This window comes from Eumetopias jubatus, unplaced genomic scaffold (assembly GCF_037043125.1).
Source record: "Eumetopias jubatus isolate StellerSeaLion01/CBP00866 unplaced genomic scaffold, mEumJub1_p1.0 scaffold_2, whole genome shotgun sequence".
In the NCBI taxonomy this organism is placed as follows: domain Eukaryota; kingdom Metazoa; phylum Chordata; class Mammalia; order Carnivora; family Otariidae; genus Eumetopias; species Eumetopias jubatus.
Window position 1 is genome coordinate 196,084,743 of NW_028274808.1, and position 288,358 is coordinate 196,373,100.

Here is a 288,358-nt window from a genome sequence, read left to right on the forward strand (position 1 = left end):
CCCAGATGCCCAGAGTCCTCCAGGCTGTTAATGCCAGTCTTGTCCTTGACATGATCTAAATCATTCAGTGCCCAGAATTTGGCCTGTTAATGGTGTGCATGTGATCAAATAAAACAAGCTCTTTTTATTCCTTTAAGAAAACCCCTGTATTTTTAATACTAAAGTCTACATCACATTATCATGCATTTCCACTAAGTAAAGAAACGTAAAAGCCCTATTTTAGCCATTTCTTGAAAGCTTAATTAGAGGAAGGGATACAGGCTAAATATACTCAGAAATCCAGTAACCCCGAAGTACATAAATTGCCTAAAACTCTGAAAGGGGCTTTGAGATCACATGACCCATTGCGGAAACCACTTGGAAATCCCTGGCCTGGACATTTGCTTAAAAAGCTTTACTTGGAATGTCTTTATAATGATGATCTAAATCATCAATGCTAAGAAAAGGCAGGTGGAAACAAGGAGGGGGGGCTCCTGACCAAAGGGAAATTTCATCAGGAGAAAAAAACAGTGATGTCAAGGAGAGGCCAGGGCTCAAGTCCTGGTTCTGCTACTCCTGACGTGACCTGAGGCAAGTCACTTAAGCTCTCTGCATCTCCTCATCCACGAAATGGGTGCATTACACCCCCTCCTGGATTAGTTGACAGATTTGTGAGATGTAGAGATACAGGTGTAGATGCAGATGTGAAGGGCTTAGCACTGTGCCCGGTACGTAGGCGACTCTGCGTGAGGGACCCACTATCGTCTAGGCAGTGCGGAAAGGCACGTGGTCTGTACCAGTGGGGCAGCAGCAGGTCCCAGCAGGGCAGCCTTGCAGGTGTGAGGCTGGTGGCCTTCCCGTAGGAAGAGGTCAGGCTGTGGAGCGGCAGGATGGATGGATGCTGATGGAAACAGTGGCTGTCTTTGACCAGCACCTTACCTGGGGGAACTAATCCTCACAGCAACCACGTGAGGTCATCACCAGCATGACTCCCCTTCTGTACGCGGGGAAACCGAGGCACACAGCTTTTTCATTCAGGGATCTGAGGAAGCTTTACTTTTGTCTCTTGATAGAAGGATTAAACGATCTGTTTGGTAGATTCACTGTAATTGCTGAGTACATACCTTATTTGTCAGAGCCAAAAGGCCCCTCGTCGCCCGGGTCTTGGCCCCCTGCCTCATAGCTTGTGAAGTGGAGTGTGGACGTGAACCCAGGCGGCTTCAGAGCCTCAGCTCTGAGCTGCCACGCTAAACTGGCTCTGATGACTCAGTGTCTCAGGACATAAGCTATAGAAAAGTCGGAGTGCCCAGAGCTCATTCCTGCCGAATGCTGGCTCCGTGGTGCTGGACCACTTCATTCATTCAGCTGGACACCAGGAAGGGAGAATGTGGTGACCTGATTGCCCCTGTCCCTCCCAGACCCATGGCAGATATCGCTAATCAATCACGGCATTTCTTACCCTTCCTAAGCACCAGGGTAGGGCCTCCAAATCCTGAAGATCACCAGAAAATCACCACCAATTGACTAGCATTAATAGGTGAGATAAAATCTAGTTGCTGTACCTAGCATGAAGTCTTAAGGCATGCCAGACGATAGTACAGAAATGCAAACTGAGGGTTGCTTTTATGCCAGTAAGAATCTGCCTGTCATTCCTTAAGACATGCAACACATGAGGACCGATGCCCTGAAAGTCACAAAAGCAAATATGCGAACAGAGCCATAGGGAAATCCTCCTGCCAACCTCAGGAAAATGAAGGCATTACAGGGTTGTACTGGAGGGCGAATCCTTGCTCGCAGAGGGTCCGTTGGACTCTGCACCCTCCTTGGGCGTCATCCCAATGCCATGGCCACAACTCCTGAGGAAACCTCACGTTAAAAAAACAAAACAAGGGGGAGAAAATCCCAGCCTTCTGAGATTGGTGGTGGAGAGCAGAGTCCCCATTCTCAAGGCCACATCACGAATCACAGCACCAGGGCCCTGACGAGGCTGGAAGGAGGCCTGGTTTCAGGGACCAACACAAGTGGGCACAGAGAGCCTCGAGATCACTGCCTGCCATTATGATAATGATTGGAAACCACTGGCGCCCCTTAAACTGCGATTCTCAAACTCGTTCAAATACTACTCAACCATTCAACTACTGAATAGTATCAAAACCACTCCCAGATTATAGAGTGCCAGGTGCATTTGTGTAATATCGTGAAATACGGGTAAATTTGAACAAGGGCCCAGTGCTATAAAAGTTTATGGCCACTCCTATAGCATCTGAGCTAGAATTGCATGCATGGTGACAAATGCCAAGAGGCTGACAATTTTCCAGGTGGGGACACCTTAACATTGAGAAAGTTCTGTTGCCTTGACTTTTTTTTTTTTCCTGAAACCTGGAAGAGGGACAGCCATTTCAGTTTTAGCTATGAAATAGCTCTCTGTTCAGGATCTACTTGGTCAGAGCAGGGCGACCCTAGAACATTACAGTTAGTATTCCGATGCAAAGCTGATGCCAGGCCCCAAAAGCAGTACTGTTGGAAACTAGCCAGGAGAGCCAAGGCTTGGCCCACCTTTGATCCCCGGTGGGGAAATCTAACGGACGGACCACCGCGGGCCTCCAGCACAGGTCGGCCTGAGGTCCCCGGGAAGTCAGAGCGGCAAAGTCTGTGTTTCAGCAGCTCAGTACCCGCTCTGTGGCCCAGCCAAGGCCTGACCTTCCAAGCCATGTCTGACCTTTCAACTCTGATATCGGTGTTTATTCAGCAGTTACAGCTTAAACCACCGAAGGGGCAGTTTAACCGTTTATGTCAAAGGGAATAAATTAGAGCCTCCCTGGGGATCCCACCACAAAAACAGCTGGATGAGTCTTTGCACTCGAAACAAAGAAACGTCTTTGTAGCAGGGCGTACAACTGCTTTGTACCCAAGATGAAGAGTTAGAAGGGAGGTCTGAGCCCAAATTACAGAAGTTCGAAAATCTAGGAAGTGAGCTGAGCAGGATTCTGAATTTCTTTAAATGCTAAAGGGCAGTGGTAGAGTATCTACGAGGATGTCGTCCTTTACGAGGGGGGTTGCGGTGCTGATTCAACATCACTCAAGACAAATCTTCTGTGAAAACTTGGAGATACCGTTTTCTGCAGCTTGATAATCTAGCAGCGACCCCCAGTGAGTTGACAGCACTGAGTGGCAGAGTTCTTTTGAGAAGATAGACACAGAGGTGGTAGTTTGAGAAGCACTAAATTTCAGTGCACTTTTGGGCAAAACAAACTCACTTGCCCTCATGCACTGAGGGTGGCCCTATGAACTGGTGAGAATGCTCTGGAAAACCGTGGGGCCACATCTCTTAAAGTTGAAATGCAGCCGATGACTCCGTGATCCCGCTCCTCGACAGATACTCAGCAGAAAGCAGAAAGCACTGTGCCTGCACCAGGAGCCTCTCAGAGGACGCCAATGTCGTTAGAAATCCAGCCACCCTGGGGCCAGCCGAGAAAGTCATCGGCCGGAGAAGGGATCAGTGCTGGGCATCCATAAAGACAGCGTACGTTCCTGCTACAGAGAACATGGTGAATCTCACGGAGTGTTGAGTGAAGGAGGCCAGACACGAAAGGGCACGTGCAGTAGGATTCCATTGACGTCAAGTTCAAAACCAGGCCTAACGGATCCAGGCTGCGGAAGGGAGGACGTGGCTGCTTTGACTTGGGTGGTCGTGGCACAGCTGTGTGTGCTGCAAAGAGCCAGGGGCCTGTCGCCGGAGCCTCAGACAAGCAGTGAAGAACGCTGCAGCCTGTGCATACTTCATGTCCTTGAAGGGGAAATACTTGCAGACCCCTGTGTGCTGCTCTTTCCACTCCATCTACCCTGGGAGTTGGTACGGCAGACAGAGCCCCCGGGATTCAGGGAGGCTACATAACCTGCCCAGGAGGGGCCTGCAGCTAGTGAGACACAAAGTCAGATTCTGCGGAGGTCTCACTGTGGCACATGGAGCCCCACTGAGAGCACATCACCTCGTGCTGCCTCCCACGTGGGTGGGGGTGGTGGTCTGGAGGTGACAGTGGGTCCAGTGGCAGGAGGAGGAGAAAGACGGCCTAATACAGCAAGTAGGTGAGAAACCCCTTTAACAATCCAGGGGGCTTTTAATGACCCAGCGCCCTCGATCCCCACCCCAGGCCCACATCCAGTAGACCAGTACTACCAGTACACCCCCATGACATGTTTCTGGGCTTGCCTTGAGGCGGTTTGTCTCCCCTTCCCTAAAGACAGCATGGAGCCTGGCCCAGGGTGGGCGCTCTGGTATCACCTCATTAGTCCTTGTGACGTACGTCGGTTTCAGTGACAAGAGGGCTCAGTAACCCGGGGCTACTGGAGGATTCAGGTCCAAATGTGTTTGTGAGGAAAAGCAAAACCCAGTGCATGCAAGACAGCTTCCCAACAGAATCTCTTTCGATGTGAAATCCCGCTACGGGCTTGGGGTGTGATCTGTCTTCTGACCCCGAGAGTGGCAAGCTCTCTCACATGTACCCACTCTTATGCCAAAATCCAGCTTTCTGGAATGAGGACAAAGATGAACTACACAACCCACCTCTCATCCATGTGTAATTTACGAATCCATGTAAAAGGTAAACTTTTGGTACCTAGTAAATGAGAACTAGAGCATGCCCTCTGTGGCTCACCTTGTAGAAAAGAAACTTAGAAGGCCTATGTTAGCCATTTCTTGAAAGCTGAATCGGAAGAAGGGAATAAAAGCTGAATATATACTAAGCTCTGGTAACCACAGAGTACAGGGAAATATATAGAATATGCCTTTTCTCTTAGATGAATATAATGATTGACCTCCAGTTTCCCATCCACCAGTGCGATGGTAGTTCCGGATCTAGGCATAAGTCAAAGTCCAGCTTCATCACTGAGACAAAAAAGAATTAACACTGGCCAGGAGGATCAGTTCTCAGTGGTGGAATAAAGAAGTAAGATGCATGGTCCATAGCTTTCACTAATGGAGACAAATATGATAAAACCTCTGATCTCTGAAAACTTGCCTCCTTCAACTACAGAAGTGCTATCTAAATAAAACAACAATCTGTATCAGACTGCTGCTTCCCTCCCCACCCCCCAATTCCAAGAAATCTATTTTGGAAAAAGAGAGGTAATTACAGGCTAGTGAGATGCTCAAAGTAAAAAAAAAAAAAAAAATTTAAGATTTTATTTATTTATTTGACAGAGAGAGATACAGCGAGAGAGGGAACATGAGCAGGGGGAGTGGGAGAGGGACAAGCAGGCTTCCCGCCGAGCAGGGAGCCTGATGCGGGGCTCGATCCCAGTACCCTGGGATCATGACCTGAGCCGAAGGCAGGCGCTTAACGACTGAGCCACCCAGGCGCCCCTGTACATCTTCTTTAGAGAAATATCTATTCAAATCCTTTGCCCATTTTTAAATTGCGTGGTCCTTAATTTGAATTAAATTGTTTTAATAGGACCTGGGCAACTCAAGTTTTAACTCTGAAAGAGAAATAATATGTTTAGAAAGATGAGAGCTTTTCAAAAATATTCATGAAAGTCTGCAGGCCTGTCAAAATGCTATTGACCTTGACTTTTATGAGCTTATTCTCACAAGCATCCTGTGAGGCGGGTTTCAACAGAGGACTAAGAACCGTGGTCCTTGAAAGCCTCTTTCCTCAGATCATCTTCCTGCACCATGGGAGCAAGCCGCTTGTACTTGCCTGAAGCAAAATCAGTGCGGAGACCCCTGTGTGATTTTGCAAAGTGGTCATGCAGGGTTCTCCACATTAATTTTGCTATTTTTAAGCTTTCTTCACATAAATGCCCCTCTGTCAGCAGCTGTTGCATTCTTTGGCTTCTGCATCGGCCCACGTCTAGCTGGGCCGACTAGTCGGTGCAGAGGGAGGGGCAGCCCTGGGTGCAGTCCTGCTTGGCCTCGCTCTCTGTGCTGAGCTGTGGCTTCCTCATCAGACCGCAAGATGCCTAGTGTGCCAGACATTAAGGAGGGCCCAGCCCGGGACAGTCACACTTCTTAGCCTTTTGGAGCGAACAAAATAGCCCATTTTCTCCCAAATCCTGCTTGTCAGCAGCATCATGGAAAACGGCAGTGCGCACAGCTGACAAATGCCAGGCAATGCCAGAAAGTAAGGTGTCCCATACGAAAACTGCAGTGTATCCAAATGCATCCCTGGCGGGTTCAGGGATACCCAAGGGCCAGACCCAGCAGACCAGTGTGGAAATAGGCAGAATATGGTAGAATTCAATCTTACACTCAACTTAGACACGCAGCTGTAAAGCCAGACACAAATATCATTAGATTGGTTTCTAAAGTCCCTGGGGCACCAGTATTGTGTTTGAGTCCAAATCAGGCAGGCAGCTGCCAAAACCAAAGGGTGGTCTGTGTGCAGGGACCTCAGGAATGGTCTGTGGATTGTGCCCCTTGCCAGACCCAGAGGCATGACTTTACACCTGGGGAGCCCTTCCCACCACCAACTGCACCACTGAAGACCTCTCCCCATGACACTGACCGTCAGAACCCGTGTAGCTGGCCTTGTTTCTTCATCCCCATGGGGCTTGAGGGAACTGAGAGAGAGGCCACCTCCTCCAGCCCCGGTGCATGGGCACTGGGCTGTCAGCCACATTGCTGCCAGGTGCTGCCAGCAAGTTCTAACTTGAGAACCTTGGGTTAACAGACAAGATGACAGAAACGAGGACTCTATCATGGCCTAAGTATATGTTTTCCTTAATTTTGCCACATTTGCCCAATCCTGCCTTAAATGCATTCCGGTAAAGGGGCGCCTGGGTGGCTCAGTCGGTTAAGCGTCTGACTCTTGGTTTTGGCTTAGGTCATGATCTCAGGGTCGTGAGTTGGAGCCCCGCATCGGACTCTGTGCTCAGCGGGGAGTCTACTGGAGATTCTCCTTCCCTCTTCCTCTGCCCCTCCCCACCACTCCACCCCGACCCCGTGCTCGCAGGCTCTCTCTCTCTCTTTCTCTCAAAAATAAATAAATCTTTTTAAAAAATGCATCCCGGTAAAACTGACAAAAAATAAAAACCAGTCCAGATCTTGAAATGCTGTGGAGCTTGCACTTGAACATGTAACTGGGAGGGGGGGTGGGGAGTAGGTTCACAGCCCCCCACTGTGCACGGGGAGGACAGTTGAGCAGGAAGGCCTCCTGGACTGCACTCAGGAGTCCCGGCTGGGCTCCCTGTCCCTAATTGAGTATGTGGTCTGGGTCAAGCCTCATTTTCCCCTTGGCTTTCCAGAATGTCTAAAGCTTCTCCTGGCTCAAAAATTGTTACTGATAACCCGAACAGTAGTGCAGCAACCACGAGTGAACGTCTGCTGGGTTTCAGGCACAGTGCTGTGTGCTTTGCACATATCAGTTCATTCACTCACAGCCCAAGAGGCACCTTCAGTACCCCACTGTTCAGACAAAAAAAGGGAGGTTCAGAGAGGTTAACTATTAAAGGACCAAGCCAGGACCTGAGCCGAAGGCAGGCGCTTAACGACTGAGCCACCCAGGCACCCCAAAGTAAATTGGGGTATAAAAAGTAAAAACTCCGACCCGATTCCAAAGCCTTCCTCCCAACACAGTGCCCCTGAATCCCATCATCACAGCGGCACGTCCCCAAATCGGAATGGGACACGTTGCTATTGAGTTCAGGGGGCAAGTAAGGGACTTGTGGGCAAAGCCTACTCCAATCTCAGCAAGTGGCAGGACACAGCTCTCCTCTGGCACCACACACTGGGACTCAGAATACCATGTCCGAGAGCATTTCCATCCAGTTGGAGCCCTGGGACAGCAACATAGCTAAGTGATGGGCTCTGTCTCAGGTGAGTGATTTCCCATACGTGGTCACAGTCTGTCTCAGGCTGAAGCGGGGTAGGGCAGGGCCACAGTGCGGACGGACTGGACCGTTACAGACAAACCACCTCTCAAGAGGGGGCCTTCTGGAGAGGCACAGACTGTCAAACACTGAGGACTGTCGTGACCATTTCTGGACCAAATACTACAACTCACATGTTTTAACAACACAACAAACCCACCCAAACCTCTAATTAAAACTGTATAGAAGTGATGCAGTTAAAACAAATACTTTTTTGTCTGACCAAAGGAGGAATTTTTTTTGACTTGTCACATTTTTAAAAGTTTTCCACCATAAAAGTATTCTTTAAAGTACAATAATTTGCACCACCACAGATTTAGAATTTTGGATAAGAATATATTTTCTCATAAAAGTTCTACCAAAAATAGACTTTTTCCTTAACTTAAAAATACAGCTTTGGAAAGCAAAATTGGAAGTTGTTATAATTCATTACATGTCTTATAAACAGCCGTGAAAGAAATCAACAGAACGGATTCAGTTTTTAAATATAAAAATGTTCATTTCAAAAGCTTGACTTTGTCCTTCAATAACTTAAAGGTGGGGTTCTTGCTGATTTTCTTGTTAAAGATGGTCAGGAGCTCCTCTTCAGACTTGTGATGTTCATCCGTCACCGCATAATACTGAGCTAAAACCTTCACAAAGAAAAATAATCATCAAATGGGTGATTTTTCCTGAAAATTTACCTAAAATGTTCTTTCTTTAACCGCCAACAGTAAAAAATAAAAGGAACCCAGGTATTGGTAGCACAGGTGTGTTCTGTGGAAATTCAGACATCTGTACCCATAGGAGTACCCTGCTGGGTGTGTGTTACCCAGAGACATAGAGTTAGACACAAAAACAGAAGAAACCACTGCTCTGGAATAAGCGAAAGAGAGCAAAATACCAAGAACAGTCATTTTCAAGTTTAATATGGGCACCTTTCCGGCTAAGGAAGTACGATGGGATTTGGCCCAATTCCCTGAGGAGCTAGTGAGCAGCTCAGAAATCATTGAGATACAAACAAATGTGCAGTATTTTAGATTAAAAAAACAAACTGTACATCTTAAAGAAGGGGCTCTCCCCAGCTTCTATACCTGGGTTCTGGCGCCATACCTTTTTCCTTAGCTTTTTGATGGCTACTTCATTGTCTGGGGCCTGTTTCAGAACTGCTTTAATAGTTCCTTTCCAGTTGAATTTCCCTACAATATAAAGAATGATATGTAAAACATTTTGTTTTGGTGCACTACCGGAGGAATAAAGAAACCATCTGGGTGACATCTATTTGCCACCCAGGAAATGAACCCACTCTTGACAGTACCGAGTAACAGGTGCCTGACCTGTCCGAGCACAGTGGCCGAAAGCCTGACTCGCCTTCCAGGACTCGCTCTCAGAGGGAGCAGGTCATGGAGGCATCCTAAGTACCATCACCACTACAAGAACAAAGCCAGAGGACTAAGTTTCCCAGTTTCAAGACTTGTGATGTAGTTACAGTGATCAAGACTGTGTGGTATTTGTAGAGGAACAGATACACAGATCAATGAAACAGAATTAAGAACCAGAATAGAACTACACAAATACACCAAACTGATTTTTGACAAAGGTACAAAAGCAGTTCAATGAGGTGAAAGCCTTCTCAACAAATGGTGCTGACGGACAAAGAAGTAAACCTTGTACTGAGTTTCATACTTTACATAAAAATCAACTCAGGGCACCTGGGTGGCTCAGTCGTTAAGCGCCTGCCTTCGGCTCAGGTCATGATCCCAGAGTCCTGGGATCGAGCCCCACACCGGGCTCCCTGCTCAGTGGGAAGCCTGCTTCTCTCTCTCCCACTCCCCCTGCTTGTGTTCCCTCTCTCGCCGTGTCTCTGTCAAATAAATAAATAAAATCTTTAAAAAAAAAAACAACTCAAACGGGATCACGGGTTTAAGAATAAAATATAAAACTTTAAAACATTCAGGAAAAAACATGGAAAAAAAAAATCTTTGGGATCCCGGGCTAATAAGCAAAGAGTTCTCAGACTTGGCACTAAAAGCATGACCTGTTAAAGGGAAAACTACAAATTAGGCTTCATCAAAACTAAAAAATTTGCTCTATAAAAGATTCTGTTAATGGGGCGCTTGGGTGGCTTGGTTAGTTGAATGTCTGACTCTTGATTTTGGCTCTGAGTCATGAGATCTAACCTGTTGCTGGGCACTGCACGGGGTGTGGAGGCTGCTTAGGATTCTCTCTCTTCCTCTGCCCCCCTCCCCCATCGTGTTCTCTCTCTTTCTCTCTTTAAAAAATAAAAAGGGAGGGGCGCCTGGGTGGCTCAGTCATTAAGCGTCTGCCTTAGGCTCAGGTCATGATCCCAGGGTCCTGGGATCGAGCCCCAACATCGGGCTTCCTGCTCAGCAGGAGGCCTGTTTCTCCCTCTCCCACTCCCCCTGCTTATGTTCTCTCTCTTGTTGTCTCTCTCTGTCAAATGAATAAATAAAATCTTAAAAAAAAAGGAAAAAGGAAAAAATTTAAAAAAGATTCTGTTAAGAGAATAAAAAGACAAGCTATAAACTGAAGAAAAAAAAATTACAAACTACATATCCCACAAAGAATTAGTATTTAGGACTGGATATGTAAAGAACTCTCAAATCTTTAACAGTAAGAAAGAAAACCCAATATGAAAATGGGCAGGAGACAGGAACAGACGTTATAATGAAGGGATAACACAGATGGCAAATAAGTACATGAACAGATGTTTGACATCATTAGGGATAATAAATTAAAATCACCCCGAGCTATTACTACACACTTATCGGAATGGAAAAAAATAGTACCACCGCCAAACCCTGGCCAGGACGTGGGAGAACTGGGTGAGTCTGACACTGCTGGGGTGATATCAAATGGTACAACCACTCTAGAAAATGCTGGCAGTTTCTTTAAAAGCTCAATATGCAGTCACCACACCACAGAGCAATTGCGCTCCTGGACATTTCTTCCAGAAAAAGTGATGTGTGCTCCACACAAAAACCTGTACCTAAATGCTGACACAGCTTTATTCATATCAACCAGAGACTGGAAACAACCCACACGTCCTTCAAGAGATGAACGGTCAAACAAATTCGTCCATCCATGCCATGGAGAAGGACTTAATGAAAGGACTGGATTACCAATTTGTGCAGCAACCTGGACATACCTCCCCAGAATAAGGCTGAGGGAAAAGAGTTAATCTCAAAAATTCACATACTAAAATGATGCCATCTGGGTAACGTTCGGAAAGTACGAAATTACAAAAGTGGTGAGCAGATCAGTGATTGCCGGGGGCAAGTGGGGCGGGGGAGAAACAGACATGCTCCACCGGGGCCCACAGCGGGGCTCCCTGTGGCGGTGGGCACCTTCCTCTTGACTGTACTGATGTCAGCACCCTGGAGATGCTTAGCTGTGCAGGGCATGACCCTTGGAGGAAACTGGGACTTAGGTCTCTTTTACTTCTTACAACTGCAAGTGAATCTACTATCGTCTTAAAACAACAACAAAAAAGAATTAAAAAAAGCCTCATAGGTTCCAAGTCAGGTGTGGGTGGATTCCAAGCTAAGAGGTCTAACCCAACTTAGGCGGTTACTAAATCTTCATTAATAATAAAGCCTCCATTTCCATTGGAATCCTGGGGTCTCTTCTTGATCAGCAGGACCCCAGGGAATGCTTCAGGCCCAAGGAAGGAGGAGCAGCTCTGTGGAGGAGGCAGCATTCTAGAGGAACGATGAAGGCCAGGGACTGGATTCTGATAGGTACACATTCTGGCTGAGGGCGGTCCAAGCAAGGAGACGTGGGGAACAGCTAAGTCTGGGAGGCACCTCTAGGAGAGTAAGGGGGGGCAGGGTCACAGGAAGCAGAGAGAAAGGAAAGGGAACACGGTCTCAGAAAGCCATGCTGGGTTTATCTTCAGGTCCAAAGATCATGTATTTCGAGTCAAAGACACTTTTACCTCTAAAGCCAGACACTGGAGAGTGACCCATAGAGCTCTCCCCGGCTCCTCCGGAGCCACACCCTACCTGAATCTGCTCCGTCTTCCAGATAGTGCCTCTGGAGGGGAGGATCTGCCTGAAGGCCCGGGTCATCTCCCTCTTCCCCACCCTGGGGGCAGACCTCTCCAAATGACAGCGGTGATACCTTTTGCAGGAGCCTCATGGTTTTCCGGTTCTCCACCCTCAGGAGGTCCTGAGACCTTTCTCTGTTTCTTCTTAGAACCTGTGTCATCTAGGTAAGTAGAAAGATTTAAAAAAAAAAAAAAATTTGCATTTATGATAGCAGCTACCATTTAATGAAAGGCACGCACGGCCAAGCCATGTACGTCCGCCATCTTGCCCACCACCCAAGCAGCCCAGCACCGTGGTCTTCTCCTCCACCACGTCATAGGAACACATGGCGAGTTGAGAGGTGCTCACTTGCCTGGCCTGAGCCCAAAGCTTATGCTCTTTGCCTTACTTGGTTAAAATGCGAGGTCTAACAGATTGTACCCAGCCCCAATTCACTGCTTTACGATCTGCTTCACAAAGCCCAGAGCATACGCTAGCCACACACCTTCCAAGTGCTTCTTTCTCTTCCCAGGCCGGGCTTTTGTGGACTCCTCCTCGGGGTCTCCCGCGTGGGCCCCAGCTCCATCCTCTGCCCTGTCAGCGGCCCCCTTGGCCTTGCTCGCCTTGCTCTGTCTCTTCCTCCCTGCAGAGCCCAGGGCCTCCCCTCCGGCCTCCTGCTCGGCCTCCTGCTCAGCCTCCTGGCCTGTTTTGTGCTTCTTCGGCTTCTGATTCTTTGAATTCTCCTGGTGGTTTTCTAATTTTAGTTCTTTCTTCTCTTTTTTCCTATTCTTCTGCCTTTCTTCCTTCCTTTCTCGTTTATTCTTCTTCAACTCTGCTTGCTTTTCTGTGCTGTCATGTGTTCCAGAGGCTGGGACCTTGGCGGAGACCTCTGTGTGGGGCGGGCAGGGTGGGCTGGCCGCCTGGGGGAGGGGCTGCTGGTCTTGACCCTTACTGACCGCTTCCTTATTACAAGGCAAAACCAAAAGACACATAAATACTCATTCCAGATCGTTGTTCACGTCACTGCACATGTCTACTGAGAAATTGTTCCAAGAAAAATGTCTACTACTTACCATTTTATAACTCTGACCACCCCCCAAGAGCTAAAACATAGCAGTAAATATTATCAAATGGAAAAAAACTTCCCCCAGCCCACACGCCACCCTGCATTTAACAAGACATTTTCATTCCACTGGAAAAGTGAAGAATCCTTATGTCACTTAAGCTAGACAGTTCACTCTTCATTTTTCTTTCTGATAGAAGATGAGCACTTAGGTGTGACAGAAACCACGGGATTTACGCATCTGCAGACCTGGATTCAAGCACCAGCTTGGTTAATTACTAGCCGGGTGACTCAGGGCAAGTTATTTATCTGCTCTGAACCAATTTCCTCACTGCTAGAATGAAAGACTTAGTAAGATGTACCTTATACAGCTGATGTACGAATAAAATGGGAAGTTATGGCATGTGCTAATAGCAGCTCACGGGGCTCAGGAAGGAGTAGACTGAGGATACTCAAATAAGCCGCTTAGCGTACAGGAAAGGTTCTGTAAACTCTGCAGTACTAGACAGGTCTCATCTACTCGTTATTCCGCACAGAAGATGACGCTTGGAGGAAGAGTCTCAGGGACACGTGGAGTAAGGACGCAGAGGAAGCTAAGGAGCTACATGCCCTGGAGTAAGATAAACCTCCACCTGCTGCACAACCTTATCTGAGCCAGCACACAGATCCGACTGGGAACAGACTCCAGCAGAACGAGCCCCACTGTCCGCTGCATCCCCACCCCCGACTCTGAACATATGCTGGTCTCTATGACAGCCCTTTCTCGAGATGGCCCCAGCACTGTCCTGAACTGCTCCGTGAGTCCTAACACGTCTGGACTGAACTGCTTCAGGAACCGCTGACTCCTCACCTAAGACCTGCACCCCAGTCCCATCTTCATTAGTTACCACCAGGTGCCAGGCCAAGTCACCTCTAGTCGTCTTCCTTTGGGAGCCTGGGTCTAAGGAGGGAGATCCTACCCCCCAAACTGAGCCAAAAAAAGGACTGGCTTTGACTCACGCCTCATTCAGTGCTCAGCCCTGGCTGACAGCATAGCCCCCAGGAGAGGAACAATAAGCCTACTAGCTGCCGTTTCCCCCAGCAGCTCAGGGAAATCAGCCAGGCCAGGCACATGGCGGGCGGGCAGGGAATGAGCTCAGAAAGAGACTCAGGAGGAAGAAGGGGACAAAGTCACCTCACTCCTGGCCTACAGTCTCATTCCTATCCTATAGTCAGGCACTGTTATGACCACTGAGAGCCACAGCCCTCAGCCTCCCTTCTGCCCAGTTCAGACCATGTCTCCAGCTGGTGCCTTCGCTCTGCACCCAGAAAGAGGGATAGTCACCCGATCTTGCAGCCACTCGGTAATGGGTGGACAAACTCATCCCCCATCTTCTTTCTACTTCATTCCAGACTCTCTTTAAATGTGGTCTCTTCAGTGATGCCTTCGTTGACCCTATTTCCGAACAGAGCCCCTCCCACCCCGCACCCCTCCTCCTGCCTTCCATTTCTTCCTCGAGCTTCCCACGCCCTGTCCTGCTGCTCTGGCCCAGACCGACATACACAGTCATCTGTCCCACACTGGAACACAGCTCTGCGAGGGCAGGACTTTGGCCTGATTACGGCTGCCTGCACAGGGACCAGACGAGCTGTGCTGGGGCAGAGGAAGCCTCCCCAGACGAGGACACAGGGCCTCCAGCTGGCTGGATCAACACCAGGGGCAAAGTGGCAATAGCTGTGTTTTACAGAGCTCAGTTACCATGAGCTGTGTACTGATTATTCATTTATTCCAAAATATGCTCACAGTTTCAAAAGGGAAATCAGAAAAAACTTTTTTTTTTGAGCTTTGCAGTGAACTAAGTAATCCAAATCTTTGATTCTTACTTTAAAATAATGGGAATAACCTTTAGAAGGCACGTGCCACAGAAATGCTAATTATATGACTGGTGACAGTGCCACTCGGGCAGCACATGTACAACTAGAATAATACAGAGATTAGCGTGGCGCTGTGCAAGGACAGCATGCACATAACTGGTTCTAAGATTCCAAAGACCCAATTTGTATGTTCTGAAAGAGACAAATGCCAGGACAGTTTCACTGCCCAAACTATTCTAGGTAAGTCAGTCAACTCCCGGCAATGTGAGTAGAATAAAATACGGTCAGAAAACCCCACTGTTTTTAAAACTACTAATGATGTAAGTCTCCAAACGGGATATAAGATCCAAGTAGGAACAAAGTGCAGGTCAATTAATGGGGAAAAAAAATTTAATTTAACAATGTCACGAATAAGGTGGCCAACAATATCAAACCAAGACTCTCTGCGTGGAGTCCACATCTAGGGGTTTCTCAGATCGAACCTGAGAGGTGGCTAACTGAATTACTCCAGTGGGGTTCTCATTCCACCGAGAGGAGACAGATGCTTAGCAGGTGCCCACTACCCACAAGCACCCACAGAAAGGGGTGCTTTCATAGCCTCAGCTGCTTTAATCCATGTATGGGGCCTTCTGTGAACCCCTCACCTAAAAGAACACTTAGTCACTCCTATGTCCTCACTGTTTATTCTCTTCATGGCACTGTGGCCACCTGAGATATTATACATTTTTTGTTGAGGGCCTGGCACAGATCAGGTGCTCACCAAGTACTGAATAAATGCATGAATAGGACTATCCATTTTCTTTGAGACAAGAAACCGAGGCTCAGAGAGGTTAAATAAAGTGCCCAAGATCAAACATTTGGCCAACAGCACCGCAGGGGTTCAAACCAGGTCTGTCAGACACCCAAAGTTCCTGCTCTTTCCAGTACATCCCACTGCCTGATTTCTGAGCAAATTGTCTCATGTTAGCTGGTACCATTATCAAACATTGGGATTAAATACCTTTCTCTGCACAATAAGGAAATCTTCTCTGCAGTGCATTCAGTTTATTCTTTCCCATAAATGAAGGCACAAAGAGGCTCTCTGAAAAAGAAGGCTGTCTTGACCTCCAAAAATAAGACATTCCCATTTCATTATTACTAATCACTTTTACCACACTGCAAATCTAAAATTAGATCTGACTTACATTGCTGGAAGCTTCAGAAAAGATATTCCACACCTGTTCCAGAATAGATTCATTATGAACTTTTAAACTGTTCTTCATCCAATTCTGTAAGGAACAAAGAAAAAAAAACAAACCCATTTGTTCCATTTTGACAGGTACATGGCATGCTCCGTCATCAATGGGCCACACATCCCCTCCATTTAGGGAAGGTACCACAAATCCATACCTGAAATTTTGCCTTTTTCCTGGGAACGTTGTCAAAACCACTAATTTGCTCTAAAAGTTCTCTCACTTTGCGGCTGACATTGGGTCTTTTTACTAATTCATTAATTTTCTACAAAAAAGGAAGATAAAAATAATAAACAACTGGCACAGGAGTTTCATGAAAGCCAAATTAAATGTCCTTCCCATGGCTAGAGGTTTCCCATTCCAAGGCTAGATTTTACATTAATGTTGTCTATGTTTACAAATTCACCACAGTACTAGAAGTCCTAACCAGAGCAATTAGGCAAGAAAAAGAAATAAAGGCATCCACATTAGAAAGAAGTAAAATCATCTCTGTTCATAAATAATTTCATCTTACCTGTAGGACACCCTAAAGATTCCACAAAAAATCCCATTAGAACCATTAAATTCAGCAGTCACAGGATGCAAAATCCACACTTGAAAATTAAGTTCTAGATTTCTATACACTAACAAACACTCTGAGACTGAAATTAAGAAAACAACTCCATTTAAAATAACATCAAAAAGAATGAAATACTCAAAAATAAACAATCATTAAGGAGGGGAAAGACTTATATGCTGAAAACTGTAAACGTTATCGAAAGAATTTAAAGAAGACACAAATAAGGGTTCCTGGCTGGCTTAGTTGGAGGAGCGTGTGACTCTTGATCTCGGGTTTGTAAGTTCAAGCTCCACGTTGCATGTACAGATTACTTAATAAAAAAAGATGATTTAAAAAATAAAGAAAGAAGACACAAATAAATGGAAAGACATCGTGTGGGTTGAAAGACTTAATATTAAGATGGCAATACTAACCAAAGTGATGGACAGATTCAAATGCAATCCTATGAAAATCCAATTGACATTTGTGGGTTTTTTGCAGAAATAGGAAACTCCATCCTAAAATTCACATGAAATCTGAAGGGACACCAAATAGCTACAATAATCTTGAAAAAGAATAAAGTTGGAGGTCTCATGCTTTCTGATTTTCAAAGCTCAGCACAAAGCTAGCGTAATCACAAAAGCTTGGCACTGGCATAATGATGGACATGTCAACCAGTGCAAAAGGGCAAATATTGTATGATTTCACTTATATGAAGCCCCTAGAGTAGTCAAATTCAGAGAGAGAGAAAGCAGAATGGTAGGTGCCAGGGGCTGGGGAGGGGGGACATGAGGAGTTAGTGTTTGACAGGGACAGAGCTTCAGTTTGGGAAGATGAAAACGTTCTGGAGATGGATGGTGGTGATGGTTGCACAACAGTGTGAATGTACTTAACTGTATACTTAAAAGTGGTTAAAGTGGTAAATGCTATGTCATGTGTAACTTGCAATTTTTTAAAAACTTGGAAAAAAAAAAGAAAATAAACCAAAAGTGAACAAAAGAATCAAACAAAAATGACTATTACAGACTAGGAAATTACTTGAGGACCAAGACGACAAGCTGCATTAAGACCTAATAAATAAATCTGAAATGGCAAGAACAGAACAGAGATGAAAATTAAATTAGTGACCTAGGAAATGCTTATGGCAATCTCAGTGAAGGCAGAGGAGAAAGATAGTTATTAAAGCAAGGCAATGACAGCACCCAAGACAGATGGTCACCCATGAGCCGACAGGACAAATCAATATAACATAATGCAGGGCAACGGTCTGCGTTCGGAAGAAAGCTACATATAAACAGACCAGAAGAAACGGATACAGGAGACTTAGAGAAGGGTGGGACAAAGACTCTCCAGGCCCTCAGGCAGAAAAACAAACCGAGGCAAGGACACAGGTGAACAAGGACTCAGTCAAGCTGGCTGGGCACTGGCCAGAATGGCACGGGTGTCAGAAGAGAACAGGGCACTGGTGACAAAGCTCGGAGGAAAACACCATGGCCCAAGCAAGCGGGCGACCTCTCCCTGACCCATCTATCCACTCTGTGAGCACAGAGACATCTAGAACGATGCTCTGAGAACAATAACACTGACAGGATTCCAAAATTCTGTCTTTAAAACTGAAGGGTTTAGTATTGAAAGAAAAGAACAAAACCCCCGAGTCCAGCTGTCAGGAGAGTTCATAGCCGGCTCAGTTTATTCTCCCAGCATTCCACATTTAGCCTCATCCATCTGTTCACACGGTCAGCTAAGGGCTCAGGGAGGAGTCCGATGGCTGGTGGGCAGGTGCACCAGGACAGAAGCTGAAGGACAGCTCTTGATCTAGAATACAGTGACAGCGCGACTGAAGCCTGACAGTTTACAGCAGGCCCTAGCAAACCTCTACGGTAAAGGGCCAGGTAGTACAGATTTTAGGCTTTGCAGACCACCTGGTTTCTGTCCCAACTACTCAATGCTGCCCTGGTAGCTCTAAGTAACAACATACAACATGTAGGCAAATGGGCGTGGCTGTACTGGGCTGCAGCCTGTGGACCCCTGCCTTTAGAGGATTTCATTCAAGACTTGGTAGCACTCCTACACCCAGGTACCGCAAGCTTGGGGCCTAGGATGTCATCTGTTTCCTGAGGGGGATCAAGATATAGTACGAGCCCAAGAGTGAGGCTGATGGTCACCGGTCTAAACATCTTCGTTCAAAAAAGGAGTTTCTCAATCTGCACCGGGCACCTAGTTAGTCCTTTGTGAATGGAGGATTTTCCCTCCCAGGAGTTTGCCAACTCAGTAAGATAGTGAATACCAGAAAACTCACATTTAAACTCTAACATTAAGGGGAACTAACTATTATTTACTTGGTTTCTAGAATAGAGAACTTCCACAAAGACAGCATTTGTCTTTTCTTTTTTTTTTTTTTTTTTTTAAGATTTTACTTATTTATTTGAGAGAGAAGGCGGGAGAGAGCACAAGCAGGGGGAGTGGCAGACAGAGGGAGAGGGAGAAGCAGACTCCCTGCTGAGCAGGAAGCCCGACTCGTGGCTCGATCCCAGGACCTTAATCTAAGATCATGACCTGAGCCGGAGGCAGACGCTTAACTGACTGAGCCACCCAGGCGCCCCTGTCTTTTCTTTCTCCTACCTTCTATTCTGAATCCTTCCTGCTATCTGTTCTGTAAATGGTGGGTACCATCTCTCAGTGAATTAGGGATTTTGCTGCTTTTGCCATTTTTACTGTGCATGTTTCCATTTTATTTAAGTAGAAAATTCCTTATATTTATGAAAATATCTTTATTTTGCCCGATTCTGATGACTCAGAGGTGTCGCAGATTACAACATGGTTTACGTGATAAAAGCTGAATTATCACTAGAAGCAGATAAAGATTAGAAAGCTTCCATTCAGTCTCATAGCCAAGGAAAAGATAGTGAGAATTCTAAAACGTTTTTGCGAGAAGTCTGCAAAACATATGGGTCAAAGACAAAATACACCACAACTGTATTAACAGAGAAATAAAGAACTCTTTGTCATTGATTCAGTTGTTCAAAACCTCATTCTGTCCCAAGACATGAGGTTTCTGCGTCTTGCCTGCACGTATGATGTAGTTGTTCTTAGGCTTCCAGAGAAAGTGGAAGATGTCAGAAGAAGCTACCTGATGAATTAGAAAGACCTTACCTGAATCCATGCCTGCTGTTTAATATCGCCTTTGTGGGTTTTACCTTCATAACCTTTGCCACCATACTTCTGTTCTTCACTGATGCACTTGACGTGGTTTTTGTAGTCATCACCCCTTCAATGTGATAGAAAGTTCCACCATCAGACTGGTTCTCCAACTGGAGGCTCCATCTGATGCTCACATGCTGCTCCTGCCTTCTGCACGCCACAGTTTTACTATGCTTATCACCTCGTTCCTCCAGACTGTTCAATATAAAGCCCGCCCCCAAACTTTCTACCCATTTTTATACAAATGTCTTAAACCCCACTGAAATGCAGTATTTTTTTTTTTTTTTGGTCCTAAGTGAGTATATATAGAATATAAGAAAGAAAAGTAATTCTCTGCAATGGGGTAGCTTTAGCTTAAAGTAACGAAATCTCTATGATTTTCTGGTAATATAGTAGGCCATCACTAATTCGTTGTAGAATAAGTTAAAAGCTGGAGTAAAATGGTGGTATCTTGTCACTAGAAAGTTCTAGATCTGCAAGTCTTGGCAAACAAGGAGACTCGATTCTGTCTCCTACGATCATTTTGAAGCTCCATGGGATCCTTGGGGAAATGTTTGGGACCAGGTGCCTCAATGAGAAACAACCCAATTTTCACGTGTTTTATAGATTAGGCTTCCTCCCAGGATTAGTTATCAACAAAGTCTTTAGCAGTTTCCAAAAATTGTTTTTAAAAAATCACTGCTCTAGAATGAAATTAAAATGGACTTTTAGCAAATGTCTTCCAAACACCACAGAGGACACTGAGGCCGATGTACCAAAAGCTGCCTTTGCACGTAAACCGTGTGAAGCTGAAGGGGACTCAGCAGAAGACTGAGGTGAGCCGTCTGCAAATAATGACCCACCTCAGGAAAGAGTAGGCAAGCAAGTCAAAGATCTGTCCTGCCCCCACCCCGTAGTCCTCACCTTTCCAGAGACGCCTCAGTGGAAGTACCTGACACACTCGGGGGCAGGAGCTCACTCCTACCATATTCTGTGAACTTCTAGGGGGGACCCAGTCTCCCCCGAGGCCCCCGCTGCTGTAAATGAGTCAGCTCTTGTTCCGGTTTATAAATCCAGCTCTTTGTGTGACCAGCGCACCGTACTCCTGAAGCCTTATGATGGGTGGTCACCCCTCAGGGTCTGGTAATGGTGGCTAGGAGGTGTCACTGAGTGCCACCGACAGACCAGATGCTCCAGACATCCTCAGCCCCCCTCCCTCTGTCTTCTCTTTGGACCGTCCTTAGAAAGCAAATAGGCTGTAAAGCAATTTTTTTTCTTAATTTCTTTCCTTAAACTTGCCTCCATTTTTTTTTTTTTTTTTAAGGCTTCATGGGGCCAGGGCTTCTAAAACTGGTCTGGACCTTTACTTTGATCTACATGAATTATGTAGAACTTACCAGAAATCTTTACCACAGTCAATGCAAGACAGGCATTCACAGTTCCTGCAAATAGCCACATGCTTTTCCACTTGTACTTTCTTCACTGATTCACCACATGCATTGCATGTAAAAAATACCATTTTTAGCTAAATGGTTAAGTATTCTCTATCCAAGGTAGGTTTGAAGTCTTGTCCTAAGAGAAAATTAAAAGAAAGGAAAAAATAATTATCATTGTAATCTGAAACTTCTATTCCCAATAAACAATCATACAGCTCACTTTTCAACCATAATTTCACATAAAATAGCTACAAAAAACAGAATCAAAGTTGATTAGCAAACTACATAAAACTCTACCAGCATGTAAGTAAAGTTATTACTAACAGTAATAGTGGCTGACATTTGTTAAGCACGTGCTTACCATGTGCGGGCCTGTTCTAAGAGCTTTATACATATTACCCTATTTAATCTTCACAGCAACCCTGTGGGGGAAGGACTGTTACTGTGCACAATTTACATGGCAAATGGAAACAGAGATTAAGTTACTTCTCCAAGGTCACAGAATAGCAGACCCAGGATTTAAATTTGGCAGGCTGGCTCTCCAGAAGTTTTAGAGGCATTAAGCAAAATGTCTTTCCTTTTCTAATGTTAAGCTCGCTTGCCCGCCTCCCCCTTGCCTTTAGATGTGAACTGTCAAATTATTTCAGAACATAGTGAGGGGGGAATTCAGGGAAGGATTAGAAAATGAAGAGGTCTAAATATTTCTCAAAGCACAGAAAACATTCATATAGGCATGACTATGTATCCACAGGTGTTAAAGATGAGGATGTGCCCCTCAGTTTTAGTGGACAGGGAGTAGGTGAGGGAGGGGCCTCCTTCATGTGGCTTCTTATCAGATCAATAAAGAAGTGGAACCATGTATCAAGGTGTCCCAGCTGCTGGGCACTGAATTACTGGACGGCATTCACAGACCCACATGTCCCAAGCATTGCTCCGAGATTTAGTATGTCTGTTGCAAATACATAACCACAATTTACAGATTTCATGGAAACATTCCTGTGCTCAACAAAACACAAATTCATCCAAAAGTACTACAGGAATCACAGTAACTTTCCATGGCTACATAATTTTTTAATCACTACATCCTTAAAGAATATTGTCATCTTATGTTATAAATGAGTTTCACAGCAAAAATACTGACAACTGTTTGATCCAGTACCTTTTTCCTCCTCATTATAAAGGCGAAGGTGAGGGTCAGGTAAACTGGTGCACTCTGATTCATACAGAAATCCTTTAGCACAGATGAGCAATTGGGTTCACAAGAGAATTCCCATGCACGAAATCATGCTCTCTTCCACTCCCATGTTCTGGGTCACTGTCAGGGCTGTTCCCTTGTCTTTAGCCCTGAATGGAAATGTACATCCTGGCTGCAACCCCAGGGTTTACAAAGGCCCAGCTGTCTCTCGTGGAAGCCTCTTGCCCTGTGGGGCACTGTCGGACATCAGCTTGCCTGATACGCTACACACAAAGGCAGGTCCCCGGCTCCAGGTTCCCCTGTACAGCTTGCCATGAGTGTGGCAAGGGAGGACATGTGGTCAGCTGCAGGCTCGCACCCAATCCAGATGGAAGCAAACGTGATTGTTCTGGGATGCGAGGCAACCACGATCATCTCTCATCTGGTTATCGTAAAGATGGTCAGCTAGTCACAAGTGCTGGGGAGCTGCCATCACGTGGGCTATGACCCAGCTCCCTCCAACCCTGCGTTCTGCAGGCCGCAGATGGCCGCTCAATGGCAGACGAGATGGCCAGCTGCTCTGCCTCACAAGGGGAAACAAAGGCCAGAACGAGAACCAACACGTTATTCAGTAGTCTGTGGGGGCACTTTTGTGTAAGAACCAGAGCAAATCGTTAATTCGTCACCAAGAAATGGATGGCCATTGTAACCACAAGGTACAAGCAGCTGCATTAAGCCAAATTATCTGCTGAAAAATTTAAAAGTACTTTCATTATGAAACCCAATGATGAAAAATACCCCCTCGAACTTAAGCTATGGCCTAGAGCTTTCTGACTTTCATTGCAGAAGTCTGTTCTGTTTCTCGAGGGACGAGGGGAGGGGAGGGGAGGTGGTTTTGGCAAGCTTTGAGAGCCAACTGGGAGACTCAGTGTGTCATGGAACGTCAGGAATTCAAGGCCCAGGAAAGATGGCCGGAAACAAAACGTATCAACTGAAAGAAGCCAGTGATGTTGACAAAAAAGATGCTCGGAATATCTGTGCAAAACATGTTATCTCTGTGGGGATTAGCCATGCACGGTGTAAACATCAATTCAGAAGAGGATTAGAATTTGGTCACATGTCCCATTGGAAAAATACCCTTCGACCCTTTTCATTTGGTCTTTTGTGGCAAATGTTCACATTTAGAGGGGTTTTCCTTTTTAAGCAGAAGGGGTAGCTTGTGGGAAAGTCACAACTCAGTCTCTCAGCGCCTCAGGGATTTTTAGAACCACTGCTGCATTTTTACACTTGATCTCAAATAGGGACAGTGTGGCCACCTGTTTGTTAACGAGATAAGGTTCGTAAGGAGCTTACCCCTCCCTTATTTAGAGCCCTGAGGACATCCCAGCGTTAGCCAAGAGTCACCTTGATGATGCCTCATATCTGAACACCTTTCCTGTATGCAGTAAACACGTGGGGAGGGGGGCTGCAAGGACAGCAAGCTCCGAACCTAACTGCACGGCGGACAGGGGGGCCCAAGCCTTAGTGCAGGCTTAACAACTGCAGAAGCGTAAATGCTACAAGCTTACAAAAAGATGCCTTCTGAAAAGTCAGTCCCTCTAATGGAAGATAGCAAGCACTGCCTAGAACAAAAAATGAAACTTACTCAAATTTCACAAAATGTGAAAGAACTTTAAATAAACTTTCATATGGATATTTTTGGTAAATTTGTAACATTTACACTTCAGAAATTTGGAAAGCTGGAAACAAGCTGTATTAGGACTTTTATGGGGCGCCTGGGTGGCTCAGTTGGTTAAGCAACTGCCTTCAGCTCAGGTCATAATCCCGGAGTCCTGGGATCAAGTCCCGCATCAGGCTCCCTGCTCCGCAGGGAGTCTGCTTCTCCCTCTCACCCTATCCCCTCTTGTGCTCTCTCTCTCTCTCTCTGTTTCAAATAAATAAAATAAAATCTTAAAAAAAAAAAAGACTTTTATGACACGCTGTCTGCAGGGCTCAGATACTATATATTTCAACCTTTAGTCCCAAGTGTAAAGACATGATGGCATTCTTTATGGGGTTGAGCCTAAATAAGGATCCCCTTTTCCTTCCCTGGCTCCCCAGCTCTCTGACAGCAGGCCAGGTCCCAGTACAGCCATGGAGATTCTTTGTGCTCTTCCTTCTAGAGATGTGGACACATGAAAAAAGAGAGAGCAGTGTTCATGCACTGGTCAAGAGCATACTCGGGTTCTCACCCCAGGTAAGTCACTGTAATTCATTTCGGCAGACCTTTGGTCAATGCCAAGTGTGCATCAGAATCCAGATACACCTGGGTGCCTTCCCCAAAGGAGACTAGCCCCTGTGTGAGCTTTTGGCTGTCTACTCATCTGTCTGGTCAACTTACTGAGCTCTCAGCAGATACCATAACCCAAGAAAAAGATGATGTATTACAGAATATGATCATTAGTTCTCCATATAGCCATTTCACATTAACCATCATAACTGCACCCAACACCTCCAGAACAGGTGTGATCCCACCACCACCCCAGCATCTGTAAGAGAAAATGGAGGCTCAAAGAGGTTAAGTGATTAGGCTGGAGACACAGGGAGTGGGAGAGGTGGCCTGAGACAAGCCCAAGCTTCTGCCATGCCTTGTCATCTTGACTTGTCATGTTTGTGGCCATTTGCTTGGCCATTACTCAGCACATGGGACCCTGAGACCCTCATCCCCAAAGAAAAACAACAACAACAACAACAAAAAGACTCTACAATGACCTTCCATTTTACACTGAAAGGATTCTAAGGTCCTCACACATTGAGCAAGGACACCACCCGTGTCACAGTTGAAAATGTCAGGTGTTTGAAAATGAGGCTGAGTTGAGGTGAGCAAGTGGCAACAATAAAGGGCTGGGAACTTGTGAGGGACTCAGGGCACCTCAGGCTCCTCTTAACAGGATGGTGGCCACGTTCTGTTGAATGTTCTGTTGACTCAGGGCCAGAGATCTGAGCTGGAGCCTGCACCTGCCAATGAAAAATGACCTCAAGCTATCCTAACTTTCCAGATTCTGTTCACCTATAAAATGGGTCTAATATCTAATAGGAGATAGGAAAGATTCATCCTTACCCAATGGTAGAAAGGATTTCTTATGACCTATTAATTTGCCCATCAATGCTATTACACCCAGTCCCCTCCTAAACCCATGTCTCTTAAACATGACCCTCACTCATCTAGCTTCATTAATTCACTCATCTCCTCTGGCTCCCCGCCCCATGGGGGCCTACTCTACCACTCTGTTCCCCAATACAAGGACCTCACATTTAGTTCTGGAATAGCAATTTGGAGTTCTCTTTAAACCTTCCTGCCTCTACATTTTTATATTGTTTATTTTTACAAAAACTACATTCACTATTCTCAAAACATTCTCTCACAGACATGTGCACACAGACCTAAACCCCACCACCACCGCTAAAACAGCCCACTTGGGGGGCCAGGCTGGCAACCTCAGCACAATCCCCAAGGAGCCCTGTGACCTCCAACAAGTCACTGTCCCCTCTGAACTTCAGGTTCTCCCATCCGTGAAACAAGGGGTCAGGAGCCCCTTCCAGGGGTAGAATTTACAAGAAACCAAGAGTATGGTGCAAGGGAAGGACAGAGAAGTACACACTGTCCACCATCTTGCCTAAGCCCCTGAATGTGAGGTGAGGAGGCTCTCCATGTGCATTCATCCTATGAGTAGGTACATCTAGCTCCACTGAACAGATGAGCACAGGAGGCAAGTTGAGCCATGTCTCTCCACCTCCCCACGCACTACACATCACCAGCATCCCTTCACTGGTGTAACATCCGTGGAAGTCTACCACGTGTCAGACACTGTGCTAGGCACTGGGGGCCTGGGGGTGCTGTGTGAGTCCCAAGTGAGCCCTCTTCAGGGAAGTGAGCCTTGCAAGTACACCCCACCTGTCTCCCCAGAGGGTAGGTGCTGCAGAAAATCCTGACATTTACTGGTCCAGGTGCCAAGCCCTGTCCTAGGTGGTTAATAAATTTGGGCTCATGTATTCCTTGCAACACTTCTCCGAGTTAGGTTCTATAGTATTCCCTTCTGATAGACGAAGACACGGAGCACAAAACGATTAAGTAACTTGCAGAAGGTCGCACATCCAGTGAGCGGCAAACCTGGACTCCCGGACAGTTACCTACAGCGGCCCTAAGTCGGTGGTCTCAAGCACTGTGCCCTAGGCCTCCTCCTTAGGGGCGGAGCTCCCCAAGCCTCAGGGAAGACGAGAGCCTTGTCCCCAACACGCAGCAATGCTGAAGCCCAGTCCCGCGCGGTGACCCTGGACAGACGGGGTTCCCGGCACGAGGACCTTTCCGTCTTAGAACCGGGAAGAATCGGTCATCCTAAATCCAGGACTCCGTGCGCTGCCCCAGAGTACGAGGGAGGTCTGAACGGACCGCCTCCTCCTTCCGTGGGTAAGCCCAAGGAGGGGCTCTAATGGTGGAGACGCAGGCAGCGGCCCCACCAACCGCTCCGGAGCCGCAGCCTCCCGGGTCGGACCTCTGGGCCGCCGCCGCTCACCTCTCAGCCAGCGCCCGCCAACGCCTTCAACCGGCCGCGAGGAGCACGTGGAAAAGCCGCCGCCTGGCCAGCGCCACAGCCGCCTCCCTCCAGAGCGTCTCGGCGCCGCGCTCGCCGCCGGGCCGCCTCGCGCGCCTGCGCGCCGCGGCCACACTCCCGGCGGAAGTGACGGCCCCGGAAGCCGGAGGCGGATCCGGCCGGCCGAGGGGGCGTTTTCGGGATGGTTTGGCGGCCGCCGGAGCCCTGGAGCGAGCGGCGCTGAGGGCGGTGGCGGCGGCAGGTGAAGCAAGGCGGCGACGGGGCAGGAGCGGCCTCTGAGGGTAGGTAGCTGCCGGGCCGGGGACCGGCCTCGCGGGGGCGCGGGGGCCCGGCGCGGTGCAGTGGGAATGGCCGGGAGAGCGGGCGGGGCCCGGAGCCGCCCCCGCCCCCGGGCAGCGCGAGGGTCGCGCGGGAGTTGGCTGCGGCCCCCGGGCCCGGAGCGGAGCCTGCGCCCCCGTGCCGTTCCCGCGCCGCCTCCGCCGCCCCGGGGCGCGCTCCCGGTCCCCTCCCGCCACCCTGTAGTCCGGTTGGTGCTGAGCACCACGGCGCCCCTGGCCCCGCGCGGCCTCGTTTCCGTGTGAGCTGAGCGCGCGCGTGCCGCGGGCGCAGGGACGCCGTCCCGGGTCCGGTTCGGGCGGCGGCGAACGTAGGGCACTCGGCACAGCGCCTGCCGCTTCGTGGTTTAGCTGCTCTTTGCGGCCCCCGAGACGGGGCTGGCACACGGGGCTGGTCAGTGAGCGTGCCTAACCGAGTGACTAGCTGGTGAAGGGGTGTGAGCAGGGTTTGTGAACTACGGTAATCCCGGGGCGGCGAGGACGGTGAGGGAGGTCTCGCTCCCGAGGCGAGGGGTTTGGGCCTGGAGCAGGGAGTGCATCCCTTTGCGGGCCAGGCCCGCCATGACGAAATGCCGCCGACGGGTTATTTTCTCGCAGTTCTGGAGGCTGGAAGTCCAAGATCAAGGTAGCAGCGGGATTGGTTTCTCCTGAGGCTGCAGTGCTCGGCTCACAGACACCCACCCTTGTGCCTCGTTTTCACCGGGCCTTTCTTCTGTGCAGGAGCACCCCTGGTGTCTCTGTGTCCAGATCTCCTCTTACGGGGACATCAGTCAGATTGGATTAGGGTCCACCCTAATGGCCTCATTTTAACTTAGTTACCTCTCTGAAGACCGAATCTCCAACCCAGAAATATTCTGAGTTACTGGGGTTTAGGGTTTCAACATAGGGATTTTGGAGGGAACACGATTCAGCCCATCACACAAGGAATTCACCAGAATGGACAAGGAAGAAAACGTTTTCCAACAGAAGTGATAGCATGGCCTCGAGGTTTTAAAAAAGCAGGTGCTTGAGGTTTTTTGTGTGCCAGGCAAATATGTGTGCCTCATTCTTGTTTACACTCTCTTGCATTTGTTTTTTCATTTGCTCCCCCTGGAAACCCGGGGGGGGGGCACTTTCTTCAGTCTTTCTCTGTAACCCAGGTTTTCAGCACACGTCTGTTCCTTGAGGTTTTCCCTCACCCTCCTCTCTCAGATTAATTTGTACTTCTCTCACTCAGTATCTCCAGGAAATGGCTATTCTTGTTTCTCATGTGTCTGGGGCATCGGGGTACAAGAGCACCTGGCTCTGGGGGTCCCACACAGACCACTGACAAAATCCAAAGGCAGAGAGATGGGTGGTGGTGAAACAAGAAGGGGATTTATCTCAGGGAGGCCAACACAGAGGAGATAGCAGACTAGCTTCCCAAAGACTGTCTCCAGAGTCTCAGAAGTGCTTCCAGGTTTATCTTAAAGAAAATCTGGGACAAACATTGGATATGTGCAGGTGGGCATTGAAGGTCAAGTCCATCGTTGTCTTGGAGTCAGTCAGGTGGGGTCTTCCTGGCTCAGGGCAGTCCTTACGGCTTGATGGGGTAGTTTCGGTTTCCATCAGGGGATGCTTTGCCTGCAGGGTCTTTTGCCTAAGTTAAGAGATGAGCTAGAAAGAAGAACATAATCAGAAAGTACAGACTGAGGTCAGAATGGAGGGAGTTGAATTGTTCGTTCACTCCTGTAGACTGACGCTTCCTGAAGGTGTAGGTGACCACATGTGAATTTTTCTCTCTTGTACCCTCGGTGTCTGGCATGTAGTGACAGTCTGTAAAGTTAGGTGAATGATGTGAAAACTGAGACAGGGAACAGATCTCACTCACCTTATCAGCATTTCCTCCTCACAACAATGTCTTGCACATGTCAGGCACACGGTAGCAGTTCAACCACATTGGCCTGCGTAGCGTCGTAGAGTCAATGTAGAGCTCAGGCCAGAACCAGGCTGGCTTGCTTGAAGCCATTGTTCTTGTCATGGGGTTTGGGGTTCGGGGAGGAGGGTGCGGATTAGGAATAAGCCATTTGAAAACCATCATGGCCAAAGACGGAGGTAGGACCATGGTAAGGCAGGCTGGGTGCTGAGGTGTGTGAACTGTGGACCCTTGGAGAAGTGATCCATGAATGGCCCCAGGGAACAAACTTCTACATTTCACCAGTTGGTAAAGTCTTCCACAGAACAGAAGGGTCTTTGCTCTAGGAGCCTCTCTACAGAATAAAATTCCGTTCTGGCTCTTACTCCTTTTAAAAGCATCTCTTCGTTCACATTTAAGCTTTTTCTTGTGTTTTTCTCTCTTTCCCATATTTTCATTCCTTTTGATGCCATTCAGTCCCTCTTTTTACCATCACACTTTTGGTATAGATTTGTAGCATTTAAAACAGGAAGGCACTGAGTCGCCTGGCTGCCTCCATTGGTTGAGTGTCCAACTCTTGATTTCCGCTCAGGTCACAATCTCAGGGTTGTGAGATCAAGCCCCATGTAAGGCTCTGCACTGTGTGTGGAGCGTGCTTAAGATTCTCTCCCTCTCACTCTCCCCCGCCATGCCCCACTTGCGCATGTGCTCACTCATGCTCTCTCTCTAAAAATAAACAAATAAAATGTTTTTAAAAAATAAAACAGGAGGATACTTTAGAAATTACCTAACCCAGTGGGGGAACCCCTCCATTTTTACATATCTGAAAATGGAAGCCCAGAGTCTCCACCCATCCAGAAGCTATGTATTGAGCACCTACTGTGTCCAGGGCGCTCTTGTAGGTACCAGAGATACGAGGATCAATACAACAGTCTTTACCACAGAAGATGTTTGTTCCTTACCACAGAGTGAGTAGCTGCAGAGGTGGAGACAGGTCTGTGCTCTTTGCGTCACACCAAGCACGCATTCCTCCTCATATGTGCTGTGCTTACCTGGGCGGTCAGACATGGGTGGTAGACTGGAGGGGCTGCTGATTTGATCCAAGGAAGGCCTTTCGTCTGTCACTTGTAACTCAGAGTAGTGGTTAAGCATGTGGGCTTTGGAGCCCCTCCCTGCGTTTAAACCCTGACTCTGCCTCTTACTGTCTTACTTATTAGCTATGTCCGTCTTCTCTGTAACCGGTCAGGTTATCTCTTGCGTTGCAGCAAACTACCCCAAAACTTTATGACTCCAAAATTTATTTTATCTCACAGTTTTGTGGGCCAGGAATTCCAGCAGGGCTCCACTGGGCTGTTCTTCAGCTCTGTGTGATATTCCACTGGTGTCGGGTGTGGCTTTGTTCCCCTATCTGGTACCTGGGTGGGGGCGCTGGAAGGCTGGGCTCAGCCGAGTCCTTCTTGGGCACCACGTATTCTCTCTAGTTGGGCGCCTTACGGAGGACTCAGGCCTCCAGAGTCCCTTTTCTAGAAGAAAGACAGTGGCAGCTCTCAGCTCTTAGGACCTCAGCCCAGAAATGAGCACAGCTTTGCACCCTTGCTTTTGCCTGTTCCACTGGTTAAGGCAGAGGCTGCTCAGATTCGAGGCAGGAGAGACCTAGATCCCGTCTCCCCTTGGAATCAGAATGTCAGAGTTGTAGCTGTCTTTAATCCTCCAGGTGCCTCCTTGTCTTCATCTATAAAATGAGGATGATAGTAGTGTTTATCCTGCATTTATCATGAGAATTAAATGAGTGTGAATTAAGTATGAAATGAGCGTGAGAATTAAAGGGATGTGGGTAAAGGGCTTAGCATAGTGGCTAGCATATTAGAAACATTTTATAAATATGTGCCATTTAGTATTGATCTTAGGTACATGATACATTTTTATTTGTAGTTGTTATTCACAGGACACACGAGGAATATAACACGTAAGTTGTTTTTCCAGAGCTCTCTGTAATCTTGTTGGGAAGGTACAGGATTGACGTCATGAAGCCATTAGAGAACTATACCAAGTAGTTTGAAAGAGTTAAGATTTTTACAGTCAGCGTAAATTGTGGAAGAGTTCATAATTGTGCATGTTATTTCTGTGTAGCTGGAAAATGTCTAAAGCAGATTCAGAATATTTGCTGCTGTTTAGCATTTAAGTCTATAGAGGAAGGTTTTGTGTTGTCTTTTTAATGTCCTTTTTCTCATGGGCCATAGCATAGCCTAAGAGCACGGGCTCCATGGTTAGGAACCAGGCTTTAAATCCTGGCTTTGGAACACAGTGGTTTCATGGTCTTGGGCTAGGTACTTAAACTCCCCATTTCTTAATTTCCTCACCTATAAAATGATGATAATAGGGTTCTGGTAGCATTGTTTGAGTTAGTGGATAGAATGTGCGTAGCACGGTTCCTGACCCATAGTAAATAGTAAATGAGAGATAATAAGAATAAGCCAATAATCCTTTTCTTTTCAAGCCACCGATGGGACAGGGGTAGGTGTCTGGTTGCTCCATCGTTTGGCTGTTCAGTTCCCTTGAGGATTCAACACGGGACAGGGCCCCACCACCTGACGTAATGCTTTCCCTTTCTGTATTCTTGCGTTGGCTGATGTTATCCTCTCCCAGCGCTCTTTATAGGTGACATCATCAGTTTTCCTTGCATCCCACCCTGATCTCAAACCAGGAGATTGTGCCAATGCTCCAAACTTTACATATCAGAAACTAAGCTTTCCATAAAGAAATAGGGAACTCAGAATAAGGTGTAGAGCTGGGGGTGAGATGATGGGGTAAGTTTTAGAGATTCAAAGTTGAGGGGTCATACAGTTGGAGACGTTTAGCAGAAAGTTGGACATGTGGAAGTGATGGTCAAAGCTAAAGTTTCACATTTAGGAGCTGTCTGCTTAGAACAGATGAAAGCTGAGAATAGGTGTGATTGTCAAGGGAAACAGAAGGCTCAGGGGCTGAATCTTAAGGGACATTAACATGTGGGGGCTCGCAGAGAACAGCATAGAGATGGAACAGGTCAGAGCCGTAGTAAGAGGACCCGAAGGGTTCTGGGGAGAGAGGATGTCGAGAAGGACGTGGGCAGACCATACGCCACGTGCTGCAGCACAGCTGGGTAGAAGGGACTGAGGAAAGGCCCCTGCGGGCAGCCGTGTTTCAGCACAGTGAGAACGGCAGCGTGACTACAAAGGGGAAAGGACTCGAAAGAAAGTAAAGTGGGTGGGGGCGTAACTGGGTGGGCGGGCATTAAGGAGGGCATGTGATGTGATGAACACTGGGTGTTGTAAGTAACTGATGAATTATTGAACTCTACATCTGAAACTAATCGTGTACTGTATGTTGGCTAGTTGAATTTAAATTGAAAAAGTATATAAAAAAGGTAAAGTGGGATGTGGTGTTGCTGTTTTGAGAGGTGTAAAAGAGAGGCCTGTGATGAATAGATGTACCTAGCAGGAGGATTTTGTTGTCCTGTTTTGTCTTGGTGTTTGCAGGAGCTGGTGAGTCAGTCGTCGGGGAGAGAGGGAAGCAGCAGAAGAGCTGAGGATGAAGCCAAGTCCTGGGGGAGGCAGGCTGGGTGGGGTCAAGGGGAGAAAGAAAGTTGGCTTTGCATAGGAGAAGGTACCCTTCATCCTGTGAAGCTGAAGGGATTGAGTGAGGGATGAGTGAGAAACTTGGAATGGAGAAAAGAATTTAAAGGCATTCAGGTTATATCAAGTTGTCTGTGGGCTCAACCTTCTTAGTGGAGTCAGGGTCGGGTCGCAGTCACTTTTATGGATGAGGGAGACAGACATGGTGGGATTGAAGAGAACGGAAAGGACTCAGAAGAGCTGTTGTGAGAGTGTAGAGGGAGTCAAAAAGATATAAATAAACATTATCAACTGTTGCTAATTGGCAGCAGAGGTTAGCTTGCATGGGTTTTAATGGTCGAATATCTGCTCTGTGCCATGCAAAGATGAATAAGATGGTCCCCTCAGAGCTCACAGCAGAGTTGGAGGCACAAATGATGCAGCATAATGAGAAGTTGTCTTATGGAAGTATGTATGGGGCTGTAAGATCGCAGAGGAGGGACCCCGGAGTCAGACTTGAGGAGGGAACAGTGGGGAAGAAGGAACAAATTTCAGAATGGCAGGAAAGGCTTCTAGGAGTTGTTGACAGCTCAGCTGAGCCCTGGTAGGGGAGTGGGCCTTAGTATTCCCAGGACAGGAAGTATCAGAACCAAAGGCTTTCTGGGGAGAGAGTAGGGCAGCGGTCTGTAATCTGCCTGCTTCACAATTACCTGGATGCTTACAGTGCAGGTGCCTACATCCCATGCTAGACTGAGCAGAACTCTCAATGGTATCCAGGAATCTGCATTTTTAACAGGCTTTCCAGGTGTTCCTTATAGATAACATTTGTTGAATACTTAGTGTCAGTTGCTATACTAGATGTTCACATGGGCTCTCACAATTGTCTCCGTAACCCGTGAGACAAGATGAGGAAAGTGGTCATGGAGAAGTCATTTGCCCAAAGTCATGCAGCTAGTGAGCAGTGGGTTAGGGCTCCAAACTGTCCCCACTACAGCTTGTTTAGGGAGGCGCAGGTAGTTTATTTTGGCTGACACATAGTGGGCACAGTGGGGGATGAGGTGGTGGTGACGGTGATGATGCAGGTGATGATGCTGGTGGTGGTGGTGATGGTGGTGATGGTCATGGTGATGACGATTATGGTGTTGGTGGTAATGATGGTGATGCTGGTGATGATAATAGAAGAAGGAGCCGGGTTGAAAAGCTTAGGTTTTTGGCTTTGTGGTTTAGTGACTTTTTCAATAATGCTTATGCACTGAGGATGAAAGCAAATTAAGCAGATAATGGCTTTTCAGGTTTTTACTGTACCAGACTGCCACATTAGCCTCCATAGGCTTGTCCCAGTCTGACTTCATTTCTCCCCACTACATTTCTTCCCATAACCATATCTCACTGGACTGTGCTCCTGGGCATGAACCCATGCCTTCCTCCTCTATGTATTCAAGTGTCTAGCTCTAACTACGGTATTTGTGTGTTGTGTACTTTTGTGTGTGTGTGTTTCCTTTAGTAGAATTTACCCTTCATGAGTGTGGGGACCTGGCGTGTTTTGTTTGTTGTTGTAGCCCTAGTACCTGGCACATGGTAGGCGGTCAGTAAATAGATGTTGAATAGATGTGATACCTTCTATATTGACCCTCTCATCTTCTTTCTCTCTTCCCCTCTCTCTCTCTCTCTCTCTCTCTCTCTCTCTCTCTCACACTCACACACACACACACACACACACACACGTACATCATGTCCTACACTTCCTTGGCTTCAGCACTCTCAAGCTCAGTAGGCACCTTATGCTTTCTAGTATTTCTGCCCCGGGTACCTGCAAGACAGTTCTCTGCTACAGCAGTGCCCTAGCAGAGAGGCAAGAAGGAACACATGAGTATGGGGCTCCCGGGTGGCTCCATCGGCTGAGTGTCCAACTATTGTTTTCAACTCAGATCATGATCTCAGGGTTGTGAGATTGAGCCCCACGTTGAGCCCCATGTCAGGCTCTGCACTTAGTGGGGAATCTGCTTGAGATTCTTTCTCCCTCTCCCCCTGCTCATGTGTGCTCTCTCGATCTCTCTCTCTCTAAAATAAATCCAGGGAAAAAAGGGAACAAATGAGCCGACATGCTGCTTTATGATACCTCTTTTATTATTGTCTAGTGGTGCTAGTTTATTTTGACTTCTTTTCTCCCTAAATAAGCTCCTAATTTTCCCGCCTTCTAATTCAGTGCCCCATGTATGGGTACTCAATAAATGTTGACTGATCTCATCCAGTTGATTTTTTTCTAACTTACAAGTGTCTGTATGTTTTCACTGCACTATTCCTAAGTAGAAACGAGAGAAGTGCACATAGCGTTAGCGTGGTCATGTTCTACATTGGTGCTGTCAAATACGGTGGCTGTTTAAATAAATTAAAGGTTTAGTTCCTCAGTCACTCTAGCCACATTTCAAGTGCTCAGTGGCCAGATGTGGCCACTGGCTACCGTACTGAACGGTGCAGATATGGAGCATTTCCATCACTGCAGATGTTTCTGCTGACCAGCACTGGTCTAATGCCTTAGACACAAAGTTTTTGTGGTTTTTTTGTTGGTTTGTTTGAAGTGTGACCAACAAGGAATCATGACCACGAGCTGCCCGTCAGTCAGTGGGTTCTGGGGCCGTAATTGCCAGTCGTATCGCCGAATCTCGGTCTCATTCGCGTTCTTTGTTGCAGGTCTCCTGGGTGGCTGAGCATGGACCCAGTCGCTACTCACGGCTGCCATCTTCTCCAGCAGCTGCACGAGCAGCGCATTCAAGGCCTGCTTTGTGACTGCATGTTGGTCGTGAAAGGAGTGTGCTTTAAAGCACATAAGAATGTTCTGGCAGCGTTCAGTCAGTATTTTAGGTACGTATTTTATGCTTTATTCTTCTAACTGTATGGAGAAGCTTTTCTAGCATGGGTATATTTTGACTGAATTTTCTTTTCTCCTTGGATTTCACTGTCCTTATCTTTGTAGCAGATTGTGGATTTTTTGCTTTTTGTATTTAGAGTAACCTGAGAGGAAAAGAGCCTTTTAACTAAAATATATTTGGGCTGACTGAATGTATTTTGGCACTCTGTCTTTGATTTTAATAGTTCTAATTAATGTCAGTCTTCTCTGTATATTTCTTATCCTTTCAGGATAAAAAGATTGAGAAGTAGAATTCCTGGTAAGAATTTTCTTGTGATAAGAAATTGGAGAGGGGAAATATCCTATGTGTTATTTTTTTATTAAAATATTTTAGTGTTTATTTTTCCTTTGAATATTCTAATAAGTTTGAATTCAATTTACTTAGTAATGTACTCATTTTTGGATTATTAGAATTAAGTATTTTACATACATTTTCTGATTAGCTGAGATTTATCTCTCGAAGCACTAAAGCTTTTTTTAATACCTTTTTTCCTTAAAATGCATTTTACTGCTCTAGTAAACAATATATGGAACGTGATTTCATCTTGCCTTGATAATCTTGAATCATCCAGTTAAACCTCAGCTCTCATGTATGCTCTAGTGTCAGCTCACCGAGGAGGCAGCACTATTTGTCCCCATGTAACCTGGTCCCAGACTTGGTTTTCCCTACCCCTTTTTAATGTGTTCTTCCCTTTAGGTAAGAACAAAGCTGAAAGCTGTTTGGGGGAAGCAGGTGATCCGATTAGATAAGATGTCTTCAACAAACTTGCAAGACCAGTTACCTAAGTCAGCTTGCTGGTTTATATGCAGTACAAATTCGTTCACCTGGAACTCGATGAGTACTCAATAAAGTGCCTGGGCTGTATGGTGCCCCTTTCCCCTCATTAACTCATAGGACTTTTCTTTTTCTCACTGCTGAGAAACCTCTAACAGGTCGGATTACAAAATGAGTGTATCTCAAGTCCTTAGAGCCATCAGATTCATAGAGACAGAAAGTGGAATGGTGGTTGCACGGGGCGGGGCGGGGTATGGGAGTTATTGTTTAATGGGGACAGAGTTTCTGTTTGGGAAGAGGAAAGATTCTGTAAATGGCTGGTGGTCATGGTCACACAACAGTGTGAATGTACTTAATGCCACTGAATTGACAGTTTGAACTATAAGTACAGATTTTTTAAGCAGTTAAAAACGGATCAAATGTGGAGTGCATGGGTGGCTCAGCTGGTTAAGCATCCCGACTCTTGAACTCAGCTCAGGTCTTGATCTCAGGGTCGTGAATCCAAGTCCTGCACTGGGCTCCACTTAAAAAAAAAACAAAGGATCAAGTGGTAAATATATATGTTTTGCCACAACTAAAAAATTAAAATTAAAAAAATGAATGTATCAAATGTTGGTTTATTTTACTATTTTTATTTTTAGACATTTTTAAGGCACTTAGATATGGAAATATTTTTGTTATGTGTTTTATGGCCTGAAATATTATTTGCCAAGCTAGACATGAAATACTGGAAAATGTGTCTCCTTTAATATACTATATTATATTCTGTATGCAATTAGCAATACATATGAATAATTATGTTTTGAAAAGAACAATGAGTATATTTCAGAAGTTTACTTTGAGATCTGTTTGGAAGGTTGGATATCCAGCACACTAATTCATCTGAGTTGCTTTATTGAATGGCTTACCAAAATTTTTTAAAGGATTAAAATATACTTAATTTTAAAACCTTGGCATTTATAGAAGGATAGTATTTTTTAATGGTATCATAAGCATTATTTATAAGAAAAAAATTATCATACCATGATCTTTCTTTTATCAGGAGCCTCTTTCAGAACTCTTCAGGCCAAAAAAGTGATGTTTTTCACTTGGATATTAAAAATGTAAGCGGCATTGGGCAGATCCTGGACTTCATGTACACTTCTCACCTAGATCTTAACCAGGATAATATCCAAGTAATGCTGGACATAGCACAGTGTTTGCAAGTTCAAAACGTTCTGAATCTGTGTCACACATTTTTGAAGTCCGCCACTGTGGAACAGCCCCCAGGCGTGTCTTGTAACAGCGCGTTCTCCCTGCAGAGCACTGTGCCTGCTGACGCGCACTGTGCAGTAAGTGAAAACTACCCTCCTCATTTGCTGCACGAGTGTCCTGCCGAGGTTCAGCAGGGTAAAGTTTTGGATGAATCACATTCTCATGCTCCGCCGTCTGTTAATCTCCATCAGTCTGCAGGTGAGGCATCCAAACAAGCACCCGACACAATGGATGGCACCTGCCCAGAGCTGCCTTTCAGACAGCCGAGTTACTACTACAAACTCAGAAACTTTTACAGCAGGCAGTACTACAAACAGGCTGCGTGTCCCGGTCATGAGAGGGTGAATGAACAGCCCTTCACTTTCAGCACAGCCGCGGACCTCGGTGCCGGCGACAACCAGCCTTGTGCCGGCAGTCATTCCGAATGTGTCCTGGAGTCTTCAGAGCACTTGCCTTCCCACTTCTTGGCCCAGCCCTTGAGTGAATCTGCCCCAGACCCTGACTCAGACAACCCGTGCCAACCACCCACCAGACAGATGAGGCTCAAAAAGGCCATTCACCTTAAGAAGCTAAATTTCCTCAAGTCCCAGAAATCTGCAGAGGAGCCATCCGAAGGCAAGCCAGAAGACAGCTTAACGAAGAGGGTGGAGTGCGCTGGTACAAGCACTGCAGAGAAGGCCGCCGGCCACGGGGCTGAGGGAAGAGAGGGTGAAGAACTTGTCAGTTCTGAGCGTTTTAACTGCACTAACGAAATGGAGAGGCCTGAAGAGCCTGCAGCGCTGGAGGACCCGTCCCAGATGCTTCAGTCACAGAGACAGTACACATGTGAATTGTGTGGAAAACCTTTTAAACACCCAAGCAATCTGGAGCTTCACAAACGGTCACATACAGGTACACTGATTCAGTACCCACAGGCAAAAGGAAAGGAGATGATGCAGACGATCAGACACCACTACCTGCTCCTGCTTTTGTAAGAAGTTTTGCTGTTGCTTGATGACATCATCGATAATCCCCCCAAAATCAAGGAGCGTTAGCCGCTTCTTATATTTTTGGTGATTACTTTTAAAGAATAATCTCAAAGTTCTGTAGATGCTGTCATAGAACCGGTTTAAAAAGATGGCACACTTTTGGTTTTTAATTATGGTTTTATATGATAAAGTTTGCATCTCTAAAGAAGTGGAGTGAATTGTTTTGATGCACTGAAAATTTCAAATATATTCTAAAACGGATAAGCTCTATTTGCTCTTTAGAATTAAAGTAAGTTTATTTTTTTAAAGCGTGGTAATTGTCAGTTCCGTTCAGACTGAAATGAGAGTAATAGTAAAAGTTCTCTGGGAAGTAATTTTCCTATCAGATTTTTTTAAGTTGTGGTTTGGGAGGAGGTAAATTTTTTAATAAGAATCAGCTTTAACCATTTGATATTTTCAAATGAAGATTCTTCCACTTTGAACAATTAATTTTCAAAGTCTTATTACCTTAATTCATACCTCATCCCCTTTCCAAAAGTTTATTTTTTCCAGGTGCTCATTTGAAGGTGTTACATAGTACATATACATTACGTGACGCAATACTTACGTGTTACTTTCCTTCTTGTGGTTAAACTTGATGACTCTAATACATGTAATAAATTAATGACAGAAGCATGAGAAGTGATACGCTAAAGGATGTCTCTAGTGTGACCGCTTTACAGTGTTTATGTAATTGTGATTGCTGACCTGACATTCTGTTACCACTTTGGATTCCCCGTTTGCGTAGGTGTTTCCTACCTCGTATTATTGAGAGAGTTAATACAGATGGCAGCCCTTCATAAGTTTTAATGTATTTAAATATAAAGTGCTGTCATGGAGGAGGAGGGGCGGTTCAGAATTACTTTATATGAAGGCAGTATCATCGACACAGTTTCGCCCTGGAAAAACTTGATTTAGGTCATTTAGTTTGCATAGATTTCCTAGAGCCGAATGATCATTAGAATTTTTATTTGAGAAATATGTCTAGTTAGCTTTAAAGGAAACAGAAATTACGTTGTTTGTCCTGAAGGAACATCTTTGGATGCCCGTAGTTGTACAGTCATGGCACAGATGTTTCCTGGGACAGAAACTGAGAAGGGTAGCACTTCTTGGATTATGGTCTGTAGAATCCCTTTAGGGGGTCTTTGAGGCCCATACTGTTTCCAGCATAGTCTGTGACGTTACTTGCCACCTTTTCCTTTTCCCACGAGTGTGTAGTGGAATCAGCTAAAGGCCACCCAGCTACTCTGGTGGCCAATGAAATGTTTGGTCGCTGTTTTCATTTCTGCGGTGGCCTATACCAGCAGATATAGCCTATGTAAACAACAGCTCTTTAGGGTCCTTGATTATTAAAGAGTGTGAAGGGGTCCTAAGAGCAAAAAGGTTGAGAACCACAACAGTAGGGTTACTGACCCTGGACACGTGTGAGTCTTAGTGACCGGTGGCTTCCTTTTTTCAAACTGTTGTAATTTATACCGGGGGCTTTCACTTAACGTTATCTATCATCCCCATAGTTTCAGACCTAAATGTAGTCACTGAATACAGGATTCATGTGATTATAATTGCTCAGGGTCAAAACCTCCGCCTTGGCCTTGAGGAAGCCATTAAACAGTTTTAGGAAAAGATCAACATGAAAATGTCCTGGCAAGAGCTCAGAAAGCTAGTGAGGTGGCAAACCCGAGCAACACAGTAGGAAGGGAAACGCTAATTTTTTAAAAGAATCTGAATGTAACCACTTGATTTGAGGGGAATGGGGAAAAAGGAAGGTTCTTAATCTTCAAGGCCTAAGAGTGTTTTACGGGTGAAAGGTGGTACCTAGAAGTACACTTTTCAACAGATCATGTTCTAGAGACTATTCCAAGCTGCTGTGTCTTTTTCATAGCGGAGTCCACTCTGCATCTGTTCTATTCCAGAATGCAGTTATTCAGAGTTCCTAAAATCGGAGGTGAGAGAGAAGGGCAGGAAAGCACATCTCCCGTGCTGAAATCTTGTTTTCCCCATTAGCGTGTGTCAGCCAAGGCTAGGCAGTGGAGAGGGACTTCTCCCTGGCACACTCTGTTTTGGGCTTCTCCATGTGTACACCTTGTGTGGTGTGAATGAGTTACCCTCGTGGTGTCAGAAATTGGTGGTGGAGGAGTCAGGCTGAAGGGCAGGTGAATAAGATGCTGCTGTTGAGCTGATCATCTCTGCTCGCTAAGAGCCAGAAAGAATTATAAGGATGTAGAGCCCGCCCATTTTCATACTCTGATAAAGAACATGACACTCCCTTTTGAAAGAACATGGGAGATAGTTTGAACATTTTAAACAAAATAATGGTGCAAATATGACTAATGATTTTACAAGTTGTTATTTTGTTTTGTTTTAGGTGAGAAACCTTTTGAATGTAACATTTGTGGGAAACATTTCTCTCAGGTGGGAATACTCTTATTTACTGTTAATAATTGGAAACCTGAAACCCAGTGTTTTTTTAATTATTATTATTAATCGTTATTATAAATAAGACATACGTTCAGACTTAAGAGAGAAGCCTCTGATGATATCTGTAACTTTGACTTCACACTAAATCAGGAGAAAATAATATTCAAGAAAACAAATTTTTAGTTCATTGGGGGAAAAGTAACATTTTTTTGTAAGTGTGTGAACTCCCCCCCCCCCCACACACACACCCCCTTAATGATGGGTCCAAGTATATTTCTTCTCTTTCATGAATGAAGTTTCCGGTGAACCACAGAGAGCACACACCCAGAGGCTGCACACAGCTGGGCTACATCCAGGACACATGGTGTCTTACTCTTAATGTGGCCCAAGGTTGTTAGGAGGTGGGGAACAGAGCGAGCAGTTCTCGTTCCTGCTCGGACTGCCTTTTGGCTGACCCCCCATAGCTCATTTGGACGTGTATGAGTTCTCTCGTCCAACCCGCGTGTGCTGCACCTTCCCATGGGCCGTGTGCTGATCTGGGCACTGGACATAAAGAAACCTAGAGATTTCATGTTTTAGAGAAAATGTTGGCTGTAGCCCGGTGGGAACCTGCTCCTGAAGTAGGAGGAAGTGACTCGCTCTGCCCCGTGCTGGGCCCTGGCATTCCAGAGGTGCACGCGAAGCAGCCACTGCACAGCTGTTTTTATACCCGGCGGGCGGTGGGCGTGCTGGATCCTGTAGTACAGCAGCTCCTGCGGACGCTGCTCCCTAGGGCAGGGACTCCGGGCTGGGCTGTGATCCAGGAGTAGAGCCCTCCAGGCTGGTAAAGGCTGGGCGGCAGGCCCTCCCCAGAGCACAGAAACTCAGTGGCAGCACCATGTTCAGACACGCTCCCCACGGAGGCAGCTCTCCCCCAGCGTCCCCTTCACCCTCCCACTCACCCAGACCTGTGCTCTCAGTGACTTCTCACGCCTGCAGCTCCCTGCGTGCGGTGACTGACCAAGTCCTAACCTCTGCCTTTGCATCTTTAGTCCGTACTTGCCATCCAGGAGGACACCAGGCACCCACTAAATGTTCAGTAAGTTTTTGCAGAGCTGAGGGCGGTCCTCACCCCTCCAGCTACCACGCACTTGAGGCCTCGCTTCTTCATTGCAGCCTCACCCGTGGCTTCCGAGCTGGGGCTGTGGAGCCGCGTGGTGTGCATTTGGATCCTGCCCCTGGCTTGCTACTCAGTCACCTGGGGCAAGCAGCCTCACCTTTTGGCACTTCAGCTTCCTTGTCTGTAAAACCAGGGAGATGAGATGACTGAGCCCAGCAGGTGTGTGGGGACTACCTGAGTCAGTAGGAGTATGAACTCCTGCCTGGCACGTAGTTAGTGCCCAGGGGGCATCACTGTTTCCTGTGCTGGTGCCGGCCCCTCTGTTCTTGCAGACTGGTCTTCCACCACCATCCTGACCTTACAGCTTTGGGGTGGGGAAAAGCCAAAGGCCTGGACTAATGACGATTAATAATTAGCAACCATAACTTCTCTGGGCCTCATTTTTCTAACTCTTACAACATTTTTCTAATTCTTACAAGGCGGGGATGTACTGCCTCATGTGAGTGTTAGGAGCAGTGAATGGAACAAAGGACATGAAAGCCCTTCATCCATTTAAAATGTGGTAACAGTGTAGGTTCTGTCCTCCTTGCTTGGGAGCCTTCTGTGACTCTTCACTGCTAATCAAAGAAAACCAGATATTCAAGCATCCGTAGTCAGCCTTCAGCCTCCTCTCCCAGCACCGACGCCAAGCCCCCCCCACCTCCCTTCGGAGACTCTGACTCCATTGCTCTGGGGTGGGGCTTGCGTATTACAGCGATTCTGAAGTGTGCTGCTAAGGTTGGGGACCACTGCTCAGACCTTGTCCTGCACTGGGGCCTTCTTGAGTCCCATGAGGGGCAGCCCCGGCTGACAGACACACCACTGACATCCTCTGGGCTGCTGTCTGTATTTTTGTCCGATTTTTGTGAATGTAGGATTATGTATAGTTGCAGTTTTCAGATGTATGTTGCTGTTTATTTCATAGTGAAGTTGTGAAATTTTTTGTGAAGAAGGACCTCTGAAAAAACTCATTCAGCAGGTGTTTGTTGTGAGCCTGCAGTGTCCAAGGAGCTCTGCCATGAGCTGGAGAAGTATACATAGGGAGCAGTATGGGCAAAGAAAGAGATTGGTCATTTCTGCCTGGAAGAAGTGGTGTTTGGGGTGGGTGAGGACATGAAATGTGTTAAGAGATTGTTTAGGTCAGCCCCAAAGACAAGCAGGCATTTGATAAGCCTGGGGGTCTCTGGCATTCTGGGACAAGAGAGCTATCAGGTGGTTTATATGGAGATACTTTGTAAGCAGTGCCCACTAACCATCCTTCACCTTAAGCCAAGTGTTCATCTCTTTGAATGAAATGGAGTAAGTGTTTGTGGTTATGCTGGATTGGAATGCTCCCATGCTGCTGTTGGCATATTTGCTTTGGTAGAAGTGAGTTTGTAAATATTTTCCCTTTTGGAAGACTTGAAAGCAAGAAAACAGATTACCAGTGAGAATAAATCTTTTATGCTATTTACTTAATTTATATTTAGTAGGGTCAGTCTTGGGGAAAAATAAAAGTTAACCACAACCTTAATGATGAGTTGTAAGCATATGATATGTGAGCTTCGAGAAACTACCATAATCCGAGGTTGTAACAACAGACTGTCCATCCGTTAACATCATTCTGGACATGGTCTGTGCACGGGTCTCAGCCCTCGGGTGCCCTGTGTACTTTAGAGTGTGAGTGAAGCTCCGTCCGTAGTGCCAGGGCCCCCGCGTGGAATAGAACCTGGACCGGTGGGTGCCCCCAGAGGAGAGGGAAGGGAGGGGCAGGTCTGTGTACCTGTGATGTGAGCAATGAGAGGAGGAAACCCCGGGGCACTGAGCTGGCTTTGGGAGAGTAGAGCAGTTTGGTCTCTCCAAAGAGGCAGAAATGGACACTTGGAGCGGCTGGTGCAGTGCCTTCTGGCAGTGCTGTCAGAGAGGGGTGCCCCAGGCCCAGGACGTGGGGTGCAGGGTGGGGTTGGGGGACATAGCCGTGTTGGAGCCCCGCCTGGAAATGGATGTGCTCTCCAGGGCACTGGCACAGCCTGGCACCACAGGGAACATGCGGAAGTCAGAGTGTTTCAGTGAACTTCTCGTAAGTCATGAGACTTCTGGCCCTGAGGTGGTACCCCCACACTTCCAATGTCCGGTAGAATGATCATTGCCATTTAGGTGACAGATCCATGTTCATCTCCAGATTTCTTTCCCCCTGTTAATTTTATTTTGTGAAATCCTGAAGCCCCCAGACTCCTGAACTGGATGACTTTTAAGATCTGAGATTCCTTTTATGTCTAAAATGGTATGATTCCTTGGCTATTTTTCCTGGAAATAATCGGCTGTCTTTAGAAGAATGCTCTGATAGAGAAAATATGCTTGATTTGTCCAGGTTTAAATACAGATGCTCACGTACATATTAGGAGTTATTTTTTAAATTACTCTTGAACAAATCAGATATTAGTTCTTTTCTCCAGCAGAGTTTTTCTCTGAAAAATCCTGACAGCTCCCTCCTAATTTAAAATATTTGCTTGGAAGGAGCAGAGCCCCCTTTCCTGCTAATATTGTGGAACAGAGCATAGCAGCGCCGCCAGCCTTCGAGACTACAGTTGGGCCTGGGTCGGGGTATTTGATCCCACCTGTAGGAGCCTGGGCTGATTACTTCCTTCCCAGAGCATCGGTTCACTTTTTGGTAAAATGCGACACTACGACTTTGTAAGGGAATCATGGCGTTATCTGCAGATGCCTAGCGGAGTGCTTCCTTCCTGGTGGTCTCTTACTGATCGATAGCAGTCACGTATCCAGCTATAGATAATCTCCAAGATGTGGACTAGCTACTTAGCGGGTACTTAGTACTAGAGTAAGTCAGAGTTTACCAGAAATAGGGATACTTGACTAAAAACCAAATAATCTGGCTCCCAGTTTGCTTATGTAATTTGGCATAAATCATTGATGGCATTATTGGACTTTTTTTGCCTGACTCTTTCAGTATTTAATCTACTTTTATACCATTGGTCAGATCCTTTTAGCTGGTGGAAGATTTTCATTGTATCTTTCTAATATTAAATAGCTAAAAACTTTCAAGGGTTTGTTTTACTGTTGCTTATTACACTATTTTAAGTGGAAGGCCATTGCTACTTTGAAAACAAGTAATTGTTACGCTTTACTTAACAAGAAAGGATGCAGCACTGCTAATAATTGACTCAGAGAATGTATTTCAGTCATGATACATCGTTTACAAAATAACTTAAAACAAGAAGGACCTAATTTAACAGATGAGCAGATGGTGCGATTCAAATTGTTACATAATTGATGAGCTTTTCTGGAATTTGGAATTGACTGACTTAAAACAGTCAGTGGTGCATTATCTTACCCCCAGTGAGCTGTTTCCCAAGTGACTATTGTACTGAATCGTCAACACAAGCTAGTTTATTCTCAGAGACACGTGAGAGTGTAGACTCACACAAACCAAAGCTCATTTTTGGCCCAACCATGTAACAGGAGAAGCTGTTTTATTTACCTGAATCTGAGTCTTTCATCTGGAAAAGAGAGGTAATCTAACAGTGACTAAGAGTGGTTCGGTGATGGGTGTAAGGACCAGACTGCTCTTGACAGTTGTTGTTTTGTTATTGTTATCATTAGTCATTCTCTTAAAATATGGGAATTTCCCAGTGTTTTGCCAAATTCTTTCCCTTTAGTTATCTGAAATAAACCTGGGTTTTTCCTAAGCCATATTTATTGTATTCTGAAAGATAACATCTGACTCGGTGATTTCCTGGAGCCTGACACAGAGAATCTCCGTGTTCTGTGACATAAAACCCCCAGATCACACTTTCTCTGCTTGTAAGTTTCCACGCACACATGGACTTCAGACCATCTTCAAATCCATAGCCGTGAACTGTCTGTGCATTTTATTTAAAATCGAGTTTGCAGATTTACAAAACCAAATTTGTTAGTTGGTGTTACTGTTCGTTCTCCCTTTTTAGCTAAAATAGTGGATAATGACTGTACATGTTACCTTGGGTATATTCATTCATTTCAGTGTTTTTGTAACAGAACACTATAAAAAAATCAGGCAGGGGACAGGACAGATTGAGTCTGTTAAGTTAAGTTCCAGCAATGGAAGATTTTGTTTTCAAATCCTAATTTGAAACATTAGCCAGGAGGTGTTTTCATACAAGGCAATTGCAGTTTTAATTTCAGTGTACTTTAGGCAGTTTCCTATTGACTTCCTATTGTGATTATTACATAGAAATCTATTTTGTGATCTCCATTTAAATAAGTTATTCTTTGGGAAGCCCTGCTAGTTTCAGAAATTAGGAACATAAAAGGTCCTGCAGTGAACCAGCTACTGTGAGGTCCCTGACGTGCATTTTTGCACAAAGGTGAAAAAACAACAGCCCTGTCCTGGAGAATAGCTGTGCTGCTGCAGGAAGGCCCGTTTGCACGTGTCTCACCTTCTCAAGGAGCAAAAGCAGGTTTTTAAAAAGGAAGAGATCCTGCAGGTGCTCCTTTTTTTTTTTCAAGAGATGCTTGCATGTAGATGGTCTGAGTTAAACCCCAAATAAAGCATACCAAGGTCCATTTAAACTACAAGGTCAGCAGCCCCCAAAGCAGCCTCCACAGTGTGCCCAGCCCATTTCAGAGGGAAGCAGCACCGTGCACACCTGAGGCGGGACAAGCCAGGGGCCCACGTGGGGCAGGTACAGAATGGAGACGCATCCGTGTTCAGCAGGCTGCTGGGCAAGGCAGACTCCCTGGAGTTAGGCTTAGGCTGGTCCCTGATCTCCTTGCACATGGCTACTTTTGAGTTGTACGTATGTAATCTTCACTGGGAAAGTTCGACCGGAACCTGGCTCAAGCTGTCAGTTTTCCTTTTAAATTGTAGGACCTGTAAGAAAATTTTCAATTATTGGTATGCTTTTTCTTTCCCTGCTTTCTTGCAGGCAGGTAACTTGCAGACTCACTTACGTCGGCATTCTGGTGAAAAACCATACATCTGCGAAATCTGTGGAAAGAGGTCAGTGCTGGGCTTATTCTTCCATTTGTAAGGACCACCTCGTAGTCTGTCTTTGAACTCAGTGTTCTCGGAGCCACCTGTGGGCTCCCTCTGTCGCTGAGGAACACAGGTAAACCTTCTGGCTTTCCGTGGGATACATGATAAGAAGAACAAAAAGAAAGAGAAGTGGTAATTAATAGAAAATCTAGGACACGAGTCTTACGAAATGGGATTTTACATGAAACAACATTATTTTATACTAAAGTTTCCATTCATTCCAAGAATGTCTATTATCATAGATAAATGTCCCCGTGGAGGTGACTCTTTTGTGGGGAAAATGAGACTTGGTGGCCAGAAAGCCTGGGCATCAGGAGAGAGGGCTGGAGGAAATGCCCCGAGCTGAATCAGGGAAAGGCCTTGGGAGCTCAGCAGCGGGGGCTGGGCAGGGCTGTGACCTGGTGATGGAGTCTGGGGGACCCTCCTCCCCTCACTGGGTCATTTGTCAGGAGTCCACACGCTCTCATGGAGCGGTCGTGCTCGGGCGGCAGCCACCAGTCACAGCGATTCAGTCGTCCATTTACTTCACCATTCAACATTTCTTTGGCACCTGCTGGGTGCTGAGTGCTATGAGGGGAACACAGAAATGTACAGGTTCTGCCTCTGATAAGGTCATCCTCAAGAACGGTGGGCAGAGACAGACATGGGACAATTAAAGTCCGAGTCGTCTACTACAGCGCGGCACGTGCCGTGGGGACGTCAGAGCAAGAAGCTACTCTTGTTCCGGTCCAGGAAAACCTGCTGTCTCTGCAGATGGGAGGAAACAAAGAAAGAAGAGCTGCCTAGCCTGACATGTCTCCCTTTCTACCGTGGCCACCTGAACACTGACGACCCCGTTGTGTGCCGGGGTAGCGCGGACCGCTCATTTCTGGTGCCTCGTAGCGTGGACCCCCCAGCTGCTTCAGGTGGCCCTGTCGCTTCACTGTTGGCCTTGTTTTACACGATGTCTTAAATGGGAACCTTCTGAACACCATTGAAAAGTAAGGCATGTATTTAAAATCATGTCCCTGGGCAACGTCTTTTCCCAAATGGAACCGGTTATACAATCAGGTGTGGTGGAAAGGAAACAGATTTCTGTATTGGAGAGCCTGGCTTGGAATTACTCCCCAAGCCAAGCTGCTGACCATCTTTGAAGAAGAAAGATGAAACTAGGTAGAAAAAAACAGAACACTTGCATCATTTTCAACTTTCTTTAAAAAAAAAAAAAGATGGAGTGCCTGGGTGGCTCAGTAGGTTAGGCATCTGCCTTCACATGGTCCCAGGGTCCTGGGATCGAGCCCTACATCGGGCTCCCTGCTCAGCGGGGAACCTGCTTCTCCATCTCCTCCCCACTGAGCAAGGCCGCCGCTCATGCTCCCTCTCACTATCTGCATAGTTATCTCTGTCTCTCCCTCTCAAAAAAAATCTTTAAAAAAAAGTAAATAAATAATTTTAAAAAAAGTAAAGATTTTTAAAATGCACATTTCAAATGAATCGGGCCACTTCTGGTGACATTCTGAAGGAATGTAGGGAGCAGTTCATCTCCTCCTTCAGTGACTTGCAATCACAAAGATTTGCAACAGTGTAGAAAGAAATTCATAATTGAATTTTCAAATTACATTGCAGGTTTGCAGCGTCTGGTGATGTCCAGCGTCATATCATTATTCACTCAGGAGAGAAGCCACACTTGTGTGACATCTGTGGGCGAGGTACTGCCACGTGTTTTCTCTTTTTTTTGTCCTGAAGACTGCCAGTTGCAGTGTTCTCGGTCCTTCCGCTGAGCACCTGTTGTGGTCTCCCCAGGGTTCAGTAACTTCAGTAACTTGAAGGAGCACAAGAAGACACACACGGCCGATAAAGTCTTCACCTGTGACGAATGCGGCAAGTCCTTCAACATGCAGAGGAAGCTGGTGAAGCACCGGATTCGGCACACGGGAGAGCGGCCCTACAGCTGTTCTGCCTGTGGTAAGTTTCCCACGGGCCCGGAGTGGGCGGTCACCCTGCCGTCCCCGGTGGGGGTGGGGCGCCAGTCCCCGTGCCCACTCTGTCATTGGCTGTTCTGGTGTCATGGGTAAATCATCCCTGTTCTCAAAGGTAAAATGGAGGTGGTGCGATTTCTTTGCCACCTCCCGTGGTGGTCTCTCGTTCAGTCCTGCATTCTCGTAGGCCTGTGAGTTTCTGTGAGGTGTCCAGAGCTGTTGTAAGGTGCTCTGCGGACAGAGCTGACTGGGACAGAGTCCCAGGTGCTGCGTGCTCCTGGTCCAGGTCAGTGGGGTGTAGACAGCTGGGAAAGTGTGGGAGCGCTTGGTGTACCGTAGCGGGCGTCAGCGTCATGCAGCCTGAAGAGCCGGCGTGGGGGCTGTGGCTGGACTGTCCTGCAGGAGCATTGAGAGCACACGATGGGGTCGAGAGGGAGGGCTTCTCGAGATCCTGTGTTATGAAGCAAAGGTCCCTTCTGTGGGCATTTGATGCAGCAGTGAAGTCTCGGGAGGAGAGGCATGGCTGGTGGCCCTCACTGTCAAGGCACATCACTGCACACGTGAGGAATGGGGACTCGGAGTTAAGTCCCATTACCCCTGATCATAGTGTTTGAGCCTCGGAAGAACTGGGTGTGTGTGTGCACACGTGTGTACACGTGTGCTTGTGACAGGTGCTTGACAGCGCGAACTGAGTCATGGAGGAGGGAGTGAGTGACCGTGTTTCTGGGTTCCTGGTTAGAACGCATGGGGAGACTGTTCAGGGCGCAGCTGTGGGAAGGCAGGAGCGGCTCATCCTGCCTGGGAGCTGCCGTCTCGGTCAGGGCGGGCCTTCTGGGGTGTGACCACAGCAGAGCTTCACTGTCATCTCCCACTTAAATTGTGTACAGATCTCCTAGATACACGTTTAGCAGCCCCGTGACTATTCTCATTACTCCTTATTAAAATTGTGTTGGGGCGCGTGTAGTGCAGTCGGTTGAGTGTCCGACTCTTGATTTCCACTCAGGTCATGATCTCAGGGTGGTGAGATCCACGCTCAGCACGGAATCTGCTTCCCTTGTCCCTCTGTGCGCCCTCCCTACTCACGCGCGCGCTCTCTAAAGTAAAGTAGTACTACTTTAAATCACAGATGTAGTCTCAAGTCACTAATTTAAATGTCGGTTCCAAATTATCGTTAGAGCTGTCAACTTGATTTGAGGTTAAACGTCCTCTTTCCTCCTCAGCTAGGGCTTGCTGCTGGCCAAGACCTCGGTAGAGGAGGAAGCAGAGGGGGCCCTGCCGTCCCCACCTTACACTTCTTCCAGCCCTTTCCCTCACCTCACTAACCATGGTTTCTGACCTTGACAAGGTCAGCCTGCGGCTAGGGGAAGAGAAAAAGAATAAGAATGTTCATTGTTACAGGACAGGGTCAAAATTTTGTAACAGCTTTATTGAGGTAAAATTCCCATACCATGAAATTTGCCCATTTAAAGTGATCAATTCAGTGGTTTTGGTATATTATTCACAGAGTTGTGCAACCCTCACGCACCATGGTCTATTTTAGAATATTTTTGTCACCCCAAAAAGAAATTCCATGTCCACTAGCAGTCACTCCCTGTTCCCATGCCCCAGCCTAGACAACCATTAAGCACCCTTCTCTCTCTGGATTTGCATGTTCTGGACATTTCGTATAAATGGAATCCTACAGCATGTGGTCTTTCGTAACTGACTTCTTTCACTTAGCAAATCCGCTGTGAACATACGTGTATAGTTTGTGTGGGTGTGTTTTCATTTTCTCGAGTTCAAAAGACGGGTTCAATTTTAAGGTGGCGCTTCACATCCTGGGCTTTTCGGAGAATAGAGCACCCCTTCCACTTCTCCTCCCTGCCCCCCCATTTCCTTCCTTCCCCTCTCTTCCTTTCCCAGCATTTCTCTGTGCTTTCCAAGGTACAGACCTGCATTTTTCCTCCAGCCCTGGGTCCTAGCAGTTTATTCCCGGAGACTTTCTCTGTTGAGGTCTCCTCGCCCCTCTGGGCAGTCCTCTTAGGCTGGATTGAGGATGGCTCCAGGCAGCTGGCTTGCAAGCACAACGCTTGTCCGGTCCATGGAAACACTGCATCCTGTGCTGCCAGGGACTTCGGGCCCCAGCCGTGCACGAGCATCCTCCTGTCTGCCACCAGCACAGCTGGCCATGTGTCTCTCGCTGGATTTCCCACACAGGTGCCACATCTTGCCGTGAGGACGGCTGTGAAGTCTGTCTCCCCTGCTTTGACTGGTGGGAACTCCGCTGTGGCTAAAATTTCACAGGCATTAAGGACCCTAGAGAAGATGATTCCCATTTGCCCAGTAATTCCACTATTGAGAATTTATCTTAAAGAAGCAGTGAAAAGAAAGATGTTAATTGAAGATGAAGTAGAGTAGCAAACAGGTAGAAACCGCCCAAACGTGCAGCAGATGGAGGAATGCTTATGAAGCTTCGAATCCATGAAATAGCGCCTGTCTGTATGAACCGTATGTTGTGCAGACAGCGCAGCAAATGGTGAAGATGCTGTTACTGGGGTGTTCTGTGAAGGAGGCCAAGCCTGGTGCTGCAGACAAGATGTAGACGTGAAGACACAGTCCCCGCAGTGTGCCTCGGTAGCCTGTGTGGGGAAAAAGTGCCAAAACGTAACGTAGGCGTGTGGACGCCTAGTTTGATTGTTCAGAGGTGCATTTTTTTTTAATGCCCCTCCCCCTGCCTGACAAGGGCAGGATAGCTGAGCGTTCACACCAATAAGGGAGAAGTTCTAAATACGTGTCCACCTAACTGCGTGGTGTGTGCTCAGTCCTCCGTAAATAGGTGACGTCTTTGGTAAGGTTATTTATTGGTGGTTCTCTTCTGACCTCCTTACCTACTCTAATCACGGAAGTAGATCCCCTCCCCTGTCCTCTACACGGAAAGGAACTAGAACCTGGAGAAGTGTGTGTAAAATGACATCAGAAGCAAAAGGATGTTTCTAAGTTATAGTTTGACCATGTTAGACTTAAGAAAATGTAAGCAAAACTGACGAGGTTTCCCAGCACGGGCCAGCAGGGGCAGGCACCTGGGCTTACCAGCGAGGCGCTCCTGGGCAGGGGGACAGGGGCTCTTGAAGGCTCGAACTGAGGTACCCACAACCCAAAGGCTGCAGGTCAGAGGGCCACAGCTGGAGAAGACCTGAGGAGCCTTCCAGAGTGAGCAGGTGACAGGAGGGCTGGAGGTTGTGCACGCTAACGCTGAGTCCTTCTGTGTTTTGAAAGGGGGAGCGAGAACATCCTCCTCTAAAAGGATGCCCTGTTCGTTTTGCAGGAAAGTGTTTTGGGGGATCTGGCGACCTGCGCCGGCACGTGCGCACGCACACCGGGGAGAAGCCGTACACGTGTGAGATCTGCAGCAAGTGCTTCACGCGCTCAGCGGTGCTGCGGCGGCACAAGAAGATGCACTGCAGGCCCGACGGGGGCCAGGACGCGCTCGACGAGCTCGCTCATGCCATTGAGACCTCCGACCTGGAGAAGTCGCAGAGCTCGGATTCCTTTTCCCAAGACGTGTCTGTGACTCTGATGCCCGTGTCCGTCAAGCTTCCCGTGCACCCGGCCGAAGATTCAGTGACAGAGTTTGATGGCCACTCCGCCGGCTCCTACTGCAAGTTCCGGCCTGTGGTTCAGCCTCCCGCAGCTGCTGAGCCGGAGAAGCTCGGGCTGGACCCCGGCAAACTTGCCAAGCCTCCGATGCAGCCGGCGCAGCCTCCGGCGTACACTTACCCGGACATGGCTGCCGTGGCCAGCGAGCCGCCACTGCAGCCCGACGGCCTGTCCCTGGGCCGCTCATCCCTGGCCGCACTGGACAATCACTGTGGTGATGCGCTGGGCAGCCGTGGGCCCGCCACACCGTACAGGAACTCCGAGGGGCAGTTCTTCTCCAGCATGACGCTCTGGGGGCTGGCCATGAAGACGCTGCAGAATGAAAACGAGCTGGACCAGTGATGTCCAGCAGCAGCATTTCCCAGCCTCAGAGCATTTTTGAAGCCCAGCGGAGCGGCGTCCGTGCTTCGGGAGAGAGCGTTTTCTCCGTGGTGGCCCTTTCTCACTGGCCTGAGAATAGTTTGACCATTTCTGTGCTGGTGGTGACTGATTACTGGAAGCTTCCGGAGCCGCAGGATCGGGGAAGAAGGCCCGCAGGCTCCCCGTGCGCGCAGACGGAGTGGAGGAGCAGACAGCCTGGGGAGCCATCCCACTGACCTTCGCCGGCACCACGGCGCGCACACGTGGGGTCAGCTACTGTACGTCTCAGTCACATTAAAGGGAGAAAGCTATATATAGTAACACAAATATGTTTGCATTTTTACATGATTGAAATTTGTACTGGTTTGTATTTTTATTTACACAAAAAGTTTATTTGTATATGAAACTCATGCTATAATTTAATTTGAATAAATGAAACTTGACTTTCTAGATAATGTGTTTCCTCCAGCATTCTCATTAATTTAAAGACTGTAGTGGTAAAATAACTATAAACAAGGAAGGGCTCACCTTGCCAGGATGAGTCCTGGGTTCAGGTCAGCCACCCAGGACAGTGGGCTTCAGAAGCCACTGGGACAGGGCCTGAGTCCCAGCTGCCGCTTACTGATTAGGTCCCGGGCAAGCTCCTCAACCTCTCAGAATGTTCTCTGGTTTTTTTTTTTCTACAGCCTGCAGAAGAAATCTTGTAGCACCCGTATAAGGTACAAGTGACCTCATCACCCCCTTGCACATACCTGCCCAGGGTTCAGTGGCTTGGCGTGGCTTCCCGCGTGTATACCTCCTGCTCGCCTGCCCAGCAGATCTGGCCTCTGTGTGACAGAACAAGGGGTGTGCGTGGGGCTGTCCCCAGACTGTCAAGTGAGCTCAAGTACTTTGATGTAAATGTAGGTCCCTGTGTGGCACAACGCAAGTCACTTGCCTGTGAAATGCACAAAAGACCACGGTGCAGGCTGGAGAGGACTATGAAGACCGTGTGTCTTCTGTGTCCACTGGGACTCCAAAATAGAGTACCACCAATGAGAGGATCGGGTGGGTGAGCATTTTCAGGGGAAAGCAGCACGGTTGCAGAGTGGAACGTCCACTTAGAGGTCAGACTCGGGTTCGCTTCCGGTTTCCCCGGCCATGACTGGCCCTGCAGCCTTGCAGGTCTGGAGCAGCAAGCGTGTAGTCTCCCTGTCTTACAGATGGGAGAACTCGGTTCACGTGGGCACAGCCACCTGCTCGGGGACATGCGGCCGGTCAGGCTGAGAACCTGCTCGCAGGTGTGCATGGGAGTCAGCTTGAACCGACGTAGCTGCCGGGGGTCTCCCTCCCTCCACTTGTCCTCCACATCTCCTTCTGGTATCCCAGAGTGCTTAAGTGCTATTTGCTCACAACTCCCAAACTCGTGTCTTCCAGGGCCTCCCCAGGCTTCTAGAATTGGGACACCGAGCTGCCTCCCCATCATCCTCATCTGAATGTCCAGTAGGCCACACAGACTGAAAACTTGCCAAACTTAGCTTCTCATTCTCCCCTCTACTCTTACTGACCTCATTAAACGGCAGCCTCATTCTTCCCGTTGCTCAGACTAAAAGCCCTCAGAGTTGCCCCGTGTCCATAAACATTTATGGAACTCCTCCTGTACGGTGCTGATGCCTCCCCAGGTGCTGGGTTTGCCTAGGCTCGAAGAGTAAGACCTGCCTAGGCTCAGGGTGCTCCCCTTGAATTAATCTGCTGGACAGAGACAGGAATTTGTTCCTGTAGAATAAACCTCTAGGGAAAAATTAATTTCAAAGCTCTTTTAATTCTTATTTCCTGTCTCTTCTCCTCCCCTTATCACTCTGCCCCAAAGCCTGAACTGCAATAAAGAGAAACTTAGAAGCGGTGAAAAGGCTCAGCAGCATGTGAATGTGTGCTTGGACAGCAAGTTATCTGACAGGGACAGGCCTTGATTTTGTGGCGTGCACAGAGCCTGGGCCCCCCACAGCAAGAATAAGCGCCCTCCCCACTCTGGACGTCGGTGTCCTGACTGTTATGGCATGAGCCTCTCCAGCTTTCGTGCTTTCTGATTCTCTGAAAACAGCCTGCCAGGGCCAAGAGCTGCCTTTCCTATTACAGAAGTGGGGTGCAGAGGTCAAGAGATTGAGCAGGTCTCCAGAAGAACCCAGCATCTTAGAATGTCTGAGCTGGAAGGGACCTTAGAAATGACATCCTGGTTCCATGGGCCTCAGCTTCCCGTGAACTCAGCTGGAAGGTTTCCCCTGTGACATCTGACAGTGCAGATTTGGAAATTTTAGGCAAGGCCTAGGAATCTGCCTTTCAGCGAGTTTCCCAGATGGCTCTGAGGAAGGTGTAAGGTGTAAGGTGTAAGGACAGGACCCCCAGGACCCTGGTCTTGTCCACATCCCTCGCTGGATTGTTGCTTTGAGATGGCAGGCGGTTTGCCTGGTTACAGCCGCAAAGACGCATCGTGTTTACCGTGCGCCAGGCATGCTTTACCAGAGTCAGCTCGTGTAAACTCCATCACCTGGGAGGTCGGTCCTGCGATCCCTCCACTTACAGATGAGGGAAGTGACCCCCTGAGGGCTCGGGTCCCCATGTCCCGGGGCGACCGGGTGGCAGAGCCCAGAGTCGGGATCAGACCCAGCCGGGCATGCAGGGCTCGCCCGCCAGGTGCTTGACGGGCGTGGAGAGAGCCTCCTGCCATGATATTCATGAAACTCCTAGCCCATCTCTCTGCGGGGCGAATGGCTCCCGTCCTCTGTTTTAATTTCTTCTTTTGCTTGAGTACCATAGGCAGCAGAGAAAAATCAGAAAATATGTACAAGTAAAAGGGAAAAATAATTCCATCAGCCAGGGAGGAGGAGGAGGAGGAGGAAGATGAGGAATCGGATCCTGTACCTGACAACAGCAGCTAACTGACCTGCTGAGACCGCTCAAGCCTTCGTGCGCCCTGAGTCAGTACCCCTTGCACATTCCGTATGTACACCCTGGCTCGTTTCCCTGCAGCCATTTCCCTGTGCGCTCAGATTCAAATAAATCTAGCCACTTAGACATTTCCTTAATCGGCTCGTAACCATGCCTACTCCTCCGCCTCTTCACATTGCAAATTGTCCCAGCCTCTTCCCTTGTCACAAAGACGTGCGTGGCTGTCAACGCCCTGAACCCGTGTCTGATATTCCCATGGCGCTTGCCCTCAGCTTGAGGATGTTTGTGAAGGGTCCAGCGCGGTCCTGGGTGGGTGGCCCGTGCTCCACAAACAAGCTCACCTTCCCTTGAATTTACAAGGTAATCTGTGGGCCGTCCTGGGCTGCTTCGTGGCGGGTTTTCTTCCAGCCACCAGATGGTGCCATAGCCCCTCACAGTGCGTAGAGACCCAGGCCCGGTGACCCCAGCCCTCAGCTGCCTGGGCTGCTGGGCATTCCCACAGCCCGCTGCCGGTGGCAAAGTGCATTCACCCTGCTGAGCCCCCTCGAGCCCCCCAAGCAGCCTGCTGGCAAGGCGGCGTTCTCTTTCCCCAGTCTGGAGGGGTGCGTCCTGAGAAGGGAAGTCACCTGCTCATGGATCCCTCGTCCGTGCTGAGTGCCCTTCCGTGTCCCAGACTCCAGTGTTCATGCAGGAGATGCCCTGGAGGGGTGGGGGGGGTGCCACAGCCTGGGCCCCTGCCCTCACAGCTCTAAGAGGAGACCCCACTCAACAGCCTCGTGACCTCAGCCCAGTTCCCGGCATTCTCCGTGTCTCTGTACAAATTAGCTTAAACGGTAGCTCTAACTCGTGGGTTACCCTTGCAAACATGATGCGCAGTGAAGGAGGCCAGATCCAAGGGGCATGCGTGGTATGATTCCATGTACATGGCATGTCTAGAACAGGCAAATCTATAGAGAAAGAAAGCAGATGCCAGGGGCTGGGGGAGGGGTAACGGGTAGTGATGACTCACGAGCTTGGGGTTTCCACTTGGGATGGAGAAGTTCTAGAATGAAAAGAAAATGCTTGTTGTGTCCTGAACTCTGTCCCCCGCCCCCCCCCCCCAGTAAAATAGGCTGGGGTCATAAGGCTGGGGTCCTATCCCACAGAACTGGTGTCCTTTTGAGAAGAAGAAGAGACACCGGAGCTAGTCAGAAAGTGGGGCCCAGGACTCCCCTCTGCTCCCCGGAGAGGGAGAATGAGATACCTGTCTGATCTCCCCGTGTCTAAGCCCCTTCTGTCCTCCCTCTGCCTCTGGGGCAAAAACAGCCCACTGGCCTCGCCACCTCCTGGGAACCCTCCAAACCGGTCGGGCCTGGCCTGCGGCGGGGCCGACGGACAGGAGTAAGGAGTCCTGAAAATCCTGTCTCTCTACCCAAACCCTGGCTCTTAGAACAGATCATCTTAAATCCCTTGGTCTTTCTCTTTGCTTCTTCCATAATATTCCTAACCCCACTGCCGTTCCCACCCAAGGCAGATGGATGCTTCTGATTATCGTGGAGGACGGTCGTGTTCTCGGAAGCGAAAGAGAATAAAATTAATAATTTTCAAAAGAGCACCCTTCCAGTCAAAGCATAAACCTGACTCAGCCTGGGGCCGCTGGGAACACGAAATCATTCTTGTCTGCGGACATGCAGACTCCATCCTACCCAGCGGAGCCTCAGTGGGCCCCTCTCTCGGCTGCGAGGAGCTTGTCCTCCCTCCACTCCACATTCATTTCAGTGTTCCCGATCTGAAAATGTGTCTGTTCTTTGGATTCTCTTTTGAACCAGTTAGAACATCTGCTCGGTTCCCTGCCTCATTAATGAGTTAAATAAAACCTTTGACACATACGCATAGCCATATCTGTATGGGAAGCAGGATTTTACCTTTGAAAATTATTTTTAAACAGACTTCTGAAAGGGTCCAGATGTAGACAAAAATTTTCTGTTTACTATCGATGCCTGAATTTGGTAGGTTTCCAAGCACAGAATGTATTCCCTTGCTAGGGCTGCCATCACAAAATACCACAAGCTAGGTCGTTTCAGCAGCACACATTTACTCTCCCAACATTCTGGAGCCGCAAGTTGGAGACCAGTGTGCGGGCAGGGCTGGATCGTCCTCGCCTCGTCCTGTAGACAGCTGTCTTCTCCCCTGTCCTCTTCGGGTCGTCCCTCTGTGTCTGTGTCCTGACCTCTTTTATAAGGACACCAGTTATATTGGACTGGGGCCCGCCCAGATGACCTCATTTTTCCTGAACCACCTCTTTCAAGGCTCTGTCTCCATCTACAGTCACTTTCGGAGGCGCGGGGAATTGGGACTCACATCTGAATTTGGCGGGGACACGAGTCAGCCCATGACATAGAGCAAGAGACAGCGTGGGCCAGAGTCCACGGCACAGAGAGGCAGCCAGGAATCCTGCTGGCTAGGGGGCGGAGGCAGCCGCTCGAACACCCCCGGGGCCTGGCACTGACAGTGCGCTGGGTGACCCAGTTCATCAGTCCGCCTGTGTCTCCCAGACCCGAGAGGGAATCAGCAACAAGGCCGGGGACACACGAGTCCAACTGCTAAAAGAACTGGTCGTTTTACTTTGGGTCTGTCAGAGTCTCAAATAACCAGGAGTGTTTCTCAGTCCCTTGGCTGTGGACTGCCCGACGCTTCGACTGTAGGAAAGGCAGGCAGAGAGAATGGACGGTCGGCTCTGGGGAGAGACCTTCTTCCTGCTGGCTGACCTGCTGTTGCTGCTCTGGCCCCAGGGTTTTCCCAACGGTCTTGGCCACGGGACCAAGGTAACAGGCTACACGGGAGCCCAGTCCACAGAGCAGAAGGATCGAGACGCTCTGGTTCAGGGAGCATGGGGGCCGGAGCCCTGTGTGCCGGGCCCCTCATCACTGTCCCCACTGCTGCGGACCCTGAGCGGGCTCGTCGAGACCCTCCAGGGTCTCCTGTTCTCCAAGGAGAACAGCGTGAAGACCCCCAGCCTCAGGGACAGAAGAGGCTGCTGGGAACGTTGCCTGCCATTTGGGCTCCTGTATGCCAAAATAGAACAGTTCCATTATTTCGTTGTTTGTTATCAAGACCTGCCTTGCTCCAAAAACACCTCCAAAACACACAAATACATTTTTGTATTCCTAAAGTATATGAGGAGAAATAGAGGCAGAGGATAAGGTGAAACCAGGGCTATGGTTGTTCCATAGGAATGTATACCGTACGGTTACGGCGGGTGATGGACTCTGTGTTTTTGTCCCCCCCCCAAAGTCACATGGTCAAGCCCTGCCCCCCAGTGTGGCTTTATTTGGAGATGGGGCCTCTAATGAGGCAAGTAAGGTTAAAAAAGGTCATGAGGGAGGGGCCCTGATCTGATAGGATGAGTGTCCTTGTAAGAAGAAACTGCCGAAAGCCCCCTTCCCTCTCGGGTCTGGGAGACACAGGCGGACTGATGAACTGGGTCACAGAAACTGCCGAAAGCCCCCTCCCCCCCTCCACACACACACACCACAAAGGGCTGCATGAGGACATGGCAAGCAGGAGGGCGGCGTGTCCCACACAGATTTGTGTTGAAGTCCTAACCCTCAGCGCCTCAGACTGATCTTATTTGGAAATAGGGCTGTTCAGATATAATTAGTCAAGTCAAGATGAGGCCATACTGGAGTAGGGTGGGCCCAACCCAGGATGCCCGGTATCCTTAGGAAACAGAGAAATTTGGACACAGACACACACAGGGAGGATACCATGTGAAGATGGGAGTTCTGCTGCCCCAAACCAAGAAACTACCAGAAGCTGGGAGAGAAGCCTAGAACACATCCTTCCCTACAGCTTCAGAGGGGGCACAGCCCTGGCACCATCTTGATCTAGGGCTTCTGGCTTCTGGCCTCGCGAACTGCGAGACAATAAATTTCTGTTGTTTAAGCTGCTCAATTTGTGGGACTTGGTTCTGGCAGGCTGAGGAAGACGCATACGGTGCTGCCAATCAACCATGAGCTTCACCTTCACCTTCAGCCATGAGCTTCCTGGTGGCCAAAGCAAAGAAGGAATCTCTTACTGGAATCTGAGTAGTTCTTGTGAGCTAAGCTGGCCACATTAAGAGAACTGCTAGGTCCAGGGTGCTCAGAGCAGTGCCTGGCACCCAGGTAGTGCTTAAGAATAAATGTTACCTGGCATTTTTATTATTCTTAATTTTTTTTTATTTTTAATTTTTTTAGCCACTGAAATTTTTTCCCCCAGATATCATCCCTTTGGAAAATAGTAGACTAGAAGCTAAGTTTCCCTCCAGCTCTGTGGTTTTAGATTTTATAATCCTCTTCCAGTGGCTAATGTTGGTTTTCATTCGGGAGAAAACGCTGATACGGGATCCGTATGAGCTGTGGGCTCGGGCCAAGCCACAGGGCCGGGCACAGCCAGGTTCTGGTGGAGAGAGAGGAGTCTCGTTTCCCAGGCATGTGTGACATGAGCATCCCAGGTGTTTGAGGTTGTGCCCGCAAGGTCAGCGACAGGGAGAGCATCGGGATCACGTATGTGCTCTGGGTCGTCTTCCCACGTGGCTGAGGAAAGGGTCCTCGATTTGTACTCTGCCCCTTCATGCTGTGCCGCCTTTGCAAAAGCACACGCGCTCTCTGGGCCTTGTTTCTTCCTTTGTGAAGTGATGGGGTTAGACCATCAGGAGTCTCCAGTGTGTGTCGTGCTCATCCAGCCCCACACTTCAGGCAGACGCACCAGTCAGTTGACCCCTGCGTTCACGTTGGCTTCGGGATCCTTGTCAACACTGTGCTCCAAACACTGCCAACCAGACCGGTTGCACCAAGAGGAAGGTCTTTGATGCCCCCAGAGGAAATAATCCCTAAAGCCCCATCAGGAGTGCGTGTTCTAGAATGTCCTCATTTCTGTGATGGGCCCCCAGACCATGGCTCTTCTTATCCTCTGTGTTTTTGTTCTCACAGTCTGGCAGGTCTTTGAGGCGGTCTGTGAGTTTGGGTGTCCATCTCTCGCTAGGTTGTGCCTCCCCTCCGAGTGGATGCGTGTGGGGGCACCTCACAGCCCCTACCGCCCTCCCTCACACCCCTGCGACTCGCTCAGGCGCCGCGGCCCCCGGGCCTCTGCAGGGCGCAGACTCAGATGGTCTGCCCTCATGACGAAAGAGAACCACGTTCCCCCACCCTCTGGTCTGTCCACCCACGCCACGTGCGCCCACTGGGGCCGGCAGCATCGTAAGTGCTCAGAAATGTTTGTGGGTGTTGTCACGTAAACAGCAGATCTGGCCTCGTACCCACTGGGATGGCCACTCTCGGAAAAACAGAATAACCAGCACTGGTGAGGATGGGAAGGAATTGGAGCCCCTGTGCCCTGTGGCGGGAATATCGAATGGGGCCGCCACTATGGACGACAGCACGGAGGCTCTTCAACAAACTTAAAAATTAAAATTGTGAATTAATTTTTTAAAAAACGAACAATTGATCCAGCAAACCCACTTCTGGGCATATATCCAGAAGAATTGAAGGCTGGGCCTCGAAGAGAGATTTGCACACACGTGTTCAGAGCAGTGTTGGTCACGTTGGCCACAAGGTGAAAACAGCCCGCGTGTCTGTCCACAGACGGAAGAAACAAAACCTCTCTGTTTTCTCCTGACGCAGAGTAGACCCTCAGTAATGTGTGCGCCTTGGATGCAATGCTGTTCGGTCTTAGAAAGGAAGGAAATCTCGTCACACGATACCACATGGATGCGCCTTGAGGCTCAGTCCATTAAGCATCCGACTCTTGATTTCAGCTCAGGTCATGATCTCAGGGTTGTGGGATTGAGCCCTGGGTCAGGTTCTGTGCTCAGCACGGAGCCTGCTGAGCTTCTCTCTCTCTCTCTCTCTCTCTCTCTCTCTCTCTCTGCCCCCCCCCAAATAGAGATAAGCACGTATGAAAAACGAATAGTTCTGGACTTTAGATGAGGACTTTGTGGAATGGGGTGATTGATTTGGGGAGAGGGCTCACCAAGGCAAGCACCCCAAGGCCAGGCAGAGAAGGGCTTTCTTCTACCGGCTGGAAAGAACCAGTGTGGGGGCGTGATGGTCGTGTCAGTGGAGGAGGGTACAGCAAATCAGAGGGCGTCATTCCTGATGCCTGTCATCGGCCAGGCTTCTCAGGAGGCCGCAGGGCACTGCATGCTGGGCCAGGCTGAGAGCGAGCCTGCTGTGGGGAAAGAGGCTTCCCGGATGGCGAGAGAGGGCACGTTTGCACCTTAAGGGACAGACTGGCCGGTGAGGACAAACAGGTCAGCTGACCTTCCGTGTGCAGAGAATGGGAATTGAATGGTTTGTAACTGGCCTTGTCACAGGTAAACAAGGGGACGTCTGCGAGTCAGATCTAAGTCACATGGGAAGGCTGGTGCTTGGCAGGAAGCTGTGTTTTCCAGAACACAAAAGGGTGGGAGGCCTTCAGGGCTCAGGTAAAATTCAACATCGTCGACTTGAATAGGCTGGAATCCAGACGTGCTGTGGAGACGTGCCGTCCTCTCTGTTTTCTCCTGACGCAGAGTAGACCCTCAGTAATGCTTGCGGAACGGGTGCGTGCATGTTCGTGGCAGGGAGCAACTATTAAGCCCTGGAGAGGTCTGAGAAGGTAGCACCTGACGTGTTGTGCTGGGGGCCCAAGGAGCAGATGGTCCTCTCACACCTCCCAACAAAACGGCTATGAGGGACGGGAAGGCGAGAGACCCTGTGTTTGCTAGGTGCTCGCTCCAGGCGAGGTGCACTGGACAGATCCCCAGGGAAGACAGAGGGCTCTCTAGTCAGTCCAAGCAGAGGAGGCTCAGGACAAGCACTTAACTGCTCCCAAAGCTGTTGAAAGGTGGGGAAGATGGGCTGTTGGGCCCTGCTCCAGTGCCCCCTCTCCCAGGACCCCTGTGCCTCTGTCCCCCTCCTCCCTGCCGGTACCAGCCTCTGGCTAGCACCCCAGCAAGCCGTCTGGCAGTTCTTGGAAATCCTGGCCTGGTTTGGGACACCTGCCCAGATGCTGCCATCACTCCTCGCTCCCTGCACGTCCTCCCTCCACGTCCTCCCTCCCCTGTCAGGGCCCCGTGCTCCTTAGTTCTGGGAGAGCCCTAAGGGGCAGGGGCTGCGTGCTGCCCACTGGGAGCCCCCCTCCCCCGCCCTGGCTTCTGCCCGGCGCCCATCGGTACTGTTCATGGGATACAAATGTGCTGGAATAAAGGGCTCGAGAACGAGTCAGGCAGTGGCACCCAGAGGTTCCCAAGGTAGCCAGTCTTTGGTTTACCGACATCATGCGTCCGTGCTGAACGCACGAGTGGGTGTTCAAGCAGAGTGAAGAGGACGGTTGGGGGGCTGGAGGACCCCCTGCGGAGGCCCATGGCCCAGGTTCTAGTTTAAAATACCAAGAGCATGGGGCGCCTGGGTGGCTCAGCCATTAAGCGTCTGCCTTCGGCTCAGGTCATGGTCCCAGGGTCCTGGGATTGAGCCCCGTGTCGGGCTCCCTGCTCAGCGGGAAGCCTGCTTCTCCCTCTCCCACTCCCCCTGCTTGTGTTCCCTCTCGCTGTCTCTCTCTCTCTGTCAAATAAATAAATAAAATCTTAAAAACTAAAAACTAAAAACTAAAAACTAAAAAATAAAATAAAATGCCAAGAGCAGTTCCGGACACAGACACATTTGCCCGTGAGCTTCTGCTGTTTGGGAAACAGGGTCATGGCTGGTGGTACAGGTAGACGCTCTTGTATAAAAGATGATTCATAATGATAAAGTTGCCTCCCTGCTGTTGCTCGTTAAAACCCGATTTTCAGGGTACGGCTTGCTCATGGTGGGAGCCCAGGGAGGATCCCCCGCCAAGGAAGACGCCTCAGCCGGCTTGCTGTCTCCCACGGGGGCGGTGGTGCTGGTACCAGGTTTTCTTAAAGCAAGGCCTCCCCAGCCCCCCAGGATGGCGTGCAGCCCCAGGGGCACTTTGCGCAAGCAGCCACGGTGAGGGACAGTGGAAGCAAGTGTCCACATCCTCACATCTGCCCCGGCAGACCCGGCCCCCGTGCACCCCTGGCAGGTCTGTAACTTTTCTCAGTTATCCCGGGATCAAAGGTCTGGCCCGGTCAGCCGCCAGCTCTCCTGCCCCGCTCTGGTTCTCGGGGTATGGAGGGTGCGGCCTGACTCTCCGCTGCCCCTGGCTCGTCTGGCAGGGGTCTCCCATGCCCCCGGCTGCCCCAGCCTGGGGCAACAACGGGACAGCCTGCCAGAGCGGGCGGCGCATGTTCACATCTCAGCCGTGAAATGCCCCCGGCCGTGCCCCTCCCCCCGCCAACGTCCTGCCTGCTGTCACTCTGTGCGCACTCGTGTGGGTTCTTGCGGGCCCCGGCCCCCAGCAGGCCAGCCCGCCCAGATGCCCTCTGCGAGCCCCATGAGCAGCCGCACGGTCCAGGCAAACGGCCCCCCGCCCCCCGGAGCCCGTAAATGCTGCCGGAGAGAGCAGAAGGGACTTTGCAGGCGCCACGAAGTTAAGGACCTTGGGGTGGAGAGGCTGTCCAGGATTACGTGGCCAGGCCCTCTCTGTCGTCACAGGGGTCTTTACAAGAGGGGGGCAGAGGACAAAGGCCATGCGATGTGGGGAGCAGAGAGAAGCTGCCAGACGGGGGCCCACTGTCAGCTCAGCGGGAGCTGGTGTGGGGATGAGGCGGGGGGTCAGGATGCCAGGTCCTGAGCCCCGTGCATGCGCACTCGTGTGTGTGTGTGCGCGCGCACACGCGTGTGTAAGGTACTCACGTACATATTAGCTAAGTTCAGATATGACACGAGGTGGGATCACATGCAGGCTTTGGATGCACAGATACTCTGCCCACAAGGGGCTAGAACACGTCTGCCAGAATCCGGGGGTTTTCCCACCTTCGGCAAGGTGCTGTGGCCTTTCATTCATTTATTCACCCAGTCAGTCAGTCAGTCAACAATTATCTCTGGAACACTCCTTTCTCTGATTTGCCGTCGGTCCCCTCCTTTGAGCTCTGTAACCCTCCCCCAGGCCACGATGCCCACCGACTGGCAGGGCTCCCCGCTGCAGGGCAGCCCCGGCTGCTCAGGTGGGAGCCACCCCATGACAAGGGAAGGCTCCTCTCGAGGTGTTTCCCAGACGCGCCCCTCCCCGGGGGAGAATCACCTGGGGGTTGGACAGGCCCCACCTCTGAGTCGGAACCACCTGGTCCAGGCAGGGGATTCCCTGGTGATTCTCAGAGTTTAGGAGACACCGCGTTTCCACCTGTGCACACAACTACCTGGGGCGGGTTAGACGCAGAGCGGAATGCGCAGCTCAGGGAGGGGGTGCGGACTCTGCATTCCCAGCCCGCTCCCGGGTGGGCCACGCCCGAGCATCGAGGCACCGCAGGACCCTCCTCCCTCACCGTCTCCACCGCTCCCTGTGCCGACCAGCTGCTTTCTGCTGAGCCCTTCCTGGGAGCAGGGAACATCCGAAGGGCTTTGCGTACTGTGTCTTGTTTGACGAGTACGAGGCTCCATTCACAAACGGGGAAACTGAGGCATAGGGCAGTTAGGGACTGGCCAAGGGGTAGAGCGCGCTCAGAACGTGCAGAGCCGGAGCGTGCACCCCGGCAGTCTGACGCTGGCGCCCACGCTCAGAACAGCAAAGCAGGAAAGGACTAGCGTTTCCTGGGCGACTGCCGTGTGTCCCAGGGGTGTCCTGTCGTGTCGTCCTCAGAGCAGCCCCACGGCGCCCTTGTGAGTGCCCTCAATTTACAGAAGAGGGAACCGAGGCACGGGAGCTTACAAACTGGCCCAAGTCGTCGGTCGGCTCTGAGAGGCAGGGCTGGGGTCAGCGTCGTGGGATGTCTGTAGCTGTCCACACACGCGCAGCCTCCGAGCAGAGCCCGGGCTGGGGCCCTCGGGGACCCGGTCCTCCGCCCGCCCGCTCGCCCCCGCCCAGCCATGAGCCAGCCCCGTGTTACCCGCCTGTGGCCATCACAACAAATAGCACCAGCTGGCTCGCTCGGAACAACAGAAACGTCCTCCCTCGCAGTGCTGGAGGCTGCAGGCCCAAGGCCAATGTACGAGGGGCTGCCCCCTGTCTGTCGGCTCCAGGGGAGGATGCTTCCCGGCCTCTTCCAACTTCTGGTGGCTCTGGGTGTTCCTCGGCGTGTGGCTGCCCCACTCCATCCCTGCCTCCATTGTCACATGGCCTTCTGCCCTGCATCTCTCTGTCTGTCTCTTGTCCTCTTCTTAAAAGGACCCCAGTGCTACTGGATCCTGCATGACTTCATCTTAACTAATGAGGTCTGCAAAGACCCTGTCTCCAAATGGGGCTGCACTCGGAGGGTCCAGGTGGATGGAAAGTTCAGGGGGATGCTATTCAGCCCAGGATAAGCGGTCCCTCTGGTCTCGACCTCAGGCTCTAGCCCAACACAAGGAGCCAAGAGAGGCTGGGGGAGCCACCTGCAGTCCCCACAGCACCCAAAGCGCTGTCATGTGCGGGGCCAGCTGAACAGTTCTGTCCTGACCAACCGGGGACTTTTCCTCTTGGTTGTTTCACTGTCCTTTCTCAAATGGCCCCTCCAGGCCTTTCCCCCTCATCTGAGGTTGGCTGTGCCCCTAGGATGTTGCTGTGCTCCTAAGAAGCCAGATGCAAAGGGCAGGCACGGGCTCCAAGGGAGGAGATGTCGCCGCTTAACGAGCCTGGACCTGTGTCCGTCACCCTGTTGGCCGAACAAATACAGTTTGATACTGGACACCATTTCTCGCCTTTCAAATTAGTGAACGTGTTTTTGTGTTTTTCTTATGGTAATCTCCAGTGCTGACAGGGATGTGTTAAACCAGTGACTCGTACGCGATGCTCGTGGCCCCTTTTAGAAAGTCATTTGATAACATTTCCCAAGAACTGCTCGAAGAGTCCTACCATTCCCTTCAGTGACTCTCACTTCTAAAAATCTCTCCTTGGGACATAATCAGAGATGTGGTCCCATTTTTCGTACGAAGACGTTATTACGGCCATTTAAAAAATCATGGTAAAAACCAGATGGGAGAGAGCCTCCGTGTCTAACCAGAAAGGATTGACCAAGGGATTGATCAGCCTGATAGGAAGTGTTTCCAGAGGGTCTGTACTAACGGAGAAGAATGCCGTGTTTGGTGAAACAGGATACACAGGCGCACATCCCGCCGCAGGACCCCAGCTGCAGACAAAGCGAGGACTTGGGGAGCTGGTGATAACGAGCCTCGTCAGGCATCCACAGCTCCCTGTAGAACAGAGGGACCATCTCTGGGACAGGGGTGGGCCCCAGAGCAGTGGCAGCCTAGCCGTTGTCCCCACGGGCCAGGAGCACTGCGCCGAAGGACAGGAGGTTTTGGAGCACCAGGCACCACCGCCGCCCCAGTTCCCACGCCTCCGCGCTGGGGTTCTGCCCCGCCCCTACCCTCCATCCTCCACACTGTAGGCAGAGCCGTCCTTCCAAACCACAATCCAGCCATCGCTCTGCCATGCCCCAAACCCTTCCGTGGCTCCTCACAGGAGAAGTCCAAACCTGGATGGGAAGGCCAGGTGCTTTGCGATCAGCTTCCCTGTCTTCCCAGCCTCGTCCTTCCCCGCCGGCCACAGGCCCTCTTCCATTGCTCTGCAGCTTTGCTGATGCTCTTCCCTCTGCCCCAAATCCACTGCTTGTTTATTTACTCCCGGAAAACTCCTATGCATCCTTCAAAACCCAAATCAGTTCCCATCTTCTCTGTGAACGTTTCTCTGACTGTCCCCGAGGGAGTTGGAGTTTCCCTCCTCTGCTTCAGCAACCTTTTATGCCACCGCCATCCCAGCTGTCACCTGCTTCCATCATAAATGAGTCATTTGGCCCCCTTTCCCCTCCTCCAGGCTATGAATTCCTGAAGGGCAGGGACTCTCACTTCCTCACCGGGGCGCAGCACGGAGCTAGCCCATACTAAAGACCCGCTAAACATTTGTCCAGCGGTAATTCCATGTGGCGACTGGGACCAAGAAGTTCCAGGTTAATGTACTCGTTGGAATGACCGTCAGAAGCAGGAATTAGGGCCCCCCCCATGGGGAAACCAAGACGGACGGGGTTTAGGAATCTGAGGAAGACAGCAAGACGCAGAGGTGATGTTGTCTGAATCCAAATAGCTCATGTTCTTTGTCCGACACCCGGATCCGCTTCCCGGGGCTGCCGGAACAAAGCACCACAAACCGGGGGGCTCAAACCAACAGAAATGTGTTCTCTCCCAGTCCCAGAGGCCACAGGTCTGAAATCCAGGTGTCGTGCAGGGCCGAGCTTTCTCCAAAGGCCCTAGGTGACAATCCTTCTTGGTCTCTTCCGGCTCCCGGTGGCTCCCACTGTTCCTGGTCTCGTGGCTGTGTCACTCCTGCCTCTGCCTCCACTTCGCACGGCCTCATCTGTCCTTCCTCTGAGCGTCTCGTGCAGACGCTGACCCTGGACTTAGAGCCCACCCAGGTAATTCCAGCTGCAAAGCCCCTTTTGCCAAATAAGGTAGCATTTCCAGGCTCTTGGAGGTTAGGATGTAGACAGCTCTTTTGGGGAGTCAGCTTTCAACTCGTGACACATACCTATAGCCCCTGAATCTATGATTGAATTTGTTTCGTTTCTATGCAGTAGATTTCATTTGAACCCAATTCAGTTCTGTCAGCGTCGATTACACGCCTGCCATGGCCCAGGCCTGGCGGACTTCCAGACATGAACCATGTGGGCCCCTCCCCGTGAAGAGTCCCCATGCTAATGAGGGGCCTTGCAGGAGGGGGCAGCTGACTCCCCCTGTCCTGTGACGGGGGTGGGCTTGCCAGAAAAGGTGACTCTTGAGCCCAGTCGGGTGGCTGAGGAGGAACAGCAAGGGACCAGGCTTTCCAGGGCCCAGTGTCACGAAGGACCGGGGTGGCGGGTCCTGGCAGAGTCCGGCCAGCCTCCAGGGGAGGCTGCTGAAGGAGGTGGCAGGCGCCCCAGTCATGGAGGGGCCCTCCTGGGGTGCTGGGAGCTGGGCTCTGTGAAGTGGACCGAGTACCCCCAGGGTCTCAGAGGGCCCTCCACCCTTCCCACCCTCACCCACCACGGGCTTACCCGGACCCAGGGTACTGCAGGTCAGCTTCCCTTTCTCTCGGCCTAGCGGAAGCCCCTGGGCTGTGGCTGGATGCTGGATGGTGTCCTTGGGGCTGCCCAGGACTGTGACGCTGGGCTCTCTTTACAATGAAGAAGAATGCCCAGGGGTGCTCAACGCTGGCTCCCACTGGCCTTCCTTACTACGTGAGCTATTTTAAAGGCCTTCCCTGTTCTCCCCCCCGCCCCGCGCCCCCGCCCCGCCGGCCCCCACCGGAGCCTCTGTGAGCCAGAAAAGACAATCTGATGAGATGAAGGGTGAACGCATAAATATCTCCCTGCCTCTGGGTAAATCCCATCCCTCAGAATGTGAGTGTTCACGCGGCTCTTTCAAGAGCGCCAAGTTCACGGGGACCCTCTCTCCCACCCCCTCTGCCCTGAGCTCCTGGGCTCCGGATTCCAAACCCCGGGCGGGGGGCCCACTGTGAGTTGCTGGAAGGTGGAACCACATCTCCCCACACACTCGCTTTCCTCTCTCCCTCCACACTGACCCCAGCCTCCAGCCCGCCCTGCTTCAGGCTCCCGAATCCTGCTCATTCCCGAACCTGTGACATCTCTCCAACCCCGACAGTACTCCGCGGGGCCCTGTGCTCTGGTATCCCCCTTCCTTCTGTGCTCCGCCCCAGCTCCCCTGTACAACGGGGATAATGATCAGCTTTACTTCACTGGGTTTTTTTTAATTGAGGTAAAACATATATAACCTCAAATTTACCATTTCAACCTGTTTAAGTGTGCAATTCAGTGGCATGAAGTGCATTCGCGCTATTGTGCAACCATCACCACCATCCATCTCTAGAACTTCCTTCTCTTCCCAAATGGAAACTCTGTCCCCATGAACTTATTCACCCCATGAGCCTCCTCCCCGCGGCTGAGTTCATCTGCTCCAGGGACCTCACAGAAGTGGAGTCATCGGTATTCATCCCTTGGTGATCTACTTGTTTCATTTAGCCTCGTGTCTTAAAGGTCCGTCGACACTTGTGAGGCTGAGCCCACAATCCGTGTTCTCCGTCCACCTGTGGGTGGACACTTGGGCTGTTCCCACCCCCTGGCTCGCGGGAGGAGTACCGCTGCGAACATGCACGTGCAAATGTCTGTTGGATTCTTTTCTCTTCCTGATGAAGTCTTTTGAGTAGGCGGCCGGAAGTAGAACTGGGTAGATCTCCAGCGGTGGCGCCGCCGGGTCTTTTGATAACTCTGTTTAGCTCCTTGAGGAACCGCCAGATGATGTCCCACAACAGCTGCCCCGGTTTTCCTTGTACTCCATAGGGTTTTAGGTGACAATTGAGGTGGCAGGGGGCAGCCCTCAGCAAGGATGGGAGACCCACAAATGTTGGATGTCAGTGTCAGCCTCTTGTCTCCTGGGGCTCCCCATCCCCTGCGGTGGAGCCAAGCTCCCTCATCAGCATCCAAGACCCCCTCAGCCTGGCCTCTCCAGCCACCCCAGCACCTTCTCCTGCCCTGGCTCCCCCTGAACCCTGGCTCTGTTGGGTGCCCCTGACAAGGAGCCTTGAGTCTTGGTCTGTGCCAGTTCCTCTGCCCGACCCATCGGCTTTGCCCAGCAATATTCAGTTACATGTCACCTCCTACAGGGAGACGTCCTGGTTGTCCAGACTCACTTAAGTGCCCTCATGGCCTTTTGGTGAATCCCTGAGTGTCTGAGAGGAATAGAAAGGAGGAAAAGGGCCTCAGACCCTGAGGCTGGGACCCTGGGTCTTTTATCCATCTCTTGACTCTGCCGAAAGCTCCCTGAGGATATGCTGCGTCTGGTCCTTCTGTCCCAATGCCCTCCATCAGGCCGCCTCATGGTGAGAGTGCAGTGAACGAATGAGTGAACGAACACCTCTGCAGCCATTGGTGCGTGCTCCAGTCAAAGGTCCCCTCCCGTGCTGGGCGCTGGTGGTGGGGTGCTGAGCCGGGGGGCAGCGTGCTGGGGAGGCTTGGAGCATGAAGCTGCTTTGTGGCCTCAGGAAGGTGACCTGCATCCTCCAAGGCTCACCCAGCACCTGCTGAGATCTTGTGAGCATCAGAGGTCTCGGGTGGGACCTTCTGTCCGGATGGCCCCCCTCGGATGGGCTAGTGAGGGACACCCCTCCCCATCCCAGGACCATTCCCCACGGAGCTCACGAAGGGGCACACAGCCCCGAGTGCCCGCTGTCTGTCGGGCCCAGGAGGGCAAGGCCAGGTGTCCTTTTAGCAACACACCTACACACAGGTACACACAGAGGAACAGCACCTCACTCACCCGGAGACCTCCACCTGTGTGGGACAGGCTGTGAACCAGAGTTTCCCCAAAAATAAAGAACGGGAAAGATTCTGGGTCTGACAGACCCAGATACCGCAGGCTGGTGACCTTGCTTGTGCTCTCCCAGCTCCTCACAGAGAAACCTTGATACTCTTGAGGCCCGAGGCCCGTGAACATGGCCGTGGGGCTCCCAGTCTTTAACAGCTGCGGAGCGGCGATGGTGACCGTGTCTGGAGTTTTCATTACCCGCAGGCGGGACCCTGAGCTCTCCCGTGTTCGTTCCCATTCATTCCTCCCACAGCCTCAGGAAGCACAGAATTTTGTTATCATCCCTATTCGAAAGATGAAGAAACAGAAGCACAGAGAGGTTAATTCACTTGCCCGAGGTCACATCGCCAATAAATAGCAGCACTGAGATTTGAGCCCAGGCCCCTGGCCCCAGAGCCTACACTCTGACCTCCCGGAGCTGGTGCCGTCGATGCTCAGGAGGCTGGTCTGGCAGCAGCGAGACCCGCTAGGGAAGCTGGGGAACAGAAAATCTATAACGAGAAGACAAGAGCTCAAAAGGCTGGCAGTGTGGGGCTGTTTAGTGGAAGGACTTCTACGCTTGGGGAGCGCCTTCCTTCTTCTCCCCCTCCCTCCTGGTGGTTCTGACCTCCCCCTCCCCCAGCTCCCTGCAGCAGAGAGCATTTCTTTCCTTTCCAGCCAGGCAGCCAGGGACAGTCTCTGGCCCTCCTGTGGTCCAGATGCAACGCGGCCTGGAGGGTGGGCTCCCCGCAGTGGCAGTTCAGTTGGCGCCCCCGGCCCCATCCGCGAGCAAGCGTCGGGGGGCCTCCTGTCCTATTAGAGATGCCAAGGGAGGCGCACCTAGCAAAACAGCGGGTCGGCGCTTGTTTGGTGGGTACGCGCCAGTTAGCTGGACTCCTCGGTCCCAGGGAGGCCCACCGTGTGCAGCTGACTGCTCTCTGGCCGCGCAGCACCTGCAGCCCCACGGGGGGGCCTGGAGGCTTTGCCAAATATGGTCGGGCTTGCTGGGATGGGGTGAGCTGGACCACTGGTCCTTTTTGCTTCTTCTGCCACCTGTTGGGTCGCTGTGAAATCCGTCAACTAAGCGTTTGCAAAGCGCTTTACCTACAATTAGGGCAACAATCATTTCAAGCCAGAATGCTACCTGTCTGTGTCCCGAGGCCACCCTGAGGTCGACAGACACGCCGAGTCACTGCCAGGATGCCAGTGGGGTTTGGAAGCTCCCTGGAACGTGGGCCAAGAGCAGAGCTGAGTGTCGGCCCCGCTTCCATGCAGAGTCGGGGCATTTTGTAACGTAATGTAAAAAAGTCACCGAATGAAGAGGTTTAGCCAAGGTTAAGAGTGGGGACTGTGGAGCCAGGCTGCCTGGGGCCCCATGGTGCCCCTTATTCCCCGGCTAATGGCAGTTAGATAATTCCCGTGTGCTTCAGTTCTTCTCGGTAAGACAGAGTTGATGATGCTTTGTCCTTGTTGGTTGTCAGAGAATCCCATGAGCTCGTCTTAAATTAGGGGTTGAATGAAAGATTAAATCATCTAGATGTTGTGATGCACCCAGAACAAACAGCACCACGTTGGAAGACATGCCATCCACGAGCTGCTGAACACACCCTGTAGTGGAGGGGGGACTGCTTGCTGGGGTGACCCCCACGCCTTCTTCCCCGGGACTTGGTCATCCCCGGTTTGGACCCCTCCACCGGCCCTGCCTGTCCCCCTGGGAGGGAAGAACCTGGCTCTCTGTGTGGACAATTTTGCTTTGAAGCTCACAGAAGTGGGCTGAGCCCTTTGCACACAGCTAGAGACCAAATGCCAAGTGTGTGGGTTACAGCCCCTGTTTATTGTCCGTGAGGAAATAACACAGGGGTTGCCACCCAGGGCAGAGGCAGGTCTGGCTGGGGACCGCGGGACTTGCAGCCTCGGCCTGGCAGACGCACATGCAGCAACATGGATGCTGAGCGGTGTGGGGGTAAACTTCCGATGGGACTGCCCCCCACCCACATACCTTGAGCACCCCGAACCTTCCAGCTCTGGACGCCTGTCCCCTTCTCCACGACACAGTTTTCCCAGATCCTGTCCACTCCCCTTGGCATGAAGAAAAGAGCCGAAGGGACATGGGTTCAAAACCCGCTTTCACTGCTTGTTTCTGTGTGACCTTGACCAAGTTACTTACCCTCTCTGGACAACTTCTTCCTCAAAGCGGGGGTCATGATGCTTTCCAGAAAGGAGCTCTGAGGGGATTCCGTGAGGTCAGCGAGGACACGGACTGTTGGTTCCCCTGCAGAAATGCTCTGCCTCCTCAGACCTCCCACCCTCTTCACCCGGGTGGGCTGGCTCTGCCTCAGACCGCTGCCCCCACTGTGCGGGCTGCGCACCCCCCGCGGCTGAGCTCCCCGAGTCAGAATCCAGCCGGCCTCGTCCGCCTGTGCCCACAGCAAATGCTCGCTGATCAAGTACCTGCCACCAGGGATTCGCACACCTGTCAGCGTGGGCCCCTCCCGCACGTGGCTTTTAGAGTCCTTCGACCAGAAGCAGTGAATGTCTTTAGACTTGGCTCGTGGGCAGAGATGAAAGAGTGAGAGAAACCTCCCATGTGGAGGGTCAGCTGTGGGTGTGGGGCAGCCTGCGGATTACGGGGGGTCCGGGCCTGGGGGCTGGGCAGCTGCCGCATGAACACCAAGTGGGCGGGGGCGCGGGGGGTGGGAGAGCAGATGTCACTGGTGTCACGGCTGTGTGCAGGGGTGCAGCACCCCACACGCCATGACACCACTTGGGAGCCGGTGGGCTGAACCCCCGCATCCTCTGAATGCTGCCTTATTTGGCAAAAGGGTCCTTGCAGATGGGATTAAGTTAAGGATCTCCAGGCGAGATAATCCTGGGTTATCCAGGTGGATCCTAAATCCAGGAACAAGTGTCCTCGTGGGAGGGAGACCTCGGGGAGAAGGAGACAGAGCTCGAGTAGGAAGAGCAGGGAGGACCCCCTCCCCTGGAGCTTTTGGAGGGAGCACAGCCCCACTGACACCCCAACTCTGGGCCCTGGGCCCCCAGACTGTGAGAGAATCGAGCCCTGTCCTTGTAAGCACCCCCCACCGTGTGGTGTTTGTTCCTGCAGCTGCAGGAAGCCAAGCCCCGAGCTTTGTGCCGCCGCACGGGCCCCTAACTCTTACAGGTTTCAGCTTCCCTCCCTTGTAAATAGCACCGAACTTACACAGTTATCTTAAGGATTAACCGAAGTATTTAGGCTGCATCATATTTTTTTTAAAGATTTTATTTATTTATTTGAGAGAGAGAGAATGAGAGACAGAGAGCATGAGAGGGAAGAGGGTCAGAGGGAGAAGCAGACTCCCCGCTGAGGAGGGAGCCTGATGCGGGACTCGATCCCAGGACTCCAGGATCATGACCTGAGCCGAAGGCAGTCGCTCAACCAACTGAGCCACCCAGGTGCCCCGTGGCTGCATCATATTAAGTTGCCATTTTTACAAGTCAGAAATAATTGGATGTTGGCGGCTTCATTTGAGTCAACCTGCGGATCTGTGCAAAGCACTTAGAACGGCATCCGGCACGCAGCAAGTGCTCAGCAAACGTGGGGACACACCCTCAGGGCAAGAAGAGATTACTAGTCAACTGGGGCTGGCAGTGCCCATGTCTCGGGTTGGAGTGGCATTCTTGCTGGGCTCTGAGGGACGGCGAGGAGCTCATACGAAAATGGGGCCGCTGGGGGGACACGCGCAGGAGGTAGGGCGGGAGGGAGACTGTGGCTCTGGCAGGTGCTGACAGAGGACAGAGGCAGCTCACCTGGGTAGAGGGGTGCAGGGGTGATGTGTGCACCTGCAGAATACAGAGCCCTCTGCACCTGCCCAGCCCCCAAAGGGAACCACTCCCATCTTGTCACCAGCATGATTTTCCTAGGACACCTGCTCAGAGCCCTCACTGGGGCACAGGACCCTGGGAGAGAGCTAAGACCTCTTTAGCCCAGTGTGTGAGTTTCCTGGGGCTGCTGTAACAAATGACCCCAAACTGGGGGCCTTAAAATCACAGAAATTAGTTTTCCTATAATTCTGGAGGTCAGAAATCCAAACCCAGGGTCAATGGGCCAAACTCGAGGTACCAGCGGGACTGTGCTCCATCTGGAGGCTCCAGGGGAGTCAGCGGCCAGCCCCACATGCCGCACATTCCTTGGCTGGCGGCCCCTCCCTCCATCTGCAGAAACAGAAGGCTTCCTGCCTTCAGTGTCAAATCCCCCTCAGCCTCCCTCTTCAAAGGACACCTGCAGTCACACCTAGAGTCTACTTGCAAAACCTAGGATAATCGTCCCCTCTCGAGAGTCTCCGTGTAATCCTATCTGCATGCGCCCTTGCCATAGACCGTGACCGGCACAGGTTCCAGCGAGCCGGACCAGAACGCCAGGGGGCTTTGGTTCAGCTGACCACAGCTGCCATTCCAGGTCCCGCCTGCTTTGGCCCCCGCCCCCCTCTGCAGCTTCTGCTCCTCACCTTCCCACCTGCTCTCCCTGCTCAGACGGGCCAGTGACCTCCTTCTTCTGGAATGCTCTCCCTGCCCCCTGTGGAGCTTCCCTGGCCGCCCCCCCCCGGTGCCCCCAAAGCAGTGCATCTGCACCCCTCAGTCACAGCATCCGAATCCCCCCAAGTCGGTTCCAGACCACCGTGGGAGGGACACGTCCTAAACAAGCACGTGACCTTTGAGGTACGAGGTTGGAAAGAAAGGGACAGGTCAGGTGAGAGCAGCTGGAGGTGCTGAGAATGCGCAGAACAGACACGGGGCAGGGGCAGGAGAAGTGCTTTCCAATGGTCGATCTGAAAACTTGGAGCTAGTATCGACCGAGGTCTCACTCTGTCCCAGCCACGTGACGGCTCCAATGTAGCCCTCACAATGTCCCTAAGAGGGAGAAACTGTGATCAGGTCCACTTTGTAGATGAGGACACAAAGGGCACAGAGAGTTTCAGTAATTTCCACAAGGTCGCACAGCTGGTGACCTAGGGCAGTCTGGCTCCGGCGACAGGCATTTTCTGGTACGATGTTATGGAGAGGAGGGCCCGTGGGTAGCCTGGAGCTCCAGCGCACGGACCCAGGCAGAAGCCGGAGCTCGGCAGAGCTTCCCACCCAGGGAAGTGGCTGCTGGAGTGACAGATGAGGCTTCTCCCCGCCCTCCACTCCAGCCATGTGCTCACTGTTGGTGCTCAGTAGCTGTTATTGCCCATGACTGGCATAGTTGCCAACAATAGGAGAAATGACATGACGAGTGAGCTTGATCCCCAGTGGGACCCATACTCAAGCAGCCGGAGTCATCCCCCGGGAAGGAGCACAACGAGAGGTCACTTAGGGAGCCCTTCCAACTCAAGGATCCCCAGCTTTGTAGGATGTACGCAGAGGCGCCAGCAAGCACTGAGCTCAGGGGAGCATTACTGTGTTTTTGGAGGAGAAGAAAGGTCTGGAGGCTGGAGCATTATTGGTTGGGGGAGAGAGAGAGAAGCTTCTAGACCAGACTGACCAAGAAAAAAGAGAGAAGACGTATTATCAATATGCAGAATGAAAGATGGGATGACAGACAGTAATAGACGAAATGGACCAACTCTTCAAGATCTACAAACTACCAACTCCTGTACTAAGAACCTGAATAGTCTTATATTTATTACAGACTTTCAATGTTTAAAATGTGGAACAAAGAAAATTCCAGGCCCACGTGGCTTCACTGGCTTATTTTACTTAACACGTAAGGATGAAACAACTATTCTGCAAAAAAACTGAAGAAGGAAAACACTTTCCAACTCATTTTATAGGATCAGCATACCTAATACAAAAACCAGACAGAATTACAAGTTAAAAACAGAAAACAAAAAGCTACAGACCAAGATCTCTCATGGACATAGTTGTAAACATCAGCAAAACATTAGCAAATCAACTCCAGTAATACATAAAATGAATAATACTGTATTATGACCAAGTGAGGTTATCTGGGGAATTCAAGGAAGGCTCAGCATTTGAAAACTGATCACTTATAACCCACCATGTTAAAGACTAAAGAAGAAAAGCTACAAGATCACATCAACAGATGGAGAAAAAGCATTTGGCAAAAAGCAATATCCATTCATGATTAAAAAAAAAAAAAAAAAGCCCCAAACCAAAGACTGTTCGCAAACTAGGATAGAATAGAACTTCCTTACTTGGGAAAAAAGATATCTTCAAAAATCCTACAGCTAACTCACACTTAATGGTAGAAAAATGAATGCTTTCCATGTTCAGAATGGGAAAAGGGCAAAGATAAATACACTCACCACTTCTATTCAGCATCATAATGGACAGTACAATAAGGTGAGAGAAACAAAGGGTATATAGATTGGGAAGAAAGAAATAAAACTATCACTATTTACAGATGACATAGAAAAAGCTTCTAGTGGGCGCCTGGTGGCTCAGTCGTTAGCGTCTGCCTTCGGCTCAGGTCATGGTCCCGGGGTCCGGGGATCGAGCCCCGCGTCGGGCGCCCTGCTCAGCGGGGAGCCTGCTTCTCCCTCTCCCACTCCCCCTGCTGTGTTCCCTCTCTCGCTGTCTCTCTCTGTCAGATAAATAAATAAAATCTTTTAAAAAATTTTTTAAAAAAAGAAAAAGCTTCTAGAAATAACAAACTTAGCAAGGCCACAGAATACAGGGTCATATTCAAAATTCAATCATATTTCTATGTACTAAAAATAAACTCTTTGACACTAAAATTTTTAAAATGGTGCTATTTATAATTCCTCTCTCCCAAAATAAATAATTAGGTATTAACATAACAAAATATGTGCATGACCTGTATGTTAAAACTGCAAAAACACTATTGAAAGAAATCAAAGAATATCTAAATAAGTGGAAAGATATATATTCATGGATTGGAAGAGTCAATACTGTTAAGATGCCAATTCCCTCCAAATTGATACATAATGCATCCCAATCAATCTGCACAGGATTTTTTTGTAGTTATTAAAAAGCTGATTTAAAATTTATATGGAAAAAGAAAAAAAAAATCCTATGGAAAAGCAAAGGAACAAAAATAGCCCAGACAACTTCGAAATAGAAGAACCAACATGGAGGCTGACTACCTGATTTAAAGACCGAAACAATCAAAATATTATAATCAAAATATTGTGGTATTGGTGAAAGGATAGGCACATAGTTCAGTGGAACAGAATAGATTTCAGAAGTTAGTCCATAAATATATGGGCCCTTGATTTTTGTTTCTGGTAAATGCCTCATTGAGATGTAATTCCCATACCATACAATTTACCCATTTAATTTTAAAAAAAGATGTATTATTTATTTTAGAGAGAGAGCAGGAGGGGCAGAGGGGGGAGGAGAGAGAATCTCAAGCAAACTCTGAGCTGAACATGGAGCAGGACACGGGGCTCGATCTCACGACCTTGAGATCACGACCCAAGCCAAAACCAAGAGTCAGACGCCCAACCGACTGCGCCTTCCAGACACCCCCAATTTACCCATTGAAAGCATAGTACAATTCAGTGTTTTTTTAGTATATTCTCAGAGTTGTGCAGCCATCACCATAATCCGTTTTAGAACATTTTCATCACCCCCAAAAGAAACTCTGTACTCTGGCCATCATCCTGTCTCCCCCTTAACCCACGCCTTAGGCAGCCACTAATCTACAAATCTCTATAGATTTGCCTATTCTGGACGTTTCGTATAAATAGAATCATACAATTGGTGGTCTTCCTGGAATGGCTTCCTTCACTTAGCATAATGTTTCCAAGCTTCCTCCATGTTGTAGCATGTAGCAGGGCTTTGTTCCTTTTTATTGATGAATAATATGCCATTGTGTGGATATACCGTATTTTTATTTATCGATTCATCGGTTGATGGACATTTGAGTTGTTCATACTTTTTGGTTGTTATGAACAGTGCTGCTGTGAGCAATCATGTACACGTTTTTGTGTGGTCATATGCTGCTCTCCTCTTGGGTATACACCAAGGAGTACAATTGCTGGGTCATACGGTACCTCAGTTTAACATTTTAAGGAACTGCCTCACTGTTTCCTACAGCAGCTGCGCCATTTTCCATCCAGCAGAGCCTGAGAGTCCAGCTTCCCCACATTTGGGCCAACACTAGTCATTAACTGTCTTTTTAATTATAACCATCCTAGTGGGTGTAGAGTGGTATCTCACTGTGGTTTTAATTTGCATTTCCCTGATGACTAATGATGTTCAGCATCTTTTCATGTGCTTATTGGCCATTGGTTTATCTTTTGTTTTAAATATTTTATTTATTTATTTGAGAGAGAGAGAGAGAGAGAGCACATGAGGGGGGGAGGGTCAGAGGGAGAAGCAGACTCCCTGCTGAGCAGGGAGCCCGATGCGGGACTCGATCCTGGGACTCCGGGATCATGACCTGAGCCGAAGGCAGTCGCTTAACCAACTGAGCCACCCAGGTGCCCCTGTATATCTTTTTTTGAGAAATATCTATTCAGATCTTTTCCTCGTTTTTAATTGTGTTATTTGTCTTTTATAATTGAGTTGTAAGAGTTCTTTATATGTTCTAAATGCAAGTCCCTTATCAGATATTTAACTGATTTTAACAAAAGTACAAAGGCAACTCAATAGAGAAGAAATAATCTTTTCAGAAATTATTGGAATAATTGGGCATCCTTATGCAAAAACCCAAACCTAAACCTATACCTCACGTCTTATACAAAAAAAAAAAATAACTCAAAATGGATCATAGGCCTAAACGTAAAATGTAAAAAACTATAAATTGGTTAGAAGAAAGCATAAGAGAATATCTTTGCGGTCTCAGTCCTACAGTGAATTCTTAGGTAGCAACTCACAATAAGAGAAAAAAAAATGATAAATTTACCTTTATCACAGTTAGAAACTTTTGCTCTTTGAAAGGCACTTCCAAGAAAATGAAAAGAAAAGCCACAGAATGGGAGAAAATATTTGCAAATCACACATCACACGAAGGACGTGTATCCAGGATACTAAAGAATTCTCCAAAGTTAACAATGACAAAACAAGCAACCTAACTTTTAAAATGGGCAAAAATTTGAACAGACACTTCACCAAGGAAAATAGATGAATGGCCAACACATGAAATATCTTCAACATAATTAAACATTAAAGAAATTCAAATTAAAACCATAATGAGATACCACTAAAAACCCATTCAAATGGCTGAAACACCCCCCCACACACAATAGTACCAGTGCTGGTGAAGTTGCAGAGTGATGGAACCCATGTACATTGCCGGTGGGAATGCAAGATGGCCCAGCCACTCTGGAAAATAGTTTTGTCTGTTTCTTACAAAGTTACACGTATTTATCATACACCCCAGAAATCCCGCTCCTAGATATGAATCCTAGAGAACTATGAAAACTTATGTTCACACAAAAACCTGTACATCAAGGTTCGTAGCAGCTCTATTCATAATTGCCAGAAATGGAAACCACCTGAGTGTCCCTCAGTGGGTGAGTGAGTAAACTCCAGTGTGTCCACACAATGAAATGCTCCTCAGCGAAGCCACTGGGCTGGTGGTGCACTCAACAACACGAACGCATCTAAGATCTACTGTGCTAAGAGAAAGGAGCCAGACCCAAAGCTACATGCTCAGAGGACTGAGCTCTGTCCTCTCCAAACCTGTATGTTGAAGCCCTTACCCGCAGTGGGACTGTATTTGGAGGTAGGGTCTTTAGGGGTAACTAAGGAGAAATGAAGTCCTGTGGGTGGGGCCCTGATCCGCTAAGATTAGTGTCCTTATGAGAAGAGACACCAGAAGGCTTCTTCTCTCGCTCCACTATGTGAGGACACAGAAAGTGGCCCTCTGCACACCAGGAAGAGGGCCCTCAAAGTGAGAAACAGGAGGCCATGTCTTAGTTCGAGCTGCTATAACAAAATGCCACAGACGGGGTTGCTTATAAACAACAGTCATTGATTTCTCCCAGTTCTGGAGGCTGGTATATCCAGGATCAGGATGCTGGCAGATTCAGTCTGGTGAGGGCCTGCACCTGCTCTATACATGGCACCTTCTGGCTGGGGCTTCACAGGGTGAGAGGATAGGGAGCTTTCCTGGGTCACCTTTATAAGGGCGCCAGTCCCTCAGGACTAATCACGTTCTCCCAAGGCCCCACCTCCTGATACCATCACATTGGGGACTGGGTTTCAACTCACGGATTTTGAGGGGACACACACCTTCAACCCATAGCAGGCTGGCACCTGGATCCTGGGCACCAGCCTCCAGAACTGCGAGAAACTACATTTATGGGGCTAAACCCCCCAGTCTGTGCTAGTTTTGTTATGGGAGCTCAAGCTGGGTATCTATTCTCTATGATTTCATTTATATGGCCTTCCGGAAAAGATAAAGCCATAGGGATGGAGAACAGACCAGTGGTGGCCACGGGGCTAGAGACAGGAGGGTTGAGCTAGCTACAAAGGGAATTTTGTAGAGGGAACTGGGAGGGGGGTGAACTCTTCTCTCTCTGGATTCTGATGGTGATGGTGGTTACACAGCTCATAGAACTAGACCCCTTCAAAAAGTGTGCATAAATTTAGAAAGAAACAAAAACATGCTCATATCACAGGAAAAAAGCCCCCTCTTACTGTTTGGAGAAAGGACTACACAGGGAAGAGGAGAAGCAGGCAGAGCAACCAGGCATCTACGAGGCGAAGGTGGTGAGGGTAAGGCCGGGCACCATGGGGGGGGGGGGGCTGGTCAGACGGGCTGGGTTTGGAGGTGGAAGCCACAAGATTTGCTGATGGGGCCGGATGGGAATGTGGTGAGTGACATCTGAGTATTGGTTGAGCATCTCCCCGTTGGAGAAGACCATGAATGTGGGGGGGACACAACATTCAGGCCATTAAATAGTGTGGTAGACTGAATAGTATTCTTCCACGTAAGTGTCTTCATCCCCCGGAGCTCTGAATGTTCACCTTACGTGAGAAATAAAGGGCGATGCAGATGAGATCAGGCTGAGGTTGAGACGGGCGGTCCTCCTGGATTGTCCGGATGGCCTCGCGTGATCCCCAGGGTCCCCGGGCGGGGGGCAGGAGAGGCCGTGTGACAGCAGTAGAGGTTGGAGGGTGCTCTGGGAAGGTGGAGGGAGGGGCCCTGAACTAAGGAATGCCGGAGGCCACTGGAAGGTGGGGAAGGCAAGGAAAGCTTCTCCCCGGGAGCCTCCGGGAGGAACCAGCTTTGACAACACCTTGACTTTGGCCGGGTGAGGCTGACTGCGGGCTTCTGACCTCCAGCGCTGTAAGAGAAGACATCGGTAGGGTTGTAAGGCAGTGCGTTTGTGGCAATTTGTTACAGTAAAACCATTGGAAACTAAGACAGAAAATCCCACGGAACAGTGGCTCAAAGACAAGAACTGCAGGCAGAATCTGGAGGCTGAAGGGCCAGGGCTGTGGGGGGCTCTGCTCCGTGAAGTCCCTGGGGCCCCAGCTCCTTCCAGCCTCCAGCTGCACCATCCCAGCTGAGGCCCATATCCTCATGGTTCCACGTAACAGGCAGCAGGAGGGACAGGCACCGAGGGAACGGAGACAAGGAGTGGGCACCGAGATGGTGACTGGGGGCCGCCATGCAACACTTCTCTCTCCAGAACTTCCTTGCTAGAATGTACGGTGGGGCCACGCCTCATTGCAAGGGAGGTGAAACCATGGCGTTTTTAATCTGAGCAGACGTGGGCCTGGAGGAAGTTTTTATTACAAAAGAAGAAGGGGAGAATGGATGTTGGGGAATAATCCTCCTTTCTGGTATCCCTAAGCTGTTTGAGCCTCTGTCAGTTAGAAATTGCTCAGCCTCAAGGAACAGAAAGCCTGCCCCAATAGGGCCTGAGCAAATAAGCCTTCTTCTCCCAGAACAAGAAGTGTTTGTTTGCTGACGCAGTGTGGCCACTTGGAAGATGACCGCACTTAGAGGGCTGGGTTCCATCCTCAGACTTGGAGCCTCATGGACAGAAATAGGCTGCTGTGGCTCCAAGCATCATTTTTGCATTCAAGCCAGGAAGAAGGATGAAGAGTACCACCAGCCTGTATGTCCCTCGTCAACGGGAAAACAAAAGCTTTCCCACGGACACTCCCAGAAGACATGTATGTTGTGCTCCTGGGCCAGAACTGAGTGTCATGGCCTCTCTAGCTGGAAGGAAGTCTGGAAAACCAGGGATATGCTTTCCAGCCTTCTATCCGATAGTAGAGCAAAAATATTGGTGCCCTTCGACCACTAATTTCACTTCTGGGAATTTCTGTGCCAGGAGAGCTGTGCACAGGGAATGGCATATGCCCAAAGATGTCCGTTACGGTGTGGCTTCTCAGCGTGGAAAATCAGAACCATCCTGAGTGTTCAACATGCGTTGTTTGGGGCCCAACCAATGTGCCAGTCATTCAGTGTCTGGCCCCAGCACCTCTGCTACTTCATCTGGAAAACAGAAGAAAATATGATTTATCTTTTAGGATTATGGGTGAAGACCAGAGATAAGAAACAGAGCTATCTGGCACATAGCTGGTGCTTAGTCAATGGTCGTGCATCTGAATCAGCAGCTCTCCCACCACCTGCCCCATCTTTTACCAACCAAAGCAATGCAGAACTAGCCGATGTCCGTGTTGCCAGTATCTTTTAGATCTCAGGAGAGTGAAACTCTCTCCTCCCACTCTCTAAACTCAGGAGGGAGTATTGCCCTGGGACAGGGTGGGGGCAGCACCGCCTTTGGGGCAGGCTGTCCCTGGGTCATGTGGGGGCGACCCTCGGCCCCTCTTCTGTGCAATGGGCTGTCATGAAGTTTCATGAGAAAAAGTGCCCCAGGCACAGAATTTGTGATCTAGCAAACCCCAAACAGACAACAGATGGAGGAAGCGCGGTTCTCCTGACCCGGAGGAGTCCTGACATAAGCGCTGAGAACACTGTAACATGCTAAGGGTTTCTGTTCTGGCTGGAAGATTCCCTGGCCTGAGCCATCCAGGGCTCCTGGCTAAAAGGTGACCCAATTATTAATGAACGCTGCAGAGATGAAAGCGAAAACATAACCCACCCCTGAATGGATTCAGAAGGAGCAGATAATGGGACAATAAAATTAATCTTGTAGAAAAACACAATTAGCTGCATCGTTTACACATCTCCTCTCCTTCTACGTGGGGTGAAGTGGGGAGCTGCTAAGCCTGAGCCGTTAGCAGCCCCGCCTCCATTCCACATGGACGGATGTGTCTTTTGCTGGGAAAATATTTCCATTTCACATTCAAGGGGCGTTGTTAGAGGTTCAAAAACAATCTCTGGAAGCCAAGATGACCCAGAGAACAGAATGAACGCAGTGGCCTTCCATCTGCCCAGCCGGATTTCTGGTCTATTTCAAGTCAGTTCCATGCAAGATGCACCATGTCCCACAGGGGCTCCAAGCTGGGCCTCGAGGGCTTATGAGCAAGTCCCCGATCACGGGCACCCCCGAGACACAGGCCCAGTCCCAGCTGTGCAACCTTGAGCAAGCACTTCACCTTGGCAAGCCTCAGTTTCCTCACGGGTAACATGCAGCTCATAAGGGTGCCTCCCTCATTCCCCGGGCGGGGGGAGGGGATTAGATGAAAGTCTGCAGAGCCCTCCCCACCCCCAGCTCGGGGCAGGAACCGGAAGCTGGGCGACTCCCGTGGCGGGAGCGCCTGCTGTACCCCAGGTGCTGTTAGCTGCAAAAGACAGGAAGGCTTCTCACTGGGGTCTCCTGGTGACCCTCACTTCTCAGAGGCAGGAACTGGGGCTCAGAGAAGGCAAATGATTCACTCGTCGCTGGAAAGTGACCAGATCCAGGTCGGAACCCTGCCTGGCCTGTCTGGCTTGGAGGCTACAGCTCTCTTTCTGTGACATTGCTCTATGGGACAGTTGTGAGCTGAATTACGTGTCCCCAAATTTCATGTGCACAAGCCCCAACCCCCAGGACCTCAGAATGCTTGGAGACGGGGTTTTTAAAGAGGTTATTCGTTACAGTGAGGTCATCTAGGTGCGCCCTGAGCCAGTAGGACGGGTGCCCTTACAACAAAAGGAGATCGGGACACGGACACGCACAGGGACGACCACGTGAGGACACGGGGAGAAGATGATCGTCTGCTGCCACGGAGAGAAGCCTCACAAGGAACCAGTGCTGCCCACGCCTGGATCTCGGACTCCCAGCCGCCAGGCCTGGGAGGAGACCCGTTTGTGGTGTTTAAGCCACCGGGTCTGGGGTGCTTTGTCACGGTGGCCGAGCAGAAGAACTCGGGCGCCCTAGGGACGGGGGCTGAGTCGGACTGGGGAGCTATGGTCGGTCCACAGAAGCACGCCTCGGGCTGACCTGGCACTTCAGTCAGGAGGGAGGGCTGCTTCCGACCCGCTCCTCGTCTCTTTGTGCATCTTGCCCTCGGGTGCAGACTTCCTTTGGAGCTTTTATTCTCTCGATCCAGTGCTATCCAACCCTGGAAACTGCCCAGCCCCGCCAGGAGACTCTAAGAGCCCCTCAGCCTCTTCTTGTGGGTGTGCAAGACACACACACACAAACACAATACACATGTGTGCACAGTTCCCGTGTGTGTGCACACGGACACCCAGGCACACACATGCTCACACGCACACGCGCGGCCACAGCGTCACACTGATGGCCCCCACGGTGGCAGGGAGGGGGCTCCTGGGGGTGTCAGCCCCGCCGCCCCTCGCACACTCCGGTTCCCCACCTGTGAAGGGCTCTGACCACCGCACCTCCTGCACATGCTCGCAGCAGGTACGGTGCTCGAAGCAGCGGACATCGGTCAGGTCTTAGCACAGAGCCTGCCCCGTGGCTGCTGGGAAATGTTAGCAGCCAGTCCTGTTGTGCTTCAGAGTCCTGCTGAACCCACCCTCCCTGTCATTCTGCCCCATCCCCAACTGCTCATGCTTTAGCCATTTTATGACCTGACCGTTTTGGGTTTTGTTGTTTGTTTTTTTGATACCTAACTCATATACCCTAAAACTTACCATTCACTGGTTTTTAGTATCTTCATGGAGCAACGCAACCAGCACCCCTGTCTAATTCTAGAATATTACTGTCACCGCTGAAAGAAACCCCACATCTGCTGGTGGTCGCCCCCATTCTCCCCCCACCCCCAACCCCTGGCAACCACAAATCTGCTTTTTGTCTGCATGCACGGACAGTTCATACCCGTGGAAGCATACGGCCTGTGGTCTTCCGTGGCCGATTTCCTCGACCCAGCAGAATGTCGTCGAGGTCCAGCCACGGCGCAGCCCGCGTCCACACGTCCCTCCTTTCCGTGGCCAGGCCACACTCGGTGGCATGGACGGCCCACGTTATTGTGTATCCCTCCATCAGTTGGTGGGCATTTGGGTGTTTCACCCTTTGGCTTCTATGATTGATGTTTTTAGAACATCGTGCGCCCCTGTTTGTGTGAACGTGCGCTTGGCGCATGTCTAGGAGGGAACTGCCAGATCCGATGATAAATCTGTGTGTGACCTTCTGGGGAAACGCGCGCTGGTTTCCACGGTGGCCGTACCATAGGATGCTCCCACTGGCCATGGGTGAGCGTTCCAAGTTCCTCACCTCCCTGCCAACACTCGTCATTGTCCTTTGGTGCTGGGGGTGGTCCCCACCACCCTCACCGGTCTCCTGTGTCGCCCCCTCTCTCTCCACTGCCTTGGCCCCTACCGCCTCCTCTTCCACGAGGCCCGGGCTGCCACCGCGGCTTTCTGATTTCAGAGCTCACTTCCTTGGGCCTGCAGGCTTCTCAGGGGCCCTCAATGAGCTTCTTGTGTTTGCCTCAAGTACCAGCAAAGGCTTCTGAGCTGCTGGCTCACCCAGGGGGCAGGCCCAGACCGTTGCGTGGCCCAGGGACGTGCTCATTCCTCTGTCTGTCCCTCAGTTTCCCCACCTGTAAAACGAGGTATCAGGTTAGATTAGGGTCTCAAACTCAAGTGCCTGCAGGTGCCAAGAAGGTTAGGTGAATGAAGCAGCAGCTCCTCTAAGGCAGGCGTGAGGCAGATAGGTGGCGTGGGGCGGGTGGCCATTATCATTAGGCAGCTGGTTTTGCCATGTGGGAATTCTTTGTTGTTAGGCCACTCAGGTTTTCAAAAGAAAGTAGGAAATCTGAATGTTTTGTGAAATCTCCCTACTTTCCAAAAAAGTAATTTTTTAAAAAAGATTTTATTTATTTATTCGAGAGACAGAGAGAGCATGAGCAGGGACCCAAGAATTTGCACATCCAGCAAGTCCCCAGGTGAGGCTGATGCCACTGGTCTGGGGACCCCACTCTGGAAACCACAGGCCTGGGCTAACGCTCTCTAGAGTCCACTCCAGCTCGGAAATGCAGGTTCAGGTGCAGGTGCTCCACTCGAGGGAAAGAGGCATCATGTCCGGGACAGGGTGTGGACGAGAGTTAGCAAGCTCCAGTGACAACCACCCAGCAGAGACCGGCGGCACCAAGCAGGTGCCACACACCTTCACTCTACTGAGCTTCAGTTATGGAAATTCGTGCCTGGGAAATGCTTTGAAACTCTGAGGGGCTATTTTAAAACTGCATCTCATGTCAACATATTCAGTAGAATAAGACATAAAGCTTAAAAGCATTAGGTCAGCCCTTTGGGCTATAGAGTTTTTGTATGAGTTTCCTAGGACTGTCATCATAAATGACGAGACTTTCTCTCCTGACCTTCAAGGTCTTCTGGCTGGACGAAGAATGAAATTGACGGGGGTGCAGATTACCAGGAGGGAAAAGCAAAGTTTAATGACATGTGCGTGGAGGCCCAATAATACAATTGAGACCTAAAGAAAAGACCACGCAGGCAGTTTTTATACTTTCTAGGCAAAGAGACGGATACTTCAGTGAAGCCGTGACAGGACACAGAAAACTTCAGCTTGGGAGCTTCATTTAGCGAGGAATTCTAAACAGAATTTGGGCTGTAGTAAGAAGTGATCAGGTTTGTTTCTACAGCTTCTCCGGCTCTAAATGTCCCATCTCCGGTGGTTAGGATGTCTCTGTCCCTCCTGCTACAGGGAGGGTAATTTTCACGGGGGAGATTTATTCCTGCTTTCAGGGGACACAGGGGGTCTCAGTGTCCTTACACTGTCTCTTATATAACTTTTGTTTAAAATAATGTTGGGGCACCTGGGAGGCTCAGTCAGTTGAGCATCCGACTCTCGATCTCAGCTCAGGTCTTGATCTCACGGTCGTGGGTTCGAGCCCCGCATTGGGCTCCATGCTGGGCATGGCGCCTACTTTAAAAAATAATAACCAATGCCAAAGCAGTACATTTTGGGGCGGCCTGCCCACAAACTAGGGGGCTTAAAACAATGGAAACCTATTCTCTCCCAGCTCTGGAGGTCAGAGGTCCAAAATCCAGGTGTCAGTAGGGCTGTGCCCCCCCCCCCCCCAGTTCTAGGGCAGGATCTGTGGCGTGATTCTCTCCCAGTTTCCGGGGCTGGTGGCACGCCCATGTTCCTTGGCTTGTAACCATCACCCGGCCTTCCCCTCTGTGTCTCCCTGTGTCCTCTGCTCTTCATAGGACACCAGAAGGACACCATAGAATTGCCCACCCTAAATCCAGGGCAATTTCATCTCAAGATCCTCAACCAATTGTATCTGCAAAGACCCTATTTCCAAATGAGATCATATTCTGAGGGTCCAGGAGGACATAAGGTTTTAGGGGACACATCAACCGACTACAGTCTCCTTATTCTTCTTTTCTGATGTCATTCTAATAAATGGGGCAATTTGGATTCTCTGCTCACAGCAAGTACTGGGGATGGGGTGAGCAGTGGGGATGGTCACGGGCAGTCCCCTGGCAGGGCTGGAGGACACAGATCTCCCCAAAGCAGAATCATCACTGACCAAGCCCAGTGTGAGGGCTCCCAGCTCTGTGCAGAGAGCTGACCTGATTCTTCAAGAAGAGAGAAGATTCTTTACAACGTCCTCTGCTTCAGAAGGCAAGGGCAACATGCCTTGCATTGTAGAATAAACGGGGGTCCAAAATGAGGACAATTAGACCTCGAGAGGTAAAATTTCAATCTTTTGGAAAATCCACGCACAAGGAACCCACTCTCCTTCCCCAGCTGGAAGGGAGAAACAGGGGAACCTGACCAACAGAGAAAAGGTTATAAATTATAGATGTTTAAAAAAAGAAAAAAGGTGTGCCACAGCCAGAAGGTCTGGGTCAGTGCAGAGCATGTGGCCCTGCTGTGTGCTAATCCCACTCGGCTGCCACGACCCAAGCCCAGCCCAGCTGCGGAGCGGAGACATCGCGGACGGAAAAGCCCCATGAGGTCATTGCCAAGCTGCCTGCAATGCAGCTCAGCCTTGCACTGTGCTGTCTCCAGCACACTCCGGGAGCCTGTGAATTTTAGACACTCTCTCAGGGACCCTGGCTCTGCAGAGCGTGGAATGAATTGCACTCATCCATCTGTGGGCTTTTAAAAAATTCAATAATTAATTCAAGCGTACAGTGGTGTTGTTATTAGAATTTGGCCTTTCTGTGGTTCTTTACTTTGGCCGAGTGCTTTTATAATCATTCACCAGCTAAATAATTCAGCCCAAGTTATGGCTACACGCTGGAAAGCTGGTGCATAAAGCCGGTGCTGGCGATCATGGAATGCTGCGGAACAGAGCAGGAGAAGAGCCGGATGAAACGTTGGGGGCCCCCGGAGTTTATTCCCCAGGTCACGTGCGGTGCCTTGACCTCCACACGTCCTCGATCATTTTGACTCTGATTCGCCCCGGACCGTGCTTTCCATGGTGACTGTGACCAATGAGACGGGGACTTCTAAACTGGAGGGGGGAAGGAAGTTAGCATTCTAGCCCAAGCCCCTCATTTTGTGGAAGGGGAAACTGAGGCCCCAGGAGGGCCCCTGGTCTGCCCAAGGCCACGCCACTAGCATGACCCACCTGCCAACGACTAAGGGAGTGACAGCGGCATGAATGGAGGCCCTGGGGGTAATATTCAGGTTTAGGGAATTCCACCCCCACCCCCATTTTGGGGCCTAAGCGGACTGAGGATCTGAGAAGGGAAAAACCAGAGGCGTAGCCAGGTCCTCGGGGCCCCTGGCACCAGCGTGGGGCAGGGCTGGGCTTCGGGCAGAGGGAGAGGTTGCGTTTTCGTCTGAAGTCTGCACCCGACTAAGTTCTCGAAGCATCTGGTTGTCTCCCCTCTTCTGCCAGTGAGTCTTCCAAGCATCTTCTTGACAACCATGTCACCTAAGCCTCTGTGGCCTGGTCCAAAAGAAGAGGAGCACCGCCCCCCCCGCCCGAGGTGCTTGGAGGGCGCCGAGCGACAGAGCCCAGAAAGCACCTGTGAGCACTCCCTGCACGTGAGCGATTGCTCATAGGGTCCTTTCCACCCGTTGGGATGGTTCCTTAAGCTGTAAAATGGGTATAACCATACTTGCCCCTTCCCCCTCAGAATCTCTGTGAAGCTCAGAAGGAAAAAAAGAAGATGGCAGAGCGAGTCCTTCATGCACATCACGTAACTCTTCATCCTGGAGGAGGCTCGGGGAGGGCTGTCTTCCTAGCGGCTCCGGGAGGGTCTAGGCAGGAGCAAGAATGTTCTCCCCTCGAGTGTCTATCTGTCAAGGCACGAGGGGGTCGCCGGCGGAGGCTAAGGGATCATCTGAGGAGAATTTGTGTCAAGGGGGTTGTTTGCTGAGGGGTGGCCAGGCGTGGGGAGTGGCCGAGCGGGTTGTGAAGAATATACACACAAAACAACAAACAAAACTCAAAAACTCCCCAAACCTCACACACACACACACACGCGCACACGCACGCGGTTCTGTTTAAGTACGTAATGAGCCACCAGATGACGATGAGCCCCATAGGACTATTTACTCAGTTTCTCCAAGGACAAAGGAACAAAAATGCCATTCATTCATTTCTTAAGCGTTTCCTGAGTACTTGGTGTGTGTTCAGTGCCGGGGATGGAGCACAAAGGTGATCAGAACACGAAAGCCACGAGGAACTGGATTTACGATTTTGTCTATACCTTACGTATTTTTAAATAAGGCTTGGAGTTTTCCAGAAGAGAGCATTTACAGAAAGGTTAAATCCAGGAGGGAGAATGTCGAGGTGATGTCGTGGGCAACCCTGCCTTTGGCCTGAATTAGACCACGAATTTTCTTACTACACGCTTGAGCTCGGCTTTACAAACCTGACATTTAGATGTCTGAATCTACTGTGGATGTAAAGTGAATGGATGCCTATTCAGTTTTGCGTACAGTTTCCGAGTCCTTGCTGTGCGCCAGGCTCTGTTCTAGTCTCAGGGGACGTAGAAATGAAGACTAAGTTGTTCCTCCAGCATTTGCTCATAATTCAGGAAAAGGTCTAAATACCCGAACCCAGCGGGAGAGAAGCCTAGAGAAGGGCCAGGTGAGGCTCAAAGAGGAGCTGACATTGGGTCTGGGCTTTGAAGGGTGAGGATGAGTTTGTGAAATGGACAGGGGACGGGGGACACGTTCCCGGCCAAGGAGATAGCATTGGCCCAGGCCTGGAGGCAGGTGCTTTGGGAACGGGGAGGTGGGTGTGGCTGGAGTGTAGGGTTCAAGGAGAGACAGGGACTGCCTGGGTGGGCCGACTCTCGCCATCCGCAGAAAGATCCAGAAGCCCCATTTCTCTCCCTAGTCCATGTCAGGGTACTGACCCACTTAGAATTAAGGACGGGGCAGAAAAACTTGAAACCATCAGAAAGGAGGGTGTGTACCGAGTAGGCAAGTCCAGAGAAAGTAATTAGGTAGTTCTTAAATTTCTCACCACCACCACCCCCCAAAAAAGGTGATAGACATGTTAACTAACCTTATTGTAGAAATAACTTCACAATCTATATGTATATGGAGTCATCAGGTTGTACACGTTAACTGACACACTTTTTTGTGTCAGTAAAGCTGGGGAAAATTTTAAAGAAAGAGTCTTGGCACTGACAGAAAAAGAAAGTAGATTTGTAGTTGCGGGGGGCTGGGGGGAGGGGAGTATTGGGAGAGACTGATTAAATAGAGACAGGGTTTCTTTTTGGAGCAATACAAATGTTCTGGAATTAATGGTGATGGTTGTGCAACCTTGTGAATATACTAAAAACCCCAACAACGTGTACACTTTAAAATGGTGAAATCTGTGGTGTCTTACTTCTCAACTAAAAAACAAAACAAAACAAGACGTGGATGAAGCATGTCTGGCATCGACATGGTCGGGCTGTGGAACAACAGACAGGACCCTCCTCCCTCCTCCCTGCAGCCGCCGCATTGGGCGGCCCTCGCCTGTGCCAGGGGTCAGGCTGCTTGCGGGGAAGCTGCAGGGCAAGCCTCACCCCAGCCCAGGCTCCGCTCTGCCGGGCGCTCCACGGCCTGGGACCAGGCATTTCCTTCTCTGAACTGCGGAGAGGCTCACAGGACGCTGGGGAGAGTCTCCTCAGTCCCTCTGAGCACTAATCCTGTGCCCACAACGAGCATCTAGCACCTCATCCTGGCTCCACGTAAGCCCCCAGGAATTGAGATCGAGGTGGACCCGAGTAGCAAGTAGCGCTCAAAGCCGTGGCCATAGCCAAAGTAGGTGCTGTTGTTTAAAAACATGCAATAGCTCATTTGATTCTTCCAGCACCACTGTGATGGAGGTATTACTACGATCTCCATTTTACGGATGGGGAAACTGAAGCCCAGAGGCGTTAAGCAACTTGTCCGAAGTCACACAGCAAGGAAGTGGGAGAGGCAAGACTGGAAATCAGGCTATCACACTGTCCCCCAGCCCCCACCCCACTGCCATGCAGTCTGGACTTGAACCCCTGGGCAAGGGCGTCACTGAGAGGCTTGAACTTGGAAGTGGCACCCTGCCTACAGGAGGGTGGACGGGGTGGGGTTTACGGCCATTGTCCAAGAGGTGGCAGGTGTGTTTCCCGGGTCCTTCACAGAGTCATTCAGAAAACCAAATACTTGACAAAAATCCTGCAAGGGGGTGTCCAGGTCTGGGTGATTTGACTGTTTGTGCGCTTTACAACACCTTCTATCTGTCCCAGAAGCACCCTCGTGGCTCAGCCTGGCCCACTTCTGTGACTCTGGCCTCTCCAGGCTGATCTCTTGCCCAGACCCTGCCTGCCCCTCTCAGAGCCTCCTGGGGCTCCTGAGCTCCCCGAACCGCTGCCCCCCCGCAGGCTCAGTGCCCCCGGGGAACCCAGCGGCGGCCCCCCAAGACGTCTGTGCACAACCCTCAGGACCTGTGAACATATCTCAGATCATGAGATTAAGGCTCTTGAGAGGAGAACCTAATCCTGGGTCATCAAGCAGGCCCCAAATCCAGCGAGCAGTGCCCTCATGGGAGACGCACAGGGAAGAGGGGGGTTGGCGGTGTGACCACCAGGGTGGAGAGACTGGCCCGGCCACAAGCCCAGGGACCCCCGGGGACTTCAAGCCTGGAGAAGGCAGGACTGTTGTCCCCTGCAGCCTCTGCAGGGAGTGTGGCCCTGTTGACACCTGGGTTTCAGATCTCTGGCCTCCAGAACTGAGAAACTACATGTTTTACGCCCCCAGTTTGTGGTTGTGCGGGCGGCCGGGAAACAGTGCCTTGCACATTGCTTTCCTCCCTGCGCTGCCCCTGCCCTCCCTGGGGATGTCCCACTTGGTCCACAGCCTCCCAGCAGTGGCCCCTCTGGTGGGTCCACTGCTCCACCTAAACACTCATCCCTAAGCTTCCGCTGGGTGCGCTGCAGGCTTGTGCACCCACATTCCCCGAGTCCTTCCCTGGGCCAGGTGCCTCTTGGACACCCACACACACTGAAACTGCAAAGTCCCCGTGAAAAGCCAGAACACAAAAAAGCAAGCAGGCAGCGCCGACTGTCCACTGCCGTTTCTGTCGGACCACGGGTCCTTCCCGTCCCTGTCCTCTTCGGTTCACAGAGCCTTTGAGGGCAGGAGGGGTACACATGGGGTCCAGGGAGGCCCACCCTGCAGCTCCGTGTGGGATTCCAACCACAGTGCGCGTGTGTGTGGGCTGTGCTGGGGTCAGTAAAATGCTGGCCCCTGAGACGGGGACAAAGCCACTTCCTCCCGGAAGCACACAGGGTTTCTCCTGACCCGTGAGCTCAGACCAGGGACTAACCCAGGCTGGCACTTGAGCAGATTCCAACGACACTTCCTCACCTGCTGCAGGAAGTGTCCAAGGGCCCCGCGGGGAGGCTCCTGGGGTTCCACATAAGAAACCCGGCACACACAGACATGCAGTATCACTGCCTCTCTGCTGTGATTTAAAGGCCTTTGCCGGAAAGATGCTGGCAGCCGGGGCCAGGGCCTGTGGCAGGGGCCAGCACCCGGGACACCTGCCTTGCCCAGGCTGGCCAGGGGTGGTGTCTGCCAAGATCCTGGGTCCTGCCAGGTTGCCCTGCAGTCAGAGGCCCACCTGCACCCTGCTGGGGAGCTGGGGCAAGTGTAGGATTCCAATGACCTCATGTGTCAAGGGCGTGGGGCCCTCCTGGGGATTTGGAATTGGGGCCACCCAGGGCCAGGTTCCTGGGCTGGGCTGCGGGCTCAAGGCACAGGCGTGCACTGGCTACTCCACTATCTCCGTGTACCCCCTGCGGTTCTGGGGGAGGGGAGGCACGTTCCGGTGGTTCTCAGTTGGCGGCCTCAGCCTTCAGCTGTGCAACTGGGGTGTGGAAGTAGGACTTCGGGAACCCCCTACTCTGTGCCAGAGCAGGGCCCGAAACAGGTGCCGGCAAGGTAGCAATTCCCCAGCAGCGACCGGCCTCCAGCTCCTGGTCTTGCTCCCACGCCACGCGCGGTGTCTCATCTGGGCAGTCCCCGCATCCGGGCTGGCCCCAGGTCCGCAAAACGACGCCCTAATCTGGGCAGCTGCGACAGCGGCTGGAACCCCCCGCCCTCCATCCCCCCCGCCCCCCGCCGCGACCTGGATGCTCCAGGCTCCGGCTGCAGTGAGGGGACCCCCTGCTTCCTCTTCCGAACAGACCAGAGAAGGCTTTCCCTCTCCCTCCAACGCGGCGCAGCGCGCCAAGCGCTCCCTCTGCCCTGAATACCCAACCCTCCGGCTGCCCCGGGGCGTCCTCCCAGTCCGGGCGCCTTGCCCCGCTCAGGGGAGCGCTTCCCCCACGTCCCGAAGCCTCCCTCCCTCCATTCGCATCCGCGCCCCCTTGCCGCGGGCACGCCCTCTTTCCGGGGCCCCCTCTCCAGCCCAGCCGCGCGCCACGGGGCCGCTCCGGTGCCCCCCACTCCGGGGGACCAATCCATCCCTCGGCTCGCCCCCTTCCCGCCGCGAGTCGCCGCGCGCCCCCGCCCGCGTTCCCGTGCGCCCCCCCCCCCCCCGCCACTCGCCGCCGCCGCCGCCGCGAGCCTCGGGTCCGGGCGCGCCCCCCGCAGCCGGGACGGGCGCGGGTCCCCGGGGAGCGCTCCTTTGTGCGGCCCCGCGCGCTGCGTCAGGGCGGAGTTGCCGCCGCCGCCACACGCGCGCACTCTCCCGCGCACGGGCGGCCCCGGGGGCGGCGGGAAGGGAGGCGGCGAGCGGGAGGAGGGAGCGGCCGCGAGCCCATTCGCTCGGCTCCCCCGCCCGGCCCCGCGCGGCGCCGCCTCCGCCATTGCTGCGCGCGGGAGCGGCCGACGCGGAGGCTCGCTGCGCGCTCGGAGCCAGACCTGCGAGCGGGCGTGGGTGAGTGCCGCCCGCGGGCCCGAGCCTTCCGCCCCGAGGCGGGGGCCACGGCCGCCCGGCGCCCCGGTGGTGGTGGGGGGGGGACGGGGGAAGGGGCGCTCCGCGCGGGTCCCCGGCGCCGGGACGGGGCGCGCCCCCTCCCCGGCCGCGGTGCGCCCCTGAGCCCGGCGCTCGGGTCCCGCGGGGTGGGGGGGAGGGCCTGGGACATTCACCCCCCTCTCCACCCCGCCCCAGTCCCGGGCGGCGACCGCCGCGTCCTCCCGACCCCTCCTCCCCGGAGGCCAAGCGGGGGCCGGCGAGCTCGCGGTGACTCCCGCCCGGCCCTCCCTCGCAGGCGGCAGCCTCGGGTCTCCCGGAACGATGGTGAAGTTGGGGAACAATTTCGCGGAGAAGGGCACCAAGCAGCCGCTGCTGGAGGATGGCTTCGACACCATCCCCCTGATGACGCCCCTCGATGTCAATCAGCTGCAGTTCCCGCCCCCGGACAAGGTGAGAGCCCCCCGGCACCCCCGCGCTGCCTGGTGCGCACCCCAAGTCTCGGGCGGCGGCCGCAACAAAAGAGACGCGCGGCGTGCGCTGGGGATGGGAAGTGGGGGCGAGCTCGGGCGGCGGGAGGAAGCCCCCCCCCCCCGGGAGGACAGCGTGCCCGCGCGCGGGATTCCGGATCGGGAGACAGCTCGGTCCTGACAAGGGAGCGCAGTCGGGGGAAGGTCCCCTCTCGATTTTCCTGGGAGTCCAGTCCAAGAGGTGTCCCTGGCTCCACCGCGGCAGCCCCCCCAGCCCTGCTCCTCCCCGCCCCTGCCCCACGGTAGCAGGGGGCTGTGGGTCGGGGGTGAGACTTGGGGCGCGGCCGCCCCGTGTGCCCGCCCAGGTGATGCGGTTTCAGCCCGGTTTGCCCCGTGGCGGTGGGGAGGCCCCTCTCCTGGGTCCCATGGACCCTCGTTGAGGGGCTGGCTTCCCATCCTCACCCTCCCCGCCTGCCCCTCCCAGACTGGCTGTAAGATGCTGCAGGGTGTCTGTTCTGACTGGGAGCTTCCTTCCTCTCTTTGTTCCTTTTGTGAAATCTTGAAGTAAATGCTCTCTGCTAGCTGGGTATTAGTGTAACTGGAGACAACCATTCATCATCCTTTCCCCAAAGTGGGTTTTTCTTTTCTGAATTTAGAGTCCCTTTTCTTGAGTACAGTATCCAATCAAGTAGTTTCTGTATGTGGAGGATAATCTTTTCAAGAGTTAACTTTTGAAAAGGTAAATGCGATGATTTAAAGTCTCGACAATTGTATTGCACAACTCAAACCTAAAATACTATACACAGCATCCGTTCTGACCACCTTGCTGCCGCCTTAAAAACCACCGCGGCTGCGAGTAAGCTCGTTCTAGTTCCCGAAGTGCGTTTACATTTATTGTCTCATTTAGCCCTGGCGAGGACGTTCTGACTCAGGTCTTTGTCTTTTATTCCGGCATGTTGGTGACTGCTGACCACCGGGTGGGGATGGGGGGATATCTATGCAGCGATGGGTCCTTCCCTTCTGGAAGATTCCTTTATTCCCATGTGGACCCTTTGACTTACTCAGCCCTCTAGAGTGGTTTCCATCCCCCCAAGTCCGTTGTCTGTGTTGTGGGTGGGGGGCAGGGGCAGGAGCGTCGGCCCGGCAGCAGGTGTTTCGGTTCAGGAAGAGGATTGGCTTGGACACAGGTGTGCACCCAGGCCACGTGGGGCCACTTTGGGGGCACTGAGGGTCCGGGGGAGGCTTGGGGGGAGGGGTGGGGCAGGGCTGCCTCCCCTGGCGCATCTCCTTCACTGTCTGGACCGGTGGACTTGCTGGGCTAGCTCGGTCGGGGGCGGGGGGCTGCCCCCACCTTCCCCTCCCGCCTCAGTTCAAGAGTGGTGGCGGCCTGTGCCAGGAACGCTGTGTCCCAGGGCAGCACCTCTGTCAGGTGACTCCCTCCGCTCAGCCTGAGCCGCCTCTTTTGCCCTCAGTCTGTTCCGTTCCAGCATTGTCCAGCACACAGTTGGCTTATAGCAGGGAGGGGGATTTCAGGCAGGGGTGAAATTCTGGCCAACCAACTGGGCATTTAGAAGTAGTCTAGGTAGGTCCGAAAGGTAATGAGTCTCCCATCCCTGGGAATATTCAAGACAAAGGGAGGGAACTGGCAGGGATGGGTGGGAACCAGTGGTTGAGTTGGAAGATTTCTGAGGTCACGGATGAGAAGACTAAGTCTCAGAGAGTTCACGGGATGGGTCCAAGGTCACACCGCCGAAGGCCACAATCCCCCCCTACCCCCCCACCCCCCCACAGTGCAGAAGCTTCTGGCATGGGCCACACGTTCCATCCTGCTTGGGACGCGACCTCTCACGCGAGACCTCACTTAACCGGAACAAGAGCGCTGTGTGGCTCACAGGCAGGGTTCGGGGAGGTGATGTCACCTGTCCCAGGTGCCGTGGCCGCTGGGGTCAGGTAACCCGTCGGGGTCGTAAGTGGTGCTCAGAGCGTGTACCGAGTGCCGCGGTTCGACAGTGACAGTGGTCATGGAGCTCGCAAGGCCCGGGCCGCTCTCACCTGACATTTGTCCAGTAACTTTACTGATATTGCCCCCGTTTTACAGATGTGGAGATAGAAGGTCTAGTCCAAGGTCACCGAGCGTGTTAGTGGCAGAGGCAGGTGAATCCAGGCCCGGAGCATATTGACCGTGTTCCCACTGCGCTGAGCATTGTACGGATTGCCCCCTCCTCCCTGCAGCCGGGTGAGATAGGCCCTGTGCCCATTTCACGGGCCAGGACACTGAGGTTCCGAGTGGCCAGGCAGGTGCTCAAGGTCACACAGCGAGTCAGGGACAGTTGGGATTTGAGGACAGTAGGGTGATGCACAGATGCTGCCTCCAGAGCTGGGGTGGGGGCACCCACAGTCACAGTAGGCATATCCGCCCTCTTGGCATCCCGGGAGCTGCGTGCATGGAAGGGACCGAAGGAGGGAAGGCACGAGTCTGATGCCAGTTCTGTGGCCCTTGGATCACTTTTCGGTGGCGGCTGGCACGGGCCGCTTTCTCTCCCGGGGCTGGCTCCAGGTCACAGCTCGGTCCGAGAGCCCCTGTGGAGGCCCACGCGGGGCCCACCATCCTGACTCGCTGCGTTCTGCGAGGTCTGCCCTGGGGCCCACAGTCACGGAGAGCACCGGATGCAAACTTCTCTTTTTCCTCTCTCTCTCTCTCTCTCTCTCTCAATCTTGGCTGGGGGGTGGGGGAGAGCGTGGGGGTGGCTGGTGCTCTGCAGTCCAGCTGCCGCTTCCTGGCTCCTGGAAGCTGGGGGCGGCGAGCGGGGACTGGAGATGGGCAACCCCATGATGCCTCCCTGTGCAGCTCAGACAGCGCAGTAAACTGTCCCTGGCTTCAGGCGAGAGGAGGAAAGCGCTGTGAGCCTCCGAGGGAGGAGGCTGGACGGGGCTCATCGAGAGCTGCTGGGGATGCAGGGAAGGGTGTGTACGGGGCAGAGCAGGGCAGGTGCCTGGGTGGAGAAACCTCCCCCAGTTCGCGGTAGAGAGTGGAGGGAAGACGAGCCGGGAGACCCTCTGGGGGCCATTGCAGGGGCAGGAGAGGGGGAGGATGGCGGGGCCAGGGCTGAGAGATGCGAGATGCATTTCCTTGAAGGCCTGCCACTGCTCCTTCCTGATCCGCCTCGCCTCTCCCCTCGCTCTGCCCATGGCGGAAACCGAGCGCACTCCTGGGCCACCGTGTCGGGGGTTAGCCCTGGCACCCACTGGCTGGGTGGCCTTTGGCCGATGAGCTTCACTTCTCTGGCCCGGAGTTACCGTCTTTCCCTCCTGGGGCTGCTCTCAGGATTATTCACGGGCCATTTCTCTCAAAGTCCTCGCACCGAGATGTCCAACAAAGGGTGGCTGTTCACATTCTTTTTGTGACACACCTGTGGGCGAAATGGTGACTTGTCCTCACCGGGCAGGTGTGTCCGCGCGCATCTGGCTGCGCTGCTGACGCTTTGCTTCCCTGTTTCCCGGACCAGGTGGTTGTGAAAACGAAGACCGAGTACGAGCCTGACCGCAAGAAGGGCAAAGCGCGCCCTCCCAAGATAGCGGAGTTCACCGTCAGCATCACTGAGGGGGTCACCGAGAGGTTCAAGGTGAGCGGCCCTGGATGGGAAAGATGCTGCTTTGGTGTCCAGGGCGTCAGGGGGGCGGCGGGGGGGCGCCACACTGGCCCCTGGAGTGACGGGAACAGGGCCCACCCCAGCTGTGCAAAACCCGCCCTGTGCCTTTGCAAATTCCTTCTTTATTTCCTTCATCTTCCAAAAGGACCACACATAACTTGGCGGGGGCTGTTTTTGTGTTTAAAAATTTTTTAATTTTAATTTAGTATTTTTTAAAATTCCGGCACAATGAGCATGCAGTGTTATGTGAGTTTCGGGGGCACAGTATAGCGATTGAACGGTTCTGTCCATTTCCCAGTGCTCGCCCCGGTTTGCGCGCTCTTCATCCCCTTCGCCAACTTCACCCCTCCGCCCGCCCTCCCGCTCCCTGGGTTCTAGAGAACAAGCCGCCCAGTTTGTTCTCTAGAGTGAAGAGTCTCACTTAGTGGGAAAACCCACCCCCAAAACTTTCTCTTAGACAACGGTTACGGGCAGGTGAACAGTCACTTTACCAGACTTTCCGAAGGAAGCAGGCTCACACAGAGGTAAGGCGGCCCACTTATTACCTGCAAGACCCGGTTCGGGGCCGCCTCCTTGTTCCAGCTGAGCTCAGGGAGCCTCCCCAGAGGTCAGGACTATCCGGACAACCCATCTTGCAGACGGGGAAGTTGAGGTGCAGAGAAGTCACGGCCGTCCAGGCTCCAGGGGCCTGTGCTCGGCCTCCACCCTTCAGCAGCCCTGGCGTGATGTGGAGGTGCGGCGCTTGGCTGGCCGGTGTTCCCTGTGCCCGGGCCACTGGGGGCACTCACTCGTGGTCGGGGAGGCCTTGCTCTGGACGGCTCTCCAGGGAGGAAGAGCTGCTGAAAGGGGCAGGGTTCCAGCCAGGCCAGGGGTGGAGCTGTCCCCAGCGTCAGGTGGCCTCGGAGGGTGGAGACAGCTGCGTTGGTTGAGGAGCAAGTCAGGATGCTGATCTTCTGGAAACTTGTTCTTTGAGAAACGCGGGGGACGAGAAAACGGTGGCCCTCACTCACCCAGATTCAAAGGGGTGATTTGAGAGACCTTGCGGAGTGGCCGTGGCTGCCTCTCTGGTGGCTCTGTGTGTGGCTGTGTGAGCAGCTTGCGGGTGTCTGGGTGCACAGACGCTTGGACCCCCGACCCCTGCAGTCCCCCAAAGCACCTGTGCACTCAGCGTCCCGTTCGTGTCATGAAAACCCTGGGCACTGGTTACTAGCTGCAAGTGAAGCTCACAGAGCTGAGGTGACTTCGTGGGCCAAGCAGGGAAGCCCAGGGTGTGCCGTGACTCTGAATCCCTCCTTGGCATCGCTCCAGCCTGCCCCACGGGCTGGAGAAACACGGTGCAGGGCCTGCCGGGCCGGCGGACCCCTCTGAGCCGCGATCTTTTGTGTCTGCGGGGTGTTCACCCGTGTGATTTAACTGCCCCGAGAGGCGGGCACGTCTGGTAGAACCCACTTTCTAGCGGCAGGATTGAGGTGCAGAGAGTCCCACGTCTGGGGTTCCTGCTGCTGGTATGAGGATGGTGTACGGGCTGAGATGCTCCTCGGGTGGCTCCTGGCTGGGCAGTCTGTATGTGTCATTAAGTTCACGGCCAGGACCAGATTGGATTGACCCAAGATCAATCCGTCTTCCGCTCTGACCAGCCGGCTTCGCGTGTCTTCTCTGCGGCTGCTCGGATGACCTGCATTCCCCGTGCCCTGGGGATCGCCTCCTGGCTGAGGCAGAAGTGACCTCAATTTCAAGGTCATCCTAGCCATCCTTCTGATGGCTGACACCATCTGGGTTTTTCATGCCTGATTTGACCTTTGCCCTTCTCAGCCCTGGCATTTTAGGTCCCCCCAGAGTGGGGTGCTACCTTTCATCCTTTGGGGTCCATTGTGTGCCAGGCTCTGTCCCCCAGCTCCGGTGTCCTTCGTTTGTGTTTTTCCCGCACGCTCACCTGTTACGGGTCCCCAGGGCTCCCGCTGAAGGCATGGGGGACGCACATTGGCCACCAGGGCTCTCGGCAGCATTCGTGTGGTTACCTGGCTCCAGGTGCCCAGAAGCCGAGGGCTCAGAACATCTGAGCCCGTCCCTGTGGACGGGGCTGTGGTGGCAGAACCCTGCCTCATCTCTGCCCCCACCTCGTGGGGGATGTCCAAGAAGGTGATATATACAGTAGGCGCTCAGTAGGGCACTGCATCGCAGTGAGCCCGTTCCCTAGTCTTATACTGAAACCTTCTGGGCACGTTCATATGCTTAGCCTCCGTGGCCTCCTTAGTGTTCACAACCACGCTGAAGGGGGCGGCACGGAGGCTTTAGAGTCCCAGGTGGTCTCGGGGGGCTGGGGGGCTTCTGATTGGTCCGAGCCTCCGAGGCCAGTGCCTTTCCACCCCCGCTCCCCCGGCCTGCCACACACACCTCCGCACAGGCCCGCCTTCCAGCTCCTTCCAGGGCCAGCTCAGCCACCAACTCCTCCACGAAGCCTCCGGGGATTGACCTCACCCTCCTGGGGCCTCCGATGTCCTTTGTTAGGAGCAGTAACGGGATGAAAACCAGGAGTGCTCCCATGAGCCAGACACCGGGTCAAGCTCGTGAGACTTCCCAGCTCACTTAATCCTTGTAAAAAACCTCGTGAAGTGTGCCCTGTCGTCCCCGTTGCACAGTGGAGGGGAAACTGAGGCAGAGAGCTTGGCCCGGGGCAGCCTGCACCTGGCTGTGACACCCGAGGTGATGTGGCTTCCCCCCTGGGAAACATGTTTACACGGGCAGCTCCCCTCTCCAGGCAGCCCACGTTGCTGCTTTTTCCATTTTTTTTTTTTTTTAGAGATTTTATTTATTTATCTTAGAGAGGGGGTGGGGCAGAGAGGAGGACTTCCAAGCAGATTCTGTGCTGAGCATGGAGCCTGACCTGGGAGCGCGATCTCACAACCTGAGCCAAAATCAGGAGCCGCCCGCTCAACCGACTGAACCCCCCAGTGGTCCCTGGACTACTGTGCATCTCAGAATCCTTTGCCTTTGTTGATTTGAAGCCCCTCCTGGTGAACCTCTGCCTGGGGCCCTCCGTCTGTCCCCTGAGCCACACAGAACACAAGTCAGCCTCCTTCCCAGCAGCCACGTACTTGAGTCTTCTCTGGCGTAAGCCTTACTTTCCTCTGGTCTCTTCCTTCACGTCACAGCATCCGGGCTCCCCCTGTGAGGGGCCCAGGCTTCTCTTCAGGTGTGACCAGGAGTCCTGGTGAGGTCCGGTGGGGCGGCCTCTCTCTGCCAGCCAGGATAAGAGCCTGTCCTCTCTGGGGACGTCCAGGCACCTCCAGCTCGATGAGTCACTGGGTGACGAGCCGTGCTGCTGGCCTGGAGTACGTGGTGACTTGGGGAGGCCTGGGGGACCCTCGCTTGTCGAAGAAGGCAGCTCCCAATAGAGCCCTCTCTCTAGGCCACGTGTGGGTGTAAGCCCTTTCCAGGTGTTAACTCACCAGTTCCCCGCCCGGATGGGCAGACGACCCCCAAGGTCACAGTCAGTGGCAGAGCGTGAGCTGAACAGGGTGGCCTGGCCCACTTGACTGGGAGGCCCGTGGGCCAGACTCACACAGCTGAATGCCCCGCGTTCTGTGGACACGTCAGGCTTTTGTGCCAACACCCTTCTGAGCGGGGAAGGAGATGTACCTGGTTCCCCATGCACCTGCCGCGGGTTCTGTGCCTGAGAGGCGGCCCCCAGAGCACCGTTCCTCTAAGTGTGGGACCGCTAGCACTGAAATCACCAGAAGTTTGATTTTTAACAGAGGAACCCAGGACCCTGGGAACGCGCACTGTGATGAGCTCTCCAGGTGATATACTGAGTTTGTGGATAGAGGTGCATCCTAGCGCAGGGGCAGGGCAGGCTCAGGAGGGCTGACGCCTTTTGGAAATGCCAAGGGCGTTCACCCTTCTGGAATGTTCTCCCAGCCTTTTATCGCCCAATTATGTGTCTGGCATCTTTGAATGGAGCACCCGATAGGGCATGTTTGTCCTGTGCGGCAGCAGCCAGCTGAGGGGTGGGGAGCGAACCTGTGACGGGAGGCGGGGGGGGGGTGGAGGGGGGAGATCTGCCTCCCCCGAGGCCGCACTGGGGGCTCCGTCACAGCTTTGGTCTGGCCAGAACCTCTTCCGGGCAGCTTCCATGTGACGCCCAGCCCGGCCGTTCCTCGGCCCTCCTCATTTCTGTGCGTGAACTGCAGGGATGAAGCCGTGTCTTTCTGGCTGTTGAAGCAACAAGTAAATAACGCGTCCCCCTTTGTCTCTAATTTGTGCACTTCAGGAGCAAGGAGTTGGCTGCTTTGCATCTCCTCTTTATATACCTTTGGATGGCATCCTTGAGATGAGATGTCTTTTTGGATGTTACTTTACGGTTATCGCTCGGGGATGAATCTCTTGGCTCCGAGGTTGCTAGGCTGGTTGCTAGGTAACCGCTGATGGGGAGAGGGTTTTGTAAGACTCCGCCACACTGGGATTGCTGGATGAATCACCCAGCAGCGTCAGAAGCCGAGGCTTCCGAAGAGGTTAGTGTCAACGAGGAAAAAGTGCTCGTTTAATTAATTGGAGGTGGATTTATGCTGAGAATCAACACAGGTTGAGATGTTTCTCAAACTAAGTAAACCTAAACATTCTTCCAGTGGCGCGAGCGGGGCAGAGCGGAGTGTCAGGGTGTGGCTGGGGCTGCTGCTGAGGGTGCCCTCCCATCGCAGAAGCTGGCGGGGCCATAATTAGGCAGATTAAAGGAAGGCTCCATCAGGTTCTGCCTTGTGGCTGCCCTGATGGAGAGCTGTTGAAGTGTCCGAGATCCACACACCTTCTTTCTGTGAGTTACAAGGTTTCCGGTGAGCGAACCGCTCGCCCTCCGCCTGGTGCCACAATACCCTCAGGGCTCTGGGAGGGTCTGAGCGCCTTTCGTGGTCCGCAGGGAGCTGGGAGGATGTCCTGGAAGGAGAGTTTGTCTGAATGGCCCCCGGGCTTGGCAGTCGGGGCTGCCGCGGGGCTGTCCCTTAGCATCCTGTCACAAATGATTCTGTGGGCGGTTTGTATCTTTTTCTCACATCCTTAATGACCTTGAGCTTCCTGTGCACCCGTCTGTTTTCCACACTCTCCAGTAATCCCCTGGTGTGTTTCAAGATGCACTTGTTAAATATTTATGAATGGCAACACCATTTCCTTGGCATTTGGCAGTGAGGGAGGTCTTCGTGCACAGCACTGGGGACCCGAGGATGGCCTGTGGACACCCCCGTAGCCATCCGCTGACTACCCTGCCGGCCTCGGTCACCAGGCTCTACGGTCGCAGGGCTAACGGTTTTCTGGCCCAGCTGTAGAGTGGGGGCCTCATCCAGCATCCGGTCATAAGCTGGTTGAGTCATCTTGGGAGAAGGGGTGCCTGTGTGTTCACTTTTTTGTGGGTCACCTAAAATATTTAGTGTTGCACATGCTTGAAGATGTCAGGATGCATCCTGTTTCTCCCAAGGTTTTTTTGTTTGTTTGTTTGGTTGGTTGGTTTTGTTTTTTTTTTTTACTGCATTACTCAGCAGAAAACACATTTCCTTTGCCCTCCTCCTGAGGTGCGGAGGGCAGAGGGAGCGGAGCGGAGGAGTGAGGAGGACTAACCTAGCCATCGACCCAGTGCACGCTCAGGCGCTGAGCCGCGTGAGTGTTCCTCTTTCCGCATTGGTAACGGTCTTGAAGGTTGATCTTGCTCAAGGCTTGACTTTGGAGGTGGGGAATCAAGGTTAGAGAGGCTAAGGAGCGGACTCCAGGTCAGCCAGCTAACCAGGGGTGGACGTGGGATTCAGACCCACATTCACCTGACACCCCGAAGCCCACCGAGCTCTGTCTTCCACACCAGCTGCTGCGCAGGCCCCATGGGACAGCTCTTCCCTGCCTTAGACGTCCCGGCTGGGCAGTGACCCCCCCCCCGCCCAGAGGCCCCCGGCAGGAGGAGAAGCCCCAGGCCAGGAGGAGCAGATGACCACAAGCAGACTCAAATGGCGCTCGAGCCCCTTGTCTGTAAAGTGGGGGTGTCGTCAGTTCTCCATCGGCATGGAGAGAACCAGCGCGTGTGGACCAGGGCCTCGTAGGCCGAGTGGCTGTGTGCTTCGTGGCCCGGACTGGGGCACTCTGGAGAGGGGCAGTGGACACTGCGCACTTGGGATGCGAGGGCAGGCACCACCAGCCAGGACTGTCCTAATAAGCATCTAGGAGAAATGGTCCCCTCCTTATAAACTCCTTATATAGTTTCGCACCCCGCACCGCCCCCCAAGGCCCATATTCTATACGCATCCCTTCCTGGCTGTTCTTTCCAGAAAACGTCCCTCTTGCCTCCGGGCCAGGACTGCCGGGGCTCGGACTCCCCGTCTCCCCAGGACCCCTGCCCTCCCCGGCCTGTGCCTCCCATGCCTCACCTGTGTCGCCTCTCTCCCCTCGCCCAGTTTTCCTTAGTGTGGTAAAATATACATCACATACTGTTCAGCATTTTAAAGTGTTCAACTCAGTGACATTTAGTCCCTCTGACGTGTCGTCCAACCCTCACCACTGTCGAGTTCCAGACCATTTCATCCCCCCAAGAAGAGACCCCTTACCCATCAGCAGTCACCCCGTTTCCTCCTCCCGCCAACCCCCAGCGGCTGCCCCCCCCCCCCCCCCCCGCCAACACCGGCCGTTCTCGGCCTCTTTAACTATAGGCAGTCTAGTGGGTGCGCGGTAGTGTCTCATCGTGGTTTTGATTTGCGTTGCCCTAGTGCCTGATGACGTGGGTCACCTGCCCCTGTGCCCCGTCGGCCATCTGTGTGTCTTTGGAGAGATGTCTCTTCAAGTCCTTTCCCATCTTTAATTGGCTTGTTTTTGTGTTGTTCAGTTGTACTCTGGATACGACGTTCTTGTCAGACACATCATTTGCAGATATTGGCTACCGGTCGGTGGGCTGCCTTTTCAGTTTTCTGCTCGTGTTCTTTGCACACAATTTTTAAATTTTGAAGTACAATTTATTTTTCTCCTTCATTTCTTGTGTATTTGATGGCAGATCTAAGATACCACTGCCAAGTCTAAGGTCATGAAGATTTGCTTCTTTTGTTTTGTTCTAAGAGTTTTATGGCTTTAGCTTTTATATTTAGCCTTTATTCCATTTTGAGTTAATTTTCGTGTCTGGTGTGAGGTAAGTGTCGAGCTGTTTCTGCGTGTAGATAGCCAGTTGTCCGAGCACCATCTGCTGAAGAGACTTCTTGCCCCATTGAATGGTCTTGGCGACTTGATGAAAAACAAAAACAGTTGATCGTGGACATTGTGGGTTTTATTTCTGGACTCTGTTCTGTTCCACTTACATGGGGATTCTTACGCCAGTACCACACCGTTTTAATTATCGCAGCTTTGCGCTAAGTTTTGAAATTGGGAACGATGAATCCTTTGATCTGTTCTTTGTTTCCAAGATGCCTTTGGCTCTTTGGGATCCCTTGCAATTCCATTTCTGCAAAAGAAGGCTGTTGGGTTTCTGCTAGGGATTGCACTGAGTCTGCAGATCACTCTGGAAGTATTCTTGTCTCCACAATATGAAGTCTTGCACTCTGTGAACACAGGATGTCTTTCCATTTATTTGGGTCTCTTCTCATCTCCCCTAGCAATGTTTTCTAGTTCGCAGCGTTCGAGGCCCTTCCCTCTTTGCTGGAGGCCATGAGCTCCAGCAGTACCAGCTCTACCTGACACCGTGGCCCCTGTGGCTCACACGGGATCTTGTGTCAGGCTGCAGCTGGTGCCAGGATCTCGGGACGTGCGTATTCTCCTCCTTCGTTTGAAATCCCAGTGTTTCTGAGGTCGTGGTGTTTGATGTGTTAATAAATAAGCATATATATGGAAACCCTGCCCTGAGCTCTCCCCTGAGCCCTGCTGCTCTCACACACTGTGCCTTCCAGGCCACCGCCCCCGGCAGCGGGGCCCGGGCTACCACGCGCCACCGTGGGGCACAGTGGCCGGGGGAAGCGCAGAGCGTACAACCCCTGCGTGGTCACTGTAGCGCCTTCCTGGTGTCTCCTGCTCCAGAGCCCTTCTTGACAGCTCCACAAAGTGACGCAAGTCTTGGGACTACGTGGAACTTGCTTTCTCTCCTGCGCCCCTCACACACACACACCTCAGTCAGTGGCACACATTGTCCTCCAGCCAACTGGCAACGCCTCCACGGGCTGTGAGAAATGGGGACTTGTCACCAAGGGGCAGCTGCCTCCCGAGTTCTGCCGTGCCCAGGAGCTGCCTGGCTTCCTCCTTCTTGATGGGGCACACAAGGACCTGTGTCCGCTGGCTCATGTCACCTCCCGCAGGACATGTGATGCTCCAGCCACATTAGCTGGACACACCATATTCCTTGACACCTCTGGGCTTTGGCACAGCCTTCTTCCTCGGGGAACACCCCTCCTGCCCCGACGAGCGGCTCCTCCAAGACCCAGGCGTTCCCCCCCCGCCGCCCAACCCAAGTCCTGGCCAGCACAGTAGAGGGTCTGCCAGCACCCCACCCAGCTCTGTGGAGGAGCTGTGACGAGTTAACACCTTGCAGCAGAGACCAGGGCTGATGCTGTGTGGCCAAGGACAGGCCAAGGTGGCCACTGTCTTGTCTGGAGGACGTGCACCAGCCACTGGGGAGTCCACAGATGGAAGAAGGCAGGGCCCCGGGCCCAGAGGCACTTTTGGCTTTTCTGCCTTTGTGGGCCCCTTCCCCCTTAAAAAAAAAAAGAAAAGGGCAAAAGAAAGGACATTATCTTATGGCTGCCTTGGCCTGAAGAAGACTACCATCCAGACTGCATTCATGATTATTATATAATTATTTCCGGTTTTTCAACAAAATTAAAAACCATTTTTGTGGGTCGCTGAAAGCATCACAGGCCCCATCAGTGGGCCTCGTGTGCCCAGTAGAGGCAGTGGCCCTGCGCCTAAGGAAGTGCCCTTCTCCAGGCCAGCCCCCCCCGCCCCCGCCTCTGTCCCTGGCCTCCAGGCCCACTGCCACCCCTGGGAGCACAGGTGGGGGCAGGCCCTGGCTGTCAACCCAGGCTCTCCAGGCCTCCAGGAGCCCACGGAGGGCAAAGCAGGCCCGGGTCCCGCCTCCTTCCTGTGCGTGATCGTTGGCTTCATAAAAGCCAGACAGACTGGCACCCCTGCAAACTGAATTTATGTTCCATTTGATGCGGGGACGCTCTGGGTTGGCTCCAGGTACCCGAGGGCGGCTCGGTAAGTGCTCACAGAGAAGATGGAGCTGGGCGGCCTGCCAGCTGGATCCAGTCCCTCCCTCCCCCGCTCCCTCCCTCAGTGGGCGCTGGGGAGATGGGCTCCAGAGGAGGCAAACTAGCTCCGTGGGGCATCTGTAACCAAGTACCACCAACTGGGTGGCTCAGAACAACACACATTCATTCTGTTACAGTTCTGGGGCTTCTGAAGCCTTGAATCAGTGTCACTGGGCAACGTCCAGGTGTTGGCAGGTGCTCCTCTGCGGGCTCCAGGGGAGGACCCGTGTCCCGGCCTTTCTCAGCTTCCAGGCCCACGGTCCCCACATCCCTTGGCTCGTGGCCCCTTCCTCCACCTGCAGCCCAGCGTCCTCCAGTCCCCACTGTGTCTCCTCTGCCTCCCTCCTGTCGGGACCCCTGGGATTTCACTTGGGCCCACCTGGATAATCCAGGAGAGCTTCCCCATCTCTAGACCTGGATTTAATTCATCAGCAGAGTCGCTTTTTTTTTTTTACTATTTATTTATTTGACAGAGAGAGACACAGCGAGAGAGGGAACACAAGCAGGGGGAGTGGGAGAGGGAGAAGCAGGCTTCCCGCCGAGCAGGGAGCCCTGACGCGGGCCTCGATCCCAGGACCCTGGGATCACGACCTGAGCCGAAGGCAGACGCTTAACAACTGAGCCACCCAGGCGCCCCTGCAGAGTCACTTTTTGCACATAAGGCAACGCGCACAGGTTCCCGGGGTTAGGACCCAGATGTCTTTAGGGGACACCGCTCAGCCAACCCAGCTCGCTTGCCTCACGCTGGTCACCCGTGTTGGCTGAGCCTCAGTGTCCCTGAGGGTAAAATGCAGTCGGGAGGATTACCTTCGGGTGCTGTCATGAGGAGTACGTGAGCTTTACTGAAGCTGCCTGCCGCAGCACAGACCCTGGTGGAAGTCTCTGGAGCTACTCTTAGTAGGGTATTTTGGCATAAGGGAGCCAAGGCTGGGGCGGGAGCTCAGCAGCCCCCAGGTTCCAGGAATTCCATGCCGAAGGGGATCCTCTCTTGACCCCACGGTCCTCAGCTCCGGTTGTGTACAGAAAGCGTCTGCAAAGTTCTGAGTAATACCGGGGCCAGCATTCTGCCGGTGCTCTGGGTGGGGTCCCCTTGTTGGGATCCTTCGGGGCTCCTGTGATTCTCACACACAGCCGGGGTGGAGCCCGTGCGTTCAGGCTGGGTCACTGCATGTGGCTCTTCTTGCGGGTGCCCCTGGGCTCTTAGCGCCACCTGGGTGTCTTGTTGGCGCAACTTGAAGGTGCTGTCTTTTCAGGGACTGGGCCTCCATCACCTCTAAAGGAAGGTGCTGAATGTGGTGGTCTCCGAGCATCCTCAGGCTCCAGGGCTGACACTGTGCGGGAATGGGCTTCCCACTGTGTAGCGAGGGCTCACTCTATGCCCCTGGGTGTCCAGCATGGGTCTCCTGGGCTCCCTGCTGTAAACTCGGGTGCTGGGCTGGCATGCCCCTTTCCTGGCAGAGAGGGACCCAGAAGTCAGGGGCGGATGCCCTTTCCAGAGCCACTGTGTGTGGGGGCCGAGCAGGCCTGGGAACCCAGGGCTCTTGACACGTGTTGGGCAGTGAGTGGCCAGTTTGTTCTTCCAGTCAGAGTATTTTGGAACTGGTTGAAAGATGGGGCCGCTGGTGGTGGGGGCTCTCCAGGATGCTTCTAGTCAGGCCGTGTCGACGTTAGAGAAAGCCTCAAGAATGCTCCTGAGAAAGAGGTATGTTTGGCTAGGTAATTTCACACTTTTTTTTCTGGAATATTCTTAGTTGTCTCATGGGAGAGGGGGAGGTTTGTAAAACTCTCCAAGTTGGGACACCCTTCGATTTCACTTGAAACGCTGGGAAATAGTCCGTGCATGCACTATTGGTGTTGGGAGAGGCTAGGATGTTCCAGAGCCTTCCTGGAGGCAGTGGGCCTGGCCAGGGTGTTGAAGGGTGAGGAGGAGAGAAGGTGGTGTGGTCTGGCATGCTGGGGAAGGACAGGGATGATAGCAGACAGAGAACACCCGTGGGGGAGGCGAACCAGCGTGAGCCCCCCCAGAAGGGCTCTGGCTTATGGGGCTGCATGAGTTCGCTCAGGGTCGTCGTAACCCAGTGTACCACTGGGGCCTTCACCAGCAGAAACGGGACAGTCTCGCAGTTCTGGAGGTCAGAAGGCCCGTCCACGTGTGGGTGGGAGGGCTGTGCTCCCTCTAAACCTGCAGGGGAGTCCTTCCTTGCCTCTTCCTCCTTTCTGGTGGCAGCTGGTGACCCTGGCATTCCTTGGCTCAACCCTCCATCTTCACGAGGTTCTCCCTGGGCGTCTCTGTGTCCAAATTTCCCCTTTGTATAAGGACCCAGTCGCACTGGATTAGGGCCCACCCTGATGACCTCAATTTAATCACATCTGCAAAGACCCTATTTCCAAATAAGGTCACATTCAAAGGGTCCAAGGTACAAGGCTTCCATATTTTGGGGATGGGGAGAAACAATTTAACCCATAAAGGGCCTGGCACGTGAGGCTGGCATCTCTTCAAACCCTTGATCCCTGGTCATTCTCCTGATGAACATGTATGAGCACGAGGCTTTTCTTCTCCAGAGATGACACAGGCAGGCGATCTGCTTAGGCACACAGTTGGCAGGTGGTAGAGCTGGGATCCAATTGGGGATCTTTCTGGAAAGGCCCATGGCGCTCTCCTCAGGCCATGATAACCACAGGGGTGCACTCTGCCACATGGTGAATAGGAAACCCACATTTCTCTTCCTACTGTGGGGCACTTCCCAGGCCTGTGCAGACTCTGGGCCCAGGAGAGGCTCAGGGTTTGCAAAGGTGTGGGGGTGGGAAATGGGGACAGCCTGCAGGGGAAGGGTTTTGCCACACCAGGCACCCCCTCCTGACTGTCTGTGGATGTCTTTCTTTGCCCCTCTCCCTTGACTATTGCAGGAACTGTCACGGTCTCTTTTCCTGGTTCTGTGAGCTCCTCGGTCATCGGGCCCGGGGAATCCTGGATGAAAGGCCCAGGCCAGGTTCCAGGAGGAGGGCCCCAGAGAAAGTGGTTCCTCGCGGCCCCGCCGAGAGATGGGGCTTATTTTTAAACCTAAACAGATGGGGCGCTGGGAACCCAACACAGGCGTGGCTTCCAAATTCAAGGGACAGGTTTAAGAATGCCCTAGGATGTGAGATTGTGTGTGTGTGTGCGCGTGCGTGTGTGGGTGTGTGTGTGTGTGTTTTAATTGAGGATTGTTTGACATACACCGTTATGGTAATTTCAACTGTGTAACACAAACACTCACTATAAAAATGGGATTGTTTGTTTTTTTGCCATTGAGTTGTAGCAGTTCCTTATGTATTCTGGACCTTAACCCCCCTTATCCGCTACATATGACTTGTAAATATTTTCTCCCACTCGGGAGACCATACTGTTGATGGTTTCCTTTGCTGTTCCACTTTTAGTTTGATGCCCCACTTGTCTGTTTTTGCATGTGTTGCCTTTGTTCTTGGTGTCAGATTTAAAAAAATCATCGCCAAGACTGATACCAAGGAGCTTAACTCTGTTTTCTTCTAGGCGTTTTATAGTTTCAGGTCCTGTGTTTAAGTCTTTAATTGCTTTTGAGTTAGTTTTTGTATATAGTGTAAGAAGGTGGTCCAGTTTCATTCTTTTGCATGTAGCTGTCCAGTTTTCCCAGTAGCAGTTACTGAAGAGACTGTCCTTCCCCGTGCATATTCTTGGCTCCTTTGTCATAAATTAATGGACCGTGTATGTGTAGGGTCATGTCTGGGGTCTGTATTCTAATTTTCTGTCAGTACCACACTGTTTTGATTGCTTTTGTTTTGTAATATAGTTTGAAATCAGGGAACACGATACCTCCAGATTTGTTCTTCTTTCTCAAGATGATTGCTTTGGCTATTTGGGGTCTTTTGTGGTTCCATACAGATTTGAGGATTGTTTCATTTCTGTGAAAAATGCCACTGGAATTTCAATAGGGATTGCATTCTACCTGTAGATTGCTTTGGGCAGAACGGACATTTAAACAATATTAGTTCTTTCAAACCATGAACACGGAATATCTTTCCATTATTTGTGTCATCTTCAAGTTTTCTTATCAGCGTCTTAAGAGTTTTCAGTGTACAGGTCTTTCACCTCCTTGGTTAAACCTGTTCATAGATACTCTTTTAGATGCAATTACAGATGGGATTTTTTTTTTTTTATTTTATTTAAGAGAGAGCATAGAGTGAGAGAGCATGAGCTGGGGGAGTGGGAGAGGGAGAAGCGGGCTTCCCACTGAGCAGGGAGCCTGACCCGGGGCTCGATCCCAGGACCCTGGGATCATGACCTGAGCCGAAGGCAGACACTTAACCACCTGAGCCACCCAGGCGCCCCAGATGGGACTGTTTTCTTATTTTGTCTTTTTGATGGTTTACTATTATGTATAGAAATACTGCATATTTTTGTGTATTGGTTTTGTGTCCTACAACTTTATCGAATTTGTTGATTGGTTCTGAGAGTTATTTGGTAGAATCATTAGGGTTTTCTATATGTAATATCACGTCATCCTGCAAATAGTGACAGTTTTACTTCTTCCTTTCCAATGTGGATGACTTTTCTTTTTTTTAATGCCCTGGCTTGGACTTCAGTATATGGTGAACAGAAGTGGCGTGAGTGGGCATCCTTGTCTTGTTCCCGATCTTAAGAGGGAAAGCTCTCAGCTTTTCACCATTACTATGTTAGCTGTGGGCTTGTCCTAGATGGGCCTTTATTATGTTGAAGCATGTTCCCTCTATACCGTGTTGAGAGTTTTTATCATAAATGGATGTTGAATTTTGTCAAACGCTTTTCCGGCATCTCTTGAAGATGGTCACGTGTTTTTATCCTTCATTTTATTCGTGTGATGTATCACATTGATTTGCGGGTGTTGAACCATCCTTGCATCCCTGGAATGAATCCTGTTTTATTATGGTGTATGATCCTTTTAATGTATTATTGAATTCAGTTTGCTAATATTTCACTGAGGAGATAACAGTCTAGCAGGGCTTCTGAACCTACTGCGTGGCATGGGCCTCTTTTGGGCATGTTTTCAAATGCCTAAAGTACAAAGGGTTGTGAGGCATGTGGGCTGGCTCAGTCATTAAACGTCCTACTCCTGGTCTCAGCTCAGGTCTTGATCTCAGGATCGTGAGTTCAAGCCCCATGTTGGTGCAGCCTACTTGAAAAAAAATACAAAGGGTTCTGAAGGAAACTAGTTATATTAAATACAGCTCTTCCCACAGACCACCCTGCCTGGGTGAGGCAGCCTTGCTGCCCTGGACGGTGCAGAGCCCTTGAAGCTTGCTGCCCCCAGGGGCTGCGAGCGGGTAGCTGGGTCCTCGGCAGGCAGATCTGGGGTGAATCTGGGGAGGAGGCTGGGGTAGGACAGGGCAGTGGGCATGAGGGAGGCTGCGTGGCCTGGGTGAGAGCCCAGCTCTGCATCTGCTGGCCGTGTGACCCGAGTGAGGGCGGGAGCGACGGGGTGGCACCTGCGGCAACAAGGGCCAACGCTTCCTTCCCGGCGTGCACTGTGCCCGGGCGCTGTCGTCAGCCCTCCCCCGGCCCTGGGAGCTGGGTCCTCCTGTTGCCACTGGCAGGCAGGGGCCTGACCCAGAGGAGCTGAGCCGCTTGCGCAGAGCTGCCCATCCCAGGTGTCGGCCCCAGCGAGGCTGCTGCTCGCGTTGGAAAGCGTGAGGGTCCCAGCTGCTGCGTCTGTGGCCATGTGGCCCTGGGGCTGCCGCCCCCTTGCCTGTCCTGCACATTTGACCTCCTTCAGCTCCATGCTCAGCCACCCCTGCCGTCCGCCCGGGCTTTCTGGGGTCTGTGGTGGTGTTCTTGCTGTAGCCGCCACCGGAACCCTGTGGTGCCTTTCCTGTGGGCGCTTTGGGCCCCAAAGTATCGGTGACTTCATCCAGTGTCTGTGTGTCGGGCATGGGCTCCATCTGCAGTATAGACCGTCCAGGCCGACTGCAGTTTCTCTGGCCCTAGAGAGGGTGACGGCCCTGACGGTCCAGGTGACGGTGTCCCCAGGTCACAGGAAGGGAAGAGGGGGGTGGAGGACAGAGATGGTGAGGGGGATGGGGGGGGACTTAGGGACGGGGGGGAGGGCCTCATGGGGGGTGACACAGAGGCTTCTTGTGTGCTTGGGGCCTCAGGGACAGGGGTCGCCCCGGCCCAGCGAGCTCGAGCTGGGGAGGGGTGGGCATGCAAGAGGAGGGAGCGTCTGGGTGCTCGTGGGCCCCAGGGTGTGAGGGTCACCTGGAGTGGGCCAGAAAGGGACGGCGCTCTAGGTCGGGCTGGCCCCAGCCCTGGTGCCTGGCCGGGGCTCCCCACCGCCCCCCACAGGCCTGGGGAGGACCCTGTAGGCTGGTGGCGAAGAGCCTGGGAAACGGGAGTCCCTGTCGTTCTCTGTGGGCATCTGCCCAGTTCCTGCCGCCCTCGTACCCCCCACAGCACCTGCGAGGTGGGGAAGTGTCATCTTGTGTCACGGGTGAGGGGGCTGGGGGCCAGAGAGGCGTGCCTGAGGTGGGTGGAGGGGGACGCCCGGGGCGGGCATCTGTCCATCTGTCCCCCTGGTGGGCATTCCTCACACCCATATTGTCATGGGGCCCAGCGCTGCTCTGTTCTTTCACAGGTGGAGAGGCTGTACAGTAACGGAGGCCCCGCGGGGTCCTGGGGGACGCGCGCCCAGGGCTCCTGAGGCCAGGGCAGGGCTCGGGGCACTGTCGCTGGGGGCTCACCCCCAGCCTCTTCTGCAGCCCCCCCGGAGGTGGCGGGGTTCCGCCCAGGCTTGGCAGGGGAAGGAGCTGGTGGGGCCCCCGGGAGGGCCGGGGCTGGAGGAGTCGCTGACCTTGATGGAGCCCCTGCCCCATGCCGGCACCCAGGGCTGCACAGCCTCTGAATCCGCCCCCCTTCAGGAGCCTGAAAGCTGTGTCTGCTCACGGGGTCGGGAGGCTCACACTCCCCCAACCTGGGCTGCCGAGGCTTTGCACGGCCTTTTAAGCCTCCGGCCATGCCCTGCCCCTGCGTGGGGGGTGGGGGTGGGGGGCGCTCTCCCAGCAGCCAAGCGAGCACCCTCATTTTGTCCCCGCGCTCCGCAGCCCCTGGCCGTGCAGGATCTCCCACCTCCGTGCCCGCTGTCCTGTCTCGCACCCACCCGCACATGTCGGCTGAGCACACGCTATGTGCCGGCCGGCTGGGCATACAGCAGTGACGGTGGGGACTGCCCTCTGGCGAGGGCACACAACTGAGCACGCGGGAGACTTGAGGGCAGAGGTGACGAGAGCCCCAGAGATTCTGGCCTTCCCGCTTCGCTGGTCCCGGCCCAGCGGCAGGGCTGGTGCCCCGGGCGCGGGAGACATCTGGAATGGCTGATGAGCCGGTGGCTGGTGCGTCACCGCAGTCCCTGGCAGCAGGCGGAAAGGCAACCCACAGGCCGGCTCCACTATGCTTCCCAGTGTCCATGACGCTCGGTCGTGCCTACACCCCCAGCTCCCCACGCAGGGCCATTTACACGAGAGCGAGCTTGTGACGTGGTGAGAAGGTTGTCCCGCTGACTGCTCGTCCCTGGAGCCTCCCGGGGCTCCGCTGGGGCTCCGACCACAGACGGGCTCTGCGGACGCTCTCTGGCTGGCCGCCCCCGCACGCGGTCTTCGCAGCCCCCTGACGGCCCCGCTCTGCCCGCAGGTGTCTGTGCTGGTCGTCTTCGCCCTGGCCTTCCTCACCTGTGTCGTCTTCCTGGTCGTCTACAAGGTGTACAAGTATGACCGTGCCTGCCCCGATGGCTTCGTCCTCAAGGTAAGGCACCCCAGGAGGGGCCCAGGGCTCTGGCCAGGCTCCCCCGCCCCCCAGGGGACCCTTGCGGGAGGGAGCAGGGAAGGGAGGCGGGGGGGGGGGACAGGGGGAGATGGCGAGGCGACCCTGTAGCAAGGAGGCTCCTGGGAACTGACCTAACCCCGGGGGAGCAGAGACCCAGAGGGGGGAAGGGCTTGCACGAGGGGGGCTGGGGGCAGGGCTGGGCACGCGCCCCTCCCCCCCGGCCGCCCCCTCGGCTGAGCTCTCCGCGCGTGCAGATGCATGCCGTGCTCCGACGCCTCCGTGTTCCAGAAGGGCTGCCAAGTGGCTGCCAAGTGGCACCCAAGCCGACCGGGAGCAAGAGGACTAAGGACCAAAACAAGGGGGAGGCGACAAGGGGGAAGAGGTGAAGCACCAGGAAGTGAAGCGGACTCACTGTGGACCTGCTCCCATCTCCCCCACACTCGGTTCCGAACTCCCCGCAGCCAGGGTGAAGAGGGAAAAAGATCAGGGGCAGGATGTGGCGTTGCTGAAATTAAAGCAGGAGGAGCCCACGCCGAGCGCACACGCGGACGGGCTTGGTTTGTCGGCTGCCACCCGGTGACTTTGCTTTAGGGTTTGGCGGCGCGAGGGACACAGGACCCTCGCACGAGTTAGCAGGCAAAGCCAGAATTCATGTTGCCTTCCAGCCCTCCCTCTGCTCGGCAGGTATGTGTGTGGCCTGCTGTGCGGTGGCTGCGGCCGCTATTACTCCGGCCAGGACCCATCAGCTGAAGAGCCCCACCTTCGGGACGCTCCCTGCTATTCTCAAAAGAAACGTGAAGTCAGTCGTACACCGAGTTAGGTTATAAGCACTGGAAAACAGGAGAGCAAAGCAGGTTCTAGAAGGACGGTCACGTCTGAGCAACGCTCATAGGAGGCCAGTGAGAGAGCTGTGCGGGGACCTGGGGGACACCCCCTCGTCTTCACCAAACCCATCCACCCTCCGCATGGGCTGGGAGAGGTTACGGTCTGCTTGGAAGCTCAGGGGGCACCACGGTTTAAAGGAGGCCAACCCAGAGGGCCTGGGGGCTTCGAGGAGGGGAGGGCTGCCCTTGACCAAGCAAGCCCATTCGCTGACACTGGAGGCTGGCAGGGCCAACCGAGGCGGGCTCAGGGAGCAGCGGCGCCGCAGGCGACCGCAGGGCGGGGCAGGTCTGGTCGGCCTGGAGGACTGGGGGCAGTTGGACGTGAGCCAGACTCTGCAGACGTCACGGGCCAGGCAACGGCCGCCAGGGGAGGAAGTGATGGGTCAGCCACTCGGTGGCCCTGGGAGGCTGGAGGTTTGGTGTGATGGCCCAGGAGGCTGCCATAGGGAGCCTGGGGAGAGACAAGGGTCTGGCCTGCTCAGGGTGCTGGGGACGGAGAGAGGACACCCACATCACTGGGGGGAGGGATGCAGGGGAGGACCTGGTCCAGAGCCCCGTGACGCAGAGGGGCTGATGTCATGGAGAGGAAGCAAAGCAGACGCAGGAGCGGTGCCCCGATGGGAACCGGGTGTGCAGAAGATAGCCTCCTGGGGCCTGGACAGACTGCTCACAAACCACTGGGGCGAGCAGCTCCATCAGGAGGACCCGGGGTTTGCTTCTGGGCCGGGGCAGGCTGCCTGCGTGGAGGAGGGGGCCAGGCTAAAACTACCCGGCCTGCCAGGCCAATTCTGCTAGAAAACCTGGTCCGGGCAGGTGGAGTCCGAGAGAGGAAGCCCTTGCAGGGCAGAGGGCAGGTCTCTGTGTTCAGAAGGCTCTACGGCTGAGCTTGGGGCCCAGCCAGCCTTGGGAATTTGGGAGTCCAGTGATCTTCTGTAGCTGCGTCTCTTGGGACTTCGGCATTGTCCACTGGCCTTTCCGTCTAATTGGGGGCAGGTGGCCTCCCTGGAAACCATGGCTGGGAGGACTGGGGAGCTCCCAGTCTGTGCCTGAAAGCCCTTGGCTAAAGCTGGAGGTGGTGCAGGTCACACGCAGACCCCGACAGCTTACAGAGGCTTTTACACTAGTATTTGTGAATGCTCCCAAAAGCCTTCTGTAGATACTGTCAGATCCCCACTTTACCCGTGGGAAGACGCAGTACAGACGCAACCATCATTGTGTCCAAGGTCACGCCTTGCGGTATGACTTGAGTATTTAGCACGCATGCATTAACTGCCGCTATGCTGTCCCTGGCTGGGTGCTGGGCTCCCAGCACCGGACAGGAGTCAAGGCCCTACCCTTGGGGCCTGTGTTCTAGTGGAGGAGACAAGTGGCAAGTAGACAGGCAGATGCCCAGATGGTGTGGACACTGCTGAGTGCCAGGCAGAGAAGAAACCAGGGTGACTGTGAGAGCCTGAGGTCACCTCTTCCGGGTCATTTGGGGGTGCAGACTGAATGAGGAGTCAGTTTAGCAAGCAGGTGGTCTGGGCATGCATGCATGGACTGAGGACCCAGCTGACCCCAAGAGCCAGAGAGGGGCCCCGTGGGAAGGGCGGATGGACCCAGGTGCCACAGAGGTCCTGGCGTGAGCCCGAGGGCAGGCGTGCGCCCGTGACTGCGCTGTGGGTAAGAGGGGGCGCGGGCCGCCCCGACCGGGAGTGTCACTGGGGGATTTAGGAGGGCAGGTTCGGGCTGGGGAGGATGCAACGTTTCTGCCTTTGTCCTGAAACCGTGCAGTAATTATAGGAGTCTTATGGAGAGGTTTTGAGTGTAATGGGAAATTACCCAAACCCTACGTTTTTTGACATTTGGGTATTCCTCGTAGACTGTCAGCAGACACACGCCTTCTCCCCAGGGATCTCGTGCACGAGGCACACTTACTAGCGCTGGCTGCGGGCCAGGGGCTGCTGGGAACCTGCCTGCCTGGGTTACCTCCCTGGGCCCCGAGGGAGTGAGCGGCGGATAGGTCTGGTGACCTCCCCACACTCGCCTACAGAGGGGCACGGGGCTGTGATTTCTGGCCTGAGAGGGGCGGGGTCAGACCTCCCTGGGAGCCCCCGGTCCCCAGAGGGCGGGGGGAGGTATTCCCTCGGGTCTGGAGGCCCCATCGTGGCCTGGCGTGGTGTCTCGCGCTGCCCAGCGCCTTGCAGGACCCTATGCTGGCGAGCGGAGGAGGGCAGGACAGCGCGAAGGGCAGGTGGCCGCGCTGGCAGGGGAGCAGGTGGCCGCCTTCCTGGACGGGGCCTACAGCTTCCTGACGCCCAAAGATGGCAGGGTTCGAGCTGCTGATGAGATGCAGGCGTCCCCTGGGTGGTGCCCCTACAGCTTCTGATCTTTCCCGTCCGCTGTGTGAGCCTGGACGCACTGTGGCTTCTTACCTGACTGTTGTGCTTGGCATCCCTGGGGCCTGGCATGGGGCTGGCATGAACGGCTTCTGAACATGCTGGGCAGCCCACCCGTGGGAGTGCCGCTCCCCAGCCACGCCTGGTCACTTCACGCTGACACTCCCGAGGCCGGTATCCCGGGAGAACCCTCCAAGGGGAGAGGGACCTCCATCGTGAGAGGCCTCCACGTCTGAGTGCACGGGAGCTTTTCCGTGACTGGGGTGTCATGCCTTGTGTCTTGCCACACATCACGTGCTCAGCTCTGTGTCCCTGCTTTTGACCCCAGGCAGATGCCAGGCTACATGGACCCGCACGCTGGGGAGCCCTCCGGGTTCAGAAGAGGACAACAGACTGTTGCCCGAGAGGATGTCACGTAGGCCATGGCGCTCACCTGGTTTGGGTCACAGCAGCCCTGCCAGGCAGGCCTCGCAGTGCCCCCCACCCCCCGAGCACTGCCAGAGGAGCACCATGTCCCTGGCCTGCGAGGGTGCTGAAGGCTGAGCTGGTCATGTGCGCCGGGAACTGAGAGCTGCGCCTGGCTCCTGGGGCCTGTGTGCTGGGGCCTGCGTGCTGAGGCCTGCGTGCGCCGGGCCAGCTCGCTGGCTGGATCCGAGCCTGTCAGTGCCCTGGGCAAACAGTGGTTCTGCCCCAGGGGCCCCAGGGCAGGGCTCACTGCCTCTGCTTCTCACTGTCTTGTGTTTGAGTGGGTCATCTGCTGGTGGCTTCACACGGTGACAGTGTGTGTGTGTGGGGGGGTGGTTCTGGGCGCTCCCACCGGGAAGCCCAGACTGGAGAGTTACCTCCTCTCCCTGGGTCTCCTTGGCCGTCTATAAAAGCAGACTGCTGGAAGCTTCCTCACAGCGAGAGAACGTGCGTGGAAAGCACCTGGCAAACTGTCAGGGACAGAGAGGAGGTCAGGAGGAGAACAGTGTGGCAGGCAAAACCCCAGTCCCGTTTTCTTCTGCCAGGGAAATGGCAGGTGGGCCTCGAATCTACAGGAAGACCTCAAGGAGCAGCCCCCCTGACCCGCCTTTAGCTTTCAGAGATTGAGCAAAAAAAGCTGGGCCCCGGCCGGGGCGAGGCTCCTGGAGGAGATACCCCGGCTGCATCCCGGGCTGGCCCTGAGGTCTCCCAGGGCCCACGTCCACGGCGCAGCAGCTGTGGCCGGCCATCCTAGCGGTGGCCCACGGTGCCCAGAGATGTGGTCCTAAGAGGTCCTGTCATGTTGTCCACATGGTGCCTGCCCCGGGCAGGTAAGTGGACACTCTGAGCGGCTGGGTTTCTTGCTAAGCCCTGGGAGTTGGTCAGAGTGCCCTGGGCGGCGCTTGGGCTACAGGTCCCAGCTGTGCGTGTACCAGCAGGGTGACCACAGCCAAGACAGACGGCACTCAGTGTGCCGAGCCTCAGAATCATCTGGGCTGTTGAAGTATACGGATTGCTCCTGCACAGATGTGCCGAGTCAGACCCCTCAGGGTGGGCGGAGAATCCGGGCTGTGAAGCTCTTCCTGGTGACCGTGGAGGTGGCCGAGGCCAGGCACCGGTCTTAGCTGCGGTCTCCCTTCGCTGTCTGATGGTGAGGCTGGCGTTCATGCGTTGCTTTGGTTGCTTAGACACAGGAAACGGGGCTTCCACGAGATGGAAGGGCAACCTCTGTCCCGTTAAGGCTCCAGCGGGAAGGCGGCAGGGCTCTGTGAGGTCACCCTGGAGCCCCGAGTCTGTCGTCTGCTGCCCTGCCAGCCCCCAGGGTATCACCCTTCCCTGCGCAGTCAGCCAGCCGGGGAAGGGCCGCGGGAGAGAGCGGACAGACCACTCCTGTCCCACCGGCCAGAAGTTAGCCCCACGGCCTCACCCGACTGCCAGGAGCGCTGGGCGCCAGGTGCCTGCCTAGCCCTGGGGGGTGGCTAGGGGAGCCGATCACAGCCGCACCCCCTCCCCTGTGGGCTTGCTGAGCCCCACAGCTATTGTGTGGGCTGGCCACGCCAGCTGTGGTGGGGCAGGGGCTTAGGTTGCCTCCTGATTGATAAGGAAAGGCAGCCTGGGGTGTAGGGTCTTAACTGTTTGCGGTCCTAGACCTTTTGTGAGCTGATGAGAGCTATGGGCTGGTCTCCCCCAGCCCTCACCTCCCCAGGGTTCTGAGGCCTATAGGGACAAAGCCTCTTCCTTCGTGGACAGCTGCCTGGGATAGCGCCGCCCCCCCCCCCCCCACAACATGCTGTCTGGGGTCCTCGGGGACGTCCTGCTGCTCTCTGGGTCACAAGGTCAAACTGCTCCCTAACAGGACCTTGCAGGCCTTGTGTGGCTGCCTCTCTGGCCCAGGCCACCCAGTGTGTTCCCCGTGCTGCTCACTGTCTGTGAGGCCGGCCTGCCCTGGCTTTGCCCCCCCCTCCCCCCCCCCCTATAAGGCCTACTACAAAACCTAGCTCCCAGGAGGCCTTTCTGACTTCCCTCCCTTCACTATTGGAGTATGTGGTTTCTGGTAGATGTAAAATAAATGACAACTAGTGTAAGCTCTTCAGTGAAGCAGGAAGGCCACCGTCCTGTTACACACACGCCCCCGAGCACCGCTGTGTTAGAGAGGTCAGCCCTGTCATGACATAAATCGCTGTCGGGTGGTCCCTGGGCTGTGCCAAGGCCAGGACCCGTGCCCGCTTTTGCTCATCAGTGTATTTCTCCTCTTCGCCCCAGGAAGGTGCTCAGTAAACATCTGGGGGGGGTGGTTACCTGGAGACCCTGGAGACCCACACTGGCATCCCTCCAGCCTTGATGCACGTGACTCAGGGGCCTCTTCTATTTTTCAGAACACGCAGTGCATTCCAGAAGGCTTGGAGAGCTACTACTCGGAGCAAGACTCCAGCGCCCGGGAGAAATTCTACACCGTCATCAACCACTACAACCTGGCCAAGCAGAGCATCACACGCTCGGTCTCACCCTGGATGTCCGTTCTGTCGGAAGAGAAGCTGTCCGAGCAGGAGACCGAAGCCGCCGAGAAGTCGGCCCAGTGAGGTGGGCAGGTTCCTTGCGATGTGTCACTTGAAGGTAACAAAGGGACTCGGAGGGACGTTTCATTAAATATAATTCCCGGTAATTTAGAGGTCGCTCATTTATGGTGCAACTGCTTGTCTGCTGATGCCGCTTTGCAAATAAACCTTGCTGCCAGCCGCCCACGGGCCCAAGTGCATCTCAGCACTGCTTAAAGAGCTCTGACACCACTTTCCGTGAGAAGGAGTCTTAATTTAGCTACTTTACTGGGACTTATTGGATGCTATCAAAAAATAAATTTACATCGGATACGCCAGGGGTTTGGATTCAGATAAATAATGCATTTTGTGGAATTGGTTTTTTTACCTCCCCCCACCCTCGCTGTTTGCAGTCCTTATTCCACAGCCATATTTAGAGTGAGCCCCACTTTGCTAAGAGCAAACTGTACTTCAGAAGTTCTCCCAGCCTTCAGTCAGGCAGCAACAGTGCCGTCTCCAAGACGCATGGCAGTGAGAGATGTAGCGAAGGAAGGGTATAGGGCAAGCGCGCTTTCCTTCCCCATGCCCATCCCTAAGTGTGCGAGTGTCCCGCAGCTAGGCACACTCGGGGGGCTCTGTTCCAGCCCCCCCAAACTGGAGTTGGCATCTTGGTGCAGAGAGCACCCGTGTTTTGCTCCAGCGCATGCAGACCGTGTCCCAGCAAGTGAGGTGAGGGGCTGTGGAAAGCGAGGTCCCTGGGCCGTGGGCTCCAGAACTCTGTCCCCCTGTGGGTAGTCCATCTGCTCTGTGATGTGTTGAATAGGAACGAAACCCCTTTGGTCTTTATGTTCTCTTCTGTTACGAATAAATTCGCACCAACAGCCCTGTTAGCAAGATAGTTTTCAAAAACTTGTGTTGGAAAAGTGAAAATGTAATTGCTGGGGAGCCAAGACTAATTTTTATTTTGTGAACCAGAACTCCTTTGATGTAAGAAGCAGGCAGGAAAGGCTGGGCGGGGCTGGTGTGGCAACTTGCAAACCCAATGATGACATTTCAATTCACAATCTTTGTAAGAAAATGCTGTTTCAACCTGAATCTTGACATTAAAGTATATGTTTACAAAATTGCCAGTTAGATAAGTGTGTAAGATGATTAAATAGAAAAAAGACATCCGCAGACCTTTTCTTCCATGTTATTTGAATGTGTTGTTTCTGGTGGACATGTCAAAAGTTTCACTGTTTTTTAGTAGATCAAAAATAAATGACAACTAGTGCAAGATCTGTTGCAAACAAGCCTGGTGGTCACGGCCGACTCCGTTACTGCTTCCCAAACCCGATTTTATTATCAAAGGTGTTCTGAAACCATGACCGTGGGCTCGGAGCCGGGGAGGGGTGGGGGTGGGGGGGGTCGAGGGGAGCGTGCCTGAGCTGTGTGCAGTGAAGGCCGCAAGGACGCACGGCGAGCAGGGACCGTACATCTGTGAGCGCGGCCAGGCCCACGGACATGCCCCACTAAGGCAACACACCCCTCTGGGCATCTAGTAGACATTTTATTGATGTAAATTCACTCACAGGTTAACTTCTGACACTTTCACTGGGCACACAAGGATCCCCGCAGCTGCAGGACAGACTCATACCGCACACGGGGGAGCCATCCGCATGCACACGGGGGTGCGGGCCCGCGAACACCCACGTGCTTTCTGCACAGACGTGGCTCCAGAAGTCTCGGGCTTCCCACTGCAAACAGGCGTTCCTATTTGTTTCCTCGACGGTCAGGCGCACAGGTCCAGGAGCCGCAGGCCAGGTTCCTGCTCTGGACAAAAGCTCCTCGGGCCCCAGGGGCCCCTTGCCAAGTACCCAGAGTCTGTCCCCACACTTCTTCCCTACCCGGCAGGCAGGTGTCCGCTGCACGTCTATGCTCGGACCCGCCGACAGGACACGAAGGCGCTCCAGTTGCATTTATGAGATTAACAGGGCAAAGGTGCGTTTTCTAGAATATGGTGACTATCACAGGGCTCAGGCAGACAAGACGCCACAGGAAACAAAGAAATGATCATTGTTGTGAAGTTACTAGCCAGCGCTTTTCCCGAAGCCACCAGAAGGGCAAAGCGGGAGCCTCCCTGAGCCCGGCCTCCGGGCAGCCCCTCCACATGGTCTCCGGTGCAGGTGCAGCCGGGAACCCCCCCCACCCCCACCTCACCCACCTTGTGTCAGGATCGCTACACAGGCCCCTTTCCGTTTGTGTTCATTATTTTCTTTCTCAGCTACCAAATGGGCTTAAAACCACAGGTCTGGGTGTCCCTTCGTGAGAGTGTCCGTCTGTCCCAGCCCCCTCCCCCCCAAACGGCTGATGATACCATCTGCTCGCAGCCCGGCTCCGCTGCGGAGACCCCCGATGGCGCGCCATCGGCCAGGAGCAGCGAGGGCAGGCTAGCCGTCGTACCAGTCCAGGAAGAGCAGGGAGAAGGAGCACATCACCAGGAAGAAGAGGACCCACACGCGGAAGCCGGCGTTGTTTTTAATGGCCTGGGGCGGGGCGCGGGGAGAGGGGGGCAGTAGCTCAGGGATTTGCGTCACCAGGGATTTTTGCTTTCAAAAGCCCTCGCGTGCCCCACCTGTCCGCATGCACTCTCCCTCCGCTGGGCTGTAGGTATACTGCTGGGGCCTTTGCTTACCGTAATCATTCGGCAGGACCATAGAGTGGGTTTAGAATCCATCAGCAAACAAACAGGTATTTCCCTTACTCGCTGGCCCTTACTCAGAGATCCTGCACCTTTCTCCCAGGAAACACCCAGAAACGGCCCACGTGTGTCCCAGGGTTAAAGCCACACACACGGACCTAGAGCGCCACGGCCGGCCGGCCACGGTCCCCCAGCAGTCCAGTGGCAGTGATGGCCCGTCAACCCAGCCCGAGCACCACGCTCAGAGGACAGTCTGCTCAACAGAGTCCACTGTTGTGGCCCCCAAAAACAGGGACCAGGGCTCTGGCCCTCGGGGTGGGGTGGGGGCGTTCAACAAGCTTCTCCAGTGGCGCCCACCCCTGGACTGAGGGAGCTGGTCCAGCCCTTGCCAACAGTGACCTCATGTGCCTCCAATCGCTCCTTTGGATGCCGGTGAGTCATAGCTCTTGGTAACGGCGGAGGCCCCGGGGTTTGTCAGGGGTGGAAATGGGACCATCCGGCGCCGTCAGGAGGTGAGCCCTGGGGGCTGGGCCCCAGCAAGGCGCTCAGGCGGCCCTCCCAGCATGACAACCGCGGCCGCCGGGACTCAGTGCCACACTGGGGAGGCCTGGGGGGCCCGCGAGTTCTCACCTCTCTGATGTCTTCATTACCCTCCTTGATATTCTCGGTTGCTCCGACAACTAACTGGTGAATGCTGTCGATCTCGGCTTCCTGGGGAAGGAGAGTGACAGGTAGACCCAATCTCTGTCTCCTTCCCCAAGCATAAAGACACCAGAAGCCACCAGCTGCCACTTACGAAGGGCCGGGACTTTACAAATATGAGCCCGTGAGTCCTCACGGCACCCCGAGGGGTAGGCAGCAACCCCATTTTGCAAAAGGGAAACTTAGGGTTCAGAGAAGTTTGGTAACTTGCCCGAAGTCACACAGCAACCAGGCGGCAGGACCAGGACTGGAACCCAGGGCCTGTGCCCCTTCCACCCCCAGCTGCAACCTGCGGTGCCACTTGCCGGGCAGGAAGGGACAAACACGAGAGCTGCTGACTACACAGTAGCCACCACAGGCCAGGGGCTTCCCCTCTGGTCTCTACGCTTTATGACGTCCAGAGACGTAAGCTTCCACACACGTGTGCTCTAAAACACATGCCAGAGAAAAAAGGGCTAAAATGTACAAACATTAGCTCCCACATACTGAGAGGCTGCCATGAGCCAGGCGTGGGTCAGGTACCTCTACTCCAGCTCCGAGAGCGAGGCAGGGGACAGCTGCCCCATGCCGTGGAGGGCACCCCGGGTCGGAGCCAGTCCGTCTGACCCTGCCTGGCCTCTGAGCTCTCCTCCCATGCCCAGCTGCTTCTAGAAACAAGGCGTATGCTCCGACACGGACCGCTGACTTCGCTGTTTTAGGTGTCAGGACGCTTCTAAGTGAAGAGTTCCTTCAGCGTGCTATTAAAAAGGACAGCTCTTACGAACCTGAACTCCCAAACCGTTAGGCTTCATGGCTGTGAGGTTTAGGGCAGGTTTTGTGAGTGGGGTATCTTAAGCCAACTAGCCCAGTTTCATACAATGGAGCCAATGATTCTGTCTTTGAAACCCTTCCACGGTCTGTGTATGCTACAAACAAAAGGACAAATTGATCAGGTCTGTAACAGTTTTGCCAGTTACTGGCTGGAGGAATTTTAGCAGGAGAGGCAGGTACAAGTAACATGAAAATCCTCTTATGGGAACAATCCTGTTTGCTGTGTGGACATGACAGATGAGGGCACGGACCTGGCATTCGGAGAGGGCCAAGTCTGGGCTCTCGTAAAGGTCGACTGAGAAGCTACCACCCAGCAGGCGTTGTGCCGGATGCTTCCTGTGGGTTATCTCTGAGCCTTACAACGGCCCTGCAGGGGTCACTCCATTTTATAGACAGGCAAACTGTAGCTGGGAGGCTACCATGGTTACCCGAGGGCATCCAGAACGAAGATCTACCTGACTCCTTTCACCATGTGTTCCACTGCATGCCCGGGGCGGCACTCGGTCTGGCCTGGGCCGCCCAGTGGGTCCAGAGCAGAGAGCTCCCCGCCACGCACAGCGGCTGCACCAGGGGGACCAGAGGACCTCCCCTGAGGAGCCCTCTGAGTGCCCATGGGCCAAAGCACACGGCTCGGGATGCTCGGCTGCAGAGATCAGGCAACCTCACAAGAAATATCCAGACTTCATAGTATAGTCTTTTAAGCTAAAACTTTAAACGATAGTTTTTCTTCTTTCTTACCTGTTGTAAAACCTTCTCTGTGAATATCTCTTGGAGTCTGGAAATTTCAACCACTCTCCCTTCGATTTGCCTTCATTAAAAAAAAATGATGTCACAGGCAACCATTAGTACTTGGTAGTCCTAACAAGAATGCTACACATTTCTAAAGGGACCGTCTAAGTGAGAATGGAGGGGACACCACCACAGCCTCCAGAGAGGGAGAGGGACACCATGTCATCTGTGAGAGAGGGAGGGGGCACCATGTTGGGCTCAGGAAAGGAGACAGACATTTTATTTCCTGGCTCTCCTTTGAAGTCTCTCAGCTTGGGGGGTGTACTACAATTTAGAAACCTGCCCTCCCCTATAAGCTGACCCACTGTGCCCTGCCTAGTAACCATAGTGACATGGTGGGGATTCGAAAGAAAACACCAGAATGTGCTGAGAACTCAACTTTGTTACTACTCAGTAGGTTGAAGGAGAGCGAATTTGCCACTCAAACCGACTTCCTGTTGAAAGGAAAAACCCTGATTCCATCTGAAAAATATGTCTGGGTTCAGCAGCAAGTGTCTGAGCTTCTCCCTGTTTCAGGGCCAGCAAGGGTGCCCCCGGGGGTGGGCTGGGGGCTGGAGTGGGTCTAGAATTGGGGATGGCTGAGCTCCCAGCCCAGGGGGCTCGCTCTTAAGGGCAGGAGGTGGCCACTCCTCCCAGAGCTTCTAGGCGCGGGAGAGCGAGGTGGATGGGGCCAGGGACAATGAGGGTGGAGTCTCAGAGCAAGGACCACAGAAGAAGGGCGAAGGCCACAGAAGAGCATGGGAGCTGTCAGAGGGAAACGCCTGCAGGCGGAGTCCCCAGGGCTCTGTGGGTACAGCGCCGGGATGCGTTTTCTTTTGGGATGAGCCCACAATGCAGGAGGGTTTCTGTGCCCTGCAAAATCCCAGGCTTCCTGTTCGGATGGTTCAAACATTCTCAGGGAAGCAGGCCCCAAGTGCTTCCCCTAGAGGACCAGCCAACGATGGTTCACATGGGCGAACACAGCCACCTGCCTTTGCAGCCGACCCCTTTGCTGCGGGAGCAGAGAGACCCTGGCAGAGCCAAGTGCAGGAGGCTGCCCTGGCCAGCGGTTCTTCACAAGGCCCCCATCTCACCAGGGAGTCATGAGGTGCAATTTGCAGTCACTGGGAGCAGCACATGGGGGGGGGCCTCCCATGGGCCCACAAGCAGAGGGGAGTCACATGGGCAGCTGCCTTGACCCCCAAATGGCTCAAGATGGGGTGGGTGCATGTGGCCAGGGCCACAAGTGGATGCTGGGGCCCCAAAGTTAGTCAAGTTCCCAGTTTCTGGGAAAGCTATCACACAGGCCATCAGCCCAGAGAAACCACATACACACCTCACTTCATCAAATAGGCTGTTCATTTCACCGATTAGGCGCTGGTTTTCTTGCTCAAACTGCAAGGAAAGAAACACATTAAGGGTGATGTCATACTCAAAACAACACAGCCAAAGGCAAGCGTCTAGCAAGGCATCTACACAGAGATCTTTGATCTGCCTGCTAAGGATCGCCACTGAGTCCCCTCCTTCCGGCATCAGCATGACAACATCCCTGTGGCTGGACCTGTCCCCACCTGCAAGCCGCCCTGATGCCCGCAAAGGTGAGCCACGGAGGCGCAGGGGGCCTGTCATTCTGCCCCTCTGCTCCGTTCCGGCTCCCACAGGCCTGAGCTGCCGGCCTCTGGGCCCGTCCGTTGTAAGTGGAGCAGTGAGGCCCAGCAGCTTAGCTGGGAGCCACGCCTGGCCAGCCTGCTGCCACAGGAGCATGGGCCCGGGAGCCAGAGGAGCTGTCCTGCCGGGGCTCAGACTGGCGACCAGGCTTCGGGACTCAGTCTGGGTGAGATGCCACCCTGACACGTGGGAGCTCGTCAGAGCCCAGGTGACTATGGAGCAGACAGCTGCTCTCCGGACCATTCTTGCCGACTTGACTCTGGCCCAACAAAAGGATGGCGTGTCTGAAGCTTCGCCACGGTGTGGGGCCAGACGATCTCCTCCCCCCACCCTACAGGACCAAGCACCCTGCCTTCGCATGCCCACTCAACCCACAGCTCCTCGCCCACGTCCCACAGACCCGGTTCCAAGGCCACCTCCTCCGTGACCTATCCCGGGCCCCCGAACTTGAAGCTGTTTCTCATTTTTCTAACCTGGGCCTAGCACCTTCCAAACATCTCTTAGGAGATCTTAGGCCCTGTCATAAGCTGTGCACGTCCCAAACGCCCCGTGTGACTATGAGCTGCCTGAGGGCGGGAACCACGTCAAACCCGACTCAGAAAGGACCGCACACCCGTTCTTCCTTTCACATCTGTTAAAGCTGCAGCTACGTCCACAGCTACTTTCGGACACACTGTCCGTGCCAGGCGCTGCGTGGGGGAGCAAATGGAAGCAAGCTCTTGCCATCCAGAGGCTTTGCCATCCGACTGAAGATCCGGCTACCCCTTGCCCAGTAAGACAGTGGAGGGAAGAGAAAATGCTTATGAAAGTCACAGCGGTCACCAAAGCCATGCTGAGCATGTCACATCCAAGGACCCACGGTCTCCCTGCCGTCCCATCTGGCTCCCACTTCACGGGGAGGGAAGGAGCTGTGCTCCCTCACCTCTGCACCTGCCCACCCTGCTCCCTTTGCTACACCTCCTCACCCCTCCCTGCGTTTCCCCGTCCTCCCCTTGTGCCTCGCTCACTCCTACTCACTGGACATGGTTGGGGGGGTGGTCACTTCCTCCTCTCATGTCCCTCCAGCCCTCCATGTGGGTGCCCTCCATCCTGTCGCCACACCCTTGCTGCACCCACTCCTTCCCTGGCACCTAAGCTCTGGCCTCATCATCTTTCAGTCTCTTCCAGTCTGTCCCCCACTCCTCGGTCAGAGCGATCTAAGATGCCTGTCACATCACACCGCACCACACCAGCCCCGTCCTGTGGCCCTGCAGATCAGCGCAGAGGTGCGGCCTTCTCCTGGAGCTTGCCGCCCGCCCTCAGCACAGGCTAGCTGAGAGCTAATGGTCCCTTGAAAGCCGGCCTAGGCACCTTCCTGGTGACCAGAGACATCAGGCAGAATTAATCACCTTCCTCCATCTCCTCTTGTAAAAAGCTCCTCTGCACTTGGCCCATCGCTACATTTCTCGCCCCTATTGGGGCATCTTCCCTCCTGGGGTGGGGCCTTCCCCTCTGCCCCCCCCCCCCAGCGCAGGGCAGGGCCTGACACGCTCCAGGGCACCAGTCCCCAGCCCTGCTGCTTGTCCAAACACAAAGACACCTCCACTCCGAGACCCCAGACCCACTGGGTCAGAAGACTGGGGTTGGGGGGGGCGAGCACAGCTTGCAGAGGGGCAGATGTGCTGGGGAAGCGTCTGAAGGGCCACCCCAGCCCCCGGCGGCGGGCTGCCTTGCTGGCTGCCCACACGGTACCCAGACGGCCCTTCTCATTGTGCATGGAGCAGGCTGTTTAAGGGAATAAAAGCTTCACTTTAGAGTTTGAAGGTATCAGCTCTGTTAACAGTTACTTAAGAGTCCAGGATTTGGGGCGCCTGGGTGGCTCAGTCATTAAGCATCTGCCTTCACCTCAGGTCATGATCCCAGCGTCCTGGGATCAAGCCCCGCATCGGGCTCCCTGCTCAGCGGGAAGCCTGCTTCTCCCTCTCCCACTCCCCCTGCTTGTGTTCTTACTCTCGCTCTCTGTCAAATAAATAAAATCTTAAAAAAAAAAAAAAGAGTTCAGTATTTAAGGAAAAATACAATTACTTAGCATGTAGGTACTAATTTACTTTCAAGAATTCTCCCAGGTACTACTCAGGGTTTTTTTATTTACTTATTTTTGCAGGGGGCATTTTCTTATTTTTCTAACGACAAAATATGGCCCTGTCCTTTTAAATCCTCAGCCCTTTTATGCTTTTTAAACTGTTCCTAAGCAAGATTAAGTAGGGGTTTGAGGTAGTTTATTATTACTGGAATGTCCCCTGGGAACAAAGCTCTCTGTTTCCTCCCCAAATCCAGGGCACGTGGCCCCCGCCGCACCTCCTTTAAGGCCTCCGGGTAACTGTTACTTCTGCAGGACTCCTGTCAGCAGCAGTCAGGAGTGGGACTGGATTCTGGCTCTGATTTCCTTTCAATCCCTGGATTCTTAAGGCCACCGAGAAGTACCCAGTCCCCGGAGGAAGTGAGAGAAACAAATGCCTCAAGGAGTCAAGCAGCCATAGGGCTGAGGAGAGAGGGGTGCCAAGGCCAAGATCTTCATGGAAAGCGGCCTCCATTTGGGGGTGGGAGTTACAATGACACCATGTTTCCAGAAACAACAAAACCTGTTTCCCACAGCCAAGTGCAAGGTAGTCACTTCATGAGACCTGGCAGGGCTCAGGTAGATCGGGTACTGGTCAGGCTGCTGACAACATTCACTTGCACCAGATCTCAGGGTGGTTTCTGATGCTGTTGCAGTGGCAAACCCGTATACCTCACGTCTCATCTGCTGATGAGACAGGGAGCGACAAATGCTGGCCAGCAGGGGCAGGCGGTGGACATGCTTGGGACTTCAGTGAGCCAGCCCCTGTGGCCTTGTGGCAACTCCTTGGATGACCCTGGACCAGTCACTGGCTTCTGTCTGGCCAGTCATGTGACAGGGCCTCCTTGTGAACAGGTGTGGTGAGGATGAGAGGGTGGGGAGGGATGGCTCCTCCACTTTCTAAGCTGTATGCCTTTGGGCAGATAACTTTCCTGTGCCTCTGTCTTCGTCACGAAAATGGGATGAGAATAGTACTTAACTAGCAGTTGTTAAGAGGAAGATGTGCTAATACATATAAGTTGCTTACAAAATGCATGGCACACAGGAAGCCCCCACTAAGTGCTAATTGTTATTATTAATCTCTCTGGGAGTGAGATTCCAGATATGCAAAATGAGTCATGAAATGCTCTGAAGGCCCCTTCCACCTCTCTGGTTTCAAACTTTAGAGGGCCGCTGTGTCTCCCAGTCATCTCTCTCTCTCCAGCATGAGAAACGCTCACACAACATCTGTCCCCCACAGGGACAGGGACTTCACAAGGTGCAGGGCCTGGGCTCCATGGTCAGCACCAAGGACAGGGGTATCCACAGGCCCCCGGGGAAGGCAAACCCAGCTGGTCTAAGATACACGTCACCCATCTCTGTGAGGCACTGGAAAGGGGGACGTGCGGCCTGCATGATGGGTAAGGTGGACAGGAAGGGTCTGAGAGGCATGAGAGTAGCCAGACTGTCTTTGCGGGCCTCCTGCCATGGCCCCTTCCACTCCATACTGTTTGCTCTCACAGACACAATGCCCCCAGCAGCCTCCCCCTGACCCCTAAACCACAGTGGTAGGCACCACATTTAAAGGTCTAGGACTTGGGAGCTCTCCATAAAATGGGGCCTGCAACAGTCCCCACCACACGGGGTGGCACACATTAATAAATGCTGAAGTGCTCAGAGCAGTACTTGGCATGTGGTGTGTGTTACATGCGTGTTAGGCAGTATTATTTAACGGCTTTATTCCATTTAGAAGTCAGTTAGACTTCCAAATAGGGGGCCCCAAAAGGGTTTATAATCTGGTTTAAAGGATGCAAATCCACATTGTGAATACATTGTTACAGAAATCCTTTTCTAATCTAATCCTCTTTACTATAGTTTTAAAAAGAAAATCACTCCTACAAAGGCCTTTGAGTATAAAATGAGGCCAGAAAAGGTTATTTGCGTTGCAAAGACGCAAGAGCAGCTAACTGAACCGAAGACTATGAACCCACAGGGGCTCAGCCTAGAAAGCAGTCTGCCCCCCTGGCCCAGGACCTCTCGGGGGTCTTCAGATGTGATTATCTGTGCCCAACAGCTTCATACTCGGGGATCTGTGACCCTCACCTCCCTCCTCACACATCTGCCCCCGTGAACCTGAAACCTCCCCAAGGTGTGGACCTCAGCCCGCAGCCGTGTGGAGCCCAGATTCTACCAACAACTCTTGCAATTAGCGTGGCCACAGATCGAAAGCCTTGCCAGCCAGGCACCTGGTGCTTCCAGGGGCTACCACAGGGGACAGGGGCTAGGGACACCTTTCATGTAGGTTTAAGAACAGAAGTCATATGCACATCTTTAAAAATTATGCTAAGGAATACATCAATACATGCAGATGGTTTCACTTGAGGCAAGTAAAATGAATGCAGGCTTAGAAAAGGAGGTATTTTCTCTATGTAACATCAGAAAACAATTTGGTTTCACTCAGCCTGACCACAAAACATCTGCTTATATTAATGCAAACGTTAATATACCTGCATCATGGGTTATAAATGGAAATTTACTGTGCAAATCATGTAACACTCTGCAACCATTTTGGAACATGTAACAACTGCTCCTATGGGTGAAATAATGAATTAAATTGATATTATAGGGCTTAATTCATTATTTTACCCTGAGGAAAAATTCCAAAACAGGGATTATGAATTATGACCAAAATTTGCTACAAACCCTTTCCAATTTAAAACCAATAGTGCCCTGCTTCTTTCTCTTCATGTTCAGGGTTGAGCCTGTTAAGTAAGATTTGGGTTGGCCAAATTGTTAGATATGGAACTTAGCTATCATTTCCAATTAAGAGAGAGGTTAACTGAACATTAAATAGGTGGCCATCAAAGTTCTGAACATCATATCCTGCTGCCCAATCCACTTGCAGGAACACAATACAAATTAGGGAGGTCTTGCCAGTTCCGATGGCTTCAGTCACCGGTACTGGGACCCTGAAATAACTAGCATTATTGGAAATGGTCAGTAGCATGTTTATAGACAGTGACTCAGTACAGGACCAGGAAGTGGAAGCACGGGGCATCAGCAGTCATCAGGCACAGAAAAGCCTAATGACGGGAATCCTTAATCTTCCTCTCCATTGGCTAAATCCCGTTCCAGAGATGTGCCGTGAGTGCGGATGTGCACAGGGGCTGACACCAGCTGAGCAGCTCCCATGGGCCCTGCGCACTGCTGGGTACTCTTCCACAAGCTACTGCATTCCCAACAGTTCTGTGGGGTGGTGATTTTTGCCACACTCAAGTTCACTGAAGCTAATTTTCTTGCCCCAAATTACACAGACAGTAAGTGATATAAAGAGGATTTGTAACTGACTCTGTCGAGTCTCCAAGCCCACGCACTTTCATCATCTCTCACTGGGACGGGGCATCAGTAGATTACAGACATCCTGGGTGCCAGTCTTCCTCTGGTCCACCCCAGCATTCGTCTAGAGGCTTCTAAAGGTCATGCATTGGCAAAGGTTAACAAACTTCTGCTGCTCACCACTACCCACAGGAGAAAGGCAAACTTCTCTGGCAAACAACTGACTCTTACCCTAGCTACTTCACTTATGAAGTGTATAAAAGGAAAGAAAAAAGCCTTAAAACAGAAAGTAAATTCTGCTTATGTACAAACTATTCAAGAGATGGAGCTATGCATATTTTTTCTCCAGCAAAGAAATGCAGGTCCTGTTACATTATTTGGGGGAACGTGAAATCATTATTTTCATTAATAAAATTCTGTACAAACTGAAGAGAAACTGAGATTTTAAGAAACTTCTGCCATCATCTGGCTATAGAAGAAGGGAGTATGATCTAACTGTCCTTCCCTTCCATTGGCTGGCTCCCCTGCCTCAGCCTGCCTCCCTGCGGAGCATCCCCAGGGCAATGTCCTTTGCCTTGCTCCGCTCTCCCCGGGATGAACTGTTTCAAACATCAGCAGTAGGATGTCTCCCATATTCACGTCTCTAGCCTGAGCCTCGAATCCCACTGCCCACCAAACACTTCCCAGGGATGTCCCAGAGGTGCCCCAAACACACACCTGTCTAAAATGAAATTCGGCATCCCCTGCCCCGCCCAGCCTGCTCTCCCTTCTGACTGCCAGCACTTTTTCCCAAGTCAGAAAGCTCCAGGCTCCTCCTCCCAGTCCAGGCCACTACCCCGCACCTCTCTCATCTCTGCCTCCACAGCTGCACCCTGACCGACCCCTTGTCACCTCCTAACTGGAATCCACACTGCAGTCTTTCCTTAGCCACCCTCCACATTCGAGGCTTCTGGCTCCCACGTCTGCTGGGCCTGGGGGGCATGGAGCACCTACTCAAAGTCAGAGGGTGCATCCTGGAACCTGGGAGAATCTGGAGGAAGGCAGGGGCCTGGCAAGCCACTTAAAGTTGACTTAGTCCCTTAGCTCAGAATTATTTTTGCCTGTAAAAAACAAAGACAGCTCTGCTGATTCTTCCAAAGCATATACCACAGGCTCCGAGGGTATCCCCAAAGCAAGTCCTAGGCAAGTCACGGCTAACAGGACTATCACTGCGACCAGTTTTGCGCTTCTAAGGGGCTGATTTTAAAGAGGAACCACTCGTCTGGGGGGGAGTAAATGTCTGTGAAATCATGTTGTGTATAAAATACATATAAAACTCCACTGAGCTGCAGTTCCCACCCGCGTGACCCCTTGATGCTGCTGTGAGTATGGCAGGCACACCTCAGTCCCCGCTGCACACGTGCAGCTGTGGCCCGAGCATCTGTGCCCTGGCCGGTGTCTTCCAGCCCATGCAGCAGACAGGTGTGCTGCCACTCCGAGGGGGGAAGGCTGGGGGACCGTGTGAGCATTTGCTGGGTGCCTGGCACTGTGACGCATGACCCTCCTGGTTGGCTCACTCACTCATGAGCCCCATCGTGGGTCTGGCTCGGAGAAGAAACAGCAAGTCTGGAGAGCAGGAAGATTCTGAGTCAGCGCTCTGCCCCTGAAAGCCGATGTTCAAGAGAGATGACCCGTGCACCTGGCCACCCTCGCGGGGCCCCGCCTGCAGACCCGCGCATGTGCCACTGCTCAGCGGACCCCGGGAGGATGCCCATGTCAGTTTGCCACACGGCTCCAATACCGGCTACACTCCCTTAGACCACCAGATCCCCTCAGGGGCTCCAGTGAACTGTGATACAGGGAAGAGTGCAGGGTTTGCAGCCAGGGCTCAGGCCACAGGACGTGGCTTGGCTCTACTGGCCCTGCGACCTTGGAGGGCTTTAGAGGTTTGGTGCCTTATTTTTTCCAAATGTACAGAGGGATATTCCTGCTTCACTGGACTGTTACAAAGATTAAATAAGACAACATATGTAAAAGGCCTGGCATATAGGGGACATTCATGAGTATACATAATAGCAGTAATAACTTAAAGTGAGAATGTTCTAGTAATGCTTACTGATGATCCTGCCTATGACACTCATCAAAGGCGCTCATCGTTCGAACACCATTCTAGGCTCTGGGACTATGGCCACAAAAACAGACAAGTTCCTGCTCTCGTGGAGGGACAGGGAATAAAGTGGGGTACAGGGAAAGAGTGGCTGGGGGCCTCTGCAGGCTGGGTGGTCGGGAAGGCATCTCTGAGAACACAGCAGTTGAGACCTGCAAGGTATGAAGACAAGTGGAGAGAAAGAGCCTGGCAACACAGATGCCTCAGTCCAAGAGGCTCAAGGCCGGGATGAGACTGGATCTCTTTCTTACTTGACAGAGCTTTTGGCTCAGAGCTCTACTACCTCTCTTCTGGAACAGGAGCTTTAGGTTAGGAATCGGGGAACTGAGGATTAGTAACCTCTACCACTTGTTAACTAGAGCACTTTGGGCCACTTTACCGCTTTTTGCCCAAGTTAACAGGAGATGGTGACGCGCCACCACCTCTGAGCCTGACTGTTGAAAGGATCACGGTGAAGATGACCCCAGCAAAGTCCTGTCCCCCGTCAACTGCTGCACAAGCTAAGGTGTTGTCACTTGTCAGGGATAGCCAATGAAATGCGCCAAGTGGGACCTGGGTTCCTAGCTCCATAGGCAGAGGACAGTGTTTTGCCAGGGCCGCGCTAGGAAACACCTGCTCCCCGCCCCAGGAAGACAGATTCCATTTGGCTCGATCACACCAACGTCTGAAGTGTATACAGGCACTGCAGTAAATGAGCTGGCAGGCGCTCGTGCCAGAACTATCAGTTTCCTTTTGAAACTCACCCAGAGAGGACAGCCTACAACTGGCAACTAGACCTTAGCAGTTAAGGTGTTACTCTTCATTCTTCAGTCATTACTTATGCTTTCTCCACATTAGCATAACACCAGCAATTCAAATAATTAAAAAGCACCACAGCAGTAATTATAAAAGACCCATTTAGTCTGGAGGACTATTTTACTGCAGCTGAAAAGAAATCTAATATTAGTAAAATTATTCCAACACAATTTCTTCTTCAATTATGCTACTGCAAATTTAAAACTTATGAAAAGCATATTAAGAATTAGGAAATCAAGTGGAAAAATTGTATCTAAAATATTTATTTATAACTTTTAAAACCTGGTATAACAGAGCAAGGGCATTTAGGATGACCTCCTAACTAACACCAGTTAGACAACACCTGACTGGGCAGAGAATAGCCTTACCATTTGTATTTCTTCTGGGGATAATTCATCGTCACCTTTGCCATCTCCCCAGGTGCCCAGTTCAGGTTGCGATTCAGCCGGAACCTTCTCTGTTAAAAAAGAAGAAGAAGAAGAAGAAAAGCAGAAGGCAAAACAACTCACTTTAGGAGGCTGGCTTGGGATGCAGGCACGTTGTGAACATGGGGTGGAACGGGATCGTACAGCTTTGTCCACATCCGGTTACTGAGGCGCCGCACCATGGTTCTCCTACCGTGCTTAGGCGTGTGCGTGCATGCACGTGTGTGTGCACTTGTGTGGGGGGAGAAGGCGCCTCATGCACAGCGTCAGTGCCACGGTGATCTCAGCAATGGTTGCAGACCAAAGGGACAGTCTTCAGAACCAGTCTTCAAGTATATTTTACCTCAAAACACAAACTCACACACTCATGCCACGCCCCCCACCCCCTGCTTTCTAAACACTGCTGAATATATAGGTGTTTTCATTAAAAAAAAAAAATACAGGAAATGACAGACTGCTCCCTAATCCTATTTCTCTCCCAGAAGTAACTACTGTCAGCACTTTGACTTGACCTAGCGCGTTCACATACATGCAGAGATGCAACTCCCTGCCTTCCCCCCACACTTCAGTCTAGAAACAATATGGAGTTTTGTGGGTTAGCATGCTGTTCTGAAACTTGCTGTTTATGACTTCACCATATCTTGGAGATTATCCTACGTCAGTCACATAGATCTGCTTCACTCTTTTAAGCTGCTGCGTAACACTCCGTTGTAAGGATGCACTGTCCCTTACGTAGCTGTACCTCCACTGATAAACCTTGGGTTATCTGGGTTTCTCACTAGTATAATGGTACCATGTGCCAGTCCATCCTTCGAGCGCTCTTTGGTGTACTCCAGGATAGGTACCTGAGCACGAACTGCGGACTGGAGGTGGAGGAACACCTTCCAGAACTTTTTGACCACAATCACACAAACAGGTGATGGATACTTAATGAAGTGAACCAACAGCTCAGGTTCCCAGGAAGGGCTGTGCCACCCAGGACCATGCTAGAGAGGCCTGCCTGGCTCGAAGGGGGTGCGGAGGGAACAGGGGAGTGGATGGAAGTGATCTGCCCCTGGTACACACTGTAACGGAGTCTCTCTTTCTAAAGGTGACTTTGCGTCTGGTATTTGTGTCTCAGCGGTGCTTCTAGGCTTGTCAGGGGGCTGCCAAGTACTGCTTCTTTTTCTTTTCTTCCTCAACTTCAGGAAATTTCCCAGAGCTGAGCTCAGCCCCACGACATGGGCAAAAGTCCAGAGTTTTTGTTTTGAGACTGATAAAGGAAAAGAATGTATGATAGCACCAATTTAGAGAAAGCAATTTAGGCAGACCCTGTGTATAAAGTATTACCATTCCAAATGCATCCTCACAAAAAAATCTCCAGGTCATCCAGAACACTGTGCAAGTTTAAAATAAATGGCAGTTTTTGCTAGAATGATATTTATAAAACACATTTATATATAATATACATGTAAATATAATAAACATATATAACTGATATATAAAAGAGAGACTGAAGGCACCCACTGAAACTGGTGAGCTGTTTTTCAGACAGGACATCTTTAGATAGGAGCCTCTGCACTTTTAACTCACCCCACCTCCACCCCTAGAGCCCTCTGTTTCCTATGTGACCTCATTATGGCAGCCACATCAAGCTTTGACTCTGATGTCAAGGATAAGAACACCAAAATTAGGAACACAGAAACGTCATTCGCATCAGCTCCAAGGATAACTGAGCTCTGAGCTGGAATGTCCAATTTGCAAAGAGGCTGCATGCTCAGCAAGCTGCTGACCTCGGTAGCCGTCGGGGTCCACCTTTCCCATCAACTGTGAGCTCCCTGAGGGCAGGAACAGTGGCTCATTCAAGAAGTGTAGGAAGTATTCACAAATAACCAGACCCATCTTAATGCTAGGGGAAACGAGTGTAAGAAAACAAACTGTAGATGGGTACATGAAGGGGGCGCCTGGGTGGCTCAGTCAGTTGAGCGTCTGACTCTCGATTTCAGCTCCAGTCATGATCTCATGGTCATGAGATTAAGCCCCCCGTTGGGCTCCGGGCTCAGTGGGGAGTCTGTTTCAGATTCTCTCTCTCTGCTCCTCCCCTACTCCCAGGTCGTTCACTCTCTCTAAAATAAGTAAAATCTTAAAAAACAAAAAAACAAACAATGGGTCCATGCAGACCCTGTGCTGGCATAGTAAGAATATGGAAGGCGGCGGCCTAAACATCTGACGAGGACGAAAGTGCTATATGACCACAGAGCTGCTGGATACTGCTGACTAAATGAAAAGTAACCCAACTAGTGGTTTTTTTAAAAAACAGGAGCGTGGCAAGCTCTGCCTAGAACTATACCACCTAGTCCTATCCCGAAGTATTTTTTAAGTTACAGCTCATGTTTCAAAAGAGAAATGAAAAGCTGAACAGCGAAGCCAAAGGATTCCACGTGGCCCCGACTTAAAAAGTCCTTCTGCAAACTGTAGACACGCTTAGCACAATGTCCGCGGGCAGATGTGCAACCCCGTGGCGGGGGGGGGGGGGGGGGCAGCTGGGACTTGGGGAGTAAGACTGACCCGCCAGCATCAAGGTCGGGATGAACGAAATGTCAAAGGCCCCCAGACAACAGGGCAGCAGCAGAGAGGTGGGCGCAGACTTCTCCCCTCCCGCACGCGCTGCCGGGTGAGCGCACACGGGCCTGGGGCTCTGCATGGCCTAGCCTCACGACTCCCAGGTGTCTCCAGCCCTGAGGCCCTCCCTGAGCTCTAGGCTCACTCCGACCACCGGCTCACTGTCTCCACTTGAAAGTCCATCAGGCGCCCCAGCCCTAGCACGCGTAGACGAGAATTCTGGTGCCGCCCCGCCCACTGCCCCCGAGCCTTGCTGCCAGACAACTCTTCCTCCTGCCTTCCTCCTCACCGTCCACCAGGCTGCTCCAGCCCCAAGCCCTGGTGCTCTGTCCCTCTGTCCCTCACATCTCCCACCCCACCTACGAGTTCATCTGCAGCTCCAAACTACGGTTGGAGTTGGAGCGCTTCTCTCGACGACCACCCCCATCACCACTGCTGTCCTGCCGTGCGACACTGTCACACAATCTGCAACAGATCTGGACAAGTCCACAGCTGCCACTTCTTCCATACTCAGCTGTGTGCCAGACCTGCCACTCTCAGCCTGAAAACCTCCAGGGGCTTCTGGCCACACGCAGAATCAAAGGCAAACCTTGACCGTGGCCTGTAAGGCCTGTAGGCTCTGGCCTCGGTCCCCATCTCGTCTGTCCCTGTGCCGTCCTCACCGGTGCCTCAGCCCGTGAGTGCGCACGGGCGTTGCCACATGCCAAGCTCGGCTCCCCCCACACCTCTTTGCTGGCTTGGTCCTCTGCCTGGAGAAGTTTTACCCGAATGAAGGTTCTGATCGCCACATCCTTGGCCACGTCCCTCGTTGTATGGTGCTTCACTTTCTTGCACTTCACAGACACTGCGTTTTGTCAAAGTGAAGGTCTGTGGCAACCCTGAGTCCAGCAAGTCCACTGGCGCCATTTTTCCAACAGCACGTGCTCACTTCATGTCTGTATGTTGATCAATTTGGGGTATACTGCCATTTTAATAACATTAATTCTTTCTCAACCACAAACTTGGGATGCTTTTCCATTTATTTGGATCATCTTTAATTTCTTTCAACAATATTTTTGAATTTTCAAAATGTAAGTTTTATACTTTTGTTGAACTTATTCCCCAAGTACTTTAGTCTTTTTGGTGCTATAAGGGAATTGTTGCTTTTTAAATTTCATTTCGGATTATTCACTGAGAATATAGAAAAATGAAATTGATTTTTGTATACTGACTTTGTATCCTACGACCTTGATGAACTCATTCATTGTTTTTTATTTTGGTAGATTCCTTAAAATTTTTTGTATATAGTATTAGGTAGTTTGTGAATACAGAAAACTTCCTTTCTAATCTAGATTTTACTTTCCTTTGCTATCTTAGTGACTTTCAGTGCTACATTTGAAGAAGGATGCGGCCCAATCCCTGGTGTCAAGCAGTGGATCTCTTCGTAGCCAGCTCTACAAACCCACATAAGACATGCGGTTTGTGGAACATCGACTGTACACGTCGGACACTGCTAGGCCCTTCATGTGCTAGCTCACGTGATGCTCACAACGAACCACGGCCACACGATACCACAAGAAAGCACAGGCTCAGAATTTACATAACTCGTCCAGGGTCACAGCTCAGGGCAGAGACCAGGCTGCAAAACCAGGTTAATCTGACTCCAAAGTTGCTTCCATGACTCTAAGCTGCAGCCTGGTTTCTTCTCTTCCCTTACAGACCCACAAACAGGTAACAGATAAAGGTGGGATACAGCAATGGTAATAGCTTTCTCTTGGGGGGAAAAAAACAACAAAATTGAAATATTTAAAAATCTGTTATATATGCAGGAATTTGTACAGACAGGAAATTGTGTACACTTTTAATATTCTGATTTTACAAGTCTTTGGGATTCCGTGTAGCTAAGCAAAAGAGGACATAACAAGCATCACTAAATGATTTGAAGGAAAGGGTGGTCTGTGGAGTTGGGGGGCAGGGAGGCTGAGCCGGCAGAAGCAGGCAGGTGCTAGGGTGCAGGGGAGAAGGCAGGAGAGCACTGGCCACAGGGCATCTCAGAGACATCCCAGGACCAAGATGAGGGTAGGGGAGTGTCTCAAGATGCTAGGAGAGCAGTGAGCAAAGACAACACCAATAACAACCTCACACCCTCCTCCCCACACCCCTAAAAGGTGTCATCACCCCCATTTTAAAAATGGGGGAACTGACACTCAGAAGTGCCAGGAGGTGCTAGAGCTGGGACCATGACAGCCTCAGAAGAGACATTCTTCATACAATCCTGTCTCCTACGCGGGGGTCAGGGGCTAAACTGGAGAGCGCGCCCTTAATATCTGGTGGGCTGGCTGAGTCAGGAGAGAACCTCGTGATTATAAAACAACAAATACTGACTTTAAGATAAAAATGTAAATCGGGACTTGACGGTGTACTTCCTATTGTCCAGGGGCATGAGGTTCCTTCTACATTAGGAAACACTTCCACAGCAACTAAAAGCAATCAGTGTTCCCGACCACCCTCCTCTGTCCTTTCGCTGTTTTCAGTGATGTGCTGTTTCAGAGATTTACTGAGCACGTCCCGTGTGTCAGGCGTTGTGGGTGCCAGTGTTAAGAGCAGTAAACAGCACACAGAATCCCTGTCCTCACGGAACCTACATTTTAGTAGGAGGGACAGATCGTCAAGAACATTAACAAGTGAAACAAACAGAAGGATGGTGGCACGTGCCCGGGAGAAGGATAAAGCAGGAAGACGGGAAGTGCTGGGCGGCCTCAGGCCTTCATCCTCTCTTTACTCACCCTCATTCCGGGGGATCGCAGCCTGTCTCAGGGGATCGATGCTGCCTACAGACTGCCCCCTGACCTCCAGACTCATAAACCCAACTCCCTATTCAACATCTCTGCCAGGCATCTCAAAATTAACATGTCCGACCCCGGGCTCCTGATCAAACCAATCTCCCACATCGCAGTGAAGGACAGCAAACTTCTCCCTTGTCAAAACCTCCACGACCTTCCTTGACCCCTCCTTCCTGCCTGTCCCATGTACAGGAAGCCAAATGCTGTGGTTTTACTTTAGAATGTATCCAGAATTCCAGCACTTTCCCCCCACTCCCCTGCTACCATGTGTGTTGTGCTCCACCATTATCCTGTTTCTGGGGGACTTCAGCAACCTCTTCACTGTCCTTATTTCTCTCTTCAATAGAGCAACTGCAGGGGCCCTGCTCAAACACAGCTGGGTGGGACCGTGCTCCGTGCAGACCTCCCCATGGCTTCCCACCTCCTACGGAGGAAAAGCCACAGTCCTCGAGCAGCCTGGAGCCCTGGCATTTCCTCACTTGCTGTCCCTCTGCCCTCTGCCCTGCTCTCCAGCCTCCAGGCTGCTCATCCACCATGCCAGGCATGCTCCCTTCCCGGGGCTTCCACATGTCTGCTTTCCCTGGCCTGTGATGCTCTTGCCCGAGAGAAAGACAGGCTTCACTCCTCATGGCCCTTGGGTCTCTACTGAAATATCAAGCTCTCCGACCTCTCTGACAGGCCTACTCTCTCCTCCGACCAGGACCCTCTATTGCACAGCACCTACAATGATTGTATACTACATGGGTGTGATTGTTCCACTAACATCTGTTTTCCTATAAGCAGAGGGGTCTTGTTTTCTACTCACTACTGTCCCCAGCACCCAGCACAGTGCCTGGCACAGCAGCACTCCATGTGGGCTCAGGGGTCAGCAGGGGCAGACAGCTCTTCACTGGAGATCCGCCCTCAGCTGGGCCCCAAGAATCTGTATTGGCTTCTCCCCACTCTCATCAGCCCTACCGGTATTTCTGGAATGAATGAGTGATGGAATGAGTATGCGGTGTCAGGCATGAGTAAATGTAGACATAATATCCCTATGTGTTGTCCTATGAGAAGCTGGGCCCCGTTAGTTCATGAGTGATGCTGGGGTTTTCCTTCATTAGGGACCAGTGGAGATGGGAGCTGTGCAAGGCCTCCGGCCTACGGATTAAGGCAGCCACCAGAGAGGACAGGCTCAGGCTCTATAAAGAGTGACCCAAGTGCTGCCCCTTTCTCGGTTTTGACTTTGGACAGGTTATACAATCTCTTCAAAGCTTGATTTCCTCACACGTAAAATGATGACAGCACCACCTCAAAAGACCCAATGAGACTCAAACTGTTGATGGCCCAGCATGAGCCCAGCACAGTGGAGGGCTCACTAGGTGCTGGTCTCCCCACCTCTCCCCACTGACATCGTTTCCAACCACAGAAAGCGCCCCTGGCATCGTTCAGGCGCTCATTCCCACACTGCATTTGGAATTCCCTCTCTTGTACAATGCAGGGAATAAATCAGATGGAGGGGCAGTACAGATCTGCATATAATCCTGAATCTACTATTTATGAGTTTTTAAGTTTCCCAGCCTCTCACAGCCTTTCAGAAGGCTCATCTCAAAAACAGGGCCACCAAACCCATCCCAGGGGGGCTGCTCTAAGGACGGTGGTGGTGTCTGCAAGGATTCAGGGCAGTGCCTGGCATCTGGGAGACGTGCAAGCAATGACAGTCACTGTGATAACACGGACGAGGGGACTGAGGAAGACGTCTGGCCCCCGGGCCCTAAGCACACCATCATCCTGGCATTCGTGCAAAGCAAAATCCCACCCCTGCTACATGTGAGATCCGGCAAACTAGGCATGCACTGCCTACGCAGGGTGGCCACGCAGAGTCAGTGCTAAGAGGATGCTGAGATCACGGGACAGGGCACCACGTGGGGGCAGGGGAGGCAGTGCTCCACCTTCCATGAGACCCCAGCCCCCACCCTGGTGGTGCACTGCAACTCAGGCCCTTTCCCTGGACTCTGCCAGCTCCTGGGTGGCTGAAGGAACCCCAACAGGCATCAGCTCCAACTGGGACAGAAAAAAGGCTGCCCCTTCTGCGTTTCCTTTGCTTTATGCAAGTACAAACACCGCAAGATGTCTAGGACTGTGTTCCTTTTTCTGCTTTGTATTTCTGCCAGTACGTCATAAGGAAGAGATGCAAGGCAAGACTTTGGTTTCAATTCATACCTGGATATTCTTCAGTGACAGGTTTTTCTTCAGAGTCTTGTGAAGGATTCTGTGAAACTTTCTCAGAAGACATGGATTCTCTCGTCTTTGTATTTGGTTCTGGTTCCAGCTTAGATCTAAATAGATAATTAGCAGTCATATAATTTGCTGACACAGCAAGATTCTATTCTGACAACAGAGGGAGTCACGTGTGACCCCTGCACACGTGTTCCGTGCCCTCTGCCAGGGAGCAGAGTTGCTAAGCAGTGTCCATCCCAACACCCTTCCAGCAGGGCACTTACTACAAGGGACCAGGGTCACCGCCTGCAGGGGGAGGACTGGGCACCCCACCAAAGCTCACGAGGGAAGGAATGCAGTCAGTAAGTGCTGAAGGAAAGAACGCACAAACCTGCCCCACATACTGACATCGCACTCAACACGTGCGTGGCGGAGGCTGACTGTTCAACAAATCCAGGACACTGGCTGTTCCACACCAGTGCAAAAGTGTTGCTAAATACACACACACACACACACGCCCACACATTATGTAGTATATATAAGTAGTATCTTAAATAAGTTAACTATAAATACACAAGCGACTTGTCTCAGGAACCAAGGCCTCTGCACTTGGCGTCAGCCTCAGGGCCCCTCTTAGGGCCGTACTATTTTCCACCTTCAGGGCTAGGCTCGAGCTCACCTCACTCAGAGAGGCCTACCCTGTCTCTCCGACCTCAAGCAGGCTTCCCCATGTCACACCGTGCCATAGCCCTTGTCCTCCTGATAGGCAGTTACCTGCGTCTGGGATGACCTTGCTAATTCACTTGTTTACTGCGTGCCTCACTCTGCTGGAGGGCACGCTCTCAGAGCAGGGCTCTGGACTGCCGGCCATGGTCGCTGCGCAGCCCTGGGTCCCACATGAGTGCCTGGCATTCAGTGTTTAATAAATACAGGTTGAATGAATGGATACCTTATAACAGTCAGTAATTAGCTAGTAGGAGAAAAAACTTGTCGATCATGAAACGACAAGCCTTGTAATAGCTTTCCTGGAGTCGACACAGCACTACAAAAATGATGGGTAGACTGCTAAAAAGATCGATGATGAATTCCATATTACGAGCCAGGAAGACTATACGTAAAAGGAACAATGTAAATACATACAAGGACGCTCTTGTTAATGCCACAGCTAACATTTACTGAGGGCTTATTATGTGTTGGGCATTTTTCTAAGCACGCTATCTGGATAAATTTATTTAATGCCATACATCCCTATAAGGTAGGTAATGATACTGATGACCTTCTTACAGAGGAGGAAACCGAGGTATATGGAAGTGAGGAAACTCGCCCAGGTCACACACTTAGTCAATGGCTGGGCTGGGATGTGACTTAAGGAACCTGCCTCAGAGGCATGCTCTTAACACTTGCTCCATGAAGAGTAGAGTCTACCCACCATGTTCCATGAAAAGGGGCTTCTGGTCAAATGAATCTGAGAAAACTGAGTCAAAGCTAGATGGGTATTTTACTCTACAACTTTTTAGAGCCTTTATTTTTTTCTAAGATTTTGTTTATTTATTTGACAGAGACACAGCGAGAGAGGGAACACAAGCAGGGGGAGTGGGAGAGGGAGAAGCAGGCTTCCCGCAGAGCAGGGAGCCCGATGCGGGGCTCGATCCTAGGACCCTGGGATCATAACCTGAGCCGAAGGCAGATGCTCAACGACTGAGCCACCCAGGCGCTACCGATTTTTAGAGCCTTTAATAATGCTAAAATATATTCTGAATTTCCAAAAGGATGTCTTTTCCAAATAACCTGTGACTGCAGAGACCATTTTCATGGGGCTTTTGGAAAAGACAGGGGGCTAAGAAAGGATGTTTAGGAAATGCTCTTCTCGAACATTCCTAAAAGAATTTTCAAAAGTAACTATAACATCAACCTTCCTAAGCATCCAGCGACAATGGCGGGGAAACAAATCAGTCTAAAGCTTAGTGCCTCGAAACAATAATCATTTACCACCCATCAGTGTTTCTGGGTCCAGAAAATTTGGGAGTGGCTTGGCCGGGCAGTTCTGACTCTGGGTCCTTCCTGAGGGTGCAGCCGGATGCTGGATGGGGCTGCATCACCCGAAGGCTTGCCACAGGCAGGAGGATCCCCTTCCAAAGAGGCTCCTTCCCATGGCTGCCAAGCGGGTGATGGCCGGGAGCCTCGTTCCCTCGTCAGAGGTCCGTGCAAGTGTCACTGTCTCCCCAGAGCAGGCAGTCCCTTGAGACTGCGGCAGAAGCGTCAGTGCCTTTTATAACAGCCAGGAAGTCACATGCTGTCATTTCTGCCCTACACCATGGCCCAGGCAGTTACAACGGTCCCCTCAGGCTCAAGGGGAGGGGACACACACCTCACATCTCCCTCCCAGTGGAGCAGTGACAAACTGATTTTAATAAGACCATGTGGGATGGGACATGTTTGGATGCAGCCATCTTTGGAAAATACATCTGCTACTCTAAGTTTCACAAATACACAGAGATATAGTTATAAGGATATTGATCACAGCACTACTTGTAATAACAAAACAATGACTTAAATGTTCCTCAGAAAGTGCCAGGTTGACAGTGACAAGATTCAGGGAAAGAGAAAACCCCATTTGCAATAGCCAAAACAAACAATAAAAAACTAACAATGACAACAAATATCACAGCATAAATTTAACAAGAAAAGCCCAAACCCATGTGTGGAAAAACTAAAAGATGTTCTTGAAAGATACAAAAATACCCTGCAACAAATGGAAAGAGATATCATACTCCTAGACGGGAAAAAGAAATATATAGAGATCAGTTCTCATGGAATTTAAGAAACAAAACAGATGAACATGGGGGGAAAAGAGAGGTAAACCATAAAACAGACTCTTAACAATAGAGAACAAACTGAGGTTGCTGGAGGGAAGGTGGGTGGGGGGGTGGGCTAAATGGGTGATGGGGACTGAGAAGGGCACTTGTGATGAGCACTAGGAGTTGTACGGATGTGATGGATTACTCAATTCTACTCCTGAAAGTCCAGGAGAAGCCTAGATGCAAGCTTCCAGTTGTCTTCTCCCAGTGAAATACGACAGGCAGCACCTAATTCTCCCAGCAACAAGAACATGGGCACATACAGAGTACTGTCAACCTGGAAAGCTCCCTGGGGCCTTGGCATCCAGCGTTTCACTGGGAGTCAGGCATGCAGCATGGAGCACTCAAGTAGCTAACCTTAGTTACTCAGTCTCCAGTTCCTCCAGAGGTCAAATTCAAATAGTTTGGTTCAAGGCCCCTGTCATAAATCACACTGTTAGTAGCATAAACTCTCCGGCGTGACGGTCCAAGGCTCCAGGTATACAAAAACAAAACACCCTCTTAGCAGGCAGGATATGCCAAGAGCTTGGAGATTATCTTCCAAACACTGGCCCAGAGCCAGTTTCTTCATAATGTGCAGAGTTGGGACACCCTAATCCTACTGAGTGAACCTTCTCATGCACACCTTCTAGTCCGAGTTTGCTGAAAGTTTTTATCATGAAGGCTTTATGATAACTTTTGGGTGCACTCTTGAGAAAGAAGTAACATTTTGCCAGGCACAGAAGGGCAGAAAAGATATGGTAGGCCCAGGGAAGCTAGGAGTGGGGCCACCGGGTCACAGGATGGCCCCTGCACTCGGGAGAATTATTTGGCTATTTTAATAAAGACTTATTTTATACTTCCACAAGCCACGGACGAGAGTTCCAGTTGCAGCACACCTGTCCCCCAACATTTGTCATTTTTATTTTAGCCATTCTAATAAATGTGAGATGGTATCTTGTGGTTTCTTATTTGCTTTGTTGTGAAACAATCACATCCAGAAAGATCTTACGTACAGTCCAAAGAACCCTTTCTCCTGAACCATCAGAAAGTAAGTTGTCAACCTGATCTCCCTTCACTCTATTTTAGGATTTCCTGAAAACAAAAGCATTCTTTGATACAACCAGAATACAACCATCAAAATCAGGAAATTTCACATCGCTACACTACTTCCAGTCTTTCCCTGGACCCCACCCTATTTTGCCTAGTTGCCTCAATGATACCCTTTGTAACAAACAGAAAGATCCAATTCAGAATCACACATGGCATCTGGTTGTCATTTGTCTTCAGGCTCCTTTGGTTTAGCAGTTCTGTGGTCTTTCCCCAAGTTTCATGACCTTGATGCACAATAATGGCCAGTTATCCTATAAGACATTCCCCAGTTTGAGGGTGTCTGACCGTCCTGACGGCTGGATTCAGGTTAGGCATCTTTGGCATAAAAAAGTGATATTCTATTTACATTCTTCTCAGTGCATTCCATCAGGTTGTCCGTGAATTCACTTTGATCACCCGACTGAGGTGGTGGCTGCCAGTTCCCCACTGCAAAGTTACTCTTTCCCCCTTTGTAGTTAAGAAGTTAAGGGGGAGGGGCGCCTGGGTGGCTCAGATGGTTAAGCATCTGCCTTCGGCTCAGGTCATGATCTCAGGGTCCTGGGATCGAGCCCCACATCAGGCTCCTTGCTCAGCGGGAAGCCTGCTTCTCCCTCTCCCTCCACTTGCCGATCCCCCTGCTTGTGCTCTCTCTCTCTCCGTAAAATAAATAAAATCTTTAAAAAAAAAAAAAAAAAAGTTAAGGGGGAGGGAGTGCTTCGATACTATGTAATTATCAACTTCAAACCTTCAGTGTACTCACTTATGTATTCCTATGGAGATGGACGCATGATGTCCTATTTTATTCAGTGGGTTATCATCTGCTACTATCTTTTATTTGATGCTCAAACTGTCTCTAATTTGGCCAGGGGAAACCCCTTCAAACTGGCTTGGTCCTCCTCCCATGTTCCCATCATCCTCAGAGCCCTTCCTTGCTGTCTGGTGTGACAAAATGTTCCAGGTTCATGTCCTACTTTCCCTGCCCCAGCCCCAGACTGAGTCATTTCCACAAGGAGCCCTAGTTCCTGGAAGCTGAACCGGCTACGTACAAGCCAAGATCTGAGTGCTAAGCAGGCTTATGGCTACTGGGGTGTCCGCTTCCAGGCCCATTGGCACACCCACACATACATACTCATTTACAACCATACATATTTCTATTTCCCCCATGCAAACTGCAAGCCAGGAGTTCACACCGGTACCTTTCCTTCCAACCCAACACCACAGGGTTCATTCTGGCTTCTTCCCTTTCGCTTCCCCTTTCACTGTGTGAAACCTGGCTTCCATCATCCTTGTATATTTACTTATTTGACCAATCCCCCTACAAAACCAACCTGTCATCTCCACTGCCTCTCTACCCCCTACAGGGGTGCGCCCCTCTCCTTACTCTGGCTTCGACCTGCCCTGGGAGCCAGTGGCCCCCCCACCCCTGCATTCACCCTCCCTGCTCTGCCCCACTCCATGGCAGCAGGACTCAATTGTTTAGGAAGAAGGGCTTAAATGACTTTTAAATAAAGGGCTCCTGTAAAGTCTGTAATCCTTTGTGTCAAGAGTATGCTAATGTACCAGTTTTCAATTTAAAATGAATAAAAGACCGCAATGCAGTAGACAAAGTCGAGAGCTTTTTTTTTTTTTAAGTGATAAAAACAGATCTCATTATACACAGAATGTCTATTGCAATCCTCAGGGAAATTACAAATTAACTAGTTGAAGGCACTGTGAAAAAAGCAATTTTTAAAAACTCATCAGAAAGATCAGTTTATGCCCCATGATTTATTTAAATTGATTTCTCTAACTGAAGGCTGAGCATTTCATAACTGCAATCAACACAGTTTCCACCTGGCCAACATCTGTCTCCAGGTCCCTTATTTGACAACCTTGGGATTCTATTTAAAATTTAAGAAGACTAGAAAGAGAGAGAAAGAGGGTGGGAATCAGACTTTTCAGTTTTGAAACAAGAAAATATGTGGAGGAAATTCTTGGACTTATACAGAAGCTAAGAGAAAAGTGGTTAATATTCCAGAGTTAAGTATGGCTCTTACACTTCTCTTCTGCTCCCAATCAAGGCTCTCGGTAGAAAGAAGGTATTTTTGGTACACAATATTATAGTACCATCATTTCAAAAGTGGCTTTCAGACTCAGGTATCCACTCTAGCACAGGTACTGTGCACTCCCACAGAGCAGGAAATGCCTCACACCACGGTGAGTAAGCTATCCTCACACCCACACACGAATCTACTGGGCATCAAGCCCCTGCTGCACAAAGTGTGATCCACAGACCGCTACCGGACCGTGAACTGTTACTGGTCCTGCTACGAGAGAAGTACAAAAACCAAGAAGAGCAAGCATGTAGAAACGCTTATAGCACTTTGACATTGCCATGTAATCAGAAACACAACTGCCGAGCAGCATATATAGTTCAGATGGAACTCCGGTGGCGGGGTCGCCAGCAGCACGGGCTGTGAGCCTGACCTGCGCAGTGGAGTACGCATCCGTCCACAATGGACTGAAAACCACAAACAACAAAAAAGCGGTCCCTCACCTCAGAGAGCCTGTTGTGAGCCAGGGGTCAGCACACTTTTTCTGGAAAGGGCCAGATGGTAAATATTTTAGGCTTTGTAGAACATGTATGATCTCCATCTTGTGTTCTTTTTTCCCCTTTTTTGTTTTACAAACCTTTAAAACTGTAACAACCATGTTCGGCTCTCGAGGGCTGTATGATAACAAGCAAAGGCTAGACTTGGCCCACAGGCCACGCTGTGCTGACCCCCTGTTCTAGATAGTGAGTAGGACCAACTCATGGGTGGGGAAGCAGGGAGGGGCTGGTAAAAGGGCACAAGCTTTCAGCTCTAGGATAAATAAGATCTGAGGATCTAATGTATAACACGGTGACTACAGTTCCTAACCCTGTATTGTACAACTGAAACTTGCTAAGAGAGTAGAACTTAAACAATCTCACCCAAAAGAAGAGAAAAAGACAAATACGTGAGGTGACGGGTGTGCTCCTGAACGAGCTGAGCTGGAGCTGTTGCACAATGTGCCCGTGTATCAATCACCACAGTGCACACTGTATCTTACAGGGTCACGTCACTTATACCCCGGTAAATCTGAAATTTTTAAAAGGGACAAAATCATACTGCTATGGGCCTCCTATCACACCGCACCACTTCGTGTCCTCCTGCATCTTTGTTGTCATCATCCCTAACCCCCCCCCCCCACTCCCCCTGCACTGGCAAAATTTATTGAGCTCTTACTGTGTGCAGGGACCTGGGTTAGGGGCTCAATTTTAAGACGTACGAGGCACAATGGTGCCCTCACCAAGCTTCCAATCTAGGATGAGGGAACCGAATCATAAATAATAATATGAGTACACTCTGCAAGGACCAACTAAGTATCCGGAGAGTATGTGTTGCAGGAGCACTCGTGCCTTTTCTCAAAGAGGAGGAGGAAAAACGGAATGTAGTGAAATTTTGATCTTTTGTACCAACTTAAGGGCGTAAATAATAAACTTAAGGTCATGCACCCAGCCAAGGGATCAGGCGGTATTTCCTGAAGTGCATTTGCCCGCGATTCAAGGGTGAAGAGCTCCACAGCGAGCAGGGCTTGGGAAAACATAATCAAGGCATACGGCAACATACAGACCTGGAGAACTGTTCACTCAATGTTCTTCAGACTTGTTTGACCACGGAATCTGTTTTTAGGGTAACACTTACTTAGGTCACCAGGATCCCCTCAGATACCTTAGGAAACTCTCACGTTATCCTTCATTAGAATTAACAGTAGGATCTGCTAATATTCTGGAAATTAACTTCAAGCTACACGGATAAATGCAGAAGGTGCCTCATCCTTCCTCCATAATGTTTCATATCACCCAATGTGAGAAGAAACCACCATCTTTCAGTCAGGAGGTTTGATCCGTCTCAAATCTCCCTTTAGACAGGAGAAAATAGACAAAAGTTCCCACTCTAAGAATATCTTTGTACTAGTGAAAGTAATGTGTTCAAATCCGGGCCCAAACCAGCAAACTTTAAAGCCAGGTCATCATGGGTAGACACAGGATCAGACAACCCACCCCTGAATAAGAAAGAAATTGCACTTTAAAGAGACAGGCCTAATATTTTATTCAAATCTGTTCCGGGACTCCTATATAGTCTATTGTGCCTCCACAGACAACTCGCAGAGAAGAATAACAGAGGTTTGTTCTGGTTTCTAGACAGCCACCTTAAACCTCTTCCCCAAGGAAAAGCCAATAATACAGAACTGGATTACTTTCTGGAAAAGGGAAAATGTTTCTGATTAATTCAGATGGCTTTCAGAGTATATTCCCAAGAGGGCATGTGATAGTTTAGTTATAACCAAAATATTAGTGCTTTAAGGTGGTTAGGAGGATAACGGGCATATTTCAAACCCTTTTGGGATGACAAGGCCACTTGTGCCAGTGTTGTGTCCAGTGGTGGCCCACAACCTTTCCAACTTATAAGCTCTTACTGTGTAGACCTGAGCCAAGAATGAATGACCATGCCTCATTCTTTCCTTCATTCAAGAACCATTAACTGAACACCTACTTTGTGGCACTCTCTGATCAAGGTGCTGGGACCACAGAGATGGAAGACACAGTGACCTTGCCTTCAAAGGACTCACGGTCTTAGAGCAGGAGAAAGAAGAGACATGAGACCCCAGTAAAAGTTCTCCCCAGCCCTTATGTCCAGCTGAAGACAACCGGCAGCAGGTGCCACTATCAACTCAGATAGTACAGTTGCTACGGGGATGGGAGAAAAAAGTCACACTTAACAATGGCGCTACCTTTCTAAGAAAACAGAGAGAACGGCGGAAAGATCAGCTGAGACTACTTCTGGTTTAATGAGCAAAACATTTCACCCATTTTAGAATAAGCGCCCTTTGCTATGAGAGATCAGCGTGTTATCACCACTGCGTGAAAACAAATACCAGCAGAGAGTACCTTTTTTCCTATACTATGAAAGATTTAAAATAAACAATCAGACAATTCCTTCACTAACAAATATGCTTTACTTCTGTCAAAAACAAAAGAAACATGATAGTAGCAACCCAGCCACAAAGCAGGAGCACTTGGGTTTCTTGAGTCTGGTTTATGAGAATAATTTTTATCAATAACTAGTACCAATCAAAACAAAATAGTACAAAAACAAAGAACCCACAAATCCAACTTGATAATAAAAACTCTTATAGTCAACTTATCTTCAGGCACCCATTCATTCACTCACTCAGCAGCCCTCAGTGAGCGGCTTCCCCAGACCAGGACGGGCAACGTGCTGCATGATGGGCTCGGGGGGTCCAACTGCAGCCCTCCAGGAGCGCGTGGTGTTACACCGACCATGACAGTGTGCAGGGAACCCACACGGAAAGGCGTCACCAGCACGGCCCACAGAAGCCAGGAAGTCTTTACAGAGCAAGCAACGTCTTAACTGGGGCTGGAAGGACAAACAGGAGTTTGCTTGCCAGAGGAAAGGGCAAGGAGGGGCAGAAAGTACAGGGATACATGAAGGGCATTCTGGGCAGAGAAATCAGCAAGGATTAAGGCATGAGGGCTTCAGAGAACAAGGCCTCTTCGGAACACAAAGTTACGTATGGTCAGAGCAGAGACCCACAGGTGCCGAGTAACAAACGACGGCTGCCATCTGCTCACTGCGGGCCTTGAATGCCACGCCATCAAGCTGAGCTTTTGTAAGACATGGGAAGCGAGGGAATGGTGAAATTATATATATGTTCCGGGCAGTCGTCTTCCGGGACAAGGTGAGGAAAGAACCAGGAGGAGGCTGGACTACACTGTGTGGGTCACACAGTTACTTCCCTCAAGGTCTTTTGCTCAAAGTAATTGGCACAGGCCAACCAGGCGGCAGGAGACGAGCCTGTACTCGACTGTCGAAATGAGAACAACTCCCATCTGACTGATCTTAATTTGTCGAAGCCTCTGCTGAGAACCAGGAAGTGAGGAGGCAGCAGCAAAAGCCTCTTCCCACTTTTACCTGGGGTACCCGCTAAGTCTCAAGTGTCAGGGTCCGCTTGGGCGAGGGAGCAGAAATGGGCACCTCTCCCGCTGGTGGGCGGGGGGTCAAGTGACCACCACGCCTTGTGGATGGTAAGTCACCGGTGACGAGGCCCACCTTTCTCCTCCAGGACGGCTCTGGGTGCCCCTCCACCTGCAATCCTCCCCAAACCGGGACTGCTTTCTTCCTCTGTCATCGCTTTCCCAGACCCTCCTCTTCCTGCACCTAACACAAACCCCATTGTTTGAGAAGTCTGCCCCGTTACCCTGGCGTTCAAACCTTGTCACAAGTCAGATCCTGTGCGGCTCCACTGGAGGGGACTCTTGGAAGCCCGCTCACGATTTCCTCTGCACACCACCCATTTCCCTCCGTCGTTTGCTCTGCACCTTTTCACTGTAACAAATCCAAGCCTCAAGCTCCGCAAGTCCTCCTAGCACACCACCTAACCCGGGACTGGTGCTGGGGGTCTCGACACAATCAGAATTAAGAAAATTCGTCCCCAGGGAGTATGCCCTGTTACCTTTTGAAAGAACGCCCTAAAATCTTTCCAAGGCCAGTTCAGAAGTGGTCCAGAGGTGAAGCCTGGACCTAGCGCTTCCTGTTCATTTGAAGAATCCTATCTCAGGCTGGCTGAGCAGCTGCAAGGGAAGCAGCTTTGAGTCCCTGTGCTCTAGAAGCTGGCGTGCACCCCGACGGGGAGGACAGGCTGGGGAACAGACACGTGCCACGGGAGATACTGAAGTCTGGCTCTGCTGCTTCCTAGCTGTGGGGCCTTGTGCAAGTCCTTTAACCTCCTGGGGCTTTAACGGCCTCACCCGCAAACCAGCATGTGGCATCGAGTGCTCTGTTAGAAGGGAGGCGCACGCTGCAGATGAGCCGAGGGACGCCTCACAGGGGAGCAGAGGTTGCTGTGCTCCAGCTCCTGCCTCAGGAAAATCCTTTGAGAGACAGCAAGGAGAGGCGCCGGGGGCAAAGAGAAAGACGTAAGATGGCTAAAACTGCCAGCCACACAGGGTCGCTAACACAAGCCAGGCCTGAGCATGGATTCTGAACCCACAAACAGCCTGGGCTCAAAGCACAGCTCTGCCACCTCCGGGCTGTGGGACCTTGGGGGAGTTACCCAGCTTCGTGAGCGGCAGCCTCCCCATCTGGAAAATGAGGTTAAGAACGGTACCTGCCCCTCAGGGTAGGTGGTTGTGAATCTAGCACAGTGCCTGGCACAGCAGTCAGGGCTCCGTAAGTACTAGCTATAGCATTTCGTGAAGAAATCCAAGCACTCTATGTTGCAAAGCATAAGGACTCTACAAACATTAGCTGCTATCATTGCTATTATTAATTAAGGAACCCCAGCAGAGACAATACTTACAGTCTTTTCTTATCCACCACTCGTTTAACTCGGATGGCTCTCTGTTCTGAGTAAAGTTTACATACTCCTGTTGTAGGGAAAACACCAGAACAGAGACCATTTAAAACCGCTTCGCAGGCAAAGGTGTCATTAAGTACAAGGAGACACTACAGTCTTCAGCTAGCAAAGCTAAATTTTGCATCATGTCTATGGTGAAATGCCACATTTGACCTTTAAGATAAAGTGAAATACTTTTTAAGTAATCTTCGATGAAATCCAGAACCACGCTCCTGTGCTCCTTCACTTGCTGGGAGGGCATCTCCTTGTGCGCTGGAACACAAACGGACAGCAGTCAGGTCTCTGTGCTCGGTTTCACAGGGCAACCACTCATCAGCTTCCTCAGAACCGTTTCTTTACGGAAAGTATTTATAAAACTACGGCGATAAAACAAGTCTGTGTCAAGTGACATTACATTTTTAAAAGAGGAAGATTTATTGGGCTTTGCAAGAGGAAAAGATTAAACCTGTAGAAAAACCACAGTCAAATAATTTATGGTTTATTACAGGGCACAGGGATCGTACTGGATGCGCCCCACTTCTTGAGAGCTGACCCCGTTTGTATTAACAGCATCCAATGCTCAAGCTGAGCTTCAAGTAACATGTTTAAATCAAACTCAAGCCCCACACTACCCCCCGCCTGTCTGGGTTGTTTTTCAGCTTGGAATGCTCCATCTTTGCCCCTCAGCTACTCCCATTCCAAGGGCCCCTTAGACACAGAGTCAAACCTTCCTTCTCAAGGAAACCTTCCCTGACTCTCCTAGCCCTAAGGATGCCTGGCTTCTGCAAACTATCACATCTGCTTCAGGTCTGTGCCATTTATTTTGGTAGGACAGCTCCCATTTACAGAGAGACTGAGTGCCTACCACCTGCAGGCACTCCAATGGTACTTTACATGTATGACTGCTAATGCAAAAGGCCATCTGGAGGCCTAGTTTACACACAGAGAAACTAATAAGGTTCAGAGTCAGTAAGAAGCCCAAGGTCACATGGCTTGGTACTTAGTTGCTGGTTTTATTCACAATCATGTACTTCTAGGTTATTTCAATGAATGTTTAGGCCCTTAAGGGTAGGGTACATGAATCATGTTTTTCCTATTGGGCTGCCTAACCTGAGATTCACATGAGGGACTGTACACAAAATTCTGTGAGTATGTGTATTTCTCTGGCAAGAACGTCTATAGCTTCCGTCAGACTCCGAGTGGCCCCCTCCGAGGGCCGTGATGACGGAAGCTTCCTAAGACAAGTCAGTGTCAAGAACTCAGCAGCATCTGGCCACTTGGAGGTCTGTGCAATTTAATGGAACCTGGATCTGCCTAAGCACATTACGAAAGGGTCAAGGAAGATACAGGACTGGGGAGGCTGTCTCACTGCCCTGGTGAGAATGGGACAGGAGTGAAGACTATGTGATACGAACAGCCCTCGTGCCACAGCCAGGGCGCTAAGTACATGCTGAACTCACCTGAATTCTCCTAACAGCCCTAACAGATGCACCCTGTGACTGTCGCCACTTTATAGACAAACTGAGGCGCACGGCAACTGAGTGCCTTGCCCAAAGCCGTCTGGGTAGAATGCGCTGGAGCTGGGGTGGACACCAAAGCACCCACGGCTCCAGAGCCCTCCTCTGCAGCGTGACGGTCTGCTGCCGAAGCTTCCTACCCAAGCAGATGGCTGAGAGCGCCCTCTCCCGTCCCTGTCCACACACCGTTGACCACCGACCCGCTAAATGCCACACAGAGCACAGGGGCACACACAGTCTGTCGGCTCTGGCCCTTAGGAAATGTCTGGTTGTGCGTGGAGGGGTCCTCCCCACCTCCCTCCTCCCACTGTTTAACTTGAATCACGGCCTTTTCATGACTTTTCACAGCTGATCAAGAAAAGAGGAATTTTAAAGTTTTGAAACCAAAATCTGAATAGCAACACAGGAGAGAACTTGAGCTGGGCGCATGCTGTGGATCCTGTCTGAGGCTTCACAGTCACGGAGGGCTGGCCGCGCCTCTCAGAGCACCTCACCTTGAGTTCTCAGCTGCTGAATTGCTTCAGAGCAGGTCCTCATGAATGTCTGCGCGTCCTGGTCTATCTGGTCTCGCTCTGTGTCTGTCATCCTTCCATATTCAGACATGACATGGCTAAAAAAAAAAAAAAAAGTGGGGCGTGGGACAAAATTTTATAGCAGCAGCAAATGACCACAAATGTTGTCTGGATGGGGCGTGAAGGGAAGGGAAAGCTTTCCTATTGACATGACATTTAGAGAAGCCGGCCGGGCTAGGAGGTGGGAGAACTCTCTGCATAGCAGACCCAAAAGATACAAAGGCCGTGAGCAGGGAGTGGGGTCAGGCCTGAGCACGGATGTGGGCTTCGACTGTGAGAACGACAGGGCAGCCACTGAAGGCTCTCAGGGCGCACGAAGACAGAACTAGATAAACGTGAGGAGAACACCCTGGGTGCCGCACAGAGAACCGTGGGGGGCTACTATCGGGAGGCGCTTGAGATGTATGTGGAAAGCTGTTTCAGGCTGCCATTTTCTCCAATGTTGACAAACAGTCTTCAAGACTCACAATAAAAGAGCTCTTAGAGACATTTCATTTTCCCTAATATTTTTTCTTTTTTTTTTTTAAAGATTTTATTTATTTATTCATGAGAGACAGAGGGAGAGAGAGAGAGAGAGAGAGAGAGAGAGAGAGAAGCAGGCTCCCAAGGAGCAGGGAGCCCGATGCGGGACTCGATCCCAGGACCCTGGGATCATGACCTGAGCCGAAGGCAGACGTTTAACCATCTGAGCCACCCAGGCGCCCCTTTCCCTAATATTAAGTTAGAAAACTCCAAAGTTACTGAGCTAGTGAGGGTGCTCACCTACACTAACGCAGCAGCCCGAAGTTCAAGCTATTCCGGTTAGAGTGCCCTGCTCGTCTTCCTAAGACCTGGGCAGGTGTGGCAGCACTATTACTGACAGTGATGCCAACGAGCCTAATTAAACACTTTGGACATTGTAACTGAAATTCAGAAACACAAAATATCAAGTTAAAAGGGACCTCAGATAATGTACCGACTCAACTCATTCCGCTCCCATCTACTAGCCCTGCCAGCCCCTCATCCTCACCGAGAATAAAATACAAAGTCCCGATCGCCCCGACCCGACACGTGTGACCTACTTCCTGACACTCACCCTCCCGCCCCGCACTGCCAACGACACTGGCTGCTTTGTCAGGGTCAGCCCCACGTGCTCCTGACACTGCTGCAGCCTGGAAGGTCTTCCAACAGGTGCTCTTCCAACAGATGTCCTCATGCTTCCTCCCCATTCGGATCTCCGATCACAGCCAGCTTCCCTGACCGGCCCCTGCGCTCGTCCCCAGCACGGGCCACCATCGCTGATTAAGTGCCTGTGCCGGATAGGACATTACGGTCTCTGAGACCCAAAGTCCCCTTCTACTCTGCTTTGTGACGCGGGGGCTGGGGTACTCCAGACCACACTGCTACCCCACCGCCATCTGTTCTCACCCGGTCTCATTTTCCTTACAGGCCTCCCTGAAATACGGGTGTCAAGCTCCTCCCAGGAGCACGTAAGCTTCAGGAAAGCAGGGACTCTGTCCTTTTTCCTTTGTTTCCCAAAGTCTAAAGTGGTGCCCAGCACAGAGCAGGGGCCCCAACAGCAGCCGAGCACTTAGCCTGCACCAGACACTTACTCTCAATGCCTTACATGTATTTCATTGACTTATTTAATCCTTGCGATTCATCCACTCATTCACTTCTATACTAGACCCCCATATGTCAGGCACTGTGGCAGGGGTTGGGGGTCCACAGTTGGAACCAGGCTTATTTCTGATCCCCACAGAGGGCAGGCACCAAACCATGGGGGCACCAACACAGAAACACGGGGCACAAGGAACTGTCTGGACGGTGTTGGTCTTCAAGTGGACAGGGGGACTCACGGGGAGAGAGGTCAGTGCGTGCAGGGGAGGTGCCAGGCAGGCAGAGAGGGAGATGCTCCCCACAGAGGACAGTGGGAAAAGACCTTACTACAAATGCCCCTCTGCAGGTCACTGTTGGAATGACCGTTCGCTATATGGTCTGCACAAGGATCATCCTGAGTGTGAAAGGGAAAACAGGAGTGCACCAGGTGCTTCCGGCACGCTGGGAATCCGGGCCGTGGAGCTCTCGGGGCTTCGCACCATTGCAAGGGGCAGCATGCCACCCGCACACGGTCAGCGTCTCCACAGTGAACGTCTAGCATATGTTACTCTAGTTTTCAAGGGAATGTAGATGCTATTATGATAAATATATATTTATTTAAAATTGTACTGAATCTGCAACAGCTATTTCTCCAGTATCAATAGGTTTCCCCAAAATACAACGATCATACAAATACTGCACTATCAATTGGAGAGGAGCCCTCGAGGTACAGAAGTCGGGGACGGCTGACACAGCCACTGGAGGACGTTAAACAGAGTCTGCATTTTGCATGGGGGCAGATGGGTGGAAGCAGAACCTGGGTGCTCTCAGTCACAGTTAAGGGAAGAGGCGAAGGGACTCTGGGCCGAGGCCAGGTCAGTGGAGAGGAGGCAGAGCAGATCCAAGGAAGATGTACTAGGCGACGAGGACTGGCTGAGGAGGGAAAGAGGAGAGCCTAGGGTCCCGAACATGGCAGGCACAGGTGTGGAAGGACAGATGCTCAGGTGTCGGCCAAAGATGGCACATGAAGACATGACAGATGAGGAGATGGAGCAACTTGAAAGAGAGTTCAAACTCTTATTTTTCTGTGAGAATTTAAAAACAGCACCACCTACATAATGGGCATTTGAAACATATTCATCAAAAGTAATGAAGGCTTGCTGGTGACATAGCCCCAAATTAAGTATCACAATAACAAAATTATTACTGCTTTGAAAAGGTTGACCATCTGGCAAATAAATTCCAAAAAAACTTATTCTCACAGGACATGCATATAGAAATTCATCAAACTTTAATTTTATTTCCTTTATGAGTTACAGAGGGATAATTTTATTACAGACCTCAATTTACCAAAATATTAGATTCAATTAAAGGAGACCAAGTTAGGTATAGGTCTGGATTAGTCAATTTACTTCAAGGAAAAAGGAGGAAAAAAATGGGTAGTAAATGTATTTACTGGTTCAGAAATTCAAAGGAGGATTTTTTTTTTTTAATTATTTGGTTGATCAGCATAAAGGGGCAAGTTCAAAATTACAAAATACCATTGACACCGTGCCTATTACTTTAATATGCAGTTAGATGCTTCCTGAGGACAGAGAAGAAAGAGAACAGTGTAAATGATTTTTTTTAAAGATTTTTTTAGAGAGAGAGAGTGCATGCACACATGTGCAGGGGGAGGAGGGTGGGCAGAGGGAGAGAGAGAATCCCGAGCAGACCTGCCACTGAACTTGGAGCCCGACGCAGGGCTCAGTCTCATGACCCTGAGATCATGACCCGAGCAGAAATCAAGAGTCAGACACTTAACCAACTGAGACACCCAGGCACCCATCGTAAATGATTTTGTATTCTGTTTCAAAGGTTACTGAAAAGGTACGGACAAAAGTTAAAGGCTAAAATCTTATTTTTGCTATAAATATTACATAGGGGCAAGTACAGGACCCTGTTCACAGTATATGCCCAACAGACAGCACGGATTACCCTGTTAATGTTTGGGCTACAGATATGAACAAATATAGACCTTGCTCTCGATAAACACATCACAACAGGTAACACCCACAGGCTTATGTATATGCTTTTACATCACGATGGCTAATGGTTACATAAAGTTTCTGTGCATTAACACTACTCACTGTGCTAAGCGCTTCACATATATTCACCCATTCAATTCTCAAAACTCCATGAGGTGGGTATTACAAGTCTCATTTTATATAGGAAGCAACTGAGGCACAGAGAGGTTAAGTAACTTGCCAAGGTCACACAGCTAGTAATCAGCCGAGCTATAATTCAAACTAAAGCAACCTGGCTCTGGAGTCTATGCTCTTAACCACAACCCAGGGGACCTCTTATGTCACAAAAGGGAACAGAGTTCAGGAGAGAGGATGCTTTTTTTCCCCACTAGTTGATGGAGAGGAAGGTGATCTACGAACCAAATCTTGAAAGGCAGGATGCGGCCATGCGGAGACAAGAGTGGACACTCTCAGGAAGTAACAGAATGGAATCAGGAGAGAGCGAGCTGATCAGGAGAACAGCCAGTGGTTCAATCTGGCCAGAGCACAGGACAGGTGGAGCAATGAGATCTCGGGGGGCCTCCAGTGCTGGTGGAAGGAGTTTCATTCTGTAGCCAGTAGAAGGGCTGGGCCTGATGAAGATGAATACGGCAATATCTCGTTAGATGGAGGAGAGGGGGAAAGATCAGGTAATGGGTTACCAAAACGAGGCAGAGAAGCCTGCCTTATTCACCCCTGTCTCCCTAGCGCTGTGTAAGACGGAGGTGCCAGTGCATTTCTGTTGGATTGAAATTTAAGAAAGGAGCAATGGCAGCGTGTGGGTGGTGGCAGGGCCTGGAAAGAGGAGACCGATCTGAGAGGTAAAACTGTCAGGAACAGCACAGCATCATCAGATCCTGGGGCCTGGGGCCTGGGGCCTGGACGAGCAGCAGACGTTGGTAGAAACAAGGAACACAGAAGGAAGAGAAAATGAACTGGAAATATGAAAGAGAGAAACCACGACTAACGCTTATCCTTACAACGCAGGGTAAAAGGACGGAAGTAATGCCCTGGAGACCAAATGTTCCATGACTGACACTTTGTTTTGAAAAACGAAACCAGGGCAAATGGACTCTTAGAACCATTTGGTGATAAAATCTGGAGAAAGTAAAGGAGATTTTAAGTAACAAAGGATGGCTTTCTGAAGTTCTAGGATCTATGAAGGAGAAAGGGGAGTCACTGTGACATTCAGTGCGGTGGCCACAGACTGAGGCAGGCCGGAGACTACGAACCACGGCCTAACAAACTGAAAGAGAGGAAGATGGCGGTGCCATCTAAAACCCCAGGAACAGACTGCTTTCACGTGAAGGGCACTCAAAAAATGCTTGCGTGGATCTTGTTGAACTGATCTGACCATTTTAATCCTAATCTCTAGGGGGCCACTCGGCCAAGTCTGGCTCCAGGAAGGAGGGGGGGGAGGGGGGAGGAGGGGAGGGGACGGGAGGGGAGGGGGGAGGAGGAGAGGATGGGGGAGGGGAGGGGGAGGAGGAGAGGATGGGGGAGGGGAGGGGGAGGGGAGGATGGGGAGGGGAGGGGGATGGGGAGGAGAGGGGAGGAGTGGGAAGCCACAGGAGCGGAACTGTTGGAGTCAGAGCCAGAGACGCAGGGGAGCAGTGGCGGACAGAGGACCAACAGCTAACCACTCACTCTTTAGCTGAGTTTAGGAACAAGTGGGAATCGGAGGGACAGAGATCAAAATATTGGCTTTATCATGATGACTCGACTCAGGTGGTCCCCGAACGGCGCTCAGCAAGTGTGCTGCATGTCCCCGCTGCACGTACCTTCCCACGCTCCTGGCTGGCTGTTCCTTCTCTTCTCCGTGCTCCTCCAACTGCCCGCTCCTCGTGCCCGTCCTCAGGGTGGGGAGTAACAGCTTCCTGCCTTCTGAGCATGGCCCCCGCCCCCCGCTCTCTCCCATCTTCCTCTGGGCCCGTAAGCCCTGCCTTCTCTCTGCCTCCCATGGGTGAAGGCCCACCTCCCACCAAAGGCACCACGTGGGCCCCCACATGCTCCTTGTCTCCCCTGAACCATCGACCTTTAAAGAAGCACGGTGTGTACGAGGTGCCCAGAGAGGCTGGCGCACAGTGAACACTACATGTATTTATTAGTCACTCAGAGCATTTTTTCCCTGTCTACTGGACCTTTCCCAGCAAACACTGGGTTATTTCTCCTAACTCGAACAAAACAAAACAAAACCTCTCAACTCCATGTCTCCTACCAGCTACTGCTAATCTCTCCCTTTATTTGGGTAAAACTTCTCTAACAAGTTTGCACCCCAGTCTCCATTTGCCTGACCACCGTTTCCTGACCCCAATCCAAACAGGTTTTACACTTCCTCACTCCACCGCTGTCCTCGCTCCCAGGGGCACTAGTGGCCCCCACGCTGGCTCAGCCCTTACCCGGTCACCTGGCACACAGTGGATGGAGCCGATGGTGTCCCCTCCCTGACCTGTGCCCTTCCTCTGCCCTCCACAACTCCACTCTTCTGATTTCCTCCTCTCGCACCCGCTGCTCATTTTCAGGCTTTTTGTGGACACTCCTAGCTCCCCCAAACACTTAAATGGCTCAGTCCCTGAATCTCTTCGCTGGCAACACTGCTCGCTGGGTGAGTCAGTCTGGTCTTGTGGCTTTAGCAGCACAAATACCAGTTTTATGCCTACAAGTCTCAAACTTCTATCTCAGCCTGAACCTCTCCTGGGACTTGAGACCCAAATATCTAACTGCCTGCTCAACACCTCCATCCAGATGTCAAATTCGCCTTGTGAACACGCCCCACGCTGAGCGCCGGCCTGCTCTCCTCAAACTTCCGTTCCTTCCAGCCGCTCAGGTCCCACACCTCAAGTCCTCCCAACCCTTTTTTCTCTCCCAGCTCCCGTCTAATCCATCAACAAATCTCTTTAGCCCTACCTTCAGAATACTTCCAGAATCTGACCTCTTGTTATCCCACCCGCAGCTACGTCTCTGGTCCACGGCACTGACATCCCTCACCGGGACTTAACTGCAGTCTCCCAGCATGTCTGCTGCCCAGCCTAACCTAACCTACCAGCCATACTGATCCTGTTACAAAGTAAGTCCTATCACTCCTCCATACAAGACCCTCCAGTGGCTTCCTACCGAGCAATAAAAACCAAGGTTCTTGCAAAACCTCTAAGATCGGGCTCCTGCTGTCTCTCTGAGCTCATCTTCACCTATCCCCACTCCGTCCCGCCCCAGTCACACCAGCCCCCTTGTTGCTCCTGCGATGTTCCAAACACGCTCCTACATCAGGATCTTTATGCTCGCCAGCTGCCTTCTTCTGGAACGTTCTTTCCCCAGATATCTATCTAAACTGATCCCTTACTTCTTTTAGGTGTTTACTGAATGTCCCCCTCTTAATGAGGTCTTCCCTAACCTACCTTTATAAGACTGTTTCCTGACATGTGGTAGCCACTTTCCCCTCCCCCTCCTCCTAACATTCTACAGTTTTACTTGTTTTTTTTTTTTTTAGGATTTTATTTATTTTTTTGACAGAGAGAGAGAACACAAGCAGGGGGAGTGGGAGAGGGAGAAGCAGGCTTCCCGCTGAGCAGGGAGCCTGATGCGGGGCTCGATCCCAGGACCCTGAGTTAATGACCTGAGCTGACGGCAGATGCTTAACGACTGAGTCACCCAGGTGCCCCACATAGTTTTACTTTTTAATTTTGTTTCTTGTCTGTCTTCCCCCACAAAAAATGTAAGTTGCACAAAGGCAAGGATTTTTGTCTATTCACTGCCATATCCCCATCATCAAGAGCAATGCTTAGGATTTGGCAGGCTGATAAATCAGTACACTGTAATCAAACACTTTTTGAACGGCCTGACTCCGTGCATGCAGAACAGGCCTGATATACAGCTGCAACTGTGCTCCTTAGGAGGCCTCTCCCCAGTTGACTTTATCCCACCCCCAAGACCTACAGGCACCCCCGCAGAGCTCTTCCAGAGCCTTCCCTGGAAAAGCCACTGCCTCCATCCTGATGACAGGCCCCTCCCAAGAGAAAAGGGAGGAGTGAGCTCAGGGTTCTCGGTCCCAGCCACCGGGTAAGTCTGCCCTCCTCTCTGGGTATGGTACCCTCCTATTCCCCAACTCCAGCTCCTCATTTTCTGGGGGAGAGTGAGAAGGACAGAAGGAAGCTCCTGGGTTCTTGGAAAATAGATGGCCCTACCCTCAGTGGAACTTGGAAGAATGACAGATGGCTGTTCCCCTATCCCAATACTCCCTAGCATCTCGTCTGCTTACCTAGTTTGACTGCACATGGTAATGTTAGGTAATGCTAACACAATGTGCCCCACATAAGGTGCCTGCTCCGTCTCTCCTCCCCACCTCCCCCACCCAGTCAGAGCAGGGGAGAGAGAGCAAGGAGAAGGGGGGGGCCTCCAGCCTTGGGCTCCTCCCTAACAGAAATGGTCTCATCAGAAATGGAGGCGAGAGGGGTCAGGGAAAAGTAAACAAGAAAGGTACTCACTTCCAAGTGAACATGCACCCTGTGGGCGGAACAGACCTATAAATGACTAATTCCAAGAACATTAGATTAACATCCTCCTACTCTATATTTTGATTTAATGGAAACTCAGCTCAGTGAAACTGAAAAGGTCTAAAGGTTAATTTGATAAAACTGATCACTCAATTAAAAGGTGATGTTCCTTTAGGAACATTATACGTTAACCTTTTAAGCTGGAAATCGACAGTATGGTTATTCTATTAGTAAAAACAGAAACCAAAGAAGTTTTCCCCCAAGTGGTATTGTTTTGTTGCCAAGACATTGCAGAAAGGTACATCCACCAGAAGGGGAGACATTATTTTTAATTAAAATCATTCAAGAGATCCAGCCAGAGGCTACCTCCATTGCATGCTGTTCTGCTCTAGTAAAATGTCATTACTAAAAAAAATTAAATGGGTCAATAAAGTCTGAGCTCTACATTATGGAAAAAATTACAGCTTCCTAATTATGTCAAACTAACATAGCTTTATGGGTCTGAAGGCAATTTTTCTTTCAATTCCGCACTCATACTCCATCCAAAATGTTCCCGGCCAAGGCCAGCACACTGCACTGGGAAGCAGGAGCGGTAAACAGGCAGGCTGCAGACCATCCACTACCGGCCGGAGGGGAACTTGATGGGAACCAAGAAGGGCAGCCCATCTTGATCCGGAGAGAACGCAGGTCACTGAGGAGATGCCTGCTCCCTAGTCCTCATGTTTCTGCGTGAATCAGCTCCCCTGGTGTGACCCCAAGTGCCTTCCTCAGCCTCCTGGCAGGGGAGAAGGGGGACTTCTCTGATCGGTAAGCTGGCAGACGGAACCAGGCACAGAGAGGGACATGCACATGCACCTAGCCATGGCCCCTTGCTCTCTCCTCTTTGGGATCTGCTTGCTTATAGACAACAGAAGCCCTGCTGTCCTCCTCTCTCTCATATGCCAGAAAGGGGGCTGCCCCCGATCTCTGTGCTGCAGGGACTGCGACTGTTCAGTGGCAGGAACGGCTGAGTGAGTCTGTCTAATTCCAGAGCCTTCAGTAAGGCCACCCACTCTCAGACCCAAGCTCTGCCTGCCACCCTAGATTTCACCAGTGATCAAGCTGATCACTCATCCATCTCCCTCATGCTGACCTGACCCCTGCATCCCAACTCTCTCCCTTCCTCCCTCCCTCCCTCCCACCTCTCTCTGGCAGGAAGGACAGGTGTGTTCTTTTCTAACTGCCCACCCTTATAACTTCATCATAGGTCACACGGGGTTCCAGTCCAGTTACCCTTCACCACAGGACTTCTCTGTGTCAGGAACTTGCACACATCTCTTCTCATCCTCAGAAGAGCATCATCCACATTGAAAAAAGAAAACAAGCACGAGACGGGAAGTGAGCTCTAGACACTCACATGACTAATACGTGGCAGAAGTGGGGCTGAACCTAGGTGTCACTGACCCCCCCCCCAAGCCCCTGCTCTGTCAAAAGGACCATAACAGGGGCAGGAGTGGAACACAGAATGCATGAATTAGCAATGAACGGCTGCCACTGGGAAAAGGAGTAAAAGACTGAGCTTCCATAATAAGGTGATGGATTCGTCAAGACTAAGAAATAAGAAAGCCTCAGGAACTAGAGTTCTATCCGATGCTCAAGCCACACAACCAGTAAGAGGCAGAGCAGGAAGGACCGATCCCTGGAGACCCCGGGCATCAGTCTGAGCATCCGCTGCCGGTAGCTGGGAAAGAGGAAGTCCTGGCCAGCGGCCGGCTATCCTGGGTGACATCAGGGAGTGGATACGGAGTGGTCTGCAAACACGGACACACAGTGTGTGGGAGCTGAGGAGAAATAAATGCCTTAATATCACTATTCTAATCACAAGTTTAAAACTACTTCAAAGTTCCAGAACAGCACCCTTATACAATAATCTTATAAATGCAAGGAAAAAATGCGTTGCATTTCAATGATACTGTCTTATGTGAATCTCTCAACTAGCCAGGGAGAGATTATCAGCCCCTCTGTTTAGAGGAGGACTCCACAAGCTTTTTTTGAAAAGGGCCAGACAGTAAATACATTCAACTTTGCAGGCGATGTAGTCTGTCACAGTCATTTAATTCTGCTGTCGTAGTGCAAAAGCAGCCAAAGATAACACGTAAATGAATGGGCTTGGTGGTGTTCCAATAAACTTTATTTAGGGACACTCAAATGTGAATTTCATTTAATTTTCATATGTAGTGAAATCTTGTTCTTTTCCCCTGGCTGTTTAAAAACTATTCTTAGTTCACAGGCTGTACAAAAACAGGCAGCAGGGTGGACTTGGCCTCCAGGTGGTCATTTGTTGACCCCTGGTTTAGAGACGACATTGGGTTTTACAGATTGACTTTCTCAGATTCACAAGGCCAATAAGGGAGTGGGGTGGCCTGAACTAAACCAACATTTAAAACCTTCGCCTTGTTAGATGCCTTTTCAAGGCAAAGGGAAGTGAACAATGGATTTCCATGAAAGGCCTCTACAAACACTTATGTAACCTAAGTTGTCGGGTACTCCAGAAAAAGGAGCTGGACAGAGAGGTTTATGCAAGTTTTGTTAAGCTTCCCAAAATGACTACAGCTTCCATTTTTATAGAGTATAAAATTAGTACTTGATATCCATGTACACCTCTGGAAATGAAATTCACACTGCCATCTAGTGTTGAGCTATCACTTCAACTGAGAACTTAAAAATAAGGTCTTCTTGGTACTACGCCCTAAGAGTAATTCACTACATTCCAAAATTATACAATGAAATACACTTAGAAGTACAAAGTTGCCGATGATGACATTTCCTATGTCCCACCCAACCTTCTCATTCATTAATTCACACAGGACACTTGAAGTGCAGTCCTATGGTAGACAGGCCACACCATTACCAGGTGCAAAACCTCAGGGAAGCACAGGGGACAAAGTATCTGCCCTGTGATGCTCCTGCATCTGCTGAGAGCTGGCGTCTATTCCAGAACCCATTTTGGAAGTCTCAATCAAAATGCTTTTCTCTTTTGAAAAAGCAACCTAACCAAACCTTCTCTAGATGCAAGAGTTCTTGTCATGCGTGTTTACATGACTTGCATCGTTCCATCCTTTGTTCAATAAACACATACTGAGACACTGTGTCTCATTCGTGTCTACGTGTTTCATAACGTCTGTGGTACATAGAGAGATACAAACATGTGGGAGCATCAGCAGAGAAGATCACACTGTGGGGATATCGTCACCCCAAGGGCATGCGGGCTAGCAGAGCCTACCCTGCAGGGTACAGGAGCTTCTGCCTGCTCTGCATATACCACCACCAAACTGATCCTCCCCAGGACAACTCTGAGTTAGTAAAAAGTAAGGATAAGAGGCTCAATAGAAATACAGATGTGGGAAAGAATTCAGTCACCAAAGCCACGGTAAAAAATATGCACTTACCTATAAGCATTAATATAATCTTTCCTGTGTTCCAAAAGAAAATCTCTCAGTTTGCCAATGTGTGAAATCTAGAATCAAAAGAAAGCAAAGAGTTATATGGATAGATACGTAACACTCACCTGCAATACATTTTAAATTATCAGAGGATGGAATGCAGGTTGTAGACAAATTTTGAAGCTACAAACTGGACAACTTTTGTTTTGGATTCTCATATATAGTTGAGCCTTGAACAATGAGGGGTTGAGGGGCACCAACACCCCCACAGTTGAAAATCCTTATATAACTTTGGACTCCCCAAAAACTTAACTATTAGTAGCCTGTTGACCAGAAGTCAGTCAGCACGTATTTTGTATATGTATCATATACTGTATTCTTATAATAAAGCTAGAGGAAAAAAAATGTTACTAAGAAAATCATAAGGAAGAGAAAAATCCATTTATAGGACTGTACTGCATTTATCAAAATAAAATCCACATATAAGTGGGCCCACACAATCCACACCCATGTTGTTCAGGGATCATCTGTCATCACTAACTTGTTGGTTAACTTTCCCAAAGTCACCCACATTCCTGGGCCTTGGTCTCTCATTGACAGTTCCCTCTTCCTATAAGAGTTGTGATATGATCCAAGATGTTAGGAAGAGATGATCTCTAAGGAACTCCAAGATTAAATGAGATAATGCGTGTCCAGTAACTATATAGCATGTGCTCAATAAAGGCCAATTCCTTTCCTTATGTGTCTGATATCTAAAATTTTATAGACAAATACTCCTTCTTCCGAGTATCCTGGGGATGGACTCTAAGGCTGGAGATACCAAGTTTATAGACAGGGCTCCACAGAGCAACAGAGGTAAAAGCTTCAGGGGCAACACTGGATCCCACCCAACACAGCAAACCTCCATCTTCCCGATGGCCTACTTCCCCAGATGAACAAAAATGGCACAAAGATACAAAGGACTCTATTTGTGATGGCTGGTATCTAGTATACTAAAACCCTACCCTAAAGCACCTGCCACATGTCAGCATGTGGAGCTAAGGATTAAAAAATAAGTAAAATAAAATAAAAAGAGGTAGGAAGAAACCTACAACCAGGGTTGACAAAGACAAAAGTGTTTCCAGAAGGAAAGAATAATTAACTAAGCCGGTGGCCTGCTCTGTCCTTTGACCACTGCTCACACTAGCTTCCTCCTAATGCCCTTTGTACTTATTCCAAACATACATAACACCAGCCTTGAAGGGTCCGCTGAACTTTCATCTTTTCCATGAAAGTTTTTCTGTCAAGGCCAACTCAGGCTAATTTTCACTTTGCTCTCAACTTAAAAGCACTTCTGCATACCACCCACGTGGCACGAAGTTACACATGGCCCCGTCCTCTGGCTTCTCCATCAATGGGATTATGAACCATGTAAGCAGGGGCTGGGCTGCTTCCCCGCAGTTCTAAGCACAACACGGCGCACAGAGGGTAGTCACTAAGTATCTGTGGAACGAATATATGTCTAAATACAAAGACAGTATTTATCACAAAGGAAACATTCAGTGTTTGGCTGCAGATAGGTCAATAGGGGTTCAGTTAAATTTCCCACAAAGTCTAGATAAATAATAAATATGGTTCAGAAAAGTACCTTCAGGCATTTGAAGAGCAGGACTCAAACTAAAAATGAAGTACGGCCATAACGTTCACTTATTTACCAGGTAACAAACAAGGGTTGAGAGCCTGCCTGACATCCCTGGCCCTGTGAGGTTACGTTCACTAGCACGACTTTGTTCTCTCCCCTACAGCCCTGTTGTGGGCACAGACAAAAGTGCTCTCTAATATTAACCAGTTTAGGAAAATGAGCCTCACAGAAGCTAGGTGATTCATCCAAGGTGACACACGTACCGCGTGGCAGAGCTTAAAGGTAAACTCAGGACGGTCTGAGTTCAAGTTCAGCATGTTTTCCTGTACAACATAGCTGCCTTCCTTATATCCTTATTCCTATTTTCTACTTAAATGCATTATAAAATCTGACTTTTAAGACTGTGGGGAAAACATTTAAGAGAAGTACAAACAAGGTGTTTACTGCACCACATATACGATTTGATCGTTACTCTCCTGTTTTAAACTTTCAATGGTTTCTATCCCCTTCCCCAGCCCCTACCTACAAGGGGCCAGGTAAACAGCACACAGGAGTAAAGCAAGGGAAGTGGACGGCTGTAGTACATTTGGCAGTGGTGAACTCTGGGTTTAAAAAATGCTGCAGCCAAAGGAAGCAGCTCTGCAGCTGATTTGCCAAAGGGCAGCCAACCGTCACCTCTGGGCCTAAACAATGGGGGGTCAAGTCCTAACTCCCATAAAGCACTCAAGGCCCTTCAGAGTCCAGCTCCAAGAGTCCTGTGTGGCCTCAGTCCCTGCCACACTCCCCACCAGGTTCCAGGCTCCAAGTCCCAGGGCTTCCCAACACGCACATCCAGATGGTTCTCCCTTTTCCTGGAATACCCTACCGACCGACCTCCTTCGCCAACTTCTCCTCCTCTTTCAAGACACTCGTTTCTTCCCTACTCTGCATTCCCAGGCACAGCCAGAGCCCACTCGCCCACAGAATGTGGCCCATAGACGCATTTCAGCACCCTTCCCTCAAGAGGGCCACAACGACTCGTTTTAGACTGACTTCCCTTCACCAGATGGCCAGCTCCTAGAAGGCGAAGGGTCGTTTCTTTCCTGTTCTTGGAGAAAAGCAGAGCCTCAAAAACTTTCACTACATGTTGAATAAACAGTGGGTATTAAATAATCCCCAAAAGATTATATTGACTGTTGTAGGCAGAGTCATGCCACCCTCACAGCATATAATCCCTGGAACCTGTGAATATATTATGTGACAGGGCAAAGGAGAATTAACGTAGCAGATGGAATTAAGGTTGCTCATCAGTCCACCTTAGAATAGGGAGATTATCTAGGTAGGTAGGCCCTGCATAATCACAAGGGCCCTTAAATGTGGAAGAGGGAGGCAGAAGACAGAGGCAGCGTGATGCAATGGGAGAAGGACTCAATCCAACGTTGCCTGCTTTGAAGACGGAGGGGAGGAGCCAAGGAACGGGGTCAGCCTCTACAAGTTGGGAAAGGTGAGGAAATGGATTCTCCCCTACCGTCTCCCCAGAAAACAACACAGCCCTGCCAACGCTTTGATTTCAGCCTAGGAAGTCCCATTTTGGACTTCTGCCCACAAGACCATAAGATAATAAATTTTTGTTGTTTTAAGCCACTGGATTTATGGTGACTTGTTACAGCAGCAAGAAGAAACTAATACACCTTGTCTTAGTTTAAGCTGCTGCAACAAAATCCCACAGGCTGGGTGGCTTACAGGACAACACAGTCTCACAGTTCTGGAGGTTGGGAAGTCCTAGATCAAGGTGCCAGGAGATCGGGGGTATGGTGAGAACCCTTTTCCCAGTCTGCATAGAGCTGCCGTGGTGGAGAGGTGTCACCTCTCCTGTGTCTCTTCTTATAAGGTCATTAATCTCATTCATGGCCTGATCACCTCCCACTGGCCCCACCTCTTCCCACTATCACACTGGCAATTAGGGCTTCAATATATGCATTGGGTGGGGAGGGGGGGTGGGACACAAACATTCAAAGTAGGTTAACAGGGTTTTTTTTTAAGAGTCATAAAGTTTTCTGTAAAAAGTTTTAGCAAGTCCAAAGGAATCTAGCACATAGGCTAGATCCACCGCCCACCCCCCACTGCCTCCCACCTGCACCTCTAGTTGGCTGTAGTCTACCAGGATACAATGGTGCAATTGGTACGGTGCACCTCAAAAAACAATTAGAAGGGGTTTCACTTCAAGTATAACAAATGCGATCCCAATTTCTTATATTCTGTAATGGCAAATTTCTTTAAATTTATTAAAACAAACTGAAGCTTTTTCAGTATTAAATGGAATTCTTGGTAAATTAAGAGGTATTAATTACTGACTTAACAATATCAGTATAACTCAATGCTTAACGTGAGTATAATGAACAAAATAATATTTCAAATGCATAAATGAGCAGTAAGATTTCTATAGGTATTTGACAGCCCTGAAATTCTATTAGATTCCTAAAATAAATGCACACACACAAAAATCACAAGAAATCAATAAGAAAAAAATTTCAATAGGTCTCTGACTTATCTAAATAGATACCCTTAAGTCCCAAAGAGCATTATATGATAGGGCTGTCTTCATCACGAACGATGCGACAGTTTAATCACATGACCACCACCATCTTTGTAAAGATTCCTGGCCAAGCTGTGATCTGTTCACTGTTGTGCTTAGTCCTATTTTTGAGAATAAACTGCCAAAGATAGTATATTTCATATGATTCTGATATGGCCCTTATGTTTTCAAAATTTTAGAGGTTGAGTACTTGTATGCTTTCAATTCTGAATGCTTCTACACATAGCGCTCATTTTAAAAGAAGCACCTGCATGTGTGTATCCAAAGAGAATGCCTCTTACTTCTAAAAGGAGAAAGGCCATTCCAGTGTCAAGTCTAACATGGAAATCATAGTAAAATGAAAGTCTTATTGCCCTGTAAAGATCTAAAACTAGGGTCGATTTCTTAGTCTTGGTATCACTGAATGACATGGGGAGGAGGGCAGGGAGAGGGTCCTGGGAGCAAACAAGAGGTCACTGGAAAAGTCTGTGGGACGGTGGGGGACAAAATGCAGGGGCTAAAGCCAGCGAGTGTTCTGGGGGCTCAGCCATGCTGTGGGGCGCATCACAGCCTCGGGCAGATGAGGGACACATCATCTTCACAGCTCTGTGCCTCTGTGACTTCTCTTCTCCTGCCTGCTATCTTTATTCCAACTCCATGCCACCAGAAGAATCCCTGTTCATCCTTCCAGGTTCCACTTAAATGTCACCTCCTCCACGAAGCCTTCCCTAACACCTTCCTTAGTATTTTACAGATACCCATTAGCACTCTCCATAGAACATTGGAAGTATTTACCTGTGGCCCCCCCGACTAGACTTCAGCTGAGTTCCCTGAGGTCAGGATCTATGCCCTATTCATCTCTGGAAGTGAATAAATGTTGGATGAAGAAAGGAGGGGGAAAAAAAGAATCTGTGGGGGTTGAAAATCCAACAGAAAGGGCTTCAAGATCTGATAACTCCTGACGTACGAGTTGGATCAAAAAGGTATCAGAGGTATCACAAGATTGCCCCGAAACAACAACTGTGAACAAACAAAGGAAGATGAACACGCTGGCTATCTGCGCGAGTAATTCTCCTAGAAAGTCAGTGGGGTGTGTTTTCAGAAGGTAAAATCTACAGAAGACGTGCAACCTAACACACTTCACAAGAGATGACCTGCTCTCAAAAGGCTGATCATCTTCCATCTGACAGTCGGCCCACCATGGGCGAGTTTTTATGGCCATGAGCCGTGGACTGATTACACTGCCATATTATGTGAAAAGTGTCCTTCATTTCTAACATAAACTGTACTTTAAAATAAGAATTGAACTGTAGCTAAAAGAGAAAAGGAACAAAGGAATGCAAGATGTATTTACTATCTGCACTGTACCAATCACTTTAAGCAGGTTATTTTGTTTAACTCTGACGTCAACCCTGTTGAAATAGATTATTTTTCTTGGTGGAGAGAAACCAAAGCCCGGAGAGGTGGTATTACCGGCAGAGCCGGTAACCCCTAAATATGCTGAGCCAGCACGGGCTCCCTCAAAACCATTAAATTAATGGACATGCTGGTATTTTCTAGTTTCATTCAAGTTACTTTAATGCCTGCTGTGTACTGTTATTTCACCAGTTAAAGAAAAACTCCCACTTAATACTGATATTAAGAAATTACAATGATTTTTTGCTTAGGTATGATAACAGCAAGCATTAGGATTACTTTTACTTTTTTGTTTTTAAAATTCTTACCTTTTAGAGATGTATACTGAAAAATTTACAAGTCAAATATGATACCTTGGATTTGCTTCAAAACAATATGGGGGAGAGGGAGTATCAGATGAAGCAGGATGGATCATGAGTTGGTACGTGTTGAAGATGGGGCACATGTGTAGATGGAGGTTCCTTATGCCATTCTGTCTACTTCAGTATATATTTGAAATCTCTCTTAATAAAAACATTATTTTAAAAAAATCTCCCATTTAACATTTGCTTCCCCCCTAACTCTTTTAGTCATTTGAAGTACAGATTTTCTGCTGCCAAACTAGTAATAATCCATACTCGAACCAAAAACTAAATTCCATGCAAAATCTCTACCTACTTTATTTCTAAGTACTTGCAATCTTGGCTTAAAGTTCCATTTACCAGGTTCGATGCCCCCTCAAAAAAGCGAAAAACAACAAAACCTTCACTGAGCGGAGACCGTGTGCCAGGTGGTATTCCCGGAGCTGTGTGTGCACTCACCTAATTCTCCCAGGCGCGCTCACGGGTGACACCATCACGCCTATTCTACGGGTGAGAAAACGGAGTCAGAGACAGGATAAATAACGTGCTTAGGGACACATGGAGTGAAGTCTGGATGGAGCCCAGGCATTCCACGTATCAGGCTTGAGTTCTTAACCTCCAAACTGAAGCACAGATGGTGGGCAGGTCACAACTGTAGTAGTCCAGTACAATATTCACAAAGGGGACGATGGAGAAAGGTATCCGAGTGAGCAACGTCAAGCTGATCCTTTCTTCCTCTCCTATTCAGCAATGCATTACACACCTGCTTACACCGAACAGTGACTGCCTCTTGCTGAGCACCCACCATGGGTGCGTCAGGCCGTGCAGAAACTGCTCGGTCAACCTGTACCATCATTTACTCTCCCAGAACAACTGGATGAATCAGACATGACCCTCATTCCCCTTTAAGAAACGTGGAAACTGAGGCCCATGCAAGGTTACAAAGCTAGCAAGCAGCAGAACTGGGATTGATCGCAGGTCTGTGTGACTAAAGGGTGAAGTCACTCATCCTGTATTATACTGTCAAAGACTAGGCGGACTACTAATAATTAGCTTACTGAAGTTTGAGGTTTTTCTTCACAGTAATATAAGCTGGGTTTCATGTGAGAGCATGTGTGTACAATGTTGAATTTTTAACTACAGTGGATACAGAAAGATCTGCAAGAAAGGCTTCCACACACAGTGCGCATTTTAAGTCACCTATATGCCAAAGTAGGAATATTCATGTATCTAAAGGGAATGTTTCTACTGGCTCACATCCTCTCCTCCAGGTCAGCTGCCGTGCCTTGGGTTTTGCAACACGGCAGGCTTGGCGTTGGCAAAGCTACCTGGATGTGGAGGGGAAGGCCCACAAACGTGAGCAATGAGACAGGACGGTCAGGAAGACCAAAGGTACAATGCTGACAAGTTCGTTCTGAGTATCAATCATCAAACTACCACAAAACATGGCTTAAACGAACAATGAAGACAACTTCCCAGACTGCTTTTCTTCTCCATGTTTGAGTGCCCCTACAGCCCCCTATAGGTTGGGCAGGGTACGGGCAGAGGAGCAGACTCAGGGCAAAAGCCTGCGCGGATCTGGGCGGAGCAGGGTGGGCAAGAGAGAGATGGGTTAGAAATCCAGGGAGGGCAGAGATTCTTGGGTTCTGACCTCTGCTTCACCACCCACTGCTGAGGGAGACCCTGATCCCCACTCCTTAGGCTTTACATGCAGGGGCTTCAGCGGGACCAATATTCCTGGCCTCAGAGAGGGGAGGAGCAACTTAACTAACTGGTTTATGATTTGGACAAAGGAATGATCATGCTCAGCTCCATCTCACCCTCCCCTCTGTTCACACCAGCCAGCCAGCAGAGAGGGTATATTCTGACCCAAGCTCCCCCCATATTTGGCTACAAATCTAAAGCCAGGTTCCCCATGTGGCTTTTTCATGTTCTGACTCCTGTATTTCTCTTTCAGGTGGTTCCAAAATTGGGCTGAGAAGAAAGGGGTGCTTTTACAAGCTCCCCTAAACTCTTAACCTTTGCCAACTGAAATTTTGAGTAAGTTGCTTAATCTCCCTGGGCTTCACTACAAAGAGAGGGAGGTAAACATTATTTCGAAATCCAGTAGTAGCAGGAGCTAACCGCCAGCTTTTATTGAGTGCATACTATGTGGCCAGCACCAGTGTAAATGCTCTGCACCTATTACCTCATTTACTCCTCACGACCCTGTGGGGTAGGTTCCATTATGATCTCAGTCCACAGATGAGAAGACACGGAGGTATACATTCCGTGTAAATGGTTCAGAAGAAATGGGAGATTATGACTCCCAAACCAAGAGCCTGTGTGCTTCTAGTCTCTGCAAGTCCACCCACAAGGATGGCCCTGCCGTCCCAGCTGAGCACAGCACGTCTTGAGACTTGCTTTTACTGCGAGTGTAGATGGAATGTTTTGAGATCAAAAATACCCAATGCTGAGCAGAGTTGTTCTAGTTAAAGGCACGGGCTACAGCTATGGGACAGTAAAAGCTAACAGCCACATTCCAGGATCAGCCGGGATCTGGCTTCTTCAGGAAGTTGACACTTCACTCAACAAGTGATTCGAACTGCATTCTAAAGCTACAGGTATCCATCTGACTCCTTCATTCCTTTCTTTCTCTGAACATAAACTGAGTTCACTCTTAAGTAGCTCTATTTAAATAAGACTCATTCCCCAAATCAAGACACTGAAATTCCCCACAACTCATCTATCATAAAAGCAGTGTGGTTTCTAAATCAGATGCATTTGACGGGGAGGGAAAAAAAGACTCCCACATCACCTGTCCTTACGCATAAAGGTCTTACTAGGAGGGAGCAAACAAAACCAAAAGCATCCCAGCCTGCGCACCCGTGAGATCGCGCAAGGTACGCTGGGTGAATCTGAGCTGCTGACGTGGCAGGTTTGGCCACAAGCGTATTATTGGGGGGATGGGGGTGGGAACCAAGCCTGCCCAAAATACACACTGCATGACCCATTTACAGAAAAGACGGGAAATGGCACCTAAAGTTGTACACACACAGAAAGGAACCTAAATGATTGCCTATCCAAATATTGATGGTTGTCTGCCTGGTGAGATTTGGAGATTTTGCTTTCTTCTTAATACATTTTTGTACTTTTTTCCTATAATTCGTATGTATAGTCTTTGTAATCAGACGAAGTGAAAGAAGGCAAATCTTCCCACATACTGCCTAAAAGTATGCACTGACTCCCCATTACTGACAAATCAGACCCAATTTAAGTCTGAGGCCTGGGGGTGCCTCTCCCTGCGGACAATTCCAGAGTCAAAGCCCCCCCCCCCCCCAGCCCCCAACCAATCCCAGTCTTCTGCCTCAACTCCTCTGCTCAAGGGAGACACCTCCTAAAAGTCTTCTCTGCCACTTCCAGGCCAGGTTGAGGCCCCCTCCTTCGGGAGGATCTCTTTCAGAGACGTCAGCATCTTGTAGAACATTTTCCTGTCTATCTGACGCAAGCGGCTCAGGCACATGCCTGGTCCAAAGCCTTTCCTTAATAACGATTCAGTGTTACGAACCGGACTCTCTACCCCCTTCAAAAACGAAGAGTAGGGTAAAACTGCACAGTCCGGCGGCTCATGCTTCACGTTATCCACTAGATGGCAACACGAGGACTGCAGCTGGAGCAATAACAGGAACTCTAAAACACATCACCCTTTCTTCCCAAGGGCTTTTAAGATTTCCCCGGTTCTTTGTTTTTTGATCTAGAATCAAAGGATTATTAAAGGTTAATTATTCTGCGCAGGCCGAAGCTGGAACGACATTGTTTGAAAATACACACGTGCACTTGGAGGAGTCCAAGACGACTTGAAAACCCTGCACTCCAGGCAGGGCAGACACAAAGGGAGCTCCAGGCGCATGGCTGCCATCTGCCATCCCAGGCGGCAGGCCCGGCTCTGTTTACGTGTGTCCCCCACAGACCGGCCCTGCGAGCTGCTCCTTCCCGGGTGCTTTGTAAATTACCCAAAGCAAGATAAACTGTAAAACAAAAACCCCAGTACAAAACGGTGGGATTCTTCTCAAAGGATGACTGCCTTTTAACTGTGGGGCGAGTTCAAAGGGGTCACAAGTGTCCTTTGCTGGTCACAGCAGTGGTTTGACTTGCAAGCCACCCCCCCACAACACCCCCCCCCCACCATGCTAGGAATTCTGTTCTGCTGGCACTCACAACACTTCCAACAAAGACCTGATTGATTATGAAACACTAAGTACCGATTTGCATAATTTGCCTCTGCAAGAAACAACCATTGTTCAAGATTAAAGAGACTCCAGTAGGTCCCTCTGGCATATTGTAAAAAGTTCCCTGTAACACAAAATCATTATTTTTTTCATTCAATCAGTGGACACAGCTTGCTGTTCAGTTTAGTATGCAGCCAAAGGCACAGCCAGAACCACCGCTGCTGTGTAAATGTTTGCCAACTACTGATAAGCTAAAATGATTTTTCACAAGGATTGTGTTCCCGAGTTTCCTTTGGAGGCCCACTGACTAAATCCTGAATCCACTCCCTTCGGTCATAATTGAAAATACATCAATACCAATTACAGCTGAAAGTTCAGAACCAAGGCGCCTCTGGAGCAGGGTGACCCTGCAGCCCTCACAGCGGGGGCTGCCTGTGCCGGGTCCCCAAGCGAGAGAAGCTCCCCACCGACTAGTCACCCACAAAAGAGCCTGGCAAGGCCACAGACATTCCACTGGCGCTCTGGGCCACAGCCACCGGTCTGCTAAGGGACCGCCTACATGAACCCATTCCCTTCCTGCTTCTTTTCTTTCAGCAACTGTTTAGGAAGCGAGCGTCTGGGGCTGAGCCCCTCCCAGCACTCCTCCCCCCACCCCCCCACCCCCACCCCCCCCACCCCCGCCGCCACCGTTCAATGACCGCGGGGCACTGGAGGGGTGACAGTCCTGGTGGGAGCTCTGGCCATCCCCTGCCTGTAATCACACACTCCTGATGCTCTCTCCCTCCCTCTCCTCCCCCTGAAGCTCCATCCTACCTCTGCTTCCTGGACCCCACTCTCGCCAGGTTCTCCTCTTAAACCTCTGGCAAACTTTCTTTACCTTCATTCACTGCCTCCTCTGCCTTTGCTAACCCGTGAAAGGTACTAGGTTCAGCACGCACACACTCCCATCCGCAGCTTCATTTACCCTCTGCAGAACCCGTCCACCCAGCCTCTGCCCCGCTCCTGTGTTCCAGGTGAGCGCATCCAACCTCCACTGCCAGTCCCGCTGGTGCCTCCAGAGCAACGCGGCCCCCAGTGTCAATGATCCAACCACTGACACTCAACCCTCCCAGCTTACTTAGTCCTTCCTGTTCCTGTTCCCCCAAAGAGAAAGAGCTCTCTCTCGAGTCCTCCAGTGACAAAGTCTCAGGTCATTTCAGACTCTTCCCTCTTTTCTACCCCACAAATTAAACTGGTCAGCCAGGCCTGTCCACTCCGCTTGTTCAACATCTGCCAAAGGAACTGAACCACCGTCCACCCTCCGGCCCCTCCCACACCCACCCCACATTCTAGACCCACAGAGCCTTTCCCTCATGCGGCCCCCTCTTCGCTGCCTCTGCACATTGGCACCTACAGTTCCCTGCCTGCAGTGTCTTCTTTCTCATCGGCCAGTCTTCCACTCACATGCTGGGCCCAAGAAGGTATTAACCTACGGCACTGTGGGTTCGCTCCCACTTTCTCTGTGTGAAGCCTTCCTTGAGGCACGCTGTGTCTGTCAGTTGAATGTTATAAATCCTAGTTGGATGTATATATGTATATGTGTATACACACATATATACACATATGTAAATATACATACATATGTAAATACATGTTATTATTAGTTCAATATATAAAATGCTCCATTCATCAATTTGGAAACCTCGTTTGCAAGAAGACACAGGTGACCATAACCTACAGAAAACTGTAATCAGTACCTAAATAACCTGTTCTGGATTTTTGTTGAGAACCAATACCAACCTTACTGGACTGCAGTTTTCAGAATTCAGCCTGGGTTGAGAGAGAAAGACAGACAGACAGACAGACACATGGAGAGAGGGAGAATGAGAAATGTATGCACAAAAAAGGAGAGAGAGAGATGTTTCCATTTCCACCCTTCTATTCTGGCTCCAGGCTTGAGGAGCAAACAGTTGGGATGGTAAACTGGGAGACAAGGATGACTAACACTTGTTGGGATGAATCTGGTGGCCTAATGGCTCATATTAACAACCTGAAAAAGTATTTCTTCTAATACTAAGCATCTATCCCTTTGAGAAATTTAGAAATTAAAAAAATAAAATCTTAGATTCTTCGTGTTAATGAGATAACCAAAGAGCTCAGGATGTAATCTCAAAACCTGAAAGAGCGCTAGACAGCACTCTGTGACGCAGGGAGCTCAGGGCAGCTTTCATTTTAAAACAGGTCTAGGTTCCTTCACCTTCAAGAGACAGCAGAAGCCTATCACCCTCCCAGCCCTTTCCTCCTCGTTCTTTTGACCTCAATTTTTCTCTCTACATCTCCTTGTCTTCATGATCACACTAATTAAACATTTTAATGCCTGTTCTTCGGCTCCCCAAACTCCATCCATCATTTGGCATTGCTAGCACGTTCCCATTTCCAAACTCTGTCCATTCCCGGTCTGTCTGGCCTTTCTCTGTGCCTCACACATGCTACGTGAAACACAGGGAATAATAAAGCAAGTAAATCTCCCCCTTCCTGGATTCTCAAAGACCAGAAAGGGCCTAGATGACGCTTACCTGCTTTGTCTGATGGTGGGGAGTCCACCGTCTCTTCCGGGTCACCCACCCCACTTGGAACCATGCAAAGTTCTTTTCCATTCTGCACTGGGTTCAGCTATTGTGTGCCCCACCCCCACCCCTCTGTGAGTCTTCTCTCTTCTCTGAACTAAACATTCTCAATCCCCTCAAGCCTTCTTTAATCTCCTCTGAATGTTGCAATTTAGGGGCCTCAAAAATCAAATGCGGTTCCCAGAACGGACTCAATATTCTGTGTGTCAGCAGGAAATGCAGAGAAAAGCAGAAACATCACCCTCTTGTTCTAGCTTCTGGGCTTCTATTAATGCTACCCAACAGCATGCTCACTTTCATGTCACCGAGTGAGGCTGACTTCTTATCAACTATAATTATTCCTCCCATGACTGCTGCTGACAATCTATGCCTTCACTATATTCCTATTTTCCCCCACTTCCTGTTATTTGCCACTCTGATCATTCTGCCATTAAAGACATTTATAACTAAAAATAATCAATTAAAAAAATGGGGTAAAAATGGGACTGAAAGAGAAGGAGTTCTAGTCCCCTCCCTGTGGACAAGCAGCTCAACCAGCCACACATGCCCTAATAGTCTAAATCTTCAGTCCATTTAAAACAATGTTTCCTCCACAAAAATATCACGGAGACTCTGCTAACTGCCTTCTGAAAGCAGATCTTCCCCGCACCTATCTGCCTAGCAACCCGACACAAATAAGGCTGGGGGGCGGGTATGGCCCCTGCTTCGAGGGCCCAGGCTGGTTAATCATCACTACTTTCTTTTCTGCATGCCTAGAAACCTTTATTTGTTCCCTTGACAAATATGTCAGACTCAGAATGGGCCAGGCACAGTAAGATGGGAGGTAATAAAGGAGAGTGGGAAGGAGGAGGGCGAGGAGAACAGGAAGTTCCAACCCAAGGGTCTTACATGGCTTCACACAGCTTTTCAGATCCCATCCAAACCCCGTCTGGGCCGGAGACTGTGCGGAGAGCATGTGCAGAGACTGTGTACAGACTGCATGCAGTGTGTGCAGAGAGTCTGTGTGCGTGTAGAGCGTGTGCAGAGACTGTGTGCGCAGAGGTTGAGTGTACACATTGTGTGCAGTGTGTGCAGAGACTGAGTGTGCAGTGTGTGCAGTGTGTGCAGACTGTGTGCGTGCAGAGACTGTGTGCGCAGAGATTGAGTGTACACATTGTGTGCAGTGTGTGCAGAGACTGAGTGTGCACTGTGTGCAGTGTGTGCAGACTGTGCGCGTGTAGAGCGTGTGCAGAGACTGTGTGCACAGAGATTGAGTGTACGGTGTGCAGTGTGCATAGAGACTGAGTGTGCAGATTGTGCGCAGTGTGCACAGACTGAGTGTGCAGATTGTGTGCAGTGTGTGCAGACTGCGTGTAGAGCGTGTACAGAGACTGTGTGCACAGAGATTGCGTGTACACATTGTGTGCAATGTGCGCAGACTCTGTGTGCAGAGACTGAGTGTGCAGATTGTGTACACTGTGCGCAGAGACTGTGTGCATGTGGAGCGTGTACAGAGACTCTGTGCGCCGAGACTGAGTCTGCAGATTGTGTGCAGTGTACGCAGAGAGACTGTGTGCATGTAGAGTGTGTACAGAGACTGAGTGCGGAGACTGAGCGTGCAGACTGTGTGCAGTGTATGCAGAGAGACTGTGCGTGTGTAGAGTGTGTAGAGACTCAGTGCGCCGAGACTGAGTGTGCAGACTGTGTACACTGTGTGCAGACTGTGTGCACAGAGACTGAGTGTGCAGGTTGTGTGCAGTGTATGCAGAGAGACTGTGTGCATGCAGAGCGTGTACAGAGACTGAGTGCGCCAAGACTGAGTGTGCAGACTGTGTGCAGTGTGTGCATGCAGAGCGTGTACAGAGACTGAGTGCGCCGAGACTGAGTGTGCAGATTGTGTGCAGTGTTTGCAGAGAGACGGTGTGCGTGTAGAGTGTGTACAGAGACTGAGTGCGCCGAGACTGAGTGTGCAGGTTGTGTGCAGCGTATGCAGAGAGACTGTGTGCATGCAGAGCGTGTACAGAGACTGAGTGCGCCGAGACTGAGTGTGCAGATTGTGTGCAGTGTGTGCAGAGAGACGGTGTGTGTGTAGTGTACAGAGACTGAGTGAGCCGAGACTGAGTGTGCAGATTGTGTACACTGTGCGCAGAGACTGTGTACAGATTGTGTGCAGTGTATGCAGAGAGACTGTGGGTGTAGAGACTGTGTACAGATTGTGTGCGGTGTATGCAGAGAGACTGTGGGTGTAGAGACTGTGTACAGATTGTGTGTGGTGTATGCAGAGAGACTGTGTGCATGCAGAGCGTGTACAGACACTGAGTGCGCCGAGACTGAGTGTGCAGATTGTGTACACTTTGCGCAGACTGTGTGTGCAGAGTATGCAGAGAGACTGTGGGTGTAGAGACTGTGTGCATGGTGTGTGCAGAGGCCTGTGTAGAGACCGTGTGCAGCGACCGTGCGTGTGGAATATGTGTGTGCAAAGTGTGCACAGAGGCTGCACTCCTCCCAGTCCCGGTCAGCCGAGCAGATGAGAGTCCAGATGTGAGTCCAGACCCCAGTTCTGCCACAGCTCGGTCACTGACCCGTGACATGGTCTTGCGCCAGGAACTGAACCTCTTCAAGCCATAACCTCTGAGCGTATAAATGAGACAAAGACTCTGAAGGCGACCACAAGCCATCGATGCCAGGAGCGTCTGTACAGGGGCTGCGCTGCGTATGGCCCGTGGTACCTGTGGCGAGGGAGAGGGCTGCTGGAGGGATTTGTGCCACATCCGGTTCTGCTGCTTTCCACACTCCCCACCGCAGCTTTGTGAGAGGCCCCAGCCTGTGGTCGCCTGACCACCTCCACAGCACACCACACCTGATGTCAGGCTTGACTTCCGTGCAGAAGGTGAAAAGCACACACCATCCACACGACAGAAGAGACCATACTGGGCTCCAGCACACATTTTCGAAATCCATTCAAAACAGCTCGTTTCCCCGCCAGAGTTGGAATCAATGGCTGTTTCTTCAGCTGCGCATCAGAGGAAGCGGATGGCTTGAGTTTAGGGGCCACAAAGAGCACGCAAATGCTCCTTTCTTAGATGCTAGACTCCCAGGCAGTGAGCAAGGTACTCTTATAGAAGAGGCCCTAGGGAAACAAACCAGCGTAGGGGCCGGCGAGTCCCAAGCCCCAGCCCACCCTCAGCCCCCAGCACCCCCATGGGGAGCAGACAGCGCACAATGCTGACATCAGCATTTCCTTTCTGCCGGGCACACAGTAAATGCTGACATCAGCATTTCCTTTCTGCCGGGCACACAGTTCACCTCCTGCCAGTCCCGTCTGTGTGGGATGCACCTCTAGTGCCCCGGCTTGCCCCTCCCCTGCACCCCAACACTCTCCTCCACATCTTCTCTCCCTTCCCTCCCTGCAGGTACTCTCCTCCAAGAACCGTTTCTGGGACCCCCGTGCACACCTGCACTCCACAGGCAGCCCCTATGTGTTCTGCTCCTTTGGAAAACCCAGTGTGCTTGTGAGCAGGTGTGCTGGACTCCCTTCAGGCTCTCCCAGGTTCTCAGCACAAGTCTAAGGATTTATGTCCTTGGGATCCTCACGTATTCAGGTTTTCTGACTCAGGGCAATTCAGTTATAGATAGAACCTTGGAGAGTCCGGTCATAAGAAATTAGAAATATTTATAATTGTTCAATAAGGTGTAGGTAAAATAAAGAACAGAAAAGGCAACTAATGTGTACATGTTATCAGTGTTGTTGGGTAAATGTTCAACAAAATGGTAACAGCAAACATGCAGTACTTACTATGATGCCAAAAAGAACTACAAGGGCTTTGTCCAGATGACCCCACTTAATCCTCACTAGAACCCTCTGAGGTGGGGGCCAGTATTATTCCCTCTTTCTAGACGGGAGAGGCTAAATAACGGGCTCAAGGTCTCACTAGTCAGTGGCAGAGCTGTACCTCTAATTTCTGGCTCTTCTTGTTCTCCTCAAAACTCTGACAAGAGGGCTAAGAGGAAAACACACTCCACTTATATTTGAGTTCCTCAAATTAAAACCTTAACTCTATCTTTAGAATTATTTATGTATGTTACAAAACAAATAGTGTAAAATTCAAATTTGTGTTTCATCTGTGGGGGGGGGGGTTATATTCTTAACTTCTTGAGCTGCCCTTCCAGGAAGAATCATGAATATTTACAGTTCTTTACCTTTTTACAGAACACAGATGCCTGTGAGCCTCTGACAAATGCTATGTATCTGATCTCTTCCCTACAGAAAATAAATATTCCCACAGATACAAACAGATTTTCTGCTTACCATTTTGAACTTCAGAGGCTCTTGGCTCACAGGAAGTGAGGTTAAGAGTCTCTGATGATAAAACATGGTACAAAAGGCTCAAACACAGGAGGGTACAAACTTCCTGCAGACGCCATGCGCATAAGGAGCCGCTCAGCACCAGGAGACAGCAGCTGGCCATCCGTCTGCTGAGTCCATCAGCATGGTTAACTCTGACCAGTCACACCAAGGGATGGGTGGAGGCGGCACGGGCCCTGGGGCCTGCAGGTGGGGGACGGGGAACCGAGCACAGGACAGCCACCCACACGTCTGCCTTACAACATGCAGAAAAGGGGTGATGGAACTGATCGTTGTCACCAGTGTCATAAACATTTAATGTCTACTACGTGTCAGGCACTGTGTTAAGCCCTTGCATTTAACAGATGAAAAACAGCTGAGGAAACTGAGGCACAGAGCCGTAAAGGAACCTGCCCCAGGTCATACTTCTAGCAAGTTGAAAAGCCAAGGTCCATACTCCAAAAGTCACTCCAAAGCCTATGCTCTTAAATTCGTCAGTCTGCGCCTCCGAACTTGGGCTCTTGGACATCAAGACTTGAGCTGAAGAACCGCTCAGACCAAAGAAGAGCGGCAGGGCAGCCCTCTACCGCCGGCCGCAGGCCGAACTCGCTGCAACCAAGCTGCCAGTTGGTCAGTTTTGTTTATCAGCTCCTCCAAGGGCCTGTGCTCAACGTCTTCTAAGTCCTTCCGGGCCCTGGCAGAAAATACTAAGCACACAAACACACTTAGACCCCGCGGCAGTGCATTCCACATCCCAGGAATATGGTCAGTCCTTTTTGTGGTGAGAATTACAAGACTTTTAAAAAGTGTATGTCCAGGAAGAACTGTGTCCTGTTCATTTTGGATTCCCAAAGCCTGGCAAGGGTCCCGGCTCCACAAATGTCTGCTGCGCGGGTGACGCGCTTTATCAAGGACGTGTCATTCTCAAACATTAAGGAGGAGCTACACCTAAAACTAGTGGCTACGACGTGTTCGAAGTTTTTTTTTTTTTCTTTTAAACACAGAATTTTTGGGCGCCCGGGGGGCTCGGTCGCTAAGCGTCTGCCTGCGGCTCAGGTCGTGGTCCCGGGGTCCCGGGATCGCGCCCCGCCCGCGGCGGGCTCCCTGCTCGGCGGGGAGCCTGCTTCCCCCTCCCCCGCTGCCCCTGCCTGTGTTCCCGCTCTCGCTGTGTCTCTCTGTCAAAAAAGAAAATCTATTAAAAACAGTTTTTAAAAATACAGAATTTTCCCACAGTTTTTGCAAACGTTTTAGTATGCACCAAAGGCACACCCCCTGTGTAACAAGCAGCCAACAGCTGCACACAGTTGGCAACCAAAAGCAACCCTCCCCACAAAAAGTGAACATAAAGGTTGGGGCCACAAACAGGTTCTACCCAAAGGCAGGTTTTTTATTACTCAGGTTAAACGTATGCACTCAAGCACATGAAATGCTGCCCTACTGACATTTTAAAAAACGATCTTTTTATTTGAATTATAATATCAACTACAAGGAAAAAACATTTGTGAGGATGGCAAGAACCAGCACGCACACCTACAGAAGTAGGAAAACCACAAATAAAACTGACATATCACAGCCTGCTCCCAATCTCATCCTTCTGGAATCCTGGGTAGAAATTATGAACTGGAAACAACATGAAACCCCTTATTTTCAAGCCCAGGGCAAGAGTTAGATCAACGTAGGCTAGTTCTCCAAATCTTCCACCCATCGCGGCAAGTACCGTTCTCGTCCACCAGGTGGTGCCCTGCACCACACTGTTCCTCCACAAACAGTACAGTACATCAAAATGACAACAGCCTGGTTTTAAGATGATTTGTCTCTTGAGGATATACATTTGGTTTAAGTTTCCACTGCAAAGTTAAGGTTCTTAAGATAGGTCATGCAGATCAATTGCTCCTGTAATCTGAAACTCAAAAGAGCAAGTAATATCTAAACAAGGGGAAGGGGTGGCCCTGAGCTTATAAGGTTCTCTAAAAGCCAGGAGACAGTCAGCCTGGCTACCTCTAATCTCATCATCAAAACTGTTACCTTGTCCAGTTTCTGCTTCACATCAGCAAAGAGAAGAGTGAAATCAACGACAGGCAGTACAAAGGGAGAACATACACTCAACTTCCATACCACTTGATAGATGCCAATAATTTACATTCAACAGAAAACCCTGCTTGATAATACTCAAACCCCACAAGTATAAGTGCTCTGCTTTAATATTTTTTTTTCTCACTTGGTAAAAACAAAAGCAAAGGACGTAATGTGCATTTTATCACGAAGCTCTGAAAAAGAGGGTCTGGTAACAAGATACCCAGCCTTTCCTCCAAAGTCATCTTTCAACTGAGTGAATGGGAATAAAATGCAGAGCAAGCCAGCCTCAACCAGGAACAGAAACGTTCAAATTCCATGCAAAACCCAGGGCCTGCTTCATCATTCCCTGTCTTCCAAAAAAATATAGATTCCTTTCCTTCATTATGGTCTTCTTTGGAGTAAATAAGGCATGAAACTTAAAGCACTTCTGTACACGTGCAAAGAAAAACAACAACAAAAAAAGGGCAGAAAATATTTCAAGTAATAAGTAACAAAACATTCCAACATCCTCTGCTTGAAAAAAATGAAAATATATAAGATCGACTGGTTTCTGGGATTTAGGAAAAAAGACAGCGAATTGCTAACTGCTAAGTTTTATAAAATGGGGACTAGCCTGATAAAACTGTTTAAGTGTTCAAAATAGCATAAAATAATTTAGTTCCTAAGAAATCACTTGCTAGAGAAAAATCTGTGTATAAAAATACCTAGAAAAGTAACGGTTAGATCCTGAGCTATATATTACTGACTTTGATTTTGAGAATCAAATTGTATCTCTTCATCCTATTTTTAAGATTTACTGTTTTACTTTATAATGTTTAAGTCTTATATTTGCAAGTTCTATTCAGAACTCAGTTTGAAAGCTTTAGAAGTAAAACCAGTATATACAAGTTAAATCCCTTTTAACAGTTCTTGAGATCATTAGGTAAAGCATCTGAAACACCACGTGTATAAAAATTTTTCTTATCACAGCCACAAATTTCAGTTAAAATCACATCATCAATTTGTAAGCAATAAAACTGTCTTCAAATGTAACACTAACTGTCCCCCCAAATACATACATACACACTCACAAGGGACACATGCAGCATCCCTGAAGAAAGGACAAGCTACAATGTTCAAGAAACCCTTCAAAAACTCTACACCATGTATCGGTATCTGATGACTTATTTCCAAAGTGCCAACTCTAACGACTGGTCAGGTGCCCTCTTTCTCCACGTAGTCTCATTACAATAAAAAAAATGGACGAACTTCCCTGAGAATTGGGGAATAAGCAACTAAAAATAAAATGCCAATTTGCAGTTGTGAGGTCAATGTCCTAATGGTGAGATTTAAAACAAATTTTAGATTAAGGTTTCTAGATTTTATTTTTATTTATACTCTATGATTGTGGTCTATTTCAAAATTAAACCAACTAAAAAATTTTTCCTCCTTGCAAAATTAAGAATCTCCATATATGCTAAAATTTAATGCTTATTTTGTAAAAAAAAAAAAAAAAAAAAAACTTTAAATTTTCCTGCCAACTAAGTATGTATTTTGTTTTTTAGTTGGAGTCTATAAAAATATATGTAATTTCTGTGCCCATCGTTGAAAAGGGGCACCTTGGGGATTCCTAGAACAATCACTAAGGCTCTTAAAAACAATGCAAAACTTCATCCATATCTGAGAATTCCTATTTAACCCTTATTTTCAATTACAGCCAAAGTATGTGTTTCAGAGTCACAGAAACTGACATCCCTCTCTAGGCAACTGCCTCTGGGGAGAAAACATCATGAAATGTAACATCTGACTGTCAGTTTCCCCAACTGACTTCCTGCGTGTTTATTATCAGACTCTAATCGTGACTTTCACAAACTTATTTATACTTTCACACAAACTTCCAAAGTTTTCCCAACTTAAATAAAAACCCACAAGAACTGTGGGAAATGTTTCGCTTGAAAGATAAAAGTAAACTGGTCCAAGTGTACATGTGCAATAATCAGTGTTTACTTTTGTTGCTCACTCAGCTTACAGCACTTTCAATATCTGCACTCAACTTAATTTTCTCGTCGCTTAAAAAAAAAAAAGGAGGAAACGTTTTCTTTCTCCCCCGTTTTGCTCTCAAAATATAAACTCATTTAATGCAAAGCATTCCCGAATCAGGCATGTTTTAAAACTACAGGCATATCTAGTCTCAACAGCATTCGTATTACATACGAAATGCCATTTCTTTCAAAACTTCAGTCTGAATATTTTGTAAATCTAATTTTACTTTTCCTAATAAACAGAAGACGTTTTACTATGCAAGACCCAATTACAATTTTAAAAAATGAAAAAAGCAAAAAATCTGTTATTACAATACTAAAGGAGGAAAGAGGATAAGTATTGATTCATTTACTCAAAAAGTTGGGGTTTTTTTCCCTGTAGGCACCTCTACTATAGACTTTACGCTACACTTGTTAAAATATGACATACCTTTAGCCTGGGAACAATTTATCAGTTAACAGTATCTACTGAGAGAAGAAATATACTTTAGGTAAGTAAAACACTAGAAACTATTTATGCTGCCCTTGTTCAAAGCTGCTTAGAAAACTGGGCTATGTGCTTTTTAAATAATCATTAAAAACGGTCTAAAAGCTAACTGTGATATAGTTAATCCACAAGCCCAGTGATGCCATTTAATCCCAGAGACAGAAATTTGTCTCTCAGAGGGGAATCTAAGACATCCATATATGTAATACAGTAATACACATTAAAGGTAATAAAATTATAAAGAAATATTTCCTAACAGAATGAGCACATTTTAAAGTTTGTATGACTGGCAACAGAAAAGACTTTCACTATTTAAAAAAAAAAGTCTCCTGACAAGAGATTCTGGGTTTGAAGTATGTCACACCCCAGTTCCCCAGCCCACGAATCCCAGTTCATTTTTTAAAATGAGGTCTATTTCCTGTAATTTTAGATATTTTAGAGTACAATTATTTTACATTTTTATGATGCCTTTGGGGTATCATTACAAATATTTTTATGTGTTTAAACTTAGAAAAGTAAAATTAAGTAATAGCTTCTCTTAAAGGGAGCTGTCAACTCTCTCTTGAACAAAAATCTTTGTTTTAAAGCAATCTAGAGATTTATATCCCTAGTAACCATAGAAATTAATCTTAAGCTTTAGAAAAAAATTGCATAAAATGCTCCTTATTTAATTAAAATCAGAGCTCAGCTCTTTAGAAATAAGGACCCTCTTTTGAACAGAAAGAACTCTCTCCACAGAGTAGAATTGTTTTAACTCAAGGTAGCATTCTTTGTGATAAATTAATCAAAGACATGTTTAATTGGCTCTTGAATTTGTGTGCATACAAAGCTAAATACTTTGTTGGAAAGAATTTGCTCAGGGAATACATACACCGAAAACGACTGGTAAGAAAAGAAAGTGAAGCACACAGGATCCAAACCCTGTTTATAGATTATCTAAGTGTGGGTATAAAAAGAGCAAGCAAAGAATTTAACAGTAACAATCAGGAGAACCACGCCCAGCAGAACTCAGTTTGTTTTCATCAGGAAACTAGAAATACTATTCACTGTGTCTTACTATGAAGACTGATCAACACCTCCTAACTCAAACTTCACCCCGTGATGCCTCCCACTCTCTAGTTCACACGCACTGAGGCAGAGACAGTTTCTGAATTCTTTCACCATCCGACTACGAAGTTTAGCTCAGATTTAGAAGCCAGTCGGGGACGTCTGCGGAGGCAGCCGTGTCTCCCGGCAGACGGCTGTCTTCCCCAGCAGCCTGAGAGAATGTGTGCCCTTGAGGGACGGTCAAGCTCCTCAAACCTTGGTCAAATGTCAAAGATTTCAGGGCTTATGCAACGCAGGTTTTGAAGAAATCTGGTGAACTTTCACGAGATTTAAATTTTATAGCTCTAGGTTTTTTGCTGCATAATGACTATTTTTAAAAGTTAAGCCACATTCTGTTTCCACTATATTTTCTAAAACTCCCTCATCTGGACTTTTCATTTTGGAAAAGTGAGATAAATACAAAAAAGGTTAAGAGCTTAGTGTAGAATCAGGAAACAAAGATATCGGTGATCGTGTCAAAAAACAAATTATTAAATATTCATAAAGTGTTTCATGCAGTATATTGTAAACACCAAGTAAAGTGCAAATTATAAATGTTTCTGCTTTCAGACAATGAATCTGAAGAGATCTGGAATAGGTGTCTCTCCCCTTGAGTTTAGACACTGCTAAGAACACGAAACATCTATCATTTTCTCTAAGCAACCCAACTCTTTGGAAAAGACACTGGCATTTTCTCCCCATGCCGTCCACAGCTAATTTCACAGTTCTTCAAAGGAAAAATTCCCCAAGCATTTAAGAGAATCAAGATGTCCTGTATAGGTAATAAGTTGCAAAATGGGATAGAAAATGATGAGGAATTATAAATGATATGAATAGGTAGTTTCCACTGCACGGGACACCAGAGTGTGACTACCTTGGTGATTCTAAACACACTGTTGGGGGGGGGTGACAACAGGGGAGGGGAGATGGGGCACAGGGATGGGCACAGCGGTCAGGACTTACTGTGGTACCAGAAAATGGCACATCTTACCATCTTCATTGCAGGCAGCACTCCCCCTTAGCAACTAGGCCCCAAATCAGACAATACGTAGTACGTGTCAATGAACTGGTTTCACTTTTAATTCAAATTACAGTCATCAACAAGGACAGAAACCTAAATATCTATTCTGAAGTATTAGTAGGAAAAGCTGTTTAGTTTGAAAATAATCTCAAAGCATAATGCCATTCTGAAGCTTTTAACAGTATGATGTTTGATAAAAACAAAGTATCGGTGTCTCCTTGAAGTAGAGTTGTAATACCCTCCTTTCCCCTCTGCTTTTAACCTTACACATGCGAGAACTTAAGAAAGAAACAAGAACCCCATTTTCACAGAAAGCACAAGAACTGGAAAGAGGTTCGTGGACTGAACTACTGTTTTGTTGGTATGTTCTTGGCTCTTCTCCCTCTCATGTAAGAAAAACCAACAAGCTAAATATATGCTCTTTCTCCCACCTCCTTAACCCGTGTCCCATAGCGGCTTCCTTTAGGACTTTACCTAACAGCCAAAACCCTGCCTCAGGGTCAGATATTCTAGGCCTGCAACGCTGTTTTGAAAGGTTACAGAGCACACAAGAGTTGAAGGAGGTGATAACGCAGACGTTACAAAGTAAAAAGGAGCAATAATCCCGGCAGTAAGAAAGTCTTTGTTAACCACCTGTTTGTACGTGCGATACAGGAGTAGTCCAGGCAAAGAAGGCATGTCATGGGCTCACTCCATGCCCCTGGTCAAGTCACCTCTTCATGCTTCAGTTTCCTTGCTTGGAAAAGGACGAGACTGCATTCCCTGATCCCTAAGGCCTATTTGAGCTCCAGAAATTCTATGACTTTTTGTATTTGACTAAAAACTGTAGTATATTTTCAAGCAAGTTTTCACATCCCAGTTTTATGGGTAACTAGAATCTAATTTACATGGGAAAGAATTCAGCATTTATTTCTTTAATATCTTGGAGGGTAGGGGCAAAGGGAGAAGGTAGAGAGAGAAGCTCAGGCAAGCTCCACACGGAGCACAGAGCCAGACACTGGGCTTGATCCCAAAACCTCGAGATCGTGACCTGAGCCAAAATCAATGGTGAGCTGTTTAACCCACTGAGCTACCCAGGCACCCACGGCATTTATTTCTGGTAACCTACTGCACGGCAGAACACATTCCATATTTTCACATATTTAATCCTCACAACAATCCTCTAATATTACCACCTTTCCCATTTTATCAGTAAGAAAGCTGAGGCTCAGATAAGCTAGAGATGTAAAATTAGATCTGTCCAATTAACTATTCATGCTCTTTCTGTACATCACAGGCTCTCCCCTGCTGCAAAATAACAATATACCAAATCTCCCACTGAGAAACTGCAATCCAGTGCTTTGTATGCGTAAGACACTGTGCCGGGCAGGACACGCACAGGTGGGAAACCCGTCCCTCTCCCCACGGACCCCACCTTATAGGGCTAATAAAGGGGCAGGCCCTTGATTGCAACAGGCCACTGAAAACCCTACATCTGCCATGAAATGAGGGGGAAGTAAGGGTATGGTATACTGGAAAAACAGAGAGGGGGTGACCTTGGACCTTGGAAGTGGGGAGAAGAGGGAAGATTTCATTGGCCTCAGATGGGGCCAGGTAAAATTTCCATCTCTCTCCCATGGCCCTCTCCACAAGCTGCCCAGATGATTCTAAAGTACAAGCAGGGCCGAGAACCACTGATGGTGGAGGGCACAGGAAAGAGGACTCTGGAATCAGCCACTAGTTTTGTGGCTGTTCCCCAATTACTTAAGTTATCTGCCTCAGTTTCTCCACTTGTAAAATGGGAAAAAATAATAGTACATACCTCATAGGGTGCATGAGGATGAAATGGGTTATTTTCTGCAAAGGGCTCAGAAAAATGTCTGGCATGTAACAAATAATACTTTGCAAACGTCAGGAGGCCTTGAATGCCCAGTAAAGGACTTTCTGTAAGCGAACAGTGTTAAAGGTTCTCTTACACAGAGGTGACAGAAGATGACAGCTTTTCTTCTTTCTTCTGTTCTTCCTTTCATATTTAAATTGTACACTTAAGTGCAAAATGCAAAAAGTAAATGGTAACCTTATTCCAGTCCAGCTTCAGCACCAGCTCCCTCACCCCTGTGTATGAATTTACAAACAGGAAAAAAATAATAAAATTCATTTTTAGGGAGAATAACTTGTTGAGTAAACTATAACAAAATTTTTTTTAAAGAGGAGGTTCTCACAGTACCCTAGTGGAAAGAAACAGAATAAGCTAAAATGGATACAAGAGTTCAAAATAAAATGACAGAGCACAGGGACACCTGGGTGGCTCCATCGGTTGGGTATCCAACACTTGATTTTGGCCCAGGTCATGGTCTTGGGGTCGTGAGATCGAGCCCTGTGTCGAGTTCCTTGCTCGATGGGGAGTCTGCTTGAGGTTCTCTCTCCTTCTGCCCCTCCCCGTTCATGCGTGTGTGCGCTAATAAATAAATCTAAAAAAAAAAAAAAAAAATGACAGAGCACAGTGGTGCTGTCAACAGACACACTATGGGTTCTAAAACTGTCCACATCTGAAACACTGGGATGGTGAAGGAGAACATCAGTGATAATCAGATTACGTGATTTTTTAAAAATCCTATAGTTGAATTACAGTTCTTTAAATAAGCACACCCTCGGGCGCCTGGGTGGCTCAGATGGTTAAGCGTCTGCCTTCGGCTCAGGTCATGATCCCAGAGTCCTGGGATCGAGTCCCGTATCGGGCTCCCTGCTCAGCGGGGAGCCTGCTTCTCTCTCTGCTTCTCTTTCTCTCTCTCTCTCTCATGAATAAATAAAATCTTTAAAAAATAAATAAATAAATAAGCACACCCTCATCAAGATCTCTGTCATTTGTACTTTCAAAAACAAGATTTCTCTTTTTTCCCCATTTATTCTTTACATTCCCAAAATGAAGAAATGGAGAGTCCTGCCCACGGCCACCGCTGACAGGAACAAAGGCTGATTTCTTAAATAGCAGCCCCGGCGGTGGAAGCAGAGGCCTGGGCAGCAAGGGGAAGCGGCATCCACCACCTGCTGGGGCTTCTCACGTCCCAGTCATCCCCCGTCTCAGGACACAGCCCGGGGAGATCCCGTGGCCACTGTTCCTGCGTCAGCGACGGGAGCTGGGCAAGCAGGGGGTTGGTGAGGAGAGTCCACCGCGGATCGCTGCCTCCTCCTGAACTACTTCCAGCCAATCCGGTAGCCAGCCCTGCAGATTCTCCAGCTTGAGTGGCTCCTAAACGCAGCCTTGCTGGTCGTCCCATCAGCCTCACCCGTGGCGACTCCTCACTGCTGTCCCTTTGCAGGCTTGCCCGGCTCCAATCCAACGTCCACGCTCCCACACCTCCCACGATGCTAGCCCAAGCCTCATGCTGGGGAGGAGGAGCTGGGCCTGGGGTAAGTGTGCTATTTTAAAATCAGTAGCGTGGAGTGTCATTCTAAGCCTCCCATGAATGCTGCCCTACACGACAGTGGGCAGAAATGCTGACGTTTTATCTCTAACCCTCTCCATGCTAAGTAACTGTTGTACCATGGGTTTGGAATTTAAAAAACCCAACCACCAGCCACATTAAACCATGGTGTTGTGTGGAGACTCCAATTCTATAAGCCTTAAGCACTCAGGGTGTACAAAGAACAGATGCTCGAAGAGCTGGATGAAGGGTGTGCGAAGCGGTGACTTATGTGCCCTTTGCAGGAGGTAGAGAGAAGGCTCCCTCATGTGCCAAGACAAGTTACCCTATCTCCGAGTGCCGGGCCAATGTGAGAACGGGCTTCTTCATGTTTTACACGGAAATGAATTCCATAAAACCAGCGTGTCAGCAGTGCAGTTTCTGAGAATTGTGGCTGGGCCTACCACCCCAGATCCACCACGACCCAGATCGGCTCTGGGAATGCATGATCACAGACACACAAGACGACAGTGGCCCAGACTCCCCTCTCAGGCTCCACAGAGCCAGGGGAGCCATGAAGACATGACACTCCCCACCCCACCCCACCCCCACCCCCAGTATCCACACAAGAAGGCCTCCTTGGTGCAGGTTTAGGAGAGTGTGACCTCTGATTTAGCTCTGAGGCTCAGGCTGAAATGCCAGGATTATCAGACAAAATGCCAATAAACAGCATAGACTTCCAATTTCTAAGATGTTTATAATGCACCATCAATGGAGCAAAACGGGGGTGAGGGGGCGAAGGGGAGGTGCTAAGGAAACTAGAAAAAACTAAGTCACCATTCAACTTACTCAGCATTGACTGATGAGGCCCGAGAGCCAGAAATGTTGCTTTATTATTCTGTGATTCATACCAAAAGCATCAACAGACAACTGAACATCTATTCACTCATTCACGGGCACTGAGAGAACACTCTGCACCAGGCGGTGTTATACTGTCCTACAAATATAAACTCACTGAATTCTCATTAACAACCTTATGACATAAATAGTATTATTATTCCTATTTTACACATGAGGAAACTGAGGCACAGGAAGTTAAATGCTGTGCCTAATGTCACTGCTAACACGCAGCATAACTGGATTAAAACCCAGTTAATCTGACTCCAGAATTTTTGTTCTTAAGTACCGCCTATCATGCTAGAACTTATAAAATCTGCCAACAAAAGATGTGTCCACTGGTCATCAGAATCACCTTGTCATACCATCCTGAGATACATCTACTGTGCCTAGGATGAAATTTGGACTGTCTCTGCTGAGTTAAACTAAGATTAACTTTATCTTCGAGACACAAGAATATAGGGAGACAATATACCATCACAGCCAGAGAGCATATTTCTAGGTGTTTACATGTGAAGGGTACAGGACAGGTGTCAGAAAGAGGTATGACTACTAATTACTGGAAATGGACAGATGCTGTGGGATTTTTCTACTGACTAAAAAAAGTCACCTAAGATTTCAATAACAATATTAACAAGGAAAATCAAACGTAACTCTTGTTCCACAGAACTTCACTACATACGGTTTGTCACCGTAAAGTTACAATTCATTTATATACATCTTCTCTAAGCTTGGAAGTTTTTTGTTCTTTTGTTTTGTTTTTTTTTTTTTTGAAGAACAAAAAGTGGAGGGAACCACTTGCAGAAAATAAAATAAAGCAAATAGATTCGAAGTGACTCTTCTACTTCCTTGCAAAGTACGAGTGGATCACAAGCCCAATAATAAAAATAAACCCCACACAATGATGACACTGCTGCCAATTTATCAGCAAGGTCTGCGTCCTCGACTTGCTGTGCTCTGAAACACTTCATCTCACCCATGTGTTGGGCATCTTCAATCCTCAGCACAATGACTGGCACACAGTCCCAGTCGTCCATCAATATTTACGGAATTGCTAAACAGAAGTAAGTACATGTGTTTGGGCCACTTGTGTCATTGGTCCAATCCAAGATCAAAGACTTCATAATCTCTCCAAGGAATATAGTTCTGTGCTGTTAATTCCTGGTACATAACACCACTGTTAGGACAAAACAATCAGCTATAAAACATAGGCAGTCAGGACATTTAGGGAGGATAATAAGAACAATTAGCTTATATCCGGAGAGGTATAAATTAGTATTCCAAAATACTAGGCGAGTAGCAAAGCAGTTTAAATTTTAAGAAAAAGATCCTGGTTCCATAGTAGATGAAAAGAAAAAAGGGAGAAAAAGGTGTGGATGATGAGAGACTCTAAAAGCTGGGGGACTGGAACCTCCCTCTCTGAGGGCCTCTGAGAAGGAGTAAGACATCATCTGTTTCCTAAGGCTTAGGGCTATTTTTGCAAGAAGACAGAAAGCTCACCTAGACAGCATCTCCCAGCTCTAGAATTCCTGGGTTATAGCATATGAAACAAAACACACAACTAGGCCAAACAGGCAAATGAAGAAAAAAGGTGCCACTTCTTAGCCAGGGGACAATTTGAGGCTATCCTGTATTTACATAAAACAAACATTTCAAAAATTTACCCCAGTGCCTAACAAACTTTCCTTAAAAGATCTTTTCTTTTAAATTAAAAACAGTAGCTTTATTAATGCACAACCCATTTCAAATTTGAAACACAACTCTAAGCCATACCTTGTGGAATGGAAAGCCATAATTGTAATGTGGAATGAGACCAACTGAAATCAATGTAAGATATTTGAAGTAAATACTTTTTTTTTTCCTAGGGGGTAGTATAAAATGTATGAAATTACAGTAGTAAGAAGTTATTAATTTGAAGTTATAAAGTGGAATTGAGGACTTCAAAATATTCATAGATTTTTTTCAAAGAATTCTGAAAGCAAAGAAAACCATATCATGCTCTGGAAAAGCTTACCTTTTAGAAAAAAAACATTCAGTGTGTACAGCTGCTTGACCATGTCCTGCAAAGCAACAGCAACACGGATCCCACCAAGCCTGGCACTGATTAAAGTTGGGTTTTCAGGTTCACAGGTATTACACTGATTGGCTTCTACACAAACATCCATTATATAATAGCTAATCCAATTTAATTATTAAACCTGAACCAGGTGAGAACAGGAACTGTATCAAGCTACCTGTAAAACAGAATACTGTAGCAAGCAGACTTATGAAAATTCCAACAAACAATCAGTAGGCAAAGAATCACCCGCAGCAGAACGTTACCTCCAAGTCAGAATAACTAACTACTAGGCACTCAGAAATGTTTGCGAGATGAAAGACTAAAGGAATGTTCGTTCAATGGGGGAAATGGCTTGTCAAATTTATTTTTTCCCAATAAAATGACTTGATTAAAACAGGAGTTACTCGTGGATTTCACCCCACTGCCCACGGTCCAGACGGGTCACTGTCCCCACCATTAGGACACGTGCCCGGAGCAGAAGCAGGGGGGGCGCAGCTGTGTGTGACTTATCTGAGCATAAGCATCAGCGACTGTGTATCTATGATCCCATCCTCAAAGGGATTTTAAAGTGGGTTCTTCATCACTTGGTATTACAAAAGTATTTGCCTCTTCAACTATATTTTAAATTTCTTTTTTAATAACTTTATTTTCTGTTTTTTGTGAAAAATGCAAAATATAAAGAAGAAAAAGAATCAACCCATCATAACATCATCACCCAGAAATAAGCTTTTACCGTTTTGATGTATTAGGACCCATTTTATGCACATATCCTTTATAGAACTGAAACCATCTTACATACACAATTCTATACTCTTAATTGACACCATAATGAGCACTTCCCCATGTAATTAAAAAAATTCTTCTAAAAATTATTTTCATGGCTATATAACATTTCATTGTTTAAATTCGCCGTCATTTGACAGTTTCTCCACTGCTGAATGACTAAATTGTTTCCTCTAATTTTTCACAAGGATAGATTATGCTGTAATGAACATCTTTTTGCTAAACCATACCAGAATATTTTTGTATACTGAATCTTTATCTCTGTAATTCTTTAGGAATCACAAGACCCAAAGTTACCGACAGCTTTAAATCTCGACGTGCACGGCCACACTGTATCCCAGACAGAAGAGGGCCTCTGCCTCCTGGGGCACCCCAGTCCTAGGCACGCAGCGGTGCAACGGGGCTGCCAAGTGACTCCCCTCCTTTTGTGTCCTTGTGCACAATGACTGCAATTTAAAGCAGTACACAACACAATTATCCCAATACCACTAAACCCAATTCTTTTGCCTCAGGTTAATAATTTTTTTTTTAAAGCATAGAATAGCATTTGTTTCCTAATGATAACTTTCTATATCACAGGGCAGAGTGAGACTTCAGTCTCCTCATCTGGAAAACGAGGAGTCAGGCATGCAGCACGGCCTGCAAGGCTGTGCTGATTCTAACATTTTAAGATCTCAGGTGTCATCATGCAGACACTGTGTGCTGGGGTTCACAGGACACTGACACAGGAATAAAACGTAACTTAGTCACTCAAAGCTGTTCAGCTGTTATTCATCTTGTTTTTCCTGGAGCAAATCATGAACAGTAACTCTGCAAATTGGAAATACTTAAATACAACTGCCATCCTGTTTTATAAAAAGAAAGATAACATTTAACTTCTGGTATTTAAATTCGTAACCTAGTTTTTGATTCTCAATTCAGGCTCTATAAAACTAGATGCAACAGCTGGAAATTCTGATTCAGAATTATGACTTCACAGAAAACCAGATGCTATGTCGAAGATAAGGTTTCCTGGAGAAGTACAGCATTTTAAGAGGCAATCGAAAATCTGTATTCGATTTTCTGTAGAAAAACAGAAATCTCCAGGATACTCCTAAGCACTTAGAACCTGCACATTAACAGAAAGACGAAGCTGCCAATCTGCAGTTCACATTTCTTAACAGCACCATAGCATTATTTATCTGATGCACGCACACAGAACTCTGTTACCCTATAGGTGTAATAGGCCTACAAGTATCTGCCAGATAGCTCAAAATCACTGTTGGCAAAAAGAAAACAAATGACAACACTAATTTTTTCAATCCTATGAAGATTACATTAGGATAAAAAGGACCAAAAATACCCTAAACATTATTTTAGCAGCAAATTCAAGCAGACCCCTGTTACTTGAAAAACAGTAAAAGTTACCTAAAACAACGTAATTGGGAAAACAGAGAAAAACGAATTAGGGAAAGTGACATTATTAAGTCAGCAAGACAGCTACTAAGGCAAAAACTTTACTTGTAAAAAAACATTTTTATTCTTGATACTTACAAATTAATTTCATGGCATATAATACTGTTGAGGAACAAAAACATTTTCCCTTTTATATCTTTCCAAAGGAAACTGAAAAGGTTAATAGATTTGAAGTCAAGTTTTACATAAGAATTTCACATAAGTTTGCCCCTGGATCTTAGTAAAAAAAAAAATACTGAGTTCTTACTAGACTCGAGTTGAGGAAAAGGACACAGCTCTTTGCACTCACGTGGGCTGCAGTGCTCAGTGCGCACAGCAGGGCGGGTACCCCTGGGGGTTCAAGGTGACTTGCGAAGGCGCACCTGGTTCACACACTTTTGAGAGGATTGATGTCCCGGTCCTCCACCTCCATATACGCCCCCTCCGGAAGCAGCTCTGCCTGGGAGTCTGCTGAAACCCGCATCCCACTGGCTCTACTTTCCCACAGGCCCTTCGCAAGCACCTCTCCCACTTCATAAAAGGAGGAGACACAGCCCTCACCATCCCCGAATCCTACCATGGGGCACAGTCCTGGACGTACAAACGTCTAACAAAGGAACACTTGGAAATCCCAGGTGAGATGACAGAGGGAACGGCTCCTGAGTGTACAGCAAACCCCCTCCCAAGTCCACGGGGGAATCCAGTTTTTTTCACTCAACAAACTGAGCTGTCAACAGACAGATTCTTTTTAAAGTTTTGATGGCAGTTTCGGCATGTAACTCAGAGGAAGTTCAAAGAACCGAGAAGAGTGGCTGCGCTCTAACAAACTCCTTCCATTCTTGTCCACTTGTTGATGCAAACAAGGTTTCTTACCTCTTATGTTACAGGAAATGAAAACTAAGAACATAGTTGATATTGAACACGATCATATTCTAGAAAAAAGCAATATTCACCCACTTACACATGATCTGGTTAGGAAAAAAAAAACATCCTATTGCCTTAAGAGGTTTTCTGAATGAAATGACATTTTTTGTTTTAATCCGTACACACTAATAACAATTGCAAAAGTAACTCTACAGAGAACAATTACAGCATCTTGGTCACTGCTGGAAATTTTTTAAAAATTAAGTTTCAATTTGCATGCCCATTTTTATTGCACAGAAGTATGAGAGAATGAGCAATAAAAGATTTTCAACCATAAACAGAGAGAGGATAATATGTGGGGGAAGTGAAATGAAAATATGAATTCGAGAAAAAGATTGTAAAATTTACAACTGTAAAAAGGTTTTTTTAGGAATTCTTTTCAACAAATGATGGGTAAGTATCAAATACAGTATTTAGATTCTGTGGGATACATTTAAATGAGTGATCAAAAGTTTCACTTTAGGGGCGCCTGGGTGGCTCAGTCGTCAAGTGTCTGCCTTCGGCTCAGGTCATGGTCCCAGGGTCCTGGGATCGAGACCGCATTGGGCTCCCTGCTCGGCGGGAAGCCTGCCTCTCCCTTTCCCACTCCCCCTGCTTGTGTTCCCTCTCTCGTTGTGTCTCTGTCCAATAAATAAATAAAATCTTAAAAAAAAAAAAAAAGTTTCACTTTAAAACGTCAAGTTTTATAGTGTACTGGAAATTATATCCTTTGCAACTATTTAAACTTACAATGAAAAATTATAGATGTCACAATATAAACATATGCGTATATACATAAATATATTTATGTGTGAAAGGTTACTAGTTTTTTCAAAATTCTTTTAAAGGATAAATGAACAAAAATGTTTATAAAGGTCCCTGGTTTATGGTCTGGTGGGGTGAAAAAGACTGAACATATATAATTATAGATAATTAAAGTTCTGTGGAGGAAAAACAGAGGGAGACTATGGCCATAAAACAGAGGTGCCCAACCCGGTCTGGGGGTTGGGCCATGAAAAGTAAGCCTCAAGAGGATAAGTATTGCGCCGGTCTTACTCTTATATTCCGAGGGTCTAGAATAAATGACTGAAGGTGATGTTTGAGCTAAGAAATAAATAAAAATGAGGAGTTGACCTGGCAAAGACAGTGGAGGCAAAGACAGCTGGCCTGGCCAAGACAAGTTTCAAACAGAGGAAACAGCACAGGTAAAGGCTCTGGGGCAGAGAACATGAAATGTTCGAGAAACCAAATGGGATCATGCCATGCTTTACAGTCTCTGTTAGAGATTTTCTTTTTCCTATAGAGGTAACTGGAAGGAAATATTTTAATCAGGGAAGTGACCTAATCAGGTTTACTTTTTATATATTTATTATCTCTCAGGGAAAAAAAAAAAAAACTGTTGCTAATCAGGAAGAAGAAGGAACTCATTTATTCATCCATCGAGTATTAATTGAACATCCACTTTGTGCCAGATACTATACTGGGCACTGAAGATACAGGAGTAAACAGACAATGAAGCTCTGGTAGAACCTGCAACCCATCAAAAAGGATTTATGTTAAGAGAGAAAAGAGAAGCTACTTGGGAGACTAAGAGAAAACACATACTTGCTAATCACATATGACAAAGGATTTGTCTCCACAATATACAAAGAACTCTCAAACCTAACATTAAGAAAACAATACTCAATTTTAGAATGGGCAAAAGACTTGTACAGACACCTCACTAAAGATGGCAAATAGGCACATGAAAGATGTTCTGTGTCATTAGCCATTAGGGAAATGCAGATAAACATGAAATATCACTACATACCTACGAAAATTCCTAAATTAAAAAATGCTCACAATACCAAGTGCTGGTGAGGATATGGAGTACCTGTAACTCCCACATTTGCTGGTGATAATACAAAATGGTATAGCCACTGTGGAAAACAAGTTAGCAGTTAATTTTTTTTAAATAATAGCCTATTCAGATAGAATTCATACAGCATATAATTCACCCATTTAAAGTATGCTATTCAGTGGTTTCTAGTATATTTACAAGTTGTACAACCATCACCCCAACAAATTTTAGAACATTTTCATCACCCTAAAACCTCATACCCAGTAACAGTCACTGCCCATACCTCCCCAAACCCACCCAGCCCTAGGCAACCAATCTACCTTCGCTACGTCTACCAGTCTACGTTGGTATGGATTTGCCTATTCTGGACATTTCATATAAATGGAATCATACAGTACATGGCCCTTTGTGACCAGCTTCTTTCACCTACTGTGTTTTCAAGGTTCATCCATGTTATAGTATCAATATTTCATTTCTTTTCCTTGCCAAATAATATCAATTGTATGGATATATATTTTATTTATCCATTCAACAGTTGATGGACATTTATTTTCACTTTTTGATTATGAATAATGTGGCTAAGAACATTTGTACACAGGTAATTTCTTATAACATTAAGTGTATACTTATACCATATGACCTAGCAATCCCACTCTTGGGTATTTGCCCTAGAAAAGTGAAAATTAATGCTCACCCAAAAACCTGTACACAAATATTTGTAGCAGCTCTATTCATAACTGCCTAAAACAAGAAACAACCCAAATGTCCTTGAACAGGTGACGGATGGCCATACTACCTCCGTATCATATACCACTCAGTAATAAAAGGAACTATTGATAGATACACACACATCCAGAATGAATCTCAAAAGCGCTCTGCTAGCTAGAAGAAGTCCATTTCAAAAGATTACTGTATGATTCCATTTACACAACGTTCTTGCAAACACAAAACTATAGCAAGGAAGGCCAGGTAGGCGAGGAGCAGGGAGACAGATGTGGCTACAAAGGGATAACATGAGACAGATTCTGGAAGTGATGAAACCATTTTGGATCCTGATTATGAAATGGTTACACCAAGTGTGTGTGTATGTATGTGTATGTGTGAGCATGTGTGTTGAGTGTGCAATGTTAAAATCCATAGAACTATACAGCAGAAAGGTCAATTTTACTGCATGTTAATTTTAAAATAAAACTATGGTTAAGAAAAAAAGAGAAGCTACCTGGAAAGACAGACACGGACTCTCCCGGCACCTTATGCTCCAGCCTCGGAATGGAAGCATTCCTTATTGACTGCATGTTTATCATCCACCACCAGTCACCGCGCGAGAGAGCTGATCTCAGAACACATGACTCTCGCCATGCTAACCCAGACGTACAAAGTATTGAGTCCAAACGCAGGGTGTCTGTTCGTGTAAATACTAGCACGCCCCCCATGGCTGCTTGGGAGAATTATGAATCATCATTAAATAAATCAATCACGACTAACACCCCTCCTAGAGCACAGGACATAGAAATACCTAGGTGAAAAGCACCTGCTTTAGGGCTTTCAACCTGGGGCTCAAATCCCAAACCACTGCTGTTTTGTTTTTGTTTTCTGTGTGTTCAAGATGTCTTAGTAGTCTGTCAGGTGGGCCTCACCACACTTCCATTTTTAAGCTGCTCTGGAAGAAAACAATCTCTCTTTAGACTGCCCCTTCTTGCCTCTGGTTTATGCTATATGGCCTATATTTAACTTTAGATGACACCAAACATAACTTCCAAATTTGAAAATCCAGGGTTTTATTTGGGTTGCAGTCAGAAACACAAAGAAACGTCATTTTAATTACGTAGCTTTTATACATGAGGTTTATTACTTTGAAGCAAAGACTGAGTCCAAAACTTCAGGAGGCCCAGGAGTAGTACATCCCAAAATATCAGGATCATCATTGAAGTCAACAAGAAGGAGCTGGTTTGTAACAAAAACCGAATTGAACTTGGGTGTCAAAAGACACCAATTTGAATGATCACAGCTTTGCTTACAATACAGCCAGATTCTAAACAGATGATAAACAATAACCATGTTAAAAATAACATATAATAAACAGTAAGTGTTAATAAGGTGTGTTAAATGGTAATGAGTGTTATGGGGGGAAAAAAAGAAAAAGTAGAGGGAGTGAAGGGAAATCCAGGTAGAGCGTGGGGAAAATCTAGGTAGAGTGTGGGGAAAGAGGTGACTTAATAATTTTAAATGGGGTGGTCAGGATGTCCTCATTGAGAAGATGATGTGTAAGGACAGGTTTGAAGGAGGCGAGATAACAGCCAGAGATCTGGGGATCAGATAATAGAGCTGCAAGGCTGGATCAGATCACCATTCAATCACTCTTTGAACAAATATTTAATGAGTGCGTGTGTCAACTCCATGCCAAGGAGAGGGAAGAGAGACAGAGAGAAAGAGAAACTCAGCCTCACAAAACACTCTACAGTTCAATTCTAGTTTAACCAGAGCAATGGGGGAGCCCAGGGGAGAGAAACTGAGATAATAAAGAAAGTTAAATAAAAGATTTAGTGTAAAATGTAGGTAATATTAAATCGGATTCTTAATCTAGGTGATAAGCTGCAGGGCTATGCTCAATGTCTCAGATCATCACCGACACTCTGTTCATCAACCTGCTCACTGAGAAATTCATGAACACGAGTCAGAAGATGAATCAGAGGTACATCCTTTCCAATCCGTTTCAAAGAGGAGTTTTGCCTGCCCAGCCCATGTTCATGCAGATACTGGCTGTTCCTCATACCAGCAACGCCAGATCAAGGCTGTTACAGGACAGTGTTAGGTTTCTGGTCCACATAGCTGAACATTTGATTCTTATCATAGCTATTCATAAACATGGATATTTCATCCCCCTTATGTGAGCTGAATGTAGACCTCAAAAGATAACTTGGGGAGGGCAGCATAATTTTGATGCAATGCTAACAGCGACTCATGAATAGGTTTTGCTTCAGAAGTTCTAGAGTTTGGAATATATGTTGTTCAGACACCCAAGAGAGCCAACATAATGTCCATTTGAACCTGTGTGGCAGGTGAATTAACAGTCCCTCTAAACCTGGGGGATGGCATGTCTGTATATTAGGTCAGCTACATGCTGGAAAATCTTAACTATGGGACTGAAATGTGTGCCAATAACCAAACACCACTCACAATTAGTTTACGTATACTGCCGGGTTAGTTGAGGTTCTCTTGAACAGAAATTAATTCTAGCTAGGTTTCAAAAAATGGGGGGAGGGGAGAAGTACTGAATGGGTACTAAGGTGATTCAACATATTTGAGAGATGGACTAAAATTCAGGGTTTATCAGCTTAAGCTCCACTGATATTTTGGGGCAAACAATTCTATGTTGCAGGAGAGCTGTCCCAGACATCGCATCACTGCCCTCTACCCACTAGATGCCAGCCACAGCCCCCAAGCTGTGACAACCAAACATGTCTCCAGACAAAGGGAAATAACCCCTGGGGGAGGTGGAGCTGCCCTGAGTTGAGAAGTCCTGGTTTAATGAATAAAACACCCGGAGAGCAACAAAAGAGCTGGGCCTCTCAGACCACTGGAAGCTGAGACTAGAAACTCCTCCAGAACACCCTTGATTTCAAATTCCTTTTTCTCTGCGTTTTAGCTGTTAAGTGTCAGCAATGGAAACACGGCCACCAGCAACTCCTGAGTTTTGTTCGTTAAAGTCTAGGCCTCTAAACAAAGAAGTCTTTTTCCTAATTCCAACTTTTAAAGACTCCTAGGGAAGGGTTCGGACTGTTCTGATTTGAATGTGGCACCCGCCCCTGGTCTGGGACCCGGAAGGAAGAGATGTTATCTGGGAACACAGCAGCTTCTGCTGAAAGCACCAGCTTGAAGTCACATGTGGGATCTGTTCACAAGAGCAAGAAGGTGCTATTGTTGATAAAGGGTTGGTTTGGGGGACAAAGAAAAAATAATAGGTATGTACCACAATCATTCAATATTGGATAATAAGCATAACCACTGCAAATAGCCAGGACATTAACGGTCCTTCACAATGCTGAAGAGGATTTGTTCTATATTTGGGGCATGTTTGCAAATAAGGCACTCTGGGAAGAATTTGAGTCTACTGGGAGACTATTACTAATTTTTGGATAAGTGGGCAGAGTACATTAGTACCTACTCCACACTTGGCTGTTTTGTCACTGATGTATTTTAAAGTGAATTTCTGGATGGCACATATAAGTAATCCACAGATAAAACTTGGGAATATTACTATAATATTACTGCCCACAGTCAGACATGACAAAGGACTGACAGTTGGTATGCTTTGTGGGCTACTAACAAAATATACTTTTAACATGTGACTCTGCCTAAGTCAACGGAAGACCATAATTGAACAACCATTGCCCAATTTGTGGGCTAACAGAAAACCAAATGTTTGCCTTGAAACTTTCCAACTGGGTTCAAGAAAAAAATCCAGGAATATGGTAATATACACATCAAAAGGACATGAATGCATTCAATTCAGAATTTAATGAAGAAAACACTCTCAAGTTATTTAAGATCTTCCCAAAGACGAAGAGGAGGCAGGACAGAGGAAATCCTTCCTGCTTCTCTCATTAGCAATTCCCAGAAATTATGTTGTGTTAATTCAAGAAGCACCTGTCCATTGAGAGGGGTGATCAGAAAGAGGGTGGGCTCTGGCCTGGATTGCAAATTTCAGCTTTGCCTGAAGCAAGCCAGAACTCTTGAGGGGTTTCCCATGCATCTGTGATCTCTACAGAAGTAGGCTCAAACACCTGATTATAACCTTCTCTCAGAAGCAGTACCCTGTCATTGGGCCAGGAGCTCATCATAATCAACAGAAGGACACAGAAAACAGTCTAAAGCAGTAGAGGAGTACCCTCGGTCAGCTTTGTGGGACTTGCGCCTAATGGTCACAGCCATCTGTGTTATAGTTGGTTTTAGGGGCTACACACCCCAGTGAGCAACACAAAGAAACAGTAATATTTCCAAAGTCCATCACTCGATTACTTAAATATGGCACCTTGGAAATCTCTAAAATCCCAATGTTACTACAAATCACGTTCCTCCGTTTTAAACAGACGCGCAACAAAAAGGGGGGGTATAGCTCAGTGGTAGAGCATTTGACTACAGACGCCCAACAAAAAGGAATAACCAAGATTCTTCATCCTCTGATGGGGAAAAAGTGCCCCCTACTCCCAGCTTCACTGCAAAGCCAGAGGTTGGGACATCTTACTAATGCAGTAATAACGTGCTAGTTGGCTGTGATTAAACCACCACAAACTTCTATCTTTCCTTATAAAAGACTGATGTTCACTTATTGCTCTTACAAATGACATGATTTCTTTCCACCTAGGAGAAAACCATGAAAATATGTAAGAGTCAATACCGGAGGAAGAACTGCAAGATTCCACCTCCCACTGAGGGGGAGAATCCAAACTAAAGGAGACATGATGGTCAACTCTCAGATTTCAGAAACCACGAGGCCAGGACCTGTACACTAGGACTTCATGCATCAAGCAGCACCCTGGAAGTGTTCAGTAACTGCATACCAAGTGATTATTTCTGCAAGGCTTCTCTATGAGTCAGAAAGCCTTGGAGATATACAAATCAGAGAAATGTTTCTCCAACTTCTCATTGCAGATGGGGAAAACAGTTGCATAAATCATATCATAAGTTAAGCAATCAATTTGTCAAGCACAGCGATAGACAGTACTTCAATGGAAAACAAGACTTCATGAGTAAAAATCATTTGTTATTGTTCTCATTTTTAAAAATTACAGTAAGAAATAAAAATGTTCTTTCAGTTATTTGGTTATGGGGGAAAAGGGGGGGGACTTAAATGTTATTTAGATGTGATTTAACTTTTAAGGATCCAACCTTTCAATGCTAAGAACCCTGAATGGATGATCCATTTTGCCTCCATTTTTCAACACATCCATTTATTTAATCTCAATCCCTTAGGCTTCTCAACTCCTCACTGAAACTATTCCCTACATGATAAACAATTAACCTGGTCAAACCTCCTCGTCTTTCCCCTGTTGCATGATTCTTAGCCCATTATTTAATCAAAATCCTCTCTTCCTTGGGATCCATGATGTTCCAAATTGTACCCTTTACTTGCTGAAGGCACACCCCAGGAAGAGTCCTGGCTCTGGCTAAAGGAGCTCTTCTTAGCACCTTTCTCCCTAAACTTGAGTTGTGGAATTCATATACATCCACAAAGCAGCATAAGTTTAGGACATGTTGCATAAGTTTTGTTGAGTGAATACACTGTTGCCTTAGGAATGTTCTCCCACACTCAATGTTCAGTATTTACTAAGCATTATCACACTGACCTCACTCAGCTTTAGCCACCCAAATCACTCCATCAACTCCTTAGTGCTTTCTACTACTTTTATTGTTACTGCTATATACAATCAAGTATGTTGACATTTGTTTATGTGTGGATACCTATCTTTATGGCCCAGCGGCCTCCTGTGGTATTTGTTAATAAAAGCTAGTATTTCTTGAACATTTACTATGAGCAGACACTACTCCTAAGTATATCTATTAACAATCCTATGAGGCAGACATTATTATAATCCCCATTTCACCTATGAGAAAACTGATGCACACACAAAGGTAAAATAACTTGCCTGAGTTGCACTGCTAGAAAGTGCCAAAGGTGGGGCTTGAAACCTAGGCAGGCTGGGTCCCAGGACCTCCATTCTTCACCACCACACTCATTGCAGGCCTTTATGCTGGCCCAGGGTCTTCTTTTTAGATTATGTACTTGTTAAAGGCAAGCACTGTTTCCCACCCAACTATTCTTCCGGTGCAGAGTAGAGTGCTCTGACAAAAATAAGGTATGTTAACTATACCAGTTAAAGATTTATACTTTGCAGTTCTTTTATTTCTTTCACTTGATTCACTATATGCATTCAATGAAAATTTTTTGCATTTCTATCGTGACCATGCGCTGTAGACTGAAAACCAAACAGGATATGGCCAGTGCCCTGAAGTAGGGAAAACTAACAGTGAATGGTTGCAGTTTTAACAGACATAATTATAGACTGTGTCATTTCAACCAACAAACAAACCAGTACAATTTTCTATGTGTCAAGAATGTATATAAAAATAAAACTAAGAAACTATGTACAAAGAATCTCGATACACCAGAAAGAACATGGGGTTAGAGTGACAAAACCCTGATCTGAATTCTTGTCCTGGCACTTTGGGGTTAATGGCTCCAGTCAAGTCAACTTGGGTTCTCTGAAGCTCAGGTCTCTTGCTCATCTATAAAACATGGAGGCCTTCCTAAAAGGACTGTTAGAATCAAGTGAAAATGGCGAACTGGAATATTTTGAAGAAATACTGGCTACTATTCCCATATTTGACCCCACATGAGCCCCACAACAGCACAACCCAAACAATTACACTGGTCTCTATCAACAGAGCAGAAGGCAATGTCCTCAACTATAAAAAACTTAATTTCTCCAAGACAATGTTCAGTTAAGTATAAATAACCGAGCAAATACAAGTATATTTTAAAAAGAGGTGTAGTTTGGAGCAGTACGGTCTCAAAGGGGCTGGATCATTTTTTAAAAGGAAGAGTAACTGGCTGGCTGAAAGGGAAAGGAGGGTGTTCAGGGAAGGGCATGACCATGCCTAGAGTCCTCTAGTGAGGGAAGTAAGACCTATATGGTGAAACGGCATAAAAGGAAGGGAGGAAAAGACTCGCACTGGGTTAAGAGGGGCTTGATCTTGAAAGAAAAAAAAAAATGGATATAGTGCCCAAGCCAGCGAGAGAGGACAAAAGGCAGACAGTGCGTCTATCATGCAGCCAACAAGGAGCAAGTGCTTGCCACCAGCCAGGCATTGTGTTTGATGCTGGAATACAATGGGAGAACAGAACACACATCCAGCCTTTGATCTGAAGAAGCTTATAGTCCAGTGGGAATGGCATAAACGGGTTAAAAAAAAATACAAAAATCCAAACCACATTAAGCACCATGAAGAAAGTAGCATCAGTGGCCCACGTGTTATATAATGAAAGGAGGACCTAGGAGGAGTGCTGGTCTAGGAACTGGGTGGAGAAAGAAGCAAGAATGTTTTCAATGAATTAGATAAGGGAGTAAATGAGAGGATCCAAAGGGCCTCTCAAGTTCATACTTCGGAAGACTACTCTTTCACCTTCTCTGTGAAGATTCTAAGAAGCATGGGGATAAGAAGGAGGTAGTTATCATATTGTCCCTACTGTTCTTGAGCAAACAGTCTCATAAATATTAAGCATAAGGTATCTGTAATCTTCTATGAGTTTCATTTTCCCAATGTAATTCTCATAAAGTGCATTCACGCAATGAGGTAGAACTACTTCTCTCCCCCATGACAGAATCCTTAAAACCTCCCAAGGACAGCGAAACCCCAATGAACACAACTTTTAAAAAAATAATATGGCATACTGGGAATGGCCATAAAGTTTCTAGAAAAATTCATGGTCTAATATGCAATGACTACAATCCAATAAATACCTCAAAACATTTGCTGCCAATGCTAATTGGAATGTGGATGACTTGAATACTAACTAATGGGGAGGGGGGGAGAGCTCCTACCGTTGCACAAGCATTCTCTAAACTGCGCTCATCTTTTGTGTTTTAAGAAAAAACTTGAATTGCCAAGGCTCCTAGATAAAACTTAAATATTTTGAACTGGCCATGGCAGTTTATGGTAATTCTCACCCAAAGACTCATCAAATCATAAGCGGACTTATGAAGAGAAATGGTTTGGAGGGGATTTTTGAATGTTACACACTGAATCTCACAATGGACACTGGCCTGATGAGCAAATACAACAAAAATGTGTGAAGAGAAAATAACTGTAAGACATACTTGATAGAAGAGAGATGTTAGAGCAGTCTACCTGCATTTTTTTAAAAAACATCTTATTAAGTATATAAAGCAACTGAAAATGACCTTAACTATAGTTTTCTCAGTGTAAGAGGAAAATAAATTATTTTTCCTGGCGCATAAAAAAAAGTTCTAGTCAGCAGCAATATTTTAAGGGCTACTTTAAAAAAAATACTCCTCAGGGTATGATCCCCTCCCCCATCCCATGCAGTCTTTTCTCCAGTGCAAATTATTGATTTGCCGACAAAAGTATTCAGAAAACAAACATCTGATTATAGCATAAGCTACTGCTAATACAAAAGCTTTTGTGACAGAAAAATCAGTATCTCAAATCTAAGAAGGTAAAACACTAAATAGCAAAAATGAATCCTTTAAGAACTATCAAACCAAACAAAAAATAAAATTAGATATAAATTCAAGTTTTAGACTGTGGTCAATTGAGGTCTAGACAAAACCCTATGTTTGTTCACTGCCTAGTCTCCAGTCTGCTCCAAGTTTGAAAAGGTAATTGAACACAGTCTATAATTACTGGATTAGACACAGATGGGCTCTGTACATTTCAGGGGGAAAAAAAGCACTGTTTTGATTCATTTTATGATTGCCTGTAAGGTCAGACTTTTCAAAATGTACTTTCATCTGTTAAATGGTTTCTCAAATTCCCTGGGGTATATCTTCAATAACTGTGATGTTTTAAGCAATTTGGGCCTATCAGATCCTGTCTTTGAATGTAACTAGCTGCCCATTTTCTAGTATTATAAATGTGCATGTAGGTTAATTGCTACATCTCTTACATATTTTCTGAAGTTGCAGTTTTGGGGAAAAAACTGAAAAATTGTGCCCCTTTTCCGACAGGAATTGGTCATACTGATGGAGATTTCCAAGACAGGAAAAAAAACTTAGCTATTTGACAACAAATGATTTAGTGTCATCTAAAGACCGTGAAAAGTATTTTCTACCTGACTAAAGTGAAAAACAGAAACAAGGAAACATCAACATTTCAGACAAAAGTTGTAAGCAAAGTTTAGATTTCTTGCAACTGAATAATGTGTAAAACATGATTAACACATACTTGACTCAAATCCTATGCATTTTTTTGTAATAATTATAAATGACTGGGATGTACGTCGTCTGTGCTAACACAAAAAAGAAAAACACTTTCTAACCTACAAGGAGAAAACCCCTACACATAACATTCTAGATCACAATTAATGACATCATTATATAGCAATGTATTATAAATTCACAGTGGAAAATAATATCTAACTTGGAGAACTGGGAATTTGGGTCCCTTTAGGGTACTGTCTACCCTATTTCCAAACATCTCATATTAAAACAATTTATTCAATAGAGCTGGACATAAAATTTTTAATTATGAAAATCTGTGGCATACCCAAGAACTTGGGTTAAGATGCCATAAAGTCTTCTTTGCTTTGTATACTTAGCCACAGAAGGCAGGTTCTCAGGCTACAGGCTGGGTCAAGGGAGCCCCCGACCCAACCACGCAACCCCCAGGAAGAGCTGCAGAATTCCAAGAGCGGCTCTGTGCCGGCAGGAGTGAGGCTGCCAGAACATTCTTCATTTCATTCCCACCTTTCTTAACGTCCTAGGATGATTTTAGATTCTCCATCTTTGTTTAAATCTCCTTTCTGATCATAGCTTCATTTTCTATTCCCAAAATTCACTTCAGTTAGCTACTCTGTGATCTCACTGGAATAGAAACATCCCAATACGAAAAAAATTAAGAAGACCGTGTAGAATAAGGAATCATTCCAAACAGTTTTTTATAGGTCTTAGGAAGTTAGTTTTGCGTGTTTCAACAAATAAGGAGAAACTTAATAAAACAAATAAAATTTTTTAAAAACCCTCTGATGAAATTCATGAAATTACACACGCAAGCAGGAATTAGTTATACTTAGACAAAGATTTACAGCCATGTAGTCAACCCACTGATCCTCTGTGAGATGCATGAATGTGATCTACTTATAACCTCCTCTTATCACAAAACCAAGGAGTTTCTAAACCACACAGATAGCCTTGTGTTTTTAAAACCACACTAATTTGAAAAGAGAAAGTTGTAGAGAGACGAATGTTTCTATTACTATTTACATGAACACAGCTGTCATCATTTCATTTATGCGTTCATATAAAGTGTTGTTGCAAATATAATGATCTCACATGTGCTAAGGAAGTGGTTTTATAAAAATTAAATCTATTACATATTTGTTATATCTGTATGTAAAATGAACAGCTGCCTCTATTTTAGTCTCACATATATTTGGATTTTCTTATGATTTGCTAAACGTAAGATATATTTGTATCTGAACGACCAGAAGCTCAGAGTACCACAAAAATGCTGTAGGAAATTATTAACAATTTCTGTCCACGCTCTCCATAGAGCTCATACACAAAACAAACATAATATCAGAATAAGACATTTGTACAAAAAAGCATGACAGAACATTAGCGTTGTTACTGTGTGTTTCATACTTTCTTCCTAAGGGTGTATATAAAACAGAGAACAAGCCAACTGAAATGGTAAAACTGCCAAGGAGGGAAGTCTCTTTAGGTAAATCCATTTGTGAATTTAAACGGGAGTTTCACAAGACCAGTTACCAAAAACTATGCTTTAATGTCGATTATAAACATGCAAAAAGTTCTTAAGAGGGTTTTTGAAAAAAGATATACATGCTATAAATTAATTCCACTCTTCCTTCCTTCCTTCCTCCCTCCCTTCCTTTCTTCCGTAATTTCATTTGCAAAGCCACAGAAAACATATTTTGAAAGATTATAGCATGTTGAATTTGATGTGTATTATTCTGCACTGAGGCCTGAGTTTTGCCTGGCTCTTGCTCACAATCATTGTGCTCACATCCACCAGGCACTTTACTTTTTGACATTAATGTTTCAAATAAATTGCAAGCTTAAAATCATGAAACTGACTATAAGAACAAAAGCCTGGAAAGATTTCTTCCTAGCCTTTCTCAAAAAAGGTCTTTCCCTTTTTAAACAATTTACATGATGTTTTATGGTCCTTTTAGAAGAGAATTATAGTAAATGGCACTCCAAGTGGGTTGTGTGAACCCACAAACCACTCCTCATAAAAACTGCTATAATTTTCCAGGACAGGGACAATAAAATATCATACATAAACCAAAGCTAAATCACGGTGTGACCACAGTAACAAACACATTATTTTCATGAAAATTAAGCATGATAAAGCTAGCAAAGAGATGACAAAGAGACAACTTCTGACAGATTTTTCTCAGTCTACTTAGCATTTACACAGCCTTTACAGAATTTTCCTCCATTTCCTCAATAGCTTGAAATACAGGTGCTAATCTAATGTTCAAGTTTTTATGTGTAATTCATCTGTTTTCAGTGAGATTAAGAATATAAGTAACTTCAACTGTAGCTCAAAGAACACTTTAAATAAGCCAACCAACCTACCGAAAATTATTAACATTTTTGTTTCTAATCAAATGTTAAACTTTATGGAAAGTTCTACTGAAATTTTTAGGAGATGCATTTCCAATTTCAGACCACTAGGGACCCATAAGTGTCTTCCACTCCCAAATCAGTAACTTCACAGTTAATGGAACTAACAGGCTGCAAACAGGAGCCGCAGGACCCTCCTCCCTCACAGAACCACACTCTGTTATCTCTAGAACAGATGAGAACGCTGCCCAGAGAAAAGGGGGTGAGCACGAGATTTTTAGAAGATGAAAGTTGTTCAAATGGTGTCATTCTTCAATCACCATCTACTCAGAAAAACTTCCCACTTTCCCTTCTCTCGTGGTAGAATTATTAAACGTTGAAACTGAAAAAGAATATAAATGCTTTTCCGACCTGGGGTGGGAGAAATGGTAGTACCACACTGATACAGAAAATAAAGCCTGCCTAATACAATTCACTATAGCTGATCACAGCAGCTTATTGCTAAATCAGGCATAATACTAAAATTAGGATCGGTAAGCCAAGCCAAAAGATCTATAAAAGAATATCATTTACAGAGAGTTATCGTACGACGCAATAATCACGGTTAAGATCAAACAACATTTTCTACTGAAATCTGTTATTATCAATTCTGGTTAGAGAGAACTATTTAAAATATTTACAACACTCCTTTAAGAGCAAAACACTGGGAGAGAACTGGAATGAAATAGTATAAAGCCCTGAGACAAGCTGATACAAACCTTAACAGATATATTTTACTGCTTGTTAGATTCCTAGCTAAAACGGATGGCTCTTTCTAGAGCAACAAATTATGCTAAACTTATACAGTACTTTTGCACACAGCTCAAAGTTCCCAACACTTTCTAAAAGGTTACCGTTAATTCGCATTCCAAATTTCTAGAAGAATATGGCAGTGATTCCATGAACTGCTAAGACACTGTACGCAGAAATCTGTTCTTCCTTCCACAGCCACACAAAATGCAAAATAATAAGAATAAAACAATGAGCTAGAGACCAAACAATACAGCTGAAATGTGTACTGGTCAAATCCTTTCATACAAAAATGGACATTTTTGCATGAACAAATATTTTTGCTCCTAAATCAAACTTTAGTAGGACACTTAAAAACTATACTATCGGATATAAAGAACAGTCACATTTAAATGACATGCTATTAAAAATGAATTCATTATTCTTGAGTTTAAATGAAATTGTTTATGATAAAATATGTCGTCATATTTGTTCAGACAGTCCAGTGGGCCTTTGTTTGTGTTTATTGGAAATGCCTTCCATATACTGAGGCTCCAAATCAGAGCTTCCCAAATGGAATCTGCAGAGAAAAAAACACTGATTCCAAAAAGAAGACTGTGCAAACAATACATAGTTCCAAGATAAATAAATCTACCCAAACCAACTAAACTGTTCTTCCAGGTTAATCAAAGACTCCTGCCTAGCAAAATCTATCTTTCACAGAACATGAAACATCCACATGCCAAAGTCTTACAATTAAAATGATCTTCAGAATTTAAAATTTTTCATCAGCCCAAACACAACCATGAACAATTTATCTAGTCTTACAAATTGATTTGAAAAATCTTGGAAGATGGGAAATATATTTCAACTCATCCTACAAAATCCAACCTGACTCCTCCTCTGTTTACCAAAGTCTACCCACCCCACCCCACCGCCTTTACCGGACTCTATGTTATTTGCCTAATATGGCAAAATCCTTATAAGCAAAAAGAATTTACTGAATCTCTTTTTGCTCCATGGCCTGGTTTCCTTTAGGTCCCCTCACTGACATTTCTTTGGCCCCACAGCATGGGGGTACAGGCTGATCTGCATGGCTGGCTATACAGACGTTTCATGAAACCTTTACAATTGACCACACAAACACAATACCACAATGTAGGTCAACTTGTGCACTCAAATACCAACGTGAAATTTATATGGAAGTAAAGTATAGACATAAATCTGAAAGGGTAGAATTCCACCCAATGATCCTAAAATTATTTCAAGGAATCAATCTCCAAGAATGCATCATGAAATCAGAAGAGCCCAGTTAAGCTTGGGGGGGGGGGGGGCGGGGAGGAAGAAGAAAGAAAGAAAATGAAAGACTTTAGAAGCAGCAGCAAAGGTTTCACCAATCATTACATCATTGAGAGGGCTCAAACTACAGATGAAGTTAGAATACAGAAGATTGTAGAAAGGGCATTTAAAATTATTAACTGATCAAAAATTTGTAGTTGTCATTAAAAAAAAAATACAACTTAGCAATTCAGTTCAGAAAGAAGAATATCCCCAGGAACATACACATCTGTTTAATATTACAAGCCAACTGTCAACATCCTAAGTGAAGTTTTAATTTAATATTTTTTCTTTCTTGATGTTTTACCTTTAATCAATGCCTCATGAGAGTATCAGCTTTCTATAAGAAACTGTTAAATATAAAGAAATGTTATTGTAGCATGTTTATAAAATCATAGTTCGAGAACTTTTTATTTTTCCAAAGCCTGACCACAACTTAATTATCTGCAGGACATTCCAGGCTCACAATTGCAAGCTCCAGTTCCCAAGCAATTTTCAACAATGTCTACTGTACAGGACGGAGGGTACCCCACAGACCGCAGCATGGTTACATTTCCAAAAGTCAGCATTAGGCCCTTTAGACATGGTTTTTATTTTCATTAAACAATATTTGTTTCCTCACTAATCATTAAATGGTTTTCATCACTATCGCCTGTTTTCCTTTCATATGCCGGTTATTAGCATCAGTGTTTGTGTTCATAATAAATACAAAGGTGACCCACCCAGTTATTTAAAAATGAACACACACGACGTCTGGTTCAACGAGTGTTAGAGATTCCGCAACATACTCACACCCTGAATACCGTTCTATTTTCATCTGGACTCTAAAAAAACTTTCAGAGAGTAATAGACTCTGTACATACTCCTTTAAATCAGATTTAAGCTTCATGCCTGCTTATGTTATTGTGGGCACACAGATCTAATCAGTGGTTCAAGACATTTACGTGGGAAAATGGAAGAGGAAGAAGAAAAGACAGCAAGTTCATATTCCTGACCATAATGGAGAGGAGCTGAAAATATTGCCAATTCCTACAGATGGATGAGAAAAGCAGCCTGATTAAAAGTAACATGCCAGTAACTGACCAAAATGCGGGGGAGTAACTAACAGAGCATTCCAGAACTTTAGGAATGACTCTGAGGAAGGAAAGTTAAAAAAAAACAAAAGAGAGAGAACGTTGTATGCTACAGGGTAATCGGAACAATTTAGAAATATGTCGTGTGGAACAAACAAACCTGCATCAAAATCAGAGATAAAATTCATAGCCAATAGAAAAAATAATCCAATAAATAATCTGGAAAACCATCAAGAAGTCTGATACTTGCATTATTGCATTGGAACCACAAGAGTTTTCAGGCAAATAAATTATTTAAGCCCAAATGGACTAGTTTTGGGTTTTGGATTAACTGGCCAGTGATATATGAACTCAGAGAGACAGAGATACACAATGCAGAGCATGCACATGTGTTTATTAGTTTCTGTGTTTATTTATCAAATACTTTATCACATTTCCTACGTGCCACGCACTTTGAAAGTACTTCACTCTTTCAATCTTCCAAAACTAGGCACCACTTTATTCCCATTACATAGATCAGGAAATGAAGTTAAATAATTTATCTACAAGTCACCCACCAGTAGGCACTAGAGTGCAGAGTCCCTGCTCAAAACCACCATGCCACAAGCCATCCCAGGTGACATTAACTTTATCAAGATAAGAAGAGCTCCATTATTGGAGGTACCCACATGCCTAACTTCACTGACTCCTTCCTCTGTCGGTCTCTCAAATGTTCCCAATTGAGGCCCGCTTCTTATCTAAAATTCCCCTCTGGCAATCTTGCTCCTTCCTTAAGGCCTCAACCTCCACCTATACTCTGATGTCTCCCCGTCTACAGCCCTGGCTAGGGCTCAGAAGCCTTTCCTGAGGTCCACTTCTGTATTTACAACTGACAAATACGTGTCCCTTGGCTGTTCAGCAGGTACCTCAAACAACTATAAAACTGAACACATTTGACCACCCACTTGGTCACCCACAATTAAAACCTTGAAGTAACCTAGAACCACTGATTTTCATCTCCTACATCTAATAAGTCCCAAATCCTGTCAAACAGATCTTGCATCTGTCTTCTGTCCTGCTTGGCTCAGGCCTTTACCACATCTTGATTAGACATGAAGGCTGCTCAACAGATCTTCCTCCTTGCTGCCGGTACTTCTCACCTCTACTGGGTTTGCCAACAGCCAGCAGTAGGATCTTTCCAAAATCCACCCCTGATCACGTCAGTCCCCTGCTGAAACTTGTTATATGGTTCACCATGGCCTTTAGGATGACGCCCTTTCTTTCCCATTCTAAGGAATACCTTTTATCCTTCAAGACTCACCTCTCCTATGAAGCCCTTCAGCCCCTCCCAAGTGAAGAGGTCTTCACTTCAACTTCTGTAGCCATACATACTTTGATAACACCATTTCTTACAACACACTTTAATTATTTGCCTCTAGGTTAGTCTTCTCACTAGACTATGAGTTTCTCCAATTCAGGGATTGTCTCACGTTTGTTTGCCCAATACCTACTTGTACGCGTGACACATGCTGGATGCTCAGTAAATAGTAAGTGAATAAAGAATTCATTCTCAGAGACACCTGATATAGGAATATCCATTCAAGGTGATATTAAAGTGATATTAATAATCTAAGGCAGAATGAAAGGGCACAATTTTGAATGCAAAGTACATTTTTATTGTTGGCCACCCACATCCACAGCTCTTGTCCTCCTGGAAATAGCTCCCCAAATTTCCTTTGGAAATCTTTCTTCCTCTCCTCTCAGCTATGTGTACCAGGTGGAAGTGACACTGGTCCGGCTGCTGGGCTGAGTCCCAAGTAGACCGACTAAGCATATGTCCTTTCCCTTTGGAGACAGGGATGGATTTAAGGATAGGCATATGAGTCAATTCCAAGATTCTGATGGATACTACAAGGAAAGAGCCTCTCTCCTCTTCCTCCAGATGGAGTAGTATGGGAAAGTTAAGTCTGCAAGTACTACAGCTTTTTGGCTACCATGAAGGAAGAGCTTGGAGGGGCCCTAAGGGAGATGCTAATACCATGAATGGCAGAACAGAGAGAGCGAGAAAAATCAGGCCTTTGGTGACACTGCTATGTCCCCTGGGTCCAGCCATGCCAGAGGTTAAGTCATACCACTAGACTTGTCAGTGATATAAATCAATACTTTCCCATGATCATTTCAGCTAATTTGCATTGGGTTCTAACTTGTAGCCATAAGGCTGCTGATGCAGTAAGTTAGTGTTTATGGGAAGAAATCAAGCTACACATATAAAGAAATGCACAGAAAAAGGAGGCAGAACAAAGAGTGAGAATAAGCAGCAAGTTAAACCTGACAGGCGATAAAAACGGTGAACAGGGTGCTCCGGACACAAGGAAGAGTGAGGTTCAAGGTGCCCGCCATTCCAGGCAGCACTAACCAGGTCCTTGTATGGGTAGCCTGTGGGCCACTTATGAAAAGAATAAAGTTTTATAAAGAGCTAGAAAAAGAAATAAAAAATAACAAATGCTTCTTTTTAAAAAGGCCTTTATGAGAAAAAGAAAAGGCTGTGGGATAATTTAATCTGGAGAAAGCAAGTCCTCGAGGCAACTGAACTTGGTGAAGGGTTATTTATAAGGAGGTGACTAAACAGCTGTTCTCCAATTTCACAGGGAAAAGAATTAGAGGAAATTGATTTACATTTCAGCACGAAGCTGAGGCAGGCAAAAGGAAGAAGTGCTGGAGGGAGAACTGTTAATGATGAAAAAAGGCTAAATGAAAAACTGGATTTTTATGGCTTTTAAAAGATGGAAAATCACCTATGTTAATTAATTTAGTTTTGAGTCAAACTAGTAAACACACATTTGAGAATGCCTTCTATTCATTTACTCACATACCAAGTACTGAAACCCTACTGTGGGCCAGGCCTGGGAACACAGAAATGATTAAGAAGTGCCTGCCCTGTCCAAGGGCTCGTAGCTAGCTATGAGAGCCATGGCGGGAAATACAAAGAAGGATCAAGTCAGAGTCCTACCTCTCCTTTTCCACCCCCACACCCAAAGGTAAGCAATATAGTTTGTGAGCCAGCACAACAGCACCTGGAAAGTTAAGCAACGATGCAAAAATTAAATGAGAACACAAAAACAGTCACGCGAAGGCTGTCACAGCCAGAATTCCTTGCTTAATGAGTAATATGGCAGCAAACACTTTGAATTCAGGAGAAAGAGACTAGTATAGGAGAGAACGTGGCTTTCAAGATGGGGAGAATTTGAGTAAGTGAAGGGGAGCGAGCCATCCACGCAAGAGAAACAGCGGGAGCCAAACAAGGAGACAAGAAAGCAGAGAAGGCTGTAAATGGAGTAGGTTGGTTAAAGCTGGTGGGATGATCGAGGAAGCATCGGGTGTAAAAATGGAAAAGTGGGTAGTTCTAGCTTTATAAGGGCCTTTGAACGCAGGCCAAATAACAGGAATTTGTTGTGTGGGGAGTGAGCAGTACTGAATGCTTCTGAGCAAAGTAACATGATGAAAGCAGCATTTTCAGCCCAGTGGCTTGGCTCCAAAGGAGATGGAGGGCTCAGTACAGTTGCATCACAACTCAGGCTCAAGATGGTGAGGGTCTGAACCCACACGGCTGCAGTGGAATGGATGAGAAAGAGGAAGCCAAGGCATCAACTTACTTAATTCATTTCACAAATGTGTGTGGAACTCTGCACGGTGCTCTGTGCTGTGACGGGGAGTGCAACACAGTCCCTGTCCCCTCGGGCCTGAGAATTAACTGGCTGGGGTAGGCCAGGGAGAGGGAGACCAACGGACACCCCTGCAAAGATGGTGCTCAGTGTGGATGAGAGTCTGGTGGGCTTGCATTCCGAGAATTTTCTTTACACAAGCTGGAACAATGACAAAATGCCAAAATATAAACAGAAAAACCAATCCTCCCAAAATATCACTCCATGTGTATCATGGGAGATACTGATTTTTATTGCCAGTTTGAGTCATGGAAAAGTATAGAAGCAAATACGCCCATACTGACTGAGCTGTACCAAGTAAAGAATATAAAAAAAGGCTTTTAAAAAAGAGAGAAGGTCTTTTTTAGGACTGAAATGTTTCCAGATTTCATCTTTCGACATAACTGAGATATATTCAGACTTCCCACTTACCCACAGATAAGTATTTAGAAGCTTTCAGAAAATTCATCACCTCTCCTTGATATCTTTTTTTTTCCCTTCCTTCCCTTAATTTAATTTTGATTTAACTTCCTCTTGTCACTGCTTGCTTACAAATCACAGCCTCTATGTCTGGAGTCAATTAGGGCTATAAAGTACCCCACCACGCCTTCATCTGGGGACCCATTTATATATATTTTCTTATTTCAAGAGGTAGAGCTAAGAGCCCATAACACCAAAAGTTTCCAATCAACCATCACATTCTATTCTTTGGAAAAGTATGCTTCTCTCCACAGTTAAGAAGGCGACATCAAACTACAAATTTTGCAAGAATATTTCCTTTCCACCTGTATAAAGATGAATTGTGCTTTGGGAATTCATTTGCAAAAAATGGGTTGAGTGTGTGTAATACATGCTTAATAGCAATAACATTAAAAAATCTTTCTACCATTTAAAATTAAATGTAATTTCCTTATTACTTTAATGGAATCCCTTGGAGTTAAAGTATTTAACTAGTCGCTTGCACATCAAGTATTCATTATATAATTCCCTTTAAATATTAGGTATATTAGATATGTAAACTGTCCATTGACAGCGTAAAAACACACATTTCCAATGAAACAGAAACAGGAGAAGGACAAGGCAGCTTGATCCAGAATCTGATAATGGGTTACAGATTCTCTTCCAGTGCAGATTTATAGTCAAAATGCCGTAAGAGCCATTTACCACCTCTAACCTTTCAGGTCATATTTGGAAGAGAAGTATGAACTGCCATATCACTAAGAGAAAATCTGTCTGAGGCTAAAATTCTTGACTTTTCCCTATTGCAGTGTTGAGCTACAAAGGGGGAGAGAGAGAAATAGATCTCCTATGAAAACCACCTTATATAAAAAGGTAGAGATGAATTGTATAAGGTCTATCCATGGGAAGAAATTCCTTTGTCACTGCCTTTCAGGGTCGACCCTGAAAGGCAGTGGGGTTGCAATGCAATTCTGTGTATTGCTGGCTGGTACCAGCCCACTGACGAACCCCATCCTACCCCACAGGACACCTGATAGACACAAGGAAAAAATCCTAGGGTGGGCAGACATCCCGAGTCATGGATTATGGACGCAAAGCCTCTACACACCCCACAACCAACCCCTCTCCCTTCCAGCCCTCCAATCTCCTGTTGGACCTCCCACTGGCTGAACCCAATCAGAAGCCAGGGAACAAGGAAACCCAGGCAAGCACTCCATAAAAATCAGGCTCCTGGGGCAAGACCAGAGTGGAAAGGGTAGAGAATGGATCTGGAGGGGCCAAAGGAAAATACAAGGCACACTCCATGACCTATTTCTCACACTCCTCCATTAAACTGAGCTTTTCTCCATACATTTTACGGTCCTGTGCTTTGCCACCTCGGAGCCTTTGTCACACGTTCCGGCCCTATTTCTTCATTTTCACATGTGGAAAATCTACGAGGCCCACCTCTTCCACGAAGTCTCCCCTCAACCCTACCCAGAAGTAGTAATCTCTCTACCCTCTCAATTCCTGAAGTTCCTCTACTAAAGATGTCTATAGTTATGAATATGTCTTATATTTATTAGTTTACTTATCACCCAAGTATTTTATGTATCCATTTACTTACTTACTATAAGTTTCCCATTAGAATACTGGGGCGCCTGGTGGCTCAAGCAGTTAAGCATCCAACTCTTGATTTCAGCTCAGGTCATGATCTCAGGGTCATGTGATGGAGTCCCATGTAGGGCTCCGCACTCAGTGTGGCGTCTGCTTGGGGTTCTCTTTCTCCCTCTGCCCTTCACCCCATGAAGGCTCTCTCTCATAAATAAATAAATCTTAAAAAAAAAGAGAGAGAGAAAAAAAAAGAATATAACTTCCACAAAAGCAGAGATGCTGTCTTAACTTGGCTCCACCCCACGACCAAAAACAGTGCACAGCCTACACTAGATGCTCAATAAATATTTATTGAATGAATGAATGAATGCCCCCTTCTAGAGTGTAAGCATTTGATGGCCAAATCAAAGTCTCTCTCATCTATCCTATATAGCAATCTAAATGCCTTCCTTACTCATAGGCAGATACTCAAGCAATAGGAGCTGGTAATAAAGCAGTTGCCGTTGAATGAGAATCTATAACGTACCAGCTACAGTGCCAACAGCTTTACCTACAGTAACTCCTTCAATCCTCACAACAACCCTAAAAGGTAGTGTGGCAGAACTATGCCTTCAGGATCGAAGCCCTCATTCCCCCAGCTTCCAGAACTGCCTGCCGATGGCTCCCAGCTAAGTCTGTCTAAGGAACTGCCCTCAGCGGAGGAAAGCTGCTTCACCCAACGTTATGGTTCAAATCCCTGGGGGAAGCCCGCATCCAATGGCTGGCCACCACAGCGGTTTCAAAGGCCTGACCCCTTGCCTTACCTGGGTAATTCTGAAAAGGCATCTTGGCTCTGCAGTTCTCCACGGGACCAACTATTGAGTGAATCCACAAAATAACAAACTAGTGCCCCAGACGAAGAAACAGAATCAACACTTTGTCAAATATCTACAATGTAAAAATCGGGTCTCCTTCCTTCTCAGCGATTTTACTAACTGAAACCATAAATCTTTTCCCCTTTTCCTCAAAAACAGACCACAACACTGCCTATACGAAACGTATGGTCACTGGGTAATTGTCGATTAAAAAAAAAAAAAACTTTGGTTTGTATTTCCCCTACAAGCGAGTCAGGAACTTTCAAATATATAGGATTTATGGACCAAAATATGCTCCCGAGGAGAGCAGATGACAGGACAACACGCCAGGGGGAAAATCACCAGTGATCTGGCCTGCGGAATGCCAAGACCCGGGACAGTGCTCGCCACGTGCACAGCCGCGCATTCAGCATCCTAGGAACCCAGGGCACGCTCACTGTCCCCGTCCCCACATCATCCTGGGCAGCTCACTGAACCCTCTGAACCTCAGTTTCTCCATGAGGGAAGGAACCTCATCCGTAAGGACAGTCGACTAAATGAAAATGCTCTTTGCACAGTGCCAGGAAGAATAGGTGTTCAACAAGTGGTAGCTATTACTATTGCTGATGAGTCTGCGGAATGACAATCAGAAAGGTAAAACATCCACACATTTGTGGATGATTTTCTTGTAGAGCTTCAGATTTCAGAAAGTCGGAATTGAAAATCCAGCTGACTTACAGGAAAATTACTCCCTTTACAAAAGGTTTTACTGCAGACTTCCTTTAAATAGGGGCCCCCTCTGTTGTGCATTTAATATATAATCAGATACTGCTTACTCATGACACTTCTCTCATCAAAAGATATTAATTCTTCTCTATTTCCTACCACAGCAAAGAAAAACTCATCTGCGGGAGTTTCACTTTTTCTGTTTTGCTTTTCATTTCAAAAGTAATATGTGCTCATTAAAGAAATTCAGGATGATGGAAGCAGAAAAAGAAATCACCCCGAGTCCTCTCTCCCAGACACAGCCACGGTTAACTTGTGGTGTATTCCCTTCTGATCTCTATTTCTATGCCTAGAGTTGCTGCTGTTGTTGTTGTTTCCAATTTCGTATACATAATTTTGTCTTGTTTAAAGATTTATTTATTCTAGGAGGGGCAGAGGGAGAGGGAGACTCCCTGCTGGTGGGGAGCCTGATGCGGGGCTTGATCTCAGGACCCTGAGATCATCACCTGAGCCGAAATCCAGAGTCGGACACTTAACCAAGGGAGTCATCCAGGCGCCCCTCGTATACATAGTTTTAATTATATCTGGTTTTGGTAGTAACTTTTTTAACCTAACGTGATAATATAAGCAATTTTTCTCACGCCATGACTTCCTCTTCAGTGTGCCATGTTTCCCTAACAATTTCCCTGTACTTGGGAATACTGCTGTCTCTTCGTAAAGTAACTGTGACAGTTGCCACCACAATCATCATCAAAATCATCACTGCTATTATTATTAAAACTACTGCTGTTAGTTTTTAAACTCAAAGACCTCCTACTTCTGTAAGACAGAACATTCACATTCATTTTTATTTTCTTCAGTTTTGCTTTGGCAATGAAATCTTTAGTTTATCTAAAAATATATTTTAATGTGTATACAGTAAGATATGAACAACAAAAAAAAAGCCAGAGCATTTTTTCAGAGTGCTGACCAATTACCCCCAAATCATCTTGAATAAACCTTCTTTTTCTTACTGATTTACAATGCCTCTTTTATCAAGAAAAGGTTACACACACACACCTGGCCTTATATGCTTCACTGATCAATCCATAGACATATATACTTTTTGTCTTTAAAATGTTTTAATATCTGGCAAAACTAGTATCCCCGCCCCAACACACACACCCTTCCACTCTTCAACAATTAATCTCACCCATCCTTTTTTCTAGGTGAATTTCAGGACCACTTGCAGGTTTCTCTCAAAAGAATTCTGTTGCAATTTTGATGAAAGCTGCACTAAACCTACAACTTAATTTAGGAATAACTGATGTCTTTACAACATTTTTTCTTCCCTTCCAGTGCACAATACGTGTTTCTGTTTATTCAAGTCTCCTGTATCCCTCCACGAAATTCTGAAGTTTTCTTCAAATGGGACATGTCCATTTCTCATTGAGGTTATTTCTAGAAATGCTTTTTGTTACTACTGTAAATGTTTTCATTGAATTTTAAGTGGTCATTAATTAGATATAGGATGGCCACTGATTTATGTGCATTTATGCTGCACAAGAGCTCTGGAGGCCTCTGGGCTAAGGCCATAAAGCACCTCCCCCAATTTAATTCACACTGCCCACAAAGAAGCACCACTGGCTCAATCAGCCAGTTTCCTGTCACTGAAAAAGTCCTCACACCCACCATCTACTCAATTTCACTTGCTCTTCAAGGCTCTGCTCCAACTTAAAAGTTTTTCTGACTACTCTCCCCCTAACTATTATCTACCCCTCTTCTATACTCTTCCAGTGCTGATAATAAGTTCTAATATATTTAACCCTTAAAAAAATAGGAATAATTTTCCTTTCAATATTAGAACATCAATTTTTTTTATATTTGAGAAAAGATTAAACAGAAAACAAGTGAAATTATAGATTTTTTACCTTTTTAGGAGATTATAAACTTGAAACAAATTTGGTGAAATGTATTATTGTTTAAAATAGTGATAAACTGAAAGCAGCCCAAAGATCTTTCCGTAGGGGTTCAGGTAAATAAGTTATGTGAAACTATTTATCTACTTAGAGAGAAGGGGGGAGGGGAAGGAGAGAGGGAATCCTAAGCAGGCTCCACACCCAGCACAGCCCAAGGTGGGGCTCCATCTCAGGACCCTGACTGAGATCAGGACCTGAGCCAAAACCAAGACTCAGATACTTAACCGACTGAGCCAGGCAGGCGCCGCTATGTGAAACTATTTTTTAATGACTACACAGCCAAATAAATTGGTGACACAGAACAATATATATGGACATAGAAAAACGTTCACAATATACTGTTAAGACAAAAAAGCAATAAAAGAAAAAAAAAAGAGGGCTACCTAACAGCAGTATAGAAAAATTCTTTTTGTTTTAACAAGAAAAATGTCTGGAAGCTATGTACCAAGACTGTAGTAGGGGCTATCTCTGGCCAGTGGTACTATCTGTGAACTTTATTTTCCTTTTTATTCTGTTTAATGAGCACTTACTACTTTTATAGTCAGATTTAAAATAATTAGGGAACTTCAAAAACCTATCCTGCGGATAATAGTCCATTCTAAGAGTAGAGAATCACTATTAAATCAAATGCATTTGTAGAAAGAAACATACCAAATGTCAGCTTTGAAAAACAAACTCATTGTCTCATCTAGGTAAAAATTATGAGTACATAGGAACTCGAGGCGAAAGTGACACAAGACACTGAGCAGTCGTCACTGCAAAAAGCATTTTAAGATATATCCTGGGACTTTCAAAAAGAAGAGTACTGAATCCTGGAACCATCCTGTTGAAAAGGTCCTTAAGGATTATCTAGCCAAAGCCCCTCATCAAAGAAACAAGAAAAAATGAGAAACAAACCAAAAAAAAAAAAAAAAGTTAGGTGAGTTTTCTAAGATCACATAATTAACGACAAAGTCCAGAAGTATTCATAATTCAAACCCTATGCTTTTTAATTCCTTTCTCAATTCTGGAGTCAAGATATGCTGCAGTCTGTCAGTTCTATTTAGACTGTAAAAATGCAAATGTTCATTTACCAGGATTTTCTTATCATCCATCTAAAAAGTGAACAGGAATGTGTACAATGGTTTGAAATGGAAAGATTCACTTTCTTGGTTAAGTATACCTTACGTGCTGCAACAGAGTTTTGACAAATAGCCATACACGGAATTGTGACAAGGAGGAGCTAGCAAACTCTAGTAGTTACAGACTTTGAGAACCTGAAAGTCAGGAAGAAAAAAGTACTACTGAATTTAAAATTACAACTGTGCTGCAAGCTTTTCATACCAAAGTTATTCAACACAAAGTTCATTCAACACATCATCCTTTCATCCCTCTGGTTTAATCGCTTTCTTTTAGATGGGTTCTGAAGGGGCCTCTTTTTAAGTCAATTTTAAACCCAGTATGTCATAAACACCAAGCCGTAATTAACCACTGTAGACTTCACTGATGCGCTGCCCACCAGAGGGAGCCCATATGGATTTCCAGTAACAAGAAACCTCAAAACCTCAAGTTTGTATGAATTCTATTCTTAGAATATTATTCATAATACCAATACTGTAAAATCACTTAATAATATTGTATTTCTATCCTCCCCAAAAGATAAAAGTTAAATGAGATCAGGTACATATCTTATCAGAGCTCCTAACCTATTAAGAGAAGCCCCAAAATGACTGATTTTCCAAAATTTGTAACCTCTTGAGTACTAATTACACTGTTCAAAATAAATGAACTAACTTTTATACAAGTTGATGTGAGTTTGGTTGATATCTGTTACGATAGATGGTTTTACCCTCAGTATGTTGACAAATCTGGTTCTCAATCAGGGACAGCCAGACCCTGAACAGGAAGAATTCATTAAAAATGTCATCCTTGGGGAGACTGGGTGGGATCAGTCGTTAAGCGTCTGCCTTCGGCTCAGGTCATGATCCCAGGGTCCTGGGATTGAGCCCTGCATCAGGCTCCTTGCTTCGCGCTAACCCTCTCCTACTCCCCCTGCTTCTGTTCCCTCTCTCTCTCTGTGTCTCTCTCTGTCAAATAAATAAAAATCTTAAAAAAAAAAAAAAAGTCATCCTCGGGGGACCCATTTCAGCAGCCCTGTCCTACCTAGTAGGTGATACACTGAACTGCTGGTGACCTGCCAGCTAGAAACTGAGAAGAGAACTGTTTGACCCATTCTAGATGTTTCTTGGCATGAAGGAGAAAACCAACGGACTACCCCTGCGCACCATGCCTCTGTAGTATGTGATACAATCACCACCACCAAGACGAGTCTCTTTCAAGAATGAAGAAAGCAGAACTGAGGGGAACAGAACTTTGCACAAGAACCTGGCATCAAAAAGAGCCCCAGTGAGTCTCTATCCCCATCTGCAATCTGGTGAGCCTGACTCACTCACAAGGCCCAGGCCAGAGTTTTGCTGGATGTGAGGCCCACTGCACATCTCCATGCAATTGGCTGGGCATATGTCCCAGGTGCCTATTTTGTAGACTCAATGGCCTCCAACACAGAAATATGACAAAGTGGGAGGACCCCACTGGGTTCCAGCTACGCTCTCCAATTCAGGTTTACCGAAAAGCACTGCCAATGGAGACTTATCCACCACTTGCTATCTTTTTTTTTCTTTAAGATTTATTTATTTGAGAGAGAGAGCAAACTCGAGCGGTAGGAGGAGCAGAGGGAGAGGGACAAGCAGACTCCAAGCCGAGTACGGAGCCCAACATGGGGCTTGATCCCACGACCCATGAGATCATGACCTGAGCCAAAAATCAAGAGTCGGATGTTTGACTGACTGAGCCACCCAGGCGCCCCCACCACTTGCTGTCCTCATAAAACTCCAATGTCCATCAGGCTCCTTGGATGTATTCTCTACTGTTTAGAACCAAAAGAAGAAGGCATGAGTAACTGGCATTCTACTCTAACTTTGAAAAAAAAATTATTGTGAAGTCTATTACCAGAACTTTCCAGCCAGAAAGCTGGGAATTATTCTATTTCTTCCTCTTTCTAACCCCACTCATTACTGCCTCCTGCACATCTGCTTCATCCATCTACGCCTGTCCAACCATACTGCCACCAGTTCACCGCTTTCTCCTGACTGCCTGCAACAGCCTCCTAGTTAGCTCTTCTAGGTCCGTCTTGCTACACTCCAAACCCACCCTCAATATTGCTGGTTATTTTAAATCACAAATATGATCCTTTCATGCCTCTGCTTGTGTAGCTCAGAGCACAAAGTCCAAACTCTGTAGCACTGCTGATGGTGCTCTCATCCAAGGGGTGGCCAACTTTCCCTCTATAGGACCAGAGAGAAAATATTTTAGGCTTCGCAGGCCCCTACAGACTACAACTCTGCCACTCTAGCACAAAAGCATCCACAGCTTATATGTACACAAATGAAAGTGGTCACATTTCAAGAAGATCTCGTTTTCAAAAAGTAGGCAGCAGGTCAGCCTTGGCCCCTGGGCCAAACTGGCCCACCTGCTCTACCCAATCCCACAAAGCCTTATCTCCTGCCACTCTGACCCTCCCCCAGGCCTCGCCCAGAAAAGGGCTCACCCACCGCAGTCTTGCCTCCGCTCCCCCCATCACCCTGCTGTTGTGCATCAGTGCCTCTGCTTATACTCTTCCTTCTGCCAGGAACGTGATTTATCACCTTTCCTTTGTCTGGTGGAACAGTTCTTGTCCTTCAAAGTCCAGGCTGATCTCCCACTGACTACCCCTCAAGGAGATTTATTTATCCTTTATTTGTATTTCCAAGGCATAGGTCTCATAGCTTTTTGTGTGCTCACAATGCCTGAAACATATTGGGTGTTCAATACTTACAGGATGATGGAGTAAATGAATTACTAAATAAATAGAATTTTAAAAGTTGCAGTCTTCATAAGTTCTGGAAAAAACTCAGAAGGGCAACCCACACAGAGGGCTATTAATACCATGAAAGTCTCTAGCACTGAGTTCTGCTTACAGTACACAGTTAATACGATCCACAAAAACACAGTATGATGAAGCTAAAAGAGGCCTTGGAGAACATTAACACAGTTGTTTTTAACCTGTGTCTCTGAGTCCTATGTTTGATTCCCAAGGGACTCCTCAAGGAGAAGGGGAAAGGGTGGCAGAGGGACAGGTTGGCTAATGAATCTCTTTCTTCCTAGCCCCCTCCCTCCAGCCTTAGCCAAAGCTGCTCTTTATCTCATTTGCAGTAAGGTTTCTGTTTTAAAAAAGAAAAAATCTCTCTGATTCAACAAACTCATGCTCTGTTTGCAGCCTGCATCCTAAACCTGCATTATTTCCTGATCTATTCCTGTGGCCCTGTGTCCAGCCTCTCACTGACCCCTGGCACCTGCTGCCTGATACTGCTTCTTAGAAGCATGCTCCCTGGACTGAAATCCCCAGTTTTATACTCAGTCCTTGGAATAAAGTCTCTTGCCAGCTACTCTGGATAATAATCCAGGTGGTCCCTCCCAGCTCAACTTCTGGGTCCCTACACTAGCACACAAGGTCAACCATGTGATTTCAAAGGAATCAAGGAGGACCTGGGGGAATCAATGCTGAGAGGGTTACAGCTGTCACTCAAATAGTTGTCAACTCAAAAGTTGTGCTATTTATATGTCTGCTTCTCCACTAGACTGTGAACTTCTTGAGGTAGGAACTGAATCTTTATAATAAAAGATACTATTTAATGTTTACTCCAGATACTGGATTAAGTGTAAATGTATACTGTGTAATATTCAGGAATATTAGGATCACACATTTCTAGAATGGGAAGGAGCCTTGCACAGAGATCAACTAGATCCAAAACTGAAAGCAAAGTGACAAGCAATATTGACTACCTAGGTCCCTGCCCTGTCTAGAACCTATGGATTCAGTGGTGGACCACACACAGTCTTTGTCTTCACAAAGCACAAATTCCAGTGGATACATACACATAAGTAAATGGATACATGATACGTTAGATAATGAAAAGAATAAAGCAGGGTGAGGCACACGAAAAGGATGCTACTTTACACAGGGCAGTCGGGGGAGGTCTCACTGCGGCAGCATTCGAGCAGAGACCTGAAGATCAAACCACACAGAATCTGGGCAAGAAGTGTCCCATGTAGAGGTAACAACAAACACAAAGGTCCTAAGGTGGGGACCTATCTGTTCATGGGAGAAAAGCAAAGGGGTTAGGGCAGCTGGAACAGAGTGAGCAAGGGGAAGGTGGCAGGAGATGAGGTCAGACAGGGAGCAGGACCAAAGCATCTGGCTTTGGGCCACTATAAGAACTTTGAATTTTAGCCAGAAGCTCAAGATAATCAGTTCCTTGAAAACTCAAAATAAATAGAAGACATACAGCTTTCACAAAAGCAATGTGTAATAAACAAAGAAAACTTCATCTGCAAGCCTTATCTGAAAATAGACTTTCCAGAGCCCAGGGTCACTATTACGTGACAGGGAATCAGATCATCTTTGTTTTACAAGAAATCACTGCAGTTACATAGTCTAAGTGCTCCATGTAACCAAAGTGGAAACTGAGGCCCAGAGAGATTCTGTGGCCTGCCCGCTTCGTGACAGACCTTGCACTGCAGCACAGGTCTCCTGATGGTCTGTTCAGGACTGCTCACTGGCTCCTGCTGTCCTGGGCCCAGCCTGGCTGCTCAGAGCGTCCTGGTTTCCCACCTGGTGCTCTCCCTGGCCTCAGCAACCTTTATAAAGCAGTAAGGGTAACAAAGAGCTGACACTGGAAGCACCTCCACACAGACTCCCACACTGAAAGCCTGTCACTACAAACTTGCACGATTCTAGTTTTCCCTTCCTCACAGAGCTGAAGACAACCAGGCAGCTGAGGGGAAGGCAGGTCAGGCATTGTGCCAGGCACTAGGAACATTTCAGTTGGTACTGCCTGCCCACCCTTACTGCCTACTCCTCCACAGAGCACTCCCTTCTCCAAGGTTCTAGAGAGGTGATAATCATAGCATCCAACCCACCTTTGGCCACCTGCTGGGGCGGACATATGACTTGGCCACAGGAAGAACCTTATCCCCCCTGAGGCCATTATGAGGGCTCAGGATCCAAGCAGAACCAAGTGGAGTCCTTCCTGGGTTTTATGGATAAGAGCTGGAGAAGGAAGTTCTATCCCGTGTTTCCCAGTTACGTGAGCCAAGACAGTCCCATTTTGCTCAGGTTAGTTTATATTAGGTTACTGTTACTTGCAACCCAAAGAATTCACACTCCTGCAGGCACATGTATAATTTTCTCATTTCATCTGTACAACAATCTTTTAAGGCTGCTCTTACTCTATTTTAGAAGGGAGGAAACAGGTTAAGTAATTTGCCCAAGTCCATACAGTAAGTACAGGGCATTCAAATTCATACAGTAAAAGGCATTCAAACTCAGGTCCTTCTGCTCTAAACCCATTCAGTATCCAGTTATGAATTCCATATTCACTCAAGAAGGAACTCACTGCCATTCAAAAGCCAAAGATTTTCTGGTTTAAAAGGTACAGGATGAGGTGTGGGAAATAAACAACATTAAACTAGGGTCATAGGACCTGGCTTCTACCTCTGGCTCAGTCCTATGACTCAGCTATTAAGACTCTGAGCAAGTCTTTCCACTTACCTGGGTGTTTGTTTTCCTACCTACAAAATGAGAAACCTGAACAACATGAACTCGAGATCCTTTTAAGTACTTAACAAAAAAAGTCCATGGTTCTGTTTAAGCATACAGATTCTGTTTTTACTCTACGTCAGGCAAGATGTGAAGCAGATTTCAACTTGACCGCCAGGCCCAATAAATGGCTGCCTAGGCCACAATGCTGCAAAGGATTCTGAGCCATAAGATCTACTAGGAAACTAGCACTGGCTTCCACGGTCACAGGGAGGAAGAGAGAGGAACAGCTACATTTGTCATTGCTGATAGAGCGTCACCTTCACAGAGGAATGCTGCGGTCCGCACTACCGATGCACACCCGCACAGGATTTTCACGGATTCCTTTGTGTACTTCCTTGGTTCCTCTTTTCAAGCAAGGAAGGAAAGTACGGGAAAGCTAACTGGTTTGGGGAATATAGCTGAGAGCCACTGATGAAAATGTCTGAATGGCCTACATGGGGTGAAGGTAGGGGGCGAAGGGGAACAGTAACCGTAAGTGTGGTTCTCTATGATACACAGTCTCAGAAGATGCTGATAATTAGCTTAGGAGTTCAGTAAAGTCTGATCACGGCCACGCAACAGAAGTGGAAAATGAGACTCAGTAAGAGGACTTGCCCAAGTCACCCACTTCTAAGTAGAGAGCCCAGATCTGAATCCACATCTTCTATATCCAAGTCCCTGTGCTTTGTCCACTCCCAAGGTCCCCATTTACCGCACAATCTAAATGAGTTAATTAATCCAGTTCCCACTGCAAAGTGGCATACTCGTCATTGTCTGGAGTTTTTCAGATACAGTAAGTTCCTCACCCCAAGACAGAAAACGTTGTTACTGTTTGTAATTTAATGGGTACACATGCATTGAGTATACATGAATTCAGCAAAACTGAGCATAAGAGTTAAATATTTAAAGGAATGATGCTGAAGAAACCAGCCTGTGGGGAAAAATTAAAAATCAACACAGTTTTATTAATCTTAATAAAACCTCTACAACAATACAGTGAGATGGAAAATTGACATCAGGAATATGCTTTGTCCAAACTGAGGAATGAGAAGAACTAGAATTGAACCAGGTAATGTGCATCCTAGAAATGACAGTGAGTGCCTCGAGGAAGACATTCAACCAAAGGCATTACTATAACCTGCTACATTTCCTTAGGTCTGACGACAAGAGCTAACCCCAAACCAGACTATGTGCTCCTAGTACTGGCCAGACTTTTATGTATAAGGAATCCAGGCCAAACAAAATAACAGCCAGCCTCTGACACATGTGACTGTGGCAAGAGCACAGGACACCCCTCACCGGCTCTATACTACAGTTTCTGAGGGTGAGAGGGTGTGGAGGGAATGGTTGCAAGAACAGGAGGTAATACACAAAGCAACTACAACATAAAAATCAAAATTCCTCAAAAGAATGCATGTTTTCCCTATGTCAGGAGGGGCAGTAGTCCTGAACAACGCAGCCTATGTCCCTACTTCACAGACTCTCCAAGCCTTAGCACCTACCCACATCATCAAATACCAGAACTGACTTTTCAATGGCATGCAATCCAACCCTCTGACTAAGGTGCAAAGTTCTTCTCAAACATTTCTGACTAGCAGTCAACCCTCTGATTCAGTGCCTCCAGTGACAGGAAATTCAGCACCCCAGGGTCCTGTCACTGCCCCTGAGGCTCATTAATTCAAAAGCCTAAAGCATATTCTTATCACTCAGGGAAAGGCCTAAGGCCTAAACCTCCATAAGGCTTGCCATCCCAGCTATGCTTCTTGTCTCTACCACTTGCATATCCCCTACTCCGGAATAGGATCCGAAATTAGCACAGTGCTCATAAATAAGTGATTTCAGAGTTAGAAAGGGACCTCCCCAAACCAAAAAACTGTGACCTTCACATACCATAATTCTACAGGAGGAACCTCAAGAGCTTGGGCAGACCTCGGGGGAGGTGAAGGGAGAATGTCCTAGTTTCCTTTCCTCTCATTTCAACCTGGGAAGCTCCTCCTTTGATCTGCTATAAATATGGGATCAATGCAGTTTAAAAGTCTTCTGCTGTTTGAAGGGGAAAAAGGGAACATTTACAGGTAAATAAACTAAGGCCTTAAAACTTGCTTAATAACCTCATACAGCTAATAGTTGCAGGGTTAAGACAACAACCTGGTCTCTTGGCTCCTTCTCTAGTGCTCTCTCTACCACATAACATTCGTCTACCAGCAGAGCAAAGTTCCCACATTCCAGCCACACTCATATGCTTATCAAAACAATTCAATAACACTGCAGAGTGGCATATTCATCATTATTTGGGAGTAGTTCAGACAATATAATGTTCCTCCAAAAAAAAACCCTGAAATATTACTAATTTGTTTGCAATTTAATGGGTAGACAAGCACTGAGTACATATAAATTGAGCATAAGTTACCTATCTCCACACCTTTGTGCATACTCTTCTCTTAGCCTGAGAGGCCTTTCTCCACCCTCTCTGAAGATTTGTTCCAGGCATCACTGCCTCTAAAAGGCCTTTCTTGGCCCTCAGGCAGAACAGGCCACATTCACCTTTGTACCCTACACACTATCTAGGAGGCTGGATGGCACTCGTGTTGTTACTGTCTCCCCCACCATTCCTTTTGAATTGTGTTATTCTAACAAGGTGCTGGACAGAAGGCAGGTGTTTAATAGGTGTTTATTGAGGACAGAGTGTCTTCACCTGGTCCAATCCCCTTCTGATCCTCACATACCCTCTGCAAATTGCCATACGTTAATTCGTGCATAGAGATATTCACTGAAAACTATCTGAAAGCCTACAAAGTACCAGGCATTGGACCGCCTGCCAAAGAGAAGATTTACCATGAAATTAATGAAGTTTAAGTTTCAGGGCCCCTCACTTGCCCCTTCCAAAGCTCTGACCCTCTTCCCGTGATTTTGTATCTTTATTTCTTAAAGAGGAGAGACAGAACTGTATAAGCTTATTTCAATCAAGCTCCACAAATACTAGATCCACCCTTGCCGCCAAGGATACAAAAGTGAACAAGGTAAACATTCTCTCCCCACTTAGAGAGTTTCCTGTTCAGTGGAGAAAACAGACAACCATCTGTTCCTTCATACATTCAAAAACATTCACTGGCCAGTGCTATGAGTCGGGCATTGGGGTTCTGAGGTGACACCTGCACTGTTCCTGTCCTGAAAGAGTTCCCTGCTCTCCTGAACGAAAGCCTACTGTGTTCAGGGAACAGAAAGCAGTTTAGAAGACAATAACACACAGTGTTTGTGAAAGATTACCCTAAACCAGTCTCAAGACCTACTGATCCCCAGCAAGGGCCCTGAACCCATATAGCAGGAGGCAAGCGGAAGGGAGAGGTCAGGTGAATAGGATCTCTGATCTCACTGAGCCGGGGAAGGGGGGAGGGGGAGGGAGACAAAACAAGTAAACAGAAGAGGCAAATACACTGTGGTCAGTGCTGAGACAGAAAAGCAAAGGCCTGTGGGGAAGCTTCCCCGACGTTCAAGTCTGCAGTGACGGCGACCTCAATACCTCGCCAAGCGGCCCAAGAATTCTGCGGACAAGAAATTCTGGACTTCCCCCAAATGTGTTCCCATTCCCCGAAATAAAGCTGTTCCTTTCCCAAGACAGCTGGAGGCTCCCTGGTACCAACTCCCCTGTCCCCACTTCGGACCACTTTATCCTCCAAGTTATTCCTTCACACAGTGAACACGGGACAGGGGCCGGTTCGGGGTCTGGGGTCCATGTCGCGGGTCCGCCCCCCTCGCCCGCCCGCCGTTTCCATAGCAACCAGCTCACCACTTCCCGCGCCCGGCTGGAGAAGTCGCCCTTGGGCCGGGGGCTCCGGCGAAACAGCTCGTCGCGGCTGCCATCGACGCCGCCGCCCACTGCCACTCCCAGCGCTTTGTTGCGCGTCTTCACGGTCTTGACGCTGGCCCGGAACAGCAGCGTGATATCCACCGCCATAGCGACCCACACCCCCGGTCCACTTCCCGGCCGGCTCACGTCAGCAGCTTGCGACCGCGGCGTGCGCCCGGCCGCTGGAGGACCGTTCCGGTTCCGCACGCTTCCGCCGCCAACGCGAGGCGAGAAGAAAGGTTCCGACCTCCGCGGGATGACAGCGGCGAGAGGAGAAAGGTTCCGGCCTCAGCGCCGTTCTCCTCCCGGCAAACCTCGAAGGGCTTGGCCTCGGCTAGAGGTCCCGCTTGGGGCGTGTGGGCCTGGGGAGCAAGAAAGTGGGGAAGCCAGTAGGCTGGCTCCCCTCTTTTTTTTTTTTAAGATTTTATATATTTATTTGAGAGAGAGAATGAGAGAGAGAGAGCACATGAGAGGGGGGAGGGTCAGAGGGAGAGGCAGACTCCCCGCCGAGCAGGGAGCCCGATGCGGGACTCGATCCAGAGACTCCAGGATCATGACCTGAGCCGAGGGCAGTCGCTTAACCAACTGAGCCACCCAGGCGCCCAGGCTGGCTCCCCTCTTTTGGCTCTTCCACTTCCTAGGCACGGCGAGTGGGGTGCACTAGAGGCGACCCTTGACCTCCAGGACTCACCTTTTGAAGGACAGAAGCCCGTGGACGTTGACCACCTGGGTGCAAGAAGTGCTAGGGTAGAGCAGATGTGCGAGGCACAGAGCCGGAGGCCAAAGACCTTTATTTTTCAGCCTACAGCCACCTGATCTGTAAAATTAAGGCAGCACCTTCCTCAGGGTTATTTGTGACAATCGAAGGCGGTAACGCGTGTAAAGTGTTTTGGCGTTGCTTGGCTCGCAGTGGCCAATAAAATTTACCGTTGATAATAAGAACAGTTACCATTCTTGTTATTATTTATGATGGGGAAGAGTACAATAGAGGAGGTATCACGCAGAGAAGGCAGATTTGAAAGATGAGGCGGAACTGATCAGACGAAGACAAGGGCAGAAGAGTGCCCCCGATTTCTGTTCATCCTTGATGTACAGTTTTTAAATACCCTCTTAAGTCGTAGTAATTCAAATTAACCGCAAGGTAGCCAATGAGTTCTTTCTACCTTTTGACTCAAGGCTCAGCTTTAATTCACCTTCTCGTTGCTTTGTTTTTCTTTCTAAAGAGGCTGCACAACTAGAATGCGGTAAAACAGCGGTTGGCAAAGCGTGGTCAGCAAGATAAAAATCATCTTCGTGGCACCAAGATGCTCCCTGCCTTTCACTATCATTCTCTCACAAGTTGTACACAGTTGAGTTTTCCAGAAGTCGTGTGACTTGTGACATTGCAAATACGCTGGATGCAGAACAGCTGTCTTATATTAAGCCAGACTTTAAAGAGTTCTGCAGAAAATGTAAAACCGTGCCATTCGCACTAAGTTTGTTTCTGAAATGTATTTTTTTCACAAAAGGATTTCATCTGTGTTAATAAGTAATGGAATTATTTTTGGTTTTTTTTTAAAGATTTTATTTATTTATTTGACACAGAGACAGCGAGAGAGGGAACACAAGCAGGGGGAGTGGGAGAGGGAGAAGCAGGCTTCCGGCCGAGCAGGGAGCCCGATGCCGGGCTTGATCCCAGGACTCTGAGATCATGACCTGAGCCGAAGGCAGTCGCTCAACCAACTGAGCCGCCCAGGCGCCCCTATTTTTGTTTTTAAATGAATATTTTAGGTTTTGGTTTTAATTTCTAATGTAAATATAAATAGATAAACATATAAACAAAGTTTGTTTAGGGTTCTCAATAATTTTTAAGAGTGTAAAGGAGTTCTGCGACCAAAAGTTTGTTTCCAATAAGTTTATGAGAAATAGATATCATATGTACCTGAAAGGAGGAGGGAAAATGTTATTTAAAACCTAAACTGTAGCTACTTGAGCCTTCCTGTATGAGGAAAATAAATGTCCACACAGCTTTCTTACACCCACGTAGTAAGAGAAAATGAGAAAGAAATTACCAAATCTCTGCCAGTGATTCTGTATTGCATAAATGGCCCTTTGTTTTTATGGAGGCATTAATGAATCTTTGGCTATGCAAAGGCAGGCCTGGGGCAGAGTTGAAGGAAAGAGAATCAAATCTCTCTGCATAATAAAGTGAACGGGATTGAATTAGGGGAAAGCTGGGGAAACCAGAATCCTAAGGGGAGGCCAGGAAAGGAAAAAGTAGTTCCTTGGGAAAGGTTTTCAAGTGGGAGGGGGCTGAGCTACAGTACCAGACCTTCAGTGAGTACTGCCTTGTATGAGTCCTGTGTTGGGGGCAGTTGGTTTTGGGGGTAAAAAGGTGGGGACAAAGGTCTAAGTTTTCTGTCTGCATCTGCAAGAGCAAAGAAGATTTTGGAGATGACACCAAAGTGAGCTCAAAACATCAGGCACTAAAACCACAAGTGACTACAAGTGCATAAAATTACTAGAAAAGTCGCAGAGATCTTGAGGAGGCTATTGGGCTGCCCACAGACCACAGGCTATGATATTTCGCTGGGGTTTTCTGTTTCTGGTATTTTTGCTCTTTTAACTTCAAAGAGCAAAGTGACTTCAGGTTAACAATACCTATTTGAAACCCCATAGAGCTGAGGGGCACAAGAACAGAATGTCATGGGAATGAACTACAAACTGTCCAGTTTGATGTAGTACATACACTATGTTTCATAAGTAATAATGTTTCATTCATTAGGCCAGGAACTTTTCTCTTTAAAAAAACAAAAACAAAAAACCCAGTAAGACATATTGGAGTCCCTGAATGTAGCTCCCTATAACAGCACCCTCCATACAATCAGGATAGATGTACACATCATAGAATCTTTTGGGGACGCATAGAAGTCATTAAATGCAGCCTCCATCAGAAAGAGCGTATATTGCACGTTCAAATGCCCAACCCATGACAGATGTGCTATGTGATGTAGGAAAGACATTATTAGGGTTTGAAGCCGACAGCCAAGAAAGAATTCTTGAGACATCTTTGGTGCAAAAAGGTGATTGCATGGGGACAGGACCTGTGGGCAGAGAGAGTTGCAATGGGGTCATGAGGAGTGGCCCATTATATACTTTCAAGTTGGGAGGGGGTTAGGGATATCCGTAAGTCTCAGGAATTTTGAAAACAAGGTTTCCAGGACCTTGAGGGGGCTAGCTATTGCTGGGAAAAGGTCATTTATTACCATCTAATAAAACCTTAGTCATGAGACCGTTCAGATGTATATTGGTGGGCCATATGCTTGGGGGATGATTACCAACATGTATCTGGGCGGGGGGTTAGAGATAAAGGAAGTTTCCAAAGGAATTTTTTAAGTTGAAGTAGACTTACAGGATCCTGGGGGGGCGGGAGGAGGGTGCGGTCAAGCTAGGATTGACTTTTGCCCTTAGCAAAGTATTAACGTTGAGGCCGTTGAGTCCCTAGAGAAATGTCACTCTGCCTGTTTCAAAGACTTGTCAATGGGCTGTAGGTAGTAAGGAAATTTAATAATTTTTCTTCTGCCTTCGTTTCCCACATCAAGACATACTGGAGTCCCTGAATGTAGCTTCCTATAACAGCACCATCCATACACATCATAGAATCTCTTGGGGACTCAGAAGTCATTAAATGCAGCCTCCATCAAAAAGAGGGTATATTGCACATCCAAATGCCCAACCCATGACAGATATGCTATGTATGAGAAATAGAGTTCTGTTGTTAGCCACTGAGATTTTTGTCATTGTTACATCCTCTAGAGAGGTTGGTTTTATAGCCCCACTAAGTGAGGAAAGACGGTAAGCAGGCATTTGCTGTATGGAGTGTGAATTCTTGCAGGGTAGTATGGGGAGACCAGAGTTTTGGGGTCCACAGGATCATGGACTTGCCACAATATATAGTGCCTGGAGAGCCTCCGTAGAAGTGTGTTTTATTGTTCATTATTCATGGCCCCTCCCTAGGAGAGGATTATACTTCCTGGATATATTGATGACTATCTTGGCCAGGTGATTCCTCTTCCCCATGAAAAGTGACATGTGTTACAAATTTAGGAGATAACGTGTGGTTAACTGTGCTCTCTTTTCCCTCTGCCACGACAAGCCATTGTGTTCCAATGTTTCATGAGCCTAGGTCCCTGAGTAAAGATGACATGGAGTACAGCCAACCAAGGATGTGTGCTGGCAATGAGAAGTCAACCTTTGTTCTTATTTTCTATGGAGATTTGTGGTTTGTTGTTACTGCAGCATAAATAGCCTATCCTGATTGATACACGCATTCTTCACTTACCTTCCTGGACAACGTTATCTTCCAGTGGGTAAAATGTGGAGAGGACTACTAGATCACATCTAGATCTAATCAATAGTGTTAGACTAACAGAAACCCTGGAGGATTGGCCAGGCCATGGTAGAATTCACACTGAAAGAGGAGAGGACTGAAGAACATATATTTTCAAATTAGGAAGTGGACTTAAAAAAGAAATTCACTGGGCGCCTGGGTGGCTCAGATGGTTGAGCATCTGCCTTCGGCTCAGGTCATGATCCCCGGGTCCTGGGATCAAGTCCCGCATGGGGCTCCCTGCTCCTTGGGAGCCTGCTTCTCCCTCTGCCTCTCTCTCTGTCTCTCATGAATAAATAAATAAAATCTTTAAAAAAAAAAGATATAAAAAAAGAAATTCACTGAAAAAATATTTTTTTCTCATGGGCTTTAGAAAGGACCATGACTTTAGGGATGGGAATCTCAAAGAATAAACTTTTGTTCTTAAGAATGAATGTAGCTAATAGTAGTAAGGAAATTTAATAATTTTATTATTCTCCTTCTCCAGGGTGCTGGAGAAAATGGAACCTTTGCATGGTGCTGATGGGAATATAAACTGGTGACACCACTTTGGAAATCAAAAAATTAAAAATAGAACTACCATAGGGGTGCCTGGGCAGCTCAGTCAGTTGAGCGTCCAACTCTTGGTTTCAGTTCAGGTCATGATCTCAGGGTCCTGGGATTGAGCCCCGGGTTAGACTCAGCTTGGAGTCTGCTACAGATTATTTCCCTCACCCTCTCCCTCTGCTCCTCCCCCTGCTCGAGGCTCTCTCTCTCTCTTTCTAAAATAAATAAATAAAATCTTTTTTAAAAGGGGGGAGGCACCTGGGTGGCTCAGTTGGTTAAGCAGCTGCCTTCGGCTCAGGTCATGATCCTGGGGTGCTGGGATCAAGCCCCACATCAGGTACCCTGCTCAGCAGGGAGTGTGCTTCTCCCTCTGCCTCTGCCCCTCCCCCCCCAACTCATGCTTTCTCTGTCTCTTTCTCTCTCTCTAATAAATAAAAAAATCAATCCTTAAAATCTTAGGAAAAAAAGGGCGCCTGGGTGGCTCAGTTGGTTAAGTGACTGCCTTCGGCTCAGGTCATGATCCTGGAGTCCTGGGATCGAGTCCCGCATCGGGCTCCCTGCTCAACAGGGAGACTACTTCTCCCTCTGACCCTCCCCCCTCTCATGTGCGCTCTCTCTCTCTCTCTCTCTCATTCTCTCTCTCAAATAAATAAATAAAATCTTTAAAAAATAAAAAAATAAAAAAAATCTTAAGGAAAAAAAAGAACTACCATATAATCCAGCAATCCCATTTCTGTGTATATATCCCAAAGAATTGAAATCAGGAGCTCAAAGAGATAGCTGTACTTCCACCTTCATAGCAGCATTATTTACAATAGCCCAGATTTGGAAGGAACCTAAATGTCCATTAACAGATGAATGGATCAAAAATTATGGTGCATATGTACGATGGAATAGTATTAATACTTAAACAAGAAGGAAAACCTGCAATATGCAAGAACATGGATGAACCTGGAAGACATTATGTTATGTGAAATAAGCCATTTGCAGAAGGACAAATACTGCATGATTCCACTTATATGAGGTATCTAAAATAGTCAGAGAGAAGGAGAGAGTAGAATAATGGTTGCCAGGGGCGGGGGGTCGGGGGGGTCGGGGGAGGAATGAGGAGTTGCTGACTGATGGATATAAAGTTTCAGTTAAGCAAGATGAATGCACAACATTGTGCCTAAGGTTAACAATACTGTGTTTACACTTAATAATCTATTAAGAGGATAGATCTCATGTTAAGTGTTCTTACCACAATAAAATGAAAATTTAAAAAAAAGGGGGAGATTTCTCCCAGAAGCTCTTTGTCATGAGCATGCTATGAAGACACACACACCAGTTGTGTCTTTCTACAATGCCAGCTTTATTCAATCATAAAGAAAAGTTAACATGATCATAAAGCAGGTTCAGGATTCCAAATTCAATGGTGTTTCACCATATGTTTAGCTTGGCTTCTTACACATCACACAAAGCAAAACACAAGACAAGTCACACAACGAGCAAGATAGAACAGAGGGTAGGAAGCTAATGAACCAGACTCCAAGTCAGTCTGTGAGCATGCAGTTGAATGAGGCCTCCATCTGGTCCGGGTCAGCTCGCAGCACTTACTATATTATGTTCCAGCAGTGAAGGATCTCTGTCCTTTTTGGAGATCAATCAGGCAGAGCCTTCTGGGGCAGTTGCCTTTTTGAAGTGGTCAGACATAGAGGGGTCAACGTCTGAGGAGTCGGACTACTGCAAAAATCCTCTCTTTTTAAAGGGATTTAATCAGCCTTGGGCCTTTGCAGACCTCCTCTGTTTCTGCTGGTTATCAGTTCTGAGTCTGTCTGGTACTGGCAATGGCTGTTTGCATCCTGCTTGACATGAGTGACTCCATCTTGCTCGCTACACTCTCACAGGAGGGAAAAAAGGGGGAAGAGGGGAAGGCAGGAGGCAAACACAGAAGGCTGTTGTAGCCCAGCCTTTCCAAGGGCTACCTCTGTCCCTCCACCCCTCCCAACCAGAGTACATAAGAGGAGTGGCCACATTCTTCATTCTTACCCAATTATTGGCTTAGGTTCTGAGTCCCTTGTCCTGACCTACTGGCGTATTTCTTCCTACTTTTTATCATCCCCCACCCTGTGATGAGCTAAATGTTGGCCCCCAAAAGATAGGTCCACATCCTAATTTCTAGAACCCCTGAATTTTACATTATCTGGAAAAAGGATCTTTGCAGATGTCATTAAGGATCTTGAGATGAGGATATCATCCTAAATTATCCAGGCCAGCCCTAAATCTAATGACAAGTGTCCTTGTAAGAGACACACACAGAAAAGAGGAAGCTATGCGAAGAGGGAGAGATCTGACTGAGGCAGCCACAAGCCCCAGAATGCTGACAGCCATCAGAAACTGGAAGGCGCAAGGAAGGACTCTCCCCCTAGAGCTTCTTGGAGAGCCCAACACCTTGACTTTGGACTTCTACCCTCCAGAACTGTAAGAAATAAATTTCTAGGGCACCTGTGTGGCTCAGCCATTAAGTGTCTGCCTTCAGCTCAGGTCATGATCCCGGGGTCCTGGGATCAAGCCCCGCAGCAGGCTCTCTGCTCAGCGGGAAGCCTGCTTCTCCTTCTCCCACTCCCCCTGCTTGTGTTCCCTCTCTCGCTGTGTCTCTCTCTGTCAAATAAATAAATAAAATCTTAAAAAAAGAAATAAAGAAATTTCTACTATTTTAAGCCACGAAGTTTATGGTAATTTGTTACTGCAACCACAGGAAACTGATATATACCCTGACTATGTCTTCCTCCTGCCCTTCCTTCATTACCCATTCTCTGGGCTTCTTCCCTCCAGTTTGATCCTCTTGGTTCTCAGTCGCTGTTTGGACAGTCCCTCTGAGGACTTTCAGCTGCTGTACATCCGTATCTTTCCTGATTTTAATTGTCTTGCAACTACCTACTTCTGTGCTATTGTCTCTTCTTTCAACTACCACCATCCTCCACCCTCGGAGAGTAACTTCTGCACACATACAGACACACACACACACACACACACACACACACACACACACACACACACACCCATGGAGGGCTGGAGGCCAGAACGAGCTGAATTTGGCCAAAACGACACCCACAAGTTTCCTTTTGCTGAATATGCAGTGAAATGGATGTCCAGTGGGTCACTGGTTTGGAGCAGATGCTTCACTCTCAACATATGGCACAGAGAAGGTAGATACACTCAACTCTACTTCCAACTTCTTATCAAGGAGCTGTTTGAACGTGGAATGTGAGAGAGAGCTTGTTTGGAGGGTCTAACAGCACCTCAGAGCATCTGGAATTTTCATGCCCAGAGCGGCCATTCTTAGTCTGGAAAACCATTCAACTTTGAGCAGCTCAAATTAGTGCAGAAAGAGAAAGGAGATGCTTGCCCACATAGCCATATCAGCCTGGGGGCAGGGGAAGGGTCAATGAATGACAAGATGCCACCGGAACCCCGTGGTTCAGAAGCAAGTCAATCCTAAGGAAGGAGCATATGGCAAGAGAACAGGAACCACTTGACAAGGGTCTTGATATAGGTACAAGGCGGCTCTTGGGCTCTCCAAGTCCTTCCTACCATGCCCGTGTGACTACATTTTGAGACAAGGTTGCAAAGAGTAAAAAGATGGTAGGGCATTTTCTATGGTTTGAACTTCTGCCAGTCACTTCTCAGATGGTCACCAAGAAGAGCTTGCCTTATTTGGAAAACTATCTCAAACTAAGTCCTTTTGTTGATTTTCATATAGGAAGCCAAGCGGGGTGTGTGTGTGTGTGTGTGTGTGTGTGTGTGTGTGTGTGTGTGCGTGCGCACGCGCACATGAGTGTGTAGGGGATAGTGAAATACAAGGGTTAACGAACTGGTTCTCAGTTTGTGGTCTCTCCCACCATCAGGGATGGTCTTGGGAAAGACCCCTAACTCCCAGGAGACTCTCATGGTTTCCTGGTACAAATCAGTCTTCGGGAGTCCAGCTGGCCCGGAGGGCTGAGCATGACGTGCACGGGGTTCAGCACAGCCTGAGGGTCTGACTTTGAAGGCAGTGAGCTCCCTGAGTTCAGACTACTCTATCAGTACTCCCTTTACTCCGGTCCTTGGCTCCCTAAAGATTGTTGAAGCCTAGAGTCACGGTGTGGTTGGGGATTGCAAGCCCGGACATCAGGCAGAGAGACAGAGGCCCATGGCCAGCCAAGCCTCCAGTGGCTGCTGGCGTGCACTTCCGAGGAACCACACAGATGTGGACACGAGGGAGCAAAAGTCTTCAGAAGAGAGTGGGAAGTTATTGCTCTGTTATCTGCTCCTTGGGATCCGATCTGTAGACCCTGGACCCTGTAAGGCCTGGACCACTGTATCACTATATCACATGTTCATTGATCTCCTCCCTGGACAGTGGTGACTATGAGTGTTTTAATACCCAAGGAATTTTCGTAGGGTACATAGGGACATTTATCAGATCTCTGAATTATATCTAGTTTAAAAAAAAAAAAAAGAAGTCCAGGAAGCAGTTAGCAGAGGACAAGTAATGTGAAAAGCAAATGAACAAACAAAAAGTACATGAGATTTGGAAACTGAAAGACTAGAGTTGTTTGAATTCCAACTATCCTACTTACTAGCTGTGTGACTTGGGGCAAGTTATTTCACCTCTCTGAGCCTTGTCTGAAAAATGGAGGAACACCACACCTATTCACACTGCTGATTCTGGAGCAGGGATTTCTCCCTAAGTCCCCTTGACACCTCCCCCTGGAGCCAATATTAGTCATCTGGTTGTTGGGCAACAGTCACCAGTCTACACTTTTTTCATTTGGTTGGAGCTGATCTATCCATGTTTCTGAACTGAGGACATTGGCTCTTTCACAAGTGTCCATGGGGTGCAGTGACTGGGTGAGGGGTCTGTTCTACAAACTTGTACCTCACCTCAGAGGGGAGCTAGAAATTAGAATGCTACCAGACCTCTCTCCATCTCTCTCTGCCTCTCTCTCCCTCGATATAATTATCTCTGCAAACCAGCTTTCTCTATTTCTTCACTCATGTGGCCGAACATGGGTCTCCCCCGCCCTCAGCTGAGTTTGTATGTCATGCTGCTAGTCATAGCTGAATGAATCCCAAGGCCGAATTCCGAGCATGCAGACAAAAATCAGTCCAGCTTGGGACACACATCTACCTGTGATCCAATCATCTCCGGCTCAGCATCTGAAGTCACATGGTTCACACATGGCTATCAGGACACCCTCTGTTGGTTGGAGGCTATGGGGGGGTATAACAGTTTCCCGTGGCTGCTGTAACAAATTACCAAACTTACTCGCTTAAAACAATGCAAATTTTGCCGGGTTACAGTTCTAGAGGTCACAATTCCAAAATGGGTCTCACTGGGCTAAAACTGGACATCTTTGGTGGACAAAGATGTCCCGCCCACCGCAGGGGGTAGCTCTGACAGAAAGGTAGGATGATGATGAACTGGGCAGATGTCCCTTACTGTCTTCCCAGCTGAACAAAGAGACGCACCTGCTCTTTTCCATTTCTCAAACATTTCTAGGTCTGTTCCTTATAAACCTCCCAGGCTCTACAGCAATAAGGAAAACAGAAATGCCTCCCTCAAAGGCTAGACTCTTGTAGGAGGCTTTCAGATATCCTAAGGACAAGGTAAAGTTCCTCTGAAATCTTCTAGCCCTTTCTAGCTCTTTCTGCCAAACCCATTGCGGGACTCGACTTGCAACAATGTAACCAATAGTTGCCAGTGTTCAAGTCCACTCTGTCCTCACCCCACAGGTTTGGAAGTTGGTGCCACTTCTTCCCCACCCTCACTTCATCCACCCCAGGAGTTTCATAAATCACCTCGTAAAAACCCATTTACTGGCTTCCCCAACATAATGGCAAAAAAAAAATTCTCGATGCACACTTGGAAATCCCTCCAGAAAACGTACGCGTCATTTTGTTGGCATGGCGTCTTGGTTTCCAACCTGAATTTCTACCATCTTTGCTTTTCTGACAGTATCTTCTGTAATTAAAAAGGCCAAATCCTCTACTTTTTATTGAGTTGGACAGCAAATCGCAGAATAAATGCTTTCGCTTGCACTTTAAAAGGATTTAATAGGAAAATATTTTTCCTACATCCTGTTTCAAGGGGAAAATGTGATTTTAGGGGGACATTTTATAGTTCACAACAGGATATTGAAGGGCATTTGGTTTTGCTTAGTTTATTATGACTGTGTTTCTCCAGCATGAAGTGGTGTTTTTGTGATTATTTAGATAAGTCTGATTAAGGTAGGTTGATAGCCATGGAATTATGGAAATTTAGGACTGGAAAGGGCCTCAAATATTATCCAGGCCAACTCTCCTCATATTTCAGATGAGAAAACAAGTGACTTGTCCAAGATCACACATTGAGTTGGTGGGAAAAATGAGATTAGATTCTTTATCTTTCAACTATCCCATGACCCCAAACCAATTTTGTTGTGAGAATAGGGGTGGAGGAAGGGGAATGGCATTTATACAAAGGGATACATATGAATCTGTAAGTACTTTGAATTTGAGAATTGGGATAATTAGTAGTATGGATTTGTGTATGTTTTACCCATCTATCCACCCATCCATCCATCCATCCATCCATCCATCCACCCATTCATTCAGCCATATTCCAAACAAATTTTGATTGTCTACTCAATAAATGGCACTGTGTTTAGTGCTGAAAATATACAAACAAAGCTGAGGTCCCCACCCAGGAACAGGTCAAAGCCCAATGGGGCAGACACATCTTCACACTCATAATTATGGTCAAACATAATAAGTGCAATGATGGAGTTTGTTGTTTTTAAATGACATCGCTGAAGAATGAAATATTTAAAACTTTATGTATTACTAGCCTACTCTCTGGGGACAAGAAAAGATCAGCATGAATTAGGCTCTGAGTCACGTAGCCCCAGGTTCAAATCCCAGTCACTTATTCGTAGTGAGATCTTTAGAAGGTATTTCCACATCTGTGAATCAAAGATAAAAATAGCCACCCAACAGAGTTGTTGTAAATGAGATGATCTACATTAAATGTGTAACAGAGCATCTGGTGCAGAGCTAGTAAGGAAAATAGAGTCATTGTAGCAATGAGGATATTGAGGTTGATGATAGATTAAACTTCACAGCTGGTGGTGCTGGGATAGCCGTAGGTGGTAGAACGGCTCCAAATATTGGCAGGAGCCTTGCTTTACTTTTGGGTCTCTGCATCACCCACTGAATACGTGCTGTTCAAGAATGAAAGCGGAGACAGTACCTTGGATCAATGTTGGAATTAAAGGAAACACTTAGAAAATAATTGGCTACCATGGTCTCAGAGAATGTTTCTGGGAGCTGGAGTATTTACTCTGGAGAAGAGAAGAAGATTTAGGGGGAGGGTTGAAATAAAGTCCTCAAGTGTATGAACCAGTGGATGGAGAGCAGCTGTTCCCTATTTCTGTTTTGGACAGAAGGAGAGGAAATGGGCTTACATTGAAGCATGAGGGATTTAGGCTAAACCTTAAGAAGAATTTCCTGGATGTGGGTGTTACTGGACTTTGGAATGAGTTACTAAGGTGTTTAAAATCAAGACACTGTCTCTTCTGGCTACAGATCTTTGAGTGTGGGAGCATCGGCTGCATGGAGGGGTGGCTACATGCTCAAGCTCCTTCCAAACTGGAGAGTCCATGACACCAACACAATCTGCCAAAACAAGGACACGAGTCTCAGCCAACCTTGAACCACAATCCGAGACTTTGGTCTATCATAAGAAACGATGGTGATACTAACTGGATGGTTACCTCCAGCAATCTGCAGTTTGACATTCCACAAATACCACAATTGCTTATGTAGGCTACTCCGGTGACCAAGCACCTCCCCTCTCTGAAAATCTATTAAGAAATTCTCTGTAGGGCTTCTTTCACCAAAAGTGCATTTAATAAAGCTTGGAATTTCCTCACAACACATTTATTCTTGTTGATATATTTTTAGGTCTCCATTATTACTTGTCTTCACCTTTCTTTGCTGTGTAGACACAAGGCAGGGCAGCGTAGCAGGATTCCAAAAGTTATCAATAACCAGGAATTGGCCGCACCGCTGGAGTTCTACCCAACCCTCCCGAGAAAGTCAAGCTTCTTGCGGTTAATTTAGGAATCCTTTAAGCCAGTCACTGGTTTTAATAATTGTTCATTACAAGGGCAGGCAAATTATAGCTCTAAGTTCAAACTTGAACACGCAAGTCTCATTGTGAGCATCAGTGGGAATAGTTTTGAGTTTTTCCCCCCAAAAGTAGCCTGTGGTGGGTTAGGTTTGTTTTTTTAAAAATAGATTTAAAGTTGAGTGGCTGTAACTTACACAAGGTTTTTAACAAAGAACCTGTATATCAATCATTCAGCGGCTACCAAATATGCCCCCAAAGACCCCAAAGTGTTTCGCTGGAAGTGTCAAATATATTATCACAATTCATTAATTTAACTCATGAGAACCCTAATTGTAACCAAAGGACTTTCATATGTCGGATGCCTCCTGTGGACCCAGAGGACACCGTTGGGGATTACGAATGAGCCCAGTCCAGCACTCCATCCCCTGTTATAGATGAAGGAGTTGTGATTTCCATAACTGAAGATACTTTTATCCAGTTAATCCCACACAGAGTCCAGAAAAATGTGCAAGTAGTCCTTTACTTCAGGTTCTTCCCCTTACAGGACCGACCAAGGGAAGAGAAGCAGGGACAGTGGCTTCACCCAACATCACCCCAGAGCGCAGGTCCTTAGCCCTCCCTGCCCCGGGCTCCCACTGTGGTTGCCCCCTTGGTCTGCAGAGAGACCTCCTCCCCTCAGACCTTCCTTCAGTCCTTCCCTCCCCACTCCTTGGTCTGGCAAATCCCTGGAGGTCCCTTGGGGCCTTACCCTTTCTTGGGTTGTCATTCATATTGGCTCCTGTTGCTGATGCTAGATCTAAGCGGTGAGGGGACTGCTGATTGTGTAAATGAGTCAGACCTTGTGTTCGTGCTTCAGGTGTAAACTCTGCTCCTTTTTTTTTTTTTTAAGATTTATTTATTTATTTATTAGAGAGAGAGAGAGAGAGAGAGAGAGCACAGGGGAGTGGGAGGGGGCAGGCGCAGAGGAAGAGGGAGAAAAAGTCTCCTGGAGCTTGATGCGGGGCTCAATCCCAGGACCCTGAGATCAGGACCTGAGCCGAAACCAGGAGTCGGACGCCCACCCGACGGCACCACCCAGGCACCCCCCCGATGCCTCTTAGGTGTCATGTCTTTCTCCTCCTCCGCATTGAGTTGCAGTCCCTTTACTTGTCTTAGCTTTGGGGAGTATAGGTCCAGGGAAATGGAGGATAGGGAGCGGAGGGGAACATTCATTCCCCACAAGTTGATAAGCTGAATTTTCTGGCTTGAGTGACTAATTGACATGACTAGAGACAGAGGGTGACAATGATAACAATAGCAAGTCCTTATGTAGCACTTACTGGCTTCCTTACTTACAAATGCTATTTTTTTTAAGATTTTATTTATTTATTTGAGAGAGAGAGAATGAGAGATAGAGAGTACAAGAGGGAAGAGGGTCAGAGGGAGAAGCAGACTCCCTGCTGAGCAGGGAGCCCGATGTGGGACTCGATCCCGGGACTCCAGGATCATGACCTGAGCCGAAGGCAGTCGCTTAACCAACTGAGCCACCCAGGCACCCTACAAACACTATTTTAAGTGCTCTATGAACAGTAAATCACACTATCCTGCGAGGTACGTAATCTTATCACTCCCGTTTTATGGGTATGAGAAATCAAGGTACAGAATGGTTAAGACACCTGCCTAGGGTCACACAGCTGTAGCAAGTAGTTGAGCAAGAGTGGAGCCCAGGCAGCCCAACTCCACTGTCCGAAATGCTTCCCACGGAAACAGCCAACATGCCAAGAGCATCTATGGGCCAGCCAGCTGGAAATGTAGAGCAGCTGTAGGAAGTCTGGTTTTGGTGCCAGAGGTGGACCCAGAGGCAGATTTGGGGGGCCATCTCCCCCCTTGGGCTCCTGGCCTGGCTAGGCCTCCCCACCGGGCCGCTCCTCTAAGTCTACCTTAGCGGCTAGATCAACATCTCCTTTTCTCCATTTCAGTCACTCTCAACCTCACACCCTCCTTTTTGGCCACCAAATGGCACCCTGGCATCTCCAGGCTCAGTTTGCACTTTCTGCCATTGGAGTTACTCTGGTGCCAAAAGTCCCGCCTCACCATTGTTCTGTTGCCTGCCCATTGGACTTCTGGCTGCCTTTGCCATCAACATCCTAGAGCTCACACTCACATACAGCAGCCTGAAGAGGGATTTGGTGTAGAGTAAAAAAGCAGATGCGGTTACAGTGGAAGGAGCATCTTCACCAGGTTCATCCCTGCTCCTGCTCCTGAAGCAGGAAAATGCGATAGCCCCATATAAATTATGTATAATTTACATAAAATAGTTTCCAAATTTATTAAGGGAGCAGACAGCAAAAGGAAACCCACAATTAAGGAGTTTTTGCACACATTCAGTATCTTTCCACTGGCTGAAGTATCATCTTCCCGAATTAATGAGGTCTGAGCAAAAACTGTAGTGCAAAAGGATACTCCACTCTCAAGACTTCGGGGCATGTATCATCCTGGGTGGGGGTGGGAGGCAGCGGGGGTGGAATTGGCAGTTAGAGCCCAATCTGTTTTGTTAGGAAGTGTTGCCAGACTGAAACTGTCGGGCTGATACTGTAGTTACGGACAAGAGGAGGACTTGACGTTTGCACAAGCTCTTCACCCACTGATTTTACTGCCCGTCATTCATCTATCACTTAGCTAATTCTCTTTCCACTCGTCTATCTTAATACTCATATCCTACCCTGTGTGCAAAAGCATTTGCAAAAGGTAGCCAGAGATCTGGAGGCAAGAACAACTAAGGGAAGAACCGGTTGGGCCGGCAGCAGGAAATGCCCAAGATGAGCTTCGCTAGGACCAGAGGCCACTGTCCCCTGCAGCTGGTGACGAAGACTGAGCACTGGCTTTGGTTTGGCATCCTGACTCAAGCAGTGACCCCCACCAATTTGTTCCTTCATCTTATTTCTTTGTCTTTAAGATCAGAATCACACTTATACCCCTGGGGTGTTCGTAGATGAAGAAGTACTGTGAATAATGTGCTCATTACGTGACATCTGTCATCGAGGCAGACAGCAACTGTCTTATTCATTCTCTGTTTACTGAGCATTTACTACGTGCCAGGCACTGCTCCAGAAACTATAATGGAGAGTAGGATAGCCCTGCCCTCACTGAATTTTCTTCAAGTACTTATGGGCCTTTTCCTTGATAAAAATGCTTACACCAAGTACAACATCAATATACAGTTTTTCTAAGCCTTGGAAACGAAAGCAAGTAAAAGAAAAGGCATCAAGACCCAGAATCTCAGACACATGCTCATGTGACTTCATCACACACACACACACACACACACACAACAAGAGGTTTTGCTGTTTGTCGTTTGTTTTTTAGGAAATCTATAGCTGTTTATAGAAAAGAAAAAGTAAATAGGACCTGATGTTTCAGCTTCAGGCATAACATCGCAGACATTTCTGAAACCCACAAGGATAGTTTTTACTTCTCCAGAATGTCCCTCCTCCCACTCCCGTTTCTCTTCCTTTTTCCTCCAGTGGAATAATACACACAAATCCTACCTAAGAATACTGTATGAAACACGTGCCAGCATAGAAAACAGAGCCCCAACCAAGCCTAAAGAGCACAGGATTCATTCATTCATTCATTCATCATTCATTCGACAAATGTGTATTGAGAGGTACTGTTCAACAAGTACCCGCTAAGTGTTAGAGACAAAATGGTACAGAAGGAATGGACACAGGCGTCAGGAAGAGAGACAGTAAACATGTTTGGGGTAGAACCATGACCTCTCTGAAGAAGTGATGAGCAGAGGCAGGTGGTGGGTCTTCTCCTCAGGTGCAGGGAGAGGGAGACATGGCTTCAGGAGCTAATGAGCCTTGCACGGGCTACTCTTTTTCTTTTCCTTCTCTCCTTCCTTCTTCTTTCTGCCCATTCTCCCTCCCTTCTCTTTGGAAATCAGTAATAAAAGAGAAATAAGTGTCTAAGAGGCAGATATGGTGAGGGCTTTAACACCTCAACTAATGGAATAAAATTCTCGGGACTTAGAATTTAGCATCTGTTCCCAAGCCCCCATTGGGTGCTTGGGTCTCTCCTAGAAAATCTCCAGCAAGGGACTGTCAGTGTTAGATGCAAATACTCCCGTGGATGAGCAGCTCTCTCCTCTCTGGAAAAGCCCTTTACACTGGAGCTTGCTCCAATGTGTTCATTCAGCAAATATTTACAGAACCTCCAATGTGTCCCTGGTTCTGTGCCAGGCACCAGGAATACCCAGATGAATCAGACCCGCTCACTGCTCTATGGCTGCTGCTAGGCTTCTTCCTTCTTTTTTTTTTTATGATTTTAATTTACTTGGGAGAGAGAGAGAGCACGAGCTGGGGAAGGGTCAGAGGTAGAAGCAGACTCCCTGCCGAGCAGGGAGCCCAACATGGGGCTCAAGCCCAGGATCCTGGGATCATGACCTGAGCTAAAGGCAGACGCTTTACCGACCAACCGACCGACCCACCAAGCCACCCAGGCGCCCCACCTCCTTGCTTCGCTGAGGCCACCTCCTCTGCCCTGCTTTTCCCCTGTTCCCTCTCCTGTTGCGTGGCTTTTTGTTTGGTCCCTGTGTGTCCATGTTTCTTCACAGAACTGAGCCCCGACTTCAGGTGTGGTCTGGCTCATGTGCCTCTCGGGTCTCCCATGCTAAAGACCGTTCTTGTATTAAAGTGGCTCAGAAGCTCGTTAATGTTTTTGGCAGCCAGGCCCTACTCCTGACTCACAGGAGCTGGTGGCCACAGGTGCCCGGTCTTCATCCCATGTACTGCAGCTAAGCCTCGCCTCCCCCATCGCCTCCCTGTGTGGGGCAGTTTGGGACAAATGTTCAGCAACAGACACCTGCCCTTATTAAACTTGGTCTTGTTACATTAGTCCCCTTGTTCTAGCTCCTTGAACTTTTGAATCTTGTTTCTGTTACCCAAGAAGACCTCAAAAGCTCTGCATCTCCTGTTAAAGTGTGTGTGTGTGTGTTTGCATGCACACACCTGTGTATGGCTCTGAGCAGCCCACCCATAGGATTCAGAACACTCCTCCATGAATACAGTTCATTCAGACCCAAATTTATTCACTCTGCAACTTTATTCAACATCCCCTAATAAAACCTTTGTTCTTTGAGAATTTTTTGCCTAGGTGTTAGAAAGAAAGTGGAAGCAAATAAATCCACACTAGGGAGTGAATGATTGCTAGTATTCACCCTCTTAACTATCCCTGGGGTGTCTCCTTGTTAACACAGGTGAAAACCTTATTGATGAAATAGCACACAGTAATATCAGGAGGAAGTGGAGATTTATTTTAAAATATATGATTCAGCTAACTGTGACAAAGGGACCTTTCAATGCAACACCTAACCCTCTCTGTTGAAGCTGCTAGAGAAGGAGGCTGGCTACCCCCGGGATCTAGAAATGTTCAGAGAATCCTCAATGTGCGTTCTTTTCATCCCAGTTATCCATGTGTAAACTGCATTGAGCTCAGAAATGTAGTGGTGAAATTGTGTGATGGTCATTAAGCAGGGCACTTGATGTAATGAACACTGGGTGTTATATGCAGCTGATGAATCACTAAATTCTACCCATGAAACTAATACTACGCTACATGTGAACGAACTTGAATTTAAATAAAATCTTGAAAGAAAAAAAGAGAAGAAATGCAGTGGTGACTTCAGAACCCCAAGACCCTCAAATCTGTCTCCAGCTTCAACTCACACCTTTATCCGTTGTTATTGGACGGAGATGGTAGACTTGGGTTCAAAACTGTTTCTCAAGGCACTTTCTTGTTCAGACCATACACAGGTAGAGTAAAACGTCATGTTTTCCCGTGTTGGGGCGAGAGCAAATGGACTAGGCTTTGTGCCTCAGGAGTCTCGGTAGAATTGGGTAGTAGAGCTTTAGCAGATCAGGCCTTTGGGAAAATTCTAATGTGGTAACAGTACCACTTTCTCATGGGATTGTTATAAAAATTAAGCTGCCTAATGGCTGTAAAATGCTTAGCACAGTTCCAGGCTTTTGGTAAGTATCTATACCCATTTATTAGCTAACAAAGCTAAAACAGAACACAATGCTTAACACAAAAACCTCCTATGGTAGCTTAAACAGGGGGGGGGTTATTTTCCTCATATGGTAAGATGTCTAGAGTAGTTGTAGGCATTGGTTCAGCACCTCAAAGATGATGGGGCCAATGTTTCTGAAATGTTTTAGCCATTCCCTCATGGCTGCAAGGGGGCTGCTGTAACTCCAGCAGTTGCATCCTTGTTCAAGCCAGGAAACCACATCTATTCTCTTTTGTTGGGAAAGAGAAAGCTTCCCCCAGAAACTCATGAGAAGATTTCTATTTAGGTCTCCAGTGCCAGACTGGATCACGTGGCTACTCCCTAGCTGCAAATCCAGGGGACAAGATAAGCATGACGGACATACCAGCAATGAGCCGTGGCCAGGAGGAAGCAGAGGGTTTAGACACTAAGAGTGATTACCACAGTGATCATTAACAGCTTGAGTTGGCTTCTCCCTCCATGTACCCTTCATTTGTAGTGAATTATTTGGTGGCCTTGTGGCAATTATGAATAGTATTCAATGTGCTCACAGTCCTCTGCTCTAAACCAGGTTTTCTCTTAACCTCCTCACTCACTCCTTCCCCTTCAGTTGGACATTGCTTCCTGACATCCTCATTCCCTAGGAAGTTTTCCGTACTAGTCACAGTGGTTGATTATGCGTGTAATGAACAGCTCAGGGATGGTTAATTTTATGTGTCAATTTGGCTGGGCTCAGGGAGGCCAGATAGCTGGTAAAACATTATTTCTGGGTACGTCTGTGAGGGTGTCTCTGGAAGAAATTACCATTTGATTAAGATCTACCCTCACCAATGTGGGCAGGCACCACCCAATCCACTGAAGGCCTGAATAGAACAAAAAAGCAAAGGAAGAATGAATTCTCACCCTCTCTTCTTGAGTTGGGATGTCCATCTTTCCTGTCCTTGGAAACGGGAGCTCCTGATTCTCGGGGTGTTTGAACTCCGGGACTTATACCAGCAGCTCCTAAGTTCTCAGGTCTTTGGACTTGGACTGAATGACGCCACCAGCTTTTCTGGTTCTCCAGCCTGCCAATAGCAAATTGTGGGACTTCTCGGCCTCCATATTCACATTAGCCAATCCCTATAATAAAATATATCTCCTCTTATCTATATCTCTATATATCCTATTAATTCTGGTCTCTGGAGAACCCTGAGTAATACAAACCCCCAAATAGCAATAACACTTCCTGCTCACAAGCCTGCAGATCAGCTGGAGTGGCTCTGGTCCAGGATGCAGGTTCAGCTCTGCTTATGTTTCTCATTCCAGTGCCCTGCCTGGAGGGACCAGCAGCTACCTGAGAGACGTTCTCCTCATGGCAGAGCAGGAGAGCGCAGGACCAAGCTGTATGAGCACATTTAAAGCTCTGCTTGCATGCATCTGCTCATGCCCCATTGTCAGTGGGAAGGCCAAGTCTGACAGGAAGGATGAGCCCCCCCCCCCCCCGCCCAGGGAGTGAAAGAAAAGCTAGTATTTGCTGAGTAAGGATCTAATCTATCATGCCTCTCCCCTTCAAAGGTGGGTTAGGGGGCTTCCTTGGACACCTTTGGGCCTCAGTACATTTTTTTGGGTTCCAGCTTATTAGTCTTTGTTAGTCTTACCTGTTCAGTTCAGTTGTCTATCTTCCCCCCTAGACTAGACAGAACTCCCAGAGGACTGGGGAGCTTGTCTTGCTCATCTCTGTGTCCCCACATGCCTGGGGGTGAGGGTGGGAGGGAGCAACACGGGCCAAGTTTCTGGGGGAGGATGGAGATGCATGTCACCTTCAGAGACTTGAAAGAAGTCAGACTGGTAGGGTCTTGTGTGACACTGGTTTGGGCTTGATTTGGGAGGCATCAGGGAGACCCTGAAGGGATGCATTCTGGCCTGGGGGTATAACGGGAGCAGACTTGGGTTGCAAAAGGATTCCTTGTGCTGTAATGTGTTAGAAAACTGTTGTGGTCTCATCCAGGTGAGATGGTAAGTGTGATTGCTGTGGTCATGGTGGTGAATTATTTAATAGCTTATCAGCAAAATAATAATGACCTAAAGTTACAAAAAAGAAAAAAAAAAGAACATGAAGGACAAGTTACTTGAACACTATGATCAGACTAGTTCTCAACATTACTTCAACTTAATTTTAGCATGCTGTAGATAATAATGTATCAACAGAATATAGGACAGAGATTGGGTCTTCCATGGGCTACAACATCATATGTCTTTAAGTCCCTTCTCTGCTGCCAAAGTGGCATCTAGAGGTGTGTGCTCTTATTTTGAGGAATTTCTCTGTAATTAAAAAATTTTAAGCTCAACAGATACTTCATTCAATGAACGTTCCAGTGCCAAGCACTGGAGGACATGGACAAAGACATGCTCACTGGGCTCAGGTAGCTCCTAGTCTTGGGGGTGAACCATGGTGGGGAAAGAAGAGTTAACAGATGAAATAAAAGGAGGAAAATGAAATTCTGGTTTATCACTGGTGGGGATGCAAAATGGTACAGCCATTTAAGAACTCGGTTTGGCAGTTTCTCACAAAACTACAGATACTCTTACCATATGACCTAGCAATCAGGCTTCTTGGGATTTATCCAAAGGTACTGAAAACTCATGTCCACACAAAAGCCTGCAGATGTTCATAGTAGCTTTATTCATAATTGCTAAAATGTGGAAACAACCAAGAGGTCCTTTAGTGGATGAGTAGAAAAAAAAGATGGTCCATCCCAGGCAATGGAATATTATTCAGTACTAAAAAGAAACAACCTAGCAAGGCATGAAAAGACATAGAGGAACCCTAAATGCACATTACTAAGTGAAAGAAACCAATCTGAAAAGGATACACTGTTATGATTCCAGCTACATGACATTCTCGGAAAGATAAAACTACAGAGACAGTAAAATGCTCAGTGGCTGACTGGGGTGTGTGGGGAGGGAGGGGTGAATAGGCGGAGCACAGTGGGTGTTTAGGGCAGTGAAACTACTCTGGGCGATACTATAGGGATGGATACATGTCATTATACATTTGTCCAAACCCAGAGAAATGTATTAACTGTAGACCTTAGTTAAGCATTTGACAAAATACAGCGTCCATTCTTGATAAAAACCCTCAACAAAGTAGGGATAGATGGAACATACCTCAACATCATAAAGGCCATATATGGAAGACCCACAACTAATATTATCCTCAATGGGGAAAACCAGAGAGCTTTTCCCCTGTGGTCAGGAATAAGACAGGGATGTCCTGTCTCTCTATTACTATTTAACATAGTCCTGGTAATCTTAGCCTCAGCAATCAGATAACAAAAAGAAGTAAAAGGCGTCCAAGTTGGCAAGGAAGAAGTCAAACTTTCACTATTTGCAGATGACATGATACTCTATGAAGAAAACCTGAAAGCCTCCACCAAAAATTTGCTAGAACTGATACAGGAATTCAGCAAAGTCACAGGATATAAAATCTATGTACAGAAATCTGTTGCATTTCTATACACCAATAATGTAGCAGCAGAAGAAATCAAGGAATTGATCCCATTTGCAATTGTACCAAAAAAAAAAAAAAAACATATGATACCTAGGAATAAAACCTAACCAAAGAGGTAAAAGATCTGTAAAACAATAGAACGCTTATGAAAGAAATTGAAGAGGACACAAAAAAATGGAAAATCATTCCATGCTCACGGATAGGAAGAATGAACATTGTTAAAATGTCTATACTAGCCAAAACAATCTACACATTTAATGCAATCCATATCAAAATACCACCAGCATTTTTCACAGACCTAGAACAAATAATCCTAAAGTTTGTATGGAACCACAAAAGACCCCGAGTAGCCAAAGCAATCCTGGAAAAGAAAAACGACGCTGGAGGCATCACAATTCCAGATTTCAAGCTCTATTACAAAGCTGTAGTCACCAAGACAGTATGGTACTGGCACAAAAACAGACACATAGATCAATGGAACAGAATAGAGAACCCAGAAATGGTCAACTACATGGTCAATCTTCAACAAAGCAGGAAAGAATATCCAATGGAAAAAAAGGTCTCTTCAACAAATGGTATTGAGAAAACCGGACAGCAACATGGACAAGAATGAAACTGGACCACTTTCTTATACCATACACAAAAATAAATTCAAAATGGATGAAAGACCTAAATCTGAGACAGGAAACCATCAAAATCCTAGAGGAGAACACAGGCAGAAACCTTTTTCACCTGGGCCGCAGCAACTTCTTACTAGACATGTCACCTGAGGCAAGGGAAACAAAAGCAAAAATGAACTCCTGGGACTTCATCAAGATAAAAAGCTTCTGCACAGCAAAGGAAACGATCAACAAAACTAAAAGGCAGCCTACGGAATGGGAGAAGATATTTGTGAGCCACATATCTGATAAAGGGTTAATATCCAAAGTCTATAAAGAACTTATCAAACTCAACACCCAAAAACCAAATAATCCAGTTAAGAAATGAGCAGAAGACATGAACAGACACTTTTTAAAAGTGACATATAGATGGCTAACAGACACATGAAAAGAAGCTCAACGTCACTCATCATCAGAGAAATACAAATCAAAACCATGATGAGATACCACCTCACACTTGTCAGAATGGCTAAAATTAACAACAAAGAAACAACAGGTATTGGTGAGGATGTGGAGAAAGGGGAACCCTCTTACACTATTGGTGGGAATGTGAACTGGTATAGCCACTCTGGAAAACAGTATGGAGATTGCTCAAAAAGTTAAAAATAGAGCTACCCTATGATCCAGCAGTTGCACTATGAAGTATTTACCCAAAGGATACAAAAATACAGATTTGAAGGGATACATGCACCCTCATGTTTATAGCAGCATTATCAACAATAGCCAAACTATGGAAAGAGCCCAAATGTCCATTGACTGATAAATGGATAAAGAAGATGTGGTGTATATGTATATATACATATATATATAACTCAGCTATCAAAAAGAATAAAATCTTACCATTTGCCACGAGGTGGCTAGAACTAGAGTGTATTACGCTAAGCAAAATAAGTGAGTCAGAGAAAGACAAATACGGTATGGTTTCACGCACATGTGGAATTTACGGAACAAAACAGATGAACATATTGAAGGAGGGAAAAAGAGAGAGGGAAACAAACCATAAGAGACTCTTAACGATAGAAAACAAACTGAGGGGTGATGAAGGGAGGTGGGTGGGGGACGGGCTAGATGGGGGATGGGCGTTAAGGAAGGCATTTGCTATGACGAGTACTGGGTGTTGTATGTAAGTGACGGCATACACTTCAGGAGAATTCAGCTACGCCTGAAACCTACTACTGAAACCAATATTCTACTGTATGTTCTACTTACAGTGAATTCTACTCCTGAAACCAATATTGCACTGTATGTTAACTAACTAGAACTTAAATTAAAATTTAAAAAAATATCTCTATTGATTCATCAATGGTAACACATGTGCCACACTAATGCAAGGAATTAATAATAGAAGAAAGGGGAGAGGATTGAGGGGGAATAGAGAACTCTGTACTTTCTGCTCACCTTTTCAAAACGTAAACCTAAAACTGCCCCCAAATGAAGTCTATTTGGAAAAAAAAAGGTAATAAAGTGCTATAAGAGAGATATGAACAAAGTGTAATGACAGCACAGAGAAAGCAATAGTTAACTTTCTCTGGCACATCGGGAAACCTTTCCAGAGGAGGTGGGTTTGAACTGAATCTTGGAGGATAAGTAGAAATTCGCACGTAGGGCAAGAAGTAAGGTACACCAGGCCCACCACCTGTGCAAAGAGGTCAATGCCAGGATCATTGTCTGTTGTGTTCACTGATATATGTCCCAAGTTCCTAGAGTTCTTCCTGCCATAGGGAAAGTGCTCAATCAATATTTGTTGAACAAATGAATGGTAACACAGTAAAATGGAACTCTTATTCCTAGATAGGCACCAAGACTATTTAAAAAGCACGATATGTACTTATTTGATAAGCACCTCCATCCTATCCATTCTCAATGGCTAAAAGGATATCAAATGTTTCCAATAGTTTTGGGGGGAAAGCATCTTCTTAATGTTGGTATTAAATGCTGAAGAAGGGATTAGATTGGAGGAGATGGAATCTTGTTTACAGTATACCTATATACATGAGCAAAATCAAAACTGAAAAGTCACATTTCAATATGATTTTGTGTCCTCAGCATGGAGCCAACAGCCTGGGGACTGGAGCATACTCAAGTGGAGTTGGCTGCCTTGACCAAATGAGAAAGCCCGTCTCCAGGAAGGCATCTGAAGCCATGGCTGAGCCTGAGCAGGAGGGAGACGCACCAATCCTGAGACTGAGCTCAGTCCCCTGGGGCTGGGGGAAATCCTAGAGGCAGAACACCACAGGGACCGGCACCAAAGGCAAAGAGGAAGCACTTGGGCATCCAGCCTCTGTCACCAGGGGCTCCTCTCTCTGGGCTTCAGGCAGAGACTGTCTTCTTTCTTCCGGATCTTTCACCACTTGGAATCTCGAGCTCCTAGAGGTGGGTGAACAATTGCACAACCTGGCCAATGATGTAGTATGTATGTATGTATGTATGTATGTATGTATGCATGTATGTATGTATGTATTTTAGAGAAAGAGAGAGCAGCCAGGGGGTGGGGCAGAGGGGGAAGGAGAGGATCCCATGAAGACTCCGAGCTGAGGGTGGAGCCCAACAGGGGGCTCAATCTCAGGACCCTGAGATCATGACCTGAGCCAAAATTAAGAGTCGGACCATTAGCAGACTGAGCCACCCAGGCGCCCTTCAACGATGTGTTTTTAAAAATCTTTCCACTTACTGAGTACTAACAGTGACCACACACCATGCTAGGGAGTTTACAAAGCTCTCCACACTGACCAGTCACTTGAACTCTTCCAGGCCCTAGGGTGGAAGGAAAAACAAAACAGAGTCCCTGTCCACAGTAAGTTTACATTCTAGTGAGGAAATGGACAATAAACAGGGAAACCCATATTAAAATTTCACGTAGAGGAAAGGACTATGAGAAAAGATGATCAGGTAAAGGACACAAGTGACTCAACTGGATGAGGAGCTATTTTCTGCACATGTGAGCAGAGACCCTGGATACAGTGAGGCGAGCACCATGTGGAAATTTGGGAGAAACACTCCAAGCAAAAGGAACAGCATCAGAGTTCTTGGCACAGTCTAGAAACATCCAGGAGGCCAGTGCAGCTGAAACACAATAAAGCATGAGGACATGGGTGGGCCAGGTCGTGTATGACTCGTTGACCAGGGTCAGGACTCTATTTTTATTCCAAAGATAACGGGGAAGCCATAAAAGTTCTGAGCAGTGGTGTGATATGATCTGACATATATATGCAGACACATTTTTTAAATATTCCCAAATTTGCAAAAAAGTTGCAAATACAGTGCAAGTAATTTTTTCCTGAACCATCTAAAAGTAAATTGCCAACAGGATGCCTGGGCATTCCTGAATACTTCAGTGTATATTTCTAACAAGCAGAGAGAACAATCACCAGAATTAGGAAGTTCATACCATGCATCTCCACATCCAGTTCTCAGACCACACTCAAGTGTTTCACCCTTTGTCCCAATAATGTCTTTTGCAGCAAAAGGATCCAGTTTAGACATGACATGTTGTCTTTAGATAGTGAATCTTTTTGTCTCCTCCCGTGTGGAATGGTTCTTCAGTCTTCGTTTTTATGACCTTGACCCTTTTGAAAATTACAAACCAGTTATTTTGTAGAATGTCTGGATTTGTCTGATATTTTATCCTGAATAGATTGAGGACATCCATCTTTGGTAGAAATATCCCAGAAATGATGCCGTTTTCTTGTTGTTGCTTCGCATGAGGTAGCACAAGAACTCAGGGTGTCCGGCAATGGACGACGTTCACTTGGATCACCTGGTTAAGATGGTGTCCATGGGGCCTCACTGCTGTATTATTGTCACTTTTTCCCTCTGTAATTGATCAATGTTTTATGTAAATGTCCTGTTCCTCACCAAACTTTTAATTTATTCAGTTATTTATAGCATTAGGGCCTCCCAGTTTCCTATTTTATTCTATGGGCTATAATTCATTACCATCATTTTTTGATGTTTGAATTGCTCTAGACAGAGCCAGATATGGCTTTTGTTGTTCTGATGTGTGCCCATCATTGTTTGAACTCTTAATTTCTGAGTACCAAGATAGTCCAGACTTATCCCTTCTGTAACCCTGGAACCAGACATTTTTCCATGGGTCCCTGCTTCCTTTTTGTTGAAAGTGGTATTTAGAAGCCAAAATTTGGGTGCTTTGTGTGCTTACTGTTTTTGAAGTATCATTACTCTCAAGTTCTCTTAGTGATGTGGAACATATATGCGTAACAAACACACATGTATACACACATATTTTACTATGTTTAAAGTCAACCCTTGAAAAACTGAGTTTGAACTGTGAGGGTCCACTTATGGCAGATTTTTTAAGTAAACATAGTATAGTACTTATAAATGTATTTTCCTTATGATTTTAACATTTTCTTTTCTTTACTTTATTGTAAGAACAGAGCATATAGTACATATAACATACAGCATATGTGTTGATTAGCTGTTTATGTTGTTGGTAAGGCTTTCAGTCAACAGTAGACTATTAGTAGCTAAGTTTCAGGGGAGTCGAAAGTTACAACCAGGCGGGGTGGGGGAAGGTGAGTGCCCCTAACCCCTGTGTTGCTCAAGGATCAACTGTAATTACTTCTTTATCTACGTAGCTATTGAAAACCATAAGTTCACATTAACACCTCCAATTGCAATCTAACCCACAGGAATCTTCCTATATTCATAACTTGATTCTCCAACAGTGAGAAATTTTTCTCCCTTTAATATGTTTGCTTATCTGATCAGTTCCCTTGTGTGTATATGGCCACCCCCTCCTTACAAGGATGTTTCTTACTCAACTGAGGCTCTGCTACCTGGTGCGAGGCATTCTCCCTGCATGGATGGCCTACTTACCCTGCTTGGGTTCTGACATCTCTGCAGGGTTTCCCTCCACACCCTGGACCCAACACTTGGCACTGAGCTGCCCCTTTTGGTGGAGGCTTTTCTCATCCAGCCAAAACTCCAACATTCACACTGGGCAGCCTTCTTACATGGCACTCCCCTCAGGTCCCCATACTCCGCACTGGGCCACCCCTTACTGCATTTTAAGGAATGTGTGGCAACCTTGAGAATGGGCCTCCCAGACCTTCAAGTACACCGGTGTAAGAGACAACAACCCAGCAGCTGTGCTCTGAAATCCATCACTGCGGTAGCTTTAAGGACATTCAACCATCACCGCCATCCATCGCTTCATCTCAAGAAACCTATTAAACGCTGACTTTCCATCCTCCTCTCCCCCAGGCCCTGGCAGTCACCGTTCTACTTTCTCTGTATGTCTGATTCCTCCAGGTACCTCATCAACAATTGTCCGAACGCCCCTCCTTTTTAAGCCTGAATAACATTCCATTGTATGGATGGACCACATTTTGTTTATCCATTCATATGTTTATGGACATTTGGTTTGTCTCCATCTTTTGGGTATTATAAGTAATGCTGCTATGAACATGGTTATGCACATATGTTTGAATCCCCTCTTTCGATTATTTTAGGTATTTACCCCAAAATGAAATTGCTGGACCAGATGGTAAGCCTATGTTGAACATTTTGAGGAACCACCAGACTGTTTTCCATAGCACCACTTTGCATTCCTAACAATGCACAAGGGTTCCAATTACCCTACATCCTCTCCAACACTTCTTATTTTCAGTTTCTTTTTTTTTTCTTTTTTGTAATAGCCATACTAAACGGATTTCCTCTTTGTATGTTATATGCTTTACCTATTTATAATGCTTATTTTTTTCTTTCACTGGAGCTCAGGTTTTTGAGGACAAGGATCTTTGTTTCATTCACTACTGTATCCCAAGTGCCTAGAAATAAAATGTCAGCATGCAGGCAATGCTCAATAAATATTATTAGGATGCTAAGGCTCAGAGTCAGGTGCCTGTCCAAGGGCACGCAGCCAGTAAGAGCTGGAGCCTGGACTCCAGCGCACGTTCCTTCTGCCGAGGTCTGCAGAGTGCAGAGGTTGTCCCACCATTTAGACTCACGTCCATCCCCTGCAGCATCACACTGCCTTGAGGGTTGAATGGTCTGCTACCCCCACATGGCTGCAAAGCCTGGGGAATGGGGTAGACCAACCTTCTTTGTACCTGTGCCACCTAGAAATGTGTGTGCCATACTGAGCAACCAAAAACCAGAAACGTGGCTCAGACTTGTCCAGGGGCAGCTCAGGTCCCTCCTTTTGGAAGGTTGTACCTATTTTCATAGTCTGTAGCTCTGCCTTTTTCAAGGGCTACAGTGAAATCTGAGCAGAAAACAAAAAGCACCCATTTCTTTGGTCCTCCCTGAGATCATTACATCATTACTAATTTTCCACAAGTTACTATTTGATGTTGGAGCCCAAAGGACCCCATTCCCAGAACCTGCCTGGTTTTTTTGCACCTCTCTGTTCTTGCACATGCTGATCCTTCTGCTTGGAATGCTTTCCCAAGACTGATAAATCCCTCCATTTCAAAGGGGTTTGGTTCTGTGAAACTTTCTTTGATCCCTAAACTTGACCCCAAATTTAGTTATTCTATTTTCTCTCTGCTACTATTTTCATACTTAGCTGGTTTTTAAAATTTATTTGATATATTCTTCACTTCTACTAGGTTGTGAACTCCAACTCTCCTTCACCCACTCAGCAAGGATTTACTGAGGCTCTGTACTAGGTACTAGGGAAGAAACTGGAGAACAATATATAGCGCACGCCAGAACTTACCACATCCCACACATTTCACACCCCCGCACACACCACACCCCCCCACACATCATACACACTATACTATATACACACCCCACACATAACACACACACCATACACACCACATACACACCAGACACACCACACACACACACACACCACTCCCCCACCCCCGCACAACTCCCACCCCACCCCACCCCCACACAACACACACACATCAGCTGACACTGTGAGGTCCCTGCCAATCCAGCCAGGCCCAGACAAGCGTTTGTGCAGTGGTTTACTCCCGTTGTCACTCGTCCTGGTCGGCCTCACGATTCCTCTGCTCTCAGAAACAGCCTGGGCGGCGGGGGGGGGGGGGGCGGGGGGGGGGTCTATTCGATTTCCGAAAAGAGGAGATAGAAGATACTCCCGCGCGCAGCTTGACCGAAATGGACAGGCAGCGTTTCAGTGCCGGCGGCTCTGGGGAAGGCGTCCCCCCATCTCCCGTCACCACAGCCCTGTCAACCGTGGCCCCTCGGTGTCAGGCGTGGCGGCGCAGGGACGGACCCCGCCAGCCCCCTTCGGAGCCGGACTGCCGCGCACACCTTGAAGGGCGGCGGGGGCCAGGTGAAGGGCGTGCTGGGCGGCGGGATCGAGAGGCAGCGCCGCCCCGAGCCCCCGCAGGGCAGACAAAGGGCGCTCGGCCTCCTCCCGGAGCGGGGCGCGACAAAGGCGGAGACGGGCGCGCGGCGGGGTCCCGGGCAGCCGCGCCAACCCCGCGCCCCGGCGCCCGCCCGGCTCCCCTCCTGGCCCCCCAGCGCCCCGCCTGGACCCCCACGCCCCGCTTGGACCCCGCGCCCAGCCTGGTACCCGCGTCCCACCCGGTCCCCCGCGCCCCGCCTGGCCCCCGCGCCCCACCTGGCCCCCCCGCGCCCCGCCTGGCCCCAGCGCCCTGGCCCCAGGAGCCCTGGCCCTCGCGAACAACCTGGTCCCCCGCGCCCCGCCTGGACCCCGCGCCCCACCTGGCCCCCGGTGACCCGACTCCCCGCGCCCCGCCCGGCCCCCCACTCCCCGGCGCCGGGTCGGCTGCCCCGGAAACTGCAGCGCAGGCCACTCCCGAAAGCGCCTTTGCCCAGCCCTGGCCCCAACGAAATTTTGTTTGTGACAATGCGACCGGGGGTTTCTCCTACAATGTGAGAAGTTCCCAGTTTCTTTGCACCGTAATAATGACTTAAAGCGCCTTGTGGCTAGACGCTCTTCTAAATCCTTTAGCTCCTATTAACCCATTTCCGGCTCCCGAAACCCTGCAAGGGTGGGGACGGGGCATGCTTAGCCCCGTGGCACAGATATAGGAACCCAGGCACCGACTGAGGGTCCAGATTACACAGGTAGATGTGGTGCCGCCAGGCTGGCTGGCTCCAGAGTCCCTGACAGATCAATCATCCTTTTAGATTTGGCGTTTTGCTCATCTGCTTTTTTTTTTTTACTTGTTAAAACATATTACATTAAAATATTATTTATCTTGGATACTGAGGGTTTTTTTTCTTTGCGCCCTCTTAAATTTTGTGTGCCAACCTAGTAAGATAATGCCCAGCCAGTACCCACTCCTCTCTGCCTGGTATTGGGGTATTGGAGGTGTTTGCATTCTCCCTAGCTCCCAGCAATTGAGATTACTGACTCCTCGGGATGTTTCAGAAGGGGAAAAGCTGAAGCTCAAAGTTGCTAAGTGACTTGTCCAAGGATTTGTGGCAGGCAAGTCTGACACCAGCCCTGAGCTGGTTAAGGTACCAAGTTAGGGTAACTTGTAGGCGGTTGGGTTAGGTACTTCTTTTTTGGTGGGTTCAGCCCTCCTCATAGCAAACTCTTAAGAGCAACATCACAAATATTGCATATAGCCTTTTTATTACATTATTTTGGAAGGATTTTTTTATAATTTTAATTTTGCTTTTACTTGGCTGCAAGGCCCTCATTTACAGTGGTTGCTATTTCTTAGGACTGATTGGGCACACCGGGAAATTCTTGCAAAGTGAGAACATCTAAATCATTTTCACATGTAATGAAACTTTTAGGAATAATTAATTTAGCAATTTAATGATGTTGACATGGTGCTACCTTCTGTAGACATTTAATTATACATTTATTAGCTTTGACTTTGCAGTTTGCGTTTCTCACGGTGGAGCCAAAAATTACTTTTCCAGGTCTCCAACATTTTTGTTGGAAAGCCTTCCTAGCAGTTTGTGAGTCCTTGTACCTCGCCGAGGGTAGCTAGCTCCTGGAACGGCCCCACCCACTCCAGCCCCTGCTCCATGTGGGGGGTTTACTTCCTATCATCCTAGTGTTGTGGCTTTTAAGTAAACAGAACCTCCTTTGGTCAAGCCCCTGCTAAGCTGTGAGCTTCTCCAGAGCAGATTCTAACCGTAGCCATGTCTCAATTACCCTCCTACCTGATGGAGGGAGGACACTTGTCAATATTGGTTGAATTGTGATTTTATTATAGAAATTGGGGCAGGATGTGCAGTAGAAAGTATACCAGGAAAGGGGTGGAAGTCCTGGTGCTACTAGTAATGCTGTGTGTCCTCGAGGAGGTCTCTGTCCCTCTCCAGTTCTCAGTTTCCTGTTCTGGGAAATGAAGATGGACTCAGAGATTTCTATTCTGTTGTCCCTTTCAGCGTTACCGTATCTCCAAGCAGAAAAGGGTTCGTGGAAGAAGCAATTTGGTTTCATCTGAATGAGCATTATGAGAAGGTTTGGCTTTGGCAGATGGGGTCCATCGATATTGCAACAGCAGTGGCTTGTGAATTTCTGCATTTTTTTCTGGGTGCAATCCCTCTATTGCCCCCTACTTTCCTCAGATCCTTAGCAGATCTGCACAGCCTTCCTGTGTCTTGTGGGGTGCGTGACCACCAAGCTGTAAGCACATGTGAATTTTTACTGAGAGCCTGGCGCCAAGCCTGATGTATGGCAGGTACTCAGTGCATGGTTGTCAGGGAAGAGTGTCTTCTCTGGATAAGGAAACTGAGGCACAAAGACGTGGCGAGGAAGCAGCCATCTTGAAAACAAGCCCGCTGCTGCGGTGTTTCTTTCTTTCTTTCTTTTTTTTTTAAGATTTATTTATTCATCTTAGAGAGAGAGAGAAAGGGGGGAGGGGCATACGGAACGAGAGAATCTCAAGCAGACTCCATGCTAAGCTCACAGCCAGACGCAAGGCTCCATCCCACGATCCCGAGATCATGACCTGAGTGGAAACCAAGAGTAGGTTGCTCAACCGACTACACCACCCAGGCGCCCCTGCCGTGATATGTCTACACAACTTTCCCTGCAAGAGAAGGGATTTTATATGTCTGCAAATTGGATGGACTTTCTTCTTACCTGTACCCAAACCACAAGCTGAACGAGGTCAGCGAGGGGCACTGCTTTCCCACCAGGACAGCTTTCAGAAGAGAAGACAGAGAACTTTCCTCCTCACTTAGGAAGCTCATCCCCCATTTCACCCCAACCCATCTTAACCCGAGGTTTCCGGCCAAAGACAGCTGTCTGGGAGCCCTCGAGCCTAGGTTCTGGTTCCGGCTCTGGTGCAAACATGATTTGCGACTCCGAGCAGTCCCGCTCTTCTCTGCACCTCTGTGTCCTTGGCAGTAAACCAGAAGGCTGGGTTAAAGCAGGGCTTCTCGAGCACGTCTTCTGAGGATCCTGTTAAAATGCCATCTGATTCAGGATATCTGGGGCAGGGCCAGAGAGTCTGCATTTCTAACAAGCTTTCCCAGATGACGTGGTTGCTCCTGCCAGACGTTGGACTCACATTGAGTAGCAAGGACCCAGAGGACTTCTGGGGTCACTGATTGCTCTGAAGGGCAAGACCTTGAGCTGGGCCAGCAGGCACAAGGAGAATGACAAAGAGTTGCCCAGATCCGGTCCAGCGAGGACCATACAGAATATGAAATGATTCCCAGGGGCCCTTTCAACCAATGGTTACAAAAATCATCATCGTCGTCGTCGTCATCATCATCAACAAACATTTGTGCAGCACTTTTTTGCTGTCCAGAGTAGCTGTCACATCCTTGAACCCAGCTGACCCCTGCGTCCCACCCTGGTGGGAAAGGAGGACATGGCTGGGGAATCTATTCAGTCCTAGACAGAGGGTTTGGGCAAGAGAACAATAGCCCCTAAGCTATTGTTTCCCAGCGGCCCTTTGATTTTCTTAGCAATTTTTTGGTGCCTGCTCTCTGACCCCTTCCTCTTTTGTCTCCTGCTGCACCCCCTCCCCGGTGCTAATTCTCCCCTCCCCCGACACGCAGACACACGGTGTCAGGGGGAGAAAACCAGTGTGTCCGCCCCCGGATTTCCCACTTTGATCCTCTCCCCTCTGACCAAATAGAACCCAGCTTCCGGGATGGAATCCTGGCCCCTTTTGGGGGGCCCTGGGGCAAATCACTTCATCTGTCAGTCCCACACCTCTCATTTATAACAATGATAAGATTCCTGAAGGTCGCATTTGTTGATGATTCCCATTGTTTGGGACACTATGCTCCTGACTCCGTCCTTACTACAAGGCTAGGGAGGAGGAGCTATGACTATCTCCACTTGGTGGATGGGGAAACTGAAGCTCTAGGAAGTTTACCTGCCCAAAGTCACCCAACTGGTCTGTGATGGAGTCAGGACATCAAAGCTTGGCTGGCTGACATCAGAGATCATTGTAGATTCCTACACAGTTGTAAAAAAAAAAATTCAGAGAGATCTCCTGACGCTTTATCCCATCTTCCCCAGTGGTAACATCTTGCAAAGCCATTGTATGGTGTTGCAACCAGGATACTGATGTTGATACCATCCACTGATTTGTTTTAGATTTCCTCAGTTTTACCTGTACTTGTGTGTGTGTGTGTGTGTGTGTGTGTGTGTGTGTGTGTGTGTGTGTAGTTCTATGCAGTTTTAGCATATATGCAGGTATGTGCATTTACCACCAGTCAAGATAAAAAAGAGCTCCATCACTAGAATGACCCTTCCTGTTGTCCAAATATAGCCACACCTTCTCTACCCCACCTACATCTCTAACCCCGGCAGCCACGAATCCTGTTCTCCATCTCTCTAGTTTTGTCACTTCAAGAATGTTCTGTAAATGGAAGCATGCATATAAATGCTTTGGGGGTTGGCTTTTTTCATTCAGCTCGATTTCCTTGAGATTCACTTGAGATTCCTTGAGATTCATGTGAGTAACCATACTTTGTTTCCTATTCACTGTGGAGTGGTATTCCGTGGTATAGATGTACCACAGTTCCACATTTGTCCACTGAAGGGGGATGTGCTTTCATCTGGTTTGCAGATTCTGTCAGGAATAAAGCTGCTGTGAACATTTGTGTACAGGTGATTGTGTAAACATAAGTTTTCATTTTTCTGGAACAAATACCCAAGAGTATAAAGCCCTTGGTTTTAACCCCGACTTTGTGTGTGGCCCTCCAGATGAGATGCAAAGATAAAAACACCACCACCAACAAAAAAGCAACATTTATGGAGATCTTACTGTATATTTGGCACTATCATAAATAGTTTGCATGGATCAACCCATGAGTCCGCAGCACAACCTTAGGCTTAGATGCTAGTATTGTCCCCATTTTACAGATAAGGAAACTGAGGTACAGACAGGCTACATAGTTTAAGGACACATAGGTTGTAAATGGCCAAGCCAGAATTTGAACGCGGGCTGTCTCACTCCAGATTTGTCTCTTCAAGCACTACCCTACCTTTCTAGGAATTAAGTTTCTTTTCTTTTTTTTAGCAAACTTTTATGGAAGAAAAACATATATCCAGCAACTTTCAAATACCTTAACTGCATGGCTCTATGAATTTTTACAAAATGATGACTACCCTTTGGAACCCCCACTCATACTGAGATACAGAGCATGACTGATGCCCGGAAGTCTCCCTCATGCCTGCTCCCAATCATTATCTCCCACTAAAGGGAACCACTCTTTGGCCTTCTGTCACCATTGATTTGGTTTTGCTAGCTTTTGAATTTTAAGTAAATGAAAACATACACTGTGTTCTCTTTTTGCATCTGGCTTCCTTTACTACCGTGTATAGTAGTATTTCGTTCTTCCTATCGCGCTATACTCTATTGCTTGGATATACCACCCCTTGTATATCTCTTCTCCAGTTGAAAGATGTGTGGTTTGTTTCCATTTGAGGCTGTTATGGTTAATGCTGCCATAAATATTCCTGACAGAGTCTATTGGTGCACATTCTTATCGGGTAGGTACTCGGGAGTGGGATAGCTGGATCTTAGGGTGTGCTTTCATAGATTCTATTAAACAGTTTCCCAAACTTTTTTAAAAAAGATTTTATTTACTTATTTGAGAGAAAGAGAAAGAGAGAGGGAGCATGTGCAAGCGGGGGGAGGGAGAGAGGGAGAAAGAGAGAGAGAATCCCAAGCAGACTCCATGCTCCAGTGCGGAGCCCAATGTGGGGCTCGATCTCACAACCTTGAGATCAAAGCTGAAATCAAGGTTTGGATGCTCAACCAACTGAGCCACCCAGGCACCTTGACAGTTTCCCAAACTTTTTATACCAATTTATACTCCCACCAGCTGTTTGAGGAATTTCAATTGCTCCACATCCTCATTAACACTTTGTATTATCAGTTTTTGCATTTTAGCCATTCTGGAGGATGTATCATGGTAACGCATGGTTTCAATTGCATTTCTTTAATGGTTTATGATATTGAGAAGTTATACATAGGCACACTAGCCATTTGGATGTCTTCCTAAATGTCTATTCAAGTTTTTCCCCATTTAAAAGAAATGGAACTTTTTTTTTTTTAAAGATTTTATTTATTTATTTGACAGAGAGGGACACAGCGAGAGAGGGAACACAAGCAGGGGGAGTGGGAGAGGGAAAAGCAGGCTTCCTGTGGAGCAGGGAGCCCGACGCGGGGCTCGATCCCAGGACCCTGGGATCATGACCTCAGCCGAAGGCAGATGCTTAACGACTGAGCCACCCAGGTGCCTGGAACTATCTTCTTCTTAATAATTTATGTTATCTATATTTTTTGAAGATGAATATTTTATAGGCTATATGTATTAAAATATATGTATTTCTTACCATTCTGCAGTTTGCCTTATACTTTCACAGTGGTGCCTTATCTTTCTGATATTGGAAATGTGTGTCTTCTTTTTTCACATCAATATTTATCAATATTATTAATCTTAAAAAAATAAACTTTAGGATTTATTGATTTCTCCTGTAAGTTTTCTTTCCATTTAATTGATTTCTGCTTCTGTCTTTTTTGTTTTCTTTCTTTTAATTTCCTTAGGTTTATTTTTCTGTTTGTTTTCCAGGTTTGGATCTGAAAACTCAGATTAGGGGGTCAGCAAAATTTTTTGGTAAAATGCCAGATAGTAGGTATTTTAGACTTTGAAGGCTATATGGTCTCCATTACAATTATTCCATTATAGCATTACAGTAAAAAGCAGACCTGGATAATACAGAAACAAGTGGTGTTTCTCTGTTCCAATAAAACTTTATTTATAAAACCAGATTGGGGGGGAGATTGGCTGATGGACTGTAGTTTGCTAATTGTTTTCTGGTTCGGATCATTGGTTTTTAGTGCTTTTTCCTTTTTTTAAATTTTATTTATTTATTTATTTATTTATTTATTTATTTATTTATTTATTTATGAGACAGAGAGAGAACAAGCAGAGGAGCGGCAGGAAGAAGGAGAGGGAGAAACAGACTCCCCATTGACCAGGGGACAGAGCAGACAATAATCTATAGCTAACTTTAAGTCAACTTTTTGTAGATCGGTCATTAGAGTGCTGTCTAAGAGTACCAAATTCTAGCCTGGGGTTGCGACAGAGATTAGATGCTGTGACCCAGGTGGGCTAGTGGGCTAGCCATGCAGGGTAGTAAATGTCACTAATTTATTTATTTTTTTTTAAAAGATTTTATTTATTTATTTGACAGATAGAGACATAGTGAGAGAGGGAACACAAGCAGGGGGAGTGGGAGAGGGAGAAGCAGGCTTCCCGCTGAGCAGGGAGCCCGACGTGGGGCTCGATCCCAGGACCCTGGGATCATGACCTGAGCCGAAGGCAGACGCTCAATGACTGAGCCACCCAGGCGCCCCTCACTATTTATTTTAATCTTGCTCTGCCATACCCTGTTTAAATTTACATTGCCTTTATATGTCTGCTCTGCCCTACATTAAACCTTTCATCTAGTACTTTCCAGAGAAAACTGAGTATTATTCTATGAGGCACTAAAGGCTCCTTATGGGACTATCCAAACAATTCAAAGAAAAGGTAACAATAACTTGACCCTAAACTCCCCAGGGTGGGGGCACCATTATCGTATTGAAGAAGTAACCTTATTGACTTTGAATTAGCAGAACTCTCTGAAACCGAAATTCCAAGAGAAAAGAAACCTTAAAACAGTCAATGAAAAGAAAACATTTTATGTTATTTTGTTTAATTGGTTCTTCAGTATTGTGAAGTAGCTCTAGTAATAAAGCTTGCCTTAAAGAATATATTGCCTTGGGGCACCTGGGTGGCTCAGTCAGTTAAGCATCCAACTCTTGATTTCGGCTCAGGTCTTGATCTCAGGGTCGTGAGATGGAGCCCCACATTGGGCTCTGGGCTCAGCGCTGGGTGTGGAACCTGCTTAAGAGTCTATCTCTCCCTCTGCCCCCCCCAACTCTCGTGCACATGCACGTGCACTCTCTCTCTCAAAAATTTATTTTCAAAAGAATATATTGTCTTTTTAACTATATGTTGTTAAATATATATAGCCATTTATATGTCTGTACATGAGTATAGATAATAGCAATAATTATATTCTCATTAACTATATGTTAGTAGAGTTACTTCAGCTTTTCCTGTCCTAATTTTAGTTCTTCAGGCTCCTTCTGTGCAAGGTACTTGCTTCTTATAATCACAATATAACTGAGTCTTGCTTTTTTAGATGTCTGACAAATTTTGGATCAAGACAAATTTGTTGAAATGTAGTCCATCTCCTTGCTCTGCTACCTTGTTAGTCATATGTTCTGTTATTATTCCTATACTGGTTACCCTAGAGGATAGAACACTCCGCTTTGACTTGCTGCATCTACTTTTGGATGTTAGCAGTCCCTGGATAAGGCAAGGAGCTAACAACATTTTAAGCCCATTTATTCCCTCTGCCTTTTGTTCTGTGTTGTCATGTATTTCATTCCACATGCATGGTTGACCCTTCAACCACCTGGGGGTTATGGACTCTGACCTTCTGCACAGCTGAAAATCCCTGTGTAACTTTTGACTCCCCCGAAACATAACTACTGACAGCTTACTGTTGATCAGAAGCCTTAGGGATAACAGAAACACTTGATTAATACATATTTTGTATGTTCTATGTACTATATACTGCATTCTTCCAATAAAGTAAGCTAGAGAGCAGAAAATATTAAGAAAATCATAAGGTAGAGAAAATACATTTACAGTTCTGTACTGTACTTCTTGAAGAAAAAAAAGTCATGTATAAGTGGACCCACGCAGTTCAAACCTGCATTGTTCAAGGGTCAACTGTATTCACCCATGTATTACTCTTCCCAATGCCCCTCATCTCCTCACACCGTCTTTGTGCTTTTTTTTTTAAGATTTTATTTATTTATTTGAGAGAGAGAGAATGAGAGATAGAGAGCATGAGAGGGAGGAGGGTCAGAGGGAGAAGCAGACTCCCCGCCGAGCAGGGAACCCGATGCGGGACTCGATCCCGGGACTCCAGGATCATGACCTGAGCCGAAGGTAGTCGCTTAACCAACTGAGCCACCCAGGCGCCCCATCTTTGTGCTTTGATTTCAGATCATTTTCCTTGAAAATTCTTGTAGGGCTGGTCTTCTGGCCACAAATTTTCTAAGTTTTTTTTTTTTTTTGGTCTAAAATGACTTTTTTCTACCTTCATTTTATTATTATTATTATTTAGAGAGAGAGTGTGTGAGCGAGGGACAGAGGGAGAGAGAGAATCTTGAGCAGGCTCCACACTTAGCGTGGAGCCCAATGCAGGGCTCAATCTCATGAAACTGAGACCATGAGTTGAGCCGAAATCAGGTCTGACCTGACTAACTGATCCACCCAGGTGCCTCTCTTCTACCTTCATTTTTTTTTTTTAAGATTTTATTTATTTGACAGAGAGAGACACAGCGAGAGAGGGAACATGAGCAGGGGGAGTGGGAGAGGGAGAAGCGGGCTCCTCACTGAGCAGGGAGCCCGATGCGGGGCTAGATCCTAGGACTCTGGGATCATGACCTGAGCTGAAGGCAGATGCTTAACTACTGAGCCACTCAGGTGCCCCTTCTACCTTCATTTTAAAAATGGTGTATTTGGGGTGCCTGGGTGGCTCAGATAGTTGGGTGGCCGACTTGATTTTGGCTTCAGTCACGATCTCTGGGTTGTGGGATTGAGCCCTGCAATGGGCTCCACACTCAGTACAGAGTCTGCTTGTCCCCCTCCCTGCCCCTCCCTCTGCTCGTGCTCTCTGTCTCTAAAATAAATAGATAAATGAAAGCTTTTTTTAAAAAAAAGAAAGAAAGAGAAAAAAAAGTGGTATTTTCACTGGGTGTAGAATTCTAGTTGGCTACTTAAATGTCATTCCATTATCTGGCTTCCATCATTTCTGTTGAGAAATCTGATGTCGGTCTTACTGTTGCTCCTTTGAAGGTCAAGTTTCTTGTCCTTTAGTTTTTAGAAGTTTATTTTATTTATTTGGTTTATGCTCCTTGCCTTTAGTTTTCAGGTTGACTGTGATTTGCTGTACTAGAGTCTGGACTCCTTATTTTTATGTTTGATGGTGACAGACTTTGAGCCCCACCCTCCCCCCTGCCCCTGCTGCCCCACCTCTGGGCAAGCTAAGAAAGTCGGCTGCTCCCTCTATTTGTGCCAGTGGGAAATTCAAACCACACAAGCCTGTGCTTGCTTCGGCAACACATATACAAACCACACAAGCCTGAGTCATGTGTGAGAGTCCTCACCTCAGCTCTGTCGTGTGATCACCATAAAAACCCAAGCCAGTCTTTTTTCCTAGCTCTCTCAATCTCTTTTTGGACCCCCTAGGGGGAGCTGTCTCTGCTATCCCAAGAAAGCCTCATTATGTGAGTAATAAACCTTTTCCTATCCTATTGGCACATGTGTAACATCATTAGTCTCAGCATCCGAACCAAATTTTAAGTAGATGGGTAGTGGTGGGGGGGGGGGTGTCCACTCACATCTGCAGGGTGAACACAACATGCCCTAGTTATGTACAGGTTTCCCCAACTATCCAAAAGTAGAGCGTTTCCATGAAATCTTTCATAAGCTAAAATGGTGTAAAGTGAAGAGTATACCCTGCCTTTTGAAAGTTCATATTATCTGACTTCACTTTTACAAAAGACCTACATTAGTATGGTAACAGCTTTTTCATAAAAATGAAATCCCCTTTGGATTTTTTTTTATTAGTTGAAAACATGTAGGTCTTTCATATATATATATGTTCATTATCTCTCTAGATAGATAGATAGATAGATAGATAGATAGATAGATAGATAATTTTATTTAGAGGGATTTAGTTTAAGGAGTTAACTTACATGATTGTGAGGGCTGATGACTCCAAAATTTGTAGGGCAAACCAGCAGGCTGGAGATTCAGGTAAGAGTTGATGTTGCAGTCTTGAGTCCAAAGGCTGAAAACTCAGGCAGAGCTTCTTTGTTGCAGCCTTGTGGCAGAATTCCTTCTTCTTCAGGATACCTCAGTCTTTGCTCTTAAAGCCTTCAACTGATTGGATGAGGCCCACCCACATTAGGTAGAACAATCAGCTTTACTCAAAGTCAACTGACCATAAATGTTAAAATACCTGGACAGTGTTTGGCCAAATAGTGGGTCACTGTACTTTAATCAAGTTGACACATAAAATTAACCCTCAAATGCCCTTTTCGTTCCCTCCTCCATTCTTGGGACTCCAATTACAAGTTGTTTAATATTTTCTGCATGGTCTCCTACACAGCTAATTTTCTGCATTTTTATTCTCTTTTTTTCTCCCCTTTGGTTTGAATACTTTTATACTCCAATTTTCCTGTTCACCAGTTCTGTCTTTTGGTAGATTTATTCACCTGACTATTGGAATTTTATTTTCTATTATATATATATTTTTTTCAATTTTAGGATATCCAATTGATTCTTTTTAAAATATATGCCGTCTTCTGGTGATTTTTCTCCATCATTTCCTCTATTTTATTGGGCATATTAATTATAGTTACTTTAGAGTCTATGTCCAAAAACTCCAGTATCTGATTCCTCTGTGGTCTGGTTTTACTCTTTATTCTTCTCTTGATTTTCAGTATTTTGTCTGGTTGTCTGACCTTCCTAGTAATTTTTAATGCATGCTGAAAATTACATATGAAAAATTGTAGGGCTTCTGGATGACATCTTAGTCTTTCAGAAAGAGTTTGATTTTCTTCTAATTGGCAGATAAAGCACGACCGCTCATCTTTAATGGAGCCCGTTTCCCATTTACATATATTTTTAGGGTCTAGTCCTTTTATGATCTCAGCTAAAAGCCTGGGGTGTTTATTAGGAAACTTCATCCTTGATTTTCCCTGAACTCCAGTTTTTGTTTCCCAAGCTTTGAATTATGTGCTTAGCCTCCTAGCAGTTGCGTTCTAGTTGGGTTCTCTGTGTCTCTCCATGTGATTGCGTATTCTCTGGATCCCCATCCTCTGGTATCTTGTTCCCCTCGGTCATAGGTGCTTGTTACCCCCGATCTCTAGTTTTTTTCTTTATCCTTCTAATCCCAGGAATACACTGCCTTGTGCTCTAGATCACTGCTTTCCATTTGGGCTCTGTGACCCACACTGTGAAAAATATGCCAAGAGCTAAAACCAGCAGAGGATACAACACAAACTTCATTGTATTTCTCTGGGGTCTTGATCCCTCAAGTCTGGCCTGCGTGGGATATTTTTTTTTTCATACTTTCAAACAGCATTAAAAAAAAATTTTTTTTTTTAGCTTTTGTAGTTGTTCTCAGTGAGAAGTTTAGTCTGATACCAACTATTTTGTAGAGCCAGCAGCAGAAGAAGTCTGAGTTAAGTTTTGTACGGGACTTGCATATAGAAAATTTCTAACTCAGTGTGGGCTCTGTTCCCAGATGAAAAAGGGTTAATGGTCTGTCTGGACAGTAAGGGGGAGACTCCAGTATTCTTTGATTTTTTTTTTCCCCCAAGACATGCAATCGTTCTAATTGCCCTGAAAGGATGCTGACATTTGAGAACGAAGAGGGGAGAGCGTCTGTCCCATGTCAGTGCAGAAACCCAGGCTGTGCAAGATTAAGACGGGCAGGAAGTAGAGAAAGCAGCTGGGGTTCCGGACCCGCTCATGGATGTTCCTTAGTGGGTAGGGGAAATAGCAAGCAACAATCGTGTCTACCACCATATGCGCTTTCATTCAGTTCCTCAAGCGTCCTGGAGACAAAAGGAAAAAGATCCAGTGATCTAATCTGAGGAACCGAGGCAACCTGAGAGGGGAGGGTCTATCAGTCTGCTCGCTGTCATAACAAAGTGCCATACACTGTGCAACTTAAACACCAGAAATCTATTTTCTCACAGCTCTGGAGGCTGGAAGTCTGGGATCCAGGTGCCATCAAGGTTGGTTTCCGGTGAGACCTCTTTTCCAGCTTCTCGGCAGTTGCATTATTGCTACATACTCACGTGGCCTTTTCTCTCTTCTCTGTGGCTGGAGAGAGTGAGTTCTCTGGAGTCTCTTCCTCTTCTTGTAAGGACACCAGTGCTACTGGATTAGGGCCCACGCTTATGACCTCATTTAACTTTGATTACATCCTTAAAGGCCCTATCTCCAAATACAATCCCATTCTGAGGTGCTGGGAACTAGGACTTCAACATACAAATTTTGGGGGGTCACACACTTCAGCCCTAACAGGGCTCCCCGAGATTATGGTCTGTGATAAAACTGAGACTGAAGTTGAGACATGCTCTGGTATGTCTCTGACCCTCAGTGATGAGTCCTCATTGGAAGAATGTGTCTCAGGCCTCTGGACCTCCCGTGGTGGGTACTCAGTGAATATCATATGGAGCAAACCTAGCGGTTCAGAGTGGAACGTCTTATCAGCACAATAGTTTTTCCTTCCCTGATGTAAAAACTGAGGCCCAGAGAGGGCAAAAGTTTTGCCCATGATCACACAGCCCAAGTTGGTGGCTACAACTCAGGTCTCCTGCCTCTGAGCTCAGCGTTTTTTCCCCAGCCCCAGGCAGGCTTCTTCCCCTCCCTCAGTCCTTGCTAGAATCAGAGAAAAGGGAGCAAACCTGTGAGTTGGGGAGTAGGCACCGACTCGTTTCCTCTCACAGGATATTTGTGTTTAAATCTCTGCACCAGGCAGAGGAAGAGAAATCTAAGCCACGTGTGTGTAGTGGGCTCACGGCGCTCTGAAAGGGCCCACAGGTAGTGGGGTGGAGGCTGGGAGACAGGGTCATCCTGGGGAGGCCCGATCTGCTTGTCCTCCTGATTTTCTACCCCCAACCCCAGCCTCATCTTGTAACACTGGCATGTGTGTGTGCGCGAGCACGCATGTGTGTAAATTGGGAAAACTGGACTGCATCCCACATGAAAGCCAAATTAGTTCATGTCTTCATATCCAAATTATAATTTAAAATAAAAAAAGTGAAATGTTCCTAAAAATGTTTAAAAAAAAGTCTTTTGGTTTCCAGGATAGAGGAACAATTCTGCCACAAAGCTAACAACTTTCCATGGGAAAAAAAAAAAAAAAAAGGAGATCTCTGACTTGTGGTTAAAGATCTCTGACTGGTGGTTAAAGTTGCCAGGAAAGATTCCTGAACCTTCGGGGAGGGGGGGCTGCTGAGTGTTTGGCCTCTGACCTTGCCGCGCATGCTGGCTGGGGTTGGGCACGTCCCCTGTCCCCTCTGGGCCGTGGTTTCTTCTCTGCGTCGGTTTGTCCGTGCGTCTGGAGGGATCACCGTTTGTTGGCGGCTCCCTCCTCACACCACGGCGCTTCATCTCCATGCACTGCTGCTATGGTTCTTCACACCTGCTCTTTGGAAGGGAAGGGGCACGGCCCTCAGGTTCCAAGGCCCAGGCACTGACTCCGGCCCACTTGTGCAGAAAGGCGACAGCTGGGACGCCCGTCGTAGCTTCCCAAGTCCACAGGAAGGCTGAGAGCAGGTCTGGGAGGGTGGGAATCAGGGCTCCTGTGGGATGCAGGGCAAAGGAGCCATGGAAGGCAAGTCAAGGCCGTGAGGGGGTGAGTGGGCCCCAGCGCTATGCCCTGTCGCATTGCTCCGTTCCAATCTGCAGTCCGCGTCTGCGTGGGGTTCCTATGGCTGTTGCAACACACTACCACAGCGAAATTCCTCTGTGTGACACGGTAATGGCGGCTACTTATCATTATAAGTTTGGTGACCAGCTTTGGGTCACGTGCCCGCCTCGTGCAACGGCGTGCTCCTAGTCCCGGAATCACACTTCGAGAGCCGCTGGGCTAGGGGAAGGCAGAATTCCTTGGCTGTGTTCCTCACACCGTCTCTATCGGATGGGAAGAGTGGATTCCTCAAAGATCATGGGGATCCAGGAGCTGGGGGAGATGGCTGCCGGGCGGCAGGGGCACACGTGGCCAGGTTGTCAGTTAGGGGCCCTGCTCTGGAGAGAGTGTGCGATGCAGCCTGTGAGGATGGCGTGTTCAGAATATGTGAGGATAAAGACAAGCTGGCAGAGATCGCACTGGTCACCGAGACCCACAGGTGGTGGGTCCTAAGTCCTGGCTGGGTGTCCGGTGGCTTGACCACAAGCACTCCCACAGGGAATGCAGGCTCAGTGGGGCCCCTGTAAATGAGGTCCTCGCAACGCCCTTGTTGAGACGAGTTTACCTGGATCTTGGAGCGAGAGAGCAAGCTGGAAGGAGAATCTGCTTTTAATTCTCAGAAACAAGGAGACTGGATCAAATGACCTGTGGGATCAGCGGACCAGCCCGGCCTCCGATCCTGTGCGCTCACGTCCCAAAGCTAATGATGTCATCGCCCTGGGCTGTGTCCGATCTGTGTAGTTAGGTTGATGGGATTAATCAGCTCATGTTAACGTGCTGATGATCATGAAATAAAGACCGGCCATTTCAATAGGAGAGTCGGGGCTGAGGGACTAAGGTGGAATCATATGGACTTTTACAGGGGTCATGGTTGAATTATCACGAAACTTCCTTTACTCAAAGCAGATGCTTATTGAGATTAATTTAGTGTGAAAAGTGAACCAGACTGAGTATAAAAGACATTGTCTCTTCAATTATGTAACAGGACACCTCCTCATTGTCCTCTACTCACTGAAGATGATTGTGCATTCCCTCCGGGACATTTCAGCACACTGTGCTGAGTCGCCGTGCAATCCCTCTTTTGGGGACGTTCAATGAGATCCCAGTGTTCACACAAAGACGGAGTGGGCACAAACAAAAGGGAACATCAATTGGGGAAATGGGGGCTGCAGACAGAACGCATCTTTCTGCTGAAACCACGTACGTAGCAATTTCTAGAGATGCGCCTCGTCTGAAGATGAG

General features: G+C 48.2%; 4 protein-coding genes across 4 annotated transcripts; 2 read left to right on the forward strand and 2 right to left on the reverse strand.

The window, feature by feature from the left end:
- Positions 1-8,163: 8,163 nt before the first annotated feature.
- Positions 8,164-27,040, reverse strand: LYAR (Ly1 antibody reactive). The gene is made up of 9 exons (XM_028089158.2): positions 26,907-27,040; positions 21,141-21,315; positions 19,717-19,831; positions 16,183-16,290; positions 15,978-16,061; positions 12,382-12,838; positions 11,971-12,057; positions 8,941-9,026; positions 8,164-8,480 (listed from the first exon to the last, which is right to left on the reverse strand). The coding sequence occupies exons 2-9, from the start codon at positions 21,260-21,262 to the stop codon at positions 8,346-8,348; spliced, it is 1,194 nt and encodes a 397-aa protein (XP_027944959.1). The 5' UTR covers positions 21,263-21,315; positions 26,907-27,040; the 3' UTR covers positions 8,164-8,345.
- Positions 27,041-27,105: 65 nt separating this feature from the next.
- Positions 27,106-53,619, forward strand: ZBTB49 (zinc finger and BTB domain containing 49). The gene is made up of 8 exons (XM_028088408.2): positions 27,106-27,226; positions 35,435-35,605; positions 37,469-38,571; positions 41,053-41,099; positions 47,148-47,221; positions 48,863-48,945; positions 49,040-49,201; positions 52,520-53,619. The coding sequence occupies exons 2-8, from the start codon at positions 35,454-35,456 to the stop codon at positions 53,191-53,193; spliced, it is 2,295 nt and encodes a 764-aa protein (XP_027944209.2). The 5' UTR covers positions 27,106-27,226; positions 35,435-35,453; the 3' UTR covers positions 53,194-53,619.
- A 42,860-nt stretch (positions 53,620-96,479) lies between these two features.
- NSG1 (neuronal vesicle trafficking associated 1) lies at positions 96,480-124,853 on the forward strand. The gene is made up of 4 exons (XM_028088749.2): positions 96,480-96,608; positions 100,132-100,248; positions 117,205-117,315; positions 123,439-124,853. The coding sequence occupies exons 1-4, from the start codon at positions 96,480-96,482 to the stop codon at positions 123,640-123,642; spliced, it is 561 nt and encodes a 186-aa protein (XP_027944550.1). The 3' UTR covers positions 123,643-124,853.
- A 274-nt stretch (positions 124,854-125,127) lies between these two features.
- STX18 (syntaxin 18) lies at positions 125,128-242,102 on the reverse strand. The gene is made up of 11 exons (XM_028087635.2): positions 241,864-242,102; positions 171,605-171,672; positions 159,986-160,101; positions 158,170-158,247; positions 157,939-158,005; positions 146,627-146,742; positions 138,948-139,036; positions 129,894-129,952; positions 128,528-128,597; positions 126,908-126,988; positions 125,128-126,122 (listed from the first exon to the last, which is right to left on the reverse strand). The coding sequence occupies exons 1-11, from the start codon at positions 242,029-242,031 to the stop codon at positions 126,027-126,029; spliced, it is 1,008 nt and encodes a 335-aa protein (XP_027943436.1). The 5' UTR covers positions 242,032-242,102; the 3' UTR covers positions 125,128-126,026.
- Positions 242,103-288,358: the final 46,256 nt, after the last annotated feature.

What these genes read in the sequence shown, in the direction of transcription:
- LYAR (XM_028089158.2), bottom strand. Translation starts at nt 21,262, where the DNA reads ATGGTATTTTTTACATGCAATGCATGTGGTGAATCAGTGAAGAAAGTA. An exon ending in TTTCTGAAGCTTCCAGCAAT is followed by an intron (nt 12,839 to 15,977) that starts GTAAGTCAGATC and finishes CCTTGTAATAAG; the next exon opens with GAAGCGGTCAGTAAGGGTCA. An exon ending in TCAAAAAGCTAAGGAAAAAG is followed by an intron (nt 8,481 to 8,940) that starts GTATGGCGCCAG and finishes TTCTTTGTGAAG; the next exon opens with GTTTTAGCTCAGTATTATGC.
- ZBTB49 (XM_028088408.2), top strand. Translation starts at nt 35,454, where the DNA reads ATGGACCCAGTCGCTACTCACGGCTGCCATCTTCTCCAGCAGCTGCAC. An exon ending in GTGTGACATCTGTGGGCGAG is followed by an intron (nt 48,946 to 49,039) that starts GTACTGCCACGT and finishes TGGTCTCCCCAG; the next exon opens with GGTTCAGTAACTTCAGTAAC. An exon ending in CTACAGCTGTTCTGCCTGTG is followed by an intron (nt 49,202 to 52,519) that starts GTAAGTTTCCCA and finishes TTCGTTTTGCAG; the next exon opens with GAAAGTGTTTTGGGGGATCT.
- NSG1 (XM_028088749.2), top strand. Translation starts at nt 96,480, where the DNA reads ATGGTGAAGTTGGGGAACAATTTCGCGGAGAAGGGCACCAAGCAGCCG. An exon ending in AGTTCCCGCCCCCGGACAAG is followed by an intron (nt 96,609 to 100,131) that starts GTGAGAGCCCCC and finishes TTCCCGGACCAG; the next exon opens with GTGGTTGTGAAAACGAAGAC. An exon ending in CCGATGGCTTCGTCCTCAAG is followed by an intron (nt 117,316 to 123,438) that starts GTAAGGCACCCC and finishes TCTATTTTTCAG; the next exon opens with AACACGCAGTGCATTCCAGA.
- STX18 (XM_028087635.2), bottom strand. Translation starts at nt 242,031, where the DNA reads ATGGCGGTGGATATCACGCTGCTGTTCCGGGCCAGCGTCAAGACCGTG. An exon ending in GTGGTGGATAAGAAAAGACT is followed by an intron (nt 146,743 to 157,938) that starts GTAAGTATTGTC and finishes TTATCTATTTAG; the next exon opens with ATCTAAGCTGGAACCAGAAC. An exon ending in TGTCACTGAAGAATATCCAG is followed by an intron (nt 139,037 to 146,626) that starts GTATGAATTGAA and finishes CTTTTTTAACAG; the next exon opens with AGAAGGTTCCGGCTGAATCG.